The sequence below is a fragment of the Emydura macquarii genome, unplaced genomic scaffold (genome assembly GCF_026122565.2).
Source record: "Emydura macquarii macquarii isolate MOO-44397 ecotype Brisbane River unplaced genomic scaffold, CSIRO-AGI_Emac_v2 contig_480, whole genome shotgun sequence".
Classification (NCBI taxonomy): Eukaryota; Metazoa; Chordata; order Testudines; family Chelidae; genus Emydura; species Emydura macquarii.
Window position 1 is genome coordinate 2,023,537 of NW_027130617.1, and position 278,466 is coordinate 2,302,002.

The following is a 278,466-nucleotide window of genomic DNA, read 5'->3' on the forward strand; positions in this document are numbered from 1 at the left end:
CAAAATTGCCGCGGTCAGATCAACTGAGCAGTCAGTGTAGATCCGCTCAATCGATCAGGAAGCCGACGTACTAAAGCCACCTCCTAAAGTGGTGTAGCGCTGCGTCAACGGGAACACAGTTCCCATCGGTGTAGTGCAGTGAAGACACCATGCAGAACAGAAGTACAGCAGTCGACAGGAGTTACACAAGCTACTCTGCGTAGCTTGCGTAACTCTTGTGACTGCCACCAAATCGCCAGGTAAGGGTAGACCAAGCGTATGCAACGTTTTAGATGCGATATAATTATAGTGCCTTCAATCACCCAGATGTATCACCTGGAATTTCAAAAAGGCCCAAGAATGTTAGGCACCCAACTGCCATTAAAAGTCAATGTGAGCTGGATGCTTAGCTCCCTTGGAAAATTGCAGACAGTTTTCATAGCAACACAGACCAAAAAGTATTTTGTCAACATGTATTTTGTATTCTATCTTTGAGGTGGATAGGTTGCATACATCAAATGAAGTGACAAAGTGATGAAAGATGACATGGAAGCAGGGAACCAGGTGTTAGTTAAGACTGAAAGAAGATTAAATTCTATCCCTTTTTAACTATGTTTTTTATTTTGGAATTTGATAGTGAGAAAAATCTTCATTTTCTTCCTATAATTAATTGCTCTCTCCAAATTACAGGAGAGTTTACCCAACTCAAATGCTGAGAAGAAAGTGAAATTCCAAAACAAAACCTATTACCCAACCATCAGCTTGATGTAAGAAATACTTCCATATTATTTGGAGTTTGCACAATAAAGAGATACAGCAGTTTTTTTCTTTGAGCAACAGATTACGTTGTCTGCTTCTGGGTCATTTACTGCTATTAGGGTCTCTAAATGATCCTTATCTCATTTTGATTTGGTTTTACAGATGCTTAAAATTGAAAACCTATTACCTTTCTTGTTGCTATACAGTTGTACATAACTACTTAAGAAATATTACTTCTGCAGCAAGTTTAATCTCTCAGTTTATAGCAATCTTTAGTTTATGAATTTTTTAAAGTTAATAAAATAAATATACATCTATAACTGAGCTACTTGTTAATTTAAATATAAACTCCAAGTGTTCAAAATTAGGTTAAAGAGATCAATGCGTTATTACTATACCCACAAAATCCACTCTCTTCAGAAAAAGATGGCCAGATAATTTGTTCCAATTTTTAAGAGTCAAGCTTTCACTTTTATGCCCCAAATGCAGCTACATCCCCAAATGTGCACAAATGCAATGGTGCAAGTCTATGAAAGATCCTTACTACTGGTGCTCATTTGCAAAGATACAACGTTTGGCCAAGACACGTCAAAACTACCATGTTCCCCGCCTAGTGTATTTTAACAAAATAAAGATCCCAGTACTGGCAAGAGATGTACCGCTCTGTTGGCTGAGCGTGCTCGGTAAGGGAAAGCCAGGTAAACAACCCCTTCCTCCCTTCAGAGCTCTCCCAATGGTCAAAAGCCTCTCAGCCACGGAAGGGCGATTGAATTTTCACGCATCCCGGGTAACCCGCTATCCAACGGTACCGCGAGAAAGATTTTGAAGTGGTGGCGCGAAGTGGGTCCCTCCTTTAGGAGGCAGAACTCCTGGGAAGGGCAGGGGCCCCCAGACAACTGGCAGCAGCTCAGGACTGACTCGGCCCCCAGTCACTTGCAGATGCTGCGGCTGCAGCGGACTAACGAGGGGTCCTGGGCACTGAGCGCCGGGACCAGGCTTTGCCGAGCCCACTCAGGGAGCCCCTGGGACCTCGAGGAGGCCGTTGCCCTGCACCTGGCTGGCTGTGTCAGGGGAGAGGGGGGCGGTTAGCAAGGCTCCGCCTCAGGGCAACGGGCCCCAAGGCTCAAACGCGGCACGAATTACCAGTTTCCCTAATCAACAGAGGGACGAATCTATTCCAGTAACACCCCCATAGTAGCCCCCTCCTGCCCCACTGGAGAAGGGCAAGGGGAGGGGCTCCTCGCGAGTGGTAGGGGGTGGCACTGACCCCTGCCTGGAGGGGAGACGGGCCCACCCCTCTCACCTGGTAGGGTGGACGGAGGAAGGACGGGCAGCCCCCCGGGAGGGACCGAACCAAACCAAACCCTATTACCGGGCCGGGCGGGAGCACGAAGAGAGCACTTCCACAATGGGGGGAGGGGGGGAAACTCGCCCATCGCCGGGTCCCGCGCAGCGGCCTCACTTACCTACCCCCAGCACGCGCACGGATAGCCGCCACTACCGCCCTCCTGACCAGCGCCCTGTTCGTTCGAATACGCCGCGCCGCCCGCGATTGGCTGCACCGCTGGTTGCGTCACACGCAGGGCGGGGCGGGCGGGCCCTTTGTCTGTTTGCGAGGGCCCTCGAGCTTCGGTCGACTTGGTCGCGCAACAGAGACAAGACAAGATGGGGGTGTTTGTACAGAGAGCGAGAGCTGCCTTTCCCGCCACTGCGGGGGCGCTTGTGTTCTGGGGAGCAGGGAGAGCGCTGCAGGCCCCAGTGAAGGAGGCTCCCCAGCGCTCCAGGTCTGCCCCCCGGGAATTCCCCTGCCGAATTCCTGGCTCCGCCCACGGGGAGACCCTAACACAGTGATCAAGTGACCCCGCGCTGACGCAAGAGGTCTATCGAGGGAAAGCCGCTGAAACGCTCCTTGGGTCATGCAAGGTTTAATAGCGAGATAGGCACCGAGGAACCGTTAAACATTTGCCTTTCTCAAGAGCCGTTTGGCAGGTGAATGTTCCTTTCCGGAAAGGTGCCCTTCATGACTTGGCTCTTGGCGCCTCGCCCCTCTCCCCTGCTCAGCACGGTTGTCAGCTACTGCCACAGCTGTTTTTGCGCCCTCTCCACGTTAAATCACTGCCTGAGTTGGCCCCTCAGGCCCGAGCCTTCTCTTTCAGATCTGTCCTCAGGACCTAGCAGGGCTACACCGCCTAAAACAAATCAGTCTATTAATAGTTGCTAGGTTGAGTGGCTGATTAAGATAGTTGATACTTCATTTATAAACTGACAGCCTGTGGTATTGCACTAGTGTAATTCATAAAGTCATGTGTGTAAAAAAGCTGAAAATGGCAGAGACCTTAAAAACTGGATGGGAACAGATGGGTGAACCTTCTGATAGTCTAAACAAAAAAAAAAGAGCACTCTGCGCTGCTTATAGCTGTTTCCATTGCTTCAACTCACATTCTAGCCTCCGAGTGGTTTGCGGGGGGGGGGGGGGGGATTTGTGACTTGGGAAAAGGGAGATTTGTGGTGATTTGGGTAGTTAGCAGTTGGTCCAAGAAATCCACAATATTTTAAATCTCCCTTAGACAACAATGAAATTGTTGTATGTAGATTTAACTAGACAAAGGATGGTGAGAGGTAGAGATACTGTTGATAGCACAATTATTGGGACTTTTAGTAGGGCATTATTGTAATTACAGCACCTAGGTGTAATTTGTCATGTCAAAATTGCTGAGAACTTAAACTGGACACTAAAAGTCTACAAAACCCAGTGATGATTCAGGCTGGTGCCATTAGGAATCAGAGCTCTCAGCTATGTTTGTAGCTGCTTCTATCACTTTACAGTTACTGTGCAGGCATTTTAGGTTTCAGAGTGGGATTCCTGTAATATTATATAAATACTGCAATTATTATATAAATACTGCAATAAACATTTAACTGTGTATAAATATTGTATTTGTTGTGTATATTTCTCTGCATCCCTTTCTTCCCAGCCTTTTTAGGGCAGATCTACACTTAACACTGCATTGGCATAACTGCACTGAAGTAGTTCCACTGCTGCAGCACTTAAGTGAAGATGATCTTATGCTAACAGGAGAGCTTCTGTAGTCAGCATAGTTAATCCACCTCTGAGAAAGGCTGTGTTGACAGGAGCTGCTTTCCTGCCAATCTAGCACTGATCCCACAGGAAGGGAGGTGGGTATAACTACATCAATCACAGATATGGATTTTCACACCCTCAAGCGACATCGTTATATAAATTTAAGTGTGTAGTGTAGACCAGGCCTTAGAAACTTCTTGATTTAGGTTATGTTTTCTAGCATATTTATATTTGTATAGCACTTAGCATAATAGAGCTAATCCTGAATAGGGCCTCTATGTACTATGTTAATATAAATATTAAATAATCCTAATAATTACAAACTTGTGCACAAGCCCTGGTTTATAATATAGAAGTTACTGAAGATTTTAATGTAATAAACATTGATCCATTTCTTTAAATGGCATTAAAATATATTGTGGGAGAAAGAAATCTGGTACTGGTGAAGAGCAGTCAGAGCATGTACAAAAGGATAAACAATCTTTTTTGAGTAAAAAAAAAAGATTACTTCTGCTACTTTCCTGCTTTTGTATTAAGAAAAATCTCAAACATTACTTAGATTTTGCAACACTTAAGATAAAAAGTGGTCAGATTTGATATACTTTAAGAAACAAAAGCATACAAAATGGTACATTGAAATTATGGATGACAAGATATCCTTCCTTTTGTGGATGAATATTCTGAGTTAATGTCATAGCCTTAACATTTAATACAGTATATAGTACCAATTTAACTGATACTTTCTCCATTGAAATATTCTACCCTTCCCTTCCAGCTGAACTCAGAGTATTACAATCCTATAATTGTTTGCAAATTCCCTTTTTTAAGTGCTATACAACTCAATTCATGTGTTTGCAGGCTTGATTGACTTCATTGCATTTTCTTCAGAGCACTCCAGTAAAATCATTTTGACAATGTAAAGTCATTGTCATTTTCATATACCGGTTACATCCTATAAGAAATGAAGAAGTATTTTCCATCTGAGGCAAACCTAGTTCCACTCAAATGGAATCAATTGTCCAAAGATTTCTTTTGGCTCAGATAAATAGAGCTACTTTCTTGAAATCAAAAGATTTAAGACTTGGCTGTGAGATAAGCCGCCAGATGGGATACGACACTTGTCTAATCCAGTGTCTGGCCAACAAGTGGGAGACAAAACAAATCATATAATCTATCTCCATTAGGATTAATAATCCTTCCATTACTCTACTCTTTTTCTATATTTAGAAAACATAATGTAGCTTGGTTATTTTTTAAAGTTTAGTTATTGCTTCATATTGAGCTAAATTACCAATTATTCTCACACAAAATTTCCACAAAAAACAATCCTAAAAACAAGACGGTAAAGCTGTGTTCTACGCCTGCTATATGCAAATACAATTCCCCCCAACCCCCACCCATTCTTTACTGGAAAAATACTGGTAGCTGTTTAGGTTATCAGTATATCCATCAGTCTCAATCATATGTTTCCAGCAGGTCCTAATTAAAGCATTCATATCTGTTACAGGGCAGATAAAACAAAACAGCTCGTGTTAAGAAATGTTGTACATCAGCCAAACTAAAATGTGAGCAAAGGTAAAAATATTCCAGCAGAGGGAGACAAAAGGAAAGAAAATTCAGAAGCAGCAGCAAAGTAAAACAAGACATGACTGTTTTCTTCATCTTAATCAAACTATGTTAAAGTAGTGCCAGCAGTATCTAGAAAACAATAAAAATCAGAATGAAAGATTAAATACAATATTTTAGCATAAATATTAGCATTTAGCACTGATTAAATGGAAAATAATGTAAAATGTAAATATGGCATTCAAACTTAAGAGTTAAATTCTGGCAAGTGCAGAGTGCGCTGTTTCATTTCCAGTCTTTGCACATACACATTTATACAGATCTTCTCTACCTAAGGACATCCAGGAAAGTTACTTGGAACTAATTAAAGGTGTGAAGTTGTAGTGGGTTAAACAAACTATATTAAATCCCTCTCATTCAGAATTAATGGCCTTAATTTGATTTAGTTTAATTGACTTCGGAACAGAATTAAGGCCAATTTAATTCTGAATGAGGATGTTCACACGGGGTTAATGTGGTTTCACTAATCCACTTCAAATTCACACTTTTAGTTAATTTGGATTAATTTTCCTGGATGTCTCTGCATAGACTACCCCACACAAGACAAAAGCAGTATTCATATGTATTGGGATTCTGGTTAATAACTTGCAGAGGGCACCCCTTCTATATTTCATAAACTGTGATTTGTGAACCACTGGTGATTATGTAACAGCTGATTTTGTCTTGAGAGGAGACAAGTGGAATAGATAAGTGGGGGGAGGTGAAATAGAGCATGGCTAACTTTCTTCAAAAAGGACAACACATTTATTTCACTAAGCAGAGCTAAAACTACATACTTTATTTCCTAATGATGTTCTTATTGCTACAGAAATAGTGTTATGATGGATGGATGGGAGAGTAGATATCCACAAGACAAATTCTGTAAAGAAGCAGTTCATACTATGAGAAAGTTTAGAGAACTTTTGATATACGAGTAGGAATAAATAACAGTGCAGGGCATAGGAGTAACATCTACTGTAGGTCAAGGTGACCAGCTAATGAAACATGGACAATAACCTCTTAGCAGCCCCCATCATGCTTCTCTGTAACTCCTCTTTTAGAGGTCTACTAAGAAAAGGTTCTTTACAGTATTTCAAGAGATCCAATATTGAGGAAGACATGTTCCTCTGTTTTTTGCATACCACATTAAAAGTAATCCATGCCTTTGTGACATCCATATTGGATTATTACCTGGGATTTCCTTGAGGTCCATTCAGAAGTTTTACGTAGCCATGTTAGGATGGACAGGGAACGTGTCACCTTCTCACCAGAGGCTGCAGTAGCTTCCAGTTAATCGCCAGCTATAATTTAAGGTGCTGTAGTATCCATAAACCACTATATACTGTGACTGCTAGTAATTTCCGAGATCACTCTTTCCCATCTCAACTGAGATCAGTGGGAGCACCTTTTGCTAACAGATCCTAGATTTGAATTGCAGGGGCCTGGATGCTGTAATCAGAATTTGTTTCCAGGATAGGTCTGAAAAAGCCAGTCAGAGCTTTTTATATCTTCCAGCTCCAATCTATTCATTCCAGTCTTGGGCTGCTGGGATGACAGAGTGAGCCGTGATCAGTGTGGAATAGGTTTTATGTTTGTTTTTTGCTTTTGTCAACGTTAGTTTTAATTGTGTGTTTTACGTGTCCAGAAGCTTGCAAGGGGTGGATTTTTATAAACTAAGAGATATACGACACAAAACAACTTACATTTGAGTTCTCATCTACCATTGGGTTACTTTAGTATGAATGCAGCTACTAAATAAAGATCTGCTTACAAAGCAAATATGTGTTTAGTCTTTCCAGAGGAAAAAGGAGTGTTTCCATAAACCTCTATTTTCATGTACTATATAATTCCACACCCATCCACATCTATGCAAGTTTACATAAGATTTCAGTTTTCCTTTTCTAATTCAACATTCATTCTGTACTCTGACTCACTCAGAAAAATATATCTACTAGAGCATGGTAAGAGTTGTGTTTTTATAAAATAGGATGGATAAACATGGACTGCTCTCTCCCAATGTTTCATTAAGGGAGAGAAAATGGCACTTCATTCTGTAATGAGCTTGGTTTTTAAAAGACACTATAGGGCTTTGGCCAGTATACACAAAATAAATTTAAAATGTTAAATTGACAGGTTTTTTATTGAAGGGAATTAAAAGGCTGTTGATAGGATGTCTATCAATATTTTTAACAGCTCGGGCTTCAAGCCTACAAACAGGTATTCACATGCTAAATTTTAAGTACATATGTAATTTTCTTGAAGTCAATGGGCCAGATCCCTAGTTGGTGTAAATTGTCAAATTCATTGTTTTAATGGACCTACAATAATTTACACAAATTGAGGATCTAGCCCCGTGAGAATACTGTGCTTAAATTTAAGCTTTTCTGTAAGAGTTTGCAGGATCAGGGCCTAGATCATAAGATTCAATCCTGCTGAGTTAAGAGCAATTGAAAATTGCTTCCTTGCATGATCTATATGATTGTTAGTTTTTATAATATAACATTCTATCCTAGCAGTACAACCAATGTTCCTCCCATTAACAGAATGAGATCACAATTTCACGTTTTAATTAATAGCTTGAATTTTCCTCATTTCTCTACTATGGAATAGAAGAAACCACAGTCCTTGCTAGCCACAATGACAGCAGGAGCAGAAAAAAAAAATCTTTTGGAGTACTTGAGCAGGATTTTTTCTGGTTTCAGACAAGTGACGGCAGGAAGAAACCAATATTCATTTTTATTAATTCACTGTGACCCATAAATGAAACCCGTGGGAGTGCCTAGTATTTAGGATAATTAGATAATTAAGTTTTGAGGACTAAAGGGACATTCTTAACTTAAATCTTAGTTAATTTAACAGTTAAAATATTTGCAGATTGTAAAACTAAAAAAATTAGCAGGGACATGTTTACTATCAAATTTTCCTGTTTAAAAAAAAAAAAAAAAGTGTTCCTCTCTCCACTATTACAATGCAAAAACCCCACAGAAACAAGGAAAGAAGACTATATATTTAATGGAAACAGTGAATATAAACTATATAGAAGATGTTGTCACCCACACACTGTAAACAAACTAAAGAATTGTTTTTAGATGTTACTTGTAATAATAGCCTCAAAAATATTTCAGACTCAAGTGCAATTTTTAAATTTGGAATGTCCTTCTAGATTAGGTACAGATGCAGATAAATTTCAGACTCGTGATTTCTCCAGGAAAAAAAAAGTTACACATTTAAAAAAACAAACTAACAGATCTTATACCAATAATATAAATTCATGTTTACTTTTTACTGAAATACAGTGCTTCCATTATATTTACATGTTTACAAATACAGTATCATTAATCACTTTTGAGCATTACTTTTGTCATGTTTTCTAATAATGTCCATAAGATTATCACCTGTTACAAGACTATTCTGTGACTGTTTAACTCTCTGTTGTTCTTTTCTCTTTTGATCATGAAGATAAGGGGAGTTTAGCAACTGTGGAGGAAGAATGGTGCCTGTTGGTTTTACTCTCTTTACAACATCCCAAAAAAGCTTCTTGCTGCTGTTATTGATAAACGTAATTGCAGTTCCACTGTGACCTAGCCTCCCTGCTCTTCCAACCTGCAAAAAACAACAAAATTTATTTTAAATTAGCAATAGTAATCCATCTCTCTTCAAATTGAAAGACACCTGCTTAAACAACTCTTATCGTACGATAGTTTAAAAATCTACTTTTGTTGCAGCAATACTGTGTATCAGGTATTCTTACATCAAACTGGATATATAGTAGTCATGTGCAAGTCAGTACTTGAATGCACTAGCTCTCCGTTATTTCACAAGATTAGTGAGGTCCAATATGGGGGAGATTCTTATTTATTTCCTTGAAATTTCAGTTTTTTAATAAAAAATGAAAGGAGAAATAATGTTTAGTATACACATATGCTACAAAGAGCTATAGGAACAAAGATACTCCTTCACATTGAGGTGCAGAGGGAGAGCTGTACAAACACCAGTGGCATAAGCAACTAGAGGCATTATTTTTGAGTGTTCCTCCCTTAACTCAGACTGAAGGTTTGGTGTTTATTGCAAAGGATGGAGGAAAGATTTTTTCCTCCCCTCATGAAGAGAAGCTTTCTGAATATACATCCACACATATGTTTGCATCTTTCAATTCAGATCATGCACTGTCTTGTTTTATTTTTCCAACATTTTAGCAACTCTCTCATGTAGTGTTCAAGATATACATCTCTTTACCTGATGTACATATTCATCCATGCTTGAGGGCATATCAAAATTTACTACCAATTTGACGTTGACAAGGTCAAGTCCCCGCCCAAGGACTCCAGTGCTTACTATGACTTCATATTTTTCCTGAAATAATCCCTGGGGGGGGTAGGAAACAAAATAAATTATAATTACTTTCTACGTATGCTTTTTTCCCCCCTCTTACAATTCCCTTTTTGAGACCTGCTTTAGAAGGGCAGGATACAGTTGATTCACATAGTAAAAAGCAGTGTCGATTTGCAGAACAAACTATTCTTCTACTGAAGAAAGAAGAAAAATAGTGCCCTACTGTTACTCTTGATTTACGTAGGACACATAGAAGTATAATTTTATGATTCACAGAGTTCTGCTTAAAACGATACAAAACAGCATTTCAGCTATGCACAAAAGCAGTCACAGACTAATATTCAATTCCCATTGAAAATAAATAATAGAGTAATCTATAAAGTAATCTAGAGTATAAAATAGCCACTTTTTGAAGTATTGGTAGAAATACAATGTGCTTTCATTTCAATTTTATATACACTAGCATTCATTTAGAAGACTCAGTAATACAAGACAGATATAAGTACCATCACTATGCATTTCCTTCACTCCAAAGAACAACATTCTGAAGAATAAAAATTGTGCTGGAATTCAGTGGTATCTACAAATGCATTAGTCAGAAGCATATATGTAAGTGATACACCACGACAAGATGCCTACCTACCTTTCTAACTCATTAAAACTAAATGATCTTTTTAAAAATAAGTTGGAATGTTTTATAGTAACAGAGGTTTCTGATTTTAGGAAGTACAAACCTGCAATATATTTGTTCTTTCAGTTTGTGATTTATCAGAATGCATGGATATGCATTGTAATCCTGTGATTTTATGAACAGCATCACTCAGAAGATCTGCTCCTAGCTTGCAGTCCACAAATACCAACACTGGAGGTTTGAAGAGTTTCTTATCCTGTGAAATTAAAATAGTTGTGTAAAACCTACTGTATCAGCGTAGTTTATTGCTGGTAAAACACAGCCATTCATTTATAGTTGCTCATTTTCTCTTTAATAGCTTTTATATATTAGATTGAAACAAACGTTTGTTTGTTTTTTTAAATCCTCCCAAACTCCAAATAAGAAAAAAGGACAAGATTTAAGACCTAATCCTGCAAATACTTGCATACGTGTGTAATTTTACTCACAGGTCAAGTTAAATACATGCATAAGGGTTTGTAAAAATCAGGACCATAGTTTGCCATGACACAACTTCAAAAATATTGGGTAACATTTTAAAATATAAATGTTGTCTAATCTTCTTGAAGTTGTGTTTTAAATATAAAAATGCTGGTGACATTTTTAAAATGTGAAATAGATCTGAGATTCAGTTAAACGCACGTATCAGTCTCTTACATAACTAAAGCTAAAATTACTTCATAATGCTCATAAGAAAAGCCTAGAATTACTGAGAGGATTAAGGCCCACTTTGGGGTGGAGGGGGGAGTTTGTTGTTTTATTTATTATTTTCTGGGGAAGTTTAAGTAGAGTTGGGTCAAAAGGAATAATTTATCCCACTCACCAACGTTTTAAATGACAAAGTACCCTCATATCTTTTTGTTTTATTAGAGAACTCCCAGGGAGATATTCCTGAACTTGGTGGGGCAGATAGTAAATTATCTATTACTCCCCTTGCTTCCCTCACACATACTTGAACTAGACAGAAGAGCTAAATAAATTAAAACTAAATAAATTAAACTATTCACTATAAACATAGAAATACTTTGCTAAATAAAACACTAACATTTAATATTTCAAATAGTTTTTTCTTTTTAGATGGTTCTTCTACCCACAAGATAATCTGGCGAACACTGGAACATGGTTGATTCTTCTCTCCAATGGTTATTCTCACAGGATTCTGCAGAAGCTGATTTGCCAGCTGCTCAATGCCCACTGGTATTGTGGCTGAAACCAATACGGTCTGACGATCACTGGAGGTATTTTCCAAAATATCCAGCACTTGTTGCTGGAAGCCCATCTTTAACATGGTATCAGCCTAAATGAAAATATTAATTTAAGACAGCATACTTTTTTCCTAATAATTTTAAAGTATAGTATACAAAAAGACATAAGCAAAGCTCTGACAACTATGCACTATCCTTTAACTGACATAATCAACATTAATGTACCAACATTGTCACTACATTAAAATAAGTTCTGTATTTGGACGGTCCGAAGAAGAGACATGAAGAAGGATAGACACTGTTATTCTGTTGATATTGATAAGGCACTGGGTGGAGCTGGTGTTCCTGCCAGTTATGTAAACCAACAGAACGACAGCCTTCAGTGTGTCACTCAAGCATCTTTTTACCTAACACTAAATTAACTTTTTAATCCTGAGAAGTACGAAGTGTTTTATAATGAACATTTTGTCTGTTTAGTGAGGCTGATCAACCACTCCATCTGGGAGTCCAATTAAACCATTTATTAGACACTATGCCCCTGATCCAGCAAAGCACTAAACCACATGATTAACTTTAAAGCATATGCAAAATTCAGAGGAAGTCAGTAATACTACACATGATTAAAGTTAAGCACTTGCTTACATGCTTTGTTGGATCAGGGCCTATATTAGGCAGCCATTAGTTATTTAACAGTCAGAAACATGACAGCTCTAACAGTGGCCATTATCGTTATACTTTGTTAACGCTTATTTCTAATTGCAGTATTTAACTTTATATGAACTTACTTCATCCACGACTACAATTTTAATACCATGGAGTTGAACAGAGCTTTGTTTCAAAATATCTAGGAGTCTTCCGGGTGTTGCTATTATAACCTATCAAAACAAAGCAAAACATTAGAAAAGCAAGCTAATAGGAGTTAAAGCTATATAAAAATTGTATGCAGTCCTTAAAAATAATACTATGTTTTAAATTAGCATTTGTAAGCATTGGAGGACAAAAACGCAAGCTTCCTGTTTTTGTTTTTAGTAGGGACAGAAAAAGGTGGGTGACTACCAAGGATGAGTTACAGCACGTTTGTACTAATTATACATATTTGTGTAATTATTCAAGCTCAGATGCAAGGAGACTTTAAACTTCTGTACACAATCCTTTAAAGATGTGTGTATCTGAAAAGAAATGGAACAATTAGTCCTCTGAAAATGATACCTGGAATTTCTGAATGTCTGCAACGTGTTCTGTGCCAGAAAAACTGAAATCCTAAAGTCAAGGAACTAATGTGTTTCCTAATGTAAATTATAATTCCTCACCTAAGTAAGGTGACAAATTGTACCCTTTGAAAGCACCAAAAATATAAACATGAGAAATCAGTTTGAAATCTTATTCTTTACATGTAAAATTTAGAAGGATACATATAAATGTTTTGTACCTGGAAATTTATATTACTATAAAAATTCAGGAGCTAATGTTTTACTTCTTAAGAATCTAAATTCCCTGTGTAGAGCTGGGGTGCCCAAACTATGGCTCACAAAAGCATTTCATAAGGCCTGTGGCCTGCTGCAACACGATATAATATAACAGCCGATTCATTAGCATTTTGTATTCTTTACTGGTTTCCCCCGTTTTCTTTAATTCTGATAGTGCATAAAATGTGTAATTTATTTGTTTTTAAGTAGACAATACTGTACATAGAAAGAACGAACTTAAAATATAAATCTATACAGGTGACTTTAAATCTTATTAAAATATGTAGAATCTGTTTGGCCGACAAGGTGGTGCTTAGGTTTTTATGGACCTCCTGTGTAATAAGACTGGGCACCACTGCTGTACAAGATGCACATTCAATCCAAGTCAAAAGGTTAAATCATCAGTTTTTATTTTCTACACAAGCCATAAAAAACATCGTCCTTCAAGGAACTCTTTGACATAATAGTTCTTACCTTAACATTTTGTTTCAGACGATGAAGTTGGGGCGGCAGTGGTAAACCCCCTACAAGAAGAACTGTTCTCATGTTTGGCAGACCAACCATCAGCTCTTTAGCTTGTCTCTCTATCTGAATTGCTAACTCTCTTGTTGGCGTCAGAATAAGTGCAGATGGAGTTTTAGTCTAAAAGGGGGGAAAAAATGTTTCTATCAACTATAGAACTGTTTCATACTTAGCTGAAAGTCTCTTAAGATAAATCTTCCTACAGTAAAATAATTATGAAGTGCCATAATTTATCTAATTAGCTTGACACTATCCTATTCATCTGAGCTAAAACAGAGAATACAGTCAGGGGTTGCAGCTGTAGCATTGCATACTAAGGAACTCTCTCTCTCAACTATTCAACATTTGAGAACAACATTAAATGAAGTAATGAGTGCATGTCACAGCGCTGTTTTAATTTATAAGTAAGCTATCAAAAACGTGGAGTGGTCTATAAAAATTTACTTTTCTCTCCTATGCTATTTATTACTCACACTGTGAATTGCACAATGAAGTCCATAACAAATCACATACATGCTAAGAGCTTTAGGGTGTAGCTTACTATTAGAGAGATTGTGTAAAAAGTATCTAAAAGTTCTAAAGTTACAAATTCCATACTTTTACTGTACATACTATTTTTCAATTCTTATCCCTCAGGTCCTTAAATTTAAAAAGGCATTTGACAGTAAATGGCCAGAAGGCAAGGGATGACAGAATCTAAAATTTACTGCAGAAACATTCCTACGAAGATAATACTCTAGATCAGCGATTCCCAAACGGCGATACATGTGTACCACTGGTGGCATGTGAGTTTGGTGTTCCAATCAATTTCTTCACAATTTTTTAAGAAGGTGATATGTGAATCCATGTAGTTTGAGATCTGCTGGTCTACAGAAGACTTTAAAAAACAAAATGCTGCACAATCATACAAGTAAGAAAAGAACATTAAGAAGGCAAAGAAAAAGGATTTTTCAAACTTTTTTTAAAATATAAAAATCCTGGGCCAAATTCTCACCTCAGTAACACAGCTACAACCCCAGTGAATTCACTGAGATTACACAAGAGTAATGGGACAAAATGTGGCTTCCAGATTTAAAAATAAAAATTGAAAACACTGCATATTTTTTATTTAAGACTAGATATTACAAAAGTACACTGAGGTTAAATGTCACACTGCCCAAGCGATAAAACCCATTTTAAACAAAACTTATGTCTATTCCACACTAACAGTACTAAAAAATATTTTCACTAATGTAACTGCACTGGGCAGCTGTACATTAATACACTTTTCACTAACATTGTAAGATGTGTAACAATAAGTGTAGAACACCATTCTTGTTCTTAAGCACATTTCTTGATTACTTCAGTATTATTGCCTATCAGCCACTTGACTGATTAAGAAAGCACACACAGCAATTTCATAGAATTGTGTAACGTTTTTCCTCATGAAAAAATCTTGAGACTCTAAATTATAAAAAGCAAATAAATGGGGGGAATAAATGGGGGAAAAAAATCAGTTTAAAACAATTGAAGTTCCTAAAGTTAGGATCCTTCTTCACTAAGAAAACAAAGCTTTTAGATACTGTACCTTTATTTTTATGGCTAATTCTTTACACATAGGGTACTTATTTAACTCAGTGCTTTTTCAGCGACAGTCTGTTTCATTTTCTTCAACTGAAACATTTACAACTGTGCCAAAGCAGAGGAGGTTTTTTCCACTGCTACTGCATCAGAACTGCATAGATCAGTTAAACAATGTATTGAATTATGGACTTTTTCAGTTGTGTTCAACTGTCACTGAATAATCTACATTGGATATATCACTGGATCACTTACAACAGAAGAAGAAAAAGCAAGCGCCTGCTATATGTATGTTTAAAAAAAAAAAAGCAAACCAAAAATCTTGAGAAGCATTGTCTTAGCACATGAGCAGGAGCCAGGGATTCTTCATTTTTAATCTCTGCACTAACATGGATTTCCCTGTGTGTCAATGAGCAAGTTACTTAATTTTTCACCTCTTTGGCTGAAATGAATAAAGCGTAACCTCCTTTCAGGCATAAAAATTAATTTGTAAACTGCTCTCAAATTGAAGTGCTCAGTGTTAAAGGAGGAAAGTGAAATTTTGAAATACATTTAATTTAGGCCCCAATTTAGCATAAGCCATACTCTAAGCATTTGAGCACTCCTATTGACTTCAATGGCACAGCTCATGTGCTTAAAGTTATGCAGGTACTTAAGTATCTGGCTGAATAAGGTCCTAAAACAGACTAGTAAAATCATTCATGGAGCCAACTCTAATACTCAATTGAAATATAATTAATTCTAATTGACATTAAGGTCCCTTTACACTGCTATGGCAGTGAGTGCAATGTAATTTATGCCCACTTCAAAACTCCTTTACACACCAGAGTAATGGCTACACAGCCAAAAAGGCAAAAAACCACCAAACACAACCAGGCTAGCCAACTTGGGTTTGTGGGGCTCAGGCTGCTTCACTGCTGTCAAGACTTCTAGGCTTGGGCTGAAGCCCAAGTTCTAGGACTCTGCGAGGTGGGAGGATCCCAGATCTTGGGCTCCAGCCCAAGCCTGGAAGTCTACACAATAATGAAAAAGCCCTGCAGCCTGAACCCCACCAGCCTGAGTTGGCTGGCATGGGCCAGCCGTGAGCTTTTTCTTTGCTGAGTAGACATATCCTTAGCATCAATGAGAATTAGGCCCAGAATTTTCAACGCAATTCAGGGCATTTTCTTTTTAAAAAGAAAATACTTTTTAAAAAACTCATTGAGACACCTACGTGGTTTATAATGCCTTTTATTTATGTTTGCCAGTTCACAACTGCATCACTTCTAGCTGTCTTCTGAATCAAAGCTTCCTTTAACTGCTTTTTTCAATACTGAACTAGATACTAAATACAGTGCAGGCCAGGCCTTAAAACAGGAAAATAGAAAAATTCTCTTAGATGTGTCACTATTCCACCAGCATTAAAATATAATGGAACTGGGAATTAACCAAGAAGTAGAATTAACCTAATCATAATTTGTATGTCCATTACAATACACTGAAGCTGTAATTTCCGTTAGTCTCCTATATAAATAATACAGCTATACAGTTGTAAAACTAGAAAGATCACAACCATCTAGGCCTGAAAATGATATTTATCTAGCTTGTTGTCCCCAACATTACAACAAAGATCTATTTAATTACTTGGTAAACAATCTGACCTCTTTTTGTAGACTATTGTGTTTGTTCAAACTGTTGTTACTCATTTAAAAAAAAAGGGGGGGGGGGGGATTTACATATCTATGGAAGATTATCTTAACCTACTTAACAATTCTAGAATCCAAAAGCCTGTTTATATTGACACATTCAATAAATAAATAAATAAATGAAAAAATACTCTTAACACTACTACAATACTAGGGCTTCTCTATATGGTACATTAAGTCCGCACTAACTTGTAGCACATTAACTGGCCCATAGGGACACTGCTGGCATGCACTAAAAGTTCCTTAATGTGTGCTAACGTAGTCCCATTTCAAACAAAATCCATTTTTACATTAATGTGCATGAGGGAACTTGTAGCATGCCAGCAGGGTCTGCACAGACCAGTCAGTGCGCAACACACTAATGAGGACTAAAATTTACACTCTCATTGGTGCAGGCTAATACCGTGTAGATGAACCCTAACGCCCAGAATTACAAGTGAGCAGTAGGGCTCAGATGTAATTAGTTAACATTTCTGATTTTATCTACATATAGAGGACAATGATCATCCATCCTCTCCCCACCTGCCCCACAAGACACACATCAGAATTGGAGCCATTCCATGGTTTCTTCTACAGTCTCTGGTCTACAGTAGTTATTGTGGGTGTTATGCAACCCCTCTATGTGGGGTAATTGGGAAAAAGCCACTTAACTGGTATAGTTGCTGAATTATCAAGCTCAATTTTGCCCCTTGACAGTCCAAAAAAGAATTTCCACACCTGTGCAAAATCTCAGCATTTTATCCCTTCTGAGCAGCAGCAGAAAAGGTTACTCACTTTGTGCAGTAATTGCAGTTCTTCAAGATGTGTCCCCCTATGGGTACTCTACTTCAAGTGCACATGTACCATTCAAGCCCTCGATCAGAGATTTTCAGCTAGCAGTGTCCATTTGCACAACGCATGCACTATGCCTGCTCTTGCCGGACACCAAGGCTATATAGAAGTGTGCGGGTGAACCACTCTTGGTTCCTTTTTCACCCGAACATCCCATAGAGAACAGTCTGAAGCAGAGGGAAAGGATGGTGGATAGTGGAGGCAACCATAGGGACACACAATTCGAAGAATCACCGTTAATGCACAAAGTGAATAACTTCTTCTTCTGAGTGGTGTCACTATAGGTGCCCCACTTCAAGTGACTTCCAAGCAGTATTCCTAGAGGGAAGGAGCAGCTTTGGAATCGAGTCTTGAACTGAAGACAGTACTGCAGTACCAAGTGCTACATTGGACCTGCTGGCATCGAGTACAGCACCATGTTTAGAAAATGTTTGTACTGAGGCTCATATAGCAACCCTACATATCTCAGATACTGGCACATTCTTAAGTACTGCTGTAGATGTTGCTTGTGATCTGGTCGAATGTGCTATCACCCTTTGGTAGGTGGGATGAATGCAGGCAGCATGATAACAAGTGATAATAAATCCAAATATCCACCTCAATCTCTGACCAGAGATTGTGGACCCCTTGAATCTCTGTGACGGAGATGAAGTGTCTAGGTGACTTTCAAAATTGCTTACTCCTGTCTAAATAGAAAGCCAACTCCCTCTGAACATCCAAGGTACGAAAACAAGAATCCTGCAGAGAACGAGGCTTTGGAAAAAATTCAGTTATATGAATGAATTGATTAAGGTGGAATTGTAATGGAACCATAGGTAAGAATTTAGCATGTGGACATAAAGATACTTTGTCCTTAAAGACTCCAATCTCCCAGATCCTATGGGCTGACGTGATGACTACTAAAACAGCCATCTTCATAGATAAATGGAGAAGAGAATGGGTTGCCATAGATTCAGATAAAGGTCTTGTAAGGTAATAGTACAAAGTTAAGGTTCCAGGTTGAGGTAGGGTCTCTAATCTGAGAGCCGAGATTCCCCAAACCCTTAATAAACTTAGACAATACCAAGGGAGCAAAAATGGAGACTCCTTCTACTGGAGGTTGAAAGGCTGATAATGCGACCAAATGAACCTTAATCAAACTAATTGATAACCCTAATTTCTTCACATCCAACAGGTAATGCAGGATTACCTAAAGTGGCACACATTCTGGCAGGAAGCAGCTTCACCACCACCAATGGAAGAATCTCTTCCATTTTTGCAGGTAAGTAGTATGGCTTGACCTCTTTCTACTATTCAGTAACATGTCGTACTTCCGTCGAGCAGGAGGATTCTAACCTTGTGAACCACTGATGAACCACACCACTACTAGGTTGGGATGAAGCACATAACCCACGTCCAGTAAGAGGAGATAAAGAACAGTCAGGAGCTTGAGTAGTGTTTGGACACAAAAGTGAATCAAGTAAGGTACCAAGCTTGTCTCAGCCAGATCAACACTGTAAGGATAACTTTGGCCCTGTGCTGTCTGATTTTGTTCACTCCTCTTAGTATCAGCAGTTCAGGGGGAAATGCATTGGACAGACCCTTCTTCCAAGATAGAAAAAAGGAATCTCCCAAGAAGTTGTGACCCAGACCTCCTCTCGAGCAGCAAAGAGGGCACTCTTCCTGTTTCTGGAGGTGGCAGAGAGATCCACCTTGGCAGTCCCCATGTTTGGAATATGCTGTGGAGAACTTGTGCATTTAGCTCCCATTCATAATCCTAAAATCAATACCTACTGAGGACATCGGCTATGTTGTTCTGAATACCTGGGACAGACTGAAATTTGGATCCGATGAGCTATGCACCAGTTCCATAGTTTAACAGCCTTGGTACACAGGAAGAGGATCCTGTTCCTCCCTGATCACGGATACAGAAGATGCAGGATACATTGTCTGTCATAACCCTGATTCATTTGCCCCGATGAGGAGAAATGAAGGCAAGCATTCCTGACACCCCTGAGCACCAACAGATTGATGTGGAGACCAGTTTGCTGAGTTGTCCATTTTCCATGAGTCATGAGGATACACAGCTGGGCTCCCCATCCCAACAGTGATGCATCTGTTGTTAAAGTCACTGATGGAGCTGGGTGACAGAAAGGAACCCCTGAAAAGACATTGAGTTGATCCTTCCATCAGTGTAAAGAGTTCCTCTCATGTCTATCCAAAGATGTCTCTGACTGGAGAACAAGCTCATTCTAAGCCAACCCTGGAAGCAGTGGAGGCATAGCCCTGCATGACTGGTCACAAAGGTACAAGCTGCCATGTGCCCTGGGAGCTGAAGATAGTTTCTTATTGTGGTCTGAGGGCTGTGCTGATTGCCCATACCAGACTTGCCAAAGTTACGAATCTGTCTAAGGGAAGGTAGGCCCTGGTTGTCAATGAATCCAAATACATCCCCATAAGCTGGATCTTCTGTACAGGGGTTAAAGTAGAATTTTTTACATTCAGTTATAGGCTAACCTGCAGGGGTTAACATGGAACAGAGCAAGGGCTGTCTGGGTAGAAGACAGTACTGCTTCATAGGAGCAGCCCTTGAGTAGCCAGTCATCAAGGTATGGGAAAACTACGATCACGTCTTGTTGGAGGTAAACCACCATTGCTGCCAGGGTTGAAAAAAGCCTTGAAACCAAAGGCCAAAGGGAAACACTCAGCACTGGAAATTATCCTTGTCTGTAGTGAAGCATAGATAATTCCTCTGCAAAGGGTGTACCATTATATAAAAATAGGCATCTTGTAGGTCGAGCACTGAAACCTATCCCCTTTCTCCAGTGAAGGAATTATAGCTGCTAGAATCACCATCCTGAACTTTTGAAACGTTACAAACTTGTTTAGAAGACTTAGATCTAAGAAGGGGCTCCACCCTCTGTCCTCCTTTGGCAAAAGGAAATATTTAGAGTAAAACCCTTGCCCTTGTGAGGAAGAGGGACTATCTGCCTCCTAATCAATGGGGAGAGTTTACGTCTTGTCTCAATAAAAGCTCACAAGAGGGGTCCCTGAACAGAGATGGGGAAGTGGCATGGAAGGGAGGGAATGATAGATAATATAGCCCAATGTATGATCCACTTGTCCATAGTGATCAGTCTCCAAGTAAACTAAAAATAGCCAAGAAAAAGAGGTGGACTAGTGGACACCACTGTAAAACCAGAGGTGCGGGAGATTTAAAATCCTTGACCAACCCCTCAACACTATTACTTCAAAGATGACTGGGTGGTCATGGATAGCAGTTGGGCAGCCCTCTTTCTCTGAAATCTCAGTCTTTTCCTGAGGGGTTCAGAGACTATAGAATACAGAAAACTGAGCAGGATGCGTTCTCGGAGCAGTCTGTGACCTACTAAACGTGTGTGTGTTCTCAAAGATAGTAAAATGGCCCTAACGTCCTTCAGTGTGTGTGTGCAAGGACTCTCCCATGGCCTCAGAGAAAAGCTTAGATTGTTGAAGGGGAGGTCCTCCACAGCGTTCTGTACTTCTCTCAGAACCCCAAGAGTTGGAGCCACAATGGCCTATGCATAACCACCGCCATGGAGATGAACCTAGCAGCAGTATCTGCATCATCTACAGATGTTTGAAGAGCAGTTCTGGCCAATAATTGGCTCTCAGAGATGATGGACTGGAATTGCTTCCTATGTTTGTGTGGCAAATGTTCAATAAAGGCTGTGAATCTGTTATAATTTGTAAAATTATATTTTACCCATCACCACCGTATAGTTTGCAATCCTGAATTGCAGGGATGCTGACAAATAGGACTTTTGGCCAAAGAGATCCAGTGTCTTCTGGTCTTTGTCTTAGAGCATAGCCTTGAGGAGTACTGCCTATTATGCTCATTTACTCCCCATACACCACCACCAAGGAGTTAGGCGGAACGTGGGAGAACAAAAGGTCAGAATTAATACTTCTTATCTGCCTGTTTATATGTGGTCAGAACAATGGTAGGTGTCAGCCACATAGTCTTAGATGGAACTAGGAGTACCTCGTTAATGGGTAAGGCCCCCCGAAGGTTGTTGCTGACAGGATATCCAATAGTTTGTGCTGTGAATCTCTGACTTCAAGAGAAATTTTCTAGCCACTTTATGACGTCTTGAAATGGCTGAAAATCGCTGGCAATAGACGGTGGTGGAGGCATACTTATTTCATTCTCGTCTCTGGACGAGATGGGTAAGTCTTTGTGGGGTGACCTCTTCATCCGTCCTGGCTTCCTGTTCCTCCAACGTCTCCTCCTGGCAGGGGTGTCTTGTTGGGGAGGACAGAACTGTGCAACTCTAGCCTCCCTATAAACAGTACAGGTGGTCTGGCATTGAAAGGTCACCACACTGTATCCTGGAATCAAAACACACAATAGTTTGCAAGACCACCCACTACCTGAAAACCTGCTATATGGAATGTAAGCATTAATGTCAGTCTCTTTTCCCTCACTTCAAATGCTATTTCCAAAGATTAAGGTAACTCAGTTTTCATTTTTGCTTTGTAGTTTAAGTATCAAAGTATGCTCTGATGTGCCCCTTTTGATGGGGTTGTCTGGAGCAGTCAGTACAAAAATACGTTTTACCTACCTTTAAAAATGATTTGACTCTCTGGGTACTTGCTGGTTGGCTGAAAACCTCACAGCCTGAATTAATCTGTGAAATTACATGAAAACTAGAAATGTCTTTACAGCCCTCATGTTATTTGTGATGTCACAGAATGATGCATGCTGGGATACCAGTAGCTAACTACAAAGTTGTTAGGAAACTACGGAATTAATGGGAAAAAATATCAAAAATGTCCTTTCAACTGTGAACAAAAAGAGACAGCAAGTACCTTAATGTCAATGAACAGACTATATTTTCTGCTCACCCAACTAGAAAATATTCACAGTATTGAGGGAAAAAAAACTCTTTAAAAAAGTAAATTAACCTACTGAGCTTCAATACAAATCTCTGCCATTTGCAATCACACTGAGAACGCTGGAGTCATTAAACATCTCACCTCTTTCTGAATATACACCTAAACTTTAATTACCTCTTCCAAGGCTTTAATAATAACTGGAAGCAAGAAGGCTGCAGTTTTTCCTGAACCCGTGTCTGCACTGGCCACAATATCTCTTCCCAAAAGTCCAACAGGAATCATCTGCATCTGGATAGGGGTCGGAACTTCATAGCCTGAATTCTTTAAGTTATAGTTTAAAGTTTCAGGAAAACCACAATGTTCAAACTCTATAATAGGTCTTGTACCTCCTTCACCCTGGACAACAATACCTAACTGCAATTTAAGGTTCTTGATCTGGTCATCTTGCAGGCTTAAAATAAAGGAATGTTCTTTATAGGTATAACAGGTGTCAAGCAAAAAGGTTTCTGGTTTTGATTCTATTTTCAAAAGACTGTCAGAGTTTAGCACTTCTTCATTTTCTTTAACTTGTAAAAGGTGTTTGGCTTTACATTCCAAGCTACAAACATCTTCATTTGTTTTATCACAAATATATTCCCCATAACGACCACAAACAATACATATAGGCTCCCCAGGTTCTGCCCAGCGCTGGGATTTGCTGAAAGATTTTATGGGTTCATCCACAGAAGAGCTGTCCTCATCAACATTTTGGTTGTCACTTCCCAAAGACGCATCAGCAAAGGGGAAGTCTGAATCTGGAAAAGTGTATAGCTCAGTGCATTCCTGTACTGCTTTGTATAAATTACATCCTGAAGCAGAAGCTTCTTTTATAGCTGGCTCATCTCTCACGTCTGTGGTCTCCACTAATGAGGGTTCTCCAGAAGACAACTTGTTTCTTTTTGCTATACAGCTTAGGTCATCATCAGCATTCCTCTTGACTTTAAGAGACCTTGGAACAAACATGCTTCAATATTCTGTGAAGAAAATAATTACAATCATTAAAGGTGTTTTAATATGGCCTTGGGAAAAGCTGAGAGGAAAGGAGCCAGCCAGAGACTCCATCTGGAGCAAGGAAAGAAGGGGAAAATATGGTCCAGACAGGGTCATCCCTCCCCCAGCAGACAGAAAAGTGCAGTGGAATTCCCCGACCCCCAACTCTGGGGGTGGTTCGGGCCCTGGCCTTGAGGGCAAAGTATAGAGAGCAGCCGGTCCAAGATTCCAGCTAGTAGGAGACACAGCAGCCAAAGCATGGACATTCAGAGAACTTTCTACAGTTTTGCCTGAACTTTCTCTGCCCTGTGCTGATTGGCTGTTTGCTCCAACCCTCTCTGTCACCCTCTTTCCCAGTCTCATCACCTCAGCTTCATTCCACACCTGGCCTTCTTGTCCCCTAGCCTCTCCCACTATTCCCCTTTTCTTTCTATTTAGCTTATCCTCTCCTAAGTAAATCCACTCAAAAATGGATTTTTTTTAATAAATATATATATATATAAAAAATGGAGCATGACATTTACCACCATCACATTGTTCTCTCTTTGAAGTTCCCATAATATTTCATTTGCATTTGGTTCTGACTGGTGAGTGGCAACCCACTGTGAACTATTAAATGTACATTAAGCATCGTAACAGCCAGATAGATCAACATTTCTTGTCTGACAAAAAATCAGTTTTTCACCTTTGCTGGTGACCAGTTCCTAGATACAAATGTAAAGAACATATCTTCAGTATAGATACACACACAACTCCTTACATGATTTCTGTACATACATTTCATAATGATATTGATGACCAGAGTGATGCAGGATTTTATTAGAGGCCTGACATGACACTCTTCAGGTGAACTAGAATGTAAACACCTGACTCAGGAAATTTCTGTAAACCCTGTTCATCCCTTCTGTGCCCCTTGCCAGTTGGCACTAAGAGGCTCCTGGGTCACAAGGTCCATCACTGGCAATTTTGTCACACCACCAAAGTTTTTGGTGCCCATGTGATAGCATTTCTTGGTACACACACTTCGGAATTCATTCGTCTTCCATTCCGATCTTGTCTTGCTCCTTGATACAGAGCAGCTGACAGAGAAGACTTACAGACTCTAAGGTCAGAAGGGACCAATATGAACATCTAGTCTGACCTCCTGTACAACACAGGCCACAGAACCTCATCCATCCACTCCTCTAATAGACCCCTGACCTATGACTGAGTTATTAAAGTCCTCAAATCATGTTTTAAAGACTTTAAGGTACAGAAAATCCACCTGCAAGTGAGCCGTGCCCCATGCTACAGAGGAAGGTGAAAAACCCCCAGAGCCTTTGCCAATCAGCCCTAGAAGAAAATTCTTTCCTGACCCCAAATATGGTGACCATTTAACCAAATATGGTGATCAGTGATCAGCACGTGAGCAAGACTCCCAGCCAGACACCCAAGAAAGAATTATCTGTAATAACTCAGAACCCACCCCATCTAACGTCCCTTCACAGGCCATTGGCATATCTACCACCAGTAGTCAAAGATCAGTCAATTGCCAAAACAGGCTATCCCATCATACCATTCCCTCCATAAATTTATCAAGCTCAGTTTTGAAGCCAGCTAGGTTTTTTGCCCCCACTGCTCCCCTTGGAAGGCTATTTCAGAACTTCACTCCTCTGATGGTTAGAAACCTGCGTCCAATTCCAAGTCTAAATTTCCTGGCGGCCAGTTTACATCCATTAGTTCTCGGGTCTACACTGGCACTGAACTTAAATAATTCCTCCCCCTCCTGGTATTTATCCCTCTGATGTATTTATAGAGAGCAATCATATCTCCCCTCAACCTTCTTTTGGTTAGGCTAAACAAGCCACGCTCTTTGAATCTCCTCTCATAAGGCAGGTTTTCCATTCCATGAATCAGCCTAGTCGCCCTTCTCTGCACCTGTTCCAGTTTGAATTCATCTTTCCTAAACATGGGGGACCAGAACTGCACACAGTATTCCAGATGAGATCTCACCAGCGCCTTGTATAATGGTACTAACATTTCCTTATTTTTACTGGAAATACCTCATCTGATGCATCCAAGGACTGCATTAGCTTTTTTCATAGCCACATCAATCTGGTGTTCTTAAGCCTTCCTCAATTCTATAGAGTTGCAGCTTTGCAGCAAGCTAGATGTCCACATCTCTACAGGAGTTTGATAAAGCTGTGTTCCATCACGATTACTGTTCAATATTGTCACTGCTGGTTGATGGATAAACTTGAGGAGACAACTGTCGGCTGCATTGAGCTAAATACCATTCTACTTCAAGATCTTAAATATGCCAATGACATTGTCTTTTTGGCGTGGCTCAGTTTGGTGAGTAATTGCAGCTGATCGCCGATCTAGTTAGGCAAGGAGCAGCATGCACTGGTCTGGTTATTAGCAGAGATAAAACTAAGTCCCTGGCCATTATCATCAAACAGCCTTCAGCTCCATATTAACCTGTCCAGATGGGATATGAAGCTGGTGGGCAGTCTTACCGACAGTGCTGGAGGATGCACAAAAGATGTGTATGTTCATATATTAGCAACTGCAATGTTTTGATCCCTTCAATGGTCAGGATACAATGACATCAAGCTTGCCTATGGAAAAGATTAGCCACAAAAATAGGAACAAACTTGCAGGTTTCAAAATTGATACCATGCAAGAATGTAATTGATAATAAGAATCGTGGTGTGGAATTATAGGCAGCATCCCCTAAAGTTAACATTATCTAACACTTTCCATTATAAGACTATTTGCAGTTGCTTATAGTTTATGCTGAAATCTTCTATTCCAGGTGTCTACTACAAATTTTTTTTTTTTTTTTGGAAAGTCTTGCAGAAACATTTCAATTGTATCTAAGACCAAGGTTTGGGAAAAATAAGTTGTTTTATTATCAATTGCTAAAAAAACAAACTGTTCAACTATTTATTTGAAAAGCTGTAGAGCCTCCATGCTTTAGAACAAGGACATGAAATTTGGCAGGGAGAACCCCTACATCAATCAAGGAAACTTTGCTGTCCTGCGAAAATCTACACAAGTTTGGCCAAATTATAAACCTCTGAAAATTGTCATTTTGTATCACTCAGTAGAGGCTTGTTAAGAGTCCTGTGAAAAAAACAGTATGTGATCTTATAAGTTAAAGACTACATCAATATGCATACACACAAGGAAGCTGAATTAAGGTTGCATGGGCAGCCTTAAATCTGTCGTTCCAAACTTAAGTACTTGACTTTGTAGCCTCAGCATTATTTTAGGGAGTTTTTTAGTATGTAATTTTATTTTAAAATTCAGACACCCTGTACACAATGCAAAGCAAACTGATGTTATCTGAATTAATCATAGGCTGTTTGTACATTTCTTTTCTCTCTGTACCCTTTTAGAGCATATTTTCTTATTGTGAAAATATTTTGCATATATTTAGGCCCTTTTGTCCACATCTCTCAAAGTATTTTTGAAACATTAAGTAAACCTTACAATACCCACATAAGCAAAAGATTATCCCAATTTTACAGATAGGGAAAATTTATGCACAGATAGTTTCAGAGGAAAGGTCAGTCATTCAGTGAATCAGTAATAAACCAGGAATAGAAACCAGAACTCATGACTACTAGATATTTGCTCACATTTAAAAAACTCTTCTTTCTCACAGTAAAATTCCTTTAGAACAGCATTATGATAATTTCCAAGGAATACACTGAAACTTTCAATAGTCAATGACATATAACCCAAACATAAGACTGGTTGAAAATTTTCTGTCAAAACTGTTTTTCCACTCAAAAATTGAATTTTTGACACAATGAAATTTTTCATAAAAAGTATCTTTCTGTTTTCTGTCAAAAAACCAAACATCCAAAACCCAAAATATTTTTTTTAAACTAAATCAAATATTTTGATTTGGATCTCCTGCTCTGGTGCCTCATGGGAGCTGTAGTTCCATTTCTTCATATATCTGTTCTCCTCTAAGGTTTGGACTCCTCAAACTGCATCTCCCAGCTGTGCACAACAGTGAGGAGCTTAAAAACATAAACCCTAACCATGCCCACCCAGAAGACTAATAAAAAGAATGCAAAATGTATTATTTTTCCTAATCTCATAATTTTGGGGGGGCCTTGCTCATTACCTTTGAGTACTTGTGGCTGATAATACTACAAGTATGTGCCATATCACGTTTGTTGCTAGTGACGTTTAACCCCAGGCTGTCCTGTCTATACTAGAATTTACAACGGTGGTATTAATCAATCAATCGGTGTTAAAACGCTACTAACAATGCAAGTGAAGACACAGACTTGTGCCATGTCTACACTAGGAGCGCTTTGCCCATATTGGTATGCTATAATGTCCAAGCGCTTCCAGCACAAGCACAAACAAACTGGCACACACTCCAAAATAAACCTACCATGGCGCTTATGCCAGCAAAGCTACCTCAATCAGGGATCTCTCACACACACACACGCCCTACACGGTTATGCCTACAGATGTGTGTGGTGGAGACCAGGTCCTGGACACAGAGATGGAGGAGCAGCGCAGCCAGAGACTGGGGACTGACCTACACTAGTAACTCCCCGGTGCTGATAACCTCCCTTACGGGGCAGGATTTTCTTTTCGCCACATTTCTCTCCCGGGCGGCGAAAGCCCTAGCGCAGATGCTGTGACCCTGGCAGAGCAGCGCCCTGCCCTGCCGCCGCACAGCCCCTCTAGTGGCAGGGCCCGGACACAAACCACGACTCCGGCAGAAGTAAGCGCTCGTCCGCTGTGTGGCGATAGGGCAAACCCCTGCTAGCGAGCACAGGACCGCAACCCAGCCCTGCCTTCTCCCCGCGCCCAGGACCAGGAGGCGTTTGAGCGCGCTCAGCCATCCCTTCCCTCCGGGGCCGGCCAGGGTCGGGTCCCGCTCGCACCGCTCGCCACGGCGCTCCCTGGCAAGGCGGATGCCGCAGGCCCCGTGCACGGTTGGGCTTGAGCTGCCCGGCGCAGTCCCCCAACCACCCATGCCCGGCGCAGCACCTACCCTCGCAGACTTGACTCCAGGCCGAGCCTACCTCGCCGCTGCAGGGGAGGTTTAGTGGGTCACGTCACGTCACGTCACGTGCCCTCGCCGGCGCTCGGCGAACTTCCCTTACAAAATGGCGACGCCGCACAGGCTCAGGCTACGGTTGAGGAAATCGAGTGCCGAGGCAGCGAGCGGCCAGGCGAGGCTCGCCCTGAATCCGCGCGCGCGCGCAGGCGTGGACGGAATCCGAACTGGCCACGCCGAGCAACAGAACCCGGGGGGGGCGGAGGAGCGTGTGGGAAAAGCCAGAGGCCAGGGGTTGGGGTGGCAGGGGCGAGAAGGGAGCGCCTGGGGATGTGGGGAGGAGGGAGAAGCTGACAGGAGAAGGCCTGAGGACGGAGGAGGGTGGACTTGGCGGGAAAGCGGGGCAGGGAGAGGCTGGGAGGAGGCAGCAAAGCCGCGAGGGGACAACGGGGGAGGGTCTGTTAAAAAGCCCCTCGAAGGAAAGGCAAGAATCAAGTGCGAAAAGCAGAGACCCGAGGGAGCGGGAAACGGCGAAGCACCAAGCGGGGCTCCGTGGCAGCAGCGCGGGAGGGAAAAGCGACTGGGCGGACAGGTGGCGGTTGTGTCTGGGAGCTGGAGTTACAGCGGAGGAGGCAGCAGCTCGTCAGTCTCAGCCCTTCTGGCCCTTAAAACTTTCTGGAGAAAAAGCAATCTTGGGCCTGAAATTTCTCCTTGGTCTCCGTGTTTTTTGAAACGTTGGTAAAACCCCTTTTCGCTGATGCTGAATGATTGTTTTGCAGGTTTTCAAAACACTGCTGAGTGCTTTTTTTGCACTGGAATAACTTAATTATGGCTGTAGGATTTAACACGTGGTATGGGAACCATACGCTCCTCCGTAAGGAATGCATGCCTTGGCTTAGGGGAAAAGAATTGGATGGAAAAAAAGTTATAATTGATGGTATGTGTGCAATACATGTTATTTAGGTACATGCCAATAGCATTTATCCAGTTACAAACTCACTTGGGAGCACACAGATACCTGGTTATGCACGTCTGGCATATAAATGCAGTCAGTTGTGTTGATTTTAGTCATTAGACTTAAATAAATGCATATGTGGTTTGATTATGTGTTCATTTCAGGGTTCTTACATGACTATATCTATTCACTTCACTGTGGAAAAACCCAGGGTTGGTGTTCTGTATGCAGACACACACCACTGAACCTATGTTTGAATGTCATTTGAAGGTAACTTATTTTTGTGTATAAACATTTGAGGTTTTTTTGTTGTCACTGTCTCCTATATTTATTATAGTTTTTTCAGTGCTGGTCAGAGGGGTTCTTCTCAGTATATGCTGAAGCACTATTATGTTAAATTAAGGGCTTGCCTACACTACAAATGCAGCCAGAGTGGGTGACGGAGCTACAGCAGTGCTCCGGATCCTATTCCAACACAAGGTTTGTAATGTTGATGGTACTTTATCCTGGAGCTACAGCCCTCTGAGAACACATCTAAACTAAAACTTGCAATGATATTTAAAGCAAATCCCCAAGTAAGTTGTATATCTAGTGTGTGTGGTTCCAAAGATAATTACTTTTACAGGCTTCTCGCTTTCCTCTCCTTTATTTTAACTTAAGGTTTTAGAGATGAGGATGGCTAAACAACAGTAAGGTGGCAAAATTTGCAGATGATACAAAATTATTCAAGATACTTAACCACCACAGATTGCAAAGAGTTACAAAGGGATCTCACTGAACTGGGTGACTGGATGACAAAATGGCAGATGAAATTCAATGTTGATAAATGCAAAGTAATGCACACGGTGAAATATAATCCCCCCTATACATATAAAATGATGGGATCTAAATTAGCACTCAAGAAAAAGATCTTGGAGTTACTGTGGCTATTTCTCTGTAAACACCTGCTCAATATTCAGTGGCAGTCATATTAGGAGAGGGATAGGTAAGACAGAAAATATCAATGTTACTATGTAAATCTATGGTACATCCCACCTTGCATACTGTGTGCAGTTCTGGTTTTCCCATCTCAAAAAAGATATATTAGAATTGGAGAAGGTACATAGAAGAGCAACAAATGATTAAGGATATGGAACAGCTTCCATATGAGGAGACATTTTAAAGACTGGGATTTTTCAGCTTGGAAAAGATATGACTAAGAGAAGATATGATAGAGGTCTATAAAATCATGAATGATGTGGAGAATGAGGAAATGTTATTTATCCCGTCATATAACACAAGAACCAGGGGTTACCCAATGAAATTAATAGGTAACAAGTTTAAAACAAATAGAAATACTTCTTCACACAACATACAGTCAACAGGTGGAAATCTTTGGTAGAGGATGCTGTGAAGCCCAAAATTATAACAGGGTTTTAAAAAAAAATTAGATAAGTTCATGAAGGATAGGTCCATCAATGGCTATTAGCCAAAATGATCAGGGTGCAATCCCATGCTGTGGTGGTCTCTGATTGCCAGAAGCTGTGAGTGGACAAGAGGGGATGGATCACTTGGTAATTTTCTCTTCTGTTCATTCTCAGTGAAGCATCTGGCATTGGCCTCTGTTGGAATGCAGAATACTGGGCTAGATGGACAATTGGTCTGAGCCAGTATGGCTGTTCTTATGAATATTAAAATCTCTCCTATCATTTCTTACAATCTTTGGGCAATCCTGCAACCTTTTTCTGCAATGCCCTGAGTGCAGTAATCTAAATCAATCCATGCATGTCGAATTACATTAGACTTCTAGAATATAAATTCTTCCAGGAAGAGCTTTCACTGATTAGATATGGCAGATCTTTGTGATCCTGAGGCCAGTAGAGTCATTTGAAGATGCAATAGCCAAGTTTTGCATCCATGCTAGAACAGTCTAGTGCAGTGGTTCTCAAATGGTGTTCCGCGGAACCCTGGGGTTCCGTGGGCTGAGCGTAAGGGTTCCGCGAAGAAAGTGTCCCGCGCTGCCGAATGTGAGAAAAATCCGGTGTCGCTGAGCAGCTGCTCGCGCGCCGCCGAACAGCTGATGGGGCCGCCAAACAGCTGCTCGCGCGCTGCCGAACAGCTGATGGGGCCACCGAAAACAGCCCTGAAAGCGTGCCGCCGAATCAATCAAACACCACGCCGCCGAAAAGAGGAAGATTTCCTTGACTTTTCGGCGGATGGTATGGCATGGGCGGTCAAGGGTTCCGAGGGTATGGCATGGTGGCGCAAGGGTTCCCAGGGCATGGCATGGGCGCTCAAGGGTTCCGTGGGTGGAAAGAAATTGAGAAACACTGGTCTAGTGCAATGATGTTCTGTTAAAAAGGTCAGGAACTGCCTGAGTCTATTACACAATATTCCAGCTTTATGTGTTAACAGGCCACTACAAAACTGAAGATTTAACAAATTCTCTTAGTATCCATTCATAAAAAGTCTCCCTCAAATCTGGAAGTTTGTCTTTAATCTAAGAGGCTAGAATATTAGAAAAAACAAATCAGAAAGTTACATGGGTGAAGAAAAAAACCATCATCTAGATCTACACCTGAATCCCCATTTTCCACAGAAATCTGCATATATCTCTTTATTGCAGCAGGCAAAGCTACTATTCTACCATTGTGGCTACATTCAATATATTGCAACAGCTTTGTGTTTGGTCAGAGGCTAACTGAAACTTCCTCCAGTTAAAATTATTTTATCTCTTGGTCCCAATCTGCACCAAAACTAAACTACAGAATCTAACAGACTATAGCTGTTATTTGGGGGCTCAATAATAAGTATGACTGAACAGCTGTTCCTGGTGCCTATTGCTGCTGACCTCAGAAATCCAAGTAACTGGAGGGGCTGGCCACTTCCTATTACTATCCTAATTTTGTGGTGGTCTAGCAACTCTCATCAGCTGGCAGATCACACTGAAAGCACCAGTGACCTACATATTTAGAAAGCTATTCTATTGACTGTTATATTTGGAGGGAAGGATGGGGTAATATGTTGCCTATAGTGTATCCAGAATGAACTCATTAATATAGAAATTGTTGAATTTGTGTGTTATATAGCCATGATAACAACTGTGCCTTTAAGATAACAGTCTTGAAATAGAAATGTAACCATGTGGAATAATCATGATATGTATATGTATGTGTTGTGTTTTTAAACTGATGCACAAGCCCTTGGCTTAGATTTCTTATGTTTGGACACAGAATACCCAGAGTTTTCTTGTTTAAACATATTTTCCAAGTTACGAAACAGTATTGTACAATGAACATAATAAAATGACTAAAAAATTAAATAGACTAGAAATCATATTTACTACAATAGATAACATTCATACCTAAGAACTTTGACTGTAGAAGTAGCACAATCCACTTAAACTGTGCATATGATGGTCTAGAAGACCACAGAAATATTCTGTAATTGTATACCTTGGCAGAGCTTCAGATTTGAAAATGTAATGGCTCTTTTTTTTTTTTTTTTTTAACTCAAACTATTTAGAGTCCACAATTATGCTTCTTGAACAAAATCCCAGTTTCTTTTTTCTTCCAGGGTTTACTTAGAATGTTTACTAGTTCATAGAATTATCAAATATTTCATTTTTTGGAATTCTAGGATCTCTACAGTTGTCCTTAATGCTGAGGAATACACATTTCCAGAACAGACAGTGTTTTGGGCACTGAAATACAAAGGTGGTGCATCTGTCAAATTCATAAGGACTGAGAATCATTCTTGTAGATCCTGATGGGAGACAAACACAGTGGTGATCTTTGATCACTGTAGCTGTGTCAAAACTGTAATCGACATTGCAAAGGGAAAAGATGGACATAATTATAATGACACCAACTCTAAAGTAAAATATGTACCACTAGGTTAACATGAAAAGTGCCAAATATAATCTCATAGGCCTGTATCTGATTAACTCAGTTTTACAGAAAACTGACTTTGAACAAATTCAATGATATAACAGCAGCACCCTCTAATGTGTTGTTTAATCTTTAGAGGTCATGTAGATAGGTTCAAACAGCAAAGCTTGAATAATATGGTCTATAAAGAAATTACATAGCATGATCTTGTTGTTCTGAGCTACAGAATATAGGAAGTTTCTTAGTCTACTATATGTATCTTTCTATGGAAGGAATAATATAATCAGTGAGAATTTCTATTCTCATATTATACAATGATTCATTTCTGCTTGCATGCCTTTCCATTTTTGACTCAGTATTGTATGCTGTTCCATGAGAACACCAATGCATTTGTAAAATGAGTGTCATTTGGTTAGATTTGACATTTTTCTGATCATTTGGAAGTTATAAATGCAACATATCACACATTTCCCCCACCAGACATCTTGTTTACATCTATATCTACAGTAGCAGTTTTTCCCCCTCAGTGTTTAGTGAATTAGTAGATGAGCTCATACCTCTCCGTCACAGTGATATACTGCACCAAGAGATAAAAGCAGGTCACAGAAACATTTTAAATCTAAGATTTTAATAAGCTCTGTTACAGATATTATTATTCAATTTAGTTAGAGACTAAAAGAAACCAAGTACTCAGTCAGCAATCTGGAGGATTATGTTACTAATCTGAAAAGGAACTGTAAAATACCCCTGGCTTTCCTAGCATGCTTAATTATCTAGGAATCCATTTTAAATTATTCAGTGTTAGAATGTTAGATTTGATTATGAAGTCATAATTGTTAATCTTTCCTGAAATTTTTTTTACTCCCTGAGGAGTTTAACACAGCCAAGAATAGAAGGAAATGAGAAATCATAACCACATATACGTAAGTGTTTCCTCCATGTCTATACCAGCTTCCACAAGGAGAACGTCTGAACTATATAATTTGTAACTAGAATTTGTAGAGTAACATGATGCATAGCGCAGGATTCTCATAGAACTGAGGATATGGTCACATTTACACTTAGGCTGAACATGAATACATTGGGAGGGAGGGGGAAACACTTTTTTGCCTTATTATTATTTTGTTTTCACTAGTGACCATAATATGCTAGGCTGTGGCACAAACACAGGAAAAGTCATGGTCTCTTCCCAAAAAGCACACAGTCCAATACAGACAGACAAAGGGTAGGAAAATGTGGAAAACATACCGGTAAAGTGAATTGTGCTGATTGACCATGTTTTGATAATACATTTTTTTTCTTAATATATAGACTATCCCCAATTACCTCTCACCCGTTGCCATTGTTAGGCAGCTTGGGTGCCATCCACAAAGCAACTTAGCTATATAAACTTCAGTGTTTGGTGCTTAAGTCCCCATATGCAGTACCACTGGAATCCATGAAACTCCGCTTGGCTGCCACCTACTCGTGTAGGTGCCTAAACTCACTCAGCACCTTACCTTCCACTGTAGAAGTTCCCTCAGCACCTAAGTTTTATACCCTGATGCATGCTCATTGCTGCCTCCCTCTAGATACCTGGGTGCTTATCTCCCACCCAAGTCCCAGAGTGATTCACAAATTGGGGAAAGATGGATGAATGAATGCCTAAGTCGCATAAATTTTGATCAGGTGCAAAGGAAAAGAGATGGAGTCTGATCCAGAGGGCGAGAACCATCCTGTCCAAGACCCTGCCGAGGTGACCACTGCAATGGAATTGGCCCGCTTGCAGGACCTAAGAGGCAAGGAAGAATGGTACCACCAGAGACTGACAGTGGAATCGCAGATCAAGACCAACAAAGAAGCTGAGGAGAAAACCCACCAAAGACGTGCAACGAATAGCAGCAGTGAAGGCCAATGCAGAAGCTGAGGAGTGGGCATGCAGGAGGCTGATAGAAGCTCAAGCAATGCAGCTGAAAATACTGGAGTAGCAAAAAGGGCTTCCCCGTCCAGTGAGTAGATCTTTCACAACACAAGGGAGTGGGAGAAAATCTGCCCAATTTATAAAGACACTGACTATAGAAGAGTAACTCACTTTTGAGAGGGCATGTGGGATGCACAATATTCCAGAGGATAAACAGATGTTTATTGTTTTAACTAGATTAACTGGGAAAACAAGACAAGTTTTTAATGATATGGAGGACGGTGAATGCTAAGGTCTAGGAGAAATTTAAAAACAATGTATTGAAAAGATTTAAGATGATCCTTGAGATCTGTCCATTGAGATATAGAAATCTCAAAATGTTTGACAATATCACTCATGTTGACTATGTACATAAAATGGGCAATAGAGGTAGAGGCTGAAGGTGATTATAGAAAACTACTCGATCTGTTGGCTCAGGAGTAATTATTACAGGTAGTTACAGATAAGGTAAAGGCAGAATACTATTCACAGTTTCCGAGACTGCAGAATGCTGATGAATATGTAGATTCAGTGGTCCACAGGGAGTGCAAATCCTAGGGGAATGGAAATTCCTAAATCACCCAGATTAAGTGGAAAGAGGGGACTGGAAATAAACCTAACCAACTGTGATTAAAAGAAAATCCTGAGGGAGCCCTGGATTTAAAACTCCGTATCAAAAGGGAAAGCAATCAATCTGCCATCATCATCCCAAATTAGGTATGTGTGCGCACCACATGCACTGGTGCCGGACAACTTTTTCCCCTAGTAGTACCCGTAGGAGCCAGCTCTAGCACCCCCTGCAGTGGTCCGCACATGCGCCCTCATATAGGTGCCACTGGCTCCCCTCTCTCTTGGTTCCTTCTTGCTGGAACTCCGACTGAGGGGAAGGTGGGCGGGTGTGGAATGGACATGAGCAACACATTTCAAAGAACAAGAGTTACAGGTAAGTAACCGTTCTTCCTTCTTGGAGTGTTTGCCCATGTCCATTCCCAAATTAGGTGACTCACCAGCAGTGTCTGCGGAGGTGGGCAGGAGTTCATAGACATGATACTTGAAGCACCACTCTACTGAAGCCAGCATCATCCCGAGCCTGCTGCATTAAGGCATAGTGGGACAGGAAGGTATGTACCGATGAGCAGGTAGTGGCCCTGCAGATGTCCTGGATGGGGACATGAGCTTGCAAGGCCGCAGATGAGCCTTGCGCTCTGTTGAGTGGGCTGTTAAGGGCCCCAGAGGTGTGACTCCGGCCTGCTCATAACAGGTTTGGATGCGGTCCGTAATCCATTTCGATATATGCTGTGAAGAAACCAACAGTCCCTTCATTCAATCTGCAACAGCCACAAAGAGTTGCATCGAACAGTGAAAAGGTTTGGTCCTGTCGATGTAAAATGCCAGGGTCTGTCTCACATCAAGAGAGTGCAGGCATCTCTCTTCACTGGAGCTGTGAGGTTTGGGACAAAAGACAGGTAGAAAGATGTCCTGGTTAAGGTTGAAAGTGCGAGACTACCTTAGGCAGAAAGGCCGGGTGTGGGAGCAGTTGGACTTTGTCCTTAAAGAACACCGTGTAGGGTGGTTTCTGATGTCAATGTCCTGATCTCCGAAACTCATCTGGCGGACATAGTAGCCACCTGGAAGGCAACCTTCCAGGACAGATGCGTAAGGGAGCACGAGGCCATGGGTTTGAAGGGTGGTCCAGTGAGCCTAGAAAGGACCAAGGAGAAAGGACACTGAGGAGAAGGCTCCCTTATAGACGGGAAAAGCCTATCTGAGCCCCTAAGGAACCTGGTCATCATTTCATGAGAAAAGACTGTTCTACCTTCCACTAAGGAGTGGAAAGCAGATATGACCACTACGTGGACCTTAACGGACGAGAAGACCAATCCCCCTTGCTTTAGATGGAGCAAGTACTCTAGAATTGTCGGGATTGATGCCTTCGTCAGGGACACGCCGTGTTTGGTCATCCAGCAGGTGAAGCTAAAGTAATAACTATTAATAGAACAATGAAATCACTAGGTATAGCGAGAGGACTTGCAAAGGCAAGAGACCTTCCAGCACCATCACTGGTGGCAAGAAGGAACTGAAAGGAAAGGGGAACCGACAGCGCCTATGTGCGAGCATATGTGCATGCCACTGTAGGGGGCACTAGAGTCAGCTCCTACGGGTACTACTAGGGGAAAAAGTTGTCTGGCACTGGTGCATGTGGCATGCACACACACCTAATTTGGGAATGGACATGAGCAAGCACTCGAAAAAGAACCCTAGTTAACAATATTAGGACTGAGTCCAGGGAGGGCAGTGGAAAAATTTACTAAAAATGCTAAGATAAATTGCATAGATTTTAAGAGCTGGGACTCCATCCCAAGTCACTTTGGTCAGGGAAAGTTTGGTAAGGGAGAAAGACAGACTTCCTGGTAAAAGCTTAAATATATTAGCTTTGGCTGAATTCTCTGTAACTGTACCTTTGGCCAAGGTCTACTCAGAGTGCAAGAATTGTAAAGAAGATGTTGTGGGTATTAAAAATCTGCTTCCCATTGATGTTTTAATTGGGAATGATATATTATCCATGTCTAAGCAGGCTAATATCATAAATCGCAGCCAGAAGAAGTATGGTTCTACCTCACCTGGCTTGTCTGTATGGGAGGGAGGGCTGTGAAAGAGCATAAGGAAATTCCCTGAGTAAGTACTTTGTGGGCTGAAAGTAACAAATTGTCCACAGAGGAGGGGTTTGGGACACTGTTGTTTTGCCAGAGACTGTTCTTAAGTGAGAACAGAATTCAAAAGGAATTCATTGAGGCACAATAGTCTGATACTTCTCTGGACAAGGAGAGGATGCAGCTCAGAATAATACCCCAGCTGGAGAAGAAAAGGGTAGATTTTTTTTTCTAGAAAGAGGTTTGTTCAACAGGGAGGATCCCATAGAGAAAAAGATTTCCTAGCGAAATCTGTAAGCAGGTGCTTGTGCCTGTTAAGTACAAAATGGAGATGATGTAGGTAGCTCATGAATGTCCCTTTGCTGGACACACAGGAGAGGAGAGAACCAGTAATAGGCTCATACAGAATTTGTTGGTCTCACATGTCTGAGATGGTGAAAGATTTACTGTAAGAGTTGTGGTTTATGTCAAAAGCATAAAAGGTTAAAGGGACCTCCCCACCCCTCAAGGCACCTCTGCAGCCTTTGCCCATCATTAGGGGGGGGGGGGGGCATTTGTTAGTGTTTCTCTAGATATTGTAGGACTCCTACCCAGACTTTCCAGAAATGAAAAGAAATATATACAGGGTGTGGTGGATCTGCCCTCAGCTACCCTGAAATCACAGTTCTGTGTAACATAGAAGCTGAAACTGTGGTTACTGCACTAGTTACCATTTTTTAGCAGGGTAGTTTTTCCCAGGGAAATCCTTTCAGATCGTGGTGCAACTTTAATGTCTATATTTTCAAAAAGCTATGGGAGTTGTGTGGAGTGTGGTATATAAAGGCCACCTCCTATCATCCAGAGACCAACAGTCTGGTAGAAAGATTCAATGGAACACTGAAATCTATGCTGAGATTATATATTTCTTGGCAAGAGAATGACTGGAATGTGTTATTCCCTTATTTGTTATTCGCTTCCCGGAGTGTGCTCCAAAGGCTCCGGGGGGGGGGGGGGGGGGGGGGGGGGGTGTGTGTGTGTGTGTGTGTGTGTGTGTGTGTGTGTGTGTGTGTGTGTGTGTGTGTGTGTGTGTGTGTGTGTGTGTGTGTGTGTGTGTGTGTGTGTGTGTGTGTGTGTGTGTACAAAAGAACCAAGACAGCCTGTCAGGGAATATGTCCCTCGTTTTAAAGAGGATTTCAAGGCAATGATGGACTTAATGCATTAGAACCTTGAAAAGAGTCAGAAATCTAAGAAAACATGGTATGACAGGCATGCTGGAGGAAGATCTTTTGATACAGGTGACTTGTGCTAGTACTGATTCCAGTGAGGAAAAAAAAGATGCAAGACTACTGGTGACAAAGAACAAATGAGGTCACTTGAGTGTAAAAAAGCCCCATGGGAGAGGAGTGGTGCAGATGGTAAATGTTCCATAGGTTAAAAACATAGCACAAAAGAGAGAGGGCAGTGATTATGATTCGTTGGCTTGATGAGGGAACATTTTCTACCCCTTTAAACTGATTTAGTCAGAGAGAAAGAGAAAGGAACATACTTTTCTAGAGAGAATTGCAATTTGAGAGGGTTTGGACTCAACCCAGAAGCAGATGTTGGCCCTCTTGAAATACCATAGGCAGGTATTTTCCAGCCTGCCAGGTTTAACTAACAAAATGATGAATTCCACAGAAAACCTGAAGTTTCCATGCCCTGCTCCTAGCAGAGCATGCCAAGCTAAAGAAGAAATAGAAAGAGATTTAGGATGAGGTACAGAGCATGCTAGGTACGGGGGTGAGTACTATTTTGAAAAGTCCCTGGAGATCCCCTATTGTAATGATACCCAAAAAGGATAAAATCAGGACGTTTTGTGTAAATTTAGAAGGATAAACGCCATCACTTAACCTGATCCTTCACTCACACCATGGATAGAGGATCTATTGAGGGTGCAAAGTTCATAAGTACTCTGGATTTAACTCAAGAAGAGGGAGAATCTGAGGTGTATTCAGCTGCAGGAGGAGCTTCTTACAGCATTTTTGCATTGGGGGTGTGACACTGCCAGGCTAGGTGCCAGCTCATGCCAACGTCCCCATGTCTCAACTGGACACTAACAGATACATAGGTGGAATCTGCCAGGCTCACTTGTGGGTTAATACGGAAATGGAATGTAGGATTTAAAGTTGTTTTTCTTGTCTAATCTGTGGAATGAGTGGGATAGCCTATCCTGTCTATTATGGCATAATGGTTGCTAAGGAAATTATTCTTTATTGTTCAATAAATGAACACTGAATTTAACAAATATAACATCTGCTTCATTTTAATACTATTTGCCATTTTAGAGTAATTACTAAAACAAAATGTATGTCTATAGAAATATAGAATAAATTCAACTGTAAGACAATATGAATTATCTAGTGTTGGAATAGATTTGTTATTTTAAATAATGACTAAAAGGAAAGGGCTGATGAGCTCTTATCATAATTGCAAATATAAAGAAGTGGTTACCTCTACATTAAAAAAAGATAGAGCAATTACAAGTAAACAAAATGAAGACTGAAATTCATTCAGACACAAATTTATGATTATCATACTGCTAATTTGAGGGAATCAGAAAAAATTGAATAGCAGGGGCAACTTCTTGGTAGAAATCTTGTGCCAGATTCACTCAATATGTGTCTTCAGTGTAGTGACATGGGTGATGAATTTGGCTTCTTGGATCTCTTTACCATAATTAATTCCTCCTTTGCCATGAAGTCCATGCCTTTCACAATCATTCTTCCAAAGTATGAACCAATTCTTCCTGTTAGTTATGAGTTAAAAAGGACTCAACATAAGGCAAGATCAGATGTAAATGTAAAAACATCTATTAGAAGCTCCAACTGGCATTTACAGATATAAAAAAGTGGCTGTATCTTCTTTGCAAATAATTAAAAAAATGATAAATTCCAAACATTCAATGAATTTATCTGTCTATATTTTTTATTTTTAGGCAATATATTTGCCCCCATTCTTCTTTGGAGACAACCCTGCTAACATTGGATCTGGTCCAAAGCCCACTGAAGTCAATGGGAATCTTTAACAACTTCACTGGACTTCGAATTAGAGGCCATATGAATTCCTAGGCTGAAATTGTGGCCCCATTGAAATCTGGGAATTTTACCACTGACTTCAGTAGGGTCAGGATTTCACCCTTAATATTTGTGTCTCATAACATATTCTAATTTTAGTTTTGATATTGTATTCAGCACATTGATTTTGAGGTCAAGTCTTTAGTAGAGTTTGCTGAATGAAAATAAGAGCTCTCTTGGCCTTGTTAGACTAACATCATAAAAATAAATGATGTGCAAAGGAGAAGCCATAGGCTGGAACCTCCTGTGCTCTCAGAGTTTGAGAGCCATGCTCTGTATTCAATGGATTTATGCAGAGATTAACGCTGAAGTAAAAAAAAAATCTGACATCTGAACTTTTAAGATATATTATATGGAGTCTGTGAGCTACAGAAATGGCAAAGAACAGCCTTATCCTGTGGTCCTGGCCTTAAAGGCCACTACTCCATTGATATTACATAACTATGATTTGTGTACAAAATAATATCTGCACAAAGACAATATATCTAAGAATGGGGCAGATCCACTTTTTGAGACACAGTGGATATCGAATTATAGCTCCTTTTTTCTGTTTAATAGCAGCCTGTTAAGATCTTATTGAGTGAATGTTTCAAAAAATAACAAACAGGTAACCCATAAAGTTAAAGGGGCAAAGTTATAAAACATCCAGGGGCAATATGCAGATTATCGGGGGGGCATGGGATGTGATTGGAAGTCAGGGGAGAACAACAAGGGATAAGCTGCGGGATCCTGGATGGGGGGTGATGGTGTGGGCACTAAGAGATACAAGGGGATATATGGGAATGGGGAAACGTTACTAAATATGTGGGTTACGTTGGGGGTGTTTAACAAAGAGAGTAAATAAGTCCATACAAAGGGGTGCGTCCCTCATTAAGTCCGAACTACCCATAACTTATGTTAACATGATACATCATGCAAAGCATGACACACTTCCACAATTCAATAGGAAAGGCATCTTAACCAGCCTACAAAGACCTACTAGTCTCTTCAGCTACTTAAAATTCTGCTGAATAAGAACCTGATCAAAAGCCTATCACAGTCAATAGGGGTCTTCCCATTGACTTCAACGAGCTTTGGATCAGGCCCCAGATTCTCACAAAGAATCAATCATTTCCATTTTGAAGGATTAAATCTCTAACAAGTCACACTATTTTTCCATACTATGGTAATACCGCTAATAGCTGCTGCTTTCTCTGTTTTTCCTTCTACAAAAACAGAGGTGTTGGGCGAGACAGCATGATATGCTACAGCTGCATTAACCAGGCCAAAAACTTCCCTCATCCACCAAATATCCTGAATGGATGGAGAACAGGGACCCCTCAACCACATTCCCATCACGTCAAAAATTCTATGGAGGGGAGAAGGGAGTGGGTTGTGGTCTCCAGGTAAGCATTTTGAATCAGCTGGGTTTTCCCATCTTGCTGGGAAACCTTAATAGTGCAGAATTGCTTCTCTTCCTAGCAAAGCCCCATCCTCCATCTCTCAATTAAAACATTTGGACAAGGGGAAAGGATGAAGAGGGCAGTGGGAATATCTCATAAAAATGGATATCTGGATATTTTCAAATACATTTTGGTATTGGTTTTTTTTTAGATATGGTCTGTCTGCTTTTATGTGTTTTAATGCCATATATATATATATATAACTACAGTATCTGATACATCTTGTTATTTTGTTATCTAATATTCAAAGTGTGTGCGCGTATATAAAGAGAGGCAGCAGTCGAATTTGAATGAATTTATGTAGAAATTTATATTAATTTCGGGAATTGTCCCCTACCTAATTGTATCACCAATTTTTATAATTGATCCAGCTTGGAATAAATAGACACTTTCCAATGCACAAGTTCTAACAATATGAAAACAGTGAAATCCTTGCTATACTACAATTTCACTATATTAAAAATTCTACTACACAAGGGTTGGGAGATTATTTTGGTTTGGTTAGTGCTTGGACAGCCCAAAATTTGGCTAGACTCCGTGGGAAGTAAGGAAGTAAAAATCTCCAATAAATTATTTGACTGTGTTGGGGACCACTTGTTCTTTCACAAGGTGGAGGAAGTAACCAGGGCACAGCCATTTTAAACTTTATTCTGATCAAGAGGGAGGAATTGATTGCGAATTTGCAGGTGGAAGGCAATTTGCGAGAGAGAGAGAATGAAATGATAGATTTAATGATTCTAAAGAAAAGAAGCAGAGAGAGCAGCAGAGTTAAGTAAGGATAATGAAACAAAAAAAAAAAAAACTCTAAAAAATCAGAGAACTGGTACGTACAGTCCCATGATAAGAAAATCTAAGGTAAAAATTTGTTCAGGCGAGCTGGCAGTTTCTCAAAGCAACAATATTAAAGGCACAATAGCAAACTAGCCCAATATAAAGGAAAGATAAGAAGAATGGTAAAAGGCCAATATGGCTGCATCAGGAGCTCTTTAATGACCCGAAAATCAAAAAGGAATCCTACAGAAAGTGGAAACATGGACAAACTGCTAAACAAGTAGGGGGGAAAATCAGAAAGACTAAGGCACAAAATGAGTTACACCTAACAAGGGACATAAGGCAGTAAGAAGAAGTTCTAGAAATACATTAGGAGCAAGAGAAAGATACAGGAATGTGTGGGTCTAGTACTTAGTCAGGAAGAAATGCTAATAACAGACAACATCAAGAAGGCTGAGCTGTTTAAGGCCTATTTTTCTTCAGTCTTCATTAAAAAGGTTAATTGTGACCAGATACTTAACACAATTAAGATTAACAAGGAGGGAGGAACAAAAGCTAGAGTAGGGAAAGAACAGGTTAAAGAATAAGATAAGTTAGATGTATTCAAGTCAGCAAGGCCTGATGAAATTCACCCTGAGGTACTTAAGGAACTAGCTGCAGCAATATATGAAGCATTAGCGATTATGTTTGGGAACCCATGAAGAATGGGTGAAATCCCCAAGGACAGGAGAAGGGTAAACACTTATCCCCTTTTTACAGATCGATATTAAGAGGACCCAGGGAATTACAGATCAGTCAGCCTAACTTCAACACCTGGAAAGATACTGGAACACATTAAGCAATCAATTTGTAAGTACCTAGAGGATAATAGGGTTATAAGTAATATCATGAATTTGTCAAGAACAAATCATGCTAGACCACCTAATTTCCTATTATGACAGGGTTACTGTCTTAGTGGAATGGAGTGGAAGCAGCAGCTATATCTTGATTTTAGTAAGGCTTTTGACACAGTCCCACATGACAGCCTCACAAGCAAATTACAGCAATGTAGTCTACATAAATTTACCTTAAGGTGAGTGCACAAATGGTTGAAAAACTGTACTCAAAGAGTAATTATCAGTAGGTTGCTATCAAACAGAGGATGAATCTGGTAGGGTTCCACAGGAGTCTGGTACTATTCAACATTTTCATTAATGACTTAGATAATGGAATGCACAGTGTGCTTATAAAATCTGCAGATGACACTAAGCTGGAAAGGGTTGCAAGCATTTTGGAGGGCAGGATTAAAATTCAAAATGATCTTGTTAAATTGGAAAATTGGTCTGAAATCAACAAAATGAAATTCAATAAAGCCAAGGACAAAGTGCTACACTTATGAAGGAAAAATAATCAAAGGCAAAAATATAAAATGAGGAATAATTGGCTAGGTGGCAGCACTCAGAAGAGGATCTGGACGTTATAGTGGATCACAAATTGAACATGAGTCAACAACGTGATGCAGTTGTAAACCAGGCTAATATCATTCTGGGGTGTATTAACAGGAGTGTTGTATATACAACACAGGAGGTAATTGTCCCATTCTATTCAGCATTGTTAAAGCCTTAGCTGGGGTGCTACGTCCAGTTTTGGGTGCCCCACTTTAAGAAAGATGCAGACAAATTGGAGAGAGCAAAAAAATGATAAAAGGTTTAGAAAACCTGATCTATGGGGAAAGGTTAAAAAACCTGGGCACGATTAGTTTTGAGAAAAGAAGACTGAGGGACCGCCTGGTAACAGATTTATTTAGATTTAGTTGGGGTTGGTCCTGCTTTGAGCAGGGGATTGAACTAGATGACCTCCTGAGGTCCCTTCAATCCTAATATTCTATGATTCTATAATGGTGTTCAATTATATTAAGGGATGTTATAAAGAGGAAGGTGATCAATTGTTCTTTATGTCCACTGAAGACTGGACAAGAAGTATCTGGCTCAATTAGCAGCAAAGAACATTTAGGTTAGTTAGGAAAAGCTGTAAGGATAGTTAAGCTCTGGAACAGGTTTCCAAGGGTGGTTGTGGAATTTCCATCACTGAAGGTTTTTAAGAACAGTTTATACAAACACCTGTCAAGGATGGTCTAGATATACTTGGTCCTAGCTTAGTGCAGCAGGCTGGACTAAATGGCCTCTTAAGTTCCCTTCAGTCCTACCTTTCTACTATTCTTTAATTATGATGCTCCTTCCAGCTTCTTGACAGCAGGCTACTCAACTTTTGCACACTCACAACACACAATTTCCTTCCTGCTCCAACCATCTTCAAATGATGACAAATGGTGATAAACAACAGTTCCAGCACCAGTGGCCCCCCACTTCTACATAGATTCCAGTGCTCCTATGGGGACCCCCAACTTGGATGGAGGCACAGGCCCCAGGTATTAATCTGCCACTGGTCCCTGCACTCACCTCCCACTTCTCCATTTAAATAACTAACCTGAGTAAACTATTCTTAGACATTTTATTTATAGGTTTAGGTCTTAGGTTGTATTTTTGTGTGTGTATGTTGAATACAAGCTCTTAATTGATGTAGTTACTCTAATGTTTGTCAGAGTCTTGTAATCACGTGCGCTCTGATAACAGAAGACAGTAGCCATGAGCAGTCATCTGTTTGGAGGCATCCTCCAAAGACATACATCCAGTTTTAAAAAAATCAGAAGATGCAAATGTCTATGTCCCGGAATTTAATGTAGCTTAAAGCACACAGGCATCTTATGCATTCCTCATATTCAGTACAAAAAAGGTGTGTCCCCTTGATTATATATCAAAATGATAGTAAAAGATTCACTGACTAAAATTCCTAGAGCAATTAGCATTATTAGAAGTCAAATGTTAATATACATCATATATTATGTGTCAAATAAAAATCAGGCAGGCCTTTCAACACCTCTAGTTGTATAAGAAAAATGCAGGCAATTATGGGACATGAATGCATAAGCCCACACCATTCACATAAGTTTACAGTATAATAATAATACACCTTACAGTAAACCATAGATTTATAGTATAATATTAACAGATGTTTCATATAAGGAAAACACTGTTCAGATACCCTTACAAATCACATAACTGATGTATTGCAATCAAAGGAGAAAAAGATATGCGTGGCTCAACAGAGGGCAGGCCCAGACAGAAGTTCAAAATGATACTGGGTTTACAATCTTTCCAGTGGCTGTTGACAGTAACTTAAGCAGTCATGTAAGGAAGGGGCAGACAAAGATGTACATTCATGTGTTGAAAATGGGAAATTGCATCAAAATATGTAAAACTAAAATAATGTTTTAAAACAGTAACACTTGTGGGCAGAAAAAAACCAAAAACAACTCACCCAAAAAGCTAGTGTTCTAATTTTCTTGTGCAGGAGCTCTGAAAGTAAATTAAACACTTTTTTCCATTAGAGGACAGTTCAGCTGGAAATGATTCAATAAACAGAAAACATGCACCCATGACTGTATTACTTCCTGATTTTTTTTTTTTAAATCAGGTACTTTTGTAAAATAATTAGTATAATATATTTTGACAAGATTTAACAGGATTCCCAAAAATCCTGTTTACAAACCAGTGAACAATATAAATGAGTCAATCTTATATGTAAAGCCTGAGATATATCTCTGGCTACATAAGTTTGCTTCCCAGTTTGTTTGTTTCCTTCCTCAGTCAACTTCTTAAATATTTAATATCAATACCAGAAATATGTGTATTTTATTTTGGTTTACGTACCTGCTACTGGGCCAAATTCTGGATGCACATTCTACACAGGTACATGCCAGAAAAACTACAAGATTTTTCATTTTTTCAACTATGTTTTACTGCGAATTCCACTTCCTACCTAGACAATACGCTTTAATATTGCTAATGGAACAAACAAGGAAACCAACTAAAATCATATCTAGATTAGTTCTGCAACAGAAGTAATTGAAAATACTAATATTTCCAGAAGTAAAGCAAAATAATAAACTTTCCAAAATGGTACATTATCTTCAGGCTAGGCTGTAACTGTACAATCTGCCCTGAGTAAGGGGCAGCATGTAGCTGAACTGCCACAGGAGCAGATCAGAGAATTAATTGTGGGTGAGAAAGTAAACATTTCTTCCCAGCCCCCCTCTTTGCTCTGAGGACAGAATAAGTTATTATAACCCTTTTTGTGAAGAAGGTTTCTCCTCCTTGTGAGCCAGTCAGCTACTCTGTCCGGCGACTAGCAAGACAGAACCAGGACTCCATTCTGTTCTGCCTCTTTTTGTCTCTCCCTGCCCTGGCTAGAGCCACAGTCTGAGAAGGGGAGTAAGAAAGAGAGGTCCTTACTCCCCAGTGGTGCCCAGTGACAGTGTGGCCTCCAATAAACAGCAGTTGGAAGCAAACCCAAAAGGTAACATTCACAAATAGCTGGATCCCTAAAAGGCCAGTGGTTTCTTAGCACATATGCCTATCGGGATAAGGCTCAAAGAGGTGTCTCAACCATATCATGGTTCTTAACTTTTACAGCAAAATAATACTCCTCAGTCTCTTTATTTAAATATCACCTCAGTACCCTAAATTAAGAATTAATAAAATATATCAATCCAATTTGTAATAACTAATTCAAGAAAGATAGTGACCAAGTGAAAAATTATTTACAGCAGATAACCCAATTAATTCCAGTGTATCCTGCATCAAGGCAGTGACCTGCACAGTAAAGATATTGGCCAACACTTATTCATGCTATTTCTGACTGTTGCCAAGTTGTAGGCTTTTTCTTTTACTGCATGCAGTGTTAAATGCTATTCTCATGTAATGGTAAATACCATGCCTCAAGATCTATCAGCCCCATAATCATTGCTATATTTCTTCTGTGACAAAATATTGCTTTTTTTCCCATTAGTGCTACAGATATCAGTAATAGATCATCATATGGTTCCCCAAGAGATTACTCTTGTTGATGTTACATAACCAGATCTTATTCTTGTTTTTCATGTTGTCATTGGAACAATCATGCAAGTCTGTGGATTTTTACCTTAACAAGTAGTAATGGATATTTTAGAAATGAATGGAATCCAAAATCTCCATGTCGTTTTATTTGTCTCACTGGAAATGTATGAAGTCTATTACATTTAAATGCGCTAGCTTGCCATTTAGATTCAAGCTCAAATAGTCTGTGTAATTGATTTGGAGGCATAAATAAGAATTGCATTCTAAAATGACACTTACTGAAATTATTTTCTCTTACAAAAATTAGATTCCTTATATTTTTCTTACTTGTTAAATCTCTCCACTTAGGACCAGGACAGCAGAAGAAAAAATAAGAGAGTAGCAATCACTAGTGATCATATGACAAATTACCTCTGCTTGATTTGTGATTTTTTTCCCCAATAACCTTCTCTCTCTTTCCAATCATATTGGTGTTTAGAAAAGCAAAAACTTTCTAATTAGTCAGTGAACATGCTTAATTTAGCAGTTCATGGTCTCTTCCATCTCAGCTGCATTAGATAGAGACTGGTAGAAGCAGCACAGAGTTATGATTTATTGGTGTGACAGACAAATAAAAGATTTACATCACACGTCTTTGAAGTGGACGGGTAATTTTTGTTTTCTGTAAGTGCAATGGCAAAAAAAATCACAGTACTTAGGTCAGACCAAATGATCTGGTGGTTCCTTCTGGCCTTAAACTCTCTGAGTGGTTTGATCTGGGAGACGTGTGGAGGGTGTCCTACACTTAACTTCTTAAGAATCACGGTGCCAAATTCTTCCCTGATATCAATCGTCAGAGCCAGATCCTGCCCTGAGTTATGGCTGATTTGTACTACTTTGACCACACATAAGTTCTAAATCTGCCTTACCTGCCCCCTGCATAAAAGAATCCTAGGGTGGCATCACGGTATATTGGTGGCAACATCAGGATGCACCTACATCTCAGCTATCTCCAGCTGCCAGAATTGGCCCCCTGAAGGCTATTGACAGCTGTCATAAAATAGAGCAACATCAGGCTCCCCTTTTTTCCACCAGTGACTGGCTGGTGGACTGAGGCCACCAGATAGCACAAAGGACACCTTTGTGACCTCAGTCCTAGGGCTCTCTCTCCCCAGCTGTGCTCAGTGCTATTTGATCATAGCTGACTATCCAGCCCATTGACTTCAAATCACACCAATTTCACCCTTGGCATGTAGACTGTTCAGTGTGCAACCTTGTAATAATTAAAATATTTTTACAACACTCATCACTGGTGCTATTTCATTATATTCTCAGAGTATGAGGGTAACCATTTATCCATGCAGAGGTCTGGCCATCAGTGCGGAATTGGCCTTATGTACAAATGTTGCAGTATGTGTAGTAGTACATTGTTCTTCCTTTTCCTAACACAGTAGCCACAGTTTTTTGATCGGACAGTTGGTATAACTCATATCAAATAATGATTGCTATATTTTTTTTCCTCATGACTGGATGGCATGGGTATTTGTGCAGCTCACTATGAAAGTATATTTAGGACTACTTTTTTACTATTGCAAGTATGTACTTGCAATACTTTCTTAATTTTCTGCTTTGTATGCTCTCTTTATTATTTAACACCACTAATAAAAAATAATCAAGGATTGCAATCTTCCCACGTTGGATAAAACTGAGACCCTTAAAATACCCTAAGGTTGCACTATTAAAGATAACTAAGCAACAGATGTAAACAGATCACTAAAAACATAAAAAAACATTTAGATACTTTTACTTTCTTTTGAGGCTTTTCCTTCTCAGATCCCTTTATGGAATTTTTAAGTTAGTTGTTATAAATGCTGAGTTGACAAACCCCAGTTTCTCATGACATGGTGGCACTAAATTGTCAGCCTGTGTTTTAGTTACATGCTTCCAGCCTGCAAAGCTTTGAAGTTGGAACAACAGATTTGTCCTTATGAACTTCAGTCTGTTCCCTAAACTCTTTTGGTTTGTTGTGAGTGTGTAGGCACGTCATTCGTTCAGTCTGGGGAAGCACAGTTGTTATCAAAGCATTTAACAAAGAGAGACCTGAGTCTACAAAAAATGTGACAGGAGTGGGCCATGTGTATTTTTTTCCCCACTGATTACCACTAATGCCTTTGAATCTTTTTAATAAGATGCAGCACCAGCAGCTGTTATACTTGTAAAAGAAAAGACTAACAGGATCTTATTCGGGGGGACACAAGGCAATATGCCACATTTATTGTAAATGTAAGAATATCAAAAAGCAGTCACACACACATTCATACCCAAGAAGTTCTGCAAGCCTGTGTCATATAATTACCAGTCCTTTTATGCGTTGCCCGAGCCAGCCTAGTGGCCAACTAGGCTGGGCATGAGGAGGGAGCCAGGCCTCTGTCGGTTCCAAATCAGATGCTCCAAGATGATAATTGCAGAATGAGACCCAAAGTTTCTATGTTTTTACCCCATCTTTTATACTTGCTGGCTTTCATGTAAGTCTATGAGCCTTGCTGTGTCATGCTGCCTCTAGGTTCAGTATAGTTGTTAATCACCAGCTAATTGCAAGCATGACTATTCTCTTATTTCTGTACTTTGTTCCCAGGGTGGATCCTTCTGTACTTTAGGGTAATTTATTTGTACTTTAAGATCCTTGATATTCTTCTGCCTTCAGGGTTAGGATGGCAGTCGGTGTCTTTACTCCCCTTTCTGTTGTTAGAGCAGTTTAGATTGGTGTCTTTTTCTGCCCTGCACATACATTCCTCACTCGCACACAAAAAGAGAATTCATCAAGATATTTTTAGGTTCAATAGTTCAAGTTTCAGGAAAGAGTTCACTTCAAGAAACTAACAAGATGGAGTCCACTTATGCCACACTAAACAGTACTATACCATTATCATAATAATAAAGGAAAAATCTCTCTCTACCTCTATCTCTTATACAATAGAACAAGGAGTCTACATCTGATCTGTTTGCACTGCTCCTGGGGAAGCTCACATAGCCTTATATTTAGGTGGGGACTCTGTAATAACAGGGAGTAGCACAGCCAAAATAATGAATGGCTCCTTGTTACAGCAGTTTTGTTTGTGTTGCTAAAGAACAGGATCCTGAGAAGCACTTGAAGATTTGCAGGGATTTATAACTCAGCTGCAAAAAATTTGCTTCATGATCAAATTTGACTCAAAAAATTTCAAACCAAAAATATTTTTCTTTGCAAAATTTGAAACTGATTATAAATGTTTGGGTTAAATAAGTGTAAAATGTTAACCAAATTTTAAAGGCTTTTTTGCGACTGTGTCACTTTAAAACAACTCTGATTAAAAATAATTTTGTATTCCATTATCCCATTATATTGCATCTAATCCCTTTGGGATTAAAAAGGCCTAAAGTATTAAAGATTGAAAGAAGACTGTTGCATAGGCACAGCACAGGATTTCCCCCTTCCTCTCCTCCCCCCCACATTCTCATAAGGATTATTTTTTATATGAAGTGTGAACAGCTCAGAGGACACCATCCATTAAACGATTCAGTGGACTAAAATGATTACTGGCATAACTCAGCAGATTTGAGTAAAGTTACAACAAAGATAAATGTAGCCAATTGTTTTTATGAACTAAGGCACTGTTTCTTGCAAACACATGCTTAAATGTACATGAGTAGTCCTAGTGAAGTCAATGGGAGTACTCACATGCATAAAGTTATCCATCCCATTCACCTTCCCCCCCCTTTTTCTTTTTTTTTTTTAATTTTTAAATAACCATCTCTTGTTGAGTCATTTCTGAATTTAGGACCCTGATCCTGAAAACATTTAATTATATGCATAGCTTTACTCATATGAATAGTCCCACAGAAGTCATCTGTCAATTCACTGAAATGAATCTGGAGAAACATGCTTGAGTAATTCCACACTGAAGCAGACAAGCAAGAGAAATACTTGAGATGCCCTCACTGGAAATATTCAGAACAGACTATTATGACATTAAAGGGAATGCTGCAGGGAGCAGTTCTGCAAAATGCAGTGGGTCTGAGTGGATGAGAGGTCTTTTCAGTTCTGTTATTGATTAATCTGATTTTTTTTTCCTGCTGGCTTTAACAAGTGCACATTTTCCACCAAACAACTCTAAATAACATATAGTTCAATGCCAATGGAATAAGCATTGCAGACAGTTCAGAGCTTACATATGAACAATTATCTTAAACTACTTGCATACTGCCAAAAAGATCCTGTGCTATTATTGGGACAAGCATCACTGGCTTCATTCTCCACTGTGCTCAAACAGAGCCTGGACGAATTGGAGAGGGGAGTTAACAGGGAACCAATTGCAGCTCCCTGATTCTCAGATGTTTCCCCTGTAAATTGAAGCTGAAGGGGAGCAGCTTTAATTTATGCCATTGGTTTAAGTTCCAGCCATATTAGGGCCCTACTTCACTACACGTCTTGCCAGAGCCATTCCCTGCCCCCTATCTTCTGTTATTCTGAAGTTAGTTTTCCAGCACAGGAGATAACATGGCTGGTGTAGAAGGCAGTGGTGTAGAAGCCAGCTTTAGGCCTTGTCTACACTACAAAGGTAAGTCAACTTATGTTAGGTCAACTTACAGCCACCTCATTAAATTACTGTGGTGGCTGATGTCCACGCTACCCTCCTTGGGTCAGTGGTGTGCGTTCTCACTACTGTGTGAGCAGCTCGGAGCCCAGCCTCTCAGCTCTGCTGGCAGCTCCCTGCCAGGACCCCGGCTGCCCCACAGACTCCTGGTCAGGACTCCTGGTGGGCTGCCCCGCTCCTACTCCCTGCTCCATGCCGGGTTGTCAGGGGAAGCCGCCTGGGAGTGGGGTCCAGCTGCTCAGCTCTTCGGGGGATAAGGGGGCAGCTAGTCTCTAGCTGCCCAACTTTTGAAATTGACAAGAATGACAGCCAACAGCCAACGTAAGGAACGCAGTGTTTACACTGACAGTGCATCACCCTAACTACACCGACATAAGTCCTGTATCTCTCGTTGAGGTGGTTTTATCATCAGCATAGCAGGGGAATTACATTGGTGGGAGGTGCATTTGTGTGTGTACACCTTCACTATTTTGTCGATAAAAGTTGACTTTTGTTGACAAAACTCTGTAGTGTAGACCAGCCCTTAAACTGGTGGAGATTCCCTCTACACTGAAGAAATTATCCAATGCAAATCGCTGCTGTTCTAAGCAGCACAGAAGCTGCTATGAAATGCAACAATGAAGGAGCTAAGTGTATTAACTCTCTGCCTCTGAACAATTCTCCTGTGTAATACACAAGTTGTCTGACTCTTGTACTTGATGTTCTTGATCAGATGGTGTTCCATTTACTAATATATTTTGTGGTCCTCATCTTGGATAGCCTTCCCAGAGTACCTGGTTTTTTTGACTGCAGATCAATTTTATCATATCCAGCAGGATCTTGACAGGTTTTCGTAACTTCTGTTCAGAATCATCCCATGCTGCTCCAGAACATATCTGGCAATGTCTGAAATTACTTGGGTTTTGTCAGTTTTCCCCACCTTAAAATAATTATCATTTTTCATCTGTCTTCTGGGAGTTCTTCCACATCACAGTCTCTATGCTGATTCATCTTAACTTGTCTTGCTCTTTTATAACAGCCTCTTTTTTTTTTCTTCACTCACAAATATTCTTCACTTTCTTTCCACTAGCAGCTTACTGACTAATCCCTTGCATCTCCCAAATAACTTGTCAGGAGCCTCTTACCATCATAATCATCGTCCCCAACACCACACATCCTGGATTCAGCCACTCCCCATGATCTGTGAATAAAAGAGGCTCTCCTCTCATGGCTCTCTATTTCCCATGCGGAAAAGGGGTTTTAACCACCTTTGCAGCAGTACTTCTCCTTCCCATAGATCCATATGAAGGGAAGAAGGCAGAAGGTGAGTGGGCTGGTAAGGAGCAGGACTAAGGAACACACGTAAGCCCCCTACCAGAGCAGGACAGAAATGTAATGCAGTGAGAAGCTAAACTACATTTCTGCTGCTCCCTGCCCTTCTTGCCACAGAGCCCTCTTCCTTTAAGTGGTGCATGTGTTAAGGGGTAGTTGTTTTTGGACATTGTGGCACGATCGGTCCACTGAAGCAAGGAGGGTCACCAAAGATGCAACAGAAACATAGTGGTTAGGGTCTCCCTGTAGATAGCCCTGACCTTCCATTGGTGCCTCAAGATCTGCAGAGTGTGAAGGCCTGTTCCAAGATGGTGACTGGGCCCTCCCTTTTTAAGTAATGGAATGAGAGTCAGTAATAAACTGCTTGCTATAACTGCTTGCTTTGCACAGTACAATGTCAAAGCACTACCATTGTTACTCTGTACTCCTTATTTGAACAATTTTTTTTTACAGTAGAACCTCAGAGTTATGAACACCAGTTACAAACTTACCAGTGAACCACACATCTCATTTGGAATTGGAAGTATGCAGTCAGGCAGCAGCAGACAAAATATTTTAAAAAACAAATACAGTATTGTGTTAAATGTAAACTACTAAAAAAATAAAGGGAAAGCAGCATTTTTCTTCTGCATAGTATAGTTTCAAAGCTGCGTTAAGTCAATATAAACTTTTGAAAAAGCAACAATAAAGTTTTGTTCAGAGTTACGAACAACCTCCATTCCCAAGGTGTTTGTAACTCTGAGGTTCTACTGTATGTGCTTGCACAGGGCTTAGCACAGTGGGGCCCTGATATGCGACTGGGACTTCTAGGGGCTACCACAATACAGATAAATAAATCCTTATTGCTAATCTGTTTTCTGTCAAGTCTCCCCTCCCCTACTTTATCTTCTGGCTCCAAGCAGCCAAATTCTCTTCTCAGTCACACCCATGCAACCAAATTGAGGTCCCTGGTGCAAAAGAGAGGAGAATTTGGCCTAGGGCTCTATGCCTTCATTACAAATCTCTTTCTCTAATTGAGTCAGCATGACCCCAGTTGCCCTCTTAGCTTGTTTTTACTTTCCCTGAGCCAGGGTCTAACTTCCTTTCCTGATTCTGGCAGATAATGCTGGCTGGCAGTAATGACACCCTGCACTACCCAACTCCATCAATGGCCTGTCCCCAGCAGAGTAATCTCTCTCAGTAGTTATGTTATCAAACAAAACTATCTATCTATCCTGGTACCATTTGAATGCCTCCCTTCTTGCTTCTTAGAGGTCTTTTTCCTCCTTCCTCTATTGGCCTTTTGTTATCATGGCTTTCAGCCTTTTTAGTCATTCAGGCTCCTTCTTCTTGCAATTTTATTACTATTAGCAATTCAGTTATGTGTAGCATCAATACATTTCATACTTTATCTACAAGTCTCTTTGCCTTCCACTTCAAAAGCTTGTGGCCAGGGTCACTTCATAGTGATTTGATGAATATATACTATATTCTGTAGGCTGCCATCTTGTGCTCCAGAATCTAAGCTATGATTAAAAACAAATTAAATCCTTATGGTTGAGAAGATAACTTGCAAAATGTGAACAGAGTGTAATGCAGTGATGAGAGTCTGAAAACAACTCAGAGTTATGAGCTGCCCACTGCCCTACTAATATCAAGAGGTTGTTACTTCTGAAGTCTAATGCTAAATTAAATGTCATCATTAACTGTTTCACTGCTCATCAAAACACAAGAAAAGAGTATCATGTTATGAAAATGTACTGAGTGGAATCTCATGTTGCCTTCTGAAGAGGGTGGAACTTGATGTTTGGGAGAATATCACCACTTTTTTTTTTCCTTCTCCAACCCCTACTCATGGACCCCTAGCAAAAGAAGAATACATTACTACTTGCTGCTGCTATTACACTATCCCAACACTTCACTGAGTCAGACGTCCAAATGAAACATACAGTCTGATACATCTAACATAGCAAGATGTGGTATAACCAGAAACAGAGCAGGAGACACTTTCATTAGGAATAGAATATGAACAGGTCATCGGAAATAAGTTTTCCTCTCAGTAAAGAAAAAGAATAGTACTACATGTGTACCCCAATATACAGTGTGGTCTCATGGTTAGAGCCAGACATTAGGAGACAAAATCCAGTTTCTATTCCCACTCTGCAACTGGCAAATCATTTAGGTCCAATTTTCAGACCTGCCTCTGACAAAGTGGGTTGCAACCCACGAAAGCTTATGCCTGCAGAAATTAAATTTGTTAGTCTTTAAAGTGCTACAGGACTTTCATTGTTTCCACTAATTTTGTATGCCTTAGCTCACAAGTGTTCAACTCAAGATTTTTAAGAGGTGCTTTACACCAAGGCTCCACAAATCCCAGGTGCCAGGTCACCATGGTGCCTAGGAATTTAAGTCTGGCAGCTAGTATTTCTCCGGGAGGAGCGGCTGCCACGCTCCGGCCAGGGTGCCCGTGTGGCATGGCGGGGAGGGGGAAGCACTGCAGCTGCTGCGCTCCAGCCAGGGCACCCCGCCGCTGGGCCCACGTTGTGGGAGGGGGCGGAGGAAGGGGCGGGGCCGGGAGGGGAGAGCAGCTGCTGCACTCCGGCCAGGCTGCCCCACCGCTGAGTCCATGTTGTCTGGCTCCTTAATTTTTGGGCTGGCTCCTAGCTCCAAAACAAATTTGTGGAGCCCTGCTTTACACTCACAACTCTAGCTGAAGTCAGTGGAGTTACAGGTACTCAACACTTTGAAAATCAATCCACCTGTGTCTAAAGTTGGGTACTAAAAACTGGGGAACTTCAAATTAGTGGACACTTCTGAAAGCATTTAGCCTTATGCTCTCTCTGCCTAAATGTTCTCATCTCTAAAATGGTGATACTAATATTTTGTCACCTTTGCAAAGTGCTTTTAAGTCATCGGACAAAAAGTGCTATATAATATGTTAGAAGGTAAAAGCCTATGCCATTTTACAGATGAAATTTGTAAAGTGTAAAAAAGCCAAACATGGCTGGGAAGTGAACCTAAAAGTTGGACAGTAGCAGTCCATGAATCCCAGTGATGACTGAAGCTGGTGATATTCTAAACAAAAAGAGCTCTCAACAATGCTTGTACCTATTTCTATTGCTTCACACTGACTCAGCAGTCATTCTGGGCTTCCAAGTAACGTTTAGTGTTATTCTGCGTACAGCTTGTGTTGTATGGGTAGCTATACTTGTTTGTGGGTTGTGTGGACTGGGAAAGTTATTAGAATTTATGAGGGTGGCGAAAGAGGTGTGTGCACTGTGGTGAGAAGCTGTGTGTGTTTGGGGTTATTGTATATGCTGGCTGTGTTGTGTGGGTGGCTGCTTTGATTTGTTTCTGCAGAGGTTGTGCTTGGAGATTTGTGATGATTTGTGCATGTGGCAGAATGAAATTATTGCATGCAAATTAGCTGTTGAGTAAGGGTGATGACTGGCTGAGTTGCCTCTGATATCACAATTGTCTAGGACTCTTGGCATAGCATAGATACATGCCTTACTGCAGTTGTACATAACAAAGGTGTAATTTATAACAAAAAAATGGTTGAGAACTTAAGAAGTGGATGGTAACAGACCACAAAACTCCATAATAATTCAATCTGGTGATATTCCGAACAGAAAGAGCTCTCAGCCATACTTGCAGCTGTTTCCATCACTTCACACTGACTCAACGGACATTTTAGGCTTCAGAGTGACATTCCTGGAATCTTATTATAATAGATTACATCTCTTCAACAGGAGTAGAGATGGACTGTTGGAATCAGAAAATTCTGTGCCAGTTGGAAACAGCAGCTGGATTTAGGATGCTGAAGAGAGGCAAGAAATTGCAGAAAGTTTAGTGACAATGGCAGAACCCCACAGGGACATTCAAGGATGAAAAACAAAACCAACAGAACCAGGAAGATGGGAGAGCAGAAAGAGAGGCAGAGAGAGGTAAACAGTGTGAAACATACTAGAAAGGGACAAGTGAACTCTGGGTTATTCCCTCTTGCTGCACTAAGTTTTACTTGCTGCCTGACTTGTCTTTTATTTAAATGTAAAAACAGCAGGGCAAATTTTGCTCACTGTAATCTGTAAACCACTGTAAATCTGGGATAATGTCTCAGAAGTAAATGAAATGATGTAAATGGAGTAACAATCCATTTTTACATCCATTTAAATGAGAGCACAATTTGCAAAATACCTGTGGGCTAGATTGTTACTTGTACTACATCCCCATGCAGACGTGCAAAGGGCAGTAAGAATCCCCCTCAACCCCTTGTGTAGGCTAGACCTGACCTGGGTGAGCACTACTACAATGAACCAGAGAGGAATGATTTTAGCCAAGGATTTTTGGAAACCACCCCCCCACAAGGAACCCCCATAGAAACATTACCATCCAGGTGTAGACAAGAGCTCGGATTGCCTAGTGTCCCTTAGGGAAGGGCCCTCCGTACATTGCTTGGTACCGGCCTAAGCAGTGCGAGGGTACGTGGATGCCCCTGGGGTTGCAGGCGTGAGGCCTACGTCATTAGGCCATGCCCGTGGGGGTGCGGCCGGCGGCGGCTGCCCCTCTCCGGAGTGTAGCAGGCAGCAGCACGGGGGGGGGGGGGGGCGCCTGTCAGTACGTACATACATAGAGCGCCGCGCCGCGCATCCTCCTTCCCTCCGCGGCGAGAAGCGCCCGCGCCCCTCTGGCAGTGGCTGGAGTCAGGGCGGGGCGGGGCCCCTCTCTTGTCCCGACGCCCAGCCTGGCTGCGCCTGCGATGGGAACTGCCCGGCCTCGGCGCGGCGTCAAGAATGCCCCATTGTTAGTCCGGCCGGCCCGGCCACCACGTGACGCCGTTCCCAATCCCCGCCCTCCTCGCCAGCGGCTCCGCCCCAGCCAGAACCGCCTCACTCCCACTGAGGAGCGGAGAGGAGCGAGGAGGGCGCATGCGCCCTGAGCGGAGCTGCTCGCGCTCCCATCCTTCCAGTGCGGCAGCCGCCGGGCCGGCCGGGGAGAGCCGCAGCGGCTGGGCGGGACAGGACAGGAACGCGAGAAGAAGAAGACGCGTTAATTAGGGCCAGCCCCAAAGGGAGCCGGCCGGGGCGCTCGCAGGGGCAGCAGGCGCCGCCCCCGCCCCTCGGGGGTCTCTGTCTGCTGAGGAGGGGGCGGCGGAGGCGCGCGGGCTGCGCTGCGCCGCGCCCGGAGCCTGCGCTGGAGAATTTTGACATCTCTTGTGTGTCAGCGCAGCGGCCGGGAAGGGCCAGGTCCCGCTTCCTGGCGCTGCGGGAAAAATCACTGCTCGCTCCCGCTGGGGCTCCGTCCTCGCCTGCGGAGGGGAGGCGCGGCTGCTGGGTTGGGGGGCACCCCGAGGGATAAGCCCTCGCTGGGGGCCATTTCCCCAGCAAAGGCGGGGGGGGGGTCATAAACTTGTCATTTGGGGGGAGGGGGCCTTGTCTGTACGGACTGAGACAAAGAGCGAGGGAAGGAGAAAGAAGAGGCTCTGCCACATTCCTGTGCAGAGGGGGCATCACCCCCACATGGACAGCTGACTTCATCCTCACCAGCATCGGCTGCTGCTTCTGTTTTTTATACATTGTTGGGTTTTTTTGTGTGGGGGTGTGTGTGTGTGTGTGGAATGCCGTGGGAAGAAGAATCATGTAAATAAAATAATAGAAGGTGCTGTAAAAAGATGGGGGATGCTGCAGACATCAAGGAAATGAGAAAGACTTTCATTGTTCCTGCCATCAAACCTTTTGACCATTATGATTTCGCCAGGGCTAAAATCGCCTGTAATCTAGCGTGGCTGGTGGCCAAGGCCTTTGGGACAGGTAGGTGGCGTCTTCTTCTTCCCTTTCTTTGATGTTGTTTCCTGCCTGCTTGCTTCACTCCTGCAGACGTGAGCCATTCCCAAGGGAACTAGACAGGCGAACATAATCTTGATTTATTGCTTGACCATGTGGTTTTTCTTTTCGAATATCTGTTGTTGTTTTTTTCTCCTTGCATGTCAACGCTGTTTCCGTCAATGAATAATCGTCATATTTTTATGTCTAATTGCATTTATTTGGGCTATTCAGCCTTACAATACTATGTGTATTGTTTTTCCACTCACATTTTTTGTTGTAATACAGAAAATAGTGTTTTCCGTTTAGGAGCTGGGAGGTAGTGGGGGGAAATGGATGTGCACTGTTAGTTTGTATATGTGTGATGGTAGCCTGCAGTCAGGTAAAGGTTAAGCAATAACCGGGATTCTAGGAGAAAGAGCATGTATGTTACCCAATACTGCATAGAATCCTCTCCCTGTCAGAATGTATAAATTAATCTATTGTAATGCTTCTAAAAACCAGGGCCATGAGGAATACCGTGCTTATTATTCTCAGTAATATTTCTAATGTATCTTTTGGGGGCAGACATTTAAAAATTACAAAAATGTGTGGTATAACTGCATCGTTATTTATTTATTGAATTTTCAACTTATAAAACAATTTCGTTGGTGTTTTTGAAAGAGGGAGTTTGCAGGAACAAGCAATCATTTCACCCCTGTTCTCTAGAATAACAGGAAAAGGTTTCGCCTTTTGGAATTTTGCAACTGTTGCATGTGTAGCCAGAGTATTGTTGCATATTGTAACAAGGCTAAAAGATGTATCTTTATGATGCCAGTAGGAGCTGGTAATACCTGATGACAACAGCCTGCCTTTCTGTTTATATTTAAAAAAAAAAAAAAAGTTTTCGTGATTACTGCCAATGTTATATTTTAGCATTTTCTGTATGTAATCACTCTTTCTGATTACTGCAAAGCAGTTTATTTTTTAAAATCCTTTTAAAATTTTTTATATTTTTATGTCCTTAGATGATTCAGTTCTGTAGGCTTTCATGTATATGAATTAAACATGTCATTTTATATTTTGTTTACTCAAAATGATTGTGTGTGTGGTGTTGAATTGTGTTTACAGATTCAAATATGGTAGAGCTTTATTCTGATGTGGCTTTGCAAATTCTTTATCTTCAGGAGGCTGAAATATTTCAGTTTGTATTTGGATTGGATGTGTAAAGCAGTCTGTAGGGTTCTTCTATTTAGCTTTCTGTAAAAGTCTGATCCTAACCAAATTCCTTAACTTTCCTTATCCCTCCCCATGGTTATCATTCTGAGAGATACACAAGCAAATGGAACAAGTAATCAGTTAAGAGCAGATATTCTGCCTTTTCAATGCTCAGATTGCTAGTATCTGACCCACTTAATGCAACTAATGGGAATAATGGCAAATAGAACTGTATACGGCATTAAAGTGTTCTGGATCATAATTCTGTGAATAGTTTCAAGTCCGTGTTCTGAGTGGCTCCTGCAGTACCAAAGAGGAATTTGATGGTGAGAGTGTGGAAGTGTACATAAAATGTGTATATTTGAAATACATACATTTCTTTTACATGTGAAACAGAAGCAAACTGGATGATTGACCTCCTTTTCATGGAAGGAATGAAAAATATTTTTTTAAGTTATCCAGGGAATAGATTCTTCTGCACAGAGAGCCATATTTCTACTACCTGCTGCCATATGTTTACACAAAGGAACTACAAAGGATGATTAGAGTGTGTGTGTGTGGATTCCACATACATAAATACATATATAATCTTGAAGCAACAGAATTTGAAGTAGTCAGTAATGAAATAAGAGGTTCCAAAATTTTGTCTTAAATTCACAGCAAATACGGAGCAATAACTACCTTGCACTTTTCCATTCATGTTGCTTTCCCTAGTTAAAATAGTGCTTTCTCCATCAGATAATTCCTTAGCTTGGAGAAAAGTCCTCTCTCTCCCCACCCACTTCTATTTTGGGGGCGTTCACATTGTTTCTTTTGTGGTATAAAAAGCGTTTTCAGTTTCTTCTTTAGACAATCAAAACCATAATATTTACATGTGCAATATGTAAAAATGTACATTTGGGGTCCAATGGATGTGCTTTATGTATTAAATGCATGATGCAGCACAAACAAAAGTGGTGATTCTTAAGAACAACTATGTTGTGCTATATAGGAGGAACGTGTCCTCTCCAAATGGACTTCTGAAACATTCTGTGGGGGCAGTTATGCTTTACCAAAACCAAGCAGTCAGTACTATCCTTGTTGGAATGGTGTCTATGGGACAAACATACAGTCCCAGATTCAGCTCTGTTACATCTGTGCAATGTCATGGACTTTAATGAGGTTGTGCAGGGATAAAGAGTAGACTTTGGCTCATATTCTATGCAAATATAGGTTAAACAAACATATAGCACAAGAACAGAAGATGTAGGTGGGAAATATAGTCATGTAAAACATGTATGAAACATGAATGAGATTGATATTACTTTGAATATAAAAATAATGCTAGGAATTCATGCTTCCTTTCAGTCCTATTCCATCTCCTTCAGAATCCATTTCTGGTTCTTTCAGACTTAGGAAAAAACATAACCTTGTTCTACAAACCATAACTGAAATTTAACTGGCTACCTGAGTTGATAGCCTTAACTCGATACCAAGCAGTAATACCTGATATGCAAGCAGATAAGTCATGGGCCTATATTGCTCTGATGATACTTAAGAAATATTTAAAATTCAAGATTTCATTCATTCTTTAAATTGTAAGAAACCAATTATTATTTTAGCCTCTGGCTACTGTTTTACTGCAAGTACAGGTATTATGTAACAAGGCTCATACAAATGGAAAAGATATTTCTCTAACAATAAATAACTGTAAATGAGTTATTTTGGTTCTTAAAATTTTGAGACAATGTTGCAGGGTTCAGATAATATCACAGTTGATTAATAAATACAGAAACTTGATGTTTCAGACAACTGTCTGAGATTATATATTTCTTATTTTTATGAACCATATTTACAGTGATTATTCAGGATTTAACATGGTTCTAATTGAGCAGTCAATATGTGTTGGTCAAATGAATTTGACAAAATGAATTAACATATTTAGCTCAGTTTCTTTCCTAACATAAGCATAATGCAGTGAGAGCTTGATTTCTTTTTATGTTAGTTTTAGAGACTCAGAAATATTAACATTTTGATTTATTGAATTATGTTCATACTTTAAACTGCCTTCCCTAGAAAGGCCTTTATGAAATGGCTTTCTTTTGGCGAGTATCTGCTCTAGAGATGCATTTTCATCTAACATAATGAGAGGACGCTTCTTAAAAAGTTCAAAGTGCCAGGATGCAGAGATGTTTTTACTGTCAAACAATTTAAGAGATATAAAAGTAGCTTTATTCTTTTAGTATTTCAAAGGGGAGAGCTTCACAAAAAGTAAGACCCACAAAATCTTGGGACTGGAATAGTGAAGTTTGACTGGGATTTTGGAAGGGCAACTTTTGGGTTTAAATCCACAAACAATTACTTATGTGGTAAATTCTATTCAATTCAACAGACTACTCATGAGATTAGAAGTTTGGAAGAAAACAAGAACTTGCTTTTAGTTTAGAAAATCTACTCTCCATACCAAATGGTTGAAATCTGCTGATATTGTATTCCTTATGTACTTTAAAGTAGGATAGGCCTAACTAGTGGAAAGAATTGAAATACGTTGTAACACAATGTACAAGAGACTTATCCCCTTGATGTCTGTAAAGCAACAAAGGTCTTTGCTAATCTTTTGAAGACATCTCAAGAGTTCGTGTTCTCTCTCAGAACCATAGCCACATTAAAGAGAGTGAACTTTGTTCTGGAAGAATTTTAAAAAGTAACTCTACATTGAAGACAGGACTATATGGTACAGATGAAAAAAATCCTTTTTACAATCAAGAGGAATCAGACTGATTTTTTTTTTTTAAGTTCAAGATTTTGAGCCAAATTAATTCATACTGTAGTGACATTGAACTAACAGACTACAAATTACTTTATTTGATTCTGCATTACGCAGAAATTCTGAAGAGTTTATGACTGATAATTCTCAGAATTGTCCTGCAGATTCTCTACTGCTGAATGGCAGGAGCCAGTATAAACAATCTCAGGGTATGTCTATACTGATGGTGGCAAAGTCGCCGCCGTCAGATCGATCTTTCTGGATCGATTGAGCGGTCAGTGTAGATGCACTCAATTGATCAGGAAGCCAACTCTAGTAAACTACCCCCTCAAGTGGCATAGCAGTGAAGACGGCGCTCAAAAGGGAATCACAGCAGTTGACGGGAGTTACACAAGCTACTCTGAGTAGCTTGCGTAACTCCTGTTAACTGCCGCCAAATCTCCCGGTAAGTGTAGATCAGGGCTGAGTCTTTGTAGGAGATTCCACAATGTACTAATCTCATGGGAGACTTTTTAAAATAAAGTTAATACAGTAAAATAACTGAAAGGTTGGTTTAGGTGAAGAAACCACACAAGAATGATACAACGGATAAGAGTAGAGATTTTGGTGGTGTGGGTGGCACATACATACAAGATGTCTAGCGGATGCACTTCAGTGTTATGGACAGGTATGGTATGAGGCTTTGTTCCCAGTGCAGCAGATGTGAGATATCTTGGTGTAAAGTTTTCTGATAAATTGAGTAGAAGTTATGTGGTTATATCGTTGCAGAATTGAAGACGTTTGGAATATTTTCACTCAATTGCGGGTATGGAAATAACATTACATTTAAATAATACAGAGATTAATTTAGAATATCATAGTTTTCTAGCACTTGGTTTCTCTAGTAATAATTATGATCTGTCCGTGCCTAGGGTAGCCACCTGAGAATGCCAACGTCAGGGCAGGCTGTAAAAGGAGAGCAGATTCTCCCAGCACCGGTGGGTGCCACTGAAATCAGACTTCCCAACCAGCCACAAACAGTGCTTCTCATTCCCCATACTGGTTGTCAAGAAGCCAAAATAAAAATATACACAGCCCCTTTACTGCATTTCAGTCTCTGTCTCCCAATCGGCCACTAGGTCCAGTAAAGAGACCAGTTATTTAAACTCTATGCTCTTTACCAAAAAGGTTTCTCCTGACCCCAAAGGGTCAGCCACAGTACCAGATCAATATAAGTTTAGATCTTACCCAAAATATCATGCTGCCAGCCAATCCTTTAGTAACTAAAACTAAAGGTTTATTATAAAAAGAAAGGAACAAACAATAAGAGAAATGTTAAAGGATTAAAGCAATCAGATACATACAAATGATTTGAAAGTTCATATATATCAGGTTTCTAGTAGAATTGTGGAGTTTGCAGGCTTCTATAATCCCTCTGGTGTACATTCAGTACCTGGATGGGTCTCAGTCCTTTGTTTCACAGCTTCAGTTCAGTTGTAGATGAGTTGATCCAGAGGTAGGCTGGAGACTAAAGACAAAATGGATGTGGAACGGCTGTCTTTTATGTCCTTTGGGCTTTGCTATGCTGCTTGTGGAAATTTACAGGAATAAAATGGAGTCCAGAGTCACATGAGTAAGTCCTGGTGACTCATCAGGTATATCCCTGGCTTCTCACCCTGGCCCATTGTACCTGTGAATTTCTTAATGATCCATTAAGCAGGCTATTGCTGCAGCCATCCTGTCTGGAGTGTCGCCCAGACACAGCACAATTTGAAATACAGATATATTAAACATGTCCATAACTTCCGTTTACACATATAACACATGAACATAAACATCATCATCTTACTTAGCACATTATAGCCTTTCTAACAGTACCTGACATGGCATATCTCACATTAATTATTATGATTTTGATATTGATGTTAAACAATATAATTAATTCCCCCTCCCCCCATCTAGCCAGCGTGACAATAATTACAAAAAAAAAGTTTTGTCTCTAAGACTGTTTAGAAAAACCAATGTGAAACACATTGAAGCTTGAACTGGAGCTCTTGTTGTAATGGAGTTTGTAAAGCGCACCAAGGTCTGCATCTAATAGGCTCTGAGTTCAAGTATATATATATATATATATATATATATATATATATATATATATATATATATATATATATATATATATATATATATATATTGGTCTTCCAGCTTCAGTGCAGCTTACAAGTTCCTTAACCCAAAAACCACGGATTGTGGTGCAGTTTAAAAGGGTATGTGACTTCCATACAAAGTTGAGAAAGCTGTTAGTCTGCTGAGTTTGCAAGTTAAATGTATATACTGTGGATGGAGCAAATTCCAGAGAGTCCTCACTGCAAATTCTTTGCTCCCAGCTTTGACATTTAACCCAAAGAGTGAAGGGTGAGATTGATCCTAGGGAAGAAGGACAAGTAACTTCTGCATCAAGAGACAGTGAGTTGATCTCTGAGATAACTGGCCTCCAGACCATTCTAAGCTTTGTAGATTGTAATCAATGTATTGAATTGCCCTCAGAGTTAAATAGGAAGCTGCTGCAGAGTACTGAATATTGATATTGTGTGCATATTGTAGCTTTCACCAGTCAGGTTTGCACTAGCTGCAGCATGAGGGTACTCTTTCAAAGCTAACCTCCTTTAATTCAGCATTCAGGTTATAAAGCCATGGCTCACTATTTAGAGGTCCTTGTCAGATACAATGATCTTAGCCTTTTGGCCAGCCATAAATAAAAGGCATTACATGTTAGAATAGCAGTGGATCCAGTATGACCTTGAGATTAGAAATATGTTAGAAAAGAGCTTTGGGAAAGTACACTTGCCAGTCTGGCTCACTGCTCCAGATGCTTCCCTCTATTGTTTCACTTCAGTCTTATCAGGACTGAGTGTGAGCCAGTTTCTCTCCATTGGCTTTCTCACCTTTATTAGTTCTTGGAAAGTGTAGAAACTGCCATATAAGTCTGACAAAGGGGAGATAACAATCTGAGTGTCATTTATGTCTTAGTGATGTTGAAGGCCAAAATATTTAATAGTCTTTCCTAGCAGTTGAAATTACATACCTGAACATCAGCAGGGAAAGCATGGAGGCCTGCAGAAACCAACATATGCTTTTCTACTTCAAGATCATGAAAAGTTTAGGATTTCTCTTAGGAAGGATTGACTTATCGACTGGCCTTCCCATCCACTATCACAAAAGTCCACAAGCAAGTTGATGGTCAGTTCTACTTAAGACTGCTTGTCTAACAACCAAGAAGGACACAGTCACTAGAAAGAGTTCATAGTTTTTCTGTGTGATGCCCTTATTTGAAACCATACTGATGGGAGGTGATATGTGACTACAGCTGTTTTTAACTTCAGTCTTTCAGCAACCATCTTAAGGTTAGTAGGTTATAAACAATAACTGGTCACGGTAACAGTAAGTGGCCATGCTACTATATATTTAAGAATGGCTGGCATCGTGAGTTGGAAAGGAAGTACTCACAAACACTGTCAATAATGAACTTCTCATGCCATGAATAGTAAGGGTCCAGTTCACAGATATCTAACTGCTATTCCACAAAGACACTGAAAAGCTCCGTGAATGAAATTCCACCAGAGAACTTTATAGATTCCAGCCTCCTGATCTGATAGTGAACTCATGGCTCTCAACAAAAGTCTGATCCAGTCAGCCTTTTCAGCAAAGTAGATGGGAAAACCCTTCATGATTTTGTTGCAGAAAGCAAATTAGCCCTAACCAACCAATGTTTTGAACAGGTCTTCTGGGCAAGTCACTGCTGTTATGCCCGGAGAAAGTTTTTTTGTTTTGTTTTTTGTTTTTAAACACAGTATCGGAATGTTAAAAATTCTGTGATATAATTGATCTTGATTTGGAGTGTATGTTCTAGTTGTCTTCTGTGTTTAATCAGTCAGAATTTCTTTGTAACCATGGGGATCTATGAGGATGATTAAAAAGTAGGGGGTATCTCAATTACTCTTAGTCTCTTTTGGAATAAAAGATTGTTATAATACTCCACTAAATCATCTGCAAAATAGACGGAATATGTTTATTCCTGAACTACTAGACTTCTGGAACCAGATTAGGTTTATTAGACTACTAGAGCAAACTATTAAAATATATTGCTGATCCCAGTGGGCATGAAAATGTTTGTTTGAAGAAGGTTTGACCATAACCAAAGTGTTACTTTCCTATATGCTCTAGCCACATATCATGAAAATAAGATTCCTGAGTGTTTCTACTGGTACTATTTGAGCCTGAACTCACCAGAGATAATTCCATGGGTCTCCTGAAGATCATGTGATCCTGAATGAATCCTGTGACCCTCTGTGCTTCACTGCTGGTAACAGTTTTTGAATGGACTATCCTGGCATGGTCTGACTTCATATTGGAGGATCCCTCCAGAAAAGTGAAATATCTCAAATATACACAAAATATCCCTGGCTAGAAACTAGAGCTAGGGCAATTAACAATGTCACAAGGCAACATTTCTCTGTGATTCAACCCAAGAGTTTAATTGTTTCCTGAAAATATGCAGTAGGGCATACCTGTTAGTGAATCTCTTTGTGAAGCAGTAATAAAAGATAGACAAGCATAAGAAAGCCCTCCTTTTGTTAAGACACCAGGTTTTTCAGAAGAAAAAATATAGGGTCATTAGAGCATAGGGATGTAAGGCCAAGAAATGACTTTGCAAGATAAACCATGCCCCCTCACAAATCTGCTTGAGTCTTTACCTTTCCCAGGTACTTGAGAAGGTGGGACTTCTGGGGTCAGTTGCTCCTATTCTTCTTGGATCAATGGATAATAGAAATAATTTTCAATTATGCCACTGAGCTCTAGAGAACTCCTAAAACCATTTTTTTCCTGCATGTCTCAATCCTTCTAAACACCCCAAAATGTTCAAAACAATATTCCATCGATCCTAGTTAGGTCCATAGAACTGGTATCCAAGTCAAAGTAGCACTGAAGCAGGGGCTCTCAAACTATGTTTGCTGGGACCCCCTTTGAAAATATTTCAGGCTGTGACAATCCCCCCACAAAAGTGATGACACCCCCCCACGCCATGCCATCCTTACCAGAATGTACAAAGGCTGACAGCTCACAACCCCCCCCCCCATAATAATCTCGAGACCCCTGAGGGGTCACGACCCCCAGTTTGAGAACCCCTGCAAGGATCCATTCCGTGTTTTGGGGGTTCCCCCCCAAGTACCTAAACATTCATAGAAATAGGGCATCCTGGACCTAAAATTCCTGAAGAAATCAGTCAGGAGGGCAAAATTAAGAATGGCAGCATTGAAGTCCACTCTGATAGCAACCTCCTAAGGTGACTATTTAACATTTTTCTCCCAGGTAGAAGTGTATGTAGCCTCTATCAAAGGTCAACTCAAATCAATAGCAGATTGGCTCGAGAAGCAAGAGATGGATATGATTGAATGAGGCCTACATTGTTCTGTCTTCCACTTCTGATAAAGATTCACGTGCCTATTGATGGATGTCTTCACCACCTGCCAGACCTACAAATGGCCAGTTTTCTGTAGATATTGACCACTGGAGAGCACCATCTCAGACCTTGATGCCCTATCTCAGCTTGGACTGAAAAATCTTCTAAATGCCTTTCCTCTTCTGTCTGGGGCAGTTACAAAGAATCAACAAGAATAAGACTTGTAAATACTAGGAGCATGTTCTTGACTTAAGTGGCCTTGGTTCTCTGCCCTGCACTCAATGTCAACCCAGAACTGATACAATCTTTTAGAGGTGAAGGACCTTCTGACGCAGGGCCCAATCTGCCATCCAAGTACAGGGAAGCTCTGGTTGGCACTTGGGGTTTGTATAGGAGCAAATTTTAAAAAGGTTACTCTACTGGAAAGATAGTATCTTTGTTGTCCTCAAGAAAACTGACAACCAATTCAGAGTACATCAGGCTTTAGCATAAATTCAGTTCCTATTGTAGATAGAAACAAACAAACAAGAAAATCTGTATTAGACAGAGTTTCTGTGGAATAATTTAGCCTTAAACCTCAAAGTTGTGTAGTATTATTTAGCTGGAGCATATGGGTCCAAAGAATCAAATATAACATGAACCTGTCACTGTCCAACGTTAAACAGTTTTAAATGAGGTTTGAGATATGGTATACCGAGACCTCAGCCTGCTCAGTACCATGGCAAATACACCATTTAATAAAGGGTTATAAGAATATTTAGGGTGCAGAAAAGAAGAAAAAACAGTTAAAGTATTTGAAATGTAAAGTTTTAAGTAAGGTTTTTATTTTAACAACATTCCTTGTTTCCTTTCCCTTTGCTGGTGAGAGTTTTTAGAAGAGAAGGGAAAAAGCACACATGAGGGGAAAGAAACGAACCGCAAAGATAGAAAATATAGCTTCTGTCTGTGGTGTCGACTCACTTACAACTTCACTGGTGGAAAAATACAGGCACAGAACATGGTCTTAGCCAGGTCTTGGAGAGGCTGATAACTTGGAGAGGCTGATACAGTGCTGGGCTCTGTAGGACATTGCTTTTAACTGTGTCTTTGGTCATAGGTTTATAGCACTGTTGCAAATTATATTGGGTTGGCTGGCTAAACTCAGACCCTTATTAGACAGAAAGGGAAAGAAAAAGAAGGTGAGAGGAAGAAGAAGAAATAAACTGGGGACAAAAAAGGTCCACATGGGGGTGTGGGAGAGGGAGGAGGAGAGACGGTCTTACATCCCAGGTAGCAGCTGAGATTTAGCTGGAGTTGGTGGAGGTGTCATGTGGGTCCTTCTCTTTGGCCTGGTCTGCGTTGGATTTTGGGGTAGGGTGGCAGCCATGGTGGTGAAGCTTGGTCCTCTACCTTTTCTTGTCTCAGTCACTCAGTGTTCACATCTGTCTGTCCATGTTTTCTCCCCAGAGTTTTTTTTTTTTTTTTGCTGGGGGGGGAGCCCCAAAGGGGAATGATGGTTGGAATAGCCCATCGCCTCCTTATTTTGTCCACCTATTAGGCCAAATTTCCAACCACCAGTTTTGGTTCACTGATTTCTGGTCTGCACACTTCTCTTGTTTGCCAGACATGATATCAGTACAGTCCTTCAGTTATATCAGCAGGTCTTTTCGTTTAGACTAATTCATCTGTCTCCTTTTTTCACCTTTTCCTATCACCATTTATTGTTATAGGGTATTGTGTCACTTTATACATTTTTTTACAGCTGAGCTAACAACTAGGGTAAATTTGTAGGCCCAATTATTACAACAGTCAACATTCTCTATAAACATGTTATATTGATTAATCTTCTTCCTGATAGGAAACATACAATGAAGGAAGGTCTCCACAGCTGAGATTGTAGGGCTAGGTTAAGCCTTAAAGTGGGATATTTTATGCTTGATTTCTAGTAATGTTGAGCTACCTTGTTTTTAAATGGTATCCTCAAGAAAATAGGTGAAGACTTTGCTTATTGACTACTCACATTCCCTTTCTGCTGAACACTTATGTATATTTATTAATTTAAAACATTTCCAGATCTAAAACTGCTGACTTATAATATTAAACTGTATAACTTAAGGGGTGTAGTATTCATCCACCTTTTAATTGGTTGGTTTTTGTGTACTGTTCCAGTTAGATGTCTGGAAGCTCTTTAGAAAACAAGCTTGACTTTTTTTTAAAAAGCTTACTCTCTTCACAGCAATGCAGGTCATTTTTTCCAAGGAGTAATTCACACTAGCTAGATTCAGTGGGGGAAAACATTACCTTGTAGCTAACTCTTTCCCTTTACATTACAGCATTATATAGTTGTAACTGTTTTCATATTCTAAAATGTTAGCTTGTTTTTATTTTACCTTTTTAAAATATTGTATTAGTGGGTTTTCCACCAAGATTTTGATGAAGGAGGAAGGAAACTGTTGAGTGGTCTGTGTGTGCGCACCTATAACTTAAATGTTCATTTTGGTATAATCTTAGGATCTGGAGGTACTTCCTAAGAAGAGAATGTGTGGGTTAAAAATGGAAAGCATGACTGAGCTATTAAAAATCTTGGTTGTCTAAAATCTTCATGTTTTATGTCTGAGAGATACACATCTTTCAGGCCTGGATCCTGCATACACAATATGTATGTGCTTATCTTTCAGTACTGTGAGTGATCCTGTTGAAATAATAGGAGTACTTGCAGTGTGTGAAGTTAAGCATGTGCATAAATGTGTGCAGGGTCATTCCCTCAGTGCATTACAAATTATAGAATAGAATAGAATAGAATGACACACAGTACCATCCCACTTTTACACCCAAGTAAATGAAGTGGAACAAGCCACTTAATTTCATTCTGGGGCAGTAGTACAGAAAGAGAAACTCAAAATATTGCATGCTGAACTTGCATATTAGTTTTGATTGGTCTCTTGGTAGCCCAGGGCCAATGAAATCTCTAACCTCAAGTTCAAGACTTGTAATTCTCCCTGTGGTTTGTGCTTTCCAAAAATGAAACCCGTGTGTCCTACTGACAATATATCAATCCAGCCCAATGTAATTCCTGTGTATCTCAGTGTTGGTTTTAAGAACAACTGTATATTTTTGGCAACATAGCATAACCACACATCTTTTTTGAAACTATTCATTAACTTCAAAGCTTGACCTTGAGGTCCTTTTGGAGGCAAGGTGTGGGGAAGCAAAAGTATTAATTTACTAAAATTAACACCAGATTCCTGCTATATCTAGTAGAACTTCAGTTTTACAGACATAAACTCCAGTCATGAACTCCAGTCATGCTAGGAGCTCCATATAAATGTGTCCCCCTATGCCCGTGTGGAGCACCATTGACTTCAAGGCTCTACACAGTCATAGGTCCACCCACCCACAGCTCATTGTAGAACCATGGCCAAAAGAAAATTATGAAAGCAATAGTTAACTTTATATCTAACCAAGGATTCAATTTTTTTTTTTTTTTTAAATTTTAGTTTGTAAAACAGTTCTTAATTAGAGGCAAACTGAAAAGCTTCTGAAATACATTTATCATCAAGATCAGTTTTGATTTCAATTTTCTTACAATATGTATGTTGCACACGAGAAAATATGTATACACTTCTGTCTCTGAGAAGTAGAATCCTACTCAGTGGTGTTTCCTCAAATACCATCCTTGGATTTAGTGGCAAACTTTCTTCTTGTTCCAACAGTTGATTCCTTGTTTCTGTGTTTTCCAAGTATTTTTGTAATTTTGGATGTTTCTGTAATGTTCCAATGGCATTCTACTATTAAACTAATTTATCTGGTTTTTTCTTTATTTGGAGCATTTATTTTATTTACTTTATACCTGTCCTCTTGAATTGAAGCCAGTGATCTATAGAAATGGCATTAAATCTTGCCATATATGCTATCCAGAACGGGGGCTTATTCAGAGCTTCTATGACTTGCATGCATTCTGGACTTTTTGTTGTGTATGCACCTCTAGAGGCTTCCTTTGAAAATGGTTTTCTTTAAATTGGTTGTTTGTGTACTGTTCTAGATTATGTTTTCATTCATGTGAACAATCTTACATTGGTACTGAAAAGGAAAATAAAATAATGCTGGCTAAGGAAATCACTGGTTCCATGGGCAAATCTCAGATAAATTTAGTGAAAGGGGGAGGCACCACTGCATATGGAGAAATGGATGTGTGTGGTGTCTTTTTGAGAAATGGATTTAAGATGAAAGGTTCTTCAGGCTATCATGTCTTATTTTTTTTAATTTTAAAGGAAGGAATATTATTTTGTGACTGTTACAGAACTGGGAGTTGGGAGATCTGTGTTGTATTTCTAGACAATCCTCTGTGATTTTGGGGACGTCCCTCTCTAGGGATATCTAGGGATAGTTTTCAAAAGTGGTCTTTGGTGCTCTGAGCTATATGTGATGCTAGGCAGCCCTGCATTCACACCTTACATATTGCTACAATAATATTTGTACAAAATATGCCTTGTGAGGTATCTCATTAAAGCTAATAACTTGGTGGTTACTAATATCATTGTAAAATGCATGTGTTAGTGTATATGTAGTTATGAATTCCCTCTTTATGATGTTACTAGGACATATATTTCAGACCAGACAGCCTAGCCTAGGTAAAGGTGATAAACAGGTCTGTCCTAGACAAAGGAATTTACCTTAATTTACATTTTAGCAGTAAAGAACACCATTGGGCTAAATCAGCGGAGGTTATCCTGATCCTCAGTTTGAGAGACAGAGAATTGACATGGCTCCTGCACCCAAGAGAGATAAAACACCTGAAACTCCAGGAGGCCTTCCTGACTTGTAAGACAAAGATATCCTTTTGGGGATATAAGGAACAGAAAGAGACTCCATCTTTATCCTTCACCTTAGGAAACAAAGGAACCAAGCAATATGATCTCTGTGATGGGTTCTGGCCATCAAAGGCTGGAATAGCGATTGAGGGTGAGAGAACCATCTTGAACCAAGACTGTATCATGCTAAATTAGGTTTTAGACTTTTAGATGCATGTGTTCACTTTTTTTGCTTGTAACCAACTCTACCTTTATTCCTTTCACATGGTATCACTTATTCTATAATTCTTTTAATCCACTTGTTTTGCTTACATTATAAGTCCTCATTGCTGTGTAAGTTCATTTAAGATTGTGCTTCTAGAAAGCTACCAAGTTGGAATGTTTTTACTGTCTCCATAAAGCCAGCAAACCAAACATTTTCCCTGTCAGGGCCCAGTGAGAGGGACTGATCCCTGCAGCAGGATGACTTTGGGGCAAATTTGGGACTGCAAGCATACTTAGGTCAGCCTGCAAGGAGTAACCAGGTTAGGCAACATCAGGGTGAGGATTGTGGGCTGCAGGCAGGCTGTTCGGGTCAGAGCTCTGGACCAAAGCTGCAAAGCCACAAGAAATGCAGGATTACAAGGCAGACTGAGGCTGAACCCCTTCCTGGCCTGGGTGAGCCCCAAAACTTCTCACCATATTTTTAGGTGACCAGGTTTCGACATCTGGCGTGAAATCCTGCTCCCATTGAAGTCAGTGAGAGTTTTATCATTGACTTCAGTGAGGTCAGGATGTCATCCCTAGTCTGATACATTCCCCCCCACCCTCCCAAAGGCGCTGAATGCCCATTGTGCCCATTGACTTCAACTGGTGGTGTGGATTTTCTTCTCAAAATCAGACTGTAGTTGCTAAAATTTCTTCCCTAAATTAGAGGCTACTTTTGAAATGGGGCATTCTTTGTGATATATAGATAAAAATGGATACAATAGATACAATTCATTCATCTTTAGTGTTTGTAAAGCTAAGCACTTTGAGATCTTTAGTGTTACAAAAGTCCAAAGATTGTTATAGTAATATAATAATTTTAATTTCTTTATTCTGTATTTCAAGTTCTGTCATCTTTGCATATTCTGGCTTCTCTTGCTTGTTAATCTCCTGTAGTGACTGGTGTCTGGATAGAATCATAAAATTTAGGACAATCTTGTTCCTTATACAATGTGTAATATGGTCTCTTGCATACACGAGTTCAGAGGATATCTTTAATTATGTTCTTGCTTACTAACTATGTTAATATTTTATTAACTATTTATATAGTGCCCAAAATAGGTGCTGTGCTGACAGAGAATGGGACAGGTTTTTGTCTCAAAAGAACTTAAAATTTAAATGGGCGATATACAGACACGGGTGAGGAAAGGAAGAATAAAGATGAGAAGGCTGGAGGCACATGGAAGGAATAAATGGAACTGGTTATTGGGTTTCTTAGTTGTAAATGCTTTTTAATAGGAAATTGGAGGGTCATATGTAGGACTGTGAGGAAACAATGGGTGTTTGACATATCTGTAAGTGGTGAGGGAGGCTTCATAGTGTACAGTAGTGGCTCTCAACATGTTCGTTACTGGCACTGTTGATCCAGTTAGCAATATAAGAAGGGTATGGTGATTGTGACACTCCCCTCATGCCACACTCACAAGCTATCTCAGTTGAGAACTACGTGTGTAGAGGATACAGCTGAGATTTCCTGTGTAGGTGGCAGTATAGGAATAGAACACATGCTTGTGGAGGTAGGAGTTAGGAAATGTTATTGCAGTAACTTTTAGAAAATGGCTACTGAAATGTGTGTTACATATCAAACATAGTTGCTGTCAGAGTGTGGAACTATGACTATTCCTAATACATTTCAGATTGTTACTGCAGTAACTGTAAAAGTTTGCAGTTCAGTTGGTATTTTGCAAAGGTGATCTGTTCCTTGACATCTTAAACATTCTTATTAAGCTGATATATTTTAGGGCATGTGATCAGAGAATAATCTGTAAAAATGTGTGACATAGCCATCAAAATTTCTTCACTCATTAAAAAGAGCTGCAAAACAACTGGAAATGCATATGCGTCCCATCTTATTTTAATGTACAGAGTTTTGAAGCTGAGGGACTTCAGTTTTGGTATTTGATTATCTTACAGTGTTCGTTCAATAATACGTAAAACTAATCACAGCACTGTGGTAAGGACACTTTTTATATTGTTTCATGTTTGAAACTATTCTCTCTCAAAATACAATAAACAAATGTACAGATAAACTGAAGCTTCAGTTGAATGTGATTCATTGTGCTATGTATAAAATGCACAAAGACATCCATATGGTACAAAGCCATTTCTATAAATCTAGGTCTGAGACTTATGATTATCTCTCTTAAGGCATAAAGAGATACTATCCCACTGATACCAAACCATTGATTTGATTTGATTTTTTTCCCCCCTTTGGCAAGGTAGTAGTTACTGTAGTTAGATTAAAACTGGGAATAGCCAGCAGATAATTGTTTCATTGTGAAGAGGTAACTTTTGTTAGCCAGTGCACTTAACATGTTTTTAAAGGGCATAAATTAGTTTTGCAGACAAATCATTATGATCTGCATTTAAGCCTAAAATGTCATACCCCTAGCCCAACTTTAGCTAATGGTAACTTGTTTTCTGTTCATTGAATTACAAACAGTCTCTCTTTCCTCTTGATATTTTGAATCTGCAAATCAGAAACAACATCTCATCCAACATTACCTTTTATCATGATGGGGAACTGAGGGAAGCATTTAAGAAGTACACATTTGTTAAAAATTAGAGAATCATTGTGGTTTCTACATCCTTTATCTCCTCCCCCAACCAATTTATAGAAGAAAGGTCGTTCTTCTTTAAGAGCTCATTAAGGAAGCACTTAGACTGTAATAGAATAAATTTGACTTGGTATTCTCAATGGAAAGATAATTCCATGATAGTCTATATCCCCCAGGTGGATTAAGAACGTAAGTATGGCCATACTGGGTCAGACCAATGGTTCATCTAGCCCAGTATCCTGTCTTCCAGCAGTGGCCGGTGTCAGGTGCTTCAGAGGAAATTATCAGAACAAGGCAATTTTGAGTGATCCATCCGAGTTGTTGAGTCCCAGCTTCCGGCAGTCAGAGGTTTAGGGACACTAGCATGAAGTTGCATTCCTGACCATATTGGCTAATAGCCATTCTCTATTCCACTTCCAGTTCCCAATTATGTCTTTCCTACCATGTCACATAAACTAGAAAGAGCCTGCAGTTTTCCTTGTTGCTTCTTCTTTGCCCTTTGCTTCTTGACTCTTGTTTCTCCCTTCCCTGTCATAACTGAATGGGTAATTAAACTCCATTCCAAAGACCGGACATATGGTCTCTTTCATTCCAGTGATATTAGTTTAATGTGCTTTGAGATGACTGAGATTACACTTCTACCAGTAGGGGATCATCAAATACCATTGTAATGCTTTCCTTTTTCACATATGTGAGTGGAAATCCTGAGACCAGATTTAAGTCCTATCTCACATTACTGCCAATATTATTTAGTTTGATGTAATATCATTTTGAATTATTTGTAGCTGTTCAGATATACTTGTAAATGGGATAATTCATACATCTTAAACGTCTTTCATGAATGATTCATCTGCAATAACTGGTGGATGGTACTTGGAAAAGCTGTCATTGCACTTCCTGTAAAGCTTGTAATAGACAGCATTGTGCCAGTTTTGGGTGGAAAATCTCAGCACAATTTGACAAACTCTTGTATAGTTTTTTGTTGGCCCTGCAGTCATTCAATTTGAAAGAGAAATGCACTCTGTTAAAAGGAAGTTAGTTACACCAGTGGTTCTCAACCAGAGTACATATACCCCTGGGGATATGCAGAGGTCTCCCAGGGGGTACATAACTCATCTAGATATTTGCCTAGTTGTACAAAAGGCAATATGAAAAGTACTAGCGAAGTCAGTACAAACTAAAATTGCATACAGACAATAACTTTGTTTCTCAACCTGGGATCATGATTTATTTTATAATTGTATGGTAAAAATGAGAAAGTAAGCCATTTTCAGTAATAGTGTGCTGTGACACTTTTTTGTATTTTTATGTCTGATTTTGTAAGCTAGTAGCTTTTAAGTGATGTGAAACTTTGCATACGCAAGACAAATCAGACTCCTGAAAGGGGAACAGTAGTATGGAAAAGTTGAGAACCACTCAGTTATACAATTCAGGAGACTGCCTTTACATATTTCACCAAAAGGGTGTAGCTTTCTTATTTTCTCCAGAACCATTGTGTACACTAGAATGTGTAATTGTTCTATTTTCATAAAATGATGGAATGAGACAGACAGGTTGTTGTGTTGAACCACAGCACTCTGACATCATTTTGACTCTGTGGCTGAGCTATGAAATACGATTCTAAAAAAATTTCATAAACTTGGAAAAACCAAGACACTTTGAATTAATACTGCTTTAAACCACATCTTGGCCAGGTTGTTTGCAATTTAAAACCTCTGGGCTTTCTCCGCAAGCTTATATCTATGGCTTAATTTTGTTTAACAATATTACATATATAAGTAACTTTCATTAACACTGTTTTGTTCAGTTCTTATGCTGTAATGGGGTCCTCCCTAGACTTGTGTTTAAAATAATATAGGAAACGTTATATAAAAAGTGAAACTTCCTAGCTAACAACTTTTATGGAAAGAGTGTGTATAGATTAGGTACCTTTCCTAGTACTCTGAAATGTTGTATCCCTGATTATATCTTCTGGTTCTTGTAGAAAATGTTCCAGAGGAATTGCGAGAACCATTTTACACAGACCAGTATGACCAGGAACACATTAAACCACCTGTTGTTAATTTGCTGCTATCTGCTGAACTCTACTGTCGTGCTGGAAGTCTTATTCTCAAGAGTGATGCTGCAAAACCACTTTTGGGTCATGATGCTGTTATCCAGGCCTTGGCACAGAAAGGTCTTTATGTCACTGACCAAGAGAAGTTGGTAACCGAAAGAGATCTGCACAAGAAACCCATTCAGATGGTAAGTGTTGGCATTTTTATGTTTTTTCTTTCTTTGTGCTCCTAATAGCAATATAATTATTTATGTTTTATTTAAGTTTCATCATTCTTTTTGTCTCAGGCCTTGTCTACATTAGCACTTATGCTGGCAAAATGTATGTCACTCGGGAGTGTTTTTTTCATACCCCTGAGTGACAAAAGTTTTGCTGGCATAAGTACTAGTGTACACAAGGCCTCAAGAACTAGATTCAGTTAACTTGTGGGAGGGTAATTGACTTATTCCCCCCCTTGCCTCTCCCTTTCAAAATGGGGAGTAAGGGAGCATTCCAGAATTTAGAAGTCATATCTTTGAAATTCATTCAGACACCATACAAAACAGATGTTCTTCCTACAATTGAAGTGTCCTCTTTGTTTCTGTTTTAGTACCACTTCTCTTTTTCTCAATATCTCTGTTCATTCCCTTTCTCCCCATCCACCAGTTCTCACTACCTCTAAAGAATAGCTCCTAACTTATTGATTGTGGGGGAATACTTAATAGTTTTGTATACTCATGTTTTATATACATTTTAGCTTAATTAACATGGTCAGCTGTAACTTTTCACTTTGTAAAATAAATTGAAATACAGCTTGATATGGCTTGAAGTGCCAAGTTGTCTTTAAAGGCAGAGAGTGAAATCTTGCCATCGACTTCACTGGGCCAGAATTCCACCAAGAGTGGCTTTTTCTCTGAATACTACAAAACGTTTCTAAAGCATAACTTCTGGTCTTTGGGCTTCATCTCTTGATCATTTCTGAAATAGGAGAAATAAAATGACTATGAAAATATAAATGTTACCATTAGTCTGTCAAACTCCTCTGAGTTCTGTGTACCCTGGAACTTCTTGTTCCAGAGGTGTTCCAGTATTGCTTGTACTTTCTACTACAGTATTTTATGGAAGTGCTCCAGCAGTTAGCATAAGGGACTCTTCAGGGTCTATGAGTGGATGACTCTGGGCTCCATGTCCCCAGTGGGAAAATGTTCCTATAGACTAACTGTAATATTCAAGGGATTTTTAGGAATGTTGAGTGACAGCTAATAAGGCATAAGAGCTACAAATTAAATAGTTGTTTTTGGTAGGGGAGAAGAAGCTGGTGTGCTTTGTACTCTTCACAGCTACTTTTGTAGGTATGTTACTCTTGTTTTGTGTGTGAAGGGAAATATTGTCTATCTTTTTCCAGCTCTTCAACTTCTAGCTTCTTGAAGGACACAGTTATGAGTCTGGATTAAATCCAACTGAATCCAAATATCACCCTGATACCAGTTTTACTAATCTGCCCTGAACAAATGGAATTTCCTTCTGTTTTTCTTATGTGATGGCTTTTTAAAAACAGTACAAAGATCTTTTTAAAAGCAAATTCTCAATGACATAACAGAATGTCAAAGCCCAATAAAACAACACACAATACATTCCTATCAGTTACTTAAATCTGTGTAAAACATTCCAATGAACAAAACAATGGCAAATCCGTTAATGGAGATTTTCAGTATTAGTTCTGTACCTAATACAAATTACAGTACTAATTAAAGCCAGGCTAACCAAAGGCTTTTGGTTCCAAAAGTTACTATAACCTGAAGATGTTGCTCTTCTTTTATTTGAATTGTGAGAAGTGTGTGTGTGTGTGTGTGTGTGTGTGTGTGTGTGTGTGTGTGTGTGTGTGTGTGTGTGTGTGTGTGTGTGTACACTCACCTGTGAGAGAATGAATACATTTAGATAATTATATTAAAACCTTATTGTGTCACAGGGTTTGTTTACATATGACTAAGAGAAAGGGGTTGCTGTTGGTTATGTAAAATATTTAAAATACAGTAATGAGAGATGAAGCATGGTTGTCCACTAAAAAGATAATTTAGAAGCAAGTCTATTAGAGAAATAATCACAATGTGACTTCAATACGGTCAAGTCGCAGGGGGCATCTTATTTTATTTATTTGTATTCCACTAATGATCAGATGCCCCAATCAGTGTGCTAGGTGCTGTACAAATGAGTAGACACTGTTCATGCCCTAGATGAAATCCTGTCTCCACTGAAGTCAATTGCAAAATTTCCCTTGACTTCATTGAGACTAGGATATCGCCCCCTAGATGTAGTGGAGATAATTGATATCTACAGATTGGTTCTGTTTCTCTACCTCTGTTTAGAGAGCAGGCTGGCTACAATGAACTTTCTTTTTGTTTTTCATAATTCCTGTTTTGAGATGTATAATGGGGAAAATGACTTGCTATTCGGCTGAGGACTTTTATTTTCAATTTTCCCTTTCACTTGGAATCTACTTTCTGAAATCTGCTCCCCCCACTACATTTGATAGTTTTCACAGCACTGGTCTGGGAATACAAATATCTCTATACAATAAATTCATTAGACACCTGAGTTGCTAAGATTTTTTTCCTTCTAAAGCGTGAGATGGTTAACAAGCAGTTAACATGATTTAATGTGCATCACATTTATATTGCCAGGAAATATTTAGGCCTATTACTTACTCCATAGTTGTTTTTTTTAAAATGCACAGAACAGTTAAGACTACATTCCTTAAATCAGCTTCAGGTTTTTTTTTTAAATGGAGAACTCTTCATTCTTGTAGAGTACTTTGTTTTGAAGACACGAGTGTTCCAAAGGTTGTAGTAAGATAAGGATTTAGTCAGGGTCTTTTCCAAACAAAGTGAACATGGAATGCAGTTGAGTTGTTTTCTTCACTCCATGTTGATATTGATGATTTCTCTTCCAAAACGAAAACTAGCAAGGCTAATCAAAGACATCTCAGTAAAAATGAAAGGCAACACATTTAAAACTATGTATGCATTATATTATAAAAGTAGTTAGATCCTATTGAGGCCAAGAGCATTTTAGGGTTAAATTAAAGATTGTAGACCTGTATATGGATAATGAGAATATTCAAAATTTCATGACCAAGAATAACATACAAGATATAAACCCTCATAACTTAGAGCATAAGTGAGCCGTTAACTGATTAGGATGAGGAACAGACTTCTCCTATGTGCAGGTTATTCCATGATTATGGAGTGTTTTATCCCTTCAGAAAAATCTGGTGCGGGTCAATCTTCTGCACTGCTTCCCAATTACAATTTTGGGTGTATTCAAGTTGTTGGTGATGGATTTTTAAATCCCTGAACTGTCTGAGACTACCTGAAACTCTTACTCTTATATCCCATTATGCTAGTTCATATCAGCTGGAATGCCTTTGCTTTCAGTCTCTAGAGTTCAGCTCTGGGTCCAGTTGAAGAATTTCCTCAGTTGAGGGCTCTTGGCTCTGGAATTTTTTCATTAGTCCACCAGGGCATGACCTTCAGATGCTGGATTTTCTTATGTAACACAGTATTTGGTTCAGCTGAACTTTTATATTTTGCTTCTGTATTAATATTTTAGCTTGCAGTAATAATAGTAATGCTTAAACTATATGTAATAAGTCATTCCTATTGGTTTTAAATTTTGTGTGAAAGTGCTTAGACAGTTAAATTTTAATAACTGATAAATTAATATTGGAATTAGTCATCCACCAAACGGCATGTCATGCAAAGGGTTAAAAGAGAAACTTTCCACATTGCTCATATTTTACAGAACTAAAATGTTTCCACAGTGCGTGTAAAGGAAGAGTATTTTATTGACTCTTAGTTCTTAGAGTCCAGTGTTTTTCACTTGATTTTCTCCTTTCCATGTGTACATTTTTTTTTTTTTTTTTTTTTTAAATCCACTCCCTTCCCATCATAGGCATAGTAGAGGCAGCTTGTGATGAACTATCCCTACAAGATTAAGATATTGAGCAGCCCGGAAAGCCTATGCTTCTAATCCATCCTGTATTTTAAGAGTTGGTGTCTCTCAGGTTGCACTTTGACAATTTTGCAGCTTCCAGCACCAGGGAGTTAGCTTATTTTTCCTTTTATGTGTACCTTAGTGTCAAAGGCAATCTTTTCTCAGGCAGGAAGGAAACAGGGTTTTTGCATGCATTGCCACTGCTTCTCTCTGTACTACCTGTTGTTGGGGTACTCACCCTTTAATGTACCCCTTGTGGTTGCGCATTTGGTTACAGCAATTGTATCTCCATATTCCTTTGTATCAGTTCAAAGATGTAGCCTGTAGCAATTGGACTGTCTTGGACTCCAGTCCTCTGGTTGGATTGTTGAATCCTCTCCCTTTTAGTGGTAGTAAGGGGTCTCACCCCAAGTATCTCAGGACTCTGTGATGGGCTTCCAACCTCTAGTCCTGGTGTCCCAATATTTCTCTCCCCCTTCTTCAGATAAGGAACAAAGGAAGCTAGAACAGGGGGGAAATAAGTTCAATAGTCTCGTCTTTAGGACTGCCATGAATCTGAAGCTTTGGCAGTCTCTGCCCCCTTCTCTTTGGGGAAGGAGGAAGAAGCCTAGACCACCCGCCTATGGAGGAGATGGAAAGGGGAACTGGGACCCCACACTCCCTCCCCCCCCCCACGCACCCCAGGGTCACAGCCCAGGGACCCTGTATTAGGTAGTAGAAGACTGTTTGTTTAGATTTCCTGCTGCCTCCTGACTATGGCCTTTGCATGGATATTCTGTATGGGAACCTCCCAATTATCTTTCAGCTCTTCTCTGTGGAGCTGGGGTTGTGGTTTAGCTCAGTTTTAGTGCTTTTAGCCATCTTATCTTCAGATTAAAAATCCCTTTTTCCCAATTAATTCCCAGCTTGGAGGATTCAGTAGGCCAGCCTTCTCCTGTAAATGTCTGCTTTTCTATGAGGGAGGAGACTGAATATATGCTGGTCCCCTTCCTGAAACTTTCCCCAATTGGCTGGGAGCGCCCTGGCCTGTACACTCTGCAAGGCTCCTGGTCCCAGGCCCTTAAAGATATAGTAATGGGATTTCTCCCCAGCACTACTTATTCCAAGGGCCGTTTTCCCTCTGTCAGTATTTTCTTGAACAATGTTTGCCTATTAGACTTCCCAAAATCTTAGAGGCCACACCACATGATGGGAATGGACTGATCCCATGGCAGATCTAACTGTCCGTGTTCACCCTGCTGACGTGCGTTAACAGTCCATTTTAAAGAGGACTAAATTAAAATGTTCTAATGAATAGTTAACACATGTCAGATAGGCCACAGCAGGATAGATTTGCATCCCAAGTTGCCGTGATCTAATTGTTCATGTAGACCTGCTCCTAGAGACTGATTGATTGATTTGCTGCACTTTGGTTTTGAAGTGTAGACCTTTTCTGTTGAATATTTGGGACGTCATTGATGCTACTGGCCTTCGTAAGGCTCCTGCAAAAGTCAAGACAATTAATAACTAGTAGCTATGTTGGAAAAAGAACAGTCTTGAATCTGATTTTCTTTTTTCTTTTCTTTCTTAAATAACATGTTTAAAAGAACTGGCTGGTGAAAAGCTCTGTCAAAGTTAATTAATTCTGCAGGACTTCAAGGGGATACAGTAACTAGCTATTCTTTTCTGCCTCTCCGCCTCACAACCTCTCAAAAACCCTGAGAAAGAGAACTTTATTTTCCATATCTTTTGCTCCCCTTCCTATCTTTCAAGGATGAGACACAGATTGTTTATATCATAATATATTTAAAACACACCTAACTGTGGATTGGGTTTATTATATTTGGAGCTTGGTCAACATATTTTGTATTGTTTCTTAAATTATGTAAAAATGTGCCAGGTGCATTAATAAAATAACCAAAGATACAGACAAGACATTAAAAACTTTTCCCTTCATCAACACCACCACCTCAGAAATAAAAAAGCTAATTTTTATATTGGCTAGTTTCCTATCTAATGGAGATCTGAAAACAAATAACACAACTGTCCTTTTTGCAAACACGAATTAAATGAATCATCCCCATCCGTTTAATAGTATGGGAGAAAATAGTTCTGACGCTCTTTTGGTGCTCCGGGTAACTTCCTCCGAGGTAAGGAATGAGTTACATGGTGCAAGACAGCTGGTAACTGGTTGTTTTGAACAAGGCTCTGACAGTAGCAAGGGAAGATCATTTCACAGAATTCTGGAACTCCCAAATAATCCAAATATGGTGATTTCAGCCACATCCAGTATTCCAGACAAATGGGCAGATTCCATCTGTAATAAACTGTCCTGGCACTGGCAGGTTTAAACATGGAAAATAGGGCAATTTTTTCCTGCATAATACAGTTGTTACAACAGGACAAATTATTATTACATTGGGTTATTTAAGAGTTCAGGTTTACTAGGTAAAATAGTGGAATAGATTTATTTAAAAATAATTTCAGACACAATGTGCATAATCAGTATGTGAGCTAATCTTAATTTTCATATTCCTATATTGGTTGTGTTTTTTTAAAAAAAAACTTTTTCTTTTTTAAACTTTCACCTGCAAAATTATCATTTTAAAATGTTTTAGGTTTTGGCCTTTAAAAGTCGGATAGTAATAGAATTCTGAAATTGGCAGAAAACATGGACTTTGTTCTTGTATACTCCCACTATCTTGAGTCATTTTATGTGAAAATATATCCACTTTGACAATGAGAGCCAAACCTATATTTGGCAGAATAGAGAATTTTGTGCTTCTATAGATAATTCAGTACCAATATAGAAGTATTTATTATTGCAAGCCCAATCATCTTACCAGTATTTTTAACTTTAAAGTGCTCCATTATATGTCTGTAGGTAAGTTATCCTCGCCCTATGAGTGGGAGGGATACTCTTATTGTAGAGTTGGTATAACTGTATGTAAACAAACATTTTCTTCATAGGGTCCTTTGGTGGGGTATATAGACCCCATGCTGACGGGTCATATGGTGCCATTGAGCTAGCCTTCCCTTCTGGCCTTGTCAATCATGGATGGCTAAGGATAAAATTTGGTCACAGAATTCATGTGTTCTGTGACTTTCTTGGACCTCCGTGACTTCTGGGGCAGGGCTGGAGTAGCTGTCAGCCCTGGGGCTGCCACCGAACAGCTGATCCGAGGGACCCCTGATTGGTCGCTGGGCCACTGGAGCAGCTGCAAGCCCCCACAAGTCTGTTTTCTCCCCTCCCCCAGGGTATTTTTAGTGAAAGTCAGGAACAGGTCACGGCTTCTGTAAACCGTTATTAATTGTTCGCAACCTATTTACTAAAAATATCCATGACAGAATCTTAGCCTTATGGATGGTAGGCCTTTAAAAGGAAGAAAACTGCAGTCAGCTGGGGGGGGGGCCTAAGCATCCTGGGGAGCAGGATGGCTTAAGCAGGAGACTGCTGGAGCAACTCCTGTTGCCACAGGGGGAACTTCCATGCAGCAAATCTTCACCCTGTGTACAGTAAACTTCCAGGGAGAGACTTAAGAAGGCTCGCAAGGAGCAGGCATAATATATCTTCAGCAAGGCTTTTGACACAGTTCCACATCACATTCTGATAAGTAAGCTGGAGAAATGCAGGCTCAGTGGAATTACCATTAAGTGGATACATAATTGGTTAAACAACCATGAACAAAGAGTAACCATTAATGGAATGATGTCAGATTGGAGGGAGGTTTCAAGTGAGGTTCCACAGGGATCTTTTCTGGGCCCACTGTTTAACATCTTTATTAATTACCTGGATGTAGGAATAGAGAGCATACTGATCAAATGTTCAGATGACACAAAGATTGGAGGAAAGGAGGGTTGCCAACACTTTGGAGGATGAGTTAAAATTCAGAAGGATCTTGCTAAGTTCGAAAACTGGGCTATAGATCACAAAATGAAATTCAGGAAAGACAAATGTTGGGTACTACATTTACAGGAGAAAAACCAAATGCCAAATACAGAATGGGGAATAACTGGCTTGATAGTAGCATTGCTGAGAGAGGATTAGGGAGTAATGGTGGATCACAACCTCAGTATGACTCAGCAATGCGGTGCTGTTACAAAAAAAGCAAATGCAACCTAAACTTGCATTAACAGAGGTATAGCATGCAAGTCACAGGAGGTGATCGTACTGCTCTACTCGACGCTGGTTAGGCCTCGCTGGAGTACTGTGTCCACTTTTGATCACCACTGTACAGAAAGAATGTAGAGAAACTAGAAAAGATCCAGAGGCAAGCAACAAAGAGAATCAAAGGGATGGTAAGCAAGCCATATGAGCAAAGGCTGAAGGAATTGGGTATGTTTATTATGGTAAAGAAGAGATTAAGGGGGGGCATGGTAGAGGTCTTCAAATACTTGAAAGGTTGCCATAAAAAAGATGGAGAAAAGTTACTGTCTCTTGCCACAGAGGGCAGGCCAAGAGGCAATGGTTCAAACTCTACAGCATAGCAGATTTAGATTAAATCTCTTGGGAAAACTTCTTAACCATAAGAATAGTAGGACAATGGAATGGACTGCCTAGGGAGGTTGTGGAAGCTCTTCTACTGGAGGTTATCAAAAGGAGATTGGATAGTCATCTGTCTTGGATGGTTTAGCCACAACAAATCCTGTATCTTGACGGGGGTCAGATTAGATGACCTTTGCGGTCCTAGAATCTAACCCTATGATTCTAAGAAGTAAGGAACAAGGGCCTGTGCTGGAGCCACCCAGTGCAAGTAACTGGATATGATCAGGTTTTCCCATCATCTGAGAGGAAAAACTTCAGGGCACTCCTTTACAGGTCCGCACATCTGACTGGTGCTCTGCTTACTGTATTTGGATCCTAGACATGAGAACTCTAAATTATCTGATTTATATGTTTTGAGCAAATGAGTCATGCAAAGAAAGCAGAATTGTAGTGTGGGAACCATTTGGATTCATTTGTTGATTAATCCGCAGGTTAGAACTGTTTGAACACCAGTGGTGGGACAACAGTAAGGATCCCTTCCTTTCCTCGCTGCATCCAGGAAGGGGCTCCAGGGATGTGAAAAGGATATTATCTCATGATGTGGCATCATTATATGATGCCATGTTGTGACAACATAATTGTGATAATACAGTATTGTATAATAACAATAAATCATCCTGATAAGACTTTTATAGCTTTCTGTAGTTCTGTCAAATGACAAAGTGGATCTCCTCGGGTAATTAAAGAGAAATAGTTTTCAAATATTTTTAGGTTGCAAAATTTTCTTATGAATCTGCCCACGTATCTGGTTAGAGAAAAATTCTTAACTCAGGATCTGTCCAGGTGCAGGGGAGATGCACTGGAGAGAGGGGAGACAAGCCTGCAGATGTTTTGTGGAGGGTTAAAGAGTCCAAAGTGCCCCTACTGCAGCCCTGGCATTTTGGGGAGAGGGAGCAAAGGATGCACACAGAGATGGATCATCTGGCAACACCTCTGACCTGTCTTCATTCTACATAGGGAAATACAGACATTTGACTTCAAAATAAATTCTGAAGTCTAGAAAATCATGAACCGAACATACTCTACATATAACTTCACCTGTCTTTGGAAAAATGAGCTGTGTTTCTGAATGTTTCCATATATAGTCATATAAAGACAGGATGATGGGAGTGAAGGATGTGAAGACATATTAAGTATCATCTACTAAATTTATTTATAACGTCTACTAAATTTTGAACTTTTATGTGGGAAGATACTGCTCAGTTACTCAACCCTTTATTTACTGTAACAATAATCTTAAATTTTCACACATGCACAGTGATTTATCAAATATTTTAACTTAAAACTGTAAACACTTCTGCAAATGTTAATCCTCAGAACACCCTTACAAGGCAGTCAAGTATTATTCTCACACTTTTTACAACTGTATAAACTTAAACACAAAGGAGTTAAATGAATCAAATGAGGTACCAACAGCAAGCCTTGGGAAGAGAACTCAGGACTCCCTGATTTTCAGCATTTCATGATACATTTTTAACTAAATCTTATTTTTATATTTTGTAACTGGCTGTATGCTATTACAATTAAAACAGTTCCAATACCTGTTAGCATGTTACATTTCCTTCTTTAAAATTGGTTGTTTCTCTCTACAATAGACAGAACCATCAATTTTACATGTTTAATGTATTTTAATAGCTAGCAAAAAGGTGTAAGGTTCTCTTTGAATTAACATACTTTTGAGGCTCCAAACAAGATTTTAATAATGCTTAACTACTTAATTGTGTGTGTGCGCGCACTATGCTGCTGGTTTTAGCAAGGCTTGCTTTTAAATTAAAAAAAAAAAGGCATTGTAACACCATCCTAATTGTTGTTGTTCTACATTTAGTTGCAGATTACCTTCTTTAAATACCCTTTTTTAAAGGTGTGTTCTATGAAGAAATCTGCTTAAAACCATTCTCCCAACACAGTCCAGATTTATTTAAGACTATCTCTTTGGATGCTAAAATGTTAACTTCTACATTGATGTCTCCAGTGGTCAGTATTACATTTTTTGTTGTTCACCAACTGGAATGGAAGTTTGAATATGCCAGTATTGGTATCTGTAGCCAGCATCTGTAGCTCTCAGTAATTCAGTAAGAGAATTTATGCCCCAGTGCCGATTTTGGTCCATTCATGGAATGTTTCAATTTGAAATGACATCCCTTCTCTCCATCTCACCAGAGGAATCTGTATCTTCTCCCGTGGGGAAGGACTCCAGCAACTTGGGTTATATAACCCTCACCCAGTAATTTTGCAACTATATGCTGCAGATTCTGGAGTTTCATGTAACAGTTTAAATTGCTGTTGAATTTATTTAATTTTACAGGATCAAAAAGTGTAATAGATTCTTGAGAGAGTGAAAAATAAGACATAGTTCCTACTCTGAAGAGCTTAGGCATGATGTGAAAAGTAAGAGTAACTCAGAACAAGGATTGAATGGGGTGAAGAAGAATGTGAAATTACTCAATTTAAGATATGTACATGCTTACTGGCTCAGTTAATATAGGTTTTTTGTTTTTCATTGATTCACCATATATAGGCATCATGAGAGATGCATTAAGAAAAGGATTAGAATAAGGAGAAACTGGTGGATTGATGCATTAGAATTAGTGTGTGAAAGTGGACTTGGGTTCTGTGGATCTAGTCTGTCTGAAGTTAAAGTACCACACTTTAGAAGAATAGCTAAAGGTAATGGATTATATTTTGAGGCTGAAATAATGCATTCCTTATTTTGAGGCTGAAATAATGCATCTGTTTGATGTTACACATTTTGCTTATTTTCTATTTTAGCCATTTGATGTGCTATTTTTAGTCTCTTTGCTTAGTCCAAGTGTTCCCTGTCAGATCCTCATTTAATTGAAAATCATAACAAGCAATCCAATATAATTCTGCTGACTTTGCAGTGTCTCTTTCCATCACCTCGCCTAATTTAGGAATGCATCCAGCCTCTCTGTTTCATATAGTGAATGAACATCATTAACATCATAAAGGGCAATGTGTCAGGCTGCTCCCTCAGGCACAGGATGATCTTTGATCCCTATAGCTGCTAGATTCTCCACAGAGTTTAATCCACTACTTTAACAACTGATCATTCAGTCTGCTGCTACCTCTCTCCATGTAGCATGCATGTTGACATGTAACCTGGAGAATCTGTTTTACCCTCTGATATTACTCTGTGGTTCTGAATGTCTTTTTCTTGTATAGAAAATGCGTTGCCTTTTTCTGTCACGTGAAAATGTGAGCATTTGATTTAGGATGAATGTTACAGTAATACCTAATTAGAATTCAGCAACATCGATATATTCAAATGAACGGTCAAGGACTTGAAGGGAGCAAACATATTCTTGGTCTGTTTTTTTGCTGAAGTTATAAATTGTGTGTTCAGTGAACAGAAATTGATTAAACTTAATATTTTTTTTGCACTGTAAATATTGTCATGTATAAGTTGTTAAAGCTTTTTTTGGTTTCTGGCAGCCAAATTTGAAAGGAAAACAAACAAGCTGGAATGAAATTATAGCTTTAAAATGGAACTGTTCCAAAATAATTTCATTCTTAGGTAATATGTTGTGTCTTCAAAAAGGATGCTATCAAATCACTTAAAGGAGAAATTGCAATATCTTTTGTCTTTGGAGTCACTCATAACAGACTATTGCTCATTTATTCCAAAATTCTCTCCTGGACAGTTGACATTTGCTGTTAGAGTATAAATTTTGGAAACCCTTTTATTCAGGGTTATATGGCAATAATGGTAGCAGTGATATCACAGAACGATGCATTCTTTGGCAAATTAGTCAGGATTTCACAGATTATATTTTAAAACAATTAACTTTTTTTTAAATGTATTTAAAGCACCCTGTAGCCTGGTTAGTGTGAGAACTCCGTAAGCTTGTGTGCTTGAATTTGAAAATTATTTACATTTTAATGAGCCTTGGTTGAAGAAATTGGCTTTGAAATACAGTGGTAGATGTTTGCGAATAGTTTGCTAAGCAATGTATTATAATACTTTCCTACTACTTTAAATGAATACTGTCAAATGGATTGAGCCACACATTTAATTTGGTTTCTGTCTTAAAGAATTTTATAAAACGTGTCATGTAAAAAGAAAATTAAAATTTCAGTAAAAATATCTATTTTTAATTTTTTCCTAACGTTCTTGTAAATGGACAAGCAAAGTGAACCAGAAAATGTAAACTAAATCATGACAGGCATTGACTCAACCAGATCAGCCTATGTTAGTCTACCTGCCTTGTCTCTAAAGTACGGTGTTAGTTAATACATTCCAATATCCTCTAACAACACACTGTGAGGCTTTGTCTAGATAAGGACGAAAAGTGAGTTGTGCTAGAGGGATTTAAATGTGTTGGTTAACTTTTTAATTAATATATTTTTAAAGCCCTAATGTAGCCAGGGCTAGTTGTATTGCCACTTGATTTAGCTGCTAGAGGTGAGAGCTAGCCTCTTGCCTAAGTATTGATGTTCTTGCAGTAGTGTAGTTCCATATTAGTTTTTCATGCTACAAATCTATCTAAATTCTTTGCCATTTAGAGTGTCTTTAGGGCAGGGGTGGGAACTGTTTCCTATATTTAAACTCCTTTCAAAGAATATGCAACATGAGTATTGCAAAACCACTGTAAAGTGCCTTATTATGCAAACGTTCCAGAGCACTGAACATATTGTCTAAACTAATCAAATCTGAGGGATGTCTACTACTTCTGTTGGAGAAGCGGAGAAATGAGTACTAGTACGTTATATAGAAACATGATTTAAATCTTGACGATTTAAACATTGATATGTATTCCTTTGTTCGCTCTAGTTAAATGACTAACCTAGATCTGTACTAAAATATGTTGCTATTCCAAGTTACTAAGCACTTGCTAAGTACAAGACATACTAGTAGATTACAGTATTGCAGATTTTAAAAAGTGACACTTGTAGAGACTACATTTGACTCCTAATATTAGGAATATAGGAAACCATTTTAGAAAAGCCTTACTATAGAGTATTATAGTTCTTGCTGTAATGAAAATATATTGGAAAGAAATACTGAGGTCCTCCCTATATAATATGAGGAGAAACAATTGTTGTAGCCCCGCATACCACTTGAAGTATTGTATAAATTGTTTAGGATATATTGGCTGACAGTTTAGTAATTAGCATCACTGTTCAGCAAAAGTAAAAATCTTGGGAACATTAAAAACGTCCAAACAAGGTTAACTGTGTAAGGTACAGTATAAGTAACAGATAGTAGGTTGAGTACTTTAAGACTAACATGAGCAGAAAATGGTATAGTTGAAATTGAATGAAGACTAAGAATCATCATACAAATAAAAAAGAATTGCTTTGGCATTATATAGAGAATTTTCTATATCATTTTCAAACTTGTTACCCTTATAGTAGAACTTTGGAAAGTTACTATGGCTGGCTGACTGGTTTAAAAGCAAATGAAGGCTAAAAAAAAATCACAATTTGAAGTGCACAATATGTACAAACTGGTGGTGTACAATTGCATGAGCTGAAGTGTCACAAACCTTACCAGATCAGACACAAAATCTGCTCCCTTGCCTTTTACCATGATGTTGATTATGGGAATGAGGGAGTGGAATGAGGGAGAGAGGTTACTTTGATTCATGTGCTGGAAAAAAAATTACTTGTCTTAGATAAATCTGTTAGAATTTTGTAAAGATGAGTTAAATGATTCCAGTAGGTCTATTGAGCATTTCAGTAATTTAGTCATGATTCCTCACTATGCCCAAACTGTAGCAGGAAAGAGAGAGTTCAGGAATTGGTTGCAGCTCCCTAACTCAGGACAACCTGGGTATAAAACTATTGTTACTACACTCTGTTGTTTCCTGTCTTTAAGGGCACTAAGATACACTTACTAGAATAGTAACTAATACTGACAGACTGACCATCCAGCCAGACCATCTTAAGGATCTAGCTAGAGATCAAATTGGGTGATGCTAGATCTGCAAGGAAGTTACGTCCCTTTGTAATTTGCCTTAAGTGTCGTGATGACGTCAAAATAAATGAATGCATCACTGTGAGACATGGTACCCCATATGACATCCTGTACCCTATATTCACCACTTTTATATGGTTCTGATATATTTTGTATGAAGTATGCCTTGTGAGGTATCATTTGAAAATTCATAATCTGCTGAACGTCATTGTCTTGTTAAAATGTGTGTAGCTTTACACAGTATTGTTATGAGATTTTACTATGTTTGTCACTGAAATATGTTATAATTCTGGGGAATGCCCACAGACTAGATTGTCAGAGACAACAAAGGACTGACCAAGGGTGTTAGAAAACTATTAACTGCTGAAACAACCATTCGCCAGGAGGGGAGACTAAACAAAAAAAATTGTCATCTGTGAGATGGCTTAAACGTCACGTACACAGACGGTATAAGCAAGAAATTTATAATTCACCTAAAATCATTTAGAATCTCATGTACTCAGGGCACTGTTTTGTCTACACCCTCGCTGAGGTTAATCCTCACAGAGGGGGAAAGAGTGTAACAATGGAGAACTCATGAATTACCTCTACTCGTGGCTGCAAAATTGCTTGAAAGACAAAAGATGCATTATTGAACTGGAGGGAGTGGTCCTGGCCTGGAGGTTTTTCCGGCCAGTACAGACTACTGAAAACTTTTGGGTTAGAGAAATCTTTTTGCTTTTAAACTCTGACTTTTATGCTTTATCACTTGTAAATCACTTAAAATCTATCTTTCTCTAGTTAATAAACTTGTTTTACTGCTTATCTAAACCAGTGTGTGCATTTGAAGTGCTTGGGAAATCTCTACTTGAGTCAACAGGGCTGGTGCATATTCATTACCCTTTATTGGAATGACAGACTAATTATGAACTTCTACCAGCCAGTGGGCTACTGAACGGTACAAGACGCACATTTCTGTAGGGCAAAGCTGAGACTGAGGGATGTGTGGGTATTGCCCTGTGTCTGTTCATGGATGGCCAGGCATAGAATGCTTTTGAACAGATCCCAAAATATTTTTGTTTACATATCATTTATTGATATATTTTTTTTTCTCTGGAGTCTGGACCTTGACTATACCTTGACCAAGAAATTTGGACCTTGATAAAAAATAATTGACTATCTCTGCTGTAGAGCATAGGAGCTCCATAAGTAAAGAAACTGCTTGTCCTGTTCAAATTCTGCTGCAGCAAGTGTTGTACTTGAGTGGAGCTCCTGAGGCCAAGGGTGAGCACATCCTCCAAAAACCTTCCTCAGCTACATTTTACTTCTGCCTCCTCAGATGCTGCCTAACTCCCTCTTTTCTCTGAACTCTGTGGACGCTCATTTAGGCAGCACGCAAAGGGAAGCTGCAGCACTGGGAAATATATGCAGTAATGTATCTAAGTCTTTTATTTCCCTCATCTTGGCTCCATAAATGCATATTATGAGCAACCTTGATAATACTTATCACTGACAGTATATTCAGTTTTACATTTCAAAAATGATATACAAACATTAATCCTTTCAACATCTCATGAAATCTAAAATATTTTTGGATATAGGGATGATACTGTTCTAAAAGAAAAAATCCTGGGTTGTCCTGTACCCGGTCTAAAAAGACCTTTTCAATATTTCTTTGTGCCTTGAGTATTCAGATTACACTGGCATGCTACTCATTTTCCTAAACTTCTGGAAGAACCCCTGCTTTATGCAATTTTGATGAATAGCGATAAGTAAAAAACCCTGAATGTTTATGTCAGGCAGTGACTTTATTAAAAGAGCAATGGTTTCTTCCTATTATGGGAAATCATGAACTGTATTTAGTAAGAGGTATGGAACTATAATATAAACGTTCAGCGCTTCACTTCCAGCTTTGTGTAACATGTGTAACTATGTGTACACATAGCAGTAAGGGGTCAAAACTATATTGAATGCCTAAGGAATACATTACATACCATCTAGGCTAGAGCTGCTGCTTTATTAGTTGCAAAAATAGAATTTTGCTAATCTGCAGACACAAACCTGGCAGTCTGTCCTCACCTGTTAGCAAAGGTTTACTGTGATAGCACAGTGTTCTAATGAGGTCTCATAAAATTAATTCTTTTTTTAAATATACTCTTGCAGTTAATTCAATAAGTAATTAAAACAGATGTTTTGTTTGTTCCATTGTTTGGCAGTTAACAAAATTCAGTAAATTGCAATGGGTTTCCCAGTCATTGGTGTGAGCTAGTGAAATTTTAATGCAGTATTTTATTTGAATTTTTACTGCTATGCAATAAAAGAGCACACTTCCAACTCTTTGGGTACCCTTTATAATCTTTTTAAAATATACTAGTAAACAGATTTGTCAGTTGCCTCCAAATCAAATCCAGTAGTAGCATGTTTATCTTTTCTAGACATAAAATGATACATTCATGACTGTTGTATTATCTCATTGTAAAATAATTCTTTTTTAAAATTGTTTAAGTAGTGATTTGAGTGTAGCAATCTTTCCTCTAACAGAGAGGGATTCTGTTTTGAGTTACAGATCATTTATGAAAGTGTGCATGGGTTTATATTAGAAGACTTTATTTTAAAAGTTGCTCTCTCATATATCTGATTCCGCCATTTGACACATTTCTTTCTCTCTCCCTGTTTGTATTAATGTAATGGTTACAGACCTAAAGAGAAGTACTTTTAATCTCTTTTTCAATGCTTGATAGTCAATTGGAGCTTCCATTTGTATTCATTCCAAATGAAGATTGGTTAGGAAGTTCAAAATTTTGAAAGGCGTGTAAAATTGAGATAAGGTACACTGTCATGCTTGTCAGCCATCATTTTAGGATTTTCCTCTATATCACTGAAAGTAAACTTGTAAGCATACAGGTTACAGTCTAAAGAGATCTGCTGAGTAAGTAAGTTATAGGAGATAAGAGTACTGGTCTCTTGAAATTCGTTTCCTGAAAATTATTGGTAACTTTTTCTGTTACTATTTTCTGAAAACTGTTGACTTTGTTCTCCAAATATAAAAATGCCATAATTTTAGCATCCTGATTGATTGCAAAGAGAGAGAATTGCCCTTCCATCAAACAGTAAAACAAGAAACTTTAGTTTATTCACTTAATGATCTTAATTTAAAAGAATCAACTTGTATTAATTTAAACAACCCATATAATTTATAAGAAAACTTAGAAAAACAAGTGTGTTTCATTTAGATAGCAAAAGTGAAGAGAGTCCTAGCTTTTTCATCTATGTATTAACAATGCACTTACATTTGTACAAAGATAATTAAGCCCACCAGCCTTCCCAAAATCAAGATGAATCACTCCAGCTGCAATTCCCAGCCCTGGCACACACATTTCAGTCCTCAGACCGCTCCTGTCTTCCCAAAGCCTGAGAAAGACATGGTAGCAAGGTCAGTATCGGAAAGAAATGGCTGCAACCTTCTAGACAGAAAAAAACCTTCCTGGTCACTTAATATATCTGGACACTGTTGGACCAAACATTACAGCACAATTCAAATTCCTCTTGTGGAAAATATCTTGCCAGTAGCGCTCTCTCTCTCTTAAAATGAGAGTGCTGTATCTTGAACCCTCCACCATAGCACTATGGCATGGGGAGAGATGCAGTCCATTAGGTGAGTAGATCCCAAACCATTAGGACTTTAAAGGTTAAAATCAGTTTCTTCAATGCCCCTGTCAACTTACAAGGAACCAATATGTTGAATATATTCAATATTGTGTCACTTAGACTGATGTCACTAACAACTGATGTGCAGTGGAAGAAGTATTTGCATGCACCAGTTTTCATTTGTTTTGTATATCAAGACACCTATTGAGTTCTGTTCTCTCTTTAGATACTTTGATTTATTCCTTTCTAAAAGAATTAAATCTTCAGTTTACAGTATTTTACTTAGTTTGTGCTTTTCCAGTCTTATTTTCTGTAGTGACTTGCTTTTCTCTAAGACCTGTGAAGACAGTTTAGATCAAATGGTTCTGCAAAATTACCCTAATCTGGTAGTTTTAGAAACCAAAATGCAATTCTTAGACACAAAACCCTAGCCACTTCAGAAAAATTTTAGACTGGGCATATCCTATCGGTCCTAAGATATAATAAATACCTCTAGACTTCTCCCGCTCTGTCACAGACACATTATATTTCTTTAAACAACAGCGATTCTTGCAGCATGCTTCTGTAGTGTTACTGTTTTGAGAAGGTAACCCACTAACAGAAGAAACTCAGTTTAATTAACCAGCAATATTCTGAGGACTGTGACATCCTGGATGGTTTGGGCAAAAAGAGATTAACAAATGTAGATGCCATACAGGGTGGTAGTCTAATAGACACAGAAGGGATAATATCCAGTTCCTACATACAAAGGACAACATTTCTTGGGAAAGAAATGCTATTTTACATTTTGTAACAGATTTCGTAAACAAAACAGAATTTAAATCCTTTTTTCAAAGATGATGCCAGTGTCACTTTAAATACATATGTGTGTGATAAAGAAGTGGGAAGAAAGCCTGTGTAAACAGAGTGGAAAAGCTAGAGGTTGAAGTGAGTGCCCATGTCATACTAGCATTTTATTTAGTAGCTTCCACTCTGTTCAGTTCCTTGTCGGAGCAAAATAGCAAGTTGAGATTAACAAGAGCTGTTCAGCTCATGCATGAATTTAAATGGAAAGGCTAGGGGCAAAAGATGTGCAACACATGGCTGACTTTGAGTTGCTACTTATGTGAGTAATTGAATAAAATTAGTCCTTTGCCATTTGTTTCATGTGTAAAGAAACATAATGAGATTCCAGGACCCAATAGGTTTGATTAGTCTGTAAGCACCACACAGAGAAAAAATATTTGATAATGGGATCTTCAGTCTAGCCGAGAAAGGGATAACACAATCCAACAGCTGGAAACTGAAGATAGACAAATTCAGACTAAAAATAAAGTCATACATTTTTAACAATGAAAAGTAATTAACCATTGGAACAGTTTTACTAAGGGTCATAGAGGAATTTCGATCACAGGCAGTTTTAAATCAAGATTGGATGTTTTCTAAAAGATATGCACTAGTAACTATTTTGAGAAAGTTTTATGGTCTTTGTTTATACAGGAGGTCAGATTATGTGATCACGGTGGTCCCTTCTGGCCTTGGAATTGATGAATCTATAAACTACAGTTAGGCTAATGGGGGAAGATATAAAGTACAGAGAAGGAAAAGGACATGATGATGAAAGAAAAAGAAAAACTGAGGGAAAGGAAAGAAAGGAGAGAGATGGGGAGAGACCAACAGAAATATGTTAGAGAGAGGGAAATCTCAGTGTTCACATGACACAACCTTTACCTGCTAAGTCTAGCTACTGAAAACTATAAAAAAAAACTAGCAGGTATCGATTGGGCAGTCTCTTGTAGTAACTGCATCGGACAGTGGAGGGCCTCAGACTAAATGAGCATTCCCAGTAGCTACCAAACCATTCAACTTGTCTCTGGTTGCTCCCCAGTGTTTTCTTATTGTTGGTCAGAGCTATGAAGCCTGAAGCCTGAATCCTCTAAGCCAGGAAATGTATACATCTGCCAAACGTTCACTGCTGAGGCACTATGGGACAGCTGGCCAAATTTTCCCAGAATGTATTGATACCTAAATACAGCTATGGGAGGTAACCTGTACAGGAGGTACGGCTTTGGATAATTGACATATACTTGTTGTATGGTGGAAAAAATCTTGTGTGGACACAACTCAACCAAGCTTGTTGTAACCACTTCAGATGACTTAAATAACGTCAGTTATATTTGTATTTTACACAGGGTCTTAGTGTCAAAAATAATATATATTTTTAGATAATTTCCTTCAAAACAACCCTTAACCCTTCCCAAAACATCATCTGAATCTATAAAAATAAAGCAGGAATTATAGAATATTAGTTGGTAGTCCCAATATTTAAAAAAGAGAAGATGAACGAAACCTCACACTTCCTTTTAAAGATTAATTTTCTACTTGACTGGTCATCTTCCTTCACTGAGATGTTTTTAATGTCTATTCCTCTAAATCTTCATAAAGGGACACTGTCAAGGTTGGTATAAACTGGCCTATCTTTATAGTTGTCCTATATGATAGTAGTTATATTAAGTATTCCACCCATGGTCTGTTAAATTTGTTGCAGTGAAGGTTGAAATACCTATAATTTTAGAATACAAGGCTGATAGCACTTCCTGTTACAATGAAAAATGTTAGTGATATTGTATATGTGAAAGACCAGGAAAACGCCTTCAACTTGCTAAAAATAGCCTGGTGCAGATGTTGTTTTAGTAGATGTTGCACTGAAATGTGAAATTAGTCACATATAATAACTATGAACGTGTATAATGCTGGACATTGGAAGGCCAGTGACAATGAGATTAACAGGTTCCTTTACTGGAGGATTTACAGTTTTGAGGCATGTAGTTAGTGTACATAGCTCTGGTTTCCAATGTACTTGCTGCAGTTGTGTCAGTTGTTTGTTTTTTATGGTTCAGTGCCATAGTTAAGACCTATTTTCAAAAAGGATGAAACCTTTAAAATAAGTGTCATAAAAAACATATGCATGCAAAAAAGCAATGCATGTTAAATGCAAGGCCTAAAACTTTTTGTTTCTTTCTGAAAGTGATGTATATCATTTCAATTTGCTTACCAAGAGCTATAACCTGTAGCCTTTCATATTCAGATTACAAAAGTAAATGTTATGGTGAATTTAATAGTACGGTTTTCCAAACTGGTAACTCTGAAAACATTTGTGTAAATGAAAGAATTTCTTATCTGTTTTAATGATGTGATTTATTTATGATTTAGTTGGGGAAGGAAATCATCAGATACTAACTACTTATGTCTGGTGGCTTTTGGGATTCAAAAAATTAATCTGATTAATACAGTCAGTCACAATCAATAGCATCTCCTATACTTGTATTTCAGTGAGACTTCCATTACAACACAACTTCAGTATCTCCAGTATTGTCGTTTCAGGAGTCAGTCTTTAATGGAGACTGAGTTAATGTCTCTTTCTTTGGTCTTTTGCTGATCTTCTCCTGTATTGAATGTCTTAAATAGTTTTTATATTTTTTTCATCCAGCATGTGTATAATGTCTCCAGCATAGTTCAGGTGAAAATTCTTTGTTGAAGAGTAAGAAATGTAAAGCGGTATCAGTACACAAGTTGCTCTGTATGCTTTCTCATTCTCAATGAAATGCTTGTATAGAGAAGTTAACTTTTCTGTTTTCTGACTATGATGTTTTCTGACTATGACACTTGGCACTTCTGTGCTGAGGCAGACTATGCTAGTCCTGATAGCTGGCACCACCAGAGATATGCACGCATTTCAAGGCTTACCTGGTCATTTAACTCCTCAGAGGGCTCAAATGTGGAAGATGATTTTTGCAAGATTCCATTGTCTGTCTCTCTTTTCACCTTGTAGCAGGCAACTATCAGAATCCATTCGTTCTCCACCATGTTTTTCATCATTGTATATAGAGCTGAGACAGCTGTTTAACAGCAAAGTCTATTTCTAGTTCCTGTGTAGTTTGTAAACAAGACCAAAATATTTTTATAATAGGTTACTTCTGGATGACCATAAGCAAATCTCTCACTAAAACTTGTTTCAATAATGCATCATGTAGAAAGCTGCAGGATGAGAGAAAGGCAGCTGAAATGCTACTATTTAATTAATAACAGGTTTCATGATTATTGTGCCATTCACTTGGAAATCTGTCACTTATTAATCAAGCCCAGTCAGTATAATGGGAACTATGTGCCTTTGGTCTCATGTCTTACAATACAGATCCACTCGTTTTCTGTTAAAATCTTTTATGATTCAGGGGGCTGTGAGACCAAAGAAAGACTTTGTGGCCGTGGTCTGGATTCACATGTCTTGAATGAGCAACAGCTCACTGTCTTGCATTCTAGTACAGCTTGCAGGTGAACTCGTGTGTGTGTGTGTGTGTGTGTGTGTGTGTGTGTGTGTGCGCATGCGTGCGTGCGTGCATGCATGTAAAAATCACAATATACATCTGACTCTATCTGGGGTGGGGGGAATTGTAGGAGAGTTAGTGTTAAGGTCCTAAGTCTCTAAGTACCCCAAAATAGAAAATGACCACTTACCACTATTGTCATTTTCCTCAGGACACTATGGACCTTGCTGGCCTCTGGAAATGTATTTTCCGTAGCTTGCTCTGGACTCCATGTGTCCGCACACGTATTTGCCACGGCTCTTGCTTTTCGCAGATGTAGCAACATTCTGAATGTACAGTGCTTTGAGTTTCAAGGGTTTGGTATGAATGTGTGTGTTCTTATTGCTGATAAAGCAGTGGTGTCAAACCCCTCTCCCTCTTGTCGGATGCATATTGGGCAGAATGCAAACTTTCCTTTAGTTGCCACTTTCATGTTTGTAAGTTAATGTTCCAAACATGAAATGAATATGCTACTGACAACCCCGATAAGTACAAAATCATTAATCAGGTCTCTAAAAATCATGAAGTTGTCCTTAAAATCATTGAAGCTATATATTTGCATCTGCTATCTAGCTATGGTATTTATATGACCCCCCTCCCCCATTATCATGCTATGGGAGTGATTCACAATCTGTAATGCACTTATCCCCACAGTACTCCTGAGAAACTAAAGTACAGAGAGTAAGTGACTTAGCATAGGAAGCCAATGGCAAACAGGGTATTGTACCCCAGGCTATCGCCCTTATTGCTGGAGCATACTTCCTTGTTCTGTTACTTCTGTTTTCTGGGTCTTTAGAGTTCGTGATTTCAAGATTTTCTCTGCAACCATGAGGGCTAGAAACTTGCCCTTTCCTCCCACCCCACAATGACAGCTGAGATTTTCATGTAACAACATGACTCCAGGAAATGGAATTTTAAGGGGGGAAAAATCGAAGTATTCAGGATAAAATCACAAGAGTTGGAAATACTATGGAGCTTTGTTTTAAACAGCTTGACATAGCTTAGAGACTAGAGATCTCTGTCCCATGCATCTCAATGAGACTGAAAAAGGGGGAGAGAGCTGGAAATTTAATCCATAGCAGCTGGACTAGGTAATGCAATGGCTTGGTCGGATGGACTAAGTATTAACCTTTATTCCCTTATGCTAATCTAAGGACTTCTGATGCTGTGTTTCAGTTGACTAATAAACCCTGCTCTGTTTTGAAAAAGCTGCCAAGTAGCACTACATATACTTGAATGAGCTGTATAGGTCCCTGAATAGTGTACAACACTCTGGCCAGGAGTTTATCTCAGTTGGACTCGCTGGGCAGAGCTCAGTGTGAAACAGTCATGCTGAAGCCCAGAGGCTCAATCTCAGAGGCAGTATGGCCTACCCTGAAGGAAAAGTGGGACCCATTGGGATGGGGGGGTCTGCCACCCAGAAGGGGCTCTTCCAAGAGACTGTTTAAAAGCTGTGGCATAGCACAGATCCTGTGGATCCATGACAGATATGAAATTGTGAGCTTCATACAACATAGCAATACTGGTCACGCCAGCTTTTATTTGTCATAACCCTGGTTCAATCTGTTTTTCGCCCACTTTTTGTTGTCTGTTTCTTTTGTTCAGATACATTTTGTAAACTAAGAATTAGAGGGCATTGTCTCATTATCCATAGGAGAGGGATACAGTGTAAGATGTTTGGGGCAGTGACTATATCCTGCATATGCATGGGACTATATAAATATTAAATATATCCTCACACATAGATCTGTCTTTATGTAATCCTTCTGGCAACAAAAAGGGTCAGATTCAATATATTTAAGGTCCCTCTCAACAAATAACTAAACAAGCTGGAGCTCCCACCCAGAGACCTGAGAAAATGAAACACATTCTCCCTGAGTGTCCTTAACAAGCAGACCATCCTCACCTGGAAGTGCTTTCAGACTTTTTACAAACAAAGTATTATCTCACTGTGTCTAATATCCTGGGACCAAAACTGCTACACCAACACTGTATAAACAAGGAAATCCTTATTAGGGGAATAGAAGCATGGTCATAAACTGAAGAAAACACACCAAAAGATATATATATGCAAATAAGGAATAAAATACCTCTCCCCTCTCACTAACTTTGGCAGTAATCCATCTAATTCCTTTCCCACCATAGAGGACAATGTCCCACAGGTAATTGTCTTTTCACCACACCACATCACTCATCCACCAAATCCACTTAGGGTTGGGATCAGTGAGTAGCAGTACTCCAAGTGTGTCTATGCTGGTCTCTCTCCAGTCCCAAGGGAACTGCTTGCATGGTTCTCCCTAGAAAAGAGAGAATTGAAGTATCTAAAGGGACAACAGAGCTCAAATACATGTCTTTTCATATACAGAACAAATGAAAGCTGATGCATATGTGCATACAAGTACTTATTCTGCTTCTTCCACTGCACATCAATTCTTAATGATATTAGTCTATATTATACCATACGCACTTATGTATCACTTTATATGTTCAAAGCACTGTCCAACATTAACTAATTAATTCTCACAACACCCTAGGGTAGGAGAGTAAATATAGTAATCCCCATTGAACAGCGAGGAAAACTTAGACAAAAGTTACTAGTTCAGGGTTATGTAGTGAATGAGTGACAGAGCCAGGATTAGTACTCAAGACCTTCCAATTCCAAAGTATGTGCTTGTTCTTCTATACACACTACCATAAACAATTGTTAATCTGATTACTTCTACATGCTTTTTTTCCTGAACAACCCACTTTTAGAGAAATGCTGACATATAAAACTTATCCACACAGGCTGAGAAACATATTGAAATGTTATGGCCATCATTTTAACTAGGAAATTTTCAGTTCTGTAACTTAAATCCACAGACTTGGAAGACTCTCCCTGCTTTATAATGTGTATCTTTTCCTAGGGAGGGATTTGTGTTTAGGGATTGGGTATCCTGGAAGAGAATGTTCTATTTTCATAACTTTTTGAAAAAACATGGAAAGTGAATCATGAGTTGTTTTGGTAATGTTATAATTACTCATTGATCATTGCCTGAATATTGACCCAGAAATAGAATTAACACAATCTCAGAATCTACTTTTCAAATAAAAAATATTACTTTTTTTCCACTGTAATAATTAACTTGAAAATTTCAAATTATTTTAAAGAAAATATAACGAGACGATTTATATTCCAGGTTTCTGCTCCATTTAATTTGAAACAACCAAGATTAAACTTCTCAAATCAGGACACATAACGGAAAAGTTAACTCAGCCGTTTGACTTCACTGGTATAAGGTTTTTCCTTTTGACTATTTCATTCAATTGAAGTGGAGTGTATATTTTTAAATCAATGATACTTCTAAAAATATGCCAAACTCTCTGCTGATGTAAACTGGTGCAACTCCATTGATTTCAGTGGAGTTATGCCAGCAGAGAATTAGGCCCATCAAAATTTGCATTTTCTAAGGATTATGTGCAAATTGAAGGCACTTGATGTTTATTTAAATATTTCCCTAAATTGCGGTAATCAAAGATTCTCCAGCACTTCTTGTAGGATGGGTGGTGATGTTGAATCCTATTTCCTATCCAGATTGTAACAGATAGTATTCAGCCTTACAAAACTCAGTCTGTGGTTTTATGTGAATAAACTGTTCATTGCTTTATGTCCTAAACTTTGACACTGAGTGATTGTGAATTGAAAAACTTGTTTTCACTGCAGGGTTGGCTTCAATTCAGTGGTGAGTTGTGGTGATCCCATTATATAGCTAGTGTATCAGTTTAAGCTCAGTCTTGCAACACTTATTCAAAGAGGATTGAATATCTATTTCTTCACACATACAATACAAGGAACATTATCTCCTTTGCTATGTGGATAACACTTAAGAGAGATTTCTGTTCTCACTGTGGATTATCTGCACTTCCCCTTTGCTTTCAAATGTTTGCTCAGGAATTAAAAGTAAATTTTTCCCTGATGTTTTTAATATCTGAAAATGCCTTCCTTTCCAGTTGGGCAAATGTGAATAAAGAACAAAGTGATTATTTTCCAAATAACATACTAATGAGTTATTGAACATTAAAAGGTTATGAATGCAGAATTACGTTTTTACTTTCTCAAGAGAAGATGTTTGTGCCTTGGTTTTCAAAGCATTGCTCTCTCTCATTTTCCATATGTATGATTGATCAATGTAAATGTTCACAACTGTTGCAAAATTGGAATTAGCACTGTTTTTGACCAACTTGTACTCAGACCTTTTTGGTGACATATGAAGGAAGGATACTGTTATGGTTAAAGCACAACTTTGGGAGTCTAAAGATCTAAATTTTTTCTATGTTTTTATGTGACTTTGCAAGCCATTTAAAGGGACACTATCAGTTTAAAAATCATCTTATACAAACAAATTTCTTTATCTGTTACTAATAAAACTTTAGCTTATTAGAAGTATACTGGACTATGTTAACTTGAAATTGTGTGATAAGAGATGATGCAACGATTTTTTAGGTGACAAAAATATTTTTATCTAATGTAGACATAGCAATTAATAAGCCAAATACATTTTTGGCAAATGCTTGTAGTCAAATATAATGAAAGCTGAGAATATACAAATAAGTGTGAGACACTAAGCACCCCTGTATTCAAACCCTACACACTGTTGTAATAATCTCTGTACAAAATATGCTTTTTGAGGTATCATTTGAAAACTAATAACTCACTGATCATTAATATTCTGGTTGGTTTAATCTTGGATGCCTCATAATGCTTTGCTGTTATAGCTCCCAACCTGGGCTGCTCCCTACCAGCATGAAGGTCATACGCTGAGTGTCTGTGTGCTAGACAGCCCTGGTTCAGCAGCTCTGACCCCAGCAGCTTGTCTGCAGCCCCACTCTGGCTTCCGCCAGTCTTGGTTACTACTTGCAGGTTGACTCCAGTACACTCCCAGTCTCGAATTTTCCCAAAACCATGTGCTCTGCAATATCCAGACCTCTCTTGGACTGTTAAATTTGTTCTTCTGAAGACACAAAACACATCACAGCTTATTAATACCCCTTTCCCTTTAAACACCACACTGTTTGTTTATGGTAAAAAAGAAGTAAATTTATTAACAAAATATACATAGAATTAAATGCATTCAACTATAAAGAATGAAGGTAGAAAAAGGTACAAGTAAAATGGAACAAAATACGCTTCTAAAAGTCTAAAATAATCTAGAAAGATACCGGTTTTGTTCAAGATGGTTTCTCTCCCCAGTCATTCTTCTCAGCAATGGCTAACTTTTTCTCAATCAGGATCTTCCACAAAAGTACATGGTGCTGACTTTCCTTGTCTTCTTTGGTCAAAGATCTTTGCCTAAGCAGGATCTTCACCTATACTCGGATTTCAACCCTTTTCCCCCTACATGGTTGAAGGACCCATCTTTCTCAGTTTGCAAGAGCTCTGACTTTTTGTGTCTGTCTAGTGATGGATGCCAAAGATGGCTTCTGTCCTTGCTTATATCTTCCAAAGTCTAATTACTTTGTTTCAAGAGGCAGGATGATCTCATGCTGCTCTTCTGTTCCTGTGGGCTTCCCATCCCCCTATATGATTTCTATGTAAATGGGGCTTCCATACAAAGTGTATTTTGTACAAAGATTATTACAGTAGTGTATAGGGTGTGAATAAAGGGGTGCTTACTGTGACAACGTGATTACCTAACTTCTCTACTGAAATAAAAGATCCATTCTATTTAAAAAAAAAAAAAAAAATCCATGGTGACTAAGTCACCAAGCTGTGTAGATACTCTTAAATAGTAGAGCTAAGTTGGATAGACATTTGTTGCCCTCTGGTTTTGTTTTGGTTTTTTTTTAGTTTTTTTTCTTGAAATTCTGTTTTTTGTTGCATAGTTTCTTGCACTAAATGAATTAATGAACACATTTTGCACTACACTTTCCAGCCTTACAAAGAATTTGTGCTGCTAGCTCTGTTCTATCACGGATGATTCAGTTCTACACTCATGAGTCTTAGCTTCTTTTTCCAACACACAGCCAGTCAGGAAGTCAACGACCTGCAGAGTCATGTTGCCTAGGCAACATGATGCAACTTGGAGCATTGCATGCCTTTCCAGCAAAACAAGAAGACAGCCAACATGAACAGATTGATTATATGTAGGGCTTTCATATTCTTGTAGAATAAAACATTTTTTGTGAATTCTGGGCATGCATTGCATGTGTTGCATACGTAACTGGCACACTACTGGCTGCTGAGCTTTATAAGATCTCTTCCTCAGGGAGTAATAAGTGGAAGTGTTGCTGAAAGCTTTTATGTTTGCATTATGTTTACTTTGGTTAATGGAAGTTAAGTCATTTTTCAACCCCAGAAGTTGGATATGTAGTAAATTGAAGAAATCTGAAAAAAACCCAAAATAGAGTAAGGAAAGGCAGCCAGAGTCATCAAATGTTCACAGGCAAATGTCCTGAGGGGAAGCTTAAAGGGGTAAAGGACTATACTAGTGACCCAGAGACAAGATATTGAACAAAGTGTGTGTCCAGGAAGATGCAGGTTGAGACTACTTTTTACTTTTTACTCAATCAGTAAAGTTGATTTAATTTTTCTATGTTCATTTTTTTCTTTCAGTGTTTGAAACCCAAGCACTGCAGTGAAATAATCTTGTTATAAAATATTTTCTTTGGAATACTTTTTTCTTTCCAGTCCTATAATCAAAACCCTTGTTCATGCCCTCATTATTAGGGCCCTACCAAATTCACAGTCCATTCTAGTCAATTTCACAGCCATGGGATTTGAAAATTGGTCAATTTCATGATTTCAGATGTTTTCATCTGAAGTTTCCTGGTGGTGTAACCCTGGGGGTTCCAACCCAAAATTAGGTTTGGGGGGGGGGGGGTCGCAAACATGTTGTAGGGGGGTGGCAGAATTACCCCCCTCACTTCTGATCTCTTTCAGTCCATAATAAATGCAGCTGACTAAAATCATGTTCCTTGCTTATCTATTTGATCATGTCACTCCCCTTTCTGAATCTCACCAATGAGCTTCTACCTTCAAAGTTTTACATAACTTTCTCTCCCAATTTATCCCCTTGAGCTTTGCATAGTCCATGCCTCCTTTACTTTGCCATTTTCCTACATGTGCTAGCCTGTTCTCTCTTCGAGTGATTGCTCATATCCATTCCAGTATAGGTGTGTGCGCGCCTTGTGCACAGATTCCTGGAACTTTTTTCCCTTAGCTAGCTCCGTAGGGTCGGCTCAGGCACCCCCTGGAGTACCGCACTTATGCCGCGGTACATAGGGTGCTGCCGATCCTGCGGCCTCTCAGTTCCTTCTTTCTGCCTGTGACAGTTACTGGAACGTCTGCCTCTTGCATACCGCAAGTAGCATCCCTTAGTCTATAGCTTTGTTATTCAAGTTCTTGTTAATTGTTATCATAGTGATTAATAGTAGTTAAGTTAGTGTAAGTGATAGTGCTCTTAGGGGCTAGAGCTGAGCCATGCCTGGCTCCACCGGCTTTAAAGTCATGTGCAAAATCCTTCCCCGTGAGCAACCCTCATGACCGTTGCCTCCGATGCCTCGGGGAGCAACATAGGAAGGAAAAATGCAGGATCTGTAGGTCCTTCAAGCCCCGGACCCAGAAGGAGAGGGACGCAAGGCTGAAGGCGATCCTAATGGAGTCCGCACTTCGTCCAGACTCTGAGCCATCGCGTTCTCCAACGGCACCGAGTGTCTCCTCGGTGCGGAGCGTTCCACCGGTACCAGCGTGGTTGGCACCGAGAAAGAAGCAGCCAGAGGCCGCACACATGGACTCCCCCCTACTATCGGGACAGCAGGGAGTACAGCAGGAGATGCCCCAGCCACGTGCCGTGGAAAGTACTCCGGCACCGGCATCTCCCCTCAGGGAGCCTCCCCCGACTCCTGGGGGTAGGGGAGTGCCACTGCAAGGGCCGTTGACGCCGGAGGCTTTCACTGCGGCACGTGCCCTCATGGGCCTGCCCACGCCTCCGTCCCCCCCTCGGCCGAGGGTTCCGGAACCGGCGTCTCGGAGTAAACCCACGTTGGGTTGCCCCGGGGGTGGAGGAGACGGGAGTCGAGGTCTCCCCCCAAACGGTCGAGGAGGGTAGAGAATGCGGGCTCCCCTTCCAGCTCCGACTCTGTCATTGAGCTCCTCGGCACCGAGGGCGGTCGAGAGACAAGCGCCCGAGGCGAAGACGTTAGCTTCGCCGCGAGTGGGGACCATGGTTTGGGCTCTGGTGCGGAGCCCAGCTCAGCACCGATCCCCAACTCCGCCTGCCTCAGCACCGAGCGCCTCGGCACCGAGCGATAGGTCGCGCTCCCGATCAACGTCGCGACGACATAGGCGTCACCGCTTCCATTCCAGACCTGGGAAGTGTCACCATAAGTCTTCCACACGGAGGAGGCGTTCCACCTACAGCGCCTCCAGCAGCTCCTCCCATCGTCGGCACCGCAGACGCCAGCACCGGAGGTCATCGTCGTCCCGGAGCCGCTCCCCTTCCAGGACCCACAAGCGCAGGTCAGGGGGCAACGTATGGATGTACGCCTGCACCTACGTGCCCCCAAGGCCCCTGGCAATGGCCATATTGGGGGTCGTAGGGTACCTAGATGGGTCAAGGGACCACCTCAATTCATTCCTCGGTGGCCCAGCCAGTACCCCTACCGACCTGCCCACAGGAGGGCCACCCCTCGGAGAAGGGGTCTGACCCAGAGGAAGGCCCCTCTACAGGTACCCTTCCATAGTCGTCGTCGTCGTCGTCCTCTCTGGATGATGCGGCGGCCAGGGACCATAAGGCCCCCCTCTTTGACTTCCGGGCCCACCAGGAGCTTCTGAGGAGAGTGGCGAGCAATCTCGACCTAGAGATTAAAGAATTGTCGGAGGAGAAGGACCCCCTCTTCGGGGTTTCTGAGTCAGCAGGACCATCACGAGTTGTCCTTCCTGTTCATGAGAGGGTGATGAAGATAGCCAAGACCCTCTGGCAAACCCCTTCCTCAGTGGCCCCCACCTCCAAGGGCGCTGAGCGGAAATACTATGTACCCAAGGAAGGGTTTGAATTCCTTTATACGCACCCCGCCCCAGGATCGCTCGTAGTAGACGCAGTGAACCAGCGGGACTGCCAGGGTGGCCAAGGCAACACCCATAAGGATAAGGACAGCAAGAAGCTGGACCTTTTTGGCTTCAAAATGTACTTTACTGCGGCCCTGCAGCTGTGGGTCGCGAACCATCAGACCCTCCTAGGGAAATACAATTTGAACCTGTGGTCCTCTCTGCAGAGGTTCTGCTTGGGGTTGCCCCCGGACCAGGCCGCGGACTTCGCCTCTGTGTCACAGGAAGGCGTGACGGTAGCTAAGGTGGCACTTCAGTCGGCCAGTGACGCAGTGGATGCTGCCAGCAGGGCGATCGCTTCGGCCATCGTCATGTGCCGCTGCTCCTGGCTCCAAGCTTCCAGCTTGTCCCAGGAGGTCCAACAGTCAATTCAGGACCTCCCTTTTGATTACACTGGCCTCTTCCCCGAGGGGATGGATGAGAAACTCCATGCCCTAAAGGACTCACGAGCCACCCTGAGATCCCTAGGGCTATACACCCCCCAGGCCTCGAGGCACCAGGCCCGCCCTCAGGCCCAGAGGCAACTGCAGCCTCCACCTAGGCTGCCCCCCAGACCCGCTCAGCCCAGGAGGGGCCGGGATTGGTACTGGGTGCCCAGCTGCCACGACCGACAAGGGTCCTCTGCGGGGTCCCAGCAAGGCCCAAATAAGGACAATGCAGCCAATAAAAGATTTTGACCGGGTGCACGAGGGTGGCACTCCTCCTTTCCCACTGGATCGCTCCAAGTTATTTACCCACAGGCTTCAGCCATATCACGCCGAATGGGAAGCCATTACCACAGACCAATGGGTCCTTGGCATAGTCCTCAAGGGCTATGCCTTACAACTTACGGCCTTCCCCCCCAACTCTCCCCCTACCCAGTCCTCTTCAGGGACTCCTCTCACAAACAACTCCTCATACAGGAGGTCAACTCCCTCCTCATGCTCGGTGCGTAGAGGAGGTTCCTCCACAGGAACGGGGAAGGGTTTTCTACTCACAGTACTTCTTAATCCCCAAGGCCAAGGGGGGCCTGAGGCCAATTCTGGACCTCCGCCGTCTGAACAAGTTTGTCAGGCGCACCAGGTTTCATATGGTTTCCCTAGCCTCCATCATTCCTGCTCTAGATCCAGGGGACTGGTATGCCGCCCTCGACCTGAAGGACGCGTACTTTCATATCACTTTCCTTTTAGGTCACAGAAGGTTCTTAAGGTTTATGGTAGCTGGATGCCACTACCAGTTTTCAGCCCTACTCTTTGGCCTTTCGTCCGCGCCAAGGGTGTATACAAAATGCATGGCAGTGGTAGCGGCCTACCTGCACCGCAGAGGGGTTCAGATATTCCCATCCCTGGACGACTGGCTGATCCGGGGCAAGTCCAGGGCCCATGTGAGGAACAGCCTGGCTCTTACCTGCGCCACATGCACCAGACTGGGGCTGCTCATCAACGAGCAGAAGTCTACTCTCACCCTCGTGCAGCGCATAGAGTTCATAGGGGCCGCCTTGGATGCCACCCAGGCCAGAGCCTTCCTCCCTCGGACGCGGTTCGAGACCATGACCGCCATAATCAGCGATCTGCACAGGTCCCCCATGACGACAGCCAGGCACTGCCTTCAGCTGTTGGGACACATGGTGGCATGTACTTATGTGGTGAGGCTGCCTCGCCTCAAGCTCAGGCCTCTCCAAGGGTGGCTGGCCTCTGTCTATGCACCGGCCAGACACCAGCTGAACAAGGTGGTCACGGTTCCCGCCCAGGTACTGTCCTCCCTGGACTGGTGGAGGGACCCCGGCGAGGTTCTGAGGGGCGTTCCCTTCAGAGACTTGGCTCACTCAGTGACTCTGATAACGGACGCCTCAGATGAGGGTTGGGGGGCCCACATCAGCAAGGACCTGAGCACCCAGGGACTGTGGTCACCAGACGAGAGGGCTCTCCATATAAATGTCAGAGAGCTCAGAGCAGTCCGCTTGGCCTGCAAGGTCTTCATCAAATTCCTGAGGGGCAGGATGGTTCAGGTCCTTACAGACGACACGGCGGCCATGTTTTATATAAACAGACAGGGGGGAGCGCACTCCTCAGCTCTTTGCCAGGAGGCTACTCATCTTTGGGTCTTTGCTGTGAGGCACGATTTTCACATATCTGCCTTTCACCTCCCAGGGGTCAGGAACTACGAGGCGGACCGCCTCAGCAGGTCGTTCTTACCCCGCCACGACTGATCACTGCACCCGGAGGTGGTGACTTCAATCTTCCGGAAGTGGGGGGTTCCCCAACTGGACTTGTTCGCGTCGTCCTGGAACAGGAAGTGCCCGAGGTTCTGCTCACTCCGAGGTCGTGAGCCGGGCTCCCTCTCCGACACGTTCCTTCTAGACTGGAAGGGGACCCTCCTGTATGCGTTTCCCCCCATTCCGCTCCTGCCCAAGGTCCTTTTGAAAATAAAGAGGGGCAGAGCGGACATGATACTGATTGTACCAGCCTGGCCATGGCAGCACTGGTACAGCATGCTGCTCGACCTGTCCATCGACACGCTGATTCCACTCCTGAGATGCTACGACCTGCTCTCACAGGACCAGGATTGCCTGCTGCACCCAGACCTGGACTCCCTCCACCTGACGGCATGGAGACTCTGTGGTTGACAGAGGGAGAGAGAGCCTGCTCGACGCAGGTCCAACAGATTCTGCTGGACAGCAGAAAACCTTCCACTCAGGTTGTATACCGGGCCAAGTGGAAACATTTTACCTGTTGGGCGGAGTCCCGGGGTTTCCCACCGTCCGATTTGCCCATACAGGCGATCTTGGAGTACCTGCTCCACCTGAAGCTCCAGGGTTTAGTACTGGCTTCCCTGAAAGTGCACCTGGCAGCTATCTCTGCTTTTCACCAGCCGATGGAAGGGCGTTCCCTGTTCTCCCACCCCATGTCAGTTAGGTTCCTCAAGGGGGTGGAGAGGCTGTATCCCCAGGTCGCCCTGGGATCTAAACCTGGTTCTCGCCATGTTGACAGGACCCTCCTTTGAGCCCATGGCTACATGCCTGCTGCTCATCCTATTGTGGAAGGTAGCCTTCCTGGTGGCCATTACATCATCTAGAAGGGTCTCCGAGCTCAGAGCTTTAACCTCAGAGGCCCCCCTACATGGTCTTTTATAAAGATAAGATCCGACTGAGACCCCACCCAGCCTTCCTGCCTAAGGTGGTGTCTCAGTTCCACTATAACCAGGATATCTTCCTCCCCGTGTTCTTTCCCAAACCACACGGTTCGGAGGAGGAGCGGAGATGGCACTCGCTGGACGTCAGACGAGCCTTGGCCTTCTACATCGAGCGGACCAAGCCATTCCGGAAGTCAACGCAGTTGTTCGTGGCAGTGGCGGACCGGACGAAGGGCTCACCTGTCTCCACCCAGCGCATCTCCACCTGGATCACCGCCTGCATCAGGAACTGTTACGAGCGAGCGAAGATGCCACTTCCAGGAGCTGTGACAGTGCACTCAACCAGAGCCCAGGCCTCATCAGCAGCCTTCCTGGGAAGAGTGCCCCTGCAGGACATCTGCAGAGCAGTGACCTAGTCCTCGGTCCACATCTTCACGTCCCACTATGTCATAGTGCAGCAGACGAGAGAGGACGCGGGCTTCGGCAGAGCCGTGCTGATGAGAGCAGCTCACCATTGACTCCTACCCACCTCCAAGGTATGGCTATTTAATCACCTATACTGGAATGGATATGAGCAATCACTCGAAGAGAGAAAACAGGGTTACTTACCAGTAACTGTTGTTCTTCGAGATGTGTTGCTCATATCCATTCCACACCCACCCTCCGTCCCCACTGTCAGAGTTGGCAGAAAGAAGGGACTGAGGGGCCGCAGGGTCGGCGGTGCCCTATGTACCGCGGCATGAGCGCGGTACTCCAGGAGGCGCCTGAGCCGACCCTACAGAGCTAGCTAAGGGAAAAAAGTTCCGGGAATCTGTGCACGGGGCGCGCACACACTTATACTGGAATGGATATGAGCAACACATCTCGAAGAACAACAGTTACTGGTAAGTAACCCTGTTTTTCTTTGTTCCTCAAACAATTGCCTCTGTATCTTCTTTTATGTGACCGCCATGCATGCTATGATCTCCCCTTCCCAGCATTAAGTGCCTCTTCAAGATCTATGGCTGCTGTGCTGCCTACAATGAATATAATTAACTTGTTCCTCTAACCTCTTTCTCCTTCTTTGTTTGGCAGTTTGTGAGCTAATACTTGCCAGTAAAGAACTTAACAAAAATGACTAAAATGATTTTCCTAATTTAACTTGAAAAACTACATGGCCTTATATATTCTATAGGTATAGTACTGGAGTGGCATGACACAAACTCTTTTTAAAAAAAAAAAAAAAAAAAAAAAAAAAATGTACAGTGCCTGTTTACCAACCCACCAATCTCTTCTCCTTTTGCATCACTCTTAAAAATCCCACTTTTTCCTTACCATCCAAAAGATACTCTGATTTTAAAAAGTTTAAACCACTGATATGTGCTCATTCCAAAATTCAAATAACATGGAATTTATCATTGTAACACTCCTGGTTAGCATTTTCTTCTTCCTCTCCCCACTCCAGTTGTTTACTCACTTATTGCTTCATTTCTAAAATTAACTTGTAATGCTCTATGGGGCAGGAACTATCAAGTCTTTTGATTTGCTATGTAATCACCTTGCACATTTTTGTGTGTTTGAAATTCTTACTCGTTATTTATACAAGCACTCTACTGCAGCAATTATCACCAACAGTTCTCGTGTGTGTGTTGTGTTTGTTCTGATAAATAAATATGAATACTTTAGGAAAGTCAGCAAGTGATGTAAACTGATTAATAAAAATATGAAGATTTACAATAGGGCACTTAAATCAAAACTCTACTATAAGCAGAAAGAATGGGCTTTAGATTTTCTATATTGCTGTATTGTTTCTTTGGTAATGTGGAGTAGCTTTAAGCTGAGCCTTCAGCTACATTCCTCATTCCTGACCTCAGGGTTGATTTCTCAAACCAAATCAAACCACCATACACATGCAGAAATGCCTTTTTAAAAAAAAAAAAAAAAAAGTTTTGAACTTGGTGCAATTTGAATACTGATGTAATTGTTTGCTGTTTGAGTGGTCTAAATAGTTTTATTTTAGTATTGTAATATAAAAAATAGATCCTACTCTTCATATTTTAACTTTTATGTAAGGGTTAAACACATTTGTTATTTTACCTCATTTTACTTATGGGATTATGTTCCTGGCTCCCAATAAATGTATTACATTATCTAAATAATGTAACTTGTTTCTAGGTTAGGGAGAAAATTAGGACAAAGAGGGGTAGATAGTTCTTATGGACAACTGTAGCACTGTTAATATAATATTTCAAACACATTTTTTCTTGAGTAGAAAGACATTCATTACCCTTTTTCACCAGAGTATTGTTTTATACTTGCTGCAGTTTCAAAAATGACATCACTGTAGAGTCTACCCTGGACTACTATGGTATGTATTTGCTGAAGCAATTTTGCAACCTTTTGCAGATGTGGTAACTCATACTTTTCAAAGGTTGCTGTCGGCTGAATTTGCATAAGCAATTTGAACATGGAAATGCTTGTGCATAGAAAATTAAAGGATAGGTTGAGATACCATTTGAAAAATTGTCCTTTTAAATAGTTTTACCCCTAATTACTATGCTGTAAATTTAATTGTATGCCATAGCTGGCATTTAAAGTAGTGCTGCCTTACACAGTCCAGATGAATGTATTTAGCTGCAATTAAAAGTATAGATGTAAAATTTAAAGACCAAATTAGGATAAGAGGATAATGTTTGGTCTGATTTATTTTCCAGTTTGTAAGCTAATTACATTTGTCTTATACCAGCAAATAGGGAGAAGCGTGGTATCATTTCTTGCAGTAATTTCATAGTAGAAGTACATAGTGATTAAAGTAAACACCATTACATTGATTTTCTTCAGGTTTGGTATGTTGCGTGTATCTTTCATTTAACTTGTAGATTAAACTATTAGACTTTTTTCTTTTAAATGTTTGTTTAATTTGTAAGTGCTCCTATATGGCGCATTGGAACTGTGTATCAAAATGCATACTACATTCCGAATTAAAGTACTGTGTGATTCATTATACCTGAATGTGAATACATCACCATAATGGTCAATATGAAAGGTATGGGGAGATTCTGTGATCAGGAGAATGGTATTTCAGGATAGCAATAGAAAAAGAAAGGTCCCTGCTTGAAAGATGCAGAGATAAACAAGTGCAGTCTGTTCACAGATGTGCATGTTTCTATGGCCAGTCCACAGCTGTGCTTGCACAGCCTTATTCTCCCCCTGCTCAGGAGATCCAATACCCCCTGTCTACTCCAAGTAGGAGCCCCTCTACTGCATGGAGCTGGCATGGTCAGTGGGGCAGTTGCATGCAGCAAGAGTGAGCTGCTATGTGTACTCATTAAGTTGTGCAATCAGGAAAAGGCACTTCAAAAAACACATGGGAGGTCCGTTCTCTGTGACTGAGGACAGTTGAGTTTATAATTGTGACCAGAGCATTCACTGTTGCAGGGAATGGGGCATTGCCAGTCAGCTGCTTGGAGAACTGTTAGGATCAGCATAGCTCATGCACTGTTTTTACTCTCACTGTGTCAACTTCAATAGGTTGACTATGGTTCCATGCCATTAGAGGAGGTTGATTTATTGCTTCACTGTGACAGGAACGGAACTGTTTCTGTTGCAGTGAGGGTTGAATTGAGTGTTTTACAAACCCTCCTCTTTTATCCAGACTTGGGACTGACACTGTTGCTAACAATGGCAACCTTAGTGGGTCTTTATTCTAGTGTGTTTTTTGTGCAATTTCCTAGGTTTTAAAAAAAGGTAAACTGAAAAAAAAAACAGAAATTTAAGAGTTTGTTTTACAGACAGACAAATCTGATGTAGGTGGCACTTTCACAAGAGATGAACGGTGAGGAGCACCAAGTCTTTTATATCTAAATTGAAAGCTATACCCAGGGAAGAGGCCTGTTCCATGACTGGACAGGAAGTACTCTCAATCAAATGAGCCATATAGAAGCCCTTAAGTGCTATTTACTTTCTCCCTCATTATGGATCACACTCCACTCCATTGGCTAAATACAGTGAAGGAATCAAAGCCATGTGTCATGCAATGGTGTGTCTCTTTCCAACCCTGTAGTTTTAGAGTACAACATCATGGATGAAAGAAATACAGGAATGCAGATTTCCTTGTGCAGGAAGTGGGGGAGTCAGGCTTGGATGATGTGATCCTGAGTTCTTTCTTGAGGGATGGGGGGCTATAGTGGGGTAGATCCCATCCCAGTGAATAAGGAGTTAAAGATCTCTGGGCACAGTCAGCCTCAGTCTGGTGCACCTGTGAGGCTTGTTGAGCCTGGAGATGGGTGGATCCCTGCTCAGTGCAGGGCAGCACTGTGAAAGAGTAGGTCTTCAACCTGGAGCTTTCTGGTCCCTGGAAGTAGGAGTTGCTGACTAGGGAAATGGCTTGAGAACTTCGGCCTTTTACAGGTGAGAACTTTTAAATAGCAAAAGAGATATGGATTTTACAGGAATAATTTCCTTTTGCTCTTTCTGGATTATGTGGTAATTGTTACTGAATGTGAAAACTTACATCTGATGTATGTATTTCACATCCAAGTGCAAAGAAAATTAAACAGAAGCGTAGTGGGCCTGCAGAATAGTTGCAGTGCCCTCTTTCTTTTGCTAATAAAAGACGCAGGTACCATAACTGGCACCCAGAATTTAACTAAATTTATTTTATTTTAAAACCTTAATTTTTTTAGAACTCCAGTTTGTTCCAACACATAGTATACATAAGAAGGGAATGAGTTACATTATGTGTTTAAAATGGGGTTCAGCAGATATTGTACCTGAATGCAGTTCAATTCTGTGCCTCAATATGTTCAGCTATGTCACTTGTTTTAAAAAAGTGTAAGTGAAAGTACTGGAAAATGAAGTCTTTTGTTCATTCACAGAACTGATACAGCATAGTAACTGTTTCCTCATGCTGCCCTGCCAATGTATCTCAACCCTGACTTATCTAGCAAAGTAATTTGCTTTCTGTGCCCATTCAGTCACTGGCCACTTGGCTTTGATTTTCAACAGGGATGCCAATTGTAGTGGTAGTTTTTATGAGGTAGCTATTCATTCACTAGGAAATGTACTCAGATGATCAATTTATTGTGCGTAGGCCACTAAACAGCTATTGGACTATGTCTTCTGCCCCAGGGTCCTGAGCTGTTTGAACCAGACACCAACTTTGGTAGAAAATGGGTATGATTATTAATGAATACTGTTTTAATGAAATTGTAATTTGTATCTCCCTGCATGCCCTACATCATTGTTTCTGTGCAGTAGGAAACAAGGATGCTTATTTATAAAGATCAGGAGTTGCTCCTCTAGAATTAGGATTAACTCTGCCAATTAATCTTTGTGGGTTTTATAGACAAGTATGACTAGAAACTGACCTGAAAAAGCTATTAATCTCTCCCCCTTTTCCAGGGACTTGCACAATCTCACTCATAAAATTATTTCCTCTTGAGTCTACCATATAACAATGAAACAATGCTATAGATGAATAATTCAGTTCTAGCAGATCAAGATATTCCAAGTTACCTATTTTCCAATAAGAAATATGTAGAATGGGAGTTCTCTATTCTGAAAGAGAAAAGAAACAAACAAACAAAAATACTTTTCACGCTTATTCTGGTAAATTTGACTCTTGTTTAGCCCTCTTAATTGTTTATTAAGTCCTCTTTGCCTAGCCTCAGAGCCAACTATGTACATATTAATTCAAAATGTAATTCTAGAGAAAGCTATAGATCAGAGTTTTCAAGCAATATGTCTCTCAAAATATTGCCTTGTCTACACTTGAAAGCATGAATGAAATTAAATTAAATTAAATGAATGTCCACATAAGAAGGAATGATTTCAGAAGAAATTCAATCTTGATGCAGTTCCATTGATTTCAGTAGTTACATGAGTGATAAATATTCCTAAATTCTGTAAAAGTATAATGCCTTTTCAATATAATATGTTGGGGTGGCCAAACTTACTGATGACCTCCTCTCCCCCTGGAAATTCTCTTCCTGGCTGGGCAGAATCCTCTAGCCCCATCAACCTGCTGCAGGGCAGAAGCTTTGAGCTCCCCACCCCGATCTGGTTGGCAGAGATTGCAAGGGAGCGTGTATAGGGGGCTCCATGAGCTGCACTTTGACTGTAAAGGAGCTGCATGCAGCTCACGAGCCACAGTTTGGCAACCCCTGTAATATCCATTTAAATATGACTATCAAAGATGGGAACATCATTGATTAAACCTGGGCTGAAAATCTGAAAATGTAGTCCTTGTATAGGTACAAGATGGAAGATACAGTTGTAAGAAAATGTGAGAAACAATGTTACATCCCTGGACTTGTTCCCTACAGCTAATGTAGATTTAGTTACTGAATAATGTGTGACTGTTGAGAAAAGAGAGTTGGACAGATCTCAGGATTTCATGCACCATGAAAATATTGTCGATTCTGAACAGGTTCTTTATGAGGAAAAATGTTAAACTACTTCAAGAAAGATGTGTTTCAACCATGGAGATTTTATGCAGAGCTGATCTTCACTTAATGGTATTAAGCAATGATAGTTTTTTTGACATTAGTTTTTGTAGCTAGGCATTTGAGATATTGTTGTCTGTTGCCAAACAAGCATAGCAAATGCTAAGTATTAAGGTTGAAAATATCTTATTGGAACTCACGCAGAAAAATGGATTGTCTTATCATCATTAATATCTGCCAGGTATATATTGTCATCCCAAACTGTGACCAGGGACAAATATAGAGAAATTATAGTGAGAAGTAACTTTTCCTGTGATGCTGGATTACTTCCAATCAATGTTTTTGCAAAAGCAGAGGATGTAGTATCTTTGAGGAAATGGAAGTTATCACTAGCTTTCCCTATGACTCTTGGCATAGCAAGATGTTGCGATTTCTAGAAATTGCTGCAGACAATTAGGTATGGAAGCAATTGCTATGAGTAGCTATTTATAATTTGTTGCAGCCAAGAGGTAAGCCTAAAAGTAAATTGAAAACTGTTAGTATCTTATTCTGACTGGAATAAATATTTAGCGTCTGATACAGAAAGTAAGAATTTGAACATTTTCAAAAGCTTGTGTTTTCAAAAGACTCCTCTAATCCTGATTCTCCAACTAAGATAAGCTACCTCCCAACAAAGATGGATTCCAACTGTACCATAGTTTCAACAATTGAGAATCACTAGCAAAAGATGAATTATATATTATATTATGTTATCTTATTATAGGGATAAAGGCATACAAGGCATAGCTCCCAGGACAGAACTGCACAGCCCGTCAGTGAAGCCATCTGCCTCTTGCATGAGGTAGTCTGCTACAAGCATACACCTGTGTTCAGGTTTCTGCGCTGACTCCTCCCTTATCTCTAGGTGGTAGACAATGATGGTGATGATCTGTAAAGCCCTAAATACTTACACATTTAAGTATGTGAGCAGCTGCCTTTTTCTCTGTATCCCATCACTACATTTAAGAATGATGTCAATATCTTTGCTTGTTGATTCCTGAAGTTGCATTTTCCAGGACCGATGACAAAGTTTGTTCAGGAGAGGGCTGAACCTTTGGAAGTTATACTCTGATGGGGCATATAGTGTCCCCCATCAGGCCCTGAAGGGGTTAATGTGGGCCTGACAGGCCCATTAACATACTTGGTAGCACCTCTGAGAGAGGGAGAGCCAGATTTAATTGATCATGAAGCCCACCTGGGCAGGAGCAGGTTGGTTAGTATAAAGTCTCTGTAATGTTTATTTCTTTTCTGTCCAGCCATTTTTTTCTGTTCAGCCACACTTATCACTGTCACTCAGCTTGCAGAGGCTGGGGAAAGAGGAGGAGGAATGGTTGCCCAAGAAAATATTTCCAGTTTCAATGAGCACTCTGTACTGATGCAAATAACTGCTTAGAGAAGTATTAACCATAGGTTTTGTAGATTTCAAAACCAGGAGGAACCATTGTGATTGTCACACTGTCTGAAGTGGCTCACAAGCATGAGTACCCAACCTCAAGACATATTGTGAAGAAGCAGGGCACAAACCCCAAACTGGTTGTGAGTGCTCTACTTAGATTTTACCAACCAAATAACAAATGTAAACTCCTCAGGCACTACGCAGCCTTAATGTGGAGTCACAGACAGTCTCTTTGGGCATTCCAATCTATCTCGCCACCCAGGCAAGCTTGACTCTAGAATAGATGGTCATTTTACACCAAAGATCACAAAACATTCAGGTTACTCCCAGTCTCAAAGGACCAGTCACTTACTTCCAGTCAATTTGCACCTTAGATCTCACACCAAAGACCAAGCTTGTAGCCAATTCTATAGTAAACTAACTAAGGATTTATTAACTGGGGAAAAAAATGAGTTATTTACAAGATTAAAGTGGGTAAGCATACACAAATGAGTTACAGTCAGGTTTCAAAAGGTAATAGCAACTTTTATAGTAAACAGATTCTGTATATCCTTTAGGGCTACCCAAACTAAATGGTTGGGGACTCCTTGCTTAGAAATCCTCACCCCTCAGAGTTCAAGCAGCAAAGGAATAATAAATTCTCTAACAGACATTTTTATTCCCTTCTCCCAGTGTTCAAGCTGTAATGGGACGAGGACTTGGGCACATATCCTCTTCAGGGCTGCGGGGGAAGCAATCCGCTCAATCTTTGTTCCACAATGACCCATTTGGATTCAAAAGTCCTTCCTGATGGGGAGGAGATAACACCTCTTGTGGTGAATGAGTATTTCACAGTTGGTAATGCTTCTCCCCAACTGTGGGAAATTTAGTCTTAGCAAACATTTTCATAGAGCAAACATTTAGACATTATTTTATAGCATGGGATGCAGCTATTATAAGTAGGATTAATATATGCAGCATCCTACAAGCATTCTATAAAGTCTAAGCACTAAATACATTCTTATTACACTGATATCTATTTTAACTATGCTAACCCATAGGTAAACCAGACTGGTTTCCAGCTATGCATTTGTCAGTGTTCAGTGGGGCTGGGGCCTTTGTGTGAGCTGGCATCTGGTCTGCCAGAATCACAGTGATTCTAATTCTAATTAAATCTAATCTGACTTCCTGTATAACACAGGCTGTAGAACTTTTCCAAAATAATTCCTAAAATATATCTTTTTAGAAAATCTTGATTTAAAAATTGCCAGTCATGGAAAATTCACCACTATCCTTGGCAAATTGTTCCAATGGATAGTTATTTTCACTGTTAAAAATGTATGCCTTATTTCTGGTCTGAATTTGTCTAGCTTCAACTTCCAGCCATTGGATTGTGTTAAACCTTTCTCTGCTAGATTGAAGAGTCCATTATCAAATGTTTATTCCTCAAGTGGATACTTGACTGTAATCACGTCACCCCTTAACCTTCTGTTTATTAAGCTAAATAGAATAAGCTCCCGGAGTGTATTATTATAAGGCATGTTTTCTAATCCTTTAGTCATTCTTGTGGCTCTTCTGTGAACCCTTTCTAATTTATTGAAATCCTTCTTGAATGGTGGACACTGGAACTGGACACACTATTCCAGCAGCAGTCACGTGACTGTGAAATACAAGATAAAATCACCTTCCTACACCTACTTGAGATTCTTCTGTTTATGTATTCAAGGCTCGTGTTAGCCCTTTTGACCACAGCGTCACACTTGGATTTCCTGTTCAACTGACTACCCATTGTGACCCCCAAATCTTTTTTTAGAATCACTGCTTCTCAGGATACAGTCCCTCATACTATAAGTGAGGCCTACATTCTTTCTTCCTAGATGCATATGTTTACCTTTAGCCATATTACAATACCTATTGCTTGCTTGCACCCAACAATAGAAATCTGGATTTCTCTGTATCAGTGACCTGTCCTCTTCATTTTTACTACTTCCATAATTTTTGTGTCATCTACCATCTTTATCAGTGATGAGTTTGTTTTCTTCTTGGTGCAAACTTCATAAGTGGTGATTTTATGTTTAATTCCATCGCTCAGAGGAATAACATGCATCAAAGGTCTGGGGCAATAGAAGATTTTGTCTTTATTTTTTAATGTTTTCATCTCGAAAATACATGTCAGATTGGGAGAAGAAAAAATAGATTCTTTAGATTAATTCTGATGCCGAAAAAGTATCAATTTAAAAACAGATATTACATCCTCTTTCTATTGACAAAGCGTGATCTCTGGCATCTGCTTCACTTTGTTGGCCAATTAATTAAGGAACCTTTTTCACTTCTTAATATCTCCTTCAGTGCTCTTTTGCTTAACTAGAAAATAGAAAGGCCTTCTAGTTGTTTCTTTTAAATGATCTTTTTAAACAATGAGTGGACGCAAACTAATTATCACCTTCATTTTTCAACAAAGAAAGGCTTATTGGGAAAAAAATGTGCTTACTGAAGGTGGTATTACATGAATTAATCACTTCAGAATTTAATGCCTTTATTAAAATATTTGTTTAAAAAAAAAAAGAAATTTTGTGTTAAACTTTTGTGGAAGTTATTAGTTTTGTGAAAAACAATTTATCAGAAAAGAGTCCATCACTGACAAAAGGATAAATTATATGAATTCCAGTATAATTTCAAGGTGAGGGGAAGGAGACACTTGTGAATAGAAATCTACATAGTAGTTTTGTTTAAAAATAAACAAGCAAAAATCCCTCAATTATTTTTGATTGCTTAAATAGTTTGCCCTCATTCTATCCAATGCATAAACTGAACTCTACACCATAGGAAAGCAGAGTATTGATACCAGCTACATTTTGTGTTTTCTTGAAGCCTGTTTATCAAGTCTATAATCATGGAAAAAATGTTAATGTATTTTTATTATATGTACATTGGCTCTTAAACCTGCAGCAGTCTGGCATTGGCATTTGTGAGTACTCTACTATTTTAGATAGCATTCCAGATTTAAGTAAATGTTGACAGGCTTGAGCAGCCTCTAGTACTGTAATGTTCCTGTGATGAGGTGAACAGACTCCAAATAGGAACTTGCAGGGATGGAGTTAACATTTTGTCCCATATAACTCACGCGACTGCAAATGGAACAAATTCTCCTGGGTGCCTGTACTCTATTACAAGGGTTAGTGGCACAGCAGGATCTCTGTGGAGGAATCTTAGTCCCTCTTCCTGCAACACAGACTATACACCAGAGCATGGAGGAAATTTATTTTGGGGGGTCAAAGAGGGGATGGAGGAGCACACATGAAGTCTAGAGGACTATAGTTATGTCTTGCTCTGTGTGGATTGTTATAGCTGAGGAAAGCCTATTTTATTTATGTTTGAAGTTTGGACTCTGATTGAGAAAAGCTTTTTACTTTTCCAGAGGGGTAGCCGTGTTAGTCTGTATACAGCAAAAACAATGAGAGTTCTGTGGCACTTTAAAGTTTGTTAGTCTTTAAAGTGCCACAGAACTCTCGTTGTTTTTGCTTTTTACTTTGGTGGCTTGGACTAGCAGGCCATAAAGGGGAAAGACATTTTAATATATTTATAAAATAGACTACCTCTACCCCCATTCCTTGAACTGTATCCCAGTCTTAGAGTGCTTCCTTTTGTCTAGCAGCCACTGTTCTGGCTGGCCTGTCACAGTCCTTTATTTCCTAGATGGAAATGAATAGGTCAGCTGTCCGATTTAGTAATTCTTTTAGTCAGCAGCTTATCACTTCCAAGATTTTTATTACTGTAACAACAAAAGGGAAACAAGCTTATTGTGATTATTATAATTTTCTCTGTCCATTTTAATTTCTCTCATGCTACTGATATTTTTCCTTCAAGTAGGAGGCTGGAAATGTTTCCTGACCTGAAACATTATAAGAGGAAACTGTCTCTGAGGAGGTTCAGTCTCCCTGTTATTGCTTCCTAGTGCTATGTGATGCTGTATGGTCCAGACCCTCCAGAAATATAAAAAATCAAATAATCATCATGGCTTACATGATTGCCATTACATTGATAAATGGGATAGCTTTATTTATTTATTTATTTTTGTTGCATTTTTCTATGCATGGTGTTAAAAAGATGAAATAAGGAAATTGTAAGGAGTCGAGTCTTGTGAAAATTTGAAATACTTCAAGGTAGTTTTTTCCCTTTTTAAAGACAGTACCTTGGAATAATCAGAAAGGATATACTTTGAATTCCTTTAGCTAATATTTTCCTAGAGCAACAAAAAAAAGTTCAACCTTAAAAGGGATTCTGGTCTTCCTGTCCTAAGAATAGTAGTTCCTGAATCAGCAGTTAAACAAAGATGAATGTAACTCTTTGAATGTCTTGAACTGCAGCTTTTTACGATTTACCTAGTCATAATTGGTATATAAAGAAATGATGTTGTTTATAGTTCTCAGGTGGTCAAATATTGAGGCCAATAATGCTCAAACTAAAACTCCCTGTCAACTAAAAGGTGCAAATGCTCACTGAGACCAAATGAATAACTCTAATCTGAAATTATTCCAGGGGTTTTGGACATGATCATCCAAAAAATAAGATGACCTTTGCAAAAGTAAAATCCAATTATGTTTCAGACTCTTATTTTTAAATTGCTTTGCGTGATTAACCTGAACCTTTTCTTCAATATTCTCCTTTGACAAGAGGTTCACATAAGAAATTTCAACTGGGAGGCATGTTTCCTGAGGAAGTTGGGTGGAATACAGTTATTAAATTTTTTCCATGAAAATCTAGTGACAGAGCTATGGAGACACTGCTACCTCACAATAATGTTAGTGATTTTAAACATGTTTAAAACGACATGTATATATAATAGAAAAAGTAAAGAAAGCAAAAAAAAATTTCCCCCAAGTGCATTAGCTTTTCACTCCAATCTTGTGATTAATAATTGCTCTGGAACTGTTTATATGTGTTGTGTTTTCCTCACATTCATTGTATCCTATGGTGTATTGTTTATAATGTTTCAAATCTGCAAAAATAAGTTTACAGTAAAAATTGAGTCCTACAGAATATTTATAAATTCTCTTTAATCCCAAAGTGAGCATCTATGAAAAATATGTGGAACACAGCAGCTGTTTAACAGGGCATGGCAACAGAACACAAATACTTCAGACAGAGTGGAAAAATACTATATCCAATTAAAACTGCAGGGGGAATTTAGGATAACAGAAGGTAATTATCCAAATTGGAATTTAGGGTCTGATCCTATTACCACTGAACTTAATGGCAAAACTCCAGGAGCCCTGAGACAGGTCATCAGATTTTGACATCTCCACTTTTCAGTGGTATTTGATGATCTGTGGCCACAGGTTCGTGGGATCTCAGTTTACATGCCAACTAAATTATAGTGGGATAGATTGTTATATTTACTCCTGTCTTCCTTGACATACTCTGGAATTACATTGTAGCAGAGAGTAGGACTTGGTATCTGCAGCAGCACAGTACACCTTTATACCCTGCTGGGGTACTGATACTCAGAAGTGTTAGCAGAATCCTAGATTTTTCTTGTAAATTTCACATTTAAGCACTAGCCTTAACTAGATATATTTTAGTTGGAAAGCTGATGCAATCACAGCGTAAAGTGATGGAGCTGCAGGAAAATAGATTTCCTGTTTTTCAAAAGTAGACCTCTGTGTTAAGGAATGTACTATTTCATCTTTTGACAATACACTTTTTCTGTGAGTTTAGAATTAAATAAGTTGTGAAATGATCAAAAACTTCATTAGTATTGAACAGCGTTTTAAAAAACAATTAAATTTCTTATTTGTGGGAAAGTGAATCTTCCTCTTTTAGTAGCTTGTGTTATTTGCTATTTTAAGTTTAATATCACTGAGATTCATGTGATGCAAATGATAATAAAAGTGAAGGCTCAATACATGCAGTTTTCTACCTCAGGGAATGACAGCAATGCTGTCTGATGTTATTAACACATCATAAAATCATTTAGTTTCCATGGAGATGGGCTTTCAAGGTGAGAAGGAAACCTGCCAAATTTAAAATAATGGCTTTAAGAGCTCTCAGCAGTATTTGCTGAAAATATTAGTGACTGATCTTTGATATGCCTTTGAAATATTAAAGGTCAGAGTTAGGAGTTTAAATATAAATAATCCAACCATATTAATGAAACGAGATTTTTTGTCATATTCTACTGTTGCGTACGGTTATCTCCTACAACAAATGGTTTTATTTATTTTGACAATGCTACTATTTTGAGGTGATTTCTTTTACTATCCTCCACCTCTTCCACCCAATGTTTCTAGCCTTGATTACAGAGCCAACAAACTATAAAATCAATGCCCAGTGAGATAAATTATCTTGAAACTGTTGTCTGTAGTCACTGCTAAACAACATTCATTCCAGTTTAGTTTGTTCTGTTACAGGAGTCAGAACTTTGCCATATCAGTCTTCCTCCTCTCCTTGTGAAAACTCCTGGCAATAAAATCTATTCCTATAGAAAACGTTTTGAAGTTCAAAAACTTATGGCATTCTCACATAGCCATTCTGAAATTCCAATTTTTTTCTTGAAACAAAAAAATCTATCCATCCAGCCCGAATTTTAGCATCTTACGCACTGGGCCACTTCAGTGATCATATGTGACCCAAACCCTTCACTGTCAAGTGGCAAGGGGGCTACAAGACACTCCTGAACTTGGTATTTATTTTCTAGTTCACCAAAGAATATCATGTGAGGAGGCCTTAAATGAAAACCAGGGTCACACTGGTCATTAATACTGTTGTGAAATGAATGTAAACATACTATGTAAGGAGTTATGTATGAATACTGAAATGTGTTTTAAAGTCTATTTCAAGCCAGAGCTAACCTTCAGGATTTCTGGCAGACAAAAGATGTTTTTATTCACCTATCTTTCTGTCAGCATGTAAATTAAGCATTGTAAGCTAACACAGTGTCTACACATTTACATGTGAAATCAGCAGGACAGCAGCACACAGGAAAATAAGCAACAGGGGTTATCCTGGCTCAGGAAAGTTAATGAACATGGGGGATATAAGTAGAAGGCAAAAAACTGCCTTTTATCCTGCATCTAGGAAGTAAATGGACAGTGTGTTTACGTTCTTCAAAACAGGATCTCTGCCTACTTTGCAAAAGATTATGGGTGAGATAAGACTTCTCTAGACAGGAGGTTAGTCTGTTAAGTTTAGTCTCTGGAAAGCACGTTATGAGTTTGTTTTATATGTAACCCTTTTGTTTCCTTATCCTTACTCCCTATCTCTTGAATCTTTACTAATAAACATTACTGTTTATTTTTGTTTTTAAATTATTGTTGTTTTCACTACAAATGTATTTCAGTGCTGCTGTATTAAACTAGGTGCTAATCCTGAGTTGAATCATACAAGCTGGTGTGTACGCTATTCTCTTGGGGATGGCAAACATTTCTGTAAGTGTTCAGTGGATAAGGGGCTGCCCGCTACAAGGGAACTCTTCAAAGAGGCTTGGGAACTGGAACACACACATTGTTAACTTGTAAGGCACAGTAAGGGCTCGCATAGCCCAGAGAAGAGTTTTTGGGTGGCTAAGAGGCTAGTTATTTTAGGGAACTGACACCTAGTTAAACATAGATAAGTATCCCTGAAGCTGGGAGGTAGTGGGGTAACAAGAAGACTCTCCGAGAACAGCATGGCATATTAATATACTTTTTATTATTAAGAATAGTATTACTTGTTACACTTAAATAGTCCTATCTATGCTTAATGTTTAGAAATGACTTGCAAAGCTTTTTAGCTTCTTTGAGTTTTTCTAACGGCATTCATATTCATATGTTTTTAAATTGTCCTAATTTTAAAAAGAAATGTTCCTTCTTGCTGTTTGTCTCTTGGACACATCATTGTGCCACCAGGAATTTGTGTAACCTTCTTGTCTGTGAAATGACATGACAAATCCCATGGATGTGTTCATCATTAACTAATCCAAAGTTCAAATGGTATTTTAGCTTGTAATGCTGAAAGAGAGAGAGAACACTTTGATTTTATTTTTTATGCTCTTAGCATCCTATTGATTTATATGTGAACAGTGCAGTTATGTAACATAATGGAATGGAATTGTTGTAATTGGTGAACTTTATTCCTGGGTTAGCCAGACCTAGAGCTTGGCAGGGTAGAAAAGCAAAATGCTTAAATTTCTACCCTTCATATTCTGTGAAACCTGAGGCTACTTCTGCTTGATCCACTGAAATATATAACTATTTATCACACATTCATTTCTAACTTTAGTTGAATCCAGATAGCTGTAAACACATTTTTTCACATTTTTTCAAAAAGTCCAGAAATAATTGCAAAAGTGTAGCTGGACAATCAATGTTAAAAGCATGACTTTTTATATCAATGCAGCTCTGAGCTGTTCAAGCAAATGGGGCTTAGGCAGCTCTAAAAATAATGGAGAGGCCATGGAGTCCCAGTTTTTGTTTTGTGTGTGTGTGTGTGTGTGTTTCTGTGTGCGTTTCATAAAATCTGTTTCCCCTAAGAAGGTACTTTGGGGAGGATATTTTACCCCTACTATCTCCAAGATCTCTCACTGGTTATTGTTCATGAAAGAGATTCCCAGTTTCCTTTGAGACTAGTGTTTATTTATTCCATTGTAAAATAATTTAAACTGATAGTTCAAAGTATTCAATTTTTTAGCAAACTGAAAAAAAATCTAATATAACATTCTAATGTGCTCAAGAAAAACATGACAAAACCTGTGATAAAGGAACTAACAAATTATACTAAAGAGCTTATCCCAGCAAACGAATATATTTAGCAAATTCTACTTTTTACAATGAGCCGTGGTTATAGTTAGTGCCCTGCAAATCTGCAGATATCTGCTTTATAACCACGGACTGTGTGTGTATCATGGATGGATGGGAAATGTATCCACACATGGCTCTAGTTACAGTACATGCTTGGGAAATAAACTAAATGTTAATTTTTTTCACAGTCATATCAGTAATTGAATACTGAATTTAAAAAAATCTTTATCAAATAGCGTAAAAATCCTTTGTGTTCTAGAAACTGTTACGGTGTGTTTGGAATGATTCAGTAACATCCATTCTTGCTGAAAAAGAATGTTGCCAGAGTTGCTGGATCTTCATGAAAATGCAATGCGCCAAATTCTGCTTTGTCACACTGGTGTAAATCAAGAGTAACTAAATCAGTTGAGTTCCAGAGAGGTAGCTATGTTCGTCTGTTTTCAGCAAAACAATGAGAGTTCTGTGGCACCTTAAAGACTAACACATTTATTTGAGCATAAGCTTTCGTGGGAAGAAACCCACTTCGTCAGTCTGATGAAGTGGGTTTGTGCCCATGAACGTTTTGCCCAAATAAATTTGTTATAGTCTTTAAGATGCCACAGAACTTTCATTGTAAATCAGTTGAGTTATTACGGAATTACTTTGGAGAGTGAAAGCAAAATTTGATTCAAAGACTGCTTCTGTCTTTTTCTTTTTTTTTCTTTCTTGAGGTGTGGGGAGGGAAACTGTTTCTTCTTCGGAGAAAATGAAAAGAAATGTCTTGATATGGCTGTTGCACCTTTCTGATGGAAGTAGTGTAAACCCCTTGCCTCGTTGCATAAAATAAGAAGTGTCATCGCTTAAAAGTATGGTCTTGATAGTAACAAGCAACGGATTTGAAATTCAGCCTGATTGGTAACTCTCTCTGCCCATCATTACGTTTTCTGCATTGGAAGGAATTCTATGGTGAGGCATTGGTAATGGAGCGTCATACTTTGTACGCTTGACAGTACTACAGGAGAGAGTTAACAGATAGATGTTAGACCACTGTGGTTTTGCCTTAACTGAAGTAAGAAGAGTAGTCCAGTGGTTAGAGTGCTAGCCTAAACTTCAGAGTCCTGGTTTCAAGTCCTTACTCTGCCACAAACCTACTGTGTGACCATGAGCAAGTCATTTATCCTCTCTTTGCCTCAGTTCCGCATTTGTAAAATGGGGATGATAGTACTTCCCTACCTCACAGGGGTGTTGTGAGGATAAATTCATTAAACAATTGTTAGGTGCTCAGATAGATTAAAGTATATAGAAAGTATATAGTATATAGAAATAAATAATATAGTATAAAGTATATAGAAAAGTTAACATTAAATTTTGGTTTTACTGAATTTCCCTACTTTTGCCTGATACTCTTGTACTTCAGTGAATATTTCAGCTAATTTATATTTTTACACTTCATGTTTCCTAGTACCATCTTAGACACCTGTAACTAACTTACTTTTCTATCAGCTTTTGCATCTGAGTCAGTGTTTTAGCAATGCCCCACTACAATAGTGAAGACTTTTTTTTATGACCTCTGTCCTCCCATAAGTGTGCGTGTAATACCATGGAACTCTTGCAGAATTTTAGGGTGTTATCTCCAGTGGCCTGGCTAAGTTCCAGCTAAAAGACACTTGTTTTACCCATCTAGATTCTTCAGTATTTTAGCTGGAGAAATTTTGCTTCATTTTCCCAATAACATACCACTATGTAGTTGATAATATTGCCGAATGACTTTAGAGTTTCACCCACACTTCACTTAGAGATGAAGGGATACCTGCATGTTATGTACAGACCACTGTAACAGTCTGCCCCAATCTTATCTATGTGAGGAGCCACTTTCATGATTTTTGCATTCATGTGAGCGTTTATAAGAATGTGTGTTTTCATTTTCTATACAATAGAGAATAAGAAGGGGAGGGGGGAAGAAAATTACAAGAGACAGAAAATGTCTAAGGTGTTGGGGTGCCCTTCAACCCCCTACAATTAGTTCTTGTGGATTAGCTTCTTAGATAGCAATGTGTTACACCCATGGTTCCCAAGAAGTATAACTGGGTTCAAAAAAGAATTAGATAAGTTTATGGAGGATAGGTCCAGAACTGGCTATTAGCCAACATTGTCAGAGATGCAACCCCATGCCTGGGATAACCCTAAGCCTCTGACTACTAGAAGCTGGGAGGTGAAAACGGGTGGATCATTCCATAATTGCCTTGTTCTGTACACTCCTCCTGAAGTTTTGGTACAAGCCACTGTCAGAGACAGGATATTGGGTGAGCTGAACCATGGTCTGACCCAATATGGCAGCTCTTATGTTCCTATACAAGATTTTGTCTTCCTAAATTATTTAGGTAAGAAACAAGGGGCCCTTTAAAAGGTCTGACTGTACTGCTGTTGTCAGCTGGCCACTTCTGTTATTCCCATAATTCAGTTTTTGTAGAGTCCACAACAGAAAAGTGTGTTAAGACTAAGGCTGTGTCAACTTTTGACATGTTTGTTGTAAGAACCTGTAAGAATTTGCGTAAGATTGCTTAAAAATCTCACAATGTTAGTTGCTCAGTTGAGGAGACGGGCTTTAGACTTACCTTAGGTGTCAGTCCTCTTTTGACTATTTCTGGAAATTTGAAGTGGTGGTTTTTCTAGGAAAGGGTTTTCTCAAAACTCTGGAGGTTTATTCCTTGTTTGGAGGAGGCAGAAAGTTCCAGAGCCCCAGGAAAGGAATTTTTAGATTATTTCTGGCTGGATGTAAACTCCCCCTCTCCTTTTGGTTTGGGGGTTGGGATGGCAGTTGAGCAGTTTGGGCAAAACTCAGACCATTCAGGTTGGTAATAGTAATAAGAGAAGTTCTGACAACTCTCCTCATTTCTGGGCGTTAAAAATATGTCATCCCTTTATAAGTATTTGACTCTGGTTGCTAATTCACTTGTGCATGAAATTCAAAGGGGTAAGGAAAATTGGTTGTCATGAATGGTCTAGATCTCCATTTTCTCAGATATTGCCTCTTTTCTTTATACTGGCACAACATCTATGATCAGTGTGAATGCTATCTGTCTCCAGGGTGGAACACAAGGGAGCTAGAGGCATGGTATTCTTCGCTGTATTCCTTTTGGCACTACAATTTGCTCACATTGTGTTCGGTTGTACCTGGCTACCTTTTGGGCATGTTGGAAAAACAATCCAATGGCTTTTGTTTGACAAGTAGAAGGTATTGGAAACTGTTTAGCAATTTAGTCTCCTGGTGGTAATCCCCCTGTTTCTGATCTGTTCAACATAGTTATTTCATTCAGCTACTGTAGTAGGTGATGTATGTGCTCCTAGTTGACATGAACTGTTTGTGTTGATCCAAATTATGTAAACTGCATCCAACTACTAAATTGCTGGATGCTTTCTAAATGTGTGTACTACTAAAAAGTTAGATAAGAATCTTTGAAAATCTCTGCTGGAGAAACCTGGAGTGTATTTAAAGGGAACATTTGTGTGTCAGGTTCCAGCGAAGAATACAATTACTGACAAGCCAAATTCTGTTTTATAAAGGCTTTTAAAACAGGGAATGCTGACTTGGCCTTAAAATATTCAGCTGTTTATTAAGAGAAGAAGAGTTCAAAACAACAACAAAAAGAACTGGTCTGTTTGTTTTGTACTTATAACAACTGGAAAAACTTGATATTTAGAAACATATGCATTATTCAGGTAATTAGTCCATGATAGGTTCTTGTTGCTTTTCTTTTAAGAATGACAATGACGTGAAGAATCTGTTTTCTAAAGGAATATTTAACATTATTTACTCAATAGGATGTGTATTATAATATGTGTCATAGGTGAGTAAAGTGGGATTTAAAAGAGAGATTAAAATAATAAATGGAAACACAAAATATGTAAAATGATCATAATAAATACATTTTTTCACAATGCATAAAGCAATGTATGGAACTCATTGCCATAAGATATGACTGAGGCTCAATTAAAATAAAAAAGGGATTATGCATTGCTAAGATTAGGAGAAAATTTGTAGTTATATAAATTAGGATAAAAATTTACAAGGCATTTTAAAACTTTAAATGCTTCCAGGTATAAGCCAACCACTGGCTTTCTGGAGTTAGGAAGAAAATTTCCTTTCCATTATTACATAATAATCTACAACAGGGTTTTTTTGCATCTTCCTGTGAATCACCTGTTTGTTACTGTCAGAAACTGGATACTGGAATAGAAGGAGCACTGTTCTCAGTCAGTATGAAACTCACCTATTATGTTTTGCTAACATTTAACTACTACAGTAATAAGCACTTTATAAATGTTTATGCATAGATAGTTTTTACATTATAAACAGTAGGTGTCAAGGTTTTTTAGTTCATAAATGTACTTTTTTTTTTAAAAGTATTTAAACTTAAATCTATACAATAAACCATGATTTACAATGTAACCACATGACTTAAAAATATTTACATAATTGCTCAAATTTATTTGGGGATTTACATATTTAAACTATATTTACACTCTAAACTATAGCTAAGCAAGATATTCGGAACCATAGTGTCAGTGCTCATACACAAGAAAGACACTAAGAATGAAGAAGGTGAAATCAAAGTTAAAAAAAGGAAATTCATACTTCAAGCATATTAAAGACCTGGTTTAAAATTGACAAAGCCCATAGTTGGTATAAGGTGCACATTATAACAATATGTTCTTTTTTGTAGCTGTGTACCACGGGGACTGGTTGGGCCCCGTCATGGCCCTTCCTCAGGCCCAGGCTTGGAGGAAGGCCACTGCACCTTCCAAAAAGGGGAACGTTAGCGTCTGGTATGAGTCTATCGCCCCGGTCCTCAGGCAGGGCAGGCGAGTAAGCAGTGTCCTCTAGTCAGGAGAGCAGAGGACCATAATCACTCCCTGGGTGGCGAGGACAAGCGGGAGGGGAGGGGGACGCAGGCCCACCTGACTCCACTGCGTCCCAGCCCAGGGCCCTAGCAGTGGCAAAGGCGTTGTCACTGAGTCGGCGGGGCTCCTGCCACAACACGCCTACGGGGCTTGCCCCTGTGTCAGCCACAGCTATGGCTGTCCCTGAGCCACTTCCTCCCCGTATCCCCAAGTACCTGGGTCCTCGGGGTCACTGGGGTACATGGCCAGGAGTAGGCCCGCCAGTCCCTCCTCGTCCACAGGCAGCAAGGCGGGGAGCTCCTTTGCGAGGGGCAGCTCCTCCAAGTCACAGGGCTCAGCTTGGCCTCAGGCAGCTCCTCCAGGTCCTGTCCTGTCTCTGGGGGCTTGGCGACAGGCAGCTTTTCCAGGTCTGGTCTGGCCTCGGGGGGGGATCTCCCGGGAGGGGGATCTCCCAGCCCTCAGGCTCAGGGGACTCAGTGCAGTTACTGGGGCCCAGGGGCCTGGCCCAGTCCTTGGGGCCGGTAGGCCTAGGCCAGTCTAGGGGGCCCAGAGGCCCTATCCAACCCTTAGGGCTTGGTCGCTTGGACTGTCCCCGGGTCCTAGGCTTCAGGAGGTGCTTGCTTGGGACAGCAGCCCGGCTGGGTTCAGGCCTTGGCTGCAGCCGGCAAAACTACACGTCTGACTCTGGCGGCAGCCTATCCCTCACTGAGCTGCGGGGCCTGCTTTTTATACTCCCAGCCCTGGCTGAGGCTCCGCCCCTTTGTTGCCGGATTGGCCGGCTGGCGAGACCTATCACTGGCCAGCTCCCCAGTTGCCGGGCAGACTGGACAGCCGGCCCTTTTTCTGCCTGCTCTGGGCGTTGTGGCCCTTCCTCAGGCCCAGGCTCAGAGGAAGGCCAGTGTACCTTCCTACAAGCTGGAAAACAATTGTTAATTAATTTAATCTTGACTTTGTTGGTTTTTGTCACTTTAATCCAAACCTTCATTTTATAAAACGTTCTTTTCTATATAATTATTACACAAAATAAATTAAATTAAAAGAACACTATTGAAGTTGCCGTCAAGTCAAGCCATCAAAAGTTAGGAAATACTAGAGTTAAGGTTGCCTGTGCAATCTTAATTTGATCCCCTAGTGTGTAGGCATGATGATACAGTCTTTAATTGCATGATCACATACTTATTTTTTATACCAGAACCCTGCCTAATTTAGAACATAGGACAGATGGTAATCCTTTAAGAAGAAGCTATTCAATATTTATTCTCCTTGTTCAGTATGTGGCCCCATGTTTTATTTTACTGCACACCACCTTCGTCCTGCTCTGAAAACAGAAATATTAATTTCCTTATGGGTTTTTCTATGATATGCTCATGACTATGGTATCGTACTGCTTCCCAGCTTCTTGTTCCCAGGTTACTTGCTCCCCCCTCCCAGCTCCAGTTCTCCCCTCCCAGTGTATCCATTTGATCTCTCTCCCCACACCCTGGCCTCCCTTAGCCCCCACTGGCTCCCACTTGGCTGCTTGAGTTGGTGCTGTACATCTTCACCACAAGTGGTTGCATTGCTAGAAAATGCAGGATATTCCAGGTGTAAGTACCCAGTGTGCCCCACACTGCTGTCCAAGGCAATGCCTTGTGGGACATTTTTTAAGTGCTTTGGGATACCAGCAGCTTGCCCAGGAATTTCTGGGAACTAGATGTCAATTTTCCATAATGCTTATTCCATCCCATAATTTTCATGTAATGAAAAAAATTCCCACATGGACCTTGCATGGCTTAGTGCAATTCTCATTACCATTGTTAATACAAGATGCACAAATCTTCTGTAGCTATGGAACTTCAGCTACTACTGCTACAGCCTGAGGATGAAGAATGGATGATAGACAAAGCAAATAAAAATGTCAGGTTGTTGCTGGCACTCACGGAGTAATGCCAGATCGTGGATTGGCACTTCTTGACCTGAGAAACCAGCACTGAGTGTTGGGATCATATTGTAATGCAAATTTGGGATCACAAGCGGTAGTTGCACATCTTTAGGATGCAAAAGGCCACTTTGCTGGATCTGTGTGCCGAGCTTGCCCCAGTCCTCCAGCACAGGGATATCGGAATGAGAGCTGCATTAACAGTGGAAAAGCAAATGGTAGTAGTGCTCTGGAAGCTTGCAACACTGGATTGCTATCAGTCAGTGGGCAATCAGGATGGAGTTGGAAAATCCACGATGGGGACCATTGTCGTACAAGGTCATCAAGCATCTCCTGCTGCACAGGGCTGTGACTCCCGACAATATGCACACAATAGTACATTGATTTGAATCAGTGGGGTCCCAAACTGTGGTGGGGGATAGATAAGACTCAAATCCTTATTCTGGCACCACCACTTCTTGCCAGTGGGCACATTAACTCAAAGGAATACTTTGCCGTGTTTATGCAAGCACTAGTGGAATTCACTAACATTAATCCAAGCTGGTCAAGGAAGGTGCATGATGCTCTTTTCTTTAAGAACGGAGGACTTTTTCATGAGCTGCAAGCAGGAACATTCCTCCTGGACCAGCTCATTCACATTGGTGAGGTTGATATGCCAACAATGATTCTGGGGAACCCAGTGTACCCCTTTCTCATGAAACGGTACACTGGCCACCTCAGTAGAACCACAGGGTGGCATGCGACTCTGTCCAATTGTAGGGAAAAAACAAGGTAGTCATCCTAGAAATATCAGGAGAGGGTTGCAGAGTATCTCCATGAAAGTTTCATTGAGATTGTTCAAGAGGACAAAGGACATGTCTGTGCAGATGAACAGAGTAATCCACATGGGGAGAATTGTGGTCCCCCACCTAGCACAACAAGCCAAAGAAAGGAGAAGTGGATGTTGCCTCTGCCTCTTTCTTCTATCTCTATCCAGGCACAGGACAGCAGTCGGTTGTGGTCTGTGTAATTAGGATTGTTACACTAATCTTTTTAAATTCATTTCCTAACGTGTAGTAGTTAAATGGAAACAATATATGCATTCAAAAATATTAATTTTAATTGTATTCCCAGTGCTGGTTTTAGAAGTACAGTGAGGAATCAGAAGTTCCTTTCTTTGTTCTCTAAGCATGGGTGCCATTTTTAAATAGGGAAAAAAGGTTGGGCATTTGGGCGGAGGGGAGGATTTAGACATCAAAAAGGGAAACAATCATGCTTATAAGGAAGAAATGAATCTATATACTGACTTGAGCTCCTTTCCCCTTCATCACTGGGATCATCTGTGCTTGCCTGGTGGGACTGGCTCAACTCTGGCACAGTTCCAAAGAGCTCCCAAGTCATCACATGGTTTGCATCCCCACACTCCTCCTCTTCCTCTTCCTTCTCCTTCCTGTGTCCTGATTTCATGAAGTGTCCACAGTCACATTCAGGATCCCTGCTAAATATGGCATTACCAGTCTGCAGTGCTGCCCCAGACTTGTTGTTGCCCTGACTCTTCTGATATGCCTGTCCAAGTTCCTTGGCTTTCACCCAGCATTGCTGCTCATTCCTGTCATGCCCCAAGCTTAGTACCCCCTGTCAATCTGTACATAGACATCTATTTCTTCAGCTTCTCCTGAACTGGGCTTGCACAGCCTCTTCTTCCCACAGACTGAGAAGATCCAGGACTTCTGTCTTGCTCCAGGCAGGTGCAAGTCTAGATGGAGCTCTGTGTCTGCACTAAGGTGGCATGGTTGGATGCTCACAAAGGTGGCAACTAGGAAAAGATATTTAAAAAACACGCTGGGGTTTTGAAAGGTAGGAGGGAAGGGCAGGCTTCTGGTATCTGTGACGCCCTCAGCAGTGGAGTTCAAAATTGTGACTAGAGCACCCATTGTTGCAGGGATAAGGGTATTGTGGGACAGCTGCTGGAGGAATGGTAGGGTTGACTTGGGTCATGCAGTGTCTGATCTAGCACTATGTTGAGAGAATAAGTTGACTTTGGCTCTGTGTCATTAGAGAGCTGTTGTCATTGTGTTGATGTAAGATGGCGCCTATGTCAGTGGGAGACAAATTTAGGTGTGGCTAAATGTGAAACTAAGTTAAAACAGGTTGATTTAGGTCAACGTAACTTAGGCTAAGTTCAGACTGACGGCGGCAAAATCGCTGCCGCCAGATCGATCTTTCTTGATCGATTGAGGGGTCAGTGAGACCTGCTCAATCGATCAGGAAGTTGACTGAGTAAGTCCACCACCTCAAGTAGCATAGCGCTGAGCCGACGGGAACAAGGCAGTGAGAACACTGCGCAGAAGGGAAGCAGAGCAGTCAACATCAGTTAAGTTGACTGCTGCCAAATTGCGGTGAGTGTGAACCAGCCCCTAGTAGTGTAGACCAGCCTCACTCTTGTAGGAAACTGAGAAGTTTAGAGATGGTGGATTTTTGTTGTTGTTAACCTTTTTGGGAATCCTGTTTTGGGTTAAAAAAGAAAAAACATTTTCTGTTTGCTTTGTATTTAGTAGCTGATGTATTAGAAGAATGTTGTAACATGGATTATTGTCAAAGTAGTCAGAGTGTTATTAAACCTGGATTAGATACTGCATCATATTCTCTGTAGATCAACCCTTCTATGTCTGTTCCCCTTAATTTGTTTATTAATGAGCTGTCAAATTAATAATAAACAAAATAAAATTGCTTATTTTGTTAGAAACCCTGAAAATATGTGACACGGATGAATAATTTTAATTGAGGGAACTGTAAATTTATACTGAGAACTCAACCAGTTTACAGGTCAGAAAACAACCTGAATTAAATCAGTTTGTGTGTTTTTCTTGAAAATATACATAAAATGTAAGTGAATGATTAGAAGCCTACATGTACTAGTGGTGGTAATTTTGTGCAGTTAAAAATGAATAAACTATCAAAATAGACATGGCATTTTATTTAATTTTGCTGTACCTTGCTAAACTGCAAGGAGCAGAGCAGGGAAGGAGGGTGCTTATGAGCAGCTCAAAACTGCAGGTAGGAGAGGGCTGGGGTGCTTCCTTCCTTCTACAGCTGATGGACCTGCTTTGACTTGCCAGGACAGAGTTCTGGTGTTGAACACAGAGTGTGCTGAAGCTGGTATTCCTCCTGCAGAGCCTGGTGAGTCTCTAGCTCTTCACAAAACAGCCAGCCTAAAGATTGGATTAACCAGTACCTGTGGTGGAGATTAGGAGAGTTCACCAGCTGCTGTCTGAGGACCTAGTGAATAACTAGGTTTTACAGGAAAAATGCCCAGCTGCACCAGTAAGATATTCTCTTGGAAGCCATAGCAGATCTATTAGAAGAACAATAGTAAAACAGCTTCTGCTCCCTGCAGAGCTCATCTGGTCCTTGGCTCTTTGCTTTTAGTGCACATTGATGCTCAACTCTGGCTCTCAGCTGACTTCTGCCTCTCAATCCCCATGGCAATTACTCTAGAAGCCTTTGCTTCAGAGACTGTCACTTCATATGTTTGTGCAGTACCCCAACCATCTTTCAGCTGGTCATGAGTGAACCCAATTACACTCAAGGCTTTCTTGTGACTGGATGACATGATGCTAAATACAAATAATCCTGTCTATTCTGATGGCAAGGTTGTGATTTAATATCTCGTTTAATGTGACTCCTCAAGATTGTGTCTAACTCAATGTAATTTTCTGGTCTTTGGGGTTGGTGGTTACTGATGGACACTCCTCCTGCCTCCAGTCTTGGAGGAGATGCCATGGAGGAGCCACTGTCCACCATTCCCCTAGATCCCAGAGCTGGCACAAAAATATTCAGAAGTAGGGCTCCTGTCCTTTCCCCCAGCTAGTGAAACCTAAAGCAGGCTGGCACATTGACCCAGCAGGGCACAAGTTTGGCCTTTTATAGGCAGAGCCCAGTGAAGCCCCACTCACCAATGATTAGTAATAACTGACCTTTCCAAAAGAAGTCTGTCAATAATATAAATTCATCCTGCTGAAGTTGGAGTTAATGGGTGTGATTTTGAGCCGCTGGGCATGTACATGATTGGTGGTTGTATGTTGGAAATGAAGTGCATTTTTGTTGTGGGAAATGAGTCTCGGCAGTGACATTTGAGGGTAAAGCATGTGACTGTAGTTTGGTCTGGATTTTAATATTTTATTAACATATGAATCCCTTGGTTTGCAGTGTTTGCATTGAAAAGAAATATGCTTCTTCCACTATAACTGTAAATGCATTACACTTTTGGTGTGGAAATAATATAAATCTACATCTGAGGAGGAAACCAGAAAGTACAAGAGGAGGGGACAGCACAATGCAAATTTATTAATCATTCTCTTATAATAGATCAATAGCTCTGAACCTTTCTAGACTACTATACCCTTTTCAGGAGTCTGATTTGTCTTGTGTACCCCCAAGTTTCACCTCACTTAAATACTACTTGCTTATAAAATCAGACATAAAAATACAAAAGTATCACAACATACTATTACTGGAAAAATTGCTTACTTTCTCATTTTTACCATATAACTGTAAAATGAATTGGAATATTGTACTTAGGTTTCAGTGTATAGTATATAGAGCAGTATAAACAGGTAATGGTCTGTATGAAATTTTAGTTTGTATTGTCTTCGCTAGTGCTTTTCAAGTAGTCTGTTGTAAAACTAGGCAAATATCTAAATGAGTTGATGTAACCCCTGGAAGACCTCTGCAAACCCCCAGGGTATGTGTGTACCCCTGGTTGAGAACCACTACTGCAGAGGATAATAATATATTGAACGATGTACATATGCTACCCTAACTATAGCTGTTTTAATATTACTTAGTATCTTTCTCTGTGGCTTACGTTTCACTGTTGCCAAGATGTTAACTGCTGTCCTTCATGAAATGTCTGTATGAATGCTGCGCTATAGAATTTAGTTGCAATGGTAACACTACCGAGTGCTTGGAATCTTCATTTGAATCCTGAGATATTACATTAAAATAGAATTGTAAGCTGGTGGATCTGCTCTCCAGCCTGGGACAAACAGACACACACACTTCCATTTGTAGCCCTTTTCCCAGGGCTCTATTTATTTTCCAGCACAAAACAAAAGCCCTGTTTCTTGGCTGAGGTTGTGGGGCCACCTCTGGTAACTGAAGGATTTGGACCTCCCCAGGCTAGGGGAGTCTTGGAGGGCCTGCTTGCCCTCTTGCAGTCTTCTGCTGCAGCCATAGGAAAGTGTGCTCTCAGTGCTCTCCTGGGTCTCTGCCCCCTTATGGAGTTGGATTATATCCTGCAGCTGGAAATCAAACCCAATCATTAGGTGCTGTTCATCTGGACCTAAGTCAGCAATTACTAGCACCTGCCTCCTAATCTTCCCTCCAGAGGAAAGGCTCCAGAGGTCTCTCTGCTGTCTGCCATGCCTGGCCCTTGGGGAAAGGTCTAAACATCCTGCGGTAGCAAATCTCACAGACCTGGTCTACAGACTTGGGCTATCAGTGCTCACACTAGTACTCGAAAAATAGCTGCGTAGCCAGCACTTTGTAGTTGTGGCTTGGGTGGAAACTCAGACTCGGAAGCCTCAGGAGGGGTGTGGGCTTCAGATACGCTTGGTATTTTTAATAAAAGTTAACATATATCATACACAAACTAACATACCATAATGGACTGTATTACCCTGTTGCAACAACTTGTTCAAAAAGGTTGTCATTTGGAAATTATTCCAGTTTGTGAGATATGTCGATCCTAATTCTAGAAAACTATCACTGTCTTTTTACAACAAAAGGCATACATTAATCTGTTTTACTATGACCACTACTGCCACCAACTTCCAGAACTCCCACATTAATCAAAAGAGTCAGATGAAAATCTCTGCAGTTTTCTTGTTTGTGGTGTTTTGTTGTTTGAATAGTTACTGATAATGAAACTGTCACTTCTTCGAGTGATTGCTCATGTCCATTCCACTATAGGTGAGTGCATGCCTCTGTGCACAGTTCCCGGAACTTTTTTCCCCTTAGCAGATCCCGTAGGGCCGGCTCCAGTGCCACCTGGAATCTCACGCACATGCCGCAGTATATGAGGCGCTGCCAGCTATATGCCCCTCATTTTCTTCTTTCTGCCCATGACGGTTGCTGGAACTAGCCTGGCTTTCAGCAAGTACTATTCCCCTTCTTTGAATGTGTTTGTTATACGAAATAGTTTAGTTAGTTAAGTAGTTGTTAAGTCTAGTTGGAGATAAGGCAAGTCCCTGCAGGGACTTAGAGCAGCTGGGCTATGCCTCGGTTGCCAGGATTCAAGCCAGGTACCTCCTGCGGGAAGGCCTTCCCGCTCAGTGACCCCCATGACCGCTGCCTTAAGTGCTTGGGGAGGCACACAGAAAAGACAAGTGCAAGATCTGCAGGGCTTTTAAACTGAGGACTCAGAAGGACCGAGAAATCTGGTTAAAAGCTCTGCTAATGGAGGCAGCGCTCCGCCCGGCATCCAAGCCGGCCTGCTCCACCTCGGCACCAAGCGTGACCTTGGTGCAGAGTGCACTGCTGGCACCGGTCTCGACTCAGCACCGAGCATCATTGCCGGCACTGGCCTTGATTCGGCACTGCGCAACATTGCTGGCACCGAGGAGGAAGAAGGCGCACACGGAGGGCAGACACTCCCCTGTGCCATCGGTATGGGCAGGGTTGAATTCAGAGATGCACTGAACTCGGCCCATCAAGACTTTCTCCGGTGCCTGCATCTCCGAGCAGGGAGCCTCCCCTGACTCCTGGGAGTGGCAGAATGCCCCTGCCAATGCCGTCGACACCAGAGGCTTTTCAGGCAGCAAGAGCCTTGTTGGCCTTCCTATGCCACCTCCGCCCCCCCCTCCGCTGAGGGAGAAGGAGCCGGTGTCACAGAGGAAACCCGTATTGGGTCCCCCTGAAGGGTGGTGGAGATCCCTGGTACGGGGAGAAAGATCTCCTGCCGGACGGCCACCAGGGGTAAAGTGAAGATGCTCTCCCAGCAGTCACTCCAGGTTGGCGTCATCGAGCAGGCCTGCTTCGAGTCAGGATGAGGAGTCTCCCTCTCGGCGCCGACATCAATCCCCGGCACCAGAGACAGCGCAGGCCAGGAGGTGGCACCGATCGAGATCTGCCAGGTGGTGCTCGGACAGCTCCCGCTCCAGATCCCGAACACTGAGGAGTTCGCCCGAACCAAGGCGGCTCAGAACCCGGTCGCCATCAGAGGAGCCGGCACTGCGCAGTCCACAATGCAGAACCCGGTCGCCAGAGTTTGGCTCGGCACCGCGGAGTTCGGAGCGGCGCCAATCTCAGTTACCGAAAGGCAAGGGTCACCGAAAGTCATCGGTACTGAGATGACGCTCTGGTACGTCTAGCTCTTTGGAGCACAACTCCCATCGTCGGCCCCGCTCGTGGCGACAGAAGCAGTCCTCGTCGTCCTCCAGGTCAGAGGCATCGAGAGGCGGTCTCCGGCATGGAAGGGCACCCGGGACCGAGGACATGCACAGCAATGCTGGCCCAGTGGCTTGGGGTTTCCCAGGGGGGACAGTCGTCGGGAGAGCCGACGCCCCCATAGAGCGTCATAGCCTGTGGTGCAGTCAGCCCCAGGTTGGCCCCAGGGTCAATGGCTGCAACAATGGCCTTATTGGGCCCCATGGGGTATCCAGATGGGGCCAGGGCCCCAATCCATCCTGTCATCGGGGATACAGTCTGTGCCTCTGGCACAGGAGAAAGCCCATAGACACCACTGCTCGGATGAGGAGTCGGACCCCATGGAGGGACCTTCACCGGGTGCAACCCTTTGTCGGGAGGGGGAGTACCTGCAGGATGCGCCTCAGCAGTCCTCTTCCTCCTCACCAGACGAGGCAGTCTCCCGGGACCACATGGCGCCACTAGAGGATTTCAGGGCGCTCGAGGAGCTGCTCAAGAGGGTAGCTTCCAACTTGGGGCTGGAGGTGAAGGAGTTGGAAGAGGCCGATGATAGCTGCCGCCAGCACATTAAAGAGGCTGACCCAGCAAGAGTGGCTCTACCAGTCCATGAAAGGGTCCTCAAAATCATAAAGGCCCTGTGGCAAACCCCTTCCTCGGTCGCCCCTACGTCAAAGGTGGCCAAGAAAAAGTATTATGTCCCGGCCAAAGGGTTCAAGTATCTGTTCACTCACCCCACCCCAGAATCCTGGTGGTAGACGCGGCCAACTAGCGAGACAGGCAAGGTCAGCCAGGTTCCACTCCCAAGTACAAAGACAACAAAAAGCTGGATTTGTTTGTGAGAAAGGTTTATTTCACGGCAAGCCTGCAGTTCAGGATTGCCAATCATCACGCCCTCCGGGGTAGATGTAATTTTAACTTGTGGGACTTCCTTAGGCGGTTCGCTGAGGCCCTACCCCAGGAACAGGGCCGCAGACTTTACCACCATTGTGGAGGAAGAAACCACGATGCCTAGGGCAGCGTTCCAGACATCCAGTGACGCTGCTGTCTTGGCGGGTAGGGCCATAGCCTCCACCATCTCCATGAGAAGGTGCTCATGGCTGCAATCCTTGGGTCTGTCCCAGGAGATGCAGCAATAGATTCAGGACCTCCCTTCGATGGGTCAGCCCTGTTCTCTGACAAGCCTGACATGAAGCTACGTGGTCTGAAGGACTCCAGGGCCACGCTTCGCTCCCTGGGTCTGTACACGCCCCAGGCTTCCAGGCGTCAGTCACGGCCCTAGGCACAGCAGCAGCCAAGGCCTCTGCCTAGGCCCTTTCAGCCCTATAGAAATAGGGACAGGAATATGGGGGTTTAGAAGGAGGAATCAGCCCCCCAACTCATCCTCAGCCCCCCAGCAGGGGCTCCCCAGGGGGTTAGGCAACCGGAGGAGACTGTTTTGATGGTGCGCCCGAGGGTGGCACCCCAACTGCTCTCCTGGATCCGCCCAACCCCTTCCTAGACAGGTTAAGGCCCTTCTATCCCGAATGGTCAAAGATCATGTCGGACCGCTGTGTCCTTGGGATAGTCTCAGGTGGCTATGCCCTACAGTTTACATCGCCCCCCCCCCCCCCCGTCCCTCTTCAGGGACCCCTCTCACGAGCAACTCCTCTTGCAGGAAGTGGACACCCTGCTAAACATAGGAGCGGTGGAAATGGTCCCTCAAGACATAAGGGGAAAGGGATTCTATTCGAGGTACTTCCTCATCCCCAAGGTGAAGGAGGGCCTGAGACCCATATGAGACCTGCATCGTCTAAACAAATATATCAAATGACTCATGTTTCGCATGGTTTCCCTAGCCCCCATAATCCCTTCCCTGGATCCAGGAGACTGGTATGCTGCCCTCGATCTCAAGGACGCATACTTTCATGTGTCCATCCTCCCCAGCCACAGGCGCTTCCTTCGCTTCATGGTGGCTTGCTCCCACTACCAATTTACAGCCCTACCCTTTGGTCTGTCTTCGGCTCCAAGGGTGTTCACCAAATGCATGGCCGTAGTGGCTGCCCACCTGAGACTAAAGGGGGTGCAAATTTTTCCTTACCTGGACGATTGGCTGATCAGGGGCATATCCAGGTCCCAAGTGCAGGAGACTGTGACCCTCACTTGTTCCATGTGCAGCAGGCTGGGACTGCTCATAAACGAGCAGAAGTCCACACTAACCCCAGTGCAGAATTAATTGGGGTCACCCTGGATGCTTCCTAGGCCAGAGCCTTCCTGCCTCAGCCACGTTTCGAGGCGATGGTCTCTGTCATCTCTCAGCTGCACCAATGCCCCACGACAACAGCCGGGTACTACCTACAGCTATTAGGCCACATGACGGCCTGCACGTATGTAGTGAGACTAGTTCGCCTGAGGCTCAGACCACTTCAGGCGTGGTTGGCCTCGGTATACGTGCCGAGCAGACACCCACTGGATCAGGTGGTCACAGTTCCCCTAGCCTCCCTAACTCCCGGACTCCCTGGGCAGTGCTGAAGGGCATTCCATTCAGGGAACTGGTTCCGTTGGTCACCCTAATCTCCGACGCCTCAGATCTGGGATGGGGAGCCCACATCAGCACCAAACTAGGCACTCAGGAGCTCTGGTTGGGGGAGGAGAGGCACCTGCACATCAACATGAAGGAGCTGAGAGCCATTCACCTAGTGTGCAAGGTGTTCCTCCGATTCCTGACAGGCAGAGTGGTGCAGGTGCTGACGGACAACACCGCAGCCGTATTTTGCATAAACAGGCAGTGGCGGAGCACGCTCCTCGGCCCTCTGTGAGGAAACTATCCATCTGTGGAACTTTGCCATAAGGCATGATTTCCACTTGACTGCCTCTCACCTTCCGGGAGTGAGGAACGACGAGGCAGATCGCCTCAGCAGATCGTTTCTACCCAGCCACAACTGGTCGTTGCACCCGGAAGTGGTGACTACGATCTTCCAGAAGTAGGGTGTTCCCCAACTGGACCTATTCACATCGGCCTGGAACACGAAGTGCCTGAGGTTCTCCTCACTCCGGGGTCTCGAGAGCGGGTCGATTTCCGATGCATTCTGTATTGACTGGGCGGGGACCCTCATGTATGCGTTCCCGTCCATTCCGCTCCTGCCCAAGGTCCTGCTGAAAATAAAGAGGGACAAGGCGAAAGTTATACTCATCGCTCTGGCCTGGCCAAGACAGCACGGGTTCAGCATGCTGCTGGACCTGTCGATCGCCCCGCCCCTGCAGCCCCCGAGGTGGCACGACCTTCTCTCACAGGACCATGGTCTCCAGTTGCACTGGACCTGGACTCCCTGCACCTCATGGCATGGAGGCTCTGTGGCTGACGGAGGGAGAGAGAGCCTGCTCAATGCAGATCCAAGAAGTCCTGCTTGGGAGCAGGAAACCTTCCACACAGGTCGTGTATGGGGCTAAGTGGAAATGGTTTACCTCTTGGGCGGAGTCCCAGGGCATTCCGCCCAGCTTCTCGCCTGTACAGGCAATCCTGGAGTACCTGCTCCAGCTAAAGCTCCAGGGTCTGGCGCTGGCTTCACTAAAGGTTCACCTGGCGGCCATTTCAGCCTTCCATCAGCTGCTAGAAGGGAGATCCCTGTTCTCCCACCCCATGTTGGTCAGGTTCCTCAAGGGGGTGGAGAGGCTTTATCCGCAGGTCTGTGACCTGCTGCCTCCCTGGGATCTCAGCCTGGTCCTCTCGAGACTCATGGGGGCCCCCCTTCGAACCCATGGCTTCATGCCCCTGCTCATGCTTTCATGGAAGGTAGCCTTCCTGGTGGCCATTACCTCAGCTAGGAGGGTCTCCAAGATTAGGGCCTTGACCTCGGAGCCCCCTTATACGGTATTCTATAAGGATAAGGTTCAGTTGAGGCCGCATCCAGCCTTCCTGCCTAAGGTGGTTTCCCAATTTCATTGTAACCAAGATATTTTTCTCCCCGTGTTTTTTCCTAAACCGCACGGTTCGGAGGAGGAGAGGAGATGGCATTCGCTGGATGTGAGACGAGCCCTGGCCTTCTACATCGAGTGTACAAAGCCATTCCGGAAATTGACGCAGCTCTTCGTCGCAGTGGCTGACCAGATGAAAGGCTCACCTGTCTCCACCCAGCACATCTCCTCGTGGATTACATCATGCATCAAATTCTGCTACGAGCAGGTGAGGGTGCCACTTCCCAGTACCATCACAACGCACTCAACCAGAGCTCAAGCCTCGTCTATGGCCTTCCTGGAGAGAGTGCCCCTGCAGGACATCTGCAAAGCTCCCACCTGGTCGTTGGTGCATACCTTCACGTCCTACTACGCCATCGTCCAGCAGGCGAGAGAGGATGCAGGATTCGGCAGAGCGGTGCTGAGGGCAGCTCGCCGGTAACTCCTACCTACCTCCAAGGTATTGCTTGTTAGTCACCTATAGTGGAATGGATATGAGCAATCACTTGAAGAAGAAAACAAGGTTACTTACCAGTAACTGATGTTCTTTGAGATGTGTTGCTCATGTCCATGCCACAACCCACCTCCCGTCCCTGCTGCCAGAGTTGGCAGAAAGAAGGAACTGAGGAGGCATGGGGCCGGTAGTGCCTCATATATCGCGACATGTGCGTGGGACTCCAGGAGGCACCAGAGCCAGCCCTGTGGGGTCTGCTCAGGGGAAGAACGTTCCGGGAACCGTGCATGGAGGTGTGCACTTACCTATAGTGGAATGGACATGAGCAACACGTCTCGAAGAACATCAGTTACTGGTAAGTAACCTTGTTTTTCTAAATCTGTAGCCCATAAAATGAGGATAAATTGATCCTTTCCATGTTAACACAGACAGCTATCTTTTAGTTTGTCCACATATGTTCACGTTTAAACCTAATTGTAACCTATGTAATTATATCTCTGCTGTACTTTTCTTCTGACATCTCGAATTTTTTTCTCTCACAATGCACTAAGTTATAGTGAAAGTTTAATTGTGAATTTTTGATATTTTTAAATTTTAACATATATAAAAACAGAATTTCCATTTAGAAATTAAAATTATTTTTTTAAATAAATTTAGTATCTTGGAGGTAATCAAGATGAGTTTATTTTCCATCTCTAGTCTTTTCCAGTACATATAAAGCTGGTTAAACAGATTATATACTTATGGATATTTATTTATTTTATTAAGGATACAACAAACTTTAAAATGATTGTATGTATCTTTGTGGCGCCTTAAAACTTAGTAAGGATTCCTATATTTTTTTCATTGCTATTACGTCTTACCTCACATTCACAGTTCTTTTTATTGCTATTTGCATGTCTAGCTATACAGAACATTTACTTTTCAAAAAACATTTTTTTCAAGCATATGTCCTTGTGCTTTGTGTTGCCCTTGTTAAAACTGTTATGCATGTTTCCAGCATTATCCTTTGGCCTAAAGCTGGTAGTCAATTATCAGACTTCTTGTAGAATTTAGTTTTTGGTGCTTTTGTAGGTGCAAATATATACGTAGTAGTAATTTAATGGAAAAAGAGAGAAAGAATAGAGTATTTAATTTAGTAAAATAAACAAATGGTCTCTTATAACTTTAACTTCTTTTCTTGCAGAGTGCTCATTTGGCCATGATTGATACCCTGATGATGGCATATACAGTAGAGATGGTCAGTATTGAAAAAGTGATTGCATGTGCTCAGCAGTATTCAGCCTTCTTCCAAGCCACAGACCTGCCCTATGATATTGAGGATGCTGTCATGTACTGGATAAATAAGGTAAGAACAAAGCAAATATATGCTTAGAGTGAAAAGACCATCAACATGATCCAGCTAGCCATGAATGGAAACTATATATAGTCCAGATGTAATCTAATATAGAATGTTCATTGTTCACCTTCAGCAAGGATAAGAAAAAAGTAAGTTTTCAGAATGAATTAAAACATCTTATTGAAATCAAGTTTTGACTGCAATGTACAGTATGAAGAAAAGGAAGCAATGTAAGATAGAGCTGAAACCTGACCGTTTCTGATTAATTTTGATGCCATGATGAAGTTGTTAATAAATCATTTAGCAGAACCTATAGATATCCTTGGCTTTTCTCCACTATAACGTAGCACAGTTTGAAACTGGAGTCTCTGTTATCTCTAAGCATATCTTAAGTATGAGATTTTACACCTGATCACTTACTACATAATAAACACAATTTTCAGATATAATAACCTCGGCCTATTGTGATAAAATGTACCTGCCAGCATCCAGCATATTCAGAGACAGGTCACACACTATTGCCAAATCTGCTGGTACAGATGGCCCCAGATTACAGGCTGAAACGCTAGCGTAATGTTTGCAGATTCTGTTTCAGTTCTGTATGATATGAAGTATATATTGCTTCATGCTTTCAGTGAGTCCTACAGTGGTGATAATTTTGAGGCCCCTGGAAAGTTGTGATTTCTCCCTTATGTCGGTCATAACTGGGTCATATCTCAGGTTCCTCCTCAACCTGTTTAACTGGAAATCTCAATCCAGCATTCCCTAAATCAGCAGTTCCCAAACTTTTTACGAAGGAGACCGACCAGCTGCATTTTGCCTTTTTCTGTGACCATCCAGGGTCCAAATTTGTGGGACAGCCCAAAATCACAGGCCAGCATCCTTCTCTCACCCCACTGAGAAGCCATTGATCCACGCAAAGAGCCCCCTCCGCCCTCGCACCTCAACCCTAATGCCAGCCAGCTGCAGAGGAGAGATCCTGGGGGTGGGGGGAAGGTGGAAAGTGAGTGTACCCTACACTCACTCTGCTGCAGCAGCTCCTGTCCTGTGAGGCTGGGCCCAGCTCCCCACACTGGGTGTTGCAACCTGGTGCACGGGATCATTGCACCACTCAGGTTTGGCACAGCTACCTCTCTACCAGGTTGCAATGTTCGGAGCACAGAAAACCAGGCCCAGCCTACTGAGACAGGAGCCGCTGCTGCGGGGTGAGTGTGGGGCAGGCTTATGCTCCAGCATGCGCACACCCATTGGGGCCTCCCCTCTACACCAGGTCCACAACCCACTGACAACCTTCCTGTGACTCACTGGTGGTTTAGGACCTACTGTTTGGGAAACAGTGCCCTAACTCTCTCCACAAACATGCACTGATTTTGAATACACTACTTACTGCCATCTCCTCTAGGACAAAGTACCACCATTTTAGGAGTTTGGGGCAGATGGGGCAGAAGGGAGGCAAGGTTAGGTAATGTTACACACACTGAATCTTTAGCCTTGCAGCCAGGGGCCCAATTTAATGTCTTTGATTTGGACCTTAGGTGGCTTCAACTAGGGTGACCAGATGTTCTGATTTTATAGGGACAGTCTCGATATTTGGGGCTTTGTCCTTTATAGGCACCTATTACCTCCCCATCCCTTGTCCTGATTTTTCACACTTGCTATCTGGCTACAGTAGTTTCAACAGACCCTAATCATATTGACTATCATGTTTCAGCTGTAAACCTAGTTAGAGGACTGCTTCTTTTAAAAACAGAACAGGTCATTTGAAAAATGTGTGTCTTTAGGTAAATGAACATTTGAAAGACATTATGGAACAAGAACAAAAACTAAAAGAGCATCATGGTGTAGAAACTCCAGGAGGTCAAAAGGTAGGTATATGTTTAAATATTTAAACTATGAGGATGGGCATATATGTGTAAACAAGACTTACTTTTATACAACATATAAAGTTACATTATAAATTCTTTATGAAAGGTAGGCAACACTACATTGAATTGAGCACTCTAATGCATTTTTGGAGCTCAGTACCCAATGCCAAAAGTTTCTGGGGTTCCTGGGTAAACTTGGGAGCATTTTGCTTTTTAACAAGCCAAAACAAGCACATATGAACAAGCTGTTGTCCTGATATGTCTGCTGAGAGCAGGTGTACTGTACCTTAAAGTAAGAGAAAAAGCTTTTGTAGTTCAGAATTGCAACAAGCTATCAGAGTTTCACTGCTGTAATTAAATCATTTTTTAAAATGAGTTTTATACTTTGTGTTTCCTGTTGTTCTCTTTAGCAAAGAAAAGTTTGATAACATGGAAAGATCTTCCTGGCGATATACATGTGACATTAGTCCTAAGAACAGTATATAATAAATACTACTTTTAAAGAAAGGCTACAACCAGATCTAACTTTTAAAAAGCAACATACATTTTTAGAAGTTCTTTCTGTCATGGCTTTTATTCTCCTTTTATTACTTGAGCTTTTAGGAGAGATTCTAATAGTCAATGTGGAATAGCAAGAAGCATCAGTTTGGTTACAATCTATAATAATGGTTGGTTACTAGTCTAAAACCAAATACAGTAAAATACATGATATTCTATACTTTTTTTTCTGTCAGGACCTTTTCCCTGATGTTCCTGGAACTGACTCAGTTAAAAAGCATCTTAGTCAAACTCATGATACATAGGAAGGATTATGTGGGATTCCAGAGTATGGAAGCTGGTTTGGGAGCTTGCTTCTGAATGACACAATTCACCCTGTAAAGAAAGGCTTATTATTGAGGGGAAGGATTCATCTTATCCCTAGGCTTGCCTTGTGTTGATTTAAAAGAAGCTAGTATGGTTAGCATACTACTCCAATTCTACTTTCCCTCCCATTCTCTTTTAATATAAGGAGTAATTTTTCTTCCCACCCTGCTTTGAAGGAGCCATAAGGATCCCTGGCCCTGTAAATTGTTTAGTTTTAAAGAAATTGAAAATGGTGCTTTTAAAAAAATTGTAAATTTAAATTTGAGTGTAACACAGAAAAGTTTCTGGAATATGAGAGAAGTGCGCTTAATTATTCTTTAATTCAAATAATGCCAGATATGAAAAGTAGAGAAATTCTTTGACTTTTTCATGCTTTAAAACAATGGTCTTGTTGATGAGATCAAAAATAATTGTAACTGCCCCTCACTTAAGTTTTATCAATTTCTGCAAATAAGGCATTATCCCAGAACAGCTTAAATTTACAGCAATAGCAAGGAAACAGTGAAATAACAAAGGATTAATTTCTAACCATATACAAAATACTGATGGAAATTGACATGCAGGAATATATGTTTATGAGCAGATGGATTAAAGATATTAATAGGAAATAGCACAGGAAAAATGACTGTCAATACAAGATCAGTCATCTTGTATTTCTCCACAGGCTGTAACATGATTTATATTGCTGCTGGTTTCAGATGTATTGTTATAAATCATGTTACCCAGTGTGAATATCTGTATGCTAGGTGTTTGCACCAGGGCAGGCAAGGTCTCAGGCTCCAATAGACTCCTGGATATCTTTTAGAGATTGCTGAAGGCACTACAACATAAAGTGCTATTCTTCACATTTAAAGACATAAAGAGAAATAACAGTGAAATTATTTGAAAAATGAGTTTAAAATATTAATTGCACATTACAGGTTCAACGTATTATGAAAAATTAAATCAGCTTCTAGAAAAATAAATCTTGCACCTAAATATGAGGGTTTTAGCACAGATTACACAGATAAACCTCCCCACAATACACTGCTTGAACGCTAATATACATGTACAAACAAACCTCCCAAATTAGATTTCGATAGATGTTTAAATGCATGATCTTTCAGACGTGCTGCATATGGCCCATAAATCCCTTTGTTGAAGAACTAAAGCTTTTTCACACATTATAGAAGTGCTTTGGCACGCCATATCTTTTTTTTTAATACTTGTAATAAGTTCAGAGCTTTATAATGTTGCTTCTACCTAAAAAGTTTCATGTGAAAACAGTTTACAGTGTATTTATATTCACCTGGACTCTTTCTTGAGCTTTATAATGGATAAGAGTCTGCTAACTTCATTTATGTGTAAATCTGGGCAAATAATTAAAAAATTGAATAATTTATTTGGAAACAAAATGGCATTCAACCAGTTCAGTTTATGAGAAGTATCTAAAGGGTTTGATTCTTTGTGGGGTTTTTTATTTTAAATGTAGGAAGATAAAGTATAGTATATTTTATACTCATTCATGTCACATTTTACCTAAGTTATCAAAACCCATTGCTTGTTACTTGAATATTACCACCTCCTAAGCTTCCCTGGTTGATTAGAGCAGTGGCCAAGCTGCCACTCTGGAATTTCTGCCATTCATTACTCCTGTTATATTTCATTTGTGCTAGAAACACACTCCTTAAGTACAGTATCCCTCATATACTGTACTTCGACTACCACTTTTTATTACTTGTTAATAGTTCTCACACATGTAGATCCTGCTGAGATTTTGAAACTCATCACAGTCTCAGGTAAAAACTATATTTTTGTCACACAGAACATATCACACCACTCTATAGAACACTAAAGTTTTGGGGTTTTTTTAATTGTAACTCAAGCCACCCTTTTAACCAAGCTGATTGGAATTTCCTTAAAGGAAAGCTGTTGATGGAAATTCCAATCTATATATACATACTATACTAATATATCAGCTTAACTGTTTAGTATGATGCAGCTACTATCAAATGTCTTTCAATATTCACATGCAGACTTTGGTGCAGCATACTGTTTATCTGTTTCCAGGCTCTGACTCTTCATTCCTTTACTCCAGTTCGTTCTTCACAGTTCAGTGCCAGTGAGATGTCATTTACAATATATATCTTTTTTAACCCTCAACATCTAGTACTGACAGCTGCGCAACAGTCTCAATTATGCTCCTCGGCCAGTGTCCTACTGCTGCTGACACAGATGCACAATTGCAGCTGTCACTACTGACTACTCTGTGTGGTGTTATTTTTTTCTATCAAACAGGTTACTGGTAACTGCTACGTTACTGGTATCAGTAGATGTCGTAATTAGATCAAACACTCTGATTGAATTCTGCTGTTGTAACAGCCAAAGCAATGTAATTGTTATTTTATATTATTCAAATATATTACATACCACTTTCTAAATAAGCAGTGCTCCAAATACCTAAAAAGCAAACAAAACAAACATTAAAAAGAAACCCACATTTACACGGAAGTTAGGCACCTGAGTTAAAGTGGCATGCTTTTCAGAAATGCTGACCACACACAGGCCCCATTTACTTGAGAGCTCAGGATGGCCACCACTTTGAAAATGAGGCCACTTTTTCAGTTACCTTACTTTTAAGCACCTAATTTTTGAAAATGTTGGCCTGCATGCTCACATGCAGTTCTAGCTTTATCTTTATATCTGGAGCCCATCACTGTACCCTCATTTCTTGATGCTTTTTCTTCCCCTTCAGCATGTTGCTTCCATTAGAACTTGAAAACCTAATCAATCAGGGGGTTGATATTTCCATTGTGCCTCTTCTGCTTTCCCATCACGCTTTCCAGACTGAGACCCTCTGCTATAATGTGGGTTTTCCATGTGGCTGGCATGGTTTGAAGTTCAAAAGGACCTTGTTCCATTCTACAGCTTTAACCTTCGTTAAAGGTTCTGACTGTTTGTATGGCCTGCTACTCCAGCCACATACTGCTGAGACTTCAAATTTCCAGAGTTTCTAAGCTGAGGCTCTCAGGGACGGGGATGATCTTGGAAACCTACTTTTCTCTCACTTTGGAGCTTGAACTGAAAAGAAGCAGAGAGAAAGAATGTCTGTGTTTGTGCTTACTGGGGAGAAAGCCAAGCAGGTATGGGAAGAAAATTCAAGGAGCTGAAGACCCATTTTTCATTCTTCTGGCCAAGCAGAAGCAAGATTGCTTATGCTAGAAACCTAGGCAAAGTTATTCAATAAACTTTATAATTATCTTCTATTTCCTACTTTGATAAATTTCACTCTAGCCAGGAACAGTAAAAAACTGAGCATAACTCTCAAAGCCTGCCAAACTGCTGTACTTTAGCTTTCTTAGAAATACTACAATAAATCTTTAGGGAGCAAACAACTAAATCTGTGTTTTGTTGGAAAAAAACACAAAAATGATTATTTATTATGAAATATTAATATTGTGATTAAGTCTGGGTTAGCTAACATATTAGCTAGCCAGGACCTAACCTCAGCCCCATTCCCTAATCGAGACAAATCCAACAATAAGCATAAATTACTTACATGTAACTGGAAGATCTTTGAATGTAATGCATTTGCAGATCCATATGAATTTTCCCTCCCTCCCCACTTCTTTGGGTTTTATTAGATTTCAGTGAGGTGGAGAGGAACGGGGCCCAGATGGAAAGGGGATGTTTTAATAAAAGTGGTTGGAATGTTCAGATCCAGGAGGAGTTGTGCATGTGCCACCTAATACTTCACCACTTCTAAGTGGTTGTGGGATTCTCCAAATACAGAAGCCAAGTCTAACGCAGAGGCTTTGCAGAGGAAATACACTGAATACTCCCACTCCTGGTACACATCCTTCCTCCAGCAAAAAATATTCCATGTTCAAACTAAATGAAGTCTGTTTCCTTGCTACAGTTACTTTCAACAGTCTAAAAAGTATATAGTAAAGACAATATACCATGCAGCAAATAACTATGTAAATAACAGTGATCTTCATAACATTTTGACTACTTTTTTACAATCTTTCAATAAGTAAACTTTTTATAATACAGCATGTCTAGATTTTTTAAAAGTACATAAATATATACATATACTTCCTCCGCAGTATATTTCCACTTCAGTATAAAACATTTCAAATGTAGTTTCATCTGCACTTATAAATAACCATTCCTTAAAAATTTTAAACTTGTACAATCAAGTTAATATACCTTTGGTAGAACTTGTTCTGTGTATTTGCTATACTACAATAACAATGGTGGTTCTTTGAATGTTTGCAGACATGTATTCCACTCAGGCGCGTGTGCACCCAGCACACCAAAGCTGGTGAACTTTTCCTTGCAGTACCCATCAGGGCAGTGCTGGAGTCCTCTGGCCCTTAGCTCATCCCCTGGCTATTTAAGGGCAGCGCTGCCCTGAGCCCCCTCAGTTCCTTCTTGCCACCCGTGGCTAGAGTCAGCATATTCTATGTGTGTTTTACCTCACTCTTCTCTTTCTGTCTTTCTGGGATTTTATGGTATCTAGTTAATGAATAGTCAGTATAGTTTAGTAGTACCCATAGGTTTAGTCTGTAACACTTAGGATAGATAGTTATCCTAGGTGATGCCCTCACTAGGGTTTAAACATTATCTGTTGTGGAGGATGGCTGTCCCCAATAGTGACCCCAACAGACGGTGTTTGTTGTGCCTGGAAGAAGGGCACGTTAAAGAAATGTGCTCCATCTGCAAATTGTTCAAGAAAAGAATGCAGGTCTGGAGTGGGCTATGAGACCTGCTTTGGCACCATGGACTCTCCCCCACCCCCAGAGGGCATCTGAGCCAGCACAGGCTGTTTGGCCAGATTCAGATGCCTTTCCCAGTAGGAAGTGAGCTTGTTTTCCTTTCTTTGATCCTCCTAGAAAAAGATCATAAAACGGATGGGGCCCGGGGTGTAGAGCAGCATCGTGATTCATCCAGTACGTGAGAGAGCAGGGCCATCTACCCTCGCTTTGGTACCGAGGCAAGAGCAAGTAGACTCTGTACTGTGGACTCTAGTACTGCCCGTGGGGCATCCACTGAGTCCGGCACCGATGACATTGATGTCCGCACCGTTTCCACATCAGGGAGCGTTGGACTTGCTTTGCCTGTCTGTTCCGGCTCTCCTTTGATTCGGGAATGCTCAGCTCTGGTGATTTCTTCGTCAGTGTCCTCAGTGCCACATAGACTGGTTACAGACCCCTCATTGTTCTCGGCACTGTCTCCTGTGCCTTTTCCAGTTTTCAGTGCAGGATTGAGGTCGCCCGCCTTTTTGGTACTGAGAAGCTTGTCAACGCAGGTACTAACTTCTGTCCAGTGACCACTCCAGAGCACACTGCTTCTGTAGGAATGGAACTGCTTTAACTTCAGTGCTGACATCTGCTCTGGTACTGAATGTGGGGTTCCCATCAGTTCTTAAAGCACTGAGTGCTCTACCGTTCTCAATACTGGTGAATCTGATGACTTCAGATGAGGTTGGACATTTGCTGGCCTTTGGGGTGGCTCTTCTGTTGCCTCTGTTGACAATTTGGAAGGTTCCTCAGGGTTGGAGACATCTTCCTCTTCTCTGTTTCCTTCTGGGGATTGCTCATGAAAGTTATTGAGACCTTCTGGGGATCACCATTGGTACTGAGATCAGGAATGCTCCCATAGTAGAGATAGGACTTCTTGGCCCAGTTCCTAATGGCCACCTATGCCAGACCCCTACCCACAGTGGCCTTGTTGGAATCCCTGGGATGTTCTGCAGTTGGTGAGGACTGATCCTTGGAGTAGTACAAAGTAAGGTCACCTATTCCTCTGGTAGCTACTCCTCCTGAACCTCTATCACTGCAGCCACACAGGATATTGCTCCAGTGGAACTGGTTCAGTTTGAACTATTATTATGGATACCACAGGAGATTCCATTGGCTTTGCTTCCTTCCTCTTCTTCATTGCTAGACAACTCTGCAATGCCAAAATCTTCCTCCCATGTATCTGAGGATTTTAAATCATAAGTATGGCCATACTGGGGTCAGACCAGTGGGCCATCTAGCCCAGTATTCTGTTCTCTGACAGTGGCCAATGCCAGGTGCTTCAGAGGGAACAAACAGAACAGGCAATCATCAAGTGATCCATCCTCTGTCGCCCAATCCCAGCTTCTGGCAAGAGAGTTTAGGGACACTTCAGAGCATGATTTTGCAATCATGTCAGGACCTCCTGAGGCACATGGTTTCATCCTTAGATATTCAGGCTGAGTTTGTTCAGGAGAATCCCCATAAGTTGTTGTATATTCTCCTGTGCTCAGCACCAGGGAAAGTGGTTCTCCCCATAAATGTAGTGATCTTGGAACTGGCAAAGGTTCTGTGGAACACTCTAGCTTCCTTACCACACACAGCGAAACATAGAGATAAAAGAAACTACATGTTTATTCATGGTTTTGAGTGCATCTACTTGCATCCAGAGCCTAATTTTCTTGTCATAATGGCAACTAATGAGAGGTTAAGAAGATATAAATTGATACCAAAGGACAAGGACTGTAAAAGATTAGACATGTTTGGAAGGAAAATGTATTCTACCTCTTCCTTACAAATACATATTGCCAATCAGCCGGCACTTTTATCCAAGTTTAACTTTTGTAAATTGGGAAGCAATGGCAAAATTTACGGATAAGTTGCCAGAATCCTCTGATGTAGAGTTTGTCTTTCATTGCAGAAGGCTGTATAGTGGCAAAAACATCACTATAGTCAGCTTGGGATATGTCTCATGCTTCCTCTAGAGTTATGACCTATGCTATAACAATGAGAAGGGCTTCATAGTTGCAGAACTCTGGTATTATTCCTGAGGTCCAACAGATGATTGAGGACCTACCCTTTGAGGGTCAATTTTTATTTTCAGAGAAAATTGAAGAAACATTACATTCCTTTAAAGACTCTCAAGCCACATTGCATTTGTTGGGAGGTTTTTCCTCAGTGGTAGAGAGACCTCACTTCCTGGAGCAACAACAATAGCAGCAATATCACCCTCAGCAGTTCTTTAGTTCAAATTATCCCGCTAGACAGCAGGATTTATCCAGAAAGGGGCACAAGTCTCATAGAAGGTCTTCTGGTCCCAATTTCAACCAATCAGCCTGTCCTTCCTCAGTTTCGGGCAAGCAGACTATTTGGCACTCTCCCCAAGGTTGGCATTCCAGTTCTAAAGCTTCATGCAATTTCCCTTTTATTTGGGGACAGGCTCTCCCTCTTCTACAGAGTTTGGGCATCAAAACTATCGACGAGTGGCCCTGAGCACTGTGTGACTGGGTTATGCCATTCAGTTGCTGTCTGTTCTCCCTTCCTACTCTCCCACCTTTTCCCTTTTCAGGGACCCTTCTCAAAAGTCTCTGCTCCTTCAGCAAGTTCAGACTCTCCAGGCTTTAGGGGCCATACAGGAGATTCTTCTTCAAAACCAGGGAAAGGGTTTCTACTCATGGTACTTTCTGATCCCGAAGTCCAAGGGAGGGATGAGACCTAGCCTCAGTCTCTTTGGTCTCAACAATTGCATCAAATACATAAGATTCCACCTGGGTACCTTAGAGATTATTCTTTCTGCTCTGAATCACAACAGTTGGTTTGCAGCCCTCAATCTTAAGAATGCTAACTTCCATGTGACAAATTTCCCAAGTCACAGGAGGTTTATGAGACTTGTAGAGGAGGTCAGCATTATCAGTACACTGTGCTTCCCTTTGGCCTATCCTCTGCTCCATGGGTATTTACCAAATTCATGACTCTAGTAGCAGCATCTCTCAGAAAAAGAGGAATTCTTGTTGGCCCAAACCTAGATGATTGGTTAATGAAAGGCAAATCTGAAGAACAAGTCCTCTGTCATGTCCAATTCATACTACATCTCTTCAATCAATTTTGAACAAAGAAAAGTCAACATTATTGCTAAGAGGAAAAACAAATTAATTGGGTCTCTACTAGACTTTGTAAGTTTGAGAGCATTTCTGCCAAACAATTTCATGCAATTTTTTACCTGTGTCTGGCACTTCAGTCTCAACTTTCAACTACAGTCCATGTATGCCTGAAGTTCTGGGTCATATGACTGCATGCACTTATGTAGTCCAGCCTACAACATTGTGCCTTCATCCTCTTCAACCATGGTTGAAGTTGGTCTATCGCCTGAGTTGTCAATTGTTGGACAGACTTGTCCGTGTGCTCCAGTGATCCTGGACTCCCTACAGTGGTGGACAGTTCTGGGCAATATATACCAGGGTGTTCCCTTTACTTGTTCTCCAACAACCAGGACTATAGTCACCAATGCCTCCTCAATAGGTTGGGGAGTTCATCCAGAGACACTGAAAATTCAGGGCTTGAACTTGGAACTGGAGGCTTCCTTTCATAGCAGCATTCTGGAGCTTTGAGCCATTTACCATGCCTGTCAAGCCTTTCAGAATCGCATCGGGGTGCAGCAGTTCATATATTCCTCAACAATGCCATCGCAATATATTATGTGAATAAAGCAAGGAGGAGCCAGTTCCAACCAGCTTTGCTAGGACGCAATAAAATTTTGGCAGTTCTGCATCGAGGAAAGCATAATTCCCACAGATGCTCATTTACCTAGGGTCCAGAATCACTATGCTGATCATCTCAGCAGGAATTTCTCCCAGAATCACAAGTGGTCTCTAAAGACCAGTGTGCTGATGTCCATCTTGTCAGAAGGAACATCCCTATTATAGACCTGTTTGTACAAAGAGACAACAAGAAGTGCCATCAGTTTTTTGCTCTCAAGCAGGTCTCAGTCCAGGCTCTTTAATGGATGTTCCATCTGAATTGGGGATCAGCACTGATGTATGCCTTTCCCTGATACCACTCATTCTTCATCTTATTCTTAAACTGAAGTTGGATCATGCCAAACTAATTCTCGTTGCATCAGCTTGGCCAAGACAATGTTGATTTTCTGACCTACTCAATCTGTCAGTTCGACCTCCCATCTCTCTTCCTCTTTATATTGATCTACTGACTTAGCATCACAGCTGAGTTTTGCATCCAGTCGTCAGAAGTTTACACCTCATGGCATGGATGCTGCATGGCTGGAAGATAAGAAGGAATGCTGTACAGAAGCTGTTGAGCAAGTGCTATTCAATAGTAGAAAACCATCTACAAGAGCTACCTATTCGGCCACATAGAAGTGGTTTTTGATGTGACTGAATCTCCTGGGCTAGCAATCAAGGCTAGCCTGCATTTGGGAAATTATGAATTATCTGATACATCTTCAATCCTCTGATCTGTCTCTCAGTTCCTTGAAGGTCCACTTACTGGTGATCTTGAGGTTTCATTCTGTAATCCAAGTGAAATCAACTTTCTCTAATTCCAACAACATTTCTAGGAGAAGTCATACATCTCCACGCACCAATAAAAGAGCTGGTTCCCTTGTGAGACCTTAATACTGTGTTAACTGCTCTTAGGGGGCCTCCATTTGGGCCCCTGGCATCCTGTTCTCTGCCCCCCCTGTGCCAGAAGACAGCCTTTCTTCTTGCTATATCATCTGCAAGGAAAGTAAGTGAGTTGCAGGCCATGCTGCAGGGCCCCTGTATATGCAGTTTTTCAAAGACAGAGTGGCCCTATGGCCGCATCTGAAATTTTTGTTAGAAGCAGTTTCAGTTTCACCTTAACTGAGTAATATACCTACCAGTATTCTTTCTGAAACCACACATACATATGAACAGCAGCTTCATTCCTTGGATATGAAATGATGCTTGGTGTTTTACCTGGAGGTGGACTAAGCTTTTTCATTCATCACCTCATCTTTTTGTCTCCTATGCAGATCAAAGGAAGGGTCAAGCAGACTCTAGGCAGATGACTTCCAGGTGGATAACTTCCTGCCTTACAACAGCATATGAAGTAGCTGTTCCTCAGACCACACTTCCTCAGAGATTACAGGCTCATTTGATGAGGGCCCAAGCAACATCGATAGCATTCCTCAGTGCTGTTTCAATATTGGACGTTGGCAGGGCTGCTACCCAATCTTCTGTATATACTTCTATCAAGCACTATGCTGTTAGCACTGTGTCTAGGTCAGATGCAAACTTTGGAAAGGCAGTATGTAGTTGTTGTTGAAGTAAACTCTGAGCCCCACTGCCTTCAAGTACTGCTTGTAAGTCACCTGAGTGGAATACACATTTACAACCATTCAAAGAAAAAAATGATTATTTAGCTGTACTGTAGCTGTTGTTCTTCAAGATGTGGGTGGAGACGTGTATTCCACAACCCACCCTCCATCCTTTCTGCATTGGAGTGTCTTGTCTTGACATTTGGAGCAAAGGAACTAAAAGGGATCAGGGCAGCACTGTCCTTAGATAGCTAGGGAAGGAGCTAATGGCCAGAGGGCATGAGCGCTGCTGCCTTTACCTGGACTGCTAGGAAAAGTTTTCCAGCTTTGATGTACTGGGTGCATGAGCACCTGAGTGGAATACACATCTGCACCCACATCTCAACAACAATTACAGCACAGGCAGGTAACTGTTTTTTGCAACAAATATTTTTCTGAAACCTATAAGTGCAATTAGGGATTAATCCAAAACTCTTTGAAATTAATGAAATAATTTCAATTGATTTCAATGGGTTTGGGATTAGGCGTTTAGAGTGAGTTTTAATTATTTGTAACTCTGGTTATATGTGCTCACTTTTTTATCACATAGTCTTCATAGACTACTTGACTATGATTAAATCCACCAGTTCTGATTTTTTTTCCTTTTCCCTACAAGTGCTGAAAGAAACCACATCTAGTAGGCTGTACATTCAGGTCATTGCCCATCATGTAGCTGATGCTAATGTGACTTGTCATTGCAAAAACATGACTGCCTGCATCCCTCATTTTTCTGATCATTGTCATAAGACTATATTTACAAAATATTGTCAAACTTGTATGAAATGTTACTGTTTGGCATTGGAATTAACTGTTAAAAACCTCACTGGAATTTTGTAATATTTCTATACAAGCATGTTCAGACCAGTTACTATACATTGCCTTAGCTTCTTCACTTGCTTGTTTTATGTTCCATGTCAGTTCATTTTGATGCTGTAATATTGTATTCTCAGATGAATTCCTCAGTTGGTAAAATTGATTACATAGCCCGGGTGCAATTAGATGTGTGAGGACATCAAATAAAATAATACTGATTTGAACATCTATGTCTTTTTAGTATGGGAAAATTATTCTGTTGATTGATAGAGACTGAAAACTATCATTTCCATTATTAGTTTTACTATTAAAGAATTACGTTTTATCATGTATGAAGGTTATGGTGCCAATAGCATTTAGTATGAAATTATAATATACCATTGTGCAAAACAGAGAAATTTAAAGAAAAATTGCTATGTAAGGATAACCTATAAAATCTGATTTAAAAAAATTCCCTTTTTACTTTTTCTTTTTTCTACTGCTTCCTCTGAAGTCTCCTACCAAATGGTTTTGGAAACTGGTTCCTGTAAGTTTGCCCAACTGCTTTACTTTGATCTAATAGCTTAAAATGAGAATGGCTTTGTCCATGTCATGCTGGTGTACTCATGCATTTCATTTATCTCTGAGAGATTAGATTACAGTATAGTAGATTGCTGTCCATTGGGTTCACATAGTTTAGAAACCAGTCTTTCAAGGTAATCTGGGAAAAATTAAAATTTAAGAAATGCTATTGGATCAGAAGTTGCTTTAAGAACAGTTGACATGCATGTGTGCAGCTGTAGTGGGTATGATATTTTACCTTTTTATAGTGCAGTGTGTTGCCTCATATTACTTCGCCTCAGAATACAAAACACCCCCTCTATACTCTCTCTAGTAAGGTTCTCTGCTTGGTTTATGCACAAACTCCTATTCAGTGTGAATCAGAGCTGCTTGTGTACTTTACCAAGAAGGTTGATCCATAGAAGCCAACCTTTGGGTGTTGACATTAAATGGCATTTAAAATTTTTAGATGCTTATTAAAAGCGTATATTAAAAGATGTGTATTATCATACACATCATTTATCCTAGTTTCTCTCTCTTCAATTAGTGATGACTACAGTAGAACCACAGAGTTATGAACACCTCAGGAATGGAGGTTGTTTGTAACTCTGAAATGTTCATAACTCTGAACAAAACGGTATGGTTGTTTTCAAAAGTTAACAACTGAACAGTGACTTAATACAGCGTTGAAATTTTATTATGCAGAAGAAAAGTGCTACTTTTAACCATCTTTAAATGTAACAAGCACAGACAGTTTCCTTACCTTATAAAACAATGAAACTTTCCTTTTATATTTTTATTAATTTACATTTAACACAACACTGTACTGTATTCACTTTTTTTCCCTCTGCTGCTGCCTGATTGCGTGCTTCTGGTTCCAAATGAGGTGTGTGGTTGACCGGTCAGTTCATAACTCTGGTGTTTGTAACTCTGAGGTTCTACTGTATTTGGGGGGGCCCAAACATTGATTGCCCTCCCCCTATTGTTAAAAATGTAAAAGCATAATAATGTAAGTCTGTGCTTCATTAATAACAAACTAAATCTATTTCCTTGATATTCTTTCTTCTAGGGATGATCATTTTCCTTTATCATACTGTAATTTGTACTAAAATTGTTTGCAGCTTAATTAATGTATCCCCTTGCTACACTTCAAAAATAAAGATAATGTGCCCTTTTCTCTATCATCAATAAATCCATACTATAGGTGTGGATCTGCTTTGAGACTTACTTAGGGCTTGTCTACACTTAGGAACTTAGCAATACAGCAAATTATGCTCAATACAGCTGTGCCACTGTAAGAGCACTCATGTAGCCGTGTTAGCCCGATGGGCGAGAGCTCTCCCATTCACGTGACAAAACTATCTAAATGGTAGCTATGTCGGCGGGAGAACGTCTCCTGCCGACATAGTGTTGTACACACAAGCGCTTATGCTAGCAAAACTTATGTCACTCGAGTGTTTTTTTTTTTCACCTTCTGAGTGACAAAAGTTTTGCCGGCATAAGTGCGAGTGTGTAGACACAGCCTTGGTCTGTAGATGTTCAAGTAAATGCTATACTGCATACTTAACCTTTGTTCTGTGGTTCAAAGGGGTACTTTTGATCTTTCAATCAAATCACACATGCAGCACTTCCCCAGGCCCTCAGATAGTTTTGCTTTAACTAATAAGAGATTGTTTATATAGTGCAAAGAGAGGAAAAATGAGCTTAAGCAACTGCTTACTGTACACAAAGTTTGGCCATTACCTAAAGAACAGCATTAACAAACACTGCTTGTAATAGAGACTACAGCTGTTCTGTTTCTAGCTGATTCAACTCAAATTCATGAGAGTCTTTAGTATGCAAGTAATTTCTCTGCAGTGTTCTCTTTTTTTCCCCTCTGCATTGCTATCTACATATATTTAAAGAGAATATGCAGTTCTGGACAATGCAATAGCATTTAAATGTTCTTATTTCAGGAATGAAAGGACAACAGCATAACTAACATAAGGGGAGGAGTAAAGCGACAAGTGGTCTGTGTATGGTTATTACTAAATTACAAAAATAAAGTACCTCTGACATCATAATCTGACATACATTATTTCTATTAATCCAGAATGCTAGTGAAGAGCAGTTTCAGAATAGTCTTTTGTTGTAGCTGTCTTTGCATAAGATATTAGTTTACCAATAGCTCCCTAGCAACATCATTGTTATTTGTAGTGCAGTTATTAAAAAGTTTTAATAAACACGGTTTTAGCATGTTAAAGTGTTTTATGTTGTTATAGCCATGCTTATTATCACTAAATGATTAAAAGGGATTTTCTTCCCAATTAAAAGTAAAAAACAGTCACGGGTGGCTACACCAATGGTTCCCAACCTGGGGGGCAGGACCCCCTTAGGGGGAGATGCCAAAGATTCCAGGGGGTCCATGAGGCTTCAGTAACATTGAGGTCATTTAGCCCCCTGAGCTCCGTGTTGTGCGCAGCCCCCACTCCGGAGCTCCGCACTGGCTGGAGCGGAGGAGCAGCTGCCCCCAGCCCTGCACTGGCCAGGCACGTGGCTGGAGAGGAGCAGCCACACACCAGTGGGGGCCTGGAGTCGCCACAGCCAACCCACCAGAGCCCGCCTCCATTACCCTTAGTCCATGAGGGATGGGAAGAGGCGGGGCTACATGGGGCATGCGGCTTAGCTTCTTACTCATAATAATTTATTATTATTCTGTAATATAGTGTTGTTATTATTATTATTATTATATGAGTTATATGAGTTTATGGCCGGTGAGGAATCAGGGCAGGTGCATGTGTTAACTAGTGAGGCTTTCACTCAAAAAGGTTGGGAACCACTGGGCTGCACATTAACTTGAAGTAGTATAACATCTGTTGCCTTCTTTAATCAAATGCTGAGTAAATTCTTATTGAAACATGATACAAAATACTGTATACCTTGAGCAGCCTAGTAGATTTGACAATATTTTAATTTATTTTTCCTGAAGTAAGGTGCTTCTACTCTCTCAAACAATCACCTTCTTCCAGGTCTATCTTAAAGGTTTGACATAGTTCCCAAGAGATATCTATAAACACTGTTCCTAAGGAAGCCTGAGTTATCATTTAAGTGACAAGAAGCTTTTCCCCAGAAAGTAATTGTGTGAAGGCATATTGTGATATGCTGCTAGGCCAGCCATTGTACTCTATTTTTAAACCAATTAAAAATGTTCTTTAAAAAACTGAGATTTTTTTAAAGCAGTATATTAAATTCTTGGGAGAAAATTTTAATTATGATTTTTGAGCCAGTCTGTATATTGTTTTACTGTATCTTTTCTGCTATTGTTGTCTAATAATAAAATCAAATCTAAGTAAAACATTTCTCCCCACATTTCATTTCTGAGCCATTTCCATCGAGTAAAAGCACGATTCTATATTCGTGACATTATAGTGATTTCCATGACAATAGATTAGACTGTCACAAGTAAAGAATTGTAAGTTCAAGGGGGAGGGAAAAGCTCTGACTTTAAGAAAGATGTCTTGCTTAAATACAGGTAATTTAAAGTGTTACTAACATATGCAAATCAAATAATAATACATGAAAGATAAACACATATTGTTTAGCATTTTCAGATGTCTACCATAGCAAGGGAAAACTGTCCTCCTTCCATTTGTATCTTCATGCAACATAGTTCATGCGTCAGTGTGACCACATTTAAACATTACTCTTAAAATATTTGAAATATTAACTGGTTAAAAGTTATCTGGGCCATTCTGGTGTGTTATAGTAAAGATTTGTCTTCAGTTCCCAGTACTGGTATCTCTCTCTCCTTAAGGTAATATACTCTACATTCAGTTCCCAGTACTGGTATCTCTCTCTCCTTAAGGTAATATACTCTACATTTTTCAATAATCCCCCATCTTGGCCAATTTTAGTGAGACACTGAGATGCACCAAATGGAATCCCATCCAGTTCTTACCAAAAGGCTGGTGACCACAAAGTATACTTTTCAAGGTTAGAGTGTAGAGTGAGTGAATTCTCAGAACTTCAAAAAAGAGCCCTCCAATTCCATCTAAATATATACATAACAAACATAAAATTAATTAGCTCAGGTCTATTCTTGGCATTAAAATTCACATCATAATTAGCGCTGAGGTATGAAGAGAAACTAAACTTTCTGTAGTATTTGAAAATTAAAAGGTCAATTACTCAATAAGTCATTTCAACAAGTTAGTAAATATGTCTTCTTCTATGTACTTATTTTTTTTAATCTGCCTCCCTAGGGGATGTAAGAAGAGACATTAAGAATGATCAATATCAGATCAGAGCAAAATAAATGTTTCTTTTTCAAAACATTTTCCTTTTGTAACTTTCTTTTACCCTAGTAATCTTGGTCATGAACCCTTTTCTAAATATACTGTTGTCTGTATGATACAGAATAATAATGAAAGTGGAGCTGATCAAATCCAGATTCCTCTACCTTTGAACTTGCCAACAAGTCTGTTATAACTGAAGCACGTATTGGCCCAGATTCTCATATGGTGTAAATTGACATAGCTCAGTTAACTTTCACGGAGCTATGCAGAGTTACACCAGCTGAGGATCTGGCCCATTATGTTAGACTTATAAGTAATTTTTTAATGCTTATGAAACTGAATGCCGCTATTTGTAGGTTATTCTCCTAATAGTGATAAACATATTGTCTGATTTCAGAGTGAATTAGAATATTGTATGTATGTGATCAAACTTTGGTTGCACAGTAGTTTTGAATGAAAGTTGCAATATTAGCATATTAGCTTATTTCCTTTTAAATCATCTACATTTTGCCTATTTGGTTAGCATAAATATTAATCTACAGAAAGTAACCACTGACAAAATGGTGACTGACTTGATATGTGCCTTTTCACTAATGGAACATAGAATCTACAGTGCAAATCTGTTTTCACATATGTTTCTGAGCATATGTCTATTTTAATCTCCTCTTTCTACATGGTAGGCTCGTTACAGGAAGGAGCAAACACTGTTTAAGCAGCTGCCTTGCATTCCTCTGGTAGAAAATCTGCTGAAGGATGGTACAGATGGTTGTGCTTTAGCTGCCCTGATCCACTTCTACTGTCCTGATATTGTCAAACTGGAGGGTGAGTGTGTATGTTATATTACTCTCTGCCATTAAAAAGATGTTGATGCAAGTTAAAATGTTTTTTTCTTTGGTATATATTAAAATGGTGGTGTTCAATAGCATGGATACATAAGAGGTAAAATTTGAGAGTTTCTTAAACTCCATGCATGAAACTTCTGTTTTTAAAGAGAGAGCACCACATACCAGGGTAGCTCCCAATATTATGTTTACCATTACTTTTAATATATCACCAAGCAAATGTAAATTTGTAATGATAATTCCATAAATAACTATCTTTGCAGATTCCTCACTCTTGAGCACATCCCTCAGTACCATGAACCTTGGAACCATCTAGAAACCCATGACCAAAGATCACAGAAATCCTTTCTCATAGATCTAAGCAAGTTACAATTTTATGTAAAAGGGCCACAGCCCCAACTACCCTCATTTCCATTCTTACTGCTGTAGGTAACAGGTCTAAGAAGCATGAGACACTAGCTGCATTGTACAGTAGGTGGTTTCTTTACATGTGACTACTTTATTAACTTGAAAGTTGTTGCAGTGTCTATATAATAAATACAGAAATAAAATACATAGTTTAAAGTGTTTGATCTACACCGTGCAGTTCCAAGCTGTGATGAGCAATTTTTGCTGCTGTTCCACTCTGTGGCCTGGTTCAAATCAGATCTTCCTTTGGCAGATCAGAATAAAGAATCTGAATTTAAGCTGTTTGCTTCAATATGGCACTAATGTGCCTTGGCATCCAATCTGTCCTGGTCATTCTCCTCATGAAAGCGTCAATCTTGTTGGGAACACCTGTGATCCAAGCATCCCAAGAATTCAAGGAGTATGCACATAGATCTGAGGCTTGATCAGATCTCAAGTATGAAATCCCCATGCAAAACCATTCGATAGAATGCCTTTAGTACCACAGTCCTCTTGATGTAAGAAAGAAAGAAAAACTCCAGTCACTCTTCTTGGGCTCATGAGATGGAAGAAGGTGGCTTTCAGGTTATGTAAGTGTCAGACCCAGACATGTGCTGTCACTGCATGGTATTTCTGATCAGAGAAGGGTTGAAACCATGGCTGCCATGAATGTTGACTCCTTGGATCTTTGCCTCCAATGCTAACAACTTGCCCTCTTACTGTTTGAGAACAGACAGATATTCAGAATTTCTGACTGATGCATTTTTTAGGACTGGAGTTGGAATCTCATGTATGCCTTTACACAGATTTCTCCACTCTCTGTTTTTCGGAACAGTAAAGCACGGCGTGTCATCCTTGAATCCCTAGTTTAGTAGCACAAGTTTTGTTGTTTGGATCTCCTAGCCATGATATCCTATTCACCTTTTCAGAATATTCATGTAAAGGCTCCCCTTTTGTCTCGAAAATAAAGTCAGTGTGATCAGGTACTACTGCAAGCACCGTAGAAAACACAAAAAATATAAAGTCTTCATCCAGACTTACTCTATCTAACAGTATCATTCTTGACAGTTATTAGTTATGAATGTTGAATGTTCACATGAGAAGCATCTGGTCATTTTTGGAATTAAGGAAGCCAGCTACCAGAACAGTATGCACTAAAATGAAGAAGCTTTAATAAACAGGGAAACAGCAGAAACATAGGCCTAACATCTTCTAGTTCTTTGTATTCTGGACTATTTTCTTTCTTTTAAATAAATTAAAAAACTCGGCTTGTTTTTGGCTATTTTAAAGTCCACCTGTTTGCTTTTAGTAATTTATCATAATCTTCCAGTCCAGGGAACAATGGTTTTTCTTAATCTGACAATGAATAGGGCATGATTATTGTATATCTTCTAATGTGAGCCTTTATCTTCCTGAAATTAGAACTCCGTACCGACAAAACTACTTTTACCCTGTCCCTCAAAGCTGCATTCTCAGTAGCTAATAGATCAGCAAGGAGGCTGAGTGAGGCTGCTTATGCAACATCTTCCTTTCATCTTGTTCTGTAAGGTTAAGGTGTAGCTACATCCACATCCTAAATTCCTCCCTAGGGTGATTTCTGAATTCCATTTTAGTCAGTTGGTCTCTTTTAATCTTTATCCCAAACCAAATTTAACAGAAAAATATTTTCTGCATATTTTTGGTTTACCTGTTACCTGATTAAGAGAGAACCTTTTTGTTGGTTTCAAGATTCTTTTGCATTTGTGGCCATATTTAAGTTGGTATCAGTTTCAGTTCAAAGATTGATCTAAATGATTAGCTCCTATCTGTGACCAAAAAAAGTCCCTCTCCCAGGTAGCCCATCCTAATAGCTCTAAGACAGCTTCCATGGCATGCTGGAGAAATGTCTCCAGCCTGAAATCTGTAAAGCTGCCACATAAAATTTCGTTCATATCTTCACTTAGGCTATGTCTACATTAGCACTTTTGTCGGTCAGTGATGTGAAAAAAAATACACCCCTGACCAACAGAATCACAGGTGTGGACAGCACTGTGTTGACGGGAGATGCTCTCCCACTGACATAGGTACCGCCGTTTGTTGGGGATGGTTTAATTATGCCGACAACGGGAGAGCTCTCTCCCATCCGCATAGAGCGGCTATGCAGGAGACCTTACAATGGCGCAGCTGCAACAGTATAGCTGTGCCACTGTAAGGTCTCTAGTGTAGATATAGCCTTAGCTATGCTCCCTCAATTTGGTTCTGATGGTTATATTCTTTCCTTCAGGCCCTCATTCTTTAAGAACTTCTCTAGGGAGTTATTACTGCTAGTCTATCTCCTAAGAGGCAATTCTTGAAGGAGAAAGGAAAGTTACTCAGCTGTACATGTTATGCAGAGTATATTGCTGCTTCAGAACCACACTCACCCACCCACCTTTACCACTTCCATGACTATAAATGGTATTTTGAATAGCAAAAGGAAATTAAGGCACCAGGGTCTGCAATTCCTTTTATAAACTCGCTTTGAACATTTGGTTCCACAAAAGAGAATATATGGTGCCCTAAGTACTTTTATAGGTGGATCCAGGGTTTATGATGTTGAGACACATTCCCTCAAGAGTGGCTGTTCAGTGGTAAAAAATCAGTATGCTTGGAGAACTCCAATAACAGATGAGTAATTCCTTTTACCTTACTGCTAACATCTGAGCGTTTAAAACCTAGATGCAAGAGGGAAAAAGTAATCAGTGCAATATATTTAAGTTACACAATTATGTTTTTGATGGTGGTATCAAAATAAGAAACAGGTCAAGAGTTATATCATAACTTATTTTCAGCAAGCGTCGTTTTTAAAAAAATCATAGTTTATAATTACCATTTACAAAAAAAACCTAACTAAAGTTTGTTTTGGATAGTATTCAAGATGTTAATCTACTTTGATACCATAGAAACAGACTTCTAAAAATGCAATAAATAATAAATAAAATATAAGATGACATAACTCAAGATTCTGAAATTAAAATAAATGAGACTATTTTGTAAAAATAATTTTTTTAAAATCCGGTTTTGAATTAATTTTAATCTACCTCCAAAATGCTTAGCACTTACTATCTGTAAGGCTTTTATTTTCAGATCTGTAACTATGCCTAACTTTTTCTGTTTCCTTTTTAATTTTAGATATTTGTTTGAAGGAGACTATGTCATTGGCTGATAGCCTATATAATCTACAGCTCATACAAGAATTTTGTCAGGAATATTTGAACCAGTGTTGCCATTTCACTCTTGAAGATATGCTATATGCTGCTTCTTCAGTAAAGGTAAAAAAACCAAACAGTTTTAAGATGTGATTTCTTTACTAATGCTATATAACTGCTTTTAGAGTTACTGCTATGAGGTTCAGTGAAACAGGATAATGCATCTGTTGGGACAAACTGATTAAATTATAATGTGCATATAAAATACACATTTCAGTTGCACATATCTCCTTTTGGGTGCTTACAGTGGTCTTGAAATGTAAATGTCTTTTTAAAAGGAGAACACTTAAAACTTTAATTTTGGTCAGATACGAGACTGTCCTAACTTCATTCTCTCTTAACTGAAAACACACAATCTGCAATATTTCTTTGAAAATATAATGGTAAGTTATGATGGCTGTAAAACTTCCTAAATTTTTCAAACTATAATGTACCTTAATGTTATGGTTTCTGGAGAAACTAACTCATCCCCCATGTTCATCTATACAGAAATATAAAATATAATACAATGTTTGCTTCTGTGTTTTACATGTGTATATGCTTTATTTATTTTTATAAGCTATGGTTGCTCTGAAAACCATAACTTTGAATTTCCTGAATTAATTTCATTTAAAAATCTAACACTTAAGCAGCATCATTTGTAGTTGTGTGCATTTCATTTCCTTTTCTTAAAACAGAAAACTGTACTGAATTTCACAGTATGTATGTTCATTATAAAGTATGGTCTGAGATTCAAATAAGTATTTGAATTTTCTTACAGCTAAACAGAATTCTACGTATAATTGCAGAGACTGTGGGTGTTATCTGAATAACTGCATTTTTAGGGCTCATTTCTGTGAAGTGCTGAGCATCTTCAGCTCCCACTGACTTTGCCCAGATTATGGTGTTTAGCAGTTCATAGGAGCACTTAACGCCTTCCAGATTTGAGCTGTTGCTGTGTACCTCAGGCCTCATCTGCACACACATTGTAGTAAAGTGGGGCAGTGCCTTCCCCACCCATGATTGTGGATGCCTTGATACTGGCTTAAATGTGTGTTTTAATAGGTATAGCTTGTTCCATTAAGGGGAGGGAAATAAATTATACACCTGTGAGGCACCTTTGTATTAATATAGCTGTGTTCACACTAGGGGTCATACTGACAAAACTGTTTTGGTAAAAAATCACATCCCTAATCAACATAATTATACCAGTACACAATCTGTGAGTGGACCAGGCCTTAGTCAATATGGGTTTGTTTACATGCAGAATTGCAGCAGTTTAATTTAAGGTGTGATTTTAAACCTTTTCAGTTAAGCCAGTGCAAAAGGCTTTGTGGACACTCTCTTGTTTTGGTTTAATCCAGGCTTATTTTAGTTTAACTAATAAAATTACAAACAGATTTAAGATAAATCAAAATAAGCTACTCTTAAATCAAAATAAGACTTTGTCTACATTTAAAAGTTAGGATTACATAGCTCCCTCAGTCAGAGGTGTGAAAAAAACAACACCCCTGACTGACATAGCTATGCTGACCTAGCCCTCAGTATACCCAGTTGTGTCGATGGAAGTATGCTTCTGTCAACGTAGCAAACTTCACTTGGGAAGATGGTGTTCATACACCAAAAGAAAAATCCTTTCTGCCAGGTAGGCTGCATCTACGCTACAGAACTATGCCAGCATAGCTATACTGACGTAATAGTTTCTGGCCGAAGGCTGTGTCTGAGCTACACACTTACTTCGGTATAACTACGTCACTCAGGGGTGTGAAAAAGTCACAGCCCTGAGTGACATAATTATATCAACCATAATCCCCATGTAGACAGCGCTATATTGGCGGCAGAGCTTTTCCCACTGACACAGCTACCATCTCTCACGGATGTAGAGTTATTAAGCTGACGGGAAAGTTCTCTCCCATCAGCTTAGGGCATCTTCACCAGAAGTGCTACAGAGGCATAGCTGCATCAGTGCAGCTGCACCAATGCAAGTTTGTAACGTGGACCTGCCCTTAGAATATCCGCATGGGGGATTGCACTGATTTAGCTAAACCAGTGCAGTTTTTTGTGTTCACAAGACCTAAGGAAAATAGATATATGCATACATAATACGGTTTTCGTTCATTTTATAGTTTTATTTCTTAACAGCTTCCTCTTAACTTGACAAAACACTAATTCTTCCAGGACTACATAGATGCCACATTTGAACTTTTAAAATTAAACTATTTTTTAGCTTATGAGTGCCAAAAAGTATCTCAGCAATATTTTCTGTGGCTGAAAAACATTTTCTCTGTACTTGGATGACTAAAATATCTGAACAGATTTTCTTCAAGTTACAAAATGAAAAAGCATATCAGGGCAAAATATCTTTCTAGAAAGTTATATATGTAAAACAGAGATTTACAATGGACATTCTATCATGATTGTAACTATAGTGTGACCAGTATGATGCTATCATAGATATTTATAAAGTTTGCAGACAATACCAAGCTGGCATGGGTTGCAAGTGCTTAGGAGGATAGGAATGGATTAAAATTAGAAATGGTCTGAAGTAAATAAGATGAAATTTAATAAGGACAAATGCAAAGTACTCCACTTAGGAAGGAACAATCAGTTGCACAGTTGCACACTTACAAAATTTTTACAAGAAGGAGGGAGAAAAATTGTTCTCCTTAACCTCTGAGGATAGGACAAGAAGCAATGGGCTTAAATGGCAGCAAGGACAGTTTAGGCTTGACGTTAGAAAAACCTTCCTAACTGTCAAGGTAGTTAAGCACTGGAATAAATTGCCTAGGGAGATTGTGGAATATTCATCATTGCAGATTTTTAAGAAGAGGTTAGACAAATACCTGTCAGGGATGGTCTATAATGCTTGGTCCTGCCATAAGTGCAGGGAACTGAACTAGATGACCTCTCAAGGTCCTTTCCAGTCTTAGGATTCTATGATTTTCAGGCTTATCCTTCGAGCACAGTGAGGTATCTCAAAGAGCTTTTGGTACTCCTTTGGGACCTCTGCCTTATACTGAACACTCCTCTTCTCAAGAGAAAAGAAGAAGAAAAAATGTGCCTCGTTTTGATAGTCAGATATCTTCTTTAAAGTCAGTTTAGAGAATTGGAGACAAACTACTGAAATGGTTTCTTCCCTAAATATAATTCTCGTTTTTGATTTTTGTTACTTTTTAAAAGACTCTATTTAAAATATTTCCCCTTGTTGTTTGATTCTTTTTTGAGTGTCTTCAGAGAATAAATTTTTTTTGGTGGCATCAGCATAGCCATTGCAGATGGGATGTAATCAGTTTTCTAAATAACTGGGTCATTTTATGATCTCTCTAGCAGTTTCTTAAGCTGGAAGCCTGCATTTTGTTCTGCTGGATCCTGCATGTCTTGGGCCCAGCCCTACTCCTATGGGTAGTCACGCTGACTTTAATGGACTGCCTGTGTCAGTAAGAGCTACAGGATCAGGCTCCTAATGTCTAAAGTATGGTTAGCTCTTGTTGACTATTCTGTTACTTCACATATTGATTGAAACCTCATCAGTTGCTGCTAGAGGCAGGCAATTTCATCTGCTTGAGTTGGATTTTGGCATTTTCAAATTTCTACATCACAAACTGCTCTTTATCTACAAGCTTGTTATATCATCCCTTATTGCTTAGAATATCTATTTATTCCTGATGTGGGAGCAAACAAAGGGAAGTGGACAACAGGCTTGTACACCATGTCAAATTTCTGTTCATCCCATCTTGAGTTTAACTTCCTCCATGCATTTTGATCTCTTTCCCCAACCATGGCTATCTGGAATATTTGGAATCCATGACTCCTTATTGATGTGCTAAACTAATTTGTGACGATGAGTAATGCTATTTTTGTACAGTAGATGCCTACTGTATAATGATTCAAATAAAGATCCAGCATAAAGCTTTGAGAACAAATATTTGAATATAAATATTTTATTTATAAATTAATTTTACATCCTACACTTTAAAATGCTACAGACTAAGTAATTTTCCTGCTTCTGAATAATTTGTTGAGAGTGGATTTTGATCTTCCATAGATTTAGGACATTTGTAAATTGAAAAAGCTCATTGTGGTCATGCTTTCACAAGCTTCTTGTGGCACGGATACCTATTTAGATGTAAATGGTACACAGAAAAGCTGCCAAATTTTTCTCTTAAGCCTTGGCATGGAAACACTAGCTGGTGCTGTAAACTCTGTTCTCAATGTGTGAAAAAGTCATCTGATTTAAAAATAAATTCACAGTTAAAAAGAGGGCTTTCCAAGTTTCCCAAAATATCTATTGGTAGTAACTTCTATATGCTCTCTTGATGAATTAAATTATGACTTTGAAAAAGCTCATTTTGTGAGCAGAAAATTAAATATTGCATAACTTATTAAAATGGTATATGTTACAGAAAATTGTCCTCTCATTCTAGAAGCTTACTCGGAATGATATCAGTATGTGATGCAAACCATTAAAATTTATTCTATTTGCTGACTCTTACAAAGAGAATTTTCATGGCAAAGGTAAATTTCATGGCAAATTTAACTACAATGTTATATAGGTTTAAAACAATAGCCTGCTTTTGCAGATTTTGCTCTGATTTTAACAATGTATCCCAGTCCCTGTCTTGCTCAGACAGCTTGTTTTCCTTGCTGTATTTCTTTGACCAGAAGGGTATCTAGCTGTTTCCTTTCTGCTAGAGCTCTGAGTAATGCACTGCCATTTGCCAGCAGGGGGATGGTTTGTATCATTTCTGCAGTATACACAGCCGCAGATGACTAGGCTGAAGTATTTCTGCCTCCAGCTTATAAAATGCAGTGTGCTTCCCCAGCACCACAGGGAAACTATTATGCATTGATTTTAAGATATGGTAGAACCTCAGAGTTACAAATACCTCGGAAATGGAGATTGTTCGTAACTCTGAAATGTTTATAACTCCGAACAAAACATTATGTTGTTCTTTCAGAGGTTTACAATTGAATATTGATTTAAAACAGCTTTGAAACTTTACTATGCAGAAGAAAAATGCTGCTTTTAATCATCTTAATTTAAATGAAACAAGCACAGAAACAATTTCTTTACCTTGTCAAATCTTTTTTTAAAACTTTCCTTTTATTTTTTTTATTAGTTTACATTTTAACACAGTATTGTACTGTATTTGCTTTTGGAGGGGCAAAAAGGGACTCTGCTGCCTCCTGAGTGTGTACTTCCAGTTCCAAATGAGGTATGTGGTACGAACCAATCAGTTTGTAACTCTGTTGTTTGTGTGCTTGCTCACGTCCATTCCCATGTAGGTGTGCGCGCTATGTGCACTGTTGCCAGAAGCTTTTTCCTAGTGGTATGTGCCAGGTCAGCACTGGTGCCCCTGGAGTGGCGCCTTCATGGGACGGTATATAGGGAGCTGCTGCCCCGCCGCCCCTTCAGTTCCTTCTTTCCATCAGTGATAGTCACTAGAACGCTGTTCTTCTCTTTCTCTGCAAGTGATATACCTCAGTGGTTGTAGTTAGATGTAAGTAGTTAGTTAATAGAGTGTAAATAGTTAAGTAAATTGAACTTAGATTAGTGTAGGTACTTAAGATCCCCGCTCTGGGGTGCTAGCCCGTCCAGGGCACTGAGATATGCCTTGATACCAGGGCTTCAAACAGTGTGTGACTTTCCCCCCAAAAAACAGTGATAATTGACCCTCATGACAGCTGCCTGAAGAGCCTGGGAGAGGGACACATCCCAGCAAAGTGCTGGATTTGTAAGAGCTTCAGGCCTAGGACTAAAAAGAACAGGAACAGTAGAGTGAAGTTCTTCTTAATGGAGACCATACTTCACGCTGCGTTGGCGCAACAATCAGATCTAGCACTGAGCATCTCCTCATTTAGGAGCCTACTGGCCTCAATCAGAGAACCACAAAGGAGTCAGGTATCTCCAGTGCCTAAGTCCACCTGGCACCAGACACTTCCCTGGCAGCCAGAAAATTGGCACTGCCAGTGCGGCTCCATTCCTCATCACCGGTGCTGAAGAAGAAGTTGAAGAAATCAGACTGGGGATGCTCCCCAACAAGGAAGAACATGGAGAGAGTGAGACCTGTAACAGACCACTCCCAGATAGCTGTCAGCCAGCTGGCACCATTGACTCTGGCCCCGGAGGCAGAACCATTGAATCTAGCACGTATGGACTCCCCACTGAGGGTAAGCCATGAAGGAGATTCGATCCTGGCAGCACTGTCAATGCCAGAGGCAGCGAGGAGTCTCTTGACCCTCCCGGCACCTCCATGTCCTTTGAGCCGGGGCCCACAAGGGGCAGCTTTGATGCAAGATGCCACCTCACAGAGACAAACCCTGGCCTTGGGCAAGCGGCGATGATGGTGAGACACCAAAGCCCATCTCATCTGGCTTTGCGAGCCTTGGAAGCGCAACAGTAATTACTGGTACAGCATAGGCCATGATTCTGGCACCTGCCGGAGTCCCATCGCTGCGGAGGTGATGGAGGTCCGCAGGACCTGCTGGGACTGGAGGAGGCTCAGGACAGTCCTAGCCACCTTGTCATCCTCCCCAGACGAGACTGTGGCTAGTACATCCATAGCTCCAGTACACACAATTCAAAGCCCACCAGGAGGTCTTCAAGAGAATGGCCCAAAACCTTGGCCTGAAGGTGGAGAGATTGATGTCTCTGCTGCAGACTTGGTGGACATATTGACATCCCCCAGATCAACCAGGGTGGTCTTACCCCTCAATGAGGCCATCTTGAAACCAATTAAGGCCTTGTGGCAAACTCCCGCATCCCTTCAGCCCATGGCGAAGCAGGTTGAGAGGAAGTACTTCGTACCCCTGAAAGGGCACGAGTATCTGTACACACAATCCCCTCCAGGATCCCTGGTTGTAACCGCAGCCAATGTTCGAGATCGACAAGGGCAGCAGGGTTCATCTCCAAAGGGTAAAGAGGCCAGGAAACTGGACCTGTTAGGATGGAGGGTGTATTCCATAGGGGGCCTTCAGTTGAGAATATCAAACCACCAGGCCCTCTTAAGTTGCTATGACTTTAATTCCTGGACAGCCATATTTAAATAACTCCTACCATCAGAGTCCAGGACGGAGTTCGCGGCATTGATGGAGGAAGGCAGGGCCATAACCAGGGCATCCCTTCAGGCCGCCTTGGAAGCTGCGGATGCGGCAGCCTGCACCTTGGCCACAGCAGTGATGATGAGGTGCAGCACCTGGTTCCAAACATCAAGCCTGTCCTGTGAAGTACAGCTGACAGTGCAGGATCTGTCATTCGAGGGTAACTCGCTCTTTTCTGACCAGACAGATGCACGACTTCATAGTCTGAAGACTTTTGTGCCACTCTGAAATCTCTAGGCCTCCACACACTGGCCCCATCCCAAAGGCACTTTAAGCCCCAGCTTTTGGGCCATTTCCAACCACCACAACAAAGGCAGGACTTCGGGCGACGGTGAAACAAAGGCGTTAGGGGAAGGCACCCTCATCGCTCCTCATCAGCCCCCATAGTTATGTCTGCAGGGCAACCCTTGGGCCCTAGACAGAACCTTTGAAGGTGCGATCAGGGGTGATGCACTAGTCCAGATCCTGGATTTTACCCCACTGTTTGGAAACCATTTATCCTACTTTTACTGGGTGTGGGTCAACATGATCTCGGATATCTGGGTGCTCTGCATGATAGAAGTGGAATACACCCTTCAATTTCTCTTCCCTTATTTCCCACCTCTCCTCCTCATCCCTCTTCAGGGACCCTTCTCACGAGAGACTTCTAACTCCGGAGATGCAGTCCTTCTTAAGGGTATGAGCGGTGGAGGAGGTCCCTATGGATCTAAGAGGCACAGGGTTCTATTCACGTTACTTCTTGATCCCCAAGTCCAACTGAGATCTCAGACCCATACTAGACCTGCAAAATCTCAACAAATTCATGAAGAAACTGAAGTTCCACATGATCTCCCTGTCCTCAACCATCCCTTCCCTAGATCCAGGGACTGGTATGCCGCCCTTGACTTAAAGGACGCATACTTTCACATAGCGATATTCCGGGGCACAGGAAGTTCCTCTGATTCATCATAGGTCATAACCATTATCGCTTCATGGTGCTACCCTTTGGTCTATCGGTAGCACTGAGAGTATTTACAAAGTGCATGGCGGTGGTGGCAGCTTCCCTCAAGAAAGCAGATGTGCAGGTTTACCCATACCTGGACGATTGGTTGATCAAGGACTGCTCCAGGGAGCTGGTGGAAAGGTGTGTGAGACTTCTTCAGTCCACTTTCTGAAACCTAGGGCTCCTGATAAATTAGCAGAAGTCAACATTCTTGCCAGTGCAGAGGATAGAATTTAGAGGGGCGGTCCTCAAATCGACCAGGGCCAGAGCCTACCTTGCGGAGAGTTGTTTCAGAGCCATCAAAGCCCTCATAAATGGTGTAAGAGCCTTTTCCATCACCACAGTGAAAAACTGCCTGTAGCTTCTGGGTCACATAGCCTCTTGTACGTATGTGGTGTAGCATACTCGTCTCAGATTCAGACCCCTCCAAGCATGGCTGGCATAGATATACACACTAGGTCATCACCCTTTGGACAAAGGTGGTCACAATCCCATCAGCAGTGACCCTTACCCTGCAATAGTGACTCGACCAGGAAACGGTGTGCGGGGGTATCCCTTTTTTGAGACCAATTCCGTCGATGTCACTGGTCACCGATGTCTCAGACATGGGATGGGAAGCCCACCTCGGGCCCCACAGGACATATAGGCACCAGATGAACTGACCTTTCACATCAGTGTCAGAAAGATGAGAGCAGTACGCTAGGCGTTTCAATCCCAGCTGCAGGACAAATGCATCTCTGGGCTCACAGACAATACTACGGCAATGTTCTAAATAAACAAGGCAGAGCCAGCTTGTCCCCCTTATGATGAGTGCTGGTGAGTCTGTGGGATTACTGCATAGCCCAGTCCATTCACTTGGAGGCATTTTACCTGCCAGGATCGCAGAAGAAGCTGGCAGACCACTTGAGCAGATCCTTTGGCAACTATCACATGTGGTCTGTTCTCCCGGACGTCCTGAATGTCACTTTCTATAAGCTGGGATTTCCCCAAGTGGACTTGTTCGCAACCAGAATCAACAAAAAGTGTCCCCAGTTCTGCTCATACCTGGGGCATAACCTGAGATCCCTTTCAGATGCTTTTCTCCTTCCCTGGGGAGGGGAGTCTGTTTTATGCCTTCCCTCCCACGTCTCTGATTCAGAGGGTGTTGCTCAAGGTCAGGAGGTACAAAGTGAGGATGATCCTTAAAGCCCTAGCATGGCCATGACAGCATTGGTTCTCAACTATCCTGCACCTGTCAGAGGAGAAACCTATCAGCCTACCGATGCTTCCAGACCTGATCTTGCAGGAACACGGCTGCCTGTTCCACCTGAATCTCACGTTGCTGCATCTGACAGCATGGAAGTTTCATGGTTGAGTGAGGGGGAGCGGGGCTGCTCGGCTCCTATACAGACAGTTCTTATGAATAGCAGGAAACTGTCAACCAGATCGGTGTATCTGGTAAAATGGAAGAAGTTCTAATTGTGGGAATCAAGGAAAGGAGTCCTGCCAAACGAGACATCCCTGCCTCTTATCCTGGTCTATCTGTTCTACTTGAAGAAAGAAGGCCCTGCAGTATTGTCCATATGGCCGCAGTCTCGGCTTTCCATCCATCTAGTAAATGGCCAAACAGTGTTCGCTAACCCAATTTACTCCTGGTTTTTGAAGGGGCTGGAGCATTTATACCTCCAGGTGCATCAATCCCTGCCTCCCTGGGACCTCAGCTTGGTGCTGTAAAGGCTCCAGGGCCCCCGTTTGAGCCTATGACATTGTGTTCCTTGCTCCATCTCTCTTGGAAAGCAGTCTTCTTAGTTGCCATTACTTAGGTTAGGAGGGTTTCAGAGATCAGGGCCTTTACCTCTGAACCACCGTATACTGTCTTCTTTAAGGACAAGCTATGACTTCAACCTCATCTATCCTTCCTTCCTAAGATGGTCTCACACTTAGTAGCCAGGACATTTTTTATCCAAAGCTGCATGCTACCATGAAGGAACAAAGGCTTCGCTCTCTGGATGTTAGGCATGCCTTGGAGTTTTACACAGAGAGGACTAAACCATTTCAAAAGACCATTCAACTTTTCATGGCAATTGAGGAAAGGGTGAAAGGGGGTCTCGGCCCAAAGAATCTCCTCATGGATTACATCATGCATGCGCACATGCTATTATCTGGTAAAGGTTTTGCCTCCTCACCTAACAGTGCATTCCATAAGGTCACAAGCCTCGTCAGCAGCTTTTGTAGCACAGGTCTAGGTTCTGGCCATCTGCAAGGCAGCGACCTGGCCATTCATACACACATTCACTACATACTATGCCATCATGCAACAGGCAAGGAGTAACACTACCTTTGGACAAGCAGTCTTGGAGTCTGTATCAATGCAGACCTCCGATCCCACCTCATGACTCCCGGCTTGAGAATCACCTACATCGGAATGGACATGAGCAAGCACTCGAAGAAGAAAACAGTTACAGAAAGGTTAATAACTGTTTTGTTCTTCAAGACGTGTTGCTCATATCCATTCCAAAACCTGCCCCTCTGTCGGGGTAGCCGGCAAGAAGGAACTGAGGGGGCGGCAGCTGCCTATATTCCATGCCACTCCAGGGGGCACCAGAGCCAATCCAGCATGTACCACTAGGAAAAACTTCCTGTGACGGTGTACGTCGTGTACACACACCCACATGAAAATGGACATGAGCAACACATCTCGAAGAACAACTATTACAGAAAAGTTAATAACTTTTTTTGACTATATGTCTTTTAGCTTGTAATTTTGATCCCTTTTCTGTATAAGAAGCAAAGTGATTTAAAAACAAATTATATATATTAAGGACAGGATTAAATGCTTCAGTATAATACACATTTTAGAATAGTTATTTTAAACTTCGCTAACAATGAAGTATAACATATATACATATATTTATCTTTGGAAGACTTAATGCAATCCAACAGTCTGCTTTTTCCCAGTGTCATCTTTCACCAGTTGCAGAAGCAACAAACAATTTTCTTGTATTTGTTGAACTTCATTCTGGATACAATTGCTCCTTGGGCCTTAGTAGCAATCATTAATGCAGTAAATTAGGATTTCTGACATGCTTACACCTTTCTTTTTGAAAGAGCAGAAGGTTCAGTACGTTTCCCAGCTTCAGTGTGTATGGTCTAGCTATTACAACTTGTCAAGTGGATAGGACTGCACAGCAGATGGTGATAATTGTCTTATCAAAAATCAGTTAATCTCTGCTGTTGGTGCTATAAATAACAGAAAGAACCAAGCTGCCAGCAGAAAGGGCATTTTAAGGGAAAGCAGAAGCACAAATCATAATTGAGCCTCCAGGATAGACATGGAGTTTCTAGTGCAGCACTTGAAAGGAAGCCAGGTACTCTACTCAGACTTCCTACTGCTCTTCACTCCTGTGTTCTGTTGTGCTTAAATATATCCCCTTTTCCAAACCATCCTGTTATGGTTTGAGGCCTCATGGTTAAACAGGAGATTCAGGGAATATTGCTTCAGTGTCCCATAAAGGCTACCTTTCTTTAAAGCTAGGACATATGCTTTAAAAATACAGCATGCCTATAGGATGTTGCCAGGTCTGATCAACAAAACTCCAGAGAATAAGGCTATATCTACTCTTAAACTACTACAGCTGCAGTGCTGCAGCTGCACCACGGTAGCGTTTCCGTGTAGACACTTACTACAATGACTGGAGGGGTTACCCAGTTGTTGTAGTTAATCTACCTCCACAAGAGGCAGCAGTGAGGTTGACGGAAGAATTCTTCCATTGGTCTAGCACTGTCTACGCCAGCAGTTAGGTTGTCTTAACTGTGTTGCTCAGGGATGTCGATTTTTCACACCACTGACTGACATAACTGGCTTGACCTAATTTTTTAGTGTAGACTGGCTTAAGTCTGGAGAAGAACTAAGTAGAATAGCCTTGTGCTTTATTTAAATTTTGGACACCAGAACAGTTCTTTCTCATGTCTAACTTTTTCTGCGATATCCCATGAAGCCTGGGGAGTCAGAAGTGTGTCATGTTCAGTCATTGAGGATATGTCTACACTGCAATGTAAACCCGTGCTTGAGCCTGGGTTCAAGCCTAACCCCCCTTGTGTCTATGCTGCAATTACACTAACCCACAGCTTGGACCCAGTGTCCCAGGACTCTGCAGGGCTGGGGGGTCCAAGCTCGAGTTAAGCCAGAACCCAGGGTCCAAGCCCTACTGCTTTGCAGTAGAGATGCAGCCCCACATGATTCAAGTCTTGGGAGTCAGCTGGAAGTATCCCACAATTCCATTAGTCCTCTCTATTCCAACAATCTTCAATCCACTGTATTGAAAATGGAAGCCACCCTCTTCTCCCTTTGCAAACAGCAGCAGTTTAGGTCAGCATTAACCCATTCTCTTCTGATCACCAATCTTCAAGCACATTATCATAGAGCCTCCTGGGTTTGCAACGGAGAGCAAACTGATCAAGTCTTTTGCAAAGCAAGCTGATTCCTGGCAATGTGCATGGCAGGCAGTAAAGTTTTCCCACAATGCACCACAATCCTAGGGCTAGAGTGGCCACGTTTCAGGAGGTGGGGGACGCTAGGGACTCTGGGATATGGTTACTTTGACTCAGATCTATGCACTGCAGTGTCACGCCAGAAATCTAGGTTCAAGCACAGGTTAGAAAAGTCTTAACATAGGGTTAAAATACAATGTAGCTGCTCCCAGGATTCACAAACACAGCTGACTCGAGTCCCACTAGCCTTGGACTTACATTACAGTGTGGACATACCGAGAGTTAATTGCTTTCAGGGATTCCCACCACCCACTTCTAACACATGACAGACTTACAGTCTGCCCAAGGAGTTCTCAGATAAATTCACTGCTGACCTGTGGCATAAAAGTTGCTATCATCAAGTACCTGTCCCAGTAGACTGCAGTTCCTCTAGCTGGTTGGCTGAGAACAATGGGAAATGGTCTCGATATGAAATAAATAAAGAAGCACAGGGAATACAATTTATATCCGATTTCTCTTGAAGCTTGTCAGGTAGAAACTGTGTACTTTGGGTACATTAGTGTGCATATTGCATTCTCCAGTTACACAAAGACAAGGTGGTTCATGTATATGTGTGAAATAAGAATTCAGAGTTTGACTTACCCAAGAAGGTAGCGACTGCTTCTGTCTCCGATATCAACAGTCATAGAAACAAAGCCAAACAAATAGTAGGCTTCAGTCATTAAACATCCAAAGTGTTTCATGATGTGTACAGCCTTTCAAGTGATTCAACAAATTAGTTATTTGTTTAGCTTACTTATTATGAAAGACACCATTTACAGATGGATTAATTATGAAGTAGTTGAAACATATTGAGCAAAGAAAAAAGACACCTCTTTCCCTGCCCCAAATCCAAAGTTCATCATGGCACACTCAGTAAGGTAATGGTTTCTGATGTTCCAGAAGAAGATATCTGAATATGTTCCACGGATGTTTGAGGCACTACAAAGTGGGACCCGTGGGTATTGGCTGATTTACTTTGAGACACAAATATGGTACGCAAAATGTGATGAAATGGTGAGGAATAAAAAATAATGACACATTGGAATTTGGATTAATTTTTTTCCCAAAAATTCCTATCCTAGTCTGGATCAACCCGTTCATCAAACAAGAAATGAGCAAGAATGGGAGGGTTTGGGTTTCTTTTCTTCTTAGCAAAGTTTGATTGTGTGAGGTTGCCATTTTTCCCTTCCCTTTTCTCTTCCCCCATCTACAAGCTGTTTTCTCCTGTGATAGTTTTTTCATATTTTTCTTTACACGGATCTGGGAAATCACTTTGATCTGGAAAAGGGGAGCTCTCATTATGTCTTCACACAGACACATGCTCCACCTGCTAGAAGAATGAGTCCATGCAGGTGTGAATTTGCAGAAAACCTTTACAGGTAAAGCTTAAATAGTTGCAGAAAAATTTCTTTTCTTGCCATGTAGTGTTGTCAACTTCAGTTTAAGGCATCCTAGAATTTGTGCTTCCTAGCCTAATTAAAAAGAGTGTATCAGAGGAGACATGTTTGAGCTCTTAAGAAAGATCACATGGCCCATTTGGCAGACAAGACATGTTAAAGGTATTGCTGAAAGAATAACACATGTACATTGTACGAGTGGAAAAGACATTTTGGGTCAACTAGTCTGGTTTTTGACATTATATGTGCCTTACTGCTGTTCCTTCTACTAGTGTCTTAGGGCTTTTCTACACTTAAAGTTCTGCAGTAGCGCAGCTGCAATGCTGTAGTGCTTCAATGAAGACACTACCTACACCAACAGGAGGGATTCTCCTGTCATTACAGGTAATCCACCTCCCCGAGAGGTGGTAGCTAGGTTGATGGGAGAATTCTCCCATTGACATAGCACTGTCTATACAGGGGATTAGGTGGGTTTAACTGAGTTGTTCGGGGGTGTGGATTTTTCATACCCTTGAGTGACACAGTTATACCAACCTAATTTCCTAGTGTAGACCAGGCCGTAGAGAATATTTTCTTAAATCAGGACTCTTAAACTTATCTGACCTACTTGACTTGTTCAGAATGGAAGCTTTATGTTGTGAAGTCAACTTCTGGATGTGAACTGATTTAATACGGTCTTAGCCTGAAACGGTTCTGAAAGGTCTCAGTCCTCTAAATAGGGTGTTAAATCTGAAATCTAATATGGACCGGATCTTCAAATAATTTAGATGTGCAGTTGCATACATGAAATGCGTGCCTAATTTTTGCATATAATTATAAAATGGAGCCTACTAAGTGTGTAATTGCATGCACAAAATGCCAGATAAGCAAAGAGCAGAAATAGTTGTGGTGGAATCAGTTTTTTTCCACTGAGCAATGTTAAACAGTATCTAAGGGCTTGTTTATATTTGAATATAATTTTGAACAATTGAGGTTGCTGATGTAATGCTGACTGACATGCTAACCACTTGCTTAGATGAGTAAAAAAAACACATTCAGCATCGTGTCATCTAACTCAGGGTTTGTCCACACAGACATGGTGTGCGGCAGACTAGAATGTGAATCTATAGTGCACTGGCTTGCTCCACGCTAATCGCCTTGTGGGCCCTGCTATGACATAATGCGTGTCAAGTTAGTGTACTATAGATTCATACCCTGACTTGCCACATGCTAAGTGTCTATGTGGACATGCCATCAGTGGCTTGACATCCTGTTCATACTTAAAAGTTTGCAGTATAGATGAATCCTAATGGTCATGTTGCTACATAAGGGCCATGTTTTATCCACTGCCTTTATACAACTCTCCTTCTGATGTCAGTGGGAGAACTACTGTTGATCAAGGTGATATATTGGGCCTGACATTGTAATCCAAGCCCACAGTCCATAATTAAAAATGTAATTTGGCCTTCTCCATAGAATGTGTTTGAAACACCCCACCTCTCTGCCCTTTCACTCTGCCTTGTAAATTATCTCTCTGTTGTATAATATTAACTATGGATTTGAAATTGGAGGCAACTCATTTCTCTGAAATTCTGGAGAAGTTTTGAATTAAATGAATGTCCATATGTATTTTTATATGAATAGCTTTTGAAAGACTGATTGTTTGCACCAGGCTACTTTCTCTCCAGAGTACAAGTTGATTGAAGCTTGTTTATAAATGAATTGTGGGATTTTATTATGTTATGCTATTAATTAATCTTTAATTTTTAAAAAATGCAATTCCAAAATTAATAAATATTAGATGTCTAAGAGTCTCTATAAACATCAAGATTAGTCAAACTATTCCTGTGGTATCTGTTAAATTTTTTGACATGTAATTCTTTAATTATATGGATTCTTTAAAATTAATCTTAACCTTAAAACTGTGTGTGGGAAATAAGAGATTCTAAAGGAAATATAAAAGATAATTTATGTAAATTCTGCCTTTTATACTGAAGAGAAATGGGTTTAGTAGATTTTTGTACAGAAACTTGTTTTCATTTATTCTGACTACTATATCTGAACAGTAGGAGTATTTCATTGTACTCTACCAAAAGTCCTGAGTAAACTAATTTTTATATCATCAAGTTAATTAATAGCCTTTAGGTAGGCGTGAAATGTCAAGAGGGGAAAAGAAGTAACTAAGCTCAGAACATTTAGAAAATGAGAGTAGAGCTAGAAACCCAAAATGTTTAAAGCTGCAAGTATGCCATCTAGTGTTAAATAAATTTTTGACCCAGTCTGAAATGTGTTCTGAGCACAGTTGTGAATTATCATTAAGATGATGTCATGCTTCTGCACTAACTGTAGATTAGTATGCAGGTGATGATAGATCAGAAAGTAGCCAAAAGCTTGATTGGGGGAATAACGCTCCCAACAGTGACTCAAGAGCATGAGTACCAACCGCAGGGCAGACTGTTAGAAACCAGAATACAAAACCCTAATTGATTGTGAGTTCTAAATTTAGATTTCATCAATGAACTGCACCAAGTGCAAACTCCTGAGGCACTGTAACAGCCTTCACACAGGCAGACAGTCCTCTTGCATACTCAGTCGTGTCTTGCCACCTGGGTGAGCTTATCTCTGTGATAGATGACCCTTTACACCAAGAATCACAGCAATATTCAGGTTACTCCTGATCCCAAAGAGCGATCACTTACCCCTGGTCAATAGTACTTTAGGTGTCACATCAAAGCCAATGCTTGTAGCCAATCCTGTAGTGACCTCTATGAGGACTTATTACACAGGAAAAGAAATCTAGAGTTATTTACAATGTTAAAGCAAGCAAACAGACACCTGAATGAGAGAGGCCATGTCTACACTACAAAATGTTGACCTAATTTACGTTGGCAGACAGCCATCACAGTTATTAAAGTGGTTGTGTGTGTGCACACTTGGCTCCTTGTGTTGGTAGTGCGTGTCCTCACCAGGAGCACTTGTATCGTCAGTATGGGGAACTTGGGGGATGGCTCCTGGAGGCAATGCAGTGTCTAAACTGACACTGTGCCAACCTAATTATGTGAACCATGACTCTGCGCCACTTGGGGAGGTGGTGTTTACTAAATCAGCATAGAAGGGCACTTATGTTGGTGGGAACCAAATTTAAGTGAAGACGCTTCCACAGCTAGATCAAAGTAAGCTGCCTTGCATCAACCAAACAGTGTAGTGTAGACCAGGCCTCAGTCTCAGGTTTCAAAACATAATATAGGCTTCTGTAATCAGCAAGCTCTATTTGGCCTTTAGGGCTAACCCGACTAAGCAGCTGCGCATCTCTTGCTCTGTGGCGTACCATTGATCTCTGGCACTTGGGGTCCATACTTACATTGGTGCCTCCCTGGCAGCGGCAGCACCCCGGAGGGGGTGAGGCGGTGTCTGCAGGCCCAGCCATGTCCCACTCTTCCCCACTCGCCCCATCAGTGGCAGCGCCCCGTGGAGGAGGGGGGATGTGTCTGCGAGCCCATGTCCTGCTCTCCCCCACTCCTCCCAATTGGTGGCTGCAGCAACATGGGCAGCACCCTGTGCGGGGGGGGTGTCTGCGGGCCCGTTTCCTGCTCTCTCCCCGCTGTGGGGGCAGCAAGGGCGTGATGGACTCTGGTCTCCACAGCTCCCTCCTTGCACCCAGAGCAGGGGCATAGGGCCGGGAGTATGCTCTGACTACCTGTGCCAGGGGGCGGCTCCTCCTCTGAGGGCCTGGCTGGCACCATCCCCCCCCACCCAGGCCGGCACCCAGGAGCCTAGCCCCACCGACCCCCCTAGTACGCCACTGCTCTTGCTTCTTCCTAGGAACACCTTGCCTCTGCTCCTTCTCCTCCCCCGAGAGTCCAAGCAGCATGGAGATACCTAGTTTCCCTTTGGTTGAGGTTTTTAATCTCCCTCTGCCATGTGCTCTGAACTGCAAATTCAGCTGATGGGAGGAGTCCACTTGCATGACTCATCTTCATAAGGAGGAGAGCAGAACAACAATATGAATCTTGAGCCCTTTTGTTGATGATTCCTCAAGCCAGATGTAGAGAGTTTCCCATTGTAAGATCCACCCATAGCCTATCTGGTATTGATGGGTTTCCTTTTTCTGAAGGGGTGTATCAATTTCTGTTGAAGAGCAACTCTTCACGCTAATTAATGTCCCTCTCCTGTATGGGACATTAGAGTCACAGACTGGTTCACAATACACCACTCCAATGTTACACAATATGGAAGAGATATTACAAGTAAGATTACTGCATGGCAACTCACAAGCATGCTATAAAGACTAAACACTTCTTTATGATTCTAATACTTACTTTATCAATATTAATCCACTAGTGAGCCAGACAAATTCCAGCTATGTATCTCCCACTGTCCAGTTAAGACGTGCACTTTGGCATGAATAGTGCCTAGTCTGCTGGCATCACTCAAGGCAAAATATTCAAAGGGATAACTTCTGTACTCTGTGCTAAGCCTGGATAGCAGGGTTTGGTACAGGAGTAGAGCTTGATGAATAACTGATTTTCAGTTCAGCCAGCAAACCAAAAAAATTAGAAAAAATATTCAGTTAGGTTCTGAAAATGTTGAGAATTTGTTAGCAAATCAGAAAAATCTGTTTTCGGTCATATGACAGTGTGTGCACATGTCTTCCCCTTATCACTTCTAGGCAGTAGTTAGATCGCTTGCCTGGAACATGGGAGACCCAGGTTTGAACTTCTGCTCTGGAGCAGGGACTTGAAATGGCTTCTGTGCCTGAGTCAGAGGAGGAATTTTAATCCATGTATCCTACTTCCCAGGGGAGTGCCTTAATCACTAGGTTGTAGTCATTTTCTCTCTGGCTCATTCTGTGTATGTATACAAAGTAGAATAGATTTAACATAAGAGATTGAGAGCAAAATAACTTATAGCCTAGTGGTTAGGACACTGACCTGCATGGGCGAGACCTGAGTCTCAAGTCACTGCTCCAGTGAATATTTAAGTACTTATACTAAGTGGAACAGCTTCAAAAGGAGAGATGGAGAGCATCCTTCCCCAGAATAGCCAGTAGCCTGATGGTGAGGATACTCACCTAGAAGGGGGGAGCTCTGAGTACAAGTCCCTGCTCCAGAGTGGGGATTCAAACCTGGGCCTCTCACACTACAGGTAAGTGCCCTAACAACTGTCGTCATATAAATTGACCACAAGATGTCAGTGTAGGAGGAAGTGAAGCCATTTTAGTATTTGGGTGCTATGTGAATCTGTAATTTAGGATTTTATTATTCCTATGTCCTTTTGGTTATTAATTCCACAGCACATTGGTAGCAATCCTAGCATATTGCATGATAGTGTGCCTAATTTCCTCTTTGGGACTTCTTGTGTGTTTTTTATTAATACCTACTATCGAGTGAAGATAAAGAGGAGCACTATGCTGTTGGCCAAAAAAGAGAAGCAATACATGAATGGACATTTGCTAAGTCTTTTTGCAAGCTATGCTCCATACATTTATTTGTACAAATTATCTGAAAGGTCTGTGTAGATTAAACAATGTAAATATTTACAAAAGAAAACTTTCGAAAAAACAATTTTGCTGATTACACCCAGCGCATACTCTTAAGCGCTGAAAACTCATATGTTTGTGTGTGAAATGGCTTTATGTTTATGGTAAAATGTTGAACTCATTAGTAGGTGTAGCACTTTTATTATTTCCGTAATGCAGGGAGTGGGGTTGATGTTTTTTTCTTTCATTTGTAAAATTATAATAAATAATCCTACAACTGCAATTAAAAGGAAAACATGGAATTTAACTATTTTTAAATTATTTTCTGTATAAGAGGGAGATCATATGTTCTCTATAAGAAGGAAATAATTTTAAAATTATTTTCTCTATAACTTTTAGTTCTGGCATTTCCTAACTTTTGAGTGCTTCAACAACTTTGATTTCTTTTAATGTAGAGGTTTGTCTGTGTGATTTCCTAGCTTTTTAACAAAGCAAACTAAAACCTGATTCCTTCAGGTGGCATCATATTGACACCCACGGGAGTCATCAGGGTTAGAACCATTAGATTCACTGTACAAACCTCTGCCACTAATTTACAGCAAGAGTAGTGTAACAGATTGGGGTAGACCTGGGCTGTCAGCCTCAGAGGGAGGCCACACCGCTTCATTAGGGGCAGGCACAACAAGCAGTCTGTAGCCCTGGCCCTCAGGCCAGGTGGGGCAGGCAAGCAGAGTAACCGGCTACAGCCTATTGAGGCTTAGCAGCCCGAGAAACAGTCACCCCAGGATTGGAGAGGCCAGAGGGGAAGGGGGGACGCAGGCCCACCCGACTCCACTGCATCCCAACCCAGGGCCCTAACAGTGGCAGGGCATCCTGCCGCTGGATCAGCAGGGCTCCAGCCAAAACGTGCTGGATATTGCCTGGGTTTGAACACAGCCGGAGCGCAGTCGGCTGTCTCCAGACTACTTCCTCCTCGTGTGCCCATGTACTTGTGGCCCAGGTCGTAGTCCACTTCCTCGGGGTAGATTGCGAGGGGCAGTCCCAGTTGGCCCTTGGGGTCATAGTGTCCAGCAGCTCCTGCAAGTTGCAGGTGGCAGGCAGCTCCTCCAAATCGTTGGCAGCAGGCCGCTCTTCCCAGTCGCTGGCCGGGGGCCACTCTTCCCAGTTGCGGGGGCCCAGTAGCTCTGGCCCTCTAGGCTCCAGCCAGTGCGTAGCTCAGGTGGTCCTTTAACGGGCTCAAGATTGGGCTCAAGTCCCAGCCCTGGGGAAGAGACTTCCTTCTCCTCCAACTGTCCTCCACTCTGACCTTTTTGCTTAGCCATTCCCAGTCCCATTTCCCCCCTCCCCAGCTCTTTGTCCCCAGTCTCCGTGTCAGTCAGTCCTAGTTTGCCCCATCCTAGGTCCTTGTCCAGTCTGTTTCTCTTATCCAGTTGCCTGCCTCCCATCCATGTACATTCCCTCCCTGAACTGTCCCCCTCCCTGAGCTCCTCATACAATTGTCTTTCCTCCCGCTCTTTGTCCCAGTCTCTTTACCCAGCCAGTCTGTTATCCTCCTCCTTTGCCACTTCTCTACCCTTGCCCCACTGGTTCCCAGTCCCAGCATTCCCCACCAGCTATTCTTCCAATCTCAATCTCACCCATTCATCTCTGGCTCCCAGAACCCCTACTCCCATTTTCTTCCTGGGTTCCCAGTCCCAGTCTCCTTTGAGATTAGACTAGATTATGTAATGGTGACTTCTGGCCTTGAAATCTATAAATTTTCTGTCCCTCGATCTCGCAATCCCAGTTTCCATCCTACATCTCCCTCCCTAGCCAGTCAATCTCTCCATCACACCAGTCACGTGTCCCTCCTTGTCCCAGTCTAACTTCTCCACTGCTCAGTCCAGTCTGACTCTTGTCCCCTCCACATTTGAATCAGGCAGTTTCCTCCTTTATGCTCCTTGGACACCAGCAACGAGGGGGGTAACTGAAAGCACAAAAGCAACAAGCCCTTTGCTGCCTGTGCCCAGTGCTCAGCCCAAGCACATGCTTGCATCAGTCCAGACCTGCAGTTTCAGGGAATATCCTGCTCATCCCTAAATTGCAGCATTCCCAGTACAGGTGGAATCTCAGTACGGAGGTTTTAGCTTCAACGCTCTAGCATGTCTCTAATGAGCAGTGTTACCTGTGATTTTTCAAAAAGCCTGTAACTTGGCCAAAGTTGAGTGGAATTTCGTGGGGAAACCAAAAGGCACATCCCTGACACAAAGATCTCCTCCTGCCAATTTTCAAGTCCCTGCCCCAAGAATGAGAGCACTATAGATGTTCAAAGAAAAGGTCACCAGAATTTTTTAACATGAGCAAAACGATATATTTTTCAATAGTCTCATTCTCAGAAATGGTAGCTGAGAACTGTTTTGGCTGAAACTTTCTAGTAAAATTCAGCCTGAGGCAGACCCCTAGCATGGAAAAATTCAATCCAGACAGAGTTTGACAAAGTTATAAGCAGGGTCTTATTAAGATTGCCTGACACTTCCCATTATAATAGGTTGTGCTACCAGCCTATAATACTTCTATACATACATACACTGATGATCTGACCATCTAAGTACTTTAACAGATTTGTTAATGAAAACTGGATAAAATACAGAGACCTCTGCTGAATGTTATATGACTATTTTATAATTTTACTTAGGATTAAGATTTGTATGGTTTTTCTTTACCTAAATTTCCTTGATTTCTTGTAGAGTAATTATTTGGTGTTCATGGCAGAACTTTTCTGGTGGTTTGAAGTGGTGAAGCCATCATTTGTACAGCCTCGTGTTGTCATTAATCCCCAAGGTAACTAAGTATTTGTTTTTGATATCTTGTTCAAACCCCATAGGGTTCAGGTTGCCATTGTGTACACTGATTTAATCTACAATTCAGTTCACAGAGCTTGGCCACAAACAAGCCCCTTAAAGTGGGATTTTACTCTGACAATTGACTAGGTATAAAGGAAACCTTTGTATGAAATTTGAATGTATTTCTCAGGAATCAACAAAACTGAGAGTGAGCAGGATTCCTCTTCCTTCTCGTACATCAGCAACAGACTTGTTGATTAAAGTCTTCTCTAGACTAGGAATATTTGTCTTTATGTAACTACTGTACATTGGTGTAATCTAGAGGAACCCTAAACACCACTCACTTGTACGTCTGCAAACCCTGCAAAGCAAGTGGGACTTTGTAGACACACGAGGGCAGAATTTGGCCCATATAATCTTTTATTGTTGGGAATGAGACACAAAACCGAAAGAACTCGGGGCAGGGTGGGGAACAGATCCGGGAAGGATGACAAAACTCTGCACCTGCATAGCAAAAATTTCAGGCACAATCTTTTTTCAGCAATTTTTCAGACTGATAAATCTGCCACTCAGGCAGATCTTTTAGAGGCTGTGGAGGCAAGGTAAGAATTACGAGCTATCGTACTATGGTTTTAGTATTGAGACTTGCAATCACAGTTTTGTTGTGCAGACTTTTACTGCCTTCGTTTTTTTGCATGTACATATTGTATATGTATATACAATATATACATATATATATATATATATATAATAAACAAAACATCTGGAAAAAAGTAATCATTTAAATGGTGCTAACTAATTTAAAATGTAGCCTAAATATTTTTTTTACTAAGAAGAGTTTTTCAAAAAATTTTGAACAAAAATAGTTTGTCAGAAAATTACCTTTTTTCAAAATCAGAAATAAAATACTTAGTGGCTTTTTCAGTTTTTTGATTTATCGATATTCCTTTATCCCTCTCACTCTTCCTCTCCCCATTTTCAATGGCAAAATGGGGAAAAGGGGACAGAACAGGGGCTAAGAAAAAAAATGAACCCTTTCTATTTAAAAAATTGAATAAATTAAAAACTATTCCTTTTGTAAAATTATTGAATAAAAATTACTTCAAAATATTTCATCCAGCTTTGTTAATAAGGGTTTGAACTGCATGCTAAACTAAAATAATGTGAAGGTTTTGTCTTTTATTGCAGTTGAACCTGTGAAAGATGCATCTTCTGTTCCTATTTTGAATGCTAATAGAAGAAACTATATGGATAGCTCATGTGGTTCTGACTTTATAGCCAGGTAATATCAGTCTCTTTTGTACTGTTTTACATCTCTCTCCCTTCCACTCAAATCAAGCATAAGTGTTTGTATATTTTCTGATGCCCTTTCTAGAAATATCCAGAGGCCATATTACCAAATGGGTGAAGTCAAATTTCTTATACATGATTCCGTAAGCATAAAGCAAAAGACTGCTAACAACTCTTATAGAATTTTCGGACCTGGTCCCCTTCATTCCTTTTCGTTCTGTGTAAGAATACATATGAAATGATTGAGAAATCTTGTTAAATTCTGAAAATGAATTTAGTTATAAAAGTGCAAGACTGATAGTTCTAGCTAGAACCGGATTGCTTGTATTATGGAAGCCTGCCCCATGTAGCTCAGACCAATTGGATGCACTACCTGCATTTCGAGTCCTGGGGTTCACTTTCTCACAGTCTCTGTCCTGCAAGTCATGAAGGCACTCAACGCTCATTTAAGTCAAAGGGAACTGAATCTACTTAGCACCTCACAAGATTGGGCCTGTTCAGTTTATCATCATCTGTACAGTGGAGACTAAAATGGGAGTAATAAACTCTTATTTGCTTGTGATCTACAATATTGATGATTTGAACTCTGTTACCAGTGTACTAATATACTGTATCACAAGCCACCCTTGAGTCTAGAGATTTAATATTCAAACCAGTCAGTGTTTTCAACTCCAGCGGCCCCAAAACTTGAATGTGTGTTATCGGGCTTCACAGCCTTTCACAGTAAGCCTATATAAACAGCATGCTGCTTTGTAAAATAATCAATTATTTGATTTGTTGCTTTTTAGTATTCCTGTAATATGTACACTTAAAATGGTTACTTAGAACTAGCTATTCAAAGTAGTGGAATTAATGCCTCAATGGAAGAGCCTCTTGAAGTACTAGAAATCACATTCTTAGAAATGGGAAAAGAATAAAATCTTTTCCTTGTCATACTGGTGGTGCACCTAGATATTGTGGTGATGCGTGCCTTTAGAAAAGCATTTATAATGCTACTTCTGTGGTAAGAGGTAGATTAATCAGCAGAAGATTTAGACTTTTAATATAACACACAGAAATTATGACGTCTGAAGAAATTGAGAGAAAATCTCGGGTATGAATTTTTCTGGCAAGTGGCCATTGTTGAACTATGTTAAATTAAGCTTTGTTCACCATATATGAGGCCAAGAAAAGAAAGGAACAGAAAAGACTGACTGCTGGTCTCACAGTGGCACCCTAACTCTTAGGGTTATGAAATCTTGACGGAGATAAAACCAAAATGTGCCATAGTTTATTATGAGAAAATCTTTAATTGTGAAACCAGTGGGAATCCAGAAGAGTGAATTCACTAACTATGTTTAGTTTTTGTTTAAAAGCTTTAAATTGATTTTGACTTTAGTGTCCTAGTTAAGTTGAGTTACAGTTTTGGAGTCAAGAGTAGGTCTCCTTTTCATTTTGTTCCCTTGCTCACAGAACAATAGATATTGTGGAGAATTGAACCTTATCCCTGTTTAATCTTTCTTTTGATGGAGCCAGAGAAGGCCTTCAGTTGAATAGAATTGGAATATGTGTTGTATGACAGTTACATTTCAATATGGGCAATAGATTTATTGATTATGACTTTGGGGCAAAGGAGGATAAAATTAGCATTTTAATTGGCTATTTGGTATATTATTTTTATTTAGCTAACCTGGCTAATCCTGTTCAGTGTCTTCTGAGTGATAGCATAAAGAAATGTGTCAAGCAGAGAATAATATTTCTTAATACCATTAGGTGCTAGGGCCTGATTCTCCTCTCACTTACACAGGTGTAAGTCAGGAGCTATTCCCCTAAAGACAATGGGGTTACACCAGTGTGACTCCAGTGTGAGATGAGAATTGGAGCCTTGGTCAGGGATGTCCTTTAAAAGTTCCATACAAGACAGCAAATTGCTTCTTTTATACTTAAAGTTGTGAGCTTCGTTCTACTATAGAATTATTAATACTGAAGAAACTTTATTTACATTATACTTAAAGAAAATATTTATTAGCTGAAAATTGAATCAACAATACAAGAGAAGGAAGTATATAGCTTGCAAGTTATAAGAAACCACAGTTGAAGCCCTTCATAAGGGAATTATTTCTGCTCTGACAGTCCTTCAGTGACATCAGAACCTTTGTTTCACCAAACAGAATTCCCCCCATTGGATAAGAAGAAAATCTGTCTGTGTAGATGGTTTTGACTGAAATCATCAGTCTGAAATCAGACTGAAAAGGATTGATTGGAAGCTCTGAGATAGACATTTGAATTCCATTTGTAGAAGGCCCCTAGGAATCCCAGATTTTTACTACTATCATTAGGACTCCGAAGTTAAGTAATGTCTGTAAGCTGCCCCAAATATGTTCCTTGACATATATGCTGAATTTGTAGTAGAATCTGTTTCATGGGCCCTGTTTAGAACTGTAGTACAAATCATGATCAACATTGTATATAATAGGGTAGAATATTTTACTGGTTCATCATTGCAACAATTATTTTATTGTCTCTGTAAGGACTAAGTATAATTTCTGTGTTGGAATGTTATGAGTCCACTAATTAATTAACTAATTGTCAGGTCTATTTTTTGTTATCATTAAACAGTGCTTCTTCTTCAAGTGCTTGCTCATGTTGATTCCAATTAGGTGTGTGTGTGCCTCGTGCATGGTTGCTAGAAGGTTTTTCCCCCAGTAATACCCATAGGGCCGGCTCTGGAGCCGCCTGGAGTTACGCATCCATATCACTCCATATAAGGGCCTGCCTACCCGCCGCCTCCTCAGGCCTGTGATGCTCAGCCGGAATCCATCATCTCTTGCTCGGCCAGAGTCTCCTTTTCCCCAGTGATTCAATTATCTTTATACTTGTAAATAGTTCAATTAGTGTTAATAGTTAGCAGTTAAGAACAGTTAGTAGTTACAGTTTAGGCAGATCCCCTTAGGGGATCAGTCTCTTGTCCAGGGGCCAGAGCATGCCTCAGTCCCCTGGATTCAAACCATGCAAGGAGTGCAAGAAGCCCTTCCCAAGGAATGACCCGCACTCCACTTGTCTCAAGTGCTTAGGGGAGGTGCACCAGAAAGACTGGTGCAAACTCTGCAGGGGATTCCGCCCTCGCACTCAGAAGTCAGGAGTCAAAGGTTGAAGTTTCTCCTGATGGAGGTGGCCCCTCGACCATCTCCAAACCCATCAGAGCCAGCACCCAGTGCGTCGGTGTCAGTAAGAAGCGCTCCAGACTCTTTCTGTGATCCGGTGCTGAGGAAGGATTCAAGCACTCGAGACCCTCGGCACCGTAAGGAATCACCGGCGCTGAGAACGGTGAGTGCTTGACACCACTCCCATTCACCGGTCCTGAGAAGGAAACTTAAGAAGTTGGATAGAGGCCGGTTGCCCCCTCCGAAACCATCTGGGCATAAAGAAGATAGTGCAGTGTGACCTGCATCGGGCCACTTGAACACTGCCCCTAGATCCGCACCGCCGTCAACTCTGGCTCCAGAGAGGGGTATGTCAAGTCCAGCACCGGCCACTCCCCCCCACCAGGGAGTTGGATGAGGAGCTGGAGGACATCCAGTCACCCTCCATCCCGGAGACATTTTAAGCGGCCAGAGAGCTCATCGTGAGCATGGTGCCGCAGCAACCACAGCCCCAGAGACAACTACCAAAGGCAGAAGCACCAGTAGAGTGTAAGCCGGTAACATCCATGGGGAAGCCTGCTCTGATGTCCCGATAGCCGTCACCCCAGCACTGGTCACCAGCACTGAGGGCCACCATGCCGCCATGGTCTCTGGGAAGCGGGTCAGGATCCGAGTCTGAAACCAAATCTTTCACCTCGTGCAGAAGTCGGCATCGGAACAGGAGTCGGCACCAAGGACAAGAGATGTTTCAGCTTTTCAGGGTGCTGTGGCCCCCTCAGTGGCAAAACCCACCCCAATGGCCATTCTGGATTCCGTGGGCTTTCCACCAAGCACAGGGACCCCAATCCGGTCGCTCGCTGTCTTTAGCGTCAGGGAGTAGATTCCATCACACTAGGTCAGAGACCTAGAAAGACGCATATTTCCATGTGTCGATCGTTCCAAGGCACAGGAGGTTCCTCAGATTTGTGATCAGCAGCCATCACTACCAGTTTATGGGACTTCTGTTCGGCCTCTTGACTGCTCCCAGAGTCTTTACAAAATGCATAGCGATGGTGGCCGCTTTCCACAGAAAGTGTGGGATGCAGGTCTTCCCATATCTGGACGACTGGCTGATCAAAGGGAGATCCAGATGGCAATTAGAATCGGACATAGAGTTTATAAAGCTAACATTTACCAGTCTGGGCCTCTTGGTCAACAAACAGAAGTCTGTTCTGACCCCCACTCAAAGGATAGAGTTTATAGGGGCTGTTTTGGATTCAAACACGTCCAGAGCCTTCCTGCCAGAGACTTGATTTTGCAGCCTTCTCTCTATCATACAGGTGTGGAATTGCCACCCCATGGTCACAGTAAAAAGCTGTCTAAGGGTATGTCTGCATTGCAGAGTGAAATAAATCGACTTTCACCCACCATATTTTAGAAGTCGGAGGAGCATGATCACACCACGCTCATTGCATTGGGGGATTGCGTCCCCGCTAGCCATGCTTGGGTCAATAATCAAAGCAGTGTACTGTGGGTGGCTATCCCACAGTGCAGCTAGCTCAGAGGCTTTTGGGAAGGTTGTCATCCTCCTGCAACATACTCCCTCTCTTCCCCTCTTCCCCCCTTCTTGTCCCAGTCCAAACAAACAGACCACCTTTTTGTGCCATTTTTTCAAACCCTTCACTCTCTGCCACACGCACACTATTGCTTGAGAGGAATGGAGCCTGCTCAGCTCTGCACTATTATTGTGAGCATCACAAAGACCTCACAACTTTTTCTGCAGTATTTTCAGGGGCGAGACAGGAGCCACACCAGTGAAAATTACGATGTTACAGAGGCCGCCTTGATAAAAGCCAGAGAACAAAACAATTCCTGTTTGCTGCAGGCTGTCATGCACCATCTGCAGTCGGTGGAGTGCTGCTTCTGGTCCCATGAAACAAGCAGTGACTGGTGGGATTGCATTGTTATGAAGGTGTGGGATGATGAGCAGGGGCTGCAGAACTTTTGAATGCGAAAGGCCACTTTCTTTGAACTTTGCGGAGAGCCCTCCCCAGCCCTGAAACGCATGAATACTCACTTGAGACCAGCCCTGACAGTGGAGAAGAGAGTGGCCATCGCTCTGTGGAAGCTAGCAATGCCAGACTGCTACCGGTCAGTTGGCAATCAATTCGGAGTCGGTAAATCCACTGTGGGAACAGCTGTGATACAAGTGTGCCAGGCCATTAATAAACTTCTGCTAAGAAGGGTAGTGACTTTGGGAAAAGTAGAGGACATAGCGGAAGGCAGTGGGGTTCCCAAACTATGGTGGAGCCATAGATGGCACCCACATCCCTATCTCAGCCCCGGACTACCTTGCCACAGAATACATAAATTGAAAGGGATACTTCTCAGTGGCGTTGCAGGCCCTTGTGGATCACAGGGGACACTTTACTGACATCAATATGGGGTGGTCTGGAAAGGTGAATGACATGCGTATCTTTAGGAACTCAGGTCTGTTAAAAAAGATGCAGGCGGGCACTTTCTTCCCTGACCAAAAAATAAATATTGGCGATGTTGAAATGCCAATAGTGATCCTGGGGGATCCTGCCTATCTCTTGCTACCTTGGCTAACGAAGCCCTACACCGGGCACCTGGACAGCGACAAGGAGTGTTTTAATAATATGCTCAGCAAGTGCAGAATGGTGGTGGAATGTGCATTTGGATGTTTAAAGGCGCAGTCTGCTCACTATGTTAGACCTCAGTGGAAAAAACATCCCAATAGTTATCTCTGTCTGCTGCGTGCTCCATAATGTCTGTGAGACAAAGTGGGAGAAATTCCTGTTGGGTTGTGGAGGCAGATAGGCTGTCCACAAATTTTGAGCAGCCAGATGCCATTGCAATGCTGAGAGCAATCACGGAGCGCTGCACCTCAGGGAAGCATTGAAAAACCACTTTTGCAACGAGACACAACAGTAATGTGCATTGCTTATCTGTGCTGTACTTTCATTTTGTATCCCCTACCCATCCCCCACCTATCCAGTTTCCCTCCTTCCCCCTCACCCACCATTACAGTCCCCCCTTCCACCTCCCTTTATTCCTTTCTAATCAATAAATAAACAGTAATGAATTGTGAAGCAGTATGTTCCCCCCCCCCAACCTTTCCTCTCCCCCATCAATCCATTTCCCTCCCCAAACGTCCCCCTTCTTTTATTCCCTTGCTATCAATAAATAAACAGTAATGAATTGTAAAGCAGTACTTTTTTTATTGGTGATCCTTCACAGAGGGGGGAAATGGAAGATAATTCAATGTGTCGCATGCATTGTGTGGGGCCAGGGATACAGAGCCCATTTTGGCTGTGACATGAAATAATCCCACATTCCCAGTCCATAAAGGGGCCGTCGCCTCTTTCTGCTCCCCTCAACTGGTGAGGAGTGCAGCATGTATTGTACCCTGTTCAATCTCCTCCTAGACAGCTTTGGGGTGGGAAATAGGAAAGAATGCATTAGCTCAGAGTTTTGCAGGAGCTGCAGAGGGAGTCTGTCTTGCTGCTGAGCTTCCTGAAGCTCAACCAGATGCCTCAACATGTCTGACTGATCACATATTATATGCAGCATCTCTTCTTGTGTTGAACACTCATACTCCTGTGCTGCCTTCCTGTTGTCCATGTCCATGTTCAGTTTGTCAGATAGTGAAATCCTCCATGCTCTTAGCTCTGTCAGCAGCCACGAAGGCGTTCATTATCTTATTAAACATGTCATCCCGGGGATTTTTTTCCGCCTTCTTATCTGTGACAGGCGCTCTGCAGGAGTATGAGACGGTGGTGTGCTGAAGGCCACGTTGTCCACCGTGAGGGAAGCAAGGTACCCATTGTTAACTCATCCCATGGACGAAAAGCAATGTTACAATGTAAAAATAACTCCCCTGAACATTCCCAAGAGAAGACTACAACTGCATACCATTGTCTGACTTTTGCAGGGGTCTGAGTGCCGTTCCAGCCATGGTAAGTAAGGGGCTAGTGCATCTGTGTTAGTGAAATCCCCAGTGCCCGTGCTGCACTGGTCCATGTTCCCTAGAGCAGAATGAATGTTGAGCTCCCAATTGATTAGGCTTTTAACAGGCAGTAGAAAGGGTGAAGAGTGGGTACGGGTTAACCATCTCTGGAGGAAAAAAATGGGAACCTGTTTGCGGAAACCCAAAGCCCATAGCAACAACGTCCTGCTTAGGGACTTGCAGTGTACTGAACCAAGAAACCATCTCCGGCTGTGCAAGAACACTTCAAAAACTTTCTTGGGCGGGTACTGTAAATGTGCGCTATCTTCCCTAGGTAACCATGAGTGATATCAGCCTGCTGAGGGTCACACAGGTGGGAAGGGAGGATTTGCTGCAAGCGTCTGGCTACAGGCCTGGCCCTTGTGCTGCTATGCTGTATTCTGTGATGATGCTTGCACAATTAATAACAGAGTGGCAGGAGAAAGTGTCCTATCACGGTGGAAGAAATAAGGCTGCCCTCTCAAGAAACCTTCTGCAAAGGATTACAGAGTACCTACATGAAAGCTTCTTGGAGATATGCATGGAGAATTCTTGGAGCATCCCTGTGCACACAAATAATTTTTTCCAGGGTGAACCCAATGCTTAAGCACACCAAGTATGAGGAAGCACAGCCCCACCACCACACACACCACTTTTTCCTGCTGGTACAAGATTCTGAACTGGGGATATAACCAAATACATGCAATTTGCAGTACATACTCACCAGATGTGCCTTCCCCAGCATCACGGTCAGTCACAGTTTCCTGTGTCTGGGTGGGCTGCTCCTTTGTTGCAAACAGCTCCTGGCTTTCAGGAAGAAGGAATACCCCACTTGCCTGCCCCCTATTCTCATCATTCTCCTCATCCACAGACGCATCCTCATTCATCCTGGCCTCGGATTCCCCCGAGGTATCAACACTGAATGGTGGCATGGTGATGGGGTCTCCGCTGAGAATCACATGCAGCTCCTCGTAAAGGTGGCATGTTTTGGGTGAGGAGCCAGAACAACTTTTAGCTTCCTTGTTTTCTGATAAGCCTGCCTTAGCTCTTTGATCTTAACGTGGCTGCGTATCCCTGTTGTGCCCCTTCTCTAACACGCCGCAAGATATCTTGAAGATATCCAAATTTATTTTGCTTGCTCAGAGCTGATCCAGAACAGACTCTTCGCCCCACAGACCGATGATATCCAAGAGCTCAGGTTGACTCCAGGTTGGAGTGCATTTGGGGCATGCAGTCGCCATGATCAGTTGTGCTGGCAAGCTCTTTCCACACTGACCAAACAGGAAATGGGAATTCAAAATTTCCCACGGCTTGCAGGGAGGAGCTATTTAATGTTTATGTGGCCACAGTGCAGCAGACTCTGAATGTGCAGAGCGGTCAGAATAGAACATTATGGGATATCTCCTGGAGGCTAATGACGTCGATTTATGTTGTGCTCTGCCTACACTGACACCCATTCAACCCACAGAATTTGACTTCAGTGCTACACCACTTGCGGAGGTGGTTTTATTAAATTGAATTTTACCACGATTTAGGTCGGCAGAACTGACATGCCAATGGAGATACATATTTTGTGGTCTATGTAAACTGCATTACATCGACTTACATTGTCAGTGCAGACCAGGCCTAAGACTGTTGGGACACCTGGCAGCATGCATGCAAGTAGTTCAGTACGTCAGGCTACATCTCAGACCCCTACAGGTCTGGCTGATTTCCATCTACTGGCCCTCTCCGGATTGTATTGACAAGATGGTATTGATCCCGTCACCAGTGTTAATTTCGCTCAGGTGGTGGCTAGACCAGGGAGTGGTCTGTGCAGGAGTCTCCTTCTCGAGCCCACAGCCCACCATGACACTGGTAACCGACACCTCAGACTCAGGCTGGGGGGCCCATCTGGGCCAGATGAGAACCCAGGGTCAATGGTCACAAGGGGAATTTTCTGCTCATATCAACGTGAGGGAGCTGAGAGCATTCAGTTAGCACATTAAGCTTTCAAAGATCACATGAAGGGCAAATGCATCGCAGTAAAAACAGACAACACAACAGCAATGTTTTATATAAGCAAACGGGGCTGCTTGCTCCTCTTTCCTGTGTCAAGAAACCCTCGATCTTTGGCACTTCTGTATAATTCACAGGATCCATATAGAAGTGTCATACCTCCCGGGATCCAAGAATGTGCTGGCAGACCTCCTCAGCAGGTCAATAGCTACCCATAAGTGATCTCTACACCCAGATGTGGTGAACGACATCTTCCAAAGGTGGGGAATTCCCCAAGTGGACCTGTTCGTGACGAGCTTCAACAAGAAATGCATGAGGTTTTGTTCTTTCCAAGGACACAGCCAGGGCTCAATAGCAGATGCTTTCCTTATTCCCTGGTTAGGTCACCTGTTCTACGCTTTTCCGCTGATCCCGTTGATACACAAGGTCCTTCTGAAAGTGGAAAAAAACAAGTCGATGATAATCCTGGTTGCCCCAGGATGGTCGCGCCAATATTGGTTCACCATGTTCCTCGAACTTGCTGTAGAGACCCCTATCAGTCTTCCATTGCTACTGGATTTGATCACTCAGCATCAAGATCGCATTCATCACCCAAACCTGCAGTCTCTTTGTCTCACATCTTTGAAGCTCTATGGCTGAACCAGCAGGAGCTACAATGCTCGGAGCAGATTAGGGAAATCTTAATGGAAAGTAGAAAGCCGTCCACAAGAACCACCTACAGGGCAAAGTGGAAGAGGTTCTCCCTCTGGTCACAACAGAAAGGGGTTTCCCTGGAAGCTTCACCTATACCACTTATCTTAGACCATTTGTTACACCTTAAGCATCATGGGCTATCTGTGTCCTCTCTGAAGGTCCACCTGGCGGCAATCTCGGCCTTTCCTCCATGGGTAGAGGGCTGTTCAATTTTCTCAAACTACATAGTGAACTGTTTTCTCAAGGGTCTCGACAGAATGTTTTCTCAAACCCATCAGCCGGTTTCTCAGTGGGACCTTAACTTGGTTCTGTCTGCACTGATGAGACCATCATTTGAACCATTAGTGACATGCTCCATCTCCATACACAGTGTTTTTCAAGGAGAAGGTTCGTCTATGACCACAACTTGCATTCCTTCCAAAAGTGGTCTCAGTTTCACTTTAATCAGGACATCTTTCTCCCTGTCTTCTACCCCAAGCCGCATGCTAGCGACCATTAGCAGAGCCTTCATTCGCTGAACGTTAGGAGGACTTAGGCCTTCTATATCGAAAGAATGAGGCCCTTTAGGGGGACCCCCCAGCTCTTCATGGCAGTAGGGGACAGAATGAAAGGCCTTCCGGTCTTCTCCCCTCCCCCCCAGATAATTTCATCATGGATTACATCATGTATTAGGACCTGTTATGAACTAGCAGAGGTGCCAGCCCCTGCTCTGACAGCCCACTTGACAAGAACCCAGGTAACCTCGACAGCTTTCGTAGCCCGGGTCCCAATCCAGGATATTTGCAGGGCAGTGATGTGGTCCTCCATTCACACTTCCGTGGCACATTACGCCATTACCCAGCAGGCCAGAGAGGATGCAGCAGTGGGCAGAGTGGTCCTGCAGTCAGTTCTCCACTGAACTCCAACCCCGCCACATAGGGAACACTTGTGAATCACCTAATAGGAATTGACTTGAGCAAGCACTCGAAGAAAAAAAGATGATTACTAACCTTCTGTAACTGTTGTTCTTTGAGATGTGTTGCTCAGGTCCATTCCAAACCCACCTGCCTACCCCTCTGTTGGAGTCTTCTGGCAAGAAGGAACTGAGGAGGCAAAGGGTCGGCAGGTCCTTATATGAAGTGATATGGACACGTGACTCCAGGGAGCTCCAGAGCTGACCTTATGGGTATTACTGGAGGGAAAAAATTTCCGGCAACCGTGCACAAGGCGCGTACACACCTAATTGGAATGGACATGAGCAACACATCTCAAAGAACAACCTTTACAGAAGGTTAGTACCCATCTCTTTGCACTGTATGATAATATTGCACTGCACTCCGTTGCAAATAAATGGATGGGCTCTGCCTCAAGGGATTGGGTTCATATTGCTAGAAAATTAATAGCTAGTGCTACCATCAGAGTTTTCCTGAGCAGATGAGGAGATTGATATTTAAGCAGGTGGATTTCCTTTCTCCAGGATAGAATGTTTTACAAATCTTTTCCCAATGAAATTTCCTTCTGAAATAATCTATAGGCACTTGGAGTATGGAATAGGTATTTTTAAAATGAAATCTAAAATAAGGGTACAAACCAATATGCCAGTTTTCTATTGCTTAAAGAAATCTGCAGAAATAATCAAATAGGAATTTTTATTCAGTTTTCATAGGTATCATGGAAGATGTTTTATTTATTCATCCATATTTTCTATCATCTCACATTAATGTCCTTCTCATGAAGGTTCTTTAAATGTGACCTTGCCAATATACACTACGCATTATGCGAAAATCACATCGGAGCAGCAGATTGTGCCTGTGGTGCTGAGTTGTCTTTGTCCTTTGCTAGTCATGTTTTTTTAATTAAATAATAAAAAACTAGTTGTCACTTTTGTTGTATCATATTACATTAAAAAAGCAAGTTGCAAAAATCTAGATAGGTATTTGTAAAGAGCCTATCACTGTAGTATCTAGGAAGCTGATCTAAAGGCAGTAGATGAATAAATTAGATTCCATGGTCAACTGATACACAACACAATGAAAAAAATATTTTGAAGTATGCATGGAGCACCAGATACGTGGAAGATTAATAACTGAAAAATGGGACAAAATGTTTGTGATTTTCTTCACCTATGAGGACAGAATACCAAGCATCAAAGGATTTAATCCAATACGTTGAGTTTGGTTACTTTAGAAGCATTCCACATACTGTTTTCTGTGTCTGTCATTCTGACATGGAGACAACACATCGATTAACTAGCTGAATTAATAAAACCTTTCTAGACTAAAACAGCTAGTTTAGTAAAGCCCTTTTCTTTGAATCAAATGAACAAGTATTTGTTGTTAAAATCAGCAGAAAGAGAGCTAACTTTTGTAATTAGTGTATTAGTAGTGAACACTTCAGTCATATTTGCAAAGCCATTCCATCATAGAACCCTCTTTTTCTACTTTCTTAAAATGCACATAAAGTTTCAGACCCAAAGGAATATTTTCAGAAAGTTATAGCAACTAAAACGAGAGTTTTGTGACAGAAGAACCTTTGCCATCTACTTTAGACACTGTCTGTTGTGGACAGCAGGAAATCTCTGCCTTTGTTTGTATTTATATTATGTGCTGTAATGTGTTATTGCCAAGATCAAACTTCAAGAAGTGACCTTCACAAGAAGAATATTAGTACGGAATAAGTGAAAAGACAAATGTTTTACCAATAAACGAACATTTTCAGTAGGCATTTTTTAAAAAACTACAGAAAAACTTTCCATTTTAATTTCTTCTGTGTAGGTTTCTTTTGGCTCTAGTGGTGGTAATTAAGATGGTTGTACTTCTTTATTTAATACATTAATATTTCAAGAACAAAATTACATCCAACTTCTTCCCTCTCACAGAAATAAATTACTTCTTGTTCAGTCCTAGTATGCAAAGTTTGGCTGCATTCTTCTAATGAGGCTTCTATCTATTAATTTTAAATTAATTTATTTTGCTTTATAGTGTGGAGGGTCCAACTTTTACATCATCTCATCAATTTTTGCCTGTTCAGCAAACACACCATCAGCCTTATTCAACTGCTCCAGGTAACAACATAGTACTGGGTTTTTGTTTTTTTGGATAAAATATTATCTGTCTTGTTTTCTTAGTACTCTTACAGGATATCTTCATGCAAAACTCCCATTGACTTCCATGGGAGAGCCACATATGGATAGCTTACAAGGTTGGGACCATAACTTCTTGTAATAAGCACACATTCAGGACATTGTTTTTGTAAAGAATTACAGACTGTATACGTTTTATGAAGTTTGGTTTCTACTCTAGGTGGAATATGCCTTTCAACAGTTATTTATAACATAATTAATATTGGTATTCAGCAATAAATTTACCTTTATCTCTTTATTGAGTGATGGGTGTTGTGTGCATATGATATATTCCATGTATATGATTGCCATACTTTTGTTTACATTAAAATAAAAATCATTTCACATAAAAACAAAAGAATCCAAACATTTGATAATTTACAATTGAAATAATTTAAACCATGAAAGCAACTGGTTTGCTAAACTAACTTGATTATTTTAAAATGATTTTTCCAAGTATTTCTATAAGTAGTAACTTAGTTACAGTGTATTCTATTTTAATTCCAATTAGGAGTCATTAGAAGGTCCACATCTATGTCTTATGTGGATGGATATGTAGGGACTTGGCCCAAAGAGAAAAGGTAAGTCATCATTTCATAGAAGCTGTTTCAAGACGTAACTATGGATCAGCCACTAAACAATATTGAACTATATTTAACATAATTAGGACTTTCAAAAAGACTTTGACATGAGGCTTTTAAGTAAACCAAGTTGTCACAGAGTAAAAGGTAAAGCAATATCATGGATTAGAAACTAACTGATAGAAAACAAAAAGTAGGAATAATTGGTCAATTTTTCAATCTGATGAACGGTTAACATTGGTGTGCTCAATGCTAGTATTCCATGCTAGGACTGATGGTATTACATATATTTGTCTGCACACAACACACTTGAAGTGCCAATAGAAGTCACTGAGGTCGGGAGCTGAGTAGGATTCAAAAAAGGTACTTTTCTGTGGATAATGAGAACAGGTTCATGTGAAAAGATTTTTTAAAAAATACAGGGGATATAAACTCTTATGTTGGAGGTATAAGCCAGACTCTTATGAGTTAGAATAAACTCCCCTTCTGACAATTTTTTCAGCAATTGTTCACTATATGGCTTCTTGTACCTTCCTCTGATGAATCTGGTACTGGCTGCTGTCAGAAAGGATGGATGCTGAATTAGATGGATCCATTATAACCAGTCTTATTTTCCTAAAATTTCTTAAGTTTCTTACAGATTGGCAGTAATATAATTTTTTTCTCTGAAGTTACCCAAAATGAAAATACAAGCATACATGTGATTATAATTTAAACACAAGCAATTAGAATAAACAATAAAAGAATGAGACTGAATAAGATGTTATCTTCTATTTAATTTTGTATTTTTGTAATGCTAGCAAATGAAGCGAATCATCTAATTAGTACACACAAAGCACTACATTTTAGAATAATTTTTACCTTATTGTATGTATGTTTATTGTATTAAATATGAGTTGTTGAAGAGCTTTCTTAATTTTAATCCCATTTAGATCTTCGACACATGGAGTTTCATTTGACATCTCTTTTGATAACGAAAACAGCATTCAGATATCTACTCCAAACAGAGGAATTACTAGATCTGTTAGTAATGAAGGCCTTATGCTAAATATCAACCGCATGCCCAAACACATTAGGAAAAACCTGTCCTTCAAGCCAGTAAATGGAGAAGAGGAAACTGAAGACATTGAAGAAGAAAAGGACATAGTATCTCATAATGACCCAAAGGCCTGTGCATCTTTTAACACAAATGAAAGAAATGCCAATGAAAATCGCCAATACAAGCTTCCAAATGGAGCTCTGCAAAACAGGACCGTTATGGATGATTTTGGGAATCAGATTGAGACTCCAAGCATAGAAGAGGCTTTGCAGATAATTCATGATACTGAAAAATCTCCCAGTGTTATCCAACCAGACCAAATTACAAATGGGTTCTTTCTTCATAACCAGGAAATTAGCATCTTGAATTCAAATATTAAACTAAGTCAGCCTAATCCTGATATCATTACAGACACAAAAGTTGCCCTAAGTCCTGTGACAGACAATACTGAAGTGGACACGGGAATACATGTTCCTTCAGAAGATATTCCAGAAACTATGGATGAGGATTCTTCTTTGAGAGATTATACTGTAAGCATGGACTCTGACATGGAAGAACCACCTAAATGTCTTCAGGATTATGATGTACGAGCTAGCAACCACAGAGAGCTATTAAGTCCCTGTCCAAGCTCAATAAGTACCAAATCACAAGCTGGCAGCAGTGCTTCATCAAGCTCAGGAGTTAAAATGACCAGCTTTGCAGAACAGAAATTCAGGAAACTGAATCACACAGATAGTAGAAGCAGTGGAAGCAGTTCTCAGAAAACTACCCCAGAAGGCTCTGAGTTGAATATTCCTCATGTTATTGCTTGGGCTCAAATACCTGAGGAAACACCTCTCCCTCAAGGAAGAGACACTACACAGTTACTTGCTTCAGAAATGGTCCATCTTAGGATGAAGCTGGAGGAAAAGAGGCGAGCCATTGAAGCACAGAAGAAAAAAGTGGAAGCTGCTTTTACTAAGCAGAGGCAGAAAATGGGAAGGACAGCATTTCTTAATGTAGTGAAAAAGAAAGGTGATGGAATATCACCTCTTAGAGAAGAGGCAGCTGGAGCTGAAGATGAAAAAGTATTCACTGATAGTAATAGACTGAAAGAAAAAGACACACAAAAACCAGCTGAACAAATTAATAAGACTGCAGAGGTAATAAAGGAAAGTACTGAAAATTCTCAGGCCAAGTGGTTAAAGTCCCATAACATGTCTATGGATACTGAAAAGCAATGGACCTTGGTAAGCCCCTCAGAAGAAACCTTAAATGAAGGGGATATTTTAGAATATACAAAATCTATTGAAAAGCTAAATGCTTCTTTACATTTCCTCCAGCAGGAAATGCAACGCCTATCCCTTCAGCAAGAGATGTTGATGCAAATGAGGGAGCAACAGGCCTGGGTTATTTCACCTCCTCAGCCTTCACCTCAGAAACAAATCCGGGAACTTAAATCTTCATTGCGGCAAACAGGACTATCATCTCCCATTGCATCATTTGCTTTGGAAGCTCCTCGCCCTAGTCATCAATCGCCACAGTCTTCTAATAAGAAGAATGCCTCTTTCCCTGTTAAAATGCAAAGGACTCCTAGGCCAAATGAACTGAAAATAATACCTTTAAATCGCACCTTGACTGCTCCACGGTCTGTGGATAGTCTTCCTCGTTTGAGAAGATTTTCTCCAAGTCAGGTTCCCATTCAGACTAGATCATTTGTTTGTTTTGGAGATGATGGAGAACGTATATCTGAACCTCAATTAAAAAGAACTCTTTTGAAAGAAGTCAAACCTACAGAGGATGTAGCAAAAGAACAACATCAAAAAGGGACTTTGGAACAGTGTGAACAAAAAGTGAAGGAAAAGGAGATCAAGCCTTTTGAATCTAAGGTTTCTGAAGTATTATCTCAGCCCATCACAGAAACTGTCTGCCTCACTCCAAATGAAGATCAGCTAAGTCAGACCATTTTGCCAACACCACTTTCCAAAACGGCTAACCTAATTGAAGTTTCCCTCTCAGATTTGAAACCCCCAGAAAAGGCTGAAGTGTCTATTGAGAAATATGAAGGTGAGAGTGATAGAGAACAATACGAGGATGACCAAAAAGTATGTTGTGGATTCTTTTTTAAGGTAGGTGAACTAAAACGATGCATGAGTCTATTGGATACACTTTACTTTTTCAAAGTACCTTTTCATTTTCCTTTTATTTCATAGATGACTTTTCAATAACAACTTTCAACTGAGGCCAACAGCATATAGTGATTAAAAGTGTGTCTCAGCCATTGTAACTCCTGGTTGATTTGGGATCACAGGGGCTGTCAAATTCTGCCAATCACCTCTTTCCATTCATATAGTTTAAAGGGTGTTTGGGAATTGGGGGAGGGAGGCCGGGGGTGAGTTAAGGAAGAAGCATTGAAAATATAGGCATGCTTTTTGTCTTTTAACACAATCTTTAGTGCCCACACTTAAATAAGTTTCTTTCCTGTCTTTTACCTCCTGACAAACATTTAAATAAGATTTTGGAAATTTCTTGTCCTTAGAATACTCTGCATATTTTAAAAGTGTCACGTTTTATGTATAATTTAAAAATGAACTTATTGTATACTAAGACGCTTTTGTGTATGCAGACTCTCTTAATCAAAACGTGCATTTTAAAAAGGCAGTTTGATGGCTGGAAGCCACTACTGGTTTGAATGCAGGCTACAAAATTTTTCTTGGAGTGCACAAAATCTTGCATTGCACTGTTTGAATACCATATGTCCTTTTTAAAGTGATACTGAATTGAGACTGACCTCCCATGGCTCATGAACACATTTTTAGCATATTTTATTCCCTTTTTCATTCATTGCTGAAACTGCTTCATCCATGATATGCATGCCCTAACTCTCTCTGGAAACTAATCCATGGTGCTAACGAAAGATACTGAATTGACCAGCAAAGGTTGTTTTTACCTACTGCATAGTCAAATGCTCATCATGGAAAACTGTCATCATCTCCACATGCACAACCTACAGTTACCTGAAAATGAAACTCCTAAATTCATTGCTGAACCCCTTGAGTTTCATATGATAGTGCCTTGTTACTGCCGAAGTACAACTAGACAAGCTAACTTAGAGTAATAATGGCAAATCTTAGCATCTTCTGTTTTAATATTCCCTGAATCCACCATTTGGAAAGAAATTAGAATTATTTGCGTCCATCTGATGAGTAGCAATTTGTTGCACATGCTTTAAAATGTTTCCCATTACAAATCCTGTTCTGTTTCTTTGTTTTTTTGGAGTTTGGGGGGGGGCTTGTTTTTTGTTTTTGTTTTTTAGAGTCTGAGTGTGTAGAGTGCAATGTAAGGCCCCAATCCCACACTGAGGTCCGCTAATATAGACACATGACATCATGTGGAGTCTCACTGAATCTAATGGGACTCTGAAAGTATGCTGGGGTTTGTGCTGTTGGATCTGTGTGGTCTAAAACTGTAACATCTTAACTGTATGCATTGTCTAACTTCAGTATCATCTTTGATGAAGTTCTGTTCTGGCAAATTGTTAAGTTAAAACAAAAATCAAAGAAAGCTAACTTCTGTAACTGCAGGAAATAAAGTGAGATGGACTTTAACAAATTTAAAATCCCTGTAATATATCAGAAAAAGTCATACTTTCCTTTTCATGGTATGCAAATGTTTAGATTTTTGTAACTATGGAATAAATCAGTTGGACCACAATCCTGCAAACAGGTAGATGTTAAGGGTCTGATTCACAACCCATTGAAATTTATGAAAAGACTCCAAGGGCCTTGGAGCCAGGCCCTTGAGTTCAGTGAGACTACTCAGTCATAGTTAAAACAGGCACGTTTTCAGGACTCAAGCCTTATTTTATGCCTTTGTCTTCCTCATCTGCATTCTGTCTGCTAACTCATCTCTGCCTGTTGACCATCTTTGCTTACATTGCAAACCTCAGAGCAGCTTTCAAACAGTGAATTTTGAGTAGACAGCCACTCTCACATTGATGAACTGAAAAGCCGGGGCATTTGAAATATGATAAAAGAAGTTCCTAGGACATCAATACATCATAAAAATAACCAGAATCAAAATATCTTAAAATCCCGTGATATATTTCTTCCTAAATACTGTTGCTACTAGGATGATCAAAAGGCAGAAAATGATATGGCAGTGAAACGGGCAGCATTATTGGAGAAACGATTGAGAAGGGAAAGAGAGACTCTACTTCGAAAGCAGCAGCTGGAAGCAGAAATAGAACATAAGAAGGAAGAGACAAGGTAAAGCTAATTGCATATGCTGATTGCAAAATGAGCAATAATAATATATATGAGAATCTTTGCTATGGCTAAGATTACAAAAATTGTAATCATAATGCAATGAGGCCACCCTTCTTTGTTTTCCACAACAAATCCTTTTCCCATTGTGAGCCCAATACTTTAATTTAAATCTTTTAGCTAAATTGATTTCAGGGAGTTCTGGTATTGGCAAAGTGAGTTAAAGATTAAGAATATATTCTGTCGTATCTGTTCACGATTCCACTTGAATTAAAGAATAATTTTTCATACATACTTGAAGATAGCGTTTGAGCTATAGTATAGAAGCAGATAACCTTTTAAATTCCATTATTTATATTTAAATTTGAGTGAGAGGTTTAGATCCTCAGCTGGTGAAAACTGGCAAATTTATACTAGCTGAAGATCTGGACTTAAATCTTCCGGTTCCCCTGATAAAATAAAAACATGTCCAAAATCTATGGTGAAAAGAAAGATAAGCTCTCAATAGATAAATGGAAAACTTTTTAAAAGCAATTAAATCCAAATATTTGACAATCTGAAGCATGGTCCTAATTTTTTTCCAATAATAACATTCAAGTGTGTTAAGTTTTTAAACTGCTTGAAAACTGTGGATAGACCAATTAATCTTACTTGTATATGAGAAATGGAAAATTCTAGAAATTTAATAGCCACTTTTTCTCTATCACTAGTATTATGGTGGTTACAACTGCTAATCTTTGCAAAGAAAAGATTTCTACTAAAATTTTATTTCATGATTTCTTAGGCGCAAGACAGAGGAAGAACGTCAAAAGAAAGAAGATGAAAAAGCACGTAGAGAATTTATTAAGCAAGAATATATGAGACGGAAACAGCTGAAGCTCATGGAAGAAATGGATACTGTAATAAAGCCACGCCCACACTCATCCAAACAAAAAAAGCCACGTCCAAAATCTATTCATAGAGATCATATTGAATCACCCAAAACTCCAGTTAAAGGTCCACCAGGTACAAATACCAATGTAGAAAAAGAGTCTGTTCATGCTAAAACACCAGCTTGAATTGTGATACTAACCAAAATGAGCATTGATTAGCCTCTCACGCTAAACTGATGACAATTTTTGAAGCTGCATGTGACTGAATTGGAAAAAGTAGAATTTACAAATGGAGGTTAAAGATGACAAATGTTGCTGATCTGTTATGCATGCATGCATATAAAAACAAACACAAAGGTTTGCTATATGAACACCAGCAAAAGCACTAATGTCTGGCATGATTTTGTGCACACTCATGTATTCTTTCCAGCTGCTAACCTTGTACCTGTAGAGCTAAGAATGAGTAGAACATTTGGGAGACGTGAGATTAATAAATAAAATGGTGACTATAAGGTAAGAGTCCTTAATATGCTGCTTCTTCATAGACAAAAACTAAAGTACATCTGAAAAAGTTACCTTTATGTTCTGGTGTTTTTTATTATGACTGCTTCACCCACTTGCCTGACTTAGTGCATGTGTACTTGTGATCCCGGTAAGAATAGTCCTATGGAAAAGTGTACCATGCCATTCATTATTTAATAATTTAGAATAATGATTTCAAAGAAAGTATTAATAATTTACAGTTAGAGGAAAGTATGTAATGTCCTTATTTGTGATTTTAGCAGTAAAGTCCCCATATTCTTCGTTATCGTGCCATGTGTGCTGTGTCAAGCCTGGTTTTTACCCTCCACCTCATTTCAATGCAATTTAAAATGCTCCATGATAATCCATTCAAAATTCTAGTTTATAATGGGAAATTAATTCCACGGTAACTAGACCGGTTTTACTGGTTTTGCTTAACTTTAATCATCTAGTGCCAATGATTTAGTGCTACATTTCACATTAATGCTTGAGCCCAGACTCAAATAATAGTTTCACTGGTATTGTGTCTGTAAATACATGGAAAAACTGTGTTACATATGCATGCAGGCATACTGTATATAGGAATAAGAACATTTATCAATTTTCCTATGCTGGTGTTGTATCTAATGAACAGACTCTTTGCTATTTGCCTGCATTTTCATAAACTTTAACTTTGTTTTTATCCAGGTTCACAACTTTATCGTGTTTTTTCAGTATCTAGTCTTTCATTGGCATCACTGAACACCGGAGACAATGACAGCGTGCAGTCAGGCAAGAGAACGCCAAGGTAAAGCTGTAAAAACACGTTTGTTTAACATAAATTGGTATTTGTCTTCAGAAATCTGGCATCCCAGAGTGCCCAAGTTGTATATTTTGTATTCTGACAACTTTCCTGATCTGAGACACTGATCCCTCACACTGTTGTTGGCTGATAAAGAACTGAGCCATGTGCGTTAATTTTCCCAAGTGCTGTTGATTAAGCTGGTTGGGCAGCTGTTGAATGAGTGCAAAAGAAAAATCCCATAGACGTGCTATCAGTGCTATCTCTTTAATTCACCTGCTTGAGCTTTGGCCTCAACCTGTAGATTTTTTGTTCATATGCTGTCAGCTCCTATGCCTTATATGTCATAGTACTTTTCTGCCAATTTGCTAGGGTTGTTTTGGCTTTTGTTTTGTTTGTTTGCTTTTTTCTTAGTAGCTGCACAAAAGTAGTCAGAAGCTCACCAGAACTTAACTGACATTTTTTTTCAGCAGTCTAGGCTAAATACCAGAATTTATGAGTTAAAAAACTGTGGTATTTTCACTTGAAAATGATACAATGAAAGATTGTTTTAAATAAATAAAAGTTCATACAATTATATTCAAGAAGAGAAGAGAGAAGAAAAAAGGAAAAGATAGTTATTCTGAGGCTCAGATCAGACTTAACTTTATCCTGTATTACTGTCACTATGCTTTACTTCTCAACTATGACCAACCCTGTAGCTTTAATGAGCTACTGCCTCATTTTTTGTCATGCTTTGAGCATTGGCTCATTGCTTCTAATAGAAATGCATAAATTCTTTTAATTAAATGTATTGTGTTCTTGGCATCTCTTGAAACTATCAGTTTTATTTGAGAGGAGATGTACTGAAACTATATGTAGCTATTCTACAGAAAAAAATAAAACATTGTCTACAATGGGTTTATTTTACACCAGGTTAGCCGCGTGGCTGTACCTGTACTTGTGCAAAATCTTGGTGCAGATGTGCTGCACTGAAGTAAAAATGAGTTTTGAGAATGTTGTAGAATCCAGAGGCATCCAGAATTGAGAGCCACGGAATTTGCAGGATCCTTGATATTTTTTGTCTGAAGTAAGGAAGGGGGAATTGCCATAATTTTCTCCTTTTTTCTCATATCAAAGAGGTCATGGGGGGAGCGGATTCTTTGAAGAATTGTACTGTGTGAATTTCAACAAGATATGCAATCTCCCTCATGCACAGACTGAGTAAAGTGAATATATAGTGACATGACAAGTGAAATGAAGCTTTATTAGCGGCTAAGATTTTACCAGATGTCAATTGAGCGTGCTCAGAAAATGTTTTTAAAATCACTTTTATTCTTAATTTCTCCAACCAAACAAGGCCTTTCTGTCAGTCAGGACTACATCCATGCCAAGTTTCAAACTTGACCAATTTTTTCAGTAGTCCTGTTCAAAGAAATTTAGAATTTAACAGAAAAATATAGCTGTAGGGATTTTGCTCACACTTTTCACACACGAAAACACACTATTCACATTTGGAGCAGGGTTGTCATTTCAGAAAAATTCAAGGGGGAATGAGGGAGATGGCAAGGTTGTATCAGCATATAGAACATTATATGTGAATGTATTATATCCTGCAAAGTCTGGGGAGAGGGCAAAAAGTGGAAGACCTGTAGCCTATGAAAAATCATGGGGGGCAAACAAAGGTCAAGGGGGGAAGCTCTCCTCCTTGTCATAACAAATGACGCCCTTGATTTGAAGGAGACAAAGCATTGATTATTTCAGCCCCAAAGGTTAATGTTTGTGAAGGTTATAATGGAAACGGTTTTGCAACCTTAATTATAGCAATTCTTACTGCAGCTGCTGTAATAATGCCATCATCAATAGAAATGGGAAAACAAACCTTTTACTTCCAGTTAACCATCCTGTCAAGACCAAGTTTTCTCCCTATAGAAAATTTTCCAATATTTTGTTCAGTGTAGTTTTAAATGATTCAGGCAACATTCAGTAAGACTACTCTACAGTCTAATAGACTTCGTTAGGACTTTTTCTTTGATATACAGCCTACAATTTCATTATACAGTACTATTACTCTTAGTAATACCTTCTTGGAATAATACATGCATCAGAGGATAAATTTAAAGAGTTGCTCCTCTAATTTTTCTGGTAGTATTATGGCTTTTGGCTTCTAATCTATATTTTATATCCAGCTGTTTTCTATCATAGTAATATATGCTATGTTTTCTTTTGATGTTAAAAGACCACTCTGCTGAAAATAAGTGGACTTTTTCATAGATATATTCTACTCAGTTCTGAAAGGAAAGCATGTTTTTGTACATTTTTTAGGTCTGAGTCTGTGGAAGGATTCTTATCTCCAAGTCGTTGTGGTAGTCGCAATGGGGAAAAAGATTGGGAAAATGCATCTACGACTTCTTCAGTGGCCTCTGCTACAGAATACACAGGTCAGTATCAGTAATTTTCTTAGGGAAATGGTTGGGTATAAGAAGGGTCTGTGTATGGGGAGTTTTGGTTCTCCTTTATTTGCTATTCCTACAACATGACTGAGGACTCTTTAGAGATTTGTAATTAGTCTCCTATAATATATATAAAGAAACAAATGTCTAACCCTTCTAAAATGGTGTAATTTAAAATATAAAATAAAAAATATTGATACAGTGGTATATTAAACAAACAGACTAAACTACAAATTTAGGCCAAATCCTTCAAACAATCACACAAGTAACTTTATGCATGTGAGTAATCCTATTAAAATCATTTCTATAGTAAGGGGAGGAAATAGAGTGTAGAAAATATGGGATCAGTCTGGAACCAAAAGATTCAAATAAAATATAATTGCCATAAGAGAAAAAAAAATCTATTCAGTAAAATAAATTTAAATATAAAATAATTGAATTGTTTTTAAGCCAACCATACACCACAGCTTACATCTTGTTTCAAAACAGACCCTTCTTTAAAAACTGAAGACTTATTAAAAACTCTCTACAGCCTTACTTCTAATATTTCAGTGCCTTATGAGTCTAACAATAGTAACATCATCTTTATCTTTTTCCATGTGTGTAGTATGTGATATTTCAAAATGTTTTGGATCATTATAATAATATATCTGTATTTTTGTCCATGTAATATCACACAGTCTGGCATGGAATAGCTTTGAAGTATCATCAAGTATTGTAGATAAACAAGGTTTTAGGGAGGCTAATTTTGACGAGGTTATGCAGCTCTAGCTATGCTGGGAAATTTGATGTTCTGAAAATAATCTATAGAAGAGGCCAAATTTACAATCTGGATACTGCATGGTACTTTATCTATCTTTGAGAGCACTTGCAACCAATTTAATCACTTCCTCGCATCTCCTCAGGATTAAGTCTACTACAGGTACTAACACTCCTCTAGTTCTCTCAACAAGGCCAGTTGCCTATTTTTTTGTTTTTTTTAACTTTTCAGACTTTGTTTCTAAATGCAGTATGCTTTTTTTAAGGAACTCAATCAGAGTCTTTTTCCACCAAATTTTGAATACGCTTTGGTTTATAAATCAGATTTCTTGCATCTTTTTCCATTGATTCTCTTCTTCCCTCCAAACAGTCAGTTAGTTAATCTGAGACAATGAGAGTTAATCTTGACTTTAAATCATTGGAGGCCTTTAAGATTATGTTCCCTTTTATTAGTATTCATAACTATGCCTCCTTTCAAAGTGTCTTGACACAAACAGGAAGATAGGTTGCTGAGTCTATTCTCCATTGACTTAATCTCTCAAAATTATTGTAAGAGTGAATAACCAAACGTCTTCTAAAGGGCTTCTGGTTCTTCACATGTTGGTTTGATGCCAATAGGGTACATCCCCAACCCAAAAAACAGTTTATACAAAAATATACTTGATACATTTTTCATCTGGGGGGGAAGGCTTAAACTTAACTTTGGTTAAACTTCTGCAGTAATATTTTCTTCCAATGTATGGCTTTTCCACATGACTGGGTCACCAATTAGAGTCAGTAAGAGGGGTATACTATTAACCTCTCTACAGCTTACAACCCTATACTGCACACCTCTCAGAAACCAAAGCAGAGACCGTTTCTAGTCATTCCTGATAGAACAAGCCCTTCAGGGAGCCTTGAATGACCCGTCAGAATCAACAGCAAGCCCATTGTGGTCAAATGACAGTTGGGATTCCACGAGACCTCCAATCCCAGAAGGCAGGAGTCCATTTACTCTAAACACTGCAGCAACTCAGTGTTGTGTGACTCATGCTTGAAACGTAGGGGCAGAGGAAGAAATGAAACTACTCCTCCTAGTTGGTTGAAGATTTTTTTTTTTTTAAATATAAAGTATTTCATCATTAATAGTGTGACAGGGCGAGACCTGATGGCTATAGGAGAGTATTGGAAGGTATATATATTAGCTCCAGGATCAACAAATCCTTGTTCTCTGTGTGATTCAGCCAGGGTTATTCCATATCAATTAGGCCACCTGAGGTCAATTAAGGAGCTTGCCCCAGCAGTTAAAAGCCTCCGTGTCAGGCAGATGGGGCAGCTGAAAGGGAGTTGAGAAGAGGAGCGAAGCGGAGCGGTGCAGCTACAGAGCTTAGAACTATTGCTTTTGCTGCCACAACATCAAAGGTACGGGAGTTAAGGAGAAGCCCATCCGGGCAAGGCCGAGGGCCGTAGGCACAGAGGCCTGAAAGAGGACCCGGCCACTCAGACAACTGAGCAAAGGAGTTGAGGTGGGGTGACCTCACCCAAGCAGAGAAGGATCACAGGGACAGAGAGACCCAAGATGATGAAGGCAGAAGAACCCTTGCCCCACGTCCAGGAAGCAGACCGCGAGCAGTGGGGCCAAGGACAGACAACCAAGGGAAAGTAGTAGCTCTCATGGACTAACGGGTTTGAGGCTACTCCTCGCAGGATACCTGGGTTGGGGCCTGGGATAGAGGGCGGGACCGGGCCCCTCCCCATCATATCCCCCCTCCCCCCAGCCACACCACCAGTGTAGCTGAAAAGAGCGCAGGATCTGCGGAGGGGAAGAACAGGCCTCCTTTGCCGCAGTAGATTATCATGTGAACCGTTTTCATGAGGCATATTCAAGACAGTTCCCTAAAGTGTCCTGTAATGATGCTCTAATGCTGAAGATATACTGTTGAGTAAATCTAGTAATATTTAAAACAATCTTTTTTTCAGTTTTCACAGTTGTACAACATCATATTCACATATAATCCTGTGATACAGTAACAGAAGAATAGCAGTCAATCCATGTATGTGTGTAACATGACTGATCTCTACTTAGTTCCTTTGTGGGTGCTAGCATTGTATTGTTACATATAAAAATGATAAATGGAAAAAGTGTTTCTTAGTGTTCAAGACTGATTTCTGTGTTGCTTATTGAATCACATAGTTCATTTGTCAATTCTGTTTCATAGGCCCAAAACTTTACAAGGAACCCAGTGCAAAATCCAATAAGCATATTATTCAGAATGCTCTGGCTCATTGTTGCTTGGCTGGAAAAGTAAATGAAGGTCAGAAGAAAAAAATATTGGAGGTAAGGATATTTTACCTATGATAAAGAAAAGGATCAAATTCAGCCTTATTTGGACACTAGGGAGACGTGCCAGAGTGGAGGGAAGAGTGGATAGGAATCTTCCTCCCAAGGCTATGTAAATTCTTTGTCGATGACTAGCATAGACTCAGTGATACCTAGCCTGTCCCCTCTGTGAGTGAAGGATCAAAAGATCAAGAGGTATTATGGAAACAATCGTATGTGATCATGTAATTAAAGAGTATCATAATACATATACTGAAAGAGGCTGAATTAATTATATGCACAGGCAATCTTAATTCTGGCCTCTGCTATTTTTTAAATGCTTGATTAAGCAACCCTAACATTCTTTTAACAGGTTTTGAGGGTTTTTTAAATATTATTTTCTAATTTTTTTTTAAAAACAAACTGAAAAAAACAATTCCATTTTATGGAACCTGCATGGGTATGAAGCAGAGTTGGGATCTTTAGATCTCTACCATTTAGGCTAATGGAGTAACTGATAGTAATAGTAAACTGTTATCCTCAATGAACACTAGCTACCAGAAATGTATGAGACACATACTTTGCCAGTGGGTTCACAGCTATTTGCTGAGACCAGAGCAAGATCAAGACTTAAGAGTCCTGGGTTCAGTTCCAGATTCTGGAGGGATGTGTGCTCTAGAAGGTATAGGTCTTCTGCCCCTGTCCCTTCCCTCTACTCCTCACCCAGTTGTACTAATGCCAGAATGCATCCTTCTTTTCCATACTATCTGGGTGAAAGCAGTGGGGGCTTCAAGAGCACAGGAAAAAACGGTCTCTCTGCTTTCAGTTCTGGTGCCTGGCACCATAACAGCTCCCAGCAGCCTGAAGGAGCAATTGAAGAGAAGATCATATTCAGCTCCTGCAGCCCTAGAATGGAGCAGGCTCAGTCACTTGTTGAGGATTGTGCATGGTCAGTCTAGTTAGCACATAGGGAGGTATTTCAGGATGGAGCATGCTCTGTGCAACTGGGATCTTTAGAACATATTGCTTACAGCCTCTAACAAGCCTTTACTGAATATGTGCTAACATGTTCAGAAACTTATACACTGGCCAAATTTCTGTGGATTTTCAGGGAATGGCAAAAAGCACATTTTTAACACTAAGGGAAGGTCTACACTACAGTTTTGTTGACAAAAGTCAGCTTTTGTTGACAAAACAGTGGAGGTGTACACACTGAAATGCTCCTCCCACCGATGAAGCTGTCCTGATATCCCGACATAATAAAACCACCTCAACAAGAGGCGTAGGGCTTATGTTGGTGTAGATAGGGTGATGAAGTGTCAGTGTAGACACTGTGTTTCTTACATTGGCTGTTGGCTTTCAACTGTCATTCCTGTCAATTTCACAGCTTCAGTGCAGCCCTGAACTAGACAAGAAAGCTGGGCAGCTAGAGCCCAGATGATCCCCACTCCCAACTGGGAGCAGGGTGAGAAGCGCGGGAGGCTTCTCTGCTCCCTGCCAAGAACTGGAGCAGACTCTCAGCTGTGAAATTGACATGGCTTCCTGACTCCCAGTGGAGAGCAGGGTGAGAAGCCCCAAGCTGCTTCACCCGGCTCCTGACAGGTAACGGGGAGGGGAGAAGCCCTGGGTGGCTTCTCCTGACTCCTGGTGGGGAACGGGGAGAGGAGAAGCTCTGGGTGGCTTCCCCCAGCTCCCAATGGAGAACAGGGAGTGGGGGGAGAAGCAGCCTGCTGGGAGCCTGTGGGACAGCTGGGCTCCCAGCAGGGAGCTGCCAGCGGAGCTGAGAGACCAGCTCTCAGCCCCCTTCACTGCTCCTCTTAGGTCGGTAGAAGTGCTTCTGGTGAGGATATTCTCCACTGACCCAAGGACACCCAAGTAATTAATGCAGTGGCTGTAAGTTGACCTAACATAAGTCAGCTTATCTTTGTAGTTTAGACAAGGCCTAAGGCAACCTCCCTTGCAAATCGCAAACCCTTGCCCCAAAGCATGGAGGTTCTAGAGCTTCTCAATTAAATAGTTGTTATAATTTTTAACCTGGGCAAAAAAAATATATTTTTCCCTTACCAGCTTCTTAGGAATAACTGAGCAGTTATAGCTTGATTTTTTTTTTATTTTAAAGAAAATAAGTAAGAATTCTTCCTGAGGCAGACATCCAGCATGCAAAACTTCAATCCTAATAGAAGAAGTTTGGCAAAACTGTAATTAACTGAAAACAGGGTCTTATAATGGAAAGTGTTAGGCTGAACTACGGTTCAAGTTGTATATGTGAGTTTAAAATAAAAACCCGTACAACTTTGAGTTGTGGGTTTCCTAAATGTAATGTAAATTTCACATTGTGAACACTTTTTTTCTTTTTCTTTTAAAGGAAATGGAGAAATCTGATGCCAATAACTTCTTAATCCTATTCCGGGATTCAGGCTGCCAGTTCAGATCTTTGTATACATACTGCCCTGACACCGAAGAAATCAATAAACTGACTGGGATAGGCCCCAAATCAATCACAAAGAAAATGATAGAGGGGCTATATAAATACAACTCTGACAGGAAGCAGTTTAGCCACATACCTGCTAAAACTATGTCTGCCAGTGTTGATGCAATTACCATTCACAGCCATTTGTGGCAGACCAAGAGACCAGTAACTCCTAAAAAACTCATACCTACCAAGGCATAGTAGATGGAGAAAATATTTGCTTCAGACAATTGTGCTAAACTTGCACTTCATCTTTATTGCCTATAGAAAATAGGTTTCTAGTTGCCAACAAGACTTGTAGAACTTGAAACTGGTCACAAGCTCTTTTATCATGCACAACTGGAATGTAAACACAGTATTTAGGAGTACAGAAGATTGTCACTTAGGGGATACAACTACAAGTGATAATGGAAATGTTTGATTCACGTGTGATTTGTATGTGCTAATACATTTATAGAGTACATTTGCTCTATATTTTGATTAGATACACTGAAGCACTAAATGTTGTTCATCTGTAATGACTGAAATTACATTTTTTACATTTGTTGCCTTATGCTTTTGTGTTTATGCTTGTCTTGAACTTTAATTTTCTTGCTGTTTTTTTCTAATATTATTTTCAAAGTCACTGAACTTTCCTTAATGAATCCCATCCTGAATACAAAAAAAAAAAAAAGTGGCCTGTTATGAGATCCAGTATACTCTATGGTTATTCTAAGACATCTAGGTTTTGTTCTGCAAGACCTTTGTATGTTCTAATGACATCAAAATCTCTCAACATCCTGTTGACTATTTCTAGTTCCATTTCAACTTTGTAATACTGGTTTGTCTGATTTTTTTTTTTTTTAATTAAATATTAGGGGAAATTTTTGAGCTGCTTAAAGGGAGGTTTCCTTCAGATTAAATTGTTGTTTAGCAACTAAAATATTCTAAAGTGACAGAATTCACTAATTAAATCTGTTCTTTTCACCTTAATTCTATCCATCTCAGCCTTAAACAAATTTTGCTGTGGATAGACATCTTATGTATGTTTCAGTCTGTCAAGCTTTTTAAAAAGTAAATCACTTTTTTAACATACTCTGATAGGTGACATTTTGAGAATTTTTTATCCATTCAAAATAAGTATTGCAAAGAACCTAGCTGACATTTCAATGTTTATAACAAATATAAACATTTTTGAAAATAACTATTGGAACATATTTCAGTATTATTTACAAAGGGCTGCATTTTGATTTTGTAACAGTGTTTCATTATTTTACGTAAGTCACTATTACGTTTAGTGTTTTTTTCTTTTGTATAATTATTTTCAGTGTAGCACTGTTCTGAAAAAACTACAAACTTGAAACATCCTCCAGATCTGTGGTTTTTTTGGCAATGTGTACCAGAGGACTAGTTGGTGGGAGGGGGGGTGAACTCATTCTCAGGAAAAGATTTGAATGATTTATGATCCTGTTCTGTTTGTGTTGTGACAACTGTGTAAACATAAAACAGTATTGTGCTATAAACTATGTAGTTCATTCTGTTTCAGGGGAAGAAGAGATTGAAATTATGTACACCTCTCTCATTGAACTGCTTAGAGAGAAATAATGCCTCACTACTATGATGTACTCATTTACTTATATAAAAGATTCACAGGAATGAGATGTCCTTAAACAGTTTAGAACAGTACTTTTTTAATTATTATAAGGCCTTAGGCATCAATGCATTGGGTTGTTTATCAACATTTTCTCAAATGCTGTCAATATTTTACTCTAATTTATGTTCTTATATTTATGTATATTTGTTAAAACTGTAAAAAAACAAACAAAAACAAAACAAAAAAAAACCTTTAAAATACATGTTTAAGATGTATGTGACTCAAAATTACTTGTGGTTAGCTGATTCCTACTGTTTGCATGTATATGACCAGGATATGTAACTCTTATATTTCCAGTGTATACATATTGTGTATATATTATATAAATATTAAATATAGGGGGAAAAGAGGTTTGCACATTCTGCCTGTTAGATAGCTCCTATAACTACTGTTACATGAACTTGAGGATAGTAAAAATTAGTTCAAGAAAAGTCAATGCCGGAGTGGGGTGCGGCTGAATGCAGTAAACATATGGTGAATACATTTATAAAGGAGGTTTATCATGGGAGGCTTTTTCTTTCTAAAACTGACATATGATTTGACTGAAGACTTGCACATTCATCTAAACAAAGTGAGTTAAAATACATGCCAGAGGGATTCTTTGAATCATTTAAAATATGACTGAATGAATTATGTTCATATTTATTTACAGGTAAAAAAAATGCTCAGTGTCTAAAGTTAGAATGTGAATAATGCAGTTGAAAAGTGTGTTGCTTGCAGTCTAAAATGTTACTTAATACAGGAAAAGACAAGACAGATGCTTTTTCCTTTTTAAGCCTGCAAATTTTCTAATTAAAGTGTACGTTTGGTTGGGGTCACGTTTTAAAAAAAAGGAAAAAAGCTTTTCATAAAGGCCAGCATTTATCACTGATCTTTTTCAGAATACACTGGTGCTTTCATCAGGGGTATTATTATTGTTGCTATGACTGAATTTGCCAAACACTTATCTTAGTTTCCAGAGCAAAATTTCAAACTTTAACAGTTATCATTGCTACTGAAACCCCATATTTTAAATTTTAGTATGACTGTTTGTTTTTACTGTTTGGCTGTTTAAAGCCAAATTCAGCTATTTAATTATGATTTAATGGGCACTGTTGAGAAATGTACAGTGTATTGTGTGCTTACTTATCCACTTATGTGGATCATTGCTTCCATATTTTTTCAAATGCTGTGCTGTAAAATATTGTCATATTGCTTCTTATGTGGTGCAGTGTAGTTTTTTCTTTTGTTAAATAAAAGCATGGCACCAAAAACATACATTTTCTCGTGCTCTCTCATATTGTATTTAAAAATAAACTGAAAGTGTGATTAATCAATTTACCTATTTATAAAAAGCATGCTGAACACCTTAAAATTTTAGAAAAATACATACAGATTTCTATTTTATATTCATCCCCTATTTATTTTATTTAACAATAACTCATTATTCTATTATCAGAGGAAGGCTGTTGAAGAATTGGATTTACATTTCATTCTTGAAGGCAAAGGGTTGTTATCCTAATCTTTTCTTCCTAGAGTAAGTTCACAGTTGAACTCAGCATGATTGACCATGTAACAAGGAGTTAGAAACTTGCTATCCAACACAATTACAATTTTAATCACACAGCTCATGATATACCTTTTACAGTCTAAATTTGAATTTATATTTAATCTCTGGTCTGTCAAAAGCTGTTTTTATAAATATGCACTATAAAAATATGTCAAGGAGCATGATCTTTACAAAAAAGAGCAAAATCACCTCTGCATGATGGCCCTAGAAAATTATAGGGGATATGCTGGTTCATTGGCCTGAGGCTTCTACTCAGTCTGCAAGATAGCAAACTCCACTTCCTCAAAAGAACAGTGAGGAAAAAGCCTGCTGAGTGCAAACCCAAGAAATTCTTCTTATGCAAAGGAATAATCGGTAGAAGAGACAAATGCGGCCTGGGATATTTTTGTTCACCACTGTATCTGCAAATTCGGGCAACAAAATTGTTAACTAGCTGCCAGGAGATGAAGTCTGTCAATGGATTTCACAAAGGAATTTAAAAACAATTGTTATTCCTCATGACTGAAGGAAGAACATTTTAATTATTGTTATTTAGAATTCAGAGAACATTCATACATGAAAACATGAATTCTAAAGTAGGCGCATTTTTTATTTGTTATTTTATGGACTTAAATCAGGTTAAATGGATGCTTATTTATGTATTTCAACAACATGTTTATAGGAATTCTAACTCCACCATGAAACTATACTAATGCAATTTGGATAGTTCTCTAAGCCAGAAAATACAAAAATGACAAAAATAAAACATCATTGTTCCCAACATTTTGAAGTCAATATTTTTCTTCTTTTAAGTTGGCAGAACTACTGTAAAGGCCTGAATTTCAGAGATGTTGAGGACCTGAAAATCTCATTGGTTACACCAGCTTAGGGTCCCACACAGTCAGTCCCAGTGGGCTGTGTAAATTACATGTTAACAATAAGTGTAAATCTAAGAGAAACTAAGCGAACTAAGGGAGCAACACAAAAAACAACAAAAGGGCCAGAAAAAAAGACTCACCTTCGATTTGGACTTGAGAGTCTAGGTCAGTCCTCTTCTTATTGATCAGCAAGGTTTAGGAACACTGGATCCAAAGCACTCAGCCCTAACTTTTTTCAGGAGAGGGAGTTCTTCAGGCCTTACTTTTCAGTGACTCCCCTGCCTAATTCAAGAGTGATATTCAGGGATCCTAGTTTTCCGTGATTAAAAAAAAAACAAAAATTCTCTGATTAAATAAAAAACCACAGAAATCTGGGTTTTTTTTATTAAACATTGAACTTTAGTTTCCCTATCCACTATATATATTTGTGTGTGTGTATATATGTGTGTGTATATATATATATATAATGTATGTTTCAGTTAAATACAATGTTTTATTGATATATTGACAATTTTCAAGCAAGCTCAAAGCCTACCAGTGCCATCAATCATTATAATGAAATAAAATTAATAGAATTGCAATTTGCATTTCTTACATAAACCAAATGCTTCTATATCTGTATTCTATATTTTCAGAAAATTGTTTTTTTTTAATTCACAAAAACTCTGGAATGATCCAGTCACAGTGCATTGTTTCTTTAGTTGTTGTATTGGCTCTGCTGTTTCAGCCTCTTGTTTTCATTTCTTTTCATTCAGTTTATATTTAACTCTTTCCATGTGTTCTACAATTGGCTGCCTTCTAATGTAATTTATAGCTTTACTGCATACAATAGAGAACAGCACATTACAATCAATGTGAAATTTGTCATTCCCATACTTGGTGACAGTCTTTAAGGGTGATTTTTAAAGTTTTTGCCATCTTTTCATAACTTTAATTACTCACATCTGGTGGCAGGCGTGAAATTTGAGATGCATTAAAACACGAACCCTTATACACCACCGAGTAACCTGCATATGCTGGAAGCAGTTTAATGGAGTATGTTTAGCTATGTAAATTTAAAGCACCTTCAAAAATCAACCACAAGAGGGGGAGGTTGACTGCATTGAATAAGTGACACTGGTACTTTCAGTAAAATGTAGTTAATAGCTAATACATGTTTTTATTTTTTCACAAAATGTAAAAACTAAAGATTCTCTGTAAAAACACAAATTCTGCATTTTTCTGTGGCAAATTCATTTCTAGAATCTCTGGTGATATTGATAGGCTCCAGCGCTAGGGGATCTTGAGATAGATGGCAAAAAAGTGGGAAATGGGATTAAGAATTCTAAGAAATTTTACCCAAAAAAAGCCCTCCAAACTCTTCTCAAAACTCACTAATCATGTAGATGCAGTATATATTTAAGAACAAGGCCTCATCTACACATGAAAGTTAATTGGAATAAGGTAGGATGTGAATTTAAAGTAGATAGCTAGTCCTGATTAACTCCATCTGTAGATTGTTTTATTCAGGAATCAGAGTGCCTTATCTACTTTGTGGATTAAGAAAATTCAGAATAAAGCACTTTATTTTAGAATAAGAACATCCACAGATAGTTAATCGGGAATACCTATTCTGGAATGATTTCCCATGTAGACAAACCCTAAATCGTCATTACTTGGATCTGTAAGAAGGCAGCTAACATCCTGAAAAGAATTTCTGTGACCTGCATAAGATGCATCACAAAGTACTATGTCTATGATACATGAGCTTATATATATACATAGTCTGGCAAACATAAGAAATAATAGCTACCTATGTTTTTATGTCACTGCTAATCTGCTAATGGAGTCTTGCATGAAGATTAAGAGTTGATAAAGTACTAAACTCTGCATCAAACAGTGTTTGCCTCATCCTTCCCACATCATCACAGACCTAACAGCTGGTATAACAAGATCTGGCAAGAGCACACAAGTCAACACTTATTAAAATGATCTGGATGCAGATTATCTTTTGTTGGCTCAATACTTAGTTGTTTGATCTATCTCAAAAGTGGAATTGTTAATGCAAAGATAAACTGAAAGTTGTCTAGTTTCACTGAAGGCTCTGTAAGCAATTCTAGTTCCTTTGCTGAAATCTTTAGAGAGACAAGGTAGGTGAGATAATGTCTTTTATTGGACCAACTTCTGTGGGTCCAATCACCTCACCCACCTTGTCTCTCTAATATCCTGGGACTAGTACAGCTACAACAACACTGCAAATCGAGGCTCTGTTGTTCTCCAGGCTGATCTCTCAAAGGGAGCTAACTGCCTCTTTAAGCCTCCTCTCTGAGGACAGGTGTCTTTGTAGAGATTTGGTCTTTCCTCACGAAGGACCCTGTACTCCCTACACCTGGGTAATTCCCACAAAAGGAAGTATGAACACTGTGAACTCAGAATTTCATCCTCCTCCTGTGTTTGTGGGGAGGAGGGCTTACCCCCAATACAAAACACTGAGTCTCAGGAGTTGCACTGGAGACAAACCATCCTCACAAAGGACCTGTGCCTCCACATGCTCCACCAAATTAATGGATTAGCCACAATAAAACATCAAGATGGACTTTTCCTTTAATTTGTATCTGTGGTTCTGCTAACGCTTTGACTGATTAAAACTGAAATAACATTAAAATCCAACATACTTTTTAAGATTTGTGGTGATAGAGAGCATCTTGCATTTTTCTCAACTTGGGCAATGAAACCAAAGTCCAGTTCCCATTTGTTTATAGTCACTGTTATTTCCTTATGCATCATCAGATGGCTCGTGTATTGTGCAATATTTAAATTTATTTAAAATGGTGCATTTAATTATTTTAAAAATCATATTTTCTGATAATAAGCACCTGCAATGCCCATTCACTCCCAGGAGAGATGAGGGAGCTCTGAACCTGAGTGATAGTTTTACATGTAAAACTGAGGGATTCATTGTCTTACCTGAGAGTCAAGTTACATGAAATGTGATATCAAAACTGTAATCATGCAGAAGGGCTTCCTTCCAAGACCTGGTATACTCAGAGCCCTTCAATTGCAGTCACTGGTAAGTAGCTGGCACTTTGTCTGCTTTACCCTTCACAGGACAAGGAATTTGGAAATCTTTTTATGTATTCCTTTCCAGAAAATAAAGAGACCAGGATAAGAGAGGTGAAAGACTTAATCTTTTTTCTATATTTTGGCTGTTTCTAGACAAAACAGAAATAACTTTTTTCAGGGTGTGACTCTATGGGGTAATGAGCACTTCATAGAATCAGGGTCCCAGTACTATATTGTACTGAAATCAATGGTAATTCTTCCAGTCACTCCAATGGAACCCTTAGACCAAAGGTTCCCAACCTGTGGGGTGGGACCGCCTTGGGGGGGGTGCCAAAGATTCCATGAGGCTTCAGTAATATTGAGGTCATTTAGCCGCCCAAGCTCCACACTGGTCAGAGCAGAGGAGCAGCCTCTCCCAGCCCCGTACTGGCCAGGTGCCCAGCTCGAGAGGAGCAGCCCTGCGCCAGTGGGAGCCTAGAGCAGCCCTGGCCAACCCATCAGAGTTCACCTTCATTACCCTCAGTCTATAAGGGATGGGAAGAGGCGGGGCCACAAAGAGCGAGCAGTGGTGGTTGTGCCAGGGAAGGCTTAGTTTCTTATTCAGGTAAGAGTAATTTATTATGTAATTTAGTGTTTGTATTTATAGGGGTTTTGTGTTCTTTATGGCCAGTGAGGGGGAAAGGTTGGAGGGAACGGGGCACATGTTTTATCTAGTGTTAACTAGTGGGGCTTTCACTCAAAAAGGTTGGGAAACCACACTTAGATGGTCATATTTTCCTATTCTTCTATGCTCGCCACCTGACAGAGTTGTCATACATGTCTGTATTGTACGGGTCAGAAGTGAGAAATGTCTATTACTGCCCATGTGGTGGTGGTACATTTTTGTGTTCTTTTGTTTTTCAAATGCTAGACTAAATACTCTAAAACACTGCCTTCTGCACCCCATCTCACAGCTATATTTGAATGTAGAGACAACTTAGCAAGTGTTTTGTCCATATGGCCAGCAAGATCACCTCGACTTTAGGACAGCTGCCCATTTAAAAATACTTTCAGTGGCTGATTCATTTAATACTAAGAAATTGAAATATATATAGCAATGAAAATTAAAACATCTAATTAATGGAAACAATTATTTATTTCATTCAAATAAATGTCTCAAGAAGGAAAGATTCTGTCTGAGTTCAACATTTTAAAGCATAGTTACCATAAATAAGTAAGGCAAAACAGATTTGCGGTAGCACACAGGAAAATGGGAGAAGATAGTAGAATGAAGATCCAAGACTAACCTGGAAACTGGGAGGCTCACATATAGTAATTAAATATATTGCCAACAAGCCATAAGCCTCCACTGTATGACCAACAGGAATATGATTGTGACAGAGTGTGCTGACAATTTAATGTTCATACTGCATTATCCCAACAAGTGAACCTGTTCTATATTAATTGTCGGTGACTTTTCAGTAGTGTGAGAGCTATTTAAACAGGCATGATACACATACACAGTTATAGTAATATAGCCAAACCACAAAGAGGTTAAGGAGCTATAGAATAATAAAACAAAGGTGTCAAGGCACATCTATATAGAGCCATTATCTAGGGCTGTGGGGGGGAAAAAGGGCAGAGAGAGTGCATCTTAATTCCCACATCCCCAGCACATGCATGCAGCCATTATTCTCCTAGTTCAACAGCAAGTGCAAAGGAGGGGGGGATGGATAATCTCCCTACCAGTGCTCCCTAGCTTTAAAGGCATATCATCTGCCAGCTAGGTTCCCCAATCCTACATGTGCATATTGTAGTTAGCACCAGGCACCCTATTCTTTTCTGAAGTAGTAATTAACTGTGCTCTGCCATGTGCCTCCTATTGTGATGGCAGGGAGATACTGTGATTCTTTACTCCTCTCCAGCACAATACATTCAAAATTAGTAAAGGCTAGATTTTCATGTAAAGTAGACAATGTATATCTGGAGGCATCTATTTGCTACCAATGTACATATGTTCATTCTTTATATATACATATATATGGATGGCAAAAAGTATACCATAGTGATGTGCAGCACAGAAATACATATAAATAAAATGGGTTAACAATTTTGGAGTTTCCTGGCTGTCACTGGCCCTGAAATCTATCTTCCCTGTCAATCCCTTTATTACATTTTTTTTTATGCCAGGAACCCTGCCCCCATTCTTACTGATGTTCACAGCCTCCAGGCCAACACCTTAAAAGAACACAGCATCCCATGTGGAAACTGCTATGCTTTGCACACAGCTCAACAATTTACACCCACAGACTGACTGGTGGTTAACTCATTGAATATTTAAGGACAGTTAGATAAACTGTCCAACTTTAAGAGGCCTTGTGCTTTGGTCATACCCTCCTTTTGACACTTTCCTGGACTTTGTCTTAAAACAAGATACTTTATAAAGAAGATCATAGTAAGTGCATGTGAGCAACTTATAAATTATGAGCAAGATCTCATTATTTGTGATCTACCTTCCTTTTGCTGATTGCAGTATGATATAGGAGGAATCTTTTGTTCCTGGCTATCGGATTATTTATGTATATACTTTTCCATGCTATTCACCACATAGCAGAGCACCTCATACACAGAAATGAAGTTATCCATACACCACGCCTCTGAAGCAGGAAACTATTTTTAATCACCATTTTACAGACTGGCTTGCCCAAACCTACATCTTACTAGCTATAGCAGAGTTGAAACATAAACCAGCTCTCCTACATCCCAGTCCCATGCCTTAGCCGCAAAACCATCTCTGCCGACCTGCCTCTTCTCCTGATACACTGAAGTCTCCCGCCTACAAGTTTAGGCTCAGCTAAACCTGCTCGGTAGGTGCACACCTACCTCCACTAATGCCGGGGAGGGGAAATGTTGATGGAGACAATGCTACGGCGATGCTCTACCTTGTGCCAGAGGCAGGCGAAGCCCGTGCAGCAGCTCAGAATCCAGGCAGAGCAAAGGTGGCAGAAAGCATTTAGGAAAATGAACCGCCTTTTTCTAGGCGGAGAAGCGTAGGCAGGGCCGTGAAGTAATTTACCCCAGAGGGAGTCGGGCAGAGTCCCTGCTTGCCAGGGATAGTTTCTGTGGCAGCCCAGAGCTCCCCGCCCTGCCTCCCACACAAGCCCAGTGACCACTTCAGAAGAACTTTCCTTACCGCATTGTCCTAGGAACCGTTTTATTGCTCCGTCCCCCCCAAGCGTTTCCACCCCAGGGCAGCGCAGAGCTCGTGTTTCTACCCTCCCTGCCCCGTCCGTTCTCCTGGGGGCCCGCGGGTGCCGCCTGCAGCGGGGCCCCCCTCCTTTCTTTCCCCCCTTTCCTGTCGCTTCTGTCAGAAGCAGCAGCTGGTGACAGAGGCTCCCAGGGCCCGCCCAGCGCTCCTGTCGCGGTCCCAGACGAGCGCCCACGCCCAACAGCCGCCGCCGCCGCCGCCTCCTCCTCCTCAGCCCCTCCTCGGAAATCCACTCCCCGAGGCCAGGGGGGCAACCAGCGCAGCGGCTTCCCCCGGCCCCCTCCCCCTTTCCGGCGGCTGCGCGCTCACCCCGCCCCAGCGCGAGGCGGGGTCTGAGGAGCGGCGCTGCCGGGCACAGATTGGCCGCGCCGCTTGACAACCGCAGTCAGGGAGCCGGAGCGGCAGAAGCCGAGCCGTAGGGCCGGGGCGGACGTCGAACGGGACCCCCTTTATTGCTGGGCCAGGGACCCGCCGCCATTTTGCCTCCCTCCCACCCGCTCCGTGTGTGTCTGTGTGTTCGGGACCCCCGGACCCCCTCAGGTGAGTGCCCAGGGGAGTAGCCCCGGGCTAGGTCCCGGGGGAGGCCGGGCTGCCTGGGGGAGAGTCCCGGTCTGGAGACCCCTTCTTGGAGGGGCCAGGCCGGCACTTTCCGAGATAGGGTGATGGGGGTAAGGGGGAGGAGGGTGGCTGGGAGGGAGCAAACTGCAGGGGTGGGAAGAGGGGAGCGGGAGGCGGCAGGCCGGGCCTGTCAGGGAAGGGGGGGCAGGAGAGGGTGGGGTGATAACGGGGGCTCTGATGGGGGGCAGCCCTAGGGGATGGCGAGGGGCTCATGGGGGGTGGGGTAGGAACGCTCCTGCCAGACAGTGGAGGGAGGGTGGTGCTGGAGGGACCAGGCGAGACAACAGCCTGGCTGCTTTGATGCTGGTTTGGCGAGAGCCCATTCATCTTCGCGTTGTCTCCTACCCCGCCCCAGAGCCCGGGATCCACCCCACCAGTCTAAATGTGGTGCGCGTCCCTCTTCTGTGGCCTGCAAACCCGATTCGCTTCCTTCGTGCCTAGCAAGGGGACAGTGTGGTTCTTCTAACCTGATTCCTCTGTTGTGATCCTGTACGTCTAAGCACTGATTTCCCTTTGTTGTAGTGTTCACAGGGCAAGTCTCCCATAATTAGGTGCCTTAGACATGAAAACGTCTCGACTCTTAACCTAGTATACTTGTGTTTATATGAACAAGATGCTGTTTCCCTTTTGCCTTTATTGTTGACAAGTGGGATGTATAAATATGATGCATTAAACCTTAGTGTTTATTTCAGCTTCATAGTAATCTCACTATGAAGTCCTACATGTTCTTAGTTCTTCTGAGTAAACATTCTGGAAATATTTCCTGTATCTTGATGCTGTATCATTACGTACTTTATTATTTCAGGGTTTTGAGTAGCAAAAAGGAGAAAATACTCTTAAATACACATGGGGGTAAAAAGAAGAACTACAGTATGCTGATATGTAAAAATGGTGTGCCAGTGAGTGCTTAGTCAAAACACGTTAGCTATTTGCTAGTTTTTTTAATTTTTTTTACTAAAAGTTGCTTCCTTTTTCCTCTTTACCCCAATATACAAGTATTGTGTAGTTTAATTTCACTCTTTTTTTTTTTTTTTTTTTTTTTTTTTTTTTTGGCATCCATCGTACACTTCTCTGTATGATGTGCATATATAATCTAGACAAAGAGCATTCAGGTTGTAAAAGAAACTGATAAAAGCAAGGAAATCTGTCAGTCAGTTATCAAATATAGTAGATTAAATGTTAATGAAGTAGGTAATACTGTCTCTCTCAAAACTGGGCCATGGAGCGCATCCTCGTGGTCTGCAAAATGAAACACTTGAATGCTAAGCAGCAGAGGTTGGGGTATGGAGAGAAGAGGACATGCATGAGAGCATATTTATTTTACCATCTGATCAGTACAATGAAAAAAGTTGAAGCATTGAGTTAAAGGCTATTCTCTTGGGGCCAGATATGGGAAAATGCATTGCATAATTCATCCTTATAAACAGGTTTGGTTTTTTAAATTAAAATCTTAGTATCTATGTAATATAGTTTATATGAAATTTTATACTACATTGTCCCTTAAGGCTAAATGATCTGCAGTGATTTCCACCCTATATATCTCTATTTCATGGGAATTAATTCAGGTAAAAACTTGGCCCACAGAATGTAATTTTTGTTTTATTTCCTTTTAAAATTTAAAATTTTGTTTAGGGCAGCTGTGAATTGAGGACAGAGTGAAAATGGAACTACAAGTTAATGGCTTAGGCCCTGATCCTGCAGTGAGGCATGGACAGATTCCCATGCTCAGATGGAGATCATTGTAGAGTCAGGGGCTAAGTTATTCTAGAATGAATGAATAAAAAATGTTGAATACTTAACACCAAAAAGTGAACATTTTTTTTTTAATTTTAAATATTTTTCTCTTTTCCCTTAATACTACTTACGGAGTTCTTTCTGTGAAGTTGTTTATGCTGCAAGGGTTATTTTGTAAGGGAGTCTCTTCAGAAGTGTCTGCATTTCAAATGACTTTAGTCTACAGCTTGTATTTACAGCTGATAGGAAAACTAAACTTTTGAATGCATATTGCTCTTCTTTGTACAAAGATATATGTAGAGATGCTGGGAATATTTGTAATATGATGAAAAAATATAAAAGGAGTATATTGGAGATCTTGCTGGGCCAGAAGTTGAAACTTCTTGCACAAATTAAGGAGTGAATATTGTGTCTTTCAAAACAAAATGGAGTATATGTTCACTTTGTTAATTATCTATTTCATCCCTAAATAACTGTTGCTTAGAACTAGTACAATTATCCATTATTTTAGACTTTCAAATTTGATCATTACCTAAGAGCACTAACATTTTATTTTAGAAACGTATTGCTATATAAAATGTGAATAAATCTGTTTTTTGTTTGTTTTTTAAACTCCCCTACAAAAATTTTTTATGTAACGTACTAAAAGGCCATTGACACAAGTTTGCACAGCTGGAGTTATCATTCCTGTTATCAGCAAACACGGAGTGTAGAATATTAAGTTTAAATTATGCCCCCCCCCCCCCCCGAAGAATAATGTTTCCTCAAAATCATTATGCTTCTGTTGCTTTTGCAGTACTTATAAACACTAATCCAAGAGTTTTTCTTAAAAACATGTAAAAAAAAAAACCCCAAAAACTAGCACAAATCTGAAAGCTTGGGATATAAATGCAAAGAAAGGTATTTTAAATTTATAACACTGCCCCTCAGTCATTCTTGAGTATTAGTGCTTGAACAGATCAGATCATTGGTGACGTTATGTGCCATATGTGCTGGCAATACCGAGTTACAGTGGGAAGGTTTGAAGATGCTGCTTGAGATCTAACCATAAGTTTTCCTGCTGCTCTGTGTTTCATAACTATAACGTTTTTTAAAAACTAATATATTCACAAGGTCCTGTGTGCAAACTTCTGGATTTTTCACATTGCATACTTCACAACTCATTGTTCCAGTGCATCTAAGGTTAACTTGACAGTAATGCATATGACTGTAGTAAATCTGAGGGGTTTTTTTCTTGTTGTTCTTAAAAACCTTCAATTAAATGAAAAATTTTCTGTAGTAGACCTCCTATTTATTTCTGGCTCATTGCCATTACACTAGCAATTGTGCAGTGTCCCTCTCATCTGCATTTTCAGTCAGTCCCTTGAGAGTCATGTTAACGAATTCCCAGTATGTTGCATCTTTTCCTCAGAAATTGTGTCCGATGATAGAATGCTTTTTTTTTTAATGGGTCCCAAAAACATTGCCATAACTGATAATGAATCAGTAAACAATCTTTAGGTCCTTTCCTGTAAATAGTTCAGGATCTCCTGGATTATATTCAATTGCAGGCAGAATGCAAGTAGGCAAAATGTAATTACCCATGTTGGAATTTGGCAAGAACACTAAATGAACACTCACCTACCTTGTAGAAAGTACCATGGAATCTGGAAGCAGATGATACTCATCATCTTGCAGGACAGGACTGTTTTGGGCCTGATCCTGCTTCCACTGAAGTCAGTGGCAAAATTCCTTTTGGTTCCAGTGGAAGCTGGATCGAAAGGAAGACACGCTATATCTTCTCATTCTAGTTCCATATCCGACTGATTTATTTTAGTTATAAAACATTGTAGTGTCAAATGCTTATCAAACTATTGACATTTTAAAGTACTGACTGGGATTATATCAAACCTCAGATTTTCAATTTGCATATTGTAAAAAGCTGTAAATTTCTCATGTAGTATCTTAGTTTATTACGATGTGATGGCTTTTTTTGTTTTTGTTGTCAGTGACAATTTTGTTTAAAAAATTAGAATTGACTACCTTCCTGAAAATGGGGCTCAGCTGTTGTTGGTCCACTGAAATGTGTTAGTTGTTTTATCTCTAAAGGTGTACAGTACAAATACTCTTTTATAATCCCAATCTAGAAAAATTGTATAGCAGTAGAACTTGACATCTTCACTCCAAGATCCAAGTTACCTGTCTGGAAGATGGATGATGCTGTTACATGGTGCAGTGCCATAGAATTCTCCTAGAATTACTTTGTGGGAGCAGGACTGTTCTTGGCTTCCAGATATGGTGGTTGTCTTTTATGCTAACTTCTGTCGGTGCCACAGCCATTAGATCTTTCACTCAGTGTAATTGTACTCCCAACAAAAGTATTGTATATCATGTTGGTTTCAGCATCAGTAGGGTATGTAAATATTTAACTCTAATGCAATAGTGGAAGGCAGGTAGAGCCAGTACTCCTATTTAACTTTGAATCTATGGTGCCATCCAATCCAATCAGAAGTCCAAGCTAAAAGTTCTCTTGCTTAGTTGGAGGTCTTATTCTGCATGAACTGTACTAATCAATACCCTACTGAAGAGACTCGTTTTAAGTTAGGTACTAGTTCTGTCTGTCCTCAGAAAATTTGAAGTTCAGTAAAAGTCATAATGTCAGAAAACATAGTAAAAGACAAATCTGAAGTCTAGAGACTTACTACAGGAGGTGGGGCTGAGGATTAAGTTGTTGACACTTCAAGATTGTGTTTTGATACGGTTGTAAATTTCCTCCTTCCCTCTAAGAGGCTATGACTGGATTATCTTCTAGGACCAAAAAACCTTCCCCGGTTGTAGAAAGAGAATTAGAATATTGATGAAAGAAGAGCAGCTGTCAGCATTAGGGAGGAAATGACATCTCACCACTCAACTGCATTTTGAAGCAAACAGAAAACTATGTAACTCTTATGTTTCTTTTCATTATTTACATAAAACCTTCTGTGAGCCAGCTGACTCTTAATTTTTTTTCTATTGAATTTACTAGCCTGGGAGTATAGGCCCAAATAAGGGTTGTGCCTGCCATGGGAGCCACCAGAATATTTAATGATGACTAGAGCCTTCTGTGACTAAAACGTGAATTAAAACTAATCATGCTTAAAACAGAAGACAGGCTATTTTTGCTGGCACAACCAAATGTACACTGCTCCAAAATAAACTAGGCTGCTCTAACTAAATAATTTTCCAGTCAAAAGTTCTGGGGGAAAAAATCAGTTAAAGAAAACTGGCATACCACTAGAGGAGGAATATGGAAAATGCTATGATTCAACTGATATAATATAAAGAAAAAGTCTGAGTTCTCGTATCTGTTAGAATTTAGCAGCGTAAGTTTACTGGGAGCAATGAGAGCTTTCAGATTCAAGTATTTATTTTTTCATTTTTCCTTTTGACTGTGCTTAGTAAATAATTCATCTGTCCACTAATCCCTCATGACACATTTTAAGGAAAATCAAGCTAAACTGATTATTTAAACTTGATATGTCAGACTTCTTTTTATTTCTGTTTTGTGCTTTTTATTACTATTTTCCATACTTTTCAAATTGGAAGTAGATTAGCAATTACCTGACCCTAAATGGAGGATCTCTAGAGTATGCACCCCATCTTAAATTTGACTTGAGAGCCACATCCTTTCATGTAGGGGTCATTTAACATCCCAGTTGCAATTACTTATTTATGTGGAAAAATAATATTATAAAAGTGTGTATTTTAAATACGTTTATTGCATTTTTTGTCATTCTTGAAATGATGTCAAAAAAGTATTCCCTCCCTACTTCAGATGACTTTTTCATCTTGCTCTCTGTTGTGGTTTCTTCTGCCTTGCTCATATTTCTCTTTCTCCTCATCACCCCCTTCTCCTCTGCAGACCAGCCACCTGGTTCTCTTCTCCCCTTTCCCTGTATGTTATTTCCTACTGATGACTCCAGTCCTTGAGAGTAGCTTCACTTTCCTCTCTTTTGTTGCCAGCTGCTATTAAGGTATGTCTACATTACACTTGGGAGTGGGTCTCCAAGCCTGGGTAGACACTTATGCTAGTGGGACTTAAGCTGCCCCGCTGAAAATAGAAGTCTGGATGTTGAGGCTCTCACAGAGATCCAGGGGGTCATGTGGATTTGAGTGGCTGAGCTGCAATGTCCACACTACTATTTTTAGTGCTCTAGCTCCAGCCCCCCAGGCTGGGAGGCTCGCTGCCAGCTGCAATGTAGATATGCCTTACAGTTTGCTCCTGGTTCCTCTCTGCTATGAAGAGCTCCTGAAATGATGGTACTATATGATCTGCAAGCTTTCTACAGACCACCAGCAAGTGCCCAGTGGACCATTGTTTGAGAGCCATTATTCTAGAGTCAGATTTTTAAAGGTGTTGAGCACCCTCAACCCTAACTGATATCAAAGAGAACTGAGGGCACTTAACATCTTGCAGAAATGAGCCTTAAATATTATTCTGTTATCTTGCATTTTCCTTTCTAAGAGCAGTTATTGAAGCAAAGTGGTATGTGCCATAGCTGTCTTGCAAATGGAAATGTTATTCCAGGGTAAAAATATAGTTGAAAACTTCTTGATCAGTTCATTTCAGTGGGCCACTTCAAGTGCTCAGGGTACACCTGGATAGTCGCAGTTGCAGGATCAGGCCTGAGTTATGGCTGCATGCTCAAATGCATTAGATTAATTTCCTAAATCCCACTAACCAATTTTGGAATACTATGATATTCAGTACTGTCAAAACAAATCTCTGGTCAACAGCATTTGATGACAAGGCATAAAACAAGATACTGACCATATTACTTTTTTTCTGTCTAGACCACCATCATGACTGCTGAAGAAACAGTGAATGTAAAAGAAGTTGAAATAATTAAACTAATCTTAGATTTCCTGAACTCGAAGAAACTTCATATCAGTATGCTGGCTCTTGAAAAAGAAAGTGGAGTAATTAATGGCCTGTTCTCAGATGACATGCTTTTTCTGAGGTAGACATTTTTGTAGTTTATAATGTACTAATTATAACTTAACATCTTCTGGCCATGTGCTCACTAACCCAAACAATTGACTTTTGACTGCCATGAAAAGCATTGAGGCATTTTGGCATAACCATTTTCTCTCCTCGGGTATTGCTTCTCTGTTGTAAAGTATCCTGTGTGTAGCATTTAAGTGCTTAGGATGTCAATGGGCTTTTAAAACATCCTGAGACACTCTTGAAAAATATCAAAAAATATTTTGAGAAAATATTCTGGTAACTTATACTGATGAGCCATCTAGATAGTTTAGAGAAGACAAATCCTGCATCTTGGCAGGGGGTTAGATTAATGACCCTTGCAATCCCTTTTAATCATGTGGTTCATGGTCTCTAAATCTAAGGTTTTCCATAAGAGGTCATCTCCCTTTCAAAAAGATGCTCAGATTTTCTCTAACACCAAACTGTGGAAGTGTACTCTACTTATCAAAACAGTGTTGGTGGCATATGTTCTACAGCAAAATGTTTTCTAAAAGTATCTAGGTAACTACAAGTATGAAGATAGGTTATTAAACCCTACAACAAATGTAGGGAAGAAGTTCATACAGGGAGGAATTTTCGTTCGTTTTGTTTTGGAGGAGTAGGGAATGAAGAGGGTAAGGTTGGGGATGTTGGTAGCTTGGATTTGGACAGATTAGTCTATTTTTTTAATCAGTGTAGCTGAACAGATATTCCAGCCTTGTTCTTGAGCAGCTTCCCTCAGGCTAAAACTTAATATAGGGCTGCCTGACAGTTTTAATATGGACCTGACATTTGTGACTATTAAGTTGGCATTTTTGCTGTGCTGACAAAAAGGCAAATCTTTCTGGTAAAACTTCCTAGTGTAGACCATTCCTCACGAGTATTGTAGCTATACTTATTAGCTCTACTTTTAAGGCTATCACCATTCCCATAGTATTATCCTCAATTTTGAAAAGAGTCTACTGTACAGGCATGATAAATAAACTTTTTTAATATCTCAAATTTACTAAGTAGGTATTTATATGATGAAACTATTAAAGACAAATGAGGTTTATAACATACTAAGGATTTTACAGTTTACCAGAAACATAGGAAGCTATTTATACATAAAATCTCTTTAACAAAATTTCCTGCCCACCCCCACTTATGATGCTCTTGTGGGTGTTTGGCACATACTGCTAAATCTGAGAAAGTATCATGAAAAATAGGTATGTAAATTGACAAATTCAGGGTTGAGGCTCTTTATCCTTAAATTAGCTTTGTGCTTACAGCAGGAGTATTCATCTAAGGTGATAGTCTACTCTCCCTACCAAATTTAATAGACTTTTTGAGGAAAACACTGGGGGGGGACATGAAGAAATGGTATTTACTCACCCTACGGGATGGGGCTGAAATGCAGCCCTGCCTGCTATTCCAGCTTATCACATGGAGCAGTGGCTCTTGTGCCTGCATGGGAGTTTTGAGCCAATGGATCCAGCTGAGCTGCCCCACACATGCTTCCCTGCTCACTGTGTCCACTTTGTGTTTGTACGGGGCCTAGCACATAGAGCAGTGGGTTCTTCTGCTGTATTATAAACTAATGTGGAGAGCTGCTGCACAGCTGCTGTGTTTACACACAACCTCTGTAGGCAATTAATACTTTTAGGCTTATTTCCAGTATTTTTCAGAATGTCTTCAGTCATGTTTTGTATGGTGACTTTTTTTAAATCTCACTTGTGGAGAAAGAGCAGCAGCACGGAAGAAACCCCTAAAACACATAAAGCAGCAGATAACTGAATAAATACTCTTGTTCCTCTTTACAATACGTAACGTACCATTTGTCCTTCTTGGTATTAGACTATGTAGCTACAAAGACAGGTTTGAGAAAGGATTTAGGTTCTATATTTATCTCTGTTAAATCATATTTTAAATCCAGATGTATGTAAATTACATTTGTAAAAATGTTAAGTAAAAAATGTCCAGCTAAATAAAATGAGTGCCTTTTTCTTTCTGTATAGACAGTTGATTCTTGATGGTCAGTGGGATGAGGTTCTTCAGTTCATTCAGCCTCTTGAATGTATGGAAAAATTTGACAAAAAAAGGTAAAATTATAAACTCTGAGGTAGTTGCACTGTAAATCATTGTGTGTAGGGAGGGGAGTGGCAGATGACTTCTTTGAAATCTTTAGAAAAATAAACTATATATTGAATCTGAGAACAACAGTTTACCAGTTCAGTTGTATGGCTTTGTAGACTTTTTTTCAGTCTGTACATCCAGTATAAAATTATTTGAAAGTATTTTAAAACTTACTACAGATTTTAAGGTATTTTATGTGTCTTGGCCTGGTTAAAATGCTTTGTGTTTTAAGAATTGTGCTCACAGTAAACAATTAAAATATATTTTCTTTGAACCACATCAAAGCAACCCAGGTATTCAAGAAAGGAAAAGATTGGCTGTGTATCTTTCTCTTATGAACCAGCAATTATTTTAAAATGTATTTCTGGAAGTAAATAATTGGAAAAAGACATCTTCTGCAAGGAACCATATATTTTATTGCCTGGCTTGTTACATTTTGAGAGCAAAAGTCCTTGCAGCATCAGTTACCTGTGGAATGTACTAGTTATTCATTGCTTTAAGATCTTTAGTGTCTTATACTTCACTTCTTATGTGCAGGTTTCGCTATATTATACTGAAGCAGAAGTTTTTAGAAGCCTTATGTGTAAACAATGCAATGTCCGAAGATGAGCCTCAGCACGTAAGATTTTATATTTGACTACATTAATGAAATGCTTTGAGATCCTCTGATTGAAGACACTCCTTAGTACCATATTGTTCGTGAGGACTTATGGTAGTCATGTATGTGTTCAGCTAAAAGTTCTCATGTATGATATAAGAACCACCAACGTTTTCTGAGAGTGAAGAACTACAGTTGGGAAAAGTATTGGATGGGTTCTGGCAACTTTTGCCCACATAATTCTAACTGTGTACCTCAAATTGGCCTTAAAATGCCCTTGCCGTTATGTGATCCAGAGGTGCCAAACAGTGCAGTGTTTGCATGATGTGGGCAAATATGCAAAATTAAACTGAAACCACTAAATTAGTATATGCTTATGACATAACGGAGGACTTCAGAGGTGAAAGGTTAGTTTTTACCTGTGCCCATTGCACCACCTAGCGCTCTGTTTTAGAACAACAACTTGGACTATATAAATATATTAAATAATCTTATTAGGCTCCTTAAATATATTTACTAATTTTCAATTTCTCCTAAAAGAGGAAACTTTGATTAATATTTTAGAAGTGTTATGGAACAGTAACCTGGACCTGTCAATTATATTTCCAATTTGAAGCTCAAATTGACCATTCAGATCTTAGTGTGCAGTTTAAATTCTTCAGTATTCTTTCTCTGTTGCTGCTTTTATAGACAAAGTTGCAATGCTGTTCTGTGTTACTTTGCTAGTAGAGAATAAATTATATCACAGAGGATTGAGTTAATTGAAAGTGTGACAGTAGGAAAGGGGGAGTTATGAATAAGGTTTTTAGTGTGCAAAAGTTTTTAAATGGTAACCAGAGCTATATTATGAATATAATGAATGAGCCTATAGCTTGTAAGCCTAAAGTATTTTCCTTTATATAGCTCATATATGAACATTTATATTACAACTACAAAAACATAAAATAACAGTGTTTCAAACAAAAATATTAATTTCCCAAATCAGAAAAATTAACGTTGCCCGTATTCTATTGCAGAGTCTTTAACTGACCACATGTAGAGAGTAACACAAAGTTCTACAATTAAGGTTAGAAGAAAGATGTAGTTAAAACATATTGCACTCTAGTCCTAGTATTTACAGAGTTTTATTGGAGACTACTATAGGAAAAGGTGCAACTTCTTTATATTTTGCATGCTGAATATTTCAGAATGTAATAATGAAAGGCCATCATAATGCACCTGTAAGGAGGAAAAGTTGGTGGGGACTTTCAAGTTTTTCTGCTTTCTGCAACTAAGAGATCTCAACTGTAGTGTTGCATTTAAGATTGCCTTCTGTTTTTAATTTTCAACAAATTCTGTTAATATCTGTGTACATTTGAATGTTATCTTCAAAGAGCCGTGGAGATTTTCACTTGTTTTTACACACACAGATCACTTAGTCTGAGAATAAGCATGAAAAACTTTAACATAAAAAGTAACTTTCTCAGAATTTTCAGTGACTGAAGATTACAGAGACTTAAGGGTTTGATTCTCTTACACCAGTTTGATATTCTAAGTTAAATGAAGTTTCTCCTCTTTATGGCTCTGAAAAGAGAATTCATAAAGTGGAAATGCCTTCTCAACCTACAGTCATAGCAAATTTGTTTAGCTACAGATATCACAATTCTGAGAGCATAAAATATGCAGTGCATTGGTTCTCAAACTGAGGTCTGAGAGGTCGTGACGTGGTTATGTGGGGGTCGTGAGCTGTGAGTCCCAACCCCAGCAAGGCACAGGGCTCTGAGCTCAGAATGCTGCCCGCAGTGCCAGGGCTTTCTGCGTCCAGGTCACTTTTCCAACCTAGGCTGTACTGTGAGGCGAGATCAGGTCCTCCCCATTCGCAGACCACGTGGGGAAAGTATCCTGGATGCAGGGAACCCTGATGTTGCTCTTCACTCCCCTCCTTACAACTCTCTAGAGGTGCGTGGTGGAGCAGCCTTCGAGGAGGGAGCAAGCAGCAATACCAGCTGCTCCATGCATTGCAGGGGCTAGGAGCGAATGGGGAGTGAGGGAGCCCACGGAGGCCAAGGGGTCGCACTCAGAGGCTTGCTGTGTGGAAGGGGTCACCAATACAAAAAGTTTGAGAACCACTGAGTAATGGCTTCTATGAAAACAGCCATCTCAGCATGACCTTCACTGTATTGATCAACTGATTTGAAATTGGAGTCCCTTAAGAAGAATTTGATCTTAGAACTGCTGACACGAAAGCTGTTGCAGATTGTGCGTACACTAATTTAATTAAAAAGAAAAAATCAGTATCAGCAAAGGAAAAATGAGGGAAATCTTATTATTGCATATTGTCCTTCTGCAACTAACTGTGCTTGTGGTAAAAGAGTAAATTGGTAACTTTAAAGTCAACCATGTCCTGTTTATATTTAATATTTCTTCTGTAGCTGGAGTTTACAATGCAAGAGGCAGTACAGTGCCTACATGCCCTGGAAGAATATTGTCCTTCTAAAGAAGACTATAGTAAACTGTGTTTGTTACTCACATTGCCTCGTCTGACCAACCATGCAGAATTCAAAGACTGGAACCCTAGCACTGCACGCGTTCATTGCTTTGAAGAAGCTTGCATCATGGTTGCAGAGTTCATTCCTGCAGACAGGAAACTGAGTGAGGCTGGTTTCAAAGCAAGTAACAATCGTTTATTTCAGCTTGTAATGAAGGGATTGCTTTATGAATGTTGTGTGGAGTTCTGTCAGAGTAAAGCAACAGGAGAAGAAATTACAGAAAGCGAAGTATTGCTTGGCATTGACCTTTTATGTGGTAATGGGTGTGATGACTTGGACCTGAGTTTATTGTCATGGCTTCAGAATCTGCCAGCTTCTGTTTTCTCTTGTGCTTTTGAACAAAAGATGCTTAATATTCATGTTGATAAACTCCTCAAGCCCACAAAAGCTGCATATGCTGATCTTTTGACACCTCTTATCAGCAAACTTTCTCCTTATCCATCATCCCCCATGAGACGACCTCAGTCAGCTGATGCTTACATGACTCGTTCCTTAAACCCTGCCTTAGATGGGCTGTCATGTGGATTAACGAATCATGATAAGCGAATCACAGACCTTGGAAATAAAACCTCTCCAATGTCACACTCTTTTGCTAATTTCCATTACCCAGGAGTTCAGAATCTTAGCAGAAGTCTCATGCTTGAAAATACAGATTGCCATAGTATTTATGAAGAGTCACCGGAACGGTAAGTTTCACTTAACTCCCCATTTTTTAAAAGAGAGTTATTAATACTGAAGTGTAACTGACCATGTTAAACTTAGTGTTATGTTCTTCCTGGTGCACTTGTGATTTACATTAATGGTAATTAAAGTTGGAGGTGTAAATCCTATTGCATTCAAATTGTGGGTTTTTTTCCTCCTCAAGTCCATAAGAAACTGACTTTTAAACTAAAAATGGGCGTGAATCCCACAAAATTTTAATTCACACTTCCCCAAAGTTAAGGGATGTTCAAAGCTGAGGCTTTTACTGAAGCCCATTTATAATTTAACCAAAATATAGCAGAAAAATGAAGTTCTGTCTTAAATCTAAAGCCAGATATAACTAGATTATAGTTACTTAACTTCTTCTTAGAATTTTTTATGCATGTGGGTATACCGTGGCATGCACTGGAAGTGCAAAATAGTTCAATGGTTGACTTAAAATATTCTGAATGCCTTTTACTGAACTGCAAATAACAGCATTCCAACCCCTTGTATTCTTGAAGAAGCAGAAATTGAGATTTCAGTGAAATTTACATCAGCAGTTTATCAAATGAAACTAGATTCAACGTCTGTCTTGGAAAATTCCTAAACTTTGTGTTTGTTTTCTCTCACCTATGTAACCCTGCCTCCACACTTCCTTGTAGATAAATGGCATATGCCACACCAACTATCATTGTAAATTTAGGTCCTGATCCTGCAACAAATTAAGTAAATGTTAAACTTTGCACTCAGTCTCATTGAAGTCCAGTGAAACTGTGCTCCTGCAGATTTACATGTGGGCAAAGTCTTTAACACCCTGTCATTCCCCCCGTTCCCCCGCCCTCCGCCCAAAAAAACCCAAAACCCCACAACCCACCAATATTAGAGACTTGTGCAACTATAACTGCAGTTCCACTTAGATATATCGTACCTAAGTGATCTTCAAACAAAATCTCAGCAAGACTTTCAGATTTGCTTCCTTATATTTCTGTATAAATTCCAGATAATCAGGTTATGATGGCTGTAGGAATTAGTTAATCCCTTGTGTTAGAATACAAAGGTATGAAAAACACATTTCTCATTTTAAGAATTCAAACTCCTTTATGGAAACTCGTGCACCCCTACCCCCCATACTTTAATGATTTTCCTTTTTAATCCTTATTAAAATCAGGGCTTATAGTTTATGAACTCTACATTTTATATAGTTAGTACTCTTACAACACCCACAGTATACCTGTTTAAGACATTTAGGGTATATCTACATTGTACACTTCTTTCAGCAGCATACTCAGAGAGCCCCTCTAGCATGGGGATAAATAGTAGCATAGACGGTGAGGCATAGCTTAGTTGAGTAGAGCAGGGAAAGGCTCTGCTCCTTCCCTACTGCTGGAGCCTTCCCTTGCCATAGGGAAAGGCTCTGACAGTAGGGAAAGGCTCAGCCTTTCCCCACTGCCCGTCCTTGCTTTCTTGGACTCAGTGAAAGGCTCTACCAGCAGGAACTGCTGAAACCTCTCCCCTGCCAGAGCCTTTCACTGACATGTGGCAAGACACCACAGCGTGGACGCAACCTGCTTTTCACTGCGGCATGTGGCTACATATACCCTACCTCCCACCGCCAGCAGTGTAGTGTAGAAGTAGCCTTAGAAAAATATGAATGCTTTTCCAAATATGGCCACCTCTATATCTAAAGCTTTGCATTTGGTCATCTGCCATAGTCCCTATGTTTGAAAACTGGTACTAGAATGTGAAATATTTTACTAAGGATTTCATGCTTGAGTAACTTTGTTTATTTTTCTATTTTAATATGCTACTGTCATTGATTCTATACATAATGAGTTTATTAAGTGAATTATACTTCCAGGCTATAGCTCATGCTAATTATTGCAATCTACAATTGCCCTATTTTGCAAACCCTTTTTACAAGGGTTTGCAGGATCAGGCTTTTGATTTGATGTAAAATGTAGCAGATAACTAATATGCAAATATAATATTTATTTTTAAATGAAATATGGTTATTATACCTCATGAAAGCTAGAAGTAGATTAAGGGCCAGACTTTCAAAAATGCTCAAAACCCCCAGTTAGGGTCAGATTTTTTTCAAAAGAGCTCAGCTTCCATTTAAGTACCTAAATTAATTGGCCAGATTTTCAAGAATGGGAGCTCTTGACATTTTTCACAAGAGCTCTGCACCCCTTATCTTACCTCTCTCTCAACCTATAAAGGAGATATTTCCTCTTGTGTTCAGTAAACAAAAGGAAGATCCTTAATACATACCTGTCTGTTAATCAGATGGCATTGTTTTTGCTAATGCACAGGTATACCAGTAACTCAAAAATCATTTAAATAAATCCCTGCTCCAAACCATTAATAGTATCTGCAATTTTGTCAGGTTAGAGTACTCTTTTAAGCGTTCAACATTTTCCAGTGTATTCTGCATATGTACTGTCTGCTAAAGCATTTTCTAAAATAATTCCATGTGAAAATACTTATCTTACCCTAACTTTGTAAGTCCCTACAAAGTACAACATTAACTGAGAACAGATTTTAGTTGCACTCTTTTTCCTACATAGCTAAAACAGGAATTTTCTAGCTTTCCAATATTGAATGTCATTTAAATGTAGTTTAAAGAAATATTTATCTTGTACAGAATAGGAAGCAGTTGTGGAGGTATCCTGTGATTGAATGTAGGATTCCTCCCCTCCCAGGATTATAGGGAAAAGTGGTAGGAACCAATAGATGTTGTTAGTGTGCCTGTTGTTAGAAGTGGGAGAGATCTGAACATTTAATGAAAAGCTTGAGTAATTTGTTGATGGCATTTTAAATTGTTGGAGGAATGGACAGTCTTTCATGGAAGGCATAAAAATAGAAAATAAAAGCATAAGGAGATTTTCAAAATATAAGGCTTTTTGGAAAAACCTGAGACCAAAGCACGCTACCTCTATTATGCTAACAATTGCTAGCCCTAAAAATAGGTTAAAATGGGCCCCTTTTTGGTCTGCTCTCCCTAAGCAATATCTTGGGCTTTATATGATGGGGTGCTTTGTACATAATCATTTCAAGGCTTAGTCTATAAATATATATTTATTTACTTAAGATTTTCTACTAGTCAGATTTCTCAAATAAACCATTTCTTCCATATCACTGAAAGAAGTGATACTCCTGTGGAGCTGCAGCATTCCATTGGCAGTGAGACTGTGTGCCAGAGTTCCGCTCCAGAAAATGAGCCAATAAATGGCGCGCAGAATCAAGGACCAGCCAAGCCAGAAAAAAATGAGGTAACATTTGATTATTTCCATATAATAAGGCCTTTTGAGTTGCCTGCTCTGATCAATTGCATAACAATTTGCCTGCTGTGATGGGAATTTCATCCATGTGTGGGACACTGAGATACTTTTGAATGTTGTTTTGCTCTAAGAAATACACTTGCAACATAAGATCTAAAATAAGCAGTTTCATTTCCATTAGGCAAACTTTTGCTGTCGTCCAACTGGATGATGCAGCAGGTGAATATGCTCTTAGTTCAGAAATGTAACACAAACTACGGTATATTTAAAAACGTTGTGCAATATACAAAGCTATTTCAAGCTGTATGTAGCTTTGGGATGGCACCCTTGCTATTACATACAAGAATGTTTGTTTTCCTCAGTACTGTTAGGACCAGAAAAAATGTTTTTTTTTAAGAAAACAAAGTTTAGACTTTGAAGTGTGATTCTGTTTTCCATGGCACTAATTGCACAAGATACAGATTCTTGGTCCTACTGTATCAATATAAGGTCCACCAGCTTGTCTAATTGTGCTGAAATTGGTCTTTCTAACCTGCAATATCAAGGGTTATGACTGTGTTTTGCTTTGAGTTTTGGATGTATTAGATGACAAAAGAAGCCCCACTTGCAATGCTTCTGAAAAAAGAGAATGAAGTAATCCTTTTCTGCTGCTGAGTAATTTTTTTCCCTTTAAATTGTGGTATTCCAGTGTTTAAGTTTTGTCCCTTGGGATTGCTATAGCTTTTTGCTTAGATTACTGAAGTAAAAACTTGAAAACTGATTGAAAAATGGCATCTTTAAGCAGTAGAACAATTTCTTTTGTGTATTCTGTCAAACTTGCTTACTATAGTGACAGAACCACTTTCATTCTTCAGTCCTGCGAAGCCAACACTGCTCATGCTACCAAAATTGTGATGGCTGTATCCTTGCAGTAATAAGATGAAAAATATAACTTTTTCTTTAAAACTAAAGCTTGGAATTTATGATCCAGATTGTATCTTGTCTGTGTGCACATGCTGCTTTTGATGCTGAAGAGGATTTTTGGAGATTTTTCAGCAAGAGCAGCAGTCCCTGTGTCTTCCATGTCTCATGGTCAGTCCAGGCAGAGAGAATGTTCAGTCTGGGCAGAACTGTATTAAATTCCAGCAAATTTGGTATCGTTTTTGATAAATAACTCAGCTTGGCAGAATTCAATTTTTTATAAATGTATAATTTTGATAGATTATATTGATACTTATTTTTAAGCACTCATTTACAATTGTGCAAAATTAAGGTTTTAAGTATTATCAATTTTAAATTTTCTCATTTGTGGGAAGTTGGGGGGTCAGACAATTATTTAATGGTGGTAGACACAGATTCAAAAAGTTAAAGCTTTATAACCATTAAAACACAAATTGTCAACATCACATGTCAAAATATACAAAGCAAACATCCTTAAATCAAACTGCTCTCGAGCATTTTCTTTCTTTGCCTGTTTGTAAATTTTGATTATTATTGATAAAAAATATTATTGGGGGGGTGTGTACGTGTACAATGAAATGGACACTTACAAACATTTACCATTAAAAATCTAATCCTTTTAAGCCTAATTGTATCTAACCCAAATAATCCTTCTCTTCAAGCTTCGTGATTCAACAGAGCAGTTTCAAGAATATTATCGACAAAGACTACGTTATCAGCAGCATTTAGAACAGAAAGAGCAACAACGACAACTGTATCAGCAAATGTTGCTTGAAGGAGGTGTAAACCAGGAAGATGGGGCAGACCAGCAACAGAATCTTACTGAACAATTTCTTAACAGGTTGGCTTTAGTTGACTGTTACACTGACTTGTCACCTTATGTTCTTAATAAATTGCCCTACATTGATTAGAATGTTTTAACATTACTAAGATATTCAGAATGTCAAATATGGAATTACTCTTTTCCCAGATGTACCCAAAAATAACTTTCTGGACTAAAATTGTATTTGCCAATAGATTTTTCTGAAGAATAAACTCCTGAAAGCAACATAGCTACAGACGTAATATCGTCTCCACTGTCATGAACAGGAATGAAAAATAACTCACTAAACAATTTAATGAAATAGCTGTGAACTTAAATACCTGTATTTGAAGTTGTTTGTAGTCTTTCTTTAAATATTTCATACTAAGATAACCCTGTAACTGGGAGTTTTTCTCCATATTGGCTAATATTTAGACAATTAATTACTAAGATTTAGGAGTATTGATATGAAAATCTTGAGAAAAGCCAACTAACTTCTAACAAAAACAAATCTGCTTTACTAGTCAGATTCTTTGAAAGCTCAAATAGACATCTGGCTCACTTTTTCATTTTTCTTAGGTTTTATAATATAATGAACTTAAATCAAGCAGCAACTAAAAAGATGGGTTAATTCAGGTATTTTGGTCTAAAAATAATGACAGTTGTCATTGTGTTAGTATTCTAAAGCTACAGATCCCTTCTCAAATACAATGTCCTCTAACTGGTCAAAATTTCAGTAAATGCACACAAATTTCAAAGAAAATCTTGGCAGCTTGTAAGTCATACATCCATATCCATCACACCCAGAGTCCCACTCAAAAAAATATTTTACTAACTTCTTGATGCCTGCTGACTACAGTTAATAATCTGACTTTTTCCAGCAAAGCACTTCAGCACACCTAAATTCAAGCATGTAAAGTTTAAGCACGGGTCTCAGTCCTGTGCTTTGGACCAGAGCCTGTTTTTCTGGAACCTGAAAAACTGGGTATATTAGGAAAAGGAAACCTACTGTACATCCATTTTTTTTAATAGAATTCTTTAGAGGAAACTTCTTTTTTTAACTCCTTGTGACCAAATCTGCTATACCCAGTTCTTTTGCTTAAACCCACCTGGCTTTGCTTTAAATGATTTGACCTAACTCAAGGATTATTCAATTTAAGGAATAAAACATAGATCCCAATAATGTTTAAAATTTTAATTTAAACTACTGATAATTAGCATTTGGGAATTATAAATTAGACTTGAAGATGGCCAACAGGCAAATAAAATATTCTACATGTGTCCTTGAAATAATTATATTAATTGAGTGTGCTTGTCATATGGAAATTATTGTTAAACAGGCTCTTCATGTTAAACTGTCTCATGTCTGTTTTAAATTTTAGTCCTACTGGAGAAGAGTGAAATTCTTACAGATCTGTTTTCTGGCCATGTAAAATGTTTTTTGTGTTAAACTCATGGCATAATAGGTAATGTCGCACTTGTGTAACTGGAACTTTTAAAATATTTTTTTCATTAGTTCATAAGACCAAAACCCCTATTTGAAGGAATTTATTAATACTATTTGAACTCTGGCAGCAAGCAGAGGCAATTCAGTTCAGAGGCAAAATTAATCAAATAAGCTATTAAGCATTATTATCTAGTTTAGTTCTATTTTATGTTCTTTAGGACCAAGTGTTTCTTTGTCTTTTTATGCTTTTATTTCCTGTTTATATTAATGGAAAGTCTATGCACAGGTCTAGTGTATAGTCCGGTATTGAGATACCCATGCAAATCCAAAAGGACAAAATTTAGTCTTTTTAAAAAAACGTTTTATGTTTGTTAGGCCTCTGCTAAATAACCTGCCCCATGTATAAACTGTTGTCAAGCACATAACTCTGTTGCAAAACAATTGTGGCACAGCACCTGCTTTGCCTCATTGTGCACAGTGTTTCCCCCTCTGGCTGTGGGGGGCCTGCAGTATATCATTCCCACTTTGAGGCGCTTTTATTCTTCACTCAGGGTTTTTATTCTTCCATATTTGCAAGGTGGATCTCAAGGTAGGTTCAAGGAGTACCTTTCAGCCAAACAAAAAAGAAACAAGTTCATAACACAAAAAAGAGAATACCTTTCCCTGTCCACTCTCTGAGCTTTGCCTTATGCTGGCCTCTGGGTGCCAGTACTTCCCCAAACAGTCAGTTAGCATAGTTGCATCCCCTATAGGGAGGAGTGCAGCATTCCACTCAGGAGAAACCTTTTTTCCTGGTGTCACTAGCCCTGCTGCAGTTATCTCCTTTTCGGGGGGGGGGGGGGGGGGAAGGGTTTTTAAAGGTCACATGCTGCCCTTAATTGGACTTGTGTGTCCTCATTGATCTGAGTTAACCTCTTTTTAGCTCATGGAGGGGGGAGAAAGGAAACTGCTGATCTTCTACCAGGACTCCTCTGGTTCTGGAAGCTGGTTTTGGTAACCAGGTCCATGGCAGCTGCCAAGGGGGTGGATCTCCTCATGAAGCCCCTGCAACACAGTCCCCAACTTAGTGCGCAGGTGGCGGAATCCTCCTTGATGCACCAGAGGTTGGTCCTGGCAGAAGTCACCAGAATCAGATACCTCCTGGACTGCCACTGAGGGGTTTGGGTGGATCCTCAAGCACTAGGTTGGCACATGGGGCTCTTCACTCTTCAAAAAGTATCCTGTGCATACTCCAGGAGGTGAGGGGGACAGCTTACTGCCCATGTTTTAGGCTTATCTTGCGCGGGTTCTTCCGGAGGGTGCTCCCCACCCACCCTTCATCCTAGCATTTCAGGTCTTTTTTTGGGTCCCTGCTTCACATGTCCACCTCAGGCGCTCCCTCTGCGTGCACCAAGCCAGCTGCAAGCTTACAGCCAGTTCGTTTCCAAACCATGCTGAGGGTATATGCTCCTGCTCCACATTCTCCATTTCCTCACCCTCCTCCATAATAGATTCAATCTAGAAACCCATAAACTTGAAGTCCCTAAAATGTAATTATTTCAGTTTATATAGTAAATACATAATTTAAAATAAGGTGCTAAATGTTTGTTTCCAGTTATCTTGGATACTTTTTACAATTGTCTTATGGGTATAGTATTAGGTTGTCATTTTGCTACCAAAATGTAAAGGAGTATTTTTTTTTACTCTTTTATGATGGGAGAAATAGATATTAAATTAAAGGAAAAATTCTTATTTTACTTTGACATCTTGTCAATTTGTTCAGATGAAAATAACTCCACTTTTCATGTTGACCGGATGGAAGAGCATGTCTAAAATATTATTTAAATAAACAGGCTGCTAAATCTTTGGGTCAAACACCATTGTAATTAAATAAAATCATCAAACTTTTCATAGATTAATTATTATGTCTGTCATGCTGCTGGGCAACATGGGTACAGCTTCATTTTTTTACCTCCTCTAGTTCCAATACTATACACTGTTTAATTATCTGTTGTTATCATCAACCCTGTGCAGGTCTATTCAAAAGTTGGGAGAGTTAAACATCGGTATAGACAGCCTTGGAAATGATGTGGAAACACTCAGCCAACAGTGTAATGGAAACAAAGGGCATGCATCTAATACTCCAGCAACTAGCGTCGTATCACCACCTCCAGATGCTAGTCAGAGAATAGGTAATGATAGCCAAAATGTTAATACAAGCACTCCTCGAAAGCGTGGATCAACAAATCAAATTCCCTTTCTTGAAGAATCGCCTGTCCGTGGGAATAAAACGTAAGCACTAGAGATTGTTCAGAGCTGGAAATGTTTCTAACGTTCAGTTAATACTGTGGGGATGGGTGTTGTATTTTGAAAACTAGAAAATTGGTGTATTTGTGGTGACCCAAATCCAATGGGACCCAACTAAAAGTCCAAATCGGGTAGGAAAACAACTGAAGCCTCTCGGGTTGGGTTGACTCTCCTCCTGCCGTGGAGTCATTGCGGTGGAGACTACGTGCCCCGCTCCTGTTGTCTGCTGCCACCTTGCCGCACTGTGCATGCTACAAAGTGAATGTGCCGAGGAGTTGCAGCTCTCACTCTACAGCACATACAGTACAACTAGGGGTGGTGAATGATGGGAGCAGCACACTCAGCCACCACCACATGGAGCTGCTGCCAGGCTGACCCTATGAGCAGGAGAGCTGACCACATGGGCAGGAGACAGTATCAGGAAGGGTTAGAGTTGGGCCATAAAATGACTCGACCCTGTCAGGGTCAGGTCTGGTGGGGCTTGCACTGAAAAATTAGGCCCTAGCACACCTTTAGTGATATACGGTTCCTGTTAAATGGTCAATGTAAATGATTTTTTTTTTCAATTCACTTAGATTTCTGTTTTTGATAGAGCACTCTGTAAACAATACATCCTGATATTTTTTGAGGTTTTTTTGCTCCCTGTTTGTAGAAGTCTTATCAGTTATTTTTCTGCTTTGCTAAGTGACTGTCTACAACAGGGAAATGATAAAACTGACTCTGCACCTTCTCTGTATAATGCAGAAAGTAATGAAGCAGGGAGAGGGAGACTTGCTCTCTTTCCTTTTTATTTTTTTTAGATGTTGCTTGTAGTAATAGTAAATAAAACACTTCCAGACAAGTGTAATTTTCAAGATGACAATGTTGCTTTTTAGTTATATATTTAACATTTTATTTGTTTTTGCCTTTGCAAAAACATCATAAACTTTCTGTAAAATGATGGCTTAAGGTGTCAGACATACGTGCTACTGTTGCTCCTTTAAATTAATGAGTTAATTCTGAGTGTCTGATTGAATGTTATTCTTCTAGTCAGAATACACCCATACAACAAATTAGAAAGGTCTGCTTATATTGTGTATTGCACTGAATTTTATTAATTTTTTAACAACCAAACAGTATACCAGAACATGCTATCATCCAGCCACAACTTGAAGATTCTTCAGGGAATCTAACTAGGACAAGAGGTGATGAGGTGAGATTTTTTTTAAAGTGTATTTACATTATCCTTAAAGGACACAACTTTTGATCTGACTATATCTTAATATTAGATGTTTAGAGCAACAGTATTTGTAATGAGTTTCTCTCAGATGCCAACTTTTAAAATGAAGAAAATGCAGAGGAGGGTTAACAAGCAGGCTAAATGCAGCAAAATGTCAGACTTCCCTTATGCCCACCCCAAAACAATTCCTACTTTATGAAAATCTACTGGGACTGCAGCTTGTTTTTTAAATCTTTGCCCTTAATGCTTTCCTGTGCCAGCCCTCAAAATACTATGTACGGGACTTTGTCCATTGCCTTTATAAAGTAATATTTGGACTATTTTGAATGGAGTCAAGCAGCAAATAATTCCCCAGCTATCTTCTTTACAAGGTGGAGGGTTTGGTATACTGTTGGGGGACACATATCAAATGCCCAGATGTTAATTCTTTGCACCTGGGTTCTGAGAAGGGAACTACAGTCATTTTCTTTTTCTGTAGTAAGAGGGTTTTGTGCATTAGCCCTGTCTCACCTCACTCACACCCACATTCCAAAGAAAACCCTTGCATATTGATAAGGATCTTCAAGGCTTCTGCCTCTTCTTTCTGGCTTGGAGGAGAAAGGGACAGGAGAATTCTAGGTGGCTCCAAAATGTGTTTTGGCCCAACAGCAGTCAGAGGGAGTAGAGCTCTGAGCACATGATAAAATACTGAAACAAACACACCCATGAAAGGAGCTGTTCTTGCCACATTGGGTGACACATGTCACATATGTCACACACTGAGTGATATATCTTTGCAGACTGTTGTTCTGTTTTCGCCCAGTTTGGAGTCCTGACCTATGATTTTGCCTTAATCTACCACAGGAGAAGTAATTTTGTAATTGGCAAGTTCCAAAAACATCTGTTTCACCACACAAATTCAAAATAGTAGAGAAATTGTGTTGGAGACTTCTGATAGCACGTGGGAGGATATAAAATGGAAGTCATTACCATTATAAATGTTAAGGTCCAAATTTTCCAGTGTCCACTAATTTTAATAGCCAAAACTTGGTCTTTAATTTTCCCATCAATCTAAAAGTGCTCACATTTGTCAGTGACTTAGATGTACAGCCCATATTATGAACTATAGTAGTGGCTTAGACTGGTTCCAGTATAAACACAACTTTGAATCCCTTCTAACTTTTACCATAAACTACCTTTGTCTGAAAATGTTTGTGTCATTTCAAAGAATGTTTTTGGTTGAAGGGGTATTTTGGAGGAGGGGTTGGAGGATTTTTTTTTTTTTTTAATTTAAAGTAAGTTGTGAAAGCAGATTGTGAAAGAAAGTTGTGAATTACAGGACTCTTCAAAATATAACTTGTAATGTTTTTGTGATTAATTTTTAATTTTCATAAAGAAACAAAAAACATAAAAAGCAAACTACTTACAGCTTGTATATGTTACCAAATATTGCACGATTTATAACTTTTAAAAGTTTTGTCCACCTGTTACTCAAAAGTCTTGAAGTCTTTCTGTTTAGCTCTCATATTTTCCTATATATTTACATCAGAAAATAAATTGCTACAAGTGTTCTGCAGAGAATATTGTATGCTTGTAACATGCAATATGATACTGTACTATCTTTTACTGTGTTTGAATTTCTCCTTAGTCGAGTACAAATAGCCCCAAACAGAGGTTGTGAAATGTCACTTAACCTATCAAGTGTGCTTAGGTGTCTTTCCCTTAACTCATAAGTCTTCCATCTTAATTGGCTATTTAATAGCTGTATGTAAAATATTAAGTTGGATTTGAAAAAATTACGGTAGTTGGATAGCTTTGAGGAAGGAAAGAGAAGCATTTTACTGGTGCCTAATTTGGAACAAATAAGAACAAGCTTCTGCAAAGAAGAATACTTCTTATTTTAACAGCTAAAATATTAAAAGGTTTTCAAGTTCTTTGCTCAGAAAAATGTGAGGTCATGCCATCTTCATTTTAATTTAATTTTATGTAAGCATTCTTGTAGATCTTTTAGAAGAACCTTTGAAAAACTCTTTTCCTTATGTGATTTTGCTGAGATCAAGATGCTGTGATGTCTTTACTCTCTGTATCACAAATAGTCAAGGGGTGTCCCTCCCATTCTTTTCCCCTATAAGCTTTACATTTGAATACATTTTTTTTAATGGGGATGGATTTTAACTTCTCTGTCTTGGAAATGTGTGCAAGCTATTAAAAAATGTACAGTTATGTTTGTGAACCTATTGTGACTGTCACACTTTTACACAACAGGATGATAAATCAAAAAAGCAGTTCATTTGTATTAATACCCTAGAAGATACACAAGCTGTCAGAGCTGTGGCTTTTCATCCAAGTGGGAGTTTGTATGCTGTTGGCTCAAATTCTAAAACTTTGAGGGTGTGTGCCTATCCTGAAGTAACTGACCCAAGGTAAGAAGGATAATAAATGATCATACAGTCCTATCATAATCACTTCTATTCCACTACTTACCACTGGATATTCACTGCTTTCTGTAAATATTTCAAGTCTGCTCATGTCTTCTAACCCTTTCATTTTGTTAGTTGATTAACCTGTTAAAAATGAGATGTTACAATGCTGCTTTGGGATCAGAGTAACTACCAAGACAGTAAAAAAGCGAGCTGAAGTATTTCTGTGTTTGTCAGCTAGTTTGACTTGTTCTTTTTCCTACTGCCAAGCTGTTTTGACATCAGTACTACAGCTTTTCCTTTTAGTATTATTCTTCTCCTAGTGTCTTGAACACACTGGCATTGTAAAAGAAACTTGTGTCTTAGAACATACATTTCAGGAACAGAAAAAAGTGTTATGGCAGAATGCTTCTGGCCTCTTCCACTTTTGTCTTAATTCTACCTGCCTGAACTTTCATATCCATTATTTCCTTCTTTCTCCAGAAATAAATCTTGGTTTCAAACTCACTTTCTAATCATTGCTTCAATTGCATACCTTTTTTAAAGTTGGGTGGTTTTCAGAAAAATTACTCTTAAAATGGCACTCTTATTGTATGTGTCTGCTCCTGATGTGTCTGGGATATCTTCCCAGTTTGGTTCAAAAGCATGTTTTAGCCTCTAATGTCCCTGCCTGCATTCTGTTTTCCCTCAAAGGTAATAAACAAAGGAGCCAGTGAATTTCTTACTCCAAAATGTTTGTTGTTGTATGAAGCAGAAAGAACATGGTTTGGGGAGAGGTGGAGTGTGTTTTGCCTTCTACCTGCCCTCCTGATTGGCTTAGCTTGTTATGCTGGAATTTAGAAAAATCTGGTTTTTTGATTTATAAGAAGATTGTCCCTGTAACCTTTAGCACCCTAATTATAGTATGTAATTTGATTTAGTGAACTTGATGTGACTAGTGACTTGAGAAGATAGAAAATTACAGCACCGCAAGAAACAAAAGGGAATGTTCTGAGCTTTCCACAGCTCTTCCTGAGGACTGTCTGTGCATCTCCTTAGCCACTGTCTTGTCAGGCTGTAAGCGTAGTGAAAGATTGATCATATTCTTAATCTTGAGAAATATCTCTTTCATCTAATGAAATTCTAAAATAGCTAATTAAAAGTTAAGATTTGCTTTCTCATTTTTAAAAGTGATAGTACACCTGGTATTGTCTAGTTTAAGTGCATTTAGCCTTTTTTATAATTGTTTGTTTATATGCTATGCAGTTCCTCGTCTGTCGTCCCTGGAAAACTGATACCTGACCTAGGCAGATCTTCACTTTCTTCCTCTGCAAAGATGTCAACAGAGTAACTAGTAACTTTATTTCCTTTTATAAGCTCTCTTCTATAACTTTAAAGTGGCCATGTTATTTGCTTTGCTTATCCTTTGCCAGTTGCATATCTATTTAAAACCCTTTGAGATCTTGTCATTTTTGGGCTTATTTTCCCCCCTCTTGTCATTCTTCAGTCCATCCTCATTTTCTAGTTTCTGTGGCAAGTTTTTAAAATGGCTTATTAGCAGTCAGAGACTTAGTTTCTGTTGCCCAATGAGCTTCTTGTCTTTATTGGAATGCGCTTTTATTCTAGATTCTATACTATATCTGAAATACTTCATAACTTCCCACTTGTTTCCTACAAGCATTTTATTTCCTCATGTCTAAATAACCTATAGAAACAATGGGAGAAAGGGAACAGGAATTTCCCTTCAGCCATGTGTACGTAAAGGTTGATTTACAGTGTTCGGAAATAATGCCAAGAAGGTTATGATTTTAATGAACAACTAAATGAGTTTTGAGAAGGTGCTTTGAAGATGGGCAATGCTAGCCGTGCTTTTTGCACAGACTGTGCACATTCAGTCTCCTTTCTTGCTGATGGGTGAAATGTTCTGAGTATCCTCTTGCTCCTCTTCCTTGCTGTTTAATGTCCAGTACATGGAGGTTGAGTGCTATGTTGATGTGAGTAGAAGGTCTTTAAGGTGACCTAAGAAAACCAATGGTGCTCGCATGTGCGCTCACGCGCTCTCTCTCTCTCGTGTGTGTGTGGGGTGGAATACACTACACCAATATTTCTCTCTTAAAATATTGTTTTTAGCTCACTTCCTTCCTAGGGATGGTTGTCACAAAACATTGCTCTTTCTACAAACCTAGGCCTTTATCCTGCAAACATGTAAATGCTTAACTTTAAGTATACAAGTAGTCCCATTGTATATGATCAAAACTTTATGTATGTGCTTGATTTTCAAACAGGAATACCTCTCCATGGTTTTCACTTGTTTTGAAGTCTGAAAAAAAGTTATTTTAGAGGGGGGTTTTTTGTTTGGTTGTGTTGGGTTTTTTGTTTTTTAAGGCAACGCCTTAGTAATAATAGCTAAGTGTTATCTGTTTCAAACTGGGTACCTCTTGCAGACATTTCTGAATTGTGTTTCAAGATTGTTGTTGATTTCTCCCTTCCCCCATCAAGAACACTCATAACTTAATTAGTGTGTGTTGTAGAAATCTATTTCAGGGCACACTTGGAATATTTCTGTAGTGAAATATTGAAGAACAAGGAGGTGCTTTCTTTGTTGTTTCTTTGTTATCCTAATATTCTACTCCTAGTTGCCTTCCAGCATTAAAACTAAGCAGTTCAAAGCAAAAGTTTAAATTGCCACCCACACTTATCCAGTTTCATTGCCCTTTAGAGCACTTGCTTTTGCTTGCAAGGAATCAGACCACAAAAAGTGTATTATTGAAAGCTTTTTTGCATAATGCATGGAAGCTAAAATGTGTCTGGAGAATGTTCTGGTGTGGCAACAAAACACCATATTTTTACAGTTTTGTTTGACTTAACTTTTATTACCAACTGTTTGAGGGGAGAAAGAAACAAAAATCAACTTGATTTTGGAAATATCTTGTTTGTTGTACAGTCAAATGGGATCAGCTTTCCCTGAGATTCTCAACAAAATATTGATGAGCTCTATTACTCTTATCATAGCCACATGAGTGCCAAAATGTCCATGGAAGACTTTCCTCTTCTGTAGCTTTTAAATGTTGATTTAAAAGTTAGAAAACAGAAAAATAAGTAGAAACAATACATTAAAACTGTGAAGCATTTAATTCTAAACCTAGAAGGTAAATGTATTCAAAGCTAAGTTTATCACTGTGACCTTGATTTGTCAAATGTGTTGCAAAAAAGAATCAAAATGTAAAAGACTAACTTTCTTGCCTACTTTGGATTTCTTATTACATTAAATAATAGAGTTGACTTACATTTTAGGTTACATATTCTGTATTTACAAATAAAGGAAATACTTATCTTTTTTTTTTTTTCAGTGCTTATAACACTCCTAAACAACCAGTAGTTCGTTTCAAAAGGAACAAACATCACAAAGGGTCAATCTATTGTGTCGCATGGAGTCCCTGTGGACAGTTATTGGCTACTGGTTCTAATGATAAATATGTTAAAGTACTACCTTTTAATGCAGAAACTTGTAATGCAACAGGTATGATGTGTATATATACTGGTATAAGCATTTGTTGTCATTTATTTGGTATGTTCATGTTACTGACAAATGGCAAAGCCACTTGGGGTATGCCTGTCATTGTAGTAATGAGATATATTGGATCTCAGACCTAGTCCTGAGCCAATGGGAGGTTAGAATGTTGCCAAACCTGGGCTCCAGATCAGTGTAGCTTTGAATATCTGATCTGTACTCACTAATGTTTTGGAGGAAAATGAAATCGTGCTTGGGGATTTGAAACGCTAGAATGTATTCAACAGAGACAGATTAAGGAGTAATACGCAGGTGAGATCAAAGTGTTTTTATTCCGAGGTGCCTGACAAACTTTTGGTTTCTTGAAGAAAAATAGTAATAATAAAGAGTCAGGAGAATCAGACAGAAGATTTTGGTCAGGAATTTCAAGATCATTAGCCTGTTTTTAACTTTGATATATTTGATGTATTTAAATTTGATATATTCCAGGATAATCCAGTCACAAAAGTACAGATAACCTTATGGGACTTAGTCTTTCATAAATATGCTTCTTGTTTTGATGTCACTGCTTTAATATTGACAATATTATTTCAGTTAGATAACGGGGAAGGGGGTGTTGTCAACTGAAATAAAATACCATGAACAAACATATTGAAGTCTAGTTCCAGAATTGGGAATAAATTATTGGTTGGACACTAAGAGTATGTCTATGCAGCAAAGAAAAACCTATGGCTGGCCTGTGCCAGCTGACTTGGATTCACGGGGATTAGGCTGAAGGGTTGTTGCATTGCTCTGTAGACTTCCAGGCTTGAGCCCTAGGACCCTGCAAAGTGGAAGGGTCCCAGAGATTGGGCTTGGGCCCAAGCCTGGAAGTCAACACAGCAATGAAATAGCCCCGCAGCCCGAGCCCAGCGAGCTTAAATTGGCTAGCACAGGCCAGCCACAGGTATGTCTTTTCTGTGTAGACATACCCTAAGGTGTGCACCTCCAATCCTCTCACAGAGGGATTAATTAATATTGAAGAAACAAAAGTTAATATACTCTGATCATACACAGAAATCTGTTAGTTTTGTCCATTCATTGTGAAATTTTATCCTTTGTTTAGGAAGTTATATTCTCCACCCTGAAATTCTTACATATATCAAATGTAAGCTTTTTAATTAATAATAATAATAATGCACTGTTACCATAACTGCTTAAATGATTACATTATGAATTTATACTAAACATAGTATGTCTCAATCTGTTCCTGGGTTATTGGTTTGTTTTTTTTTTAATTATTTCAGGACCAGACTTGGAGTTCAGTATGCATGATGGGACAATTAGAGATCTTGCTTTTATGGAAGGCCCAGAAAGTGGTGGTGCTATTTTAATTAGCGCTGGAGCAGGAGACTGTAACATTTACACAACAGACTGCCAACGAGGTCAAGGCCTACATGCTCTGAGTGGCCATACTGGTATGTTTGTCACTGTTATATTTTTATAATCTATTTATTCTATGCTCTGCCTTTTTAACAAGCATTGGTAACAAATATGTCCAAATCATGCTCTTCTTACTGCCAGCACTTCTGTCCTATCCCTAGTGAGTTTGAGAGAGCTTTTTAAATCTAGATCATTATTTATTTAAGCCCTAAGTCATCAGGGAGACAAGAGTGTTAATGCTAGAGAAGATGTAAAGCAGGATGTTGCCATTGTACTGGTGGCCCTTCAGTCCATGCCACATAGCAACCTTTTTCCAAGAGACACATATATGTGGAGTAACAGATAATAAACTGATACCTACAGAAATCTGCTAACAAAGGCTCTCTGAAGAGAGCTAGCTGATTATCTCTAGCTCTCTGATCTATCCAAAGCTAGTACTGTACTTTCTTCAAACTAAAATAGAACATTTAATCTACTCCTAAATGTATGCTGATGATGACCTTACTTAATGTGTAAGTGCATATTCAGAATGATATGTGGAGAATTCAGTAGTGATCATTAAACGAGTAATACTAGTGAAGTAAAACATGTTCTTATCTATAGGTCATATTTTAGCACTTTATACGTGGAGTGGATGGATGATTGCATCTGGGTCCCAAGACAAGACTGTAAGATTCTGGGATCTTAGAGTACCCAGTTGTGTTCGTGTAGTTGGAACAACATTTCATGGAACTGGTAAGACTATTGCTGTTGTCTCGCAACTAAAAAAAAAAAAACTTCTTGCACAATTACATATGTTAAAAATGGTTCTTGTCATTTGGTTTGTTTTGAATAGGGATCTTGCATTGTAAAATGAGGACATTTGGCTTGTTTAGAACAACCCCCAGTTGCTCATTTTAAAGAATAACAAAAACTTGGCCTATCCATTCAAAAACTGGTTATTTTCTTCCTTTATGACCTTTTGACATTAATAGACCTTTATATAACACCATAAGCTTACACGATGCTCTAAAGCAGCGGTTCTCAACCGTTGGTATGCATACCACCGGTGGTACTTCGAAGAAGGCTGGGTGGTACGCGAGCCATACCGTGCCGCCGAATCCGCCGCCGAAAGTCCCCCCCCATCCCACTCCCCCCCCCCTCCCCACCGCCGAAAGACCCACCCACCCCCGCGAAACCCTGCCGCTGAAAAGGGGCAAACGGTGGCAGGGTTTCGGTGGAGGGCATTGTTCCCCCCATGTAACCCTGCCGCTGCCGCAAGTCCCCCCCCCGCCGCCGCTGCAAAACCCCGCCGCCACCGAAAGTCCCCCCCCCCTTTTTTTTTTCCCCTGAGTGGTACTCGGGTCAGGTACAGTACCACTTGACCTGACTGTACCTGACCCGAGTGGTACTTGAGAAAAAAAGGTTGAGAACCGCTGCTCTAAAGAACAGAGAAAATGTACAACCTTACCCAAAAATCAACATTGTCGTTCTTTGTAACAATGATTTTTTTTTTGTATTGACAACAAATGTAAACACGGGGGCTGAAAGGAATATTAGGCTATTAAAAATGTCAACCTTGGAGTAAATATTGCTGATGGAATTTGGCAAATCTGCTGTCACGTATAAACATGTAGTTAATTTACTACTTCCAAAGTGATGCAGCTCAAACCATCTAGGAAATAAAAACATGTTTTCTACTTTGAGTGATTGTTCATATCCATTCCAATATAGGTGTGTGCACGGCACAGTGCATGGTTCCTGGTACTTTTTTCCCCTTAGCAGACCCTGTAGGGCCGGCTCTGGTGCCCCCTGGAGTGCCCTGCGCATGCTGCAGCACGAGGCACTGCCGGCCCCACGCCCCCTCAGTCTCTTCTTTCCCCAGGCGTGGAATTAGCACTTGCTCTCTGCAAGTGCCATTCCCCTTCTTTGAACTCTTTGTTAGTCAAAGTACCCTAGTTAATTTTAAGTAGTTGTTAAGTAGTGTAGTTTTAGTAAGAAGTCCCTGAGGGACTTAAGGTGGCCGGGCTATGTTCCGGCCGCCTGATTTTAAGCGGCCTCCCCACCTTAAGTGCCTGGGGGGAGAGCAAACAGGAAAGACAAGAGTAAGATATGCAAGGCTTTTAAACAGTGAGCCCAGACGGAGAGATCAGGTTTAAAGCCTTGGTCTTGTCGCTCCGCTCCGCTCCGCGTCCGGGCCATCCTGCTCCCCCTCGGCACCGAACATCACCTCGGTGTGGAGCGCACCGTCGGCACTGGATTCGACTCATCATGGAGCAGCATCCCTGGTGCCGACAACGAGGAGAGTGCGTGGAGCATGGACACTCCCCTATGCCGTGGTTATGGGCAGAGTCAAGTACAGAGATGCACCGGCCACGGCCCGTTGAGTCCTCTCTGGGTCTGCATCTCTGAGCAGGGAGCCACCCCCGACTCCTGGGAGTGGGAGAGTGCCCCTGCCAACGCAGAGAGTTTCAGGCAGCAAGAGCCTTGTTGGCCTGCCTGTGCCACCTCTGCTCCTCCTCCCCCCCCCGAGGGAAAAGGGGCTGGGGGCTGGGACCGCCGGCACTGGATTCGACTTGGCACAGAGCAGCATCCCAGGTGCCGACGACGAGCAGAGCGCGTGGAGTGCGGACACTCCCCTGCACCATGGTTACGGGCAGAGTCGAGTACGGAGATGCACCAGCCACGGCCTGTCGAGTCCTCTCCAGGTCTGCATCTCTGAGCAGGGAGCCACCTCCGACTCCTGGGAGTCGGAGAGTGCCCCTGCCAACGCGGAGGGTTTCAGGCGGCAAGAGCCTTGTTGGCCTGCCTATGCCACCTACGCGCCCGCCGCTGGCCTGCCCCCTCCCCCGCCGAGGGAGAAGGGGCTGGGGTCCCGTGGCAAGCGGTGGAGATCACTGGTATGGGGAGGATGATCTCCCGCCAGACGGCCACCGGGGGTAGAGCGAGGATGCTCCCCCAGCAGGTCGGCGGCGCTTCAAGTCCTGGATGCCAAGGCTCTTTCCCCCAGTACCAAGCCCCCGGGGCAGTGCCGAGGCTCTCCGGCGGTAGCGGGGCTCCCGGCGGTAGCAGCGCCGCAGCTCCAGGCGGCACCGCCGGGACTCCACGCAACGCCGAGGGCTGTTCGGAGCTGCCCCTCGGTGGTCTCCCTCTCTCCCCCCCCCATGCCGACACAGGCGGTCCTTGTCGTCGTCCATGACAGAGGCAGTGAAAACACGGTCCCCGGCGCAGGCTCGGCACCCGGGACCAAGGATGGCCGCCTGTGTAGCGGCTCGGGTCCCATGGGGAGGACAGTCATCGGGACAGCTGACACCCCCACAAAGTGTCCAAGCAGGTGGCACAGTTAGCCCCAGTTGGGCCCTGGGGTCAATGGCCTTATTGGGCCCCATGGGGCACCCAGATGGGACCAGGGCCCCAATCCACTCTGCTAGCAGGGGTACAGCCCCTGCCCTGGCACAGTCTAAGGCCCATAAACACCGCTCCTCGGCCGAGGAGTCGGACCCCGTAGAGGGACCCTCTACGGGTGCATCCCTTTGGCAAGGGGAGCACCTGCAAGACTTGCCTCGGCAGTCCTCTTCCTCCTCCCCGGACGAGGCAGTCTCTGGGGTTCACATGGCACCACTGGAAGATTTCAGGGTGCACCAGGAGCTGCTCAAGAGGGGGGCCCCTACCTTGAGGTTGGTTTCCGTCATCCTGCATGCAGGAATCATGGTGGCTAGGGCAGCGCTCCAAACGTCCGATGACGCTGCTGCTGCGGCGGGTAGGGCCATAGCCCCCGCCAGTTCCATGAGGAAGTACTCATGGCTGCTACCCTCAGGCCTGTCCAGGAGGTGCAGCACTCAATCCAGGACCTTCCCTTTCATAGGTCGGCCCTCTTCTCCAATCGGACTGATGCGAAGCTGCACGGCCCGAAGGACTCCAGGGCCATGCTTCGCTCCCTAGGCCTGTACACACGAAGGACTCCAGGGCCATGCTTCGCTCCCTGGGCCTGTACATGCCCCAGGCTTCCAGGCGGCAGTCGCAGCCCAGGCGCACCAGCGACCAGGACCTCTGCATAGGTCCTTTTCAACCCTACAGAAATAGGGACAGAAATAAGGGGTTTTAAAGATGGATTCAGCCCCCCCAGCTCGTCCTCAGCCCCAACAGGGGCCCCCCAAGGGGTTGGGCAATCATAGGAGACAATTCGATGGTGCGCCCAAGGGTGGCGCCCCTCCTGCTCTCCTGACCCGCCCCGCCCTGTCCTGAACAGGTTAAGGCCCTTCTATCCTGAAGGGGTGCCCCCAAGGGTCTGAGACCTGCGTCGTCTGAACAAATATATTGAAGACTCAGGTTTCGCATGGTTTCCCTAGCTTCCATAATCCCTGCCTGGATCCAGGAGACTAGTATGCCGCCCTTGTCCTACAAAGACGCATACTTTCATGGGTCAATCCTCCGGAGCCACTGGCACTTCCTCCGCTTCACAGTGGCTGGCTCTCACTACCCATTTACAGCCTGCCCTTTGGCCTATCTTCGGCTCCAAAGATGTTCACCAAATGCGTGGTGGTAATAGCGGCCCACCTGAAGCAAAAGGGTGTGCAAATCTTCCCTTACCTGGACGATTGGCTGATATGGGGTAGGTCCAGGTTCCAAGTGCAGGAGAGCGTGACTCTCACTTGCTCCACATTCAGCAGGCCGGGACTGCTCATAAACGAGCAGGAGTCCACACTAACCCCAGTGCAACATATACAATTCATTGGGGCCACCCTGGACGCTTCCCAGGCCAGAGCCAGAGCCTTCCTGCCTCAGCCACGTTTTGAGGTGATGGTTTCTATCATCTCCCAGCTGCACCGATGCCCCATGACAACAGCCAGGCACTGCCTACTGCTGTTAGGTCACGTGACAGCCTGCACGTACATAGTGAGGCTAGCTCGCCTGAGGCACAGGCCGCTTCAAGGCATGGTTAGCCTCGGTATATGTGCCGAGCAGACACCCACTGAATTGGGTGGTCCAGTTCGCCGCCTGCCCTACCCTCCCGAGACTGGTAGAGATTCCCCAGGGCAGTAGGGAAGGGCGTTCCGTTCACGGAACTGGTCCTGCCGTCACCTTAATCTGCGACAGCTTGTATGTGGGATGGGAGCCCACATCGGTGCCAACCTGAGCACTCCGGGGCTCTGGTCGGGGGAGGAAAGGTGCTTGCCAGGTCACCATGAAGGAGCTGAGAGCCCTTCACCTAGCGTGCAGGCTGTTCCTCCGGTTCCTGACAGGCAGAGTGGTGCAGGCACTGCCGGACAACACTGCAGCCATCTTTACATAAAGAGGCAGGGAGGGGCATGCTCCTCGGCTCTCTGCGAGGAAGATACCCATCTGTGGGGCTTTGCCGTGAGGCATGACTCCGCTGGACTGCCTCTCACCTCATGGGGGTGAGGAGCGACGAGGCGGTTGCCTCAACAGGTCGTTTCTACCCCACCACGACTGGTCGCTGTACCCAGAGGTAGTGACTGTGATCTTCCAAAAGTGGGGTGTCCCCCAACTGGATCTATTCACGTCAGTTTGGAATGCGCAGTGCCAAGGCTCAGCTTGCACTGGGGTCATGAGACTGGTTCAGTTTCAGATACGTTCCTCAGTAACGGGACGGGGACCCTTAGGTACACGTTCCCGCCCATTCCATTCCTGCCCAAGGTCCTACTGAACATAAACAGGGACAGAGCGGATGTCCAATTCACTGCTCAGGCCTGACCGAGCCAGCGCTGGCTCAGCACCAGGACCACGGTCACCTGCTGCACCCGGATCTGGACTCCCCGCAGCTCACAGCCTGGAGGCTCTGTGGCTGACAGAGGTAGAAGGAGCCTGCTCGGTGCAGGTCCAGCAAGTCCTGCTGGGCATCAGGGACCCTTCTATACAGGTCATGTATCAGGCTAAGTGGACATAGTTTACCTCTTGGGCAGAGTCCCGGGGCATTCCACCAACCTCTTGCCTCCGCAGGCGACCCTGGAGTACTCCAGGGTCTGGTGCTGGCCTAGTTGATGGTCCACTTGGCAGCTACTTTGGCCCTCCATCACCTGCTAGCGGGGAGATCCCCGTTCTCTCATCCCATGTTGGTCAGGGTACTCAAGGGAGTGGAGAGGCGCTATCCCCAGGTCCGCAACCCGGTGCCTCCCTGGGATATCAGCCTGGTCCTCTTGAGACTCATAGGGCCCTCCCCCTTGGAACCCATGGCTTCATGCCCTCTGCCACGCTTCGTGGAGGGTAGCCATCCGGGTGGCCGTAACCTCAGATTGGGGGATCTTCGAAATTAGGGTCTTGACCTCGGAGCCCCTTTATACACTATTCTATAAGGATAAGATGCAGTTGAAGCCGCACCCAGCCTCCCAGCCTGGGATGGTTTCCCGATTTCGTTGGAACCACAATAAATCTCTTCCTGTGTTTTTCCCAAACCGCACGGTTTGGAGGAGGAGCGGAGAGGGCATTCGCGAGACGAGCCCTGGCCTCCTACATCGAAGACATGGCCGTTCCAGAAGTCAGTGCAGCTCCTTGCCGCGGGGGGGGGGGACCGGATGAAAGGATCACCGGTCTCCACCCAGCACATCTCTACGTGGATCACATCCTGCATCAAGTGCTACTATGAGCAGGCGAATGTGTCGCTCCCGGGTGTCATCACAGCGCATTCAACCAGAGCTAAGGCCTCCTTTGTGGCCCTCCCGGAGAGAGTGCCCCTGCAGGACATCTGCAAAGCCGCCACCTGGTTGTCGGTCCACACCTTCACGTCCCACTATGCCATCGTTCAACAGGCGAGAGGGGACGTAGGATTTGGCAGAGCCCTGCTGAGGGCAGTTCACCGGTAACTCCTACCTACCTCCAAGGTATGGCTATTAATCACCTATATTGGAATGGATATGAGCAATCGCTCAAAGTAGAAAACAGGGTTACTTACCAGTAACTGTTGTTCTTCGAGATGTGTTGCTCATGTCCATTCCACACCCACCCCCCCGTCCCCGCTGTTGGAGTTGGCAGAAAGAAGGGACTGAGGGGGCGTGGGGCCAGCAGTGCCTCATGTGCTGTGGCATGCACAGGGCACTCCAGGGGGCACCAGAGCCGGCCCTACGGGGTCTGCTAAGGGGAAAAAAGTTCCAGGAACTGCACTGTGGCATTCACACACCTATATTGGAATGGATATGAGCAACACATCTCGAAGAACAACAGTTACTGGTAAGTAACCCTGTTTTCTCAAACTCCAAAATGCAAATACACAAAGGGTGGTGTTCGTCTAAACTACAGATGTACAGTGATCTACACAAGTTTGGTGTACAATCTCATATACTCTGCAAAAGGGTTTAGGAAAAAAGTGGGTCAGATACAGAACCTGTTTTCAAAACAATCTTTTCATTACCAGTATATTTGTAAATACGTTACTATGGATTCTAACTATGCAGAAAATTAAAAGCCCTCCCACACTTTTGTATATTCCCTTTTTCTATGGTGAAACATTGAGCAGATATTCCTAATCTTTTTCCACTGTTAAACACACTTTTCTGGTGCAGCTTTAACTGTGGTTTGCTACCACTCCACCATAAGAAATCGACATATAGAAGGCAAACTATACAATTAGGGCACTAGGACATAAGACTTGTCTTTTACTATACTTGGTTAGATATGTTGGTATTTATACTACTATTTGTATAATAGTATTTGTATGTATAGTATGTATGTATGTATACTATAGTATGTATTTGTATAATACTATACAATTAGGGCACTAGGACATAGGACTTGTCTTTTACTATACTAACTATTAGATGAAAGTACATTTAACTTGGTTAGATATGTTCTTTACCTTTTAATATTGTCAGTTCTACAAACATTTCAAAAACATTTCCATGTTCAAAAGAATGCAGAACATATCCACAAGTCTACATTAGTTTATGGACAGAATTTTCTTCTAGGCAGCGCTGTGGCATCGGTAGCTGTTGATCCTAGTGGTCGCCTCCTAGCTACAGGGCAAGAGGACTCCAGTTGCATGTTGTATGATATTCGAGGAGGACGAATGGTGCAGAGCTATCATCCTCATTCCAGTGATGTTCGATCTGTTCGCTTCTCTCCTGGGGCTCACTACTTGCTTACGGGATCTTATGATATGAAAATAAAGGTGACAGACTTGCAAGGTAATTCATCGGATGTGAAATGTATTAAGCAAAACTGAGCAGTGAAGGGTGTTTTTGTTAATATCAGAGGTTGTAAGAAAGTTAGATCAAAAGAGATTGGTTTCTTAAAATGTAGAAATCTGAAATTTTTTAAAGCTATAAAGTGAAATTTAAAAGGTTTTGGAATACGCATGCCTGTGGTTCTTGTCAGCTCACAACAGATTGCTTATTGCATCAAGACTATAGTTTGACATCTAAATATGGATAAGAAAAAAAACTGCAGTAAGGGAAACAAATCACTGTTGTTTAATGACTGGGCCTCTGCATTCAGGTGGTGGGCAGAAAACACAAAGCAAAATTCATGCTTAGATTACCTCTTTTTTTTGTTTTGTTTTGTTTGTTTGAGAGGGAATAATCAAATGGAAGAGATTGGAGGACTTGTTCAATGATCCTGATTTTCATGGACCATTCATTTGTATTTTAACTAAGTTTTAGGAATATAAGCATTGCAAAAAGTTGGATGGGGCCTAACAGAAGGGAGCCCCAACCTGGTTGGCCTCTAGGCACTGCTACAGTATAAATGTTAAATAATAGTTTATAGCAGTCAGTTGATTGATTATAGAATGTGAACAGAAGACTATCTTCCAAACCAAAATAAAATTTTCCCCCTTTAATGTGAATGAAAGAGTTTTGTACATTCTTCCTGTAACCATATTCTTTAGGTATCTTTCAGTTACCGTCTAATGAAGTAACTTATTGTTCAGCAAGTGAAATACGTATGTAGAGTTTAGTCATGAAAATTTATTGTAAGTGTTTATGAAACAAATAATTATTTCTATTTCTCCTAGGGGACCTTACCAAGCAGCTTCCTATTATGGTCGTAGGGGAACACAAGGACAAAGTGATTCAATGTAGGTGGCATACACAAGATCTATCCTTCTTGTCATCTTCTGCAGACAGAACTGTAACACTTTGGACCTACAATGGTTAGAGTGCAACTAAAGGCAACGTATGCAGATAAAGCACAGAGAAATAAGACTACTGGACTGTAAAAACAGTAATTAGGGATTCAAAGAGCAGCATCTGACCAGGAGAGTGTCTTAGCAAAAAGAGATACTTGTCACAGATTGTCTAATTGCTAGGAGGTCTTGATGTGTTAGTATTATTTTGCAGTGCTTTCAGTCTTCCATGTGAACTCATGCTGCTGTGACCTATTGTAGTCTTGTTGCCTAAGTCTGTTGGAAGAGCTCTTATGTTGTCGATGTGCACTCAAAGTAAGATTAATGATGTGTTTACAGTTTAGTATTAATTGCATTCCTTGATCTTTGCCTCAATGACAATTTTATATAGAAACTTAAACTGAACTACACTTTAATCAAGTCAGTAACTTGTTCCACATAAATGTAGAAGATAAAAATTTACTTCTGCTGTTTCACATTTCTATTGTATGCATCACTTGTCAACCAGAGGTCAGACTTTTTTTCCTCCACTTTCAGCATTGTTTTTAGTACATATAATTGTAAAGTTTAAAGGTGAATAGGCAGTAACTGCTTCTTGATTATAGTCCACTATATAGTGTTTTGCTTTTCACCTAAACTGGGGGAAATGTTGCCATTTTTACTACATGATATTGTTTTCGAAAGGCTTAGACCTTGAAAACAAAATATAAAATGTTGGGTTTGCTCCAGAAATCATGTAATGTTTCATTTTAAATGCAACAGAATACCTCTGTGTATAATATACTGTAGGGAAAAAAAGTGGATTGGCAGCAGTTGTCACAGTGAGCTAAATAGCTAGCTGTTCTCTCAAAGGAAAAATGTACTTTAACACTTAGACAACAGCATGGCTTAAAATGCTATGTCTGCATGATAATTAAAAAAAATTCAATCATTTAACTTCCCAGTCTAGAAGCATATTTGGATTTTTATTTCTTGCACTGTTTATGTAATGCAGAATTGCAGTTTTATTTCTATTAAACTTTAGATTCTAATGTTTAAGTATTGTTATATTTTCATATTGTACAGTTCCTTTTAAATTAAAACCTTAAATTTTAGGTTTATTTATTTATTTGAAATGCATTTACATTTTAGTTCTAATAATTACTAAATTATCAGTTCACTGTAACAAGCATTTTTTAAATAATTGTATACAAGTGAAAAAATTACTATGGAAGTGTATCTGTGCTATAATCTCAATAAAGACCTCTGACACCTTAAAGGCACAACTACCAATTATTTCACCCTGTCTGGTCTCTTGTGTACTATTTTTATAGGTCACCATATTTCAACTCTTAAGTTTACATGTTAAAAGAGGTTGAAGTCTTTAGACCTTCCATATCCTCATTAGTAACTGATTTAACAGAGCTATTGTATTATAGCAGCTTACTGTGTTATAGAAGCCTGTTCTTGTTTTACATTTAGGCCCCCACTGCAATTTTGAAGTAAAATCTGAGTTTTAGTTCTTCTTTCCTGTCTTGTTACCATACAGATAGCTAGCTGGTGATCTATTGTCTCAGTCATACAATCTTGTAACATACCGATTTGCATATTAAAAACTATTGCAGGGGAAATGGATAACTGTTCAAAAATTGAGCAACTTATTTAAACCGAATTCCTGACTACTGCAAAGCTTCGGTTTCTGTCCCCTAATCACTGCTTCACTGTTGTGATTCTTGTTAGCCCTGGAGCTTTGTAAATTCTGATTTTTTTTTTTTTATATATTTGAGAGATTTCAAGCTTCACCTCTGTGTGCTCTTCAGACTACCCAGCCGTGCATCTGAGAACACTCAGACAACACAGTGAAAATTATCCCACAAAATTGTGTTTTGTCTGCAGCTCCAGATGGTACCTTTTTAAGTTAAACCACTAAGGGTGAGGAAAATAGTTGGGAAGATACCCATCAAAGAAGTAGAAATGTAGGGCAGATTCTCAGCTAGTAAATTGCCATAATTCCATCAATCTTCTAGGAGTGCTACCCTTCCCTTTGGTATCACTGTCGCTTTTTGTTGAGGTCTTATTCACAGCTCCATTATCATTTTGAAAACATAACTTGATCTTATTTATTTGCTTTATTGAATCTTCTGATCAGCTCTATTTTTGCCACTTTCTAAGAGGTTACTCTGTTTCTCACCTGTCAGCAGGAGTCCAACATCCAAATGTAACTTGTTTGGGATGAAGATTTTTCACTTGCTTACTTCATTCTAGACTCAGCTCAATTTTGTCTCTAGCATTGTTCTATTACACAAATGTATGACTTTATATGGTACTTTATTACGAGAAAGCAAAATGTTATATAGAATCAAAATAATTTTATTTTACCAGTAAGGGTTTAAGGATCAGAGCATGCCTAAATCACAATAAAATATTTGAGAAAATAGACAAGTAGTTTTGTCATAAGCTACTATTAAAGTGCTAGCCTAATTATTAGAAAAAATAAAACATTCTAGTCAATTATTCTGATGCAAGATAAACCATACAGAAACCTGCAGAATAACATGTCACAGTAGGTAGGAAGGTGTGGGGGAGAGGACTAGATCACTCAAGGACTAGCTACACAATCTTTCATCTCTTCTGATTTTAGATGGTAGAAACATTCAGCTGTTTGTTCAGGAGCCTTTGTGAAATTAGTCTACTTTCAGTCCAGCTGCCAGTAGTTATACTGCAAACCACTATAATTGGCATTCTTGCTGTTAGTTTTAGCAGAAAGGCAAATGGTATTTTCAGGTCAGGATTGAGACAAGTTGCAAGCAGTTTGTGGTTGCAAGCAGTTCCTTGCTACTGCAGCTTCCTCTGCTGTGGGTGTTATATGAAAGTTGAAGTTCTGCTGACCCATTACTGTCAATCAGCACCTTTTATAAGAAATAAAATCTGCACACAATTTCAAAGTATACTGCGCGCGCGCGCACACACACACACAGAGTCTATAATACATATACAGGATTAAATAATTCGTAGGGTGTATAATGGTGGTGGTGGATTAGCTTTCCTCTA

The 278,466-nt window shown here is 40.5% G+C and overlaps 3 protein-coding genes across 12 annotated transcripts; 2 read left to right on the forward strand and 1 right to left on the reverse strand.

Annotated features, from left to right (window-relative positions):
* Positions 1-7,546: 7,546 nt before the first annotated feature.
* On the reverse strand, positions 7,547-58,807 carry DDX59 (DEAD-box helicase 59). 5 transcript variants are annotated; one of them, XM_067538306.1, is made up of 8 exons: positions 58,781-58,807; positions 22,728-23,566; positions 13,573-13,740; positions 12,418-12,507; positions 11,473-11,724; positions 10,492-10,644; positions 9,662-9,790; positions 7,547-9,028 (listed from the first exon to the last, which is right to left on the reverse strand). In XM_067538306.1, exons 2-8 carry the CDS (start codon positions 23,553-23,555, stop codon positions 8,765-8,767), a joined length of 1,884 nt encoding a protein of 627 aa, XP_067394407.1. In that variant the 5' UTR covers positions 23,556-23,566; positions 58,781-58,807; the 3' UTR covers positions 7,547-8,764. The 5 variants fall into 5 exon arrangements, with proteins under 5 accessions (XP_067394407.1, XP_067394408.1, XP_067394406.1 ...); XM_067538307.1 differs by having other exon boundaries at positions 58,785-58,800; XM_067538305.1 differs by lacking the exon at positions 58,781-58,807 and adding an exon at positions 28,132-28,295.
* Positions 58,808-59,592: 785 nt separating this feature from the next.
* CAMSAP2 (calmodulin regulated spectrin associated protein family member 2) lies at positions 59,593-228,452 on the forward strand. 5 transcript variants are annotated; one of them, XM_067538308.1, is made up of 18 exons: positions 59,593-59,965; positions 78,939-79,198; positions 150,004-150,165; positions 151,938-152,021; positions 164,290-164,322; positions 169,291-169,432; positions 172,990-173,129; positions 195,222-195,315; positions 196,506-196,599; positions 209,369-209,451; positions 210,020-210,089; positions 211,022-213,236; positions 215,239-215,375; positions 216,157-216,377; positions 217,454-217,553; positions 219,852-219,967; positions 222,937-223,055; positions 225,403-228,452. In XM_067538308.1, exons 1-18 carry the CDS (start codon positions 59,827-59,829, stop codon positions 225,706-225,708), a joined length of 4,515 nt encoding a protein of 1,504 aa, XP_067394409.1. In that variant the 5' UTR covers positions 59,593-59,826; the 3' UTR covers positions 225,709-228,452. The 5 variants fall into 5 exon arrangements, with proteins under 5 accessions (XP_067394409.1, XP_067394410.1, XP_067394411.1 ...); XM_067538309.1 differs by having other exon boundaries at positions 217,481-217,553; XM_067538310.1 differs by lacking the exon at positions 164,290-164,322.
* Positions 228,453-236,145: 7,693 nt separating this feature from the next.
* WDR47 (WD repeat domain 47) lies at positions 236,146-276,702 on the forward strand. Of its 2 annotated transcripts, XM_067538314.1 has the most exons (16): positions 236,146-236,375; positions 243,000-243,166; positions 245,169-245,252; positions 245,824-245,905; positions 248,296-249,098; positions 252,242-252,368; positions 253,979-254,157; positions 257,579-257,836; positions 258,968-259,043; positions 261,315-261,472; positions 262,715-262,795; positions 264,799-264,968; positions 266,246-266,416; positions 266,985-267,116; positions 274,280-274,498; positions 275,326-276,702. In XM_067538314.1, exons 2-16 carry the CDS (start codon positions 243,009-243,011, stop codon positions 275,466-275,468), a joined length of 2,841 nt encoding a protein of 946 aa, XP_067394415.1. In that variant the 5' UTR covers positions 236,146-236,375; positions 243,000-243,008; the 3' UTR covers positions 275,469-276,702. The 2 variants fall into 2 exon arrangements, with proteins under 2 accessions (XP_067394415.1, XP_067394416.1); XM_067538315.1 differs by lacking the exon at positions 262,715-262,795.
* Positions 276,703-278,466: the final 1,764 nt, after the last annotated feature.

Coding starts and splice junctions, on each gene's coding strand:
- DDX59 (XM_067538306.1), bottom strand. CDS start 23,555: ATGTTTGTTCCAAGGTCTCTTAAAGTCAAGAGGAATGCTGATGATGAC. Junction 13,741..22,727: donor TTATTAAAGCCTTGGAAGAG/GTAATTAAAGTT, acceptor CCCCCCTTTTAG/ACTAAAACTCCATCTGCACT. Junction 12,508..13,572: donor GTCTGAAACAAAATGTTAAG/GTAAGAACTATT, acceptor TTGTTTTGATAG/GTTATAATAGCAACACCCGG.
- CAMSAP2 (XM_067538308.1), top strand. CDS start 59,827: ATGGGGGATGCTGCAGACATCAAGGAAATGAGAAAGACTTTCATTGTT. Junction 152,022..164,289: donor AAACTCCAGGAGGTCAAAAG/GTAGGTATATGT, acceptor CTTCCTCTGAAG/TCTCCTACCAAATGGTTTTG. Junction 209,452..210,019: donor GCCTTATTCAACTGCTCCAG/GTAACAACATAG, acceptor AATTCCAATTAG/GAGTCATTAGAAGGTCCACA.
- WDR47 (XM_067538314.1), top strand. CDS start 243,009: ATGACTGCTGAAGAAACAGTGAATGTAAAAGAAGTTGAAATAATTAAA. Junction 245,253..245,823: donor GAAAAATTTGACAAAAAAAG/GTAAAATTATAA, acceptor TCTTATGTGCAG/GTTTCGCTATATTATACTGA. Junction 257,837..258,967: donor CCTGTCCGTGGGAATAAAAC/GTAAGCACTAGA, acceptor ACAACCAAACAG/TATACCAGAACATGCTATCA.